This window comes from Canis lupus, chromosome 29 (assembly GCF_011100685.1).
Source record: "Canis lupus familiaris isolate Mischka breed German Shepherd chromosome 29, alternate assembly UU_Cfam_GSD_1.0, whole genome shotgun sequence".
Lineage (NCBI taxonomy): Eukaryota > Metazoa > Chordata > Mammalia > Carnivora > Canidae > Canis > Canis lupus.
Genome location: NC_049250.1, coordinates 39,978,589 through 40,266,946, shown reverse-complemented (window position 1 = coordinate 40,266,946; position 288,358 = coordinate 39,978,589). Strand labels below are relative to the sequence as shown.

Below are 288,358 nucleotides of genomic sequence, written 5' to 3'. Positions count from 1 at the left end.
GCCGTGCTCTCGCCTTGCACACACGGTGCACACATTTACAGCCCCGCACAGATATCCACTTGTAGGGGTGTAAAAACATCTGGATCCATACAGCTTCCTCCAGATGTTCTTACACACGTCGGGTTTCATTGTATCCGCCACGCAGGGAGCGAATTCAGCGTGGGAGAAACCATCAGCACCTCCAGTCTCCAAAGGCCCTCGGGAAAAGCAAACTGCTCCGTCCACCGACCAGCTCGCCCTGAGAGGTCTTGGGCCAGGACCTTGCTGACAGCACATCTACGCGTGTGAGACTTCTATTGGGGGATCCCTGGGTGGCTCAGAGGTTTAGCGCCTGCCTTTGGCCCAGGGCGCAGTCCTGGGGACCCGGGATCGAGTCCTGCATCGGGCTCCCTGCATGGAGCCTGCTTCTCCCTCTGCCTATGTCTCTGCCTCTCTCTCTCTCTATGTCTATCATGAATAAATAAATAAAATCTTAAAAAAAAAAAAAAGACTTCTATTGGGAAGTATGTCAGATGTTCCTCACAACCGTTTTTTGTTTTTTTTTTTTTAATTCAACTTTCTATTTTGAGATACCTGTCGATTCCCGTAGGAGGTAATCCGGAGAGATCTCTGGAACCCTTTACCAGCCTCCCCCAGCGGTAGCAGAGTTATGAACACGTAGTTTTGTAAGGATCAGGACCAGAATGAGGATGTTGACTTTGAAAGCATCAAGGGACAGAACATTCCCAGCGCCCCAAGGATCCCCTTCACGGCCCTGTCACAGCCACACACCCTGTCCCCTCCTCGGCCCCTGATATCCGTGATTTCCCTTATCGTGTTCCCCTTATCCGTGATTTCGTTCAAGAATGCTGTATAAACAGAACGATACAGTACGTAACTTTGGGGATTGACTTTTTTTTTCCACTTAGCATAATTCCCTGGAGTTTCATCCAGGTCTTGGCTTATATCACAGGTTGTTTCCTGGGGCACCCGGGCGGCCCAGTCGGTTAAGCATCTGGCTCTTGGTATCGGCCCAGGTCTTGATCTCAGGGTCATGAATTGGTCCCGAATTGGGCTCCACACTGGGCCTGGCGCCGACTTCAAAAAATAAGCAAAGGAAATATATAAATACAAGAAGCTCGTTTCCATGTCCTGCTGAGCGCGATCCCCTGGTAGAAATGTCACCACAGTCTGTTTAAATATTCACACATGGAAAGACATCTGGGCTCTTAGAAATAGAGCTCCTGTAAACACTCACGTGTGGCTTCGTGTGCGAACACGAGTCTTCGTTTCTCCGGAATAAATGCCTGGGAGCGCAACTGCTGAGTCATGTGACAGTCGCGCGTCTAGTTTTCCAAGATGTGGCCAAAATTTGCAGAGCGCTTGTGCCCTGTTACGTCCCTGCTCGCAAAGCCTGAGCCATCCAGTTCCCTGCATCCTCGCCAGACTTCGCTGCTGCCGCTAGTTTGGGGTGGGCCACGCTGATAGGTGTCTCGTCACACCTCACCGTGGTTCTAGTTTGCGTTTTTCCGTATCGGCGAATGATGCGGAACGTCGTTTCGTGTGTTTATTTGCCATCTGTGTTCCTCTCTGGTGAAATGTCTCTTCATGGGTTTTATCCATTTTATAACTAGATTTTTTTTTTTTGATTGAGTGCTGAGAGTTCTTTATATACTCTAGATACCGGCTCTTTGCGGAAGGTGTGGATCGCAAATATTTGCTCCTATTCTATAGCTTCTCTTTGTATTCTTTTAACGGGGCCCTTTCTCAGAGCACGTCTGTAATTTTGATGAAGTTCGATGTAACCACTTTTCCCTCCATAGGTCATTCCTTTCGGCGCCATGTCTGAGAATCCTAGATTCTGAGATTTTTCTCCTATGTTCTTTTCTTCTTTTTTTTTTAAGATTTTATTTATTTGTTTATTTATTTATTTATTCATTTTAGATTTTATTTATTTATTCATGATAGACAGAGAGAGAGAGAGAGAGAGAGAGAGAGGCAGAGACCCAGGCAGAGGGAGAAGCAGGCTCCATGCAGGGAGCCCGACGTGGGACTCGATCCCGGGTCTCCAGGATCACGCCCTGGGCCAAAGGCAGGCGCTAAACTGCTGAACCACCCAGGGATCCGTTCTATCGTTTCACGTTTAAGTCCATGAGTTAATTTTTGCAGTGAGGTCTGAGACACAGGCCAGACAAGAGCCTGCGGCTACCTGCTTGAAAGGGGGACAGAAGGACCCCTAGAGAAGGAAGAAACATAAATGAACGAATACGTCAATATATCGTCGCAGGACTATTTTACGTGCTAGTTGTTACTTGTGATGATCGCCTTATTAACAAGATAGCAAGGAAAAATCAGCAGTTACTTTTATTAATATTCTTATTTAACAAACACTTACATAGCAGGTATCACTTGCCCGGTGCTGCGCAGGACTGTTTGCAGACATTAGCTCATTTAGTTCTCACAACACCTTACTGGGTAGATAGGTCCTATCGTTGTCCCCACGTCACAGATGAGGGGGAAAAAAACTGCAGCACAGAGAAATTAAGTAACTGGCTCCATCGGGGTCACACAGCCAGCAGGGGCAAAGCCAGGATTTGAACCCAGTTTGTCTTTAGACTCTGCAGTCCCAATGACATGGTAATTACTGAGAGTTCCTCCTGAGAACTGGATTCTTAAAAAATGTACTTATCTTCATAATTAGCTCATTTGCCTTGAGCTTGACCTTGACGATCTATTTTAAAGTCACGCCTTCGCTCTCTAAATTTGTCTTGCACGCCACTGACTGAAACACTTAATCATTTAGAAAAATAACCTCTTTCATCATTTCAGAAAACAGCCTTCCAGGAGAGCTCTGTCCCTGATGCTATCAGAGCCATTATTTTTCTTACGTGGCATTTGTCAAGTAGCTGCAATTTGATAGTGAGGGACCCAAGGTTGAGGTGACACTGCCAGAAAATAAAATAATAGCAACTGGTTGGTTTCGCAACTGACGACACGGTGCTTCCACTTGCGGGGGAGTCGAAATTCTTTCCAAGGACACGTGAGCTCCCCGGGAAGGCCCTAGAAACGGAAGGTCCGGTGGTGGCCGTCTCCATCCTCGAGCAGCCCCCGACTCCACTGCGAGAACCCCCACAGCCGTTGTTGCCACCTGGGGGGGGCGGCTAGAGGAGCAACCCCAGAGGAGAGCAGCGCCCACGGGTCACCCCCTGAGCGCTCCCGAGCCGGGGCTGCACCAACCCTCTTGGAGCAAAGTTGGGTAACACATTGTCTGGAAGCTTCAGCTTTACCTTCCAACTCCGCGAGCTGCTCCTTGACCTCCATTCCTTTGCGGTCAAGACCACCTCAGCTCCAGCACTGGGGGCTCCGGGAAGGACTCCACTGGCAGCCGAGCCTGCCCCCGCCCCCCGCACCCCGTGCCCGGCCACCTGGACCCCAGGCTGCAGGTCCCGGGGAAGGGCCACCGAAGGCCCAGCTGTGGGCCTGGCACACCCTTTGTGGCCCACGTTTGCTATTTCGGGATCCCAGTTGGGGTCACACCCATTGAGACTTTATTATTTACTCCCCTGGAACAGTTTTTGAAGCTTTAGTTAGGTGTGGACTCCTCGAGGGCAGAATTTTCTGAATTTTCTTTGTAATCCCAGGACTTGGCAGCTGGCAGGGAACTCCGCAGCCGTGTGGGCCTGGAGGAAAGGCAGCCAGTCTTCCTGCCTGAGCTGGAGGCAACAATTGCACAGGTCTCCTTTTTTCCTATAAATACTGTTCCCATGGGTGAGGATATAGGGTTTATACCCTTTGCAAACCTGGTGTTTTCAACTAGCGTGGTATAGGCATTTTCCTGGGTGTTATGGCCTGAGTAATCGTGCCCCCGCCCCAAATGGATATGTTGGAAACTTAATGCCCAGGGTGACGGTATTAGAGGTGGAGCCTCTGGGAGGGCGGCAGGCCATGAGCCTGGAGCCCTCATAAGTTGGGATTAGTGTTCCTATAAAAGAAGCCCCAGAGAGGTCACTTGCCTCTTTGACCACATGAGGGTACCGAGAGAAGTCAGTGACCCCACGAGGACCCTTACCCGGCCATGCTGGCACCCCGGTCTTGGGCTTCCAGCCTCCAGAACTGGGAGAAATACATTTCCGTTGTTTATAACTGACCTAGTCTCTGGTATTTTTTTTATAGCAGCCCCAATGGACTAAGATCCTGTATTACCACAGATTCTTCCCATTTTCTCCGTGCGTGCATCTGGTGTGCATGTGATTAAAATATTTGTATGAATGTACCAAAATTTTCTAAGCCCTTTTTTCTTTCTTTTCTTTTTTTTTTTTTTTTTTTTGTTGGTGTCCAGCATTTAGATTATTTCCTCTTATTAACTCTTGTAAATAAAACCGTGGCCAGCTCTTTCATGTGCATTTTGGCTTGGTTCCTTAGGATTCCCTGAACTGGAATTGCTGGGTTAAAGGGAATAAACAGCTTTTGCTAATTTGATAGTTTGAAACACGTCATCCTGTGGTTTTAATCTGTATTTCTTTCCTCGCTAATGGTGCCAAACATTTTTCTTTATCTTTGTTTACTAACTGTATTTCCTCCTTTGTGAATTGTCTGTCTGTGTCCTTTCTCCATTTACCTGGTAGGGTCTTAATGTTCCTCTTACCTATTTGCATGAGTTTTTTTCCATTTTAAAGATTCTCACCCATGTCCTCTTTGCTGAAAACAATTTCCCTCTTTCTGTGGCCTGAGTTTTAATGCTGTGGTGTTTGTTTATTGATACAGATATTTTCTGATTTTTTATGACTTAAATCTCTTGTACTTCTATTGTTTCTAACCACGAAATTCTTGAGAGGCCTGTACCCACTACATCGCTTTTCAAAACTCCAGTCTCTCCAGAATCCACCATCACCCAGCTGTTGAGTCTAGGACTCTGTACAAGCTGCTCTCTATAAAGTCACCAATGACTTTCTACCACCCTTTCAGTCTTGTGGCCTCACTTGACCCCCCTGGAGGCATCTGGAAGGTGGAGAGCATCTCTCCTCTTGGCCTCCAAGGTGGACCTGGTGGTTGCCTCCTCAGCACCATCTGTTCTTTCTCCTTGGCTGCTCCTTCTCAGTTCCCTTCACCAGATCCTCCTAAAGCTCCCATTTCCAAAGGGCCTGAGACATGTCTACCCTTGTTCATTAAGTCTTATTCCTTGGGTGATTAATCTCATTCAGTCCTGTAGCTATAAATGCCAACCCCGTGCTGGTGACCCCCAAATTTCTATTGCCAACTCCATACTCCAACTTCCCCTGCAACATCTCCCCTTGGATATCGAATAGGCATCTCAAGCTTACTGTGGCCACAAGACCAAAGTCAAATCCTTGATTTACTCTCCTAGACCTGTCCTCTCTATCCCAGCGAACGGCCACCTCAACATACGGATGCTCACACTGAAAGCTTTGGAGTCATCTTCGACTCCACTCTCATACCCTAAATCCAGTCTATCAGCAAATCTTTTCAAATGCATCTGGAATCCAATCACTTCTTACTTCTGCCCCTTCCAAGACCCCATTATCCCTCACCTCTACTGCAGTAGAATCTTACCTGGTCTTCCTGCTTTCACTCTTGGCCCTTGTATCATCTGTTTCCTTTTAAAAGTGAGGTAAATTGTGGTCACACCACGCTTGGAACCCTCCAATACAGCCTTTACCATGTCCTGGAAGTCTGTACCTAATGTCTCCCACCCCACCTTTTTTACTGTCTTCTTTGCTTACTCTGCTCCAGCCAGGTTGGTTGTGTGATTCATTCAAGATAACCGAGCATGCTCCCAGGAGCCTCAGAGAGCTCCCACCTGTTCTTCCCTCTACCCAGCATACTCTTCCACAGATACCCTTGATGCCTCTTCTGCTTCAGATTCCACCCCAGTGTCATCTCATGAAAGAGGCCTTCCCTTATTCTGTTTTATCTTTCTTCATAGCATGCATCGTCACCTACATGTGATGCATCTATTTACGCTTACTGTCTATCTCCCCTGACGAGACTGTAGCTCTAGTGGTAGAAACCTCAAAGTGGTTCCCCATCACCCGCACCTTCTGGTATTCATGCCCTTAGAGAATCCTCTTTCCTTCAGTGGGAGCTGAACCTAGGGACTAATTTCCCAACAAATAGGGTATGGAAAAAGTGATTGGACATCGCTTCTAAGATTAGAATTACAAAAGACTGACTGCTGTCCTGCCTCTTACTTGACCTCTGGCCCAATGGAAAGGCTCACGTCGCAATGAGCTGATGCCTCTGGCCAACAGCCAGGAAGATATGAGGCTAACAACCCCATGAGTGAGCTGGGAAGTAGATCCTCCCCTACTAGACCTTTAGATGACTACAGCCTTATGAGAGACCCCAAGCCAGAGGCACCTAGAGTCCCTAAGCCACGCCCAAATTCCCGACCCATGGAAATGGTGAAATAATAAACGTTTGTTTTTTTAAGCCTCTGAGTCTTGGAGAAATGTGTTACGCAGCAATCCATGACTAAAACAAGGTCCAGTGGAGCAGGATTCCTATTTGTTTTGTTCACAGTATCCCCGACCTCTAGAAAAGCGCACGCAGTCGTTAGTCAGCAATATTTCTGAATGAATGAATGGACTTCAGTTGTGCTAGGAAGATGGGCTGTTTTGTTCCGGATGTGGTGTGCCCGTGTGAGCACTGGAAACTACGTCAGCCGTTTTATGACCGTTTGTTAAGCCGTCCTGCGTGCAGGGGCAACACAGGGCGGGCAGAGCCAAGAAAATAAAGTCAAAGAGTCAGAAACCCAATGAACACACCTGCCCTACCTGTCAATTGTTTTGGTTACTTGAGCAAAATGTAAACTAGCTGGGGTTGACTTTTCAATCATTTGAAATGAAAAGCATCCTATTACAGTTTTTATGGCATCATTCTCTCCCCTGCCCCCAAACGTTCTTCTTTACCTTTTTCTTTCCTCCGTCTACCCCCAGAGATTAGGTGTCACCTCAGTTTGCATTCTCCCTTCTTCTCTAGCAAGACAACCCTGATTTAGTGAGAGCAGTGAGGGGCTTAGCTAAAGAACTACATTTCCCAGCCTCCCTTGAAGATCAATCATGTGACTAAGTTCTGGGGAGGGTAAGCAGAGATTATGGGGTGGGTCTTCTGGAAAGACTTCCTTAAAATCAGCCTCACTGGGCTGCCCTCTCCCACCGTCCTGCTTCCTGAAATGTGATGGTGGGACCTAAGGTGACCGTCTCATGATGGTAGCAGATGTGAGGGTGAAACACACACACTAAATATAGTGGAAGAAAAAAATACGGGCCTACGTCTTTAACGAAGCGTCTGAGAACCCCGCCTCAGAACTTCTGTGATGACAGAAATACAAATCCTAATCTTGTTTTTAATCCTAAGTGACATGACCCTTAAATAGGAACTTCCTGGCGTCTGTCCTTGCCTTCTCCCTTCATGCACACACACACCTCCCCCAGCTCATCTCCTCTGCTTGGCTTCAAAGACTCAAGGAACCGTCTACATAATAAAGGCTCCCAAACTGATGCCTGCACCTCCTGCCTATTTCCCAAGCTCTAGACCCAGACTCACAAGTGACTCCTAGATATCCCAACTAGATGGCACTCCGGAAGCATTTGGGGATAGCATGGATGGTGGAGTCAGGTAGATACGGTTTCCAACCCTGACTCCATTACCTTGAGTAACGTTGGGTGAGCAACAGCATCTCTGAGCCTTAGTTATCTGAGATGTAATGAACCTACTACTCCTACTACTTTGTAGGGTTTTTATGACAACAATATATGTAAAACAGTGCTTGGCCTAGACCCAGTGCTAGATGCCTTTAATTCTTCCCCCCCTCCCTCCATCACCCATCCCACCCACACCCATGTCCACTATCCTCTGTCTTCACCAACTGCCCAATCTCCCAAGATAGAAGTCTTGGAATCTTCTTCAGCTTCTGTCAGACCCCATCATTCCCCCATAGCCAGTCAGTGACCAAATTCTGTTGGTTCTATCCTAGAACCGTGACCATGCTTTTCTGTCTCCATTATTACTCTTATTTCTATGGCCAATCATAGGCTCTTCACAATTTAACCTCCCACCCTTCTATCAGAGTTGTTTCCTTGGAAACAAAACAAAATGAAAAAGACAAAACAACAAAACAAACAAACAAAAAAAAAAACAGGATCTTGTGTCAGCATAGCTCATGGACGTTTCCTGAATTTTCTTGCCTACAGAATAAAATCCAAATTCAAGAAATGGTCATCCAAGCCTGTCTCAATCCATCCCCTTCAGCCTCTTGCTCCTCTTTCCTGGTTCTCACCATTCTCGGGCCCTTCCCCGACTCTGTCTTCACACTGTTGGGATGTATGTGTTCTGCCCTTGGTCCTTTAAACCACACTATCACCATCGGTCTATGGCCTAATAACTAGAAGTTTAAACTTTTCTCCCTCCATTTCTCCCTTTGCCTCTTCCACTTTACTAAGGGTTCTGTCCTTAGTATCAGGGGAGGTTGGGCAGGTGGACCACAGAGTTGGCCTAGAGACACTTGCCTTCCTGGCTTGTATTTCCTGAGTCCTAAGCCCTTTGAGCTGAATAGGTGAGCGTGTGCCTCGGGTGGAAGCAGGGCTGGAGAGAGGTATTTCTCCAAAACCAAGAAGAGAGGTCTGAGCCTGGGGAGAAGAAAGAGGTCCCTAGGGCCACCAGCAGCAGGCACCTGTGCCCTGCTTTCTAGATGCACCAAAGGATGCAGCAGGCACTTGGTGGGAATACCTATGATACACCAGGGAGAAGGGTTTTGTGTCATTTGGACAGTGGTACGGGGGACCGCACAGCCCTGCAGGCCGAGTAACACAGCAGGATTTTAGCACAGCTCTGAGTGCAAGGGGAAGGCCCAGCAACGGCTAAGACTGACCTTCCTACAAGCCTAGTCAGATGGGGGCTGATGGTGAGTTGAAGCTGGATGATAAGAAATCATGAAATAGGATATTTAGTGCCCTGAGTTTCTTAAGTTGCTTGAGAAGCAGGCCCTGACCCATCCTCTTAGGCTCCTGCCCTGCCCCTCCCTGCCTGCCCTCTGATACCTTGCTCTTGTCTTTCTGCCCCAGATTTCTGGCTCCCCAGACCTGCTGCCAGGAGTTTTTGCCAACCCTCACAACTTCCCTCCTGATTCTCTGGACTTTGAGTTTCCTGCAGGGCTGTCGGCTCTGCCAGCAGCTTGTTCCAACAAGCCCCCACCCAGCCAGGCCAGCCTCTAGCCCCAGAGGCTAGGGGCAAGAAGGGACACAAGCACAGGCTTTTTTTTTTTTCTCTTCTCTACCTAGCAGAGCGTTCCTTATCCTCCAGGGCTTTCCTCACATGTCACCTCCTGGGAGCCTTCCCTGACCTCCCTAGCCAGGGTTCCTTCCCTGGGCTTCATAGCATCTTGCTTAGGTCTCTGTGCTTCCCACAATGTATTATTTGTGTGTTTATACCGTGGCTTTTGCACCTTGACTATGAACACCTTGGGGGTAGGAACCACGTCTCATTCACCTGGCGCAGTGTCAGCTGCAGAACAGGGCGTCGCAAATGCTTGCTAGATGCCGGATCTCACGCAGTCCCCCAGACTCTCGTGCATCATTCTTTCCTGTTGCTCTGTATTGCGTAGAGAAGCACGTGGCTGCAAGTAATGGAGAACCTGACTACAGTGGCTTAAATAGTTCTTTTTCTCATGCAGAAAGAAGCCTGTGGGTAAGCGGCTCAGACCTGTCGGAGGTGAAGCTTCCTCCCATCTCCCTATCCTGCTGGTTTCAATGAGTTGGTCCTACGATGGCTGCTGTACCTCTGAGCGGAACATAGACGTTCTAAGCAGGAAGAGGTAGGAAGGGTGAAGAGGCAAGTATGTGTCTTGTCATCAGGAAAGCACAGGTTTTCCCAGAAAGCTTCCATTTACACCTCATTGGCCAAAACTATGTCCCGTGACCACCCTTAGCTGCAAGGGAGGCTGAGAAGGGAGGGGAAGGCCAGGGGAAAAGTGGAGAGGCCGTGGTGTGAATGAGAACATCCTTGGGCCGCACCCCAGGCCTACCCAACCACAAAGGTCGGAGGTGGGGCCCGCGCTCTGTGCTGCCACACGCCTTCTAAATGATCCTCATTCAGCCGAAGTCAGACGACCGTGGTCATAGATTATGGCCAGTTGTGTGGGAGGAAGAAGAATCCTAGACTAGAATTGAAATCGCTCTTTTTTTTTTTTTTACTATAATTTTTGCCACGGGCTGGCCAGGAGACTTGAGTTTTCTGATCTATAAAATGGGAATATTAACGGTTACCCCAACTTCATTCACTGAATTGTTATGGAGACCACTTTAAATATTGAAGATGAAAAATTAAAAAAAAACAAATTTAAAAAAAATAAAATTAAATAAATAAATAAATATTGAAGATGAAGGGCGCCTGGGTGGCTCTGTCGGTGAAGGTCTGTCTTCAGCTCAGGTCATGGTCTCAGGGTCCTGGGATCGAGCCCCTGTCCCGCTCCCTGCTCAGCAGGAAGTCTGCTTCTTCCTTTCACTCTGCTGCTCTCCCTGCTTGAGCTCTCTCTCTCTCTCTCTCTCAAAGAAGTAAATTAAAATATTTAAAAATATGTAAGTATTGCAGATGAAAACATATCGGAAAATGTAAGTCATCCGACAACGGTACTGATTTTTGGAAACGCAACAGTTCTCAGTGCACAGTTTCTGCAGCCGACGGCTTCAGCAGAGTACTGACGCCTGGGAAAAAGCAAAACTATTTGTAAAAAGCAAGAAGAGATCGAAAAATTACGACAGTAAGGGACAAAAATAGAAATGGAAACCACAGACGTTCAAAATACACTGTTATCAAAAACAAATGTTTGCAGCAGCCCGGGCTGTGCTGCGACAGGTGGTTTCCAAGAGGGGAAGGAGGACACGGGCGGTGGCCAAACAGGCGCTTTGGAGGCTCCAGGAGCCTTGGAGGGAAGGGGCTGCAAAGACACGGGGAGCAAACCGAAGGGGGGGTGCTGGGGGCTGGGGGTTCCGCAGCTCGGGTTCAAGGGCGCTGAGTGGCCGCCCCGCTGCTCACACTGCCCCCCCCCCCCGCCTCCGTATTGGTCCAGGCCTGTGGTCACGGTGGGCAGTCACCAGTGGACTTTGGCGGGTCCCTGGCTGCTCCCCAGGCGCCCCCGGTGAGCTCAGCTGAGGACACGCCCCGCGCTTCAAGGACAGCGGCCCGGGCACACTGTCCTGCCCCACCTGCGCCCTTACCTGTGTCCTGCCCCGCCTGCCCTGCCCCACCTGCGCCCTACCTCAGTCCTGCCCCATCTGCGCCCTGCCTGTGCCCTGCCCCGTCTGTGCCCTTCCTCGGTCCTGCCCCACCTGTGCCCTTCCTCAGTCCTGCCCTGTCTGCGCCCTACCTCAGTCCTGCCCCACTTGTCCTGCCCCACCTGCACCCTACCTCGGTCCCACCCCACCTGCCCTGCCCACCTGCACCCTTCCTCGGTCCTGCCCCACCCGTGCCCAACCTGGGTCCTGCCCCACCTGCCCTGCCCCACCTCTGCCCTACCTCGGTCCTGCCCCACCTGTACCCTACCTGGGTCCTGTCCCACCTGCGCCCTTCCTGGGTCCCACCCCACCTGCCCTGCCCTACCTGTGCTCTACCTGGGTCCCGCCTCACTTGCCCTGCCCCACCTATGCCCTACCTGGGTCCCGCCCCACCTGCCCTGCCCCACCTGTGCCCTACCTGGGTCCTGCCCCACTGCCCTCCCCACCTGCGCCCTACCTCGGGAAAGCTGCCTGGAAAAACAGAATAAAAGGAAGCGTTGGCAGGCGGGCCCACGACCAGGCGGTGCCGCGGTGGAGCTCTGGCTGCCCCAAAGGTGAAGCCAACGCGGATGGGGGCGCGGGGTCGCTGGGTCCCGGGCCACACGGGTCAGCACAGCGACCACACGGCTCGCAAACACAGCCACGTGCCCCTTGGCTGCTGGGACACGGCGGCCACATGCACCAGAGGGCTGCGGTGTCACCGAGCCCCTTCAGCCCGGCCCAGCTCAGGGAGCCGCGGGCGGGGGGAGCACCCGGCCCCCTCGGGCCAGCCTCTTGTGATGGGCCCTGCCCCGGGCAGCCCCGCACAGCCTCCCCTCTCCCGGCCCCGCGGGCGCCAGTGGGTGCCCAGGCCAGCGCCACCTCCGCGGGCGGGCACTTTCCTCTATCCTGCGTCTGTCCTTGCCTCCTAGGGGACAGTTCTGGGGACCGCGGCGCCCCCAGAACAGGTACGGAGATGTGGTCAGTGGGGCAGCGGGTGTTGGGTTAGGATCCCGGGGGTCAAGGGCGAGCCCTGTGGCTCCAGGTCAGTGGCCGGGGTAGGTCGCGTAGCGCCCCCCCTCCCACCCCAACTCCGGCACTGGAGCGCTCTGCTTCTGCCCCCCCCCCCCCGCGGCCACGGCCTCAGATTGTCCACCGCGTGGGTCCCACCAGCAATGCCAGCGGCTGTGACTTCGCCCACAGTAAAGATCCGAAGTAAGTCCGGAAGCTCCCCGTGAAAAGGAATCGCCTGGTGTTACGGCGGGAATTGCGGGTGGCCCCCGCCCCCCAGCACCTAGAAGGGGACCATGCTTGGGTGGCCAGAGCCTCTACAGAGCTCTGGGTTCAACCCAGGCGGCCTGCGCGGGCTCCCACTTGGCTCCGACGGCCGCCGAGCGGACCACGCGGGAAGGCCACCTGCCAGCCACGGACGCAGGCCTCGCAGAGACCCGTCCTGTCGACGTCTTCGCCTTGGACGTCCAGCCTCAGAACCGGGAGAAAATAAACGTGTGGTGTGACGCCACCAGGCCGCGGCACTCGGTTCCGGCGGCCCCAAACTACTTCACTCGGGCCCTCCGTCTCTGCTTCCTCTCCCCACAGTCTCTTCTTTGCGATCTTCCTTTGATTCATCAGAATCCCACAGCCACCATCCCACCAGAACTGTGCCCCCGAGGTCACCCCGACCCACCCGTCTGGCCGGATGCAGAGACCGTTTGGCCGTCCTGCATCACATCTGGCCCTCTCCGTCCACAGCCGGTCACACTTCTCTCTTTTTTTTTAAGATTTTATTTATTTATTCATGATAGACACAGAGAGAGAGAGAGGCAGAGACACAGGCAGAGGGAGAAGCAGGCTCCATGCAGGGAGCCCGACGTGGGACTCGATCCCAGGACCCCAGGATCTCACCCTGGGCCAAAGGCAGGCACTTAAACTGCTGAGCCACCCGGGCTGCCCACACTTCTCTTCTGAAGGTTTTTCGGCGCTTAGATCAGGTCACTGATGTAAGGTCACTTCACTCTAATTTTTTTCACTCACCTAAGTGGCCGTTACATCTCAGTCTTTTTGACTGAACTTTTTTTTTAAGATTTGTTTGTGCAAGAGAGAGTGTGGGGTGGGGAGCACAGCGCAGAGGGAGAGAAAGCGGGAATCCTCAAGCAGACTCCCCTCTGAGCGCAGAGCCCGACGCGGGGCTCCCTCCCAGGACCTGAGATCGAGACCTGAGCTGAAATCAAGAGTCGGACACTCGACTCACTGAGCCCCCCAAGCGTCCCTGTCCTTCTTCCCTCTAGATGCCGGAGCCCCGGGCCCAGGCCTCAGCCTTCCTCTCTGTTGATAGTGTCTCCCTGCCCATTCCATCCAGTTCTGTGGCTTTTTTTTTAAGCTTTTTTTTTTTATAAAGATTTTATTTATTTATTCATGAGAGACACAGAGAGAGAGGCAGAGACACAGGCAGAGGGAGAAGCAGGCTCCATGCAGGGAGCTCGATGTGGGACTCGATCCCGGGACTCCAGGATCACGCCCTGGGCCAAAGGCAGGCGCTAAACCGCTGAGCCACCCAAGCGTCCCTAGTTCTGTGGCTTTAAATATTAAAAACCTGGTAAGTCACACATTCATGTCACCAGCCCCCACCTGTCCCTTTACTCTGGGCTCAGAGTCGATTGCGCCGAACGTTTCCCCCGAGGTGTCCAAAGAGCATTTCAAACTCCACGTCTGACCCTCCGGGGTATCAGCTTCTCGTGTCCCGTCGCAGGGAGAAGAAATCCAGACTTCTCGTCCCTGCTTGCAGGCTTCCTCGTGACCCCGCTGACCTCCTCTCCTTCCACTGCACCCCCTCCTACCCTCCAGCCACGCGTGGGGCCCTGTGCACACCTCTGATGGGCCTTTGCACTCACTGTCCCTTCGGCCTCGACTACGAGTCACAGGCTAGAGCTTCACAGGGCTTACTTGCTCCTTGATGTCATTCGGGGCTTGGCTCAAAATCCACCTTCCTGAGAGGCCGTCTGCGACCCCGTCTCACACATCACGCTCCGGAAGGTTGTGGAACTCCGTCCTCTCGGGTTGCACGTACAGCCTTTTAATAAGCTCATGGTACAGCGTCAAGCGTTACAGGACATGCCCTGCATGCGCCATCTCGTTTGGTCCTCAGAAGCACCTCCTAGAGGCCGCGTGACCGTCCCGGTTGCAGATGAGGAAACGACGGCGAAGAGCGGTCAAACCCAACGTCAGGTAACTTGCGCTAAGGTCTGAGTCCAGAACTCGTGCTCTTAACCAGTAGATACACCTGCTGCCTCTCCCTTTAAATACTATTCCTAATTATGGACGCTACGGCCTCCACGCTTGGTTTCGGTTGCACTTGTGTTTGAGCAGGTAAAGTAACTCAGGTGTATCGGGGGGTGTGCTGGGGAAGAGGGCCGGTTTTCCACTCTGGCTTTAAACGTTCAGATCTTACAAAACGCATGTGAGGTAGAGACATCAAACATGGGGGGATCCCTGGGTGGCTCGGCGGTTTAGTGCCTGCCTTCGGCCCAGGGCCTGCTCCTGGAGTCCTGGGATCAAGTCCCATGTCGGGCTCCCTGCGTGGAGCCTGCTTCTCCCTCTGCCTGGGTCTCTGCCTCTCTCTCTATCATGAATAAATAAAATCTTTAAAAAAAAAAAATCAAACGTGGGTCTAGACCTCTGTGCTTCCTGCTTCTGTAGACTTACTAAAGACGATGCGAGCATTTTGTCCTTAACACTGTTGGGTTTTTTTAAGCTCAGGTTCTGAGAAACTATTAAAGCTTTTAGGTCTTTCCTTTAAAAAGAAAAAAAATCCTATTTCCACAAGGTGATTGGAAACAAAGCAATTAAAGTAAAATCCTCAGAAAAAGGGCTGTGTGCTGCTGAACACATTTATTGAACACCTCCTGTCCCAGATCCGTTTCTGATTGCGTTTGTCTCCCCGAGTTGATGCTAGTTGCCCTCTCTTACAGTTGAGGACGCCGTGGGGCTCAGGGGGTAGGGAACGGTCCCCGTACAGAGCGGGAGCTCCACAATTTCCTCTCCCTTCCTTACCAGACGACAGCACATGCTCCACGTGGCCTCCCCAGCGTGCAACACAATTGGTTACCTGAGGCTCATCCTGTGAGACCTGTTCTCAGGGCTCTGAAATTTAGTTCCATGTTACAATAAACGTGAAAAGTTACTTCCCAGGGACCTATATGCCTATCTGGGAGTGTCGCAGAAACCGCCCCCTCGCAAAAAAAAAAAAAAAAAAATCTGCAAAGGGATTTAAAGTTCTGGGGCACCTGGGTGGCTCAGTCCGTTGCGCATCCGACTCTTGATTTCAGCTCAGGTCCTGGTCTCGGGTCCTGGGGTCCAGCCCCCTGTGGGGAGCCTGCTGGAGGCGCTCTCTCCCCCTCTGCACCCCCCTCTCCCTGCTCATGCACTGGCACACACTCTCTCAAATAAATACATCTTTAAAATAGATTTAAAAGGAAAATTTAGGGGATCCCTGGGTGGCCCAGCAGTTTGTCGCAGCCTTTGGCCCAGGGCGTGATCCTGGAGTCCCGGGGTCAAGTCCAGCATCGGGCTCCCTGCCTGGAGCCTGCTTCTCCCTCTGCCTGTGTCTCTGCCTCTCTCTCTCTCTCTCTCTCTCTCATGAATAAATAAAATATTAAAAAAAAAGATAAGCTTCTTTCTAATCCCCCCAGTTCCCCCCTGTGGGGTTCGGGGAAGCCTGCCGTGTGGGCCGCGGCCCTTCCTGGCCCCGAGCCGTGCGGTCCCGCGCTCAGAGCCACGGCAGCCTCCGGTCTGCTGGTGAGGCGGCGGCGGCGGCGGCGGCCCAGGTGGGCTCCCCGGTTCCCCGGCGGCTCCCGAGGCCGCGTCCCCGTCCGTGCCCGGGCCCTGCTTGGGCTCCCTCGCTGCATGGCGGCCCCTCGGCGCGGCCTTCCCGGCGCGGAGCGGAGCTTGTGGGCCCTGCGAGTCGCGCGCCCCCGGCCCTAGAGCAGCCGCCCGCCCGGTGCACCGACGGGCGCAGTCCCAGGCCAGCCCCGACTCGAGGGCAGAAGAGCGGTCTCCACTCGTGACCGAAGAAACGCTGCCTCGTCCCGGCCGCCGGGGCTGCGCGCCCCACACCTTGCCCGGGCGCCGAGCGGCCTTGTGGGCCGGGGAAGGCAGGCCCCAGCGCGACTGCTCAGGATGCGGCCGGAGAGCCCTGGTGGCCTTGCTCCCGCGGGAGGACGCTCTCTCCCAGCAAGAGACGCTGGGGCTCCGCGGCCGCCGTGACATTGGGAGACAACGTCCGGGTGAGCCCCACGCGCCAAAAGCCAGACCTTAAAGCACGTTCAATTCCGTGACATTGTCCACCGCACGTTACAGCCTCAGTCCCCCCCGCAGAAAGCTAAAGGGCCACCGTGCTTTTGCTAGGACTTCGGGGTTTCGGACGATCCCCTGCACTTTGATTTACACCCTTTAAAACCCGTGTTGTGGGAAACGGGCCGAGCACAGGTTCTCGGGAGGGACCCAAGTGACAGTCCTTGGGACGTGGCAGGAGACACCGGGAGTGGTGGCCGTCCGTCCCGCCGGGGCCAGAGGCTCGCATCTCGGCCCGCAGGCTCCGCAGGCCGCCCTCGCCTCTGCCCCCCGAGATGCCACGCGCTCATCCACCGCCCGCCCGCAGCGCCTGCCTTGGAGAGCACGGCCCGCGCCCGCAGGTGGCCCGGAGCTCGCTGCCCGGAACGCCAGGGCCGCGCGTCTCTACCCGGTAAGGCAGGGCCTCCCCTCGGGGCCCTGGAGCTCGGTGCGGTGCGGGGGCGGGAAGCAGCAGCTGTCCCTGCACCCCCTCCGCCAGGCTTCTTCACGTCGGCGGGCGCGCGGTGCGCACACACACACACACACACACACCCCGGGTCAGCAGGAAAACAGACACACACACACACTGGTGGGAACACACACACACACACACACAGCAGGAACACACACACACAGCGGGAACACACACACACTGGTGGGAACACACAAACACACACACACAGCGGGAACACACACACAGCGGGAACACACACACAGCAGGAACACACACACACAGTGGGAACACACAGAGGGAACACACACACAGCAGGAACACACAGACACACACAGCAGGAACACACACACACTGGTGGGAACACACAGACACACACACAGCGGGAACACACACACACAGCGGGAACACACAGACACACACAGCGGGAACACACACACAGTGGGAACACACACACACAGCGGGAACACACACACAGCAGGAACACACACACAGCGGGAACACACAGCGGGAACACACACACAGCGGGAACACACACACACAGCAGGAACACACAGACACACACAGCGGGAACACACACACAGCGGGAACACACAGACACACACAGCAGGAACACACACACACTGGTGGGAACACACAGACACACACACACAGCGGGAACACACACACAGCAGGAACACACACACACAGTGGGAACACACAGAGGGAACACACACACAGCAGGAACACACACACACACACAGCAGGAACACACACACACTGGTGGGAACACACACACACAGCGGGAACACACACACACAGCGGGAACACACAGACACACACAGCGGGAACACACACACAGTGGGAACACACACACAGCAGGAACACACACACACAGCGGGAACACACACACAGCAGGAACACACACACAGCGGGAACACACAGCGGGAACACACACACACAGCGGGAACACACACACAGCAGGAACACACAGACACACACAGCAGGAACACACACACACTGGTGGGAACACACAGACACACACACAGCGGGAACACACACACACAGCGGGAACACACACACACAGTGGGAACACACACACAGCGGGAACACACACACAGCAGGAACACACACACACAGCGGGAACACACACACAGCGGGAACACACACACACAGCGGGAACACACACACACAGCGGGAACACACACACAGCGGGAACACACACAGTGGGAACACACAGCGGGAACACACACACAGCGGGAACACACACACACAGCGGGAACACACACACAGCGGGAACACACACACAGCGGGAACACACACACACAGCGGGAACACACACACAGCGGGAACACACACACAGCGGGAACACACAGACACACACAGCGGGAACACACAGACACACACAGCGGGAACACACACACACAGCGGGAACACACACACACTGGTGGGAACACACAGACACACACACACAGTGGGAACACACACACACAGCGGGAACACACACACAGCAGGAACACACAGACACACACAGCAGGAACACACACACACTGGTGGGAACACACAGACACACACACAGCGGGAACACACACACACAGCGGGAACACACACACAGCAGGAACACACACAGTGGGAACACACAGCGGGAACACACACACAGCGGGAACACACACACAGCGGGAACACACACACAGCGGGAACACACAGACACACACAGCGGGAACACACACACACAGCGGGAACACACACACAGCGGGAACACACACACAGCGGGAACACACAGACACACACAGCGGGAACACACACACAGCAGGAACACACACACAGCGGGAACACACAGCGGGAACACACACACAGCAGGAACACACACACACAGCGGGAACACACAGACACACACAGCGGGAACACACACACACAGTGGGAACACACACACAGCAGGAACACACAGACACACACACACAGCGGGAACACACACACTGGTGGGAACACACACACACACACACACACACACACACCCCGGCCAGGGACCCCTGCCCCGGGTCGGTTAGCACAGGGGTTAGCACAGGGGCCCAGGGGGATGGGCCTGGCTCGAGGGGAGGTTCCGCGGGCCGCCCCCGCCCCCACCTGGAGCCACACTTGGTTTCCCAGGACGCCAAGGACGGGACCGGCGTCTGCGGGGCCACGGGGAAGGCTTCGCCCCTACACGGGCGTGCACGGCCCCCCGGGGTCTCGGGCCTCCATCCCTCGCAACGGCCTGGATGCTCCTCCGCAGAAGAAACGGCTTCCGTCCCTCTGGGCCCACCCCACCCCCACCCCCACCCCGCCCTGCCTGGGGCACAGGGTCGCGGGGGTCGCGCGGGTCGCGGAGGTCGGGGCTGTAGCTCGCGCCTCTGCGGGTTCCCGTGGGTGCTCCCGCCGGGCCGCCCCCTCCCCTCCCCTCCCCTCCCCCCCGCTCCCCCCCTCCCCTCCCTTCCGCTCGCCCCTCGGCGCCCGGCTTTGTTGCCCGGGCTTGTTTCTAACTCGAGCGCGTCGCCGGGCCGGGCGCCAGGTCACGTGCGTTGGTGACAACCTGTGGCAGGACGGCCCCGGGGCCCCCGCGCCGCCGATTGGTGGGGCCCGGCTGGCGCGCCCCGCGGGGAGGGGCGGGGAGGGGAGGGGCGGGGAGGGGCGGGGCGGGGCGCGCGGCGATCAGCTGTTCCGAGCGCAGCACAACAACAAAAGGAGCGAGCGGGCGGCCGGCGGCCCGGGGTGCAGCACCCGCACAGCCGCCCGGCCCCGGCCCGACCCCGACCCGACCCGACCCGACCCGCCCCGCCCCGCCGGCCGGGCCCACGTAAGTGCGGGGGGCGGGGGCGGGGGCCGCGCGGCCGCGTCCTCCCCGAACCCCGCCGCTTTCCGTGCCCGCGGCGGGACCTGCGCCCCCCCCCCGCCCCCCGCCCCCTGCCCTCGGCCGTTGGCCTGGCTCCGGCCTCGGCCCCGCGCCCCGCGCCCCGCACCCCACTCCCCGGCCTCCGGGGCCGACGCGCCCGCCCCCCTCCGCGGGACCTCAGGGCGAGGGGTGTCCGCCCGCGCGCAGGCCCCGAGCCCCCCGGCCCCCGGGCTGCCGCACCTGTGCGGGGACCGGCCTCGCCCGCGGGTCGCACCCCCGGCCCTGTGACCCCTGCCGCCGACCACCGCCGAGAGCTCAGCAGCTGGTACCGTCCTGCGGTTAGAGACCCGAGGCCCGGGACAGCCAGTCCTAGCCCGCGGTTAGGGACCCGAGGCCCGGGGGCTGTAAGTCCTTCGCTGGAGGCCACACAGCCCATTGAGAGGAAAGGGGTGCAGATGGCTTTTACGTGGGCATGCCTCGTTCCCTAGTGACCTTCCCAACTGCCTCTCCCCATCCTCTCCTGTGTTAATTCCAGTTTAGGGTAGGCGAAGGAAGAGCCTGTTCCATCTGCAACTCCCAGGTATGGGGCATTGGTTGCTAAATGGGCCTTTTCTAAATGCAGAGTGCTTTTGGAAAAGGGGAGGAGAAAGCGACCCATGGGGTCCTTGAGCAGGAATAATGAGGTTCCCCCAAGATCCTGAAATCATCTGATTGGTCATTGAAATGCCTTGTTCATTGCAAATGTGAGAATCCCTGGGAAGCATTTGATTTTAAGTCACAGCCACTATCATTCTCAACTGGCAGCATGATTTTTAAGGGCCCTAAGCCGGAACCGGGACCTCCGTAGTTTATGTGACCAAGATCTCTTCTGCTTTTTTCATCCTCTCTTTTGTTCTTCTCTGTGGAAGCTTGCTCACTCAATTGTTCCCTCATATTTCTCTTGGGAATGGTCCTGCTTTAAAAATGTAAGGTTAAGAGGCTAGGAATTCCCACTCACGGCTGTCTTTTGTCCATTGTCATTCGTCCTTCGGGGCAGACAGTGCTGGGTCTCTGGGAGAAAAACCCCGTGAGACCAGTTGAACAGTCTGAGTAGAAGCGGAACAAGCAAAGACAACTTTCTTGGCTTGGTTTTTCTGCAGTTTACAATCAGTTTGAAATTACCGGAACCAGCATATTTATTTTTCTAAAATAGGGTAGACTATAAAGAGAAAAAACATTTTGAGGCTGCTTTTCAGTGAAGATGTGTTAGTTCAGCCACCTGATATTTCGAAACTATCAAGAAGCCACAACTGTACACACAGTTCGAAGTTAGATCATCAAAGTTGTAGGCTTGGCTTTTTTTTTTTTTTTGATTTAAAAATGTTGTTTTTGGAGCCGCCTACTGGCAGCCAAGACTAACTGAAAAGCACTGTTCTTTGAAGTTCATAGACCCAGAGCTGAGGCTGAAAAGGAGCCTGAGCAATCGTGTGCAGGGAAAGCAAGACACTTGGAACCGCCCAGATTTATGCTGGGATGCTGGCTACGCACCTGACCGGCTCTGTCACTTTCGAGCAAGTTACTTAATTTCTGAGCCTCAGTTTCCTATTAGTAAAACATGACAAGTAAGTACCTCAACTCACTGTCACATACAAGTCTTCAGCAGATTATAGGTCTAGTTGTTATTTAAACATTTTGCAGATACAGACATTTGGACCCAAAGATGCTAAATGGCCTACAGTCAGTCACACAGCAGGCTTGGAATGGACTTAAGTATTCCAAGTTATATTTAATACTCTGAGTTAAAATTTACTGGCTGCCTGTAATGTGTCAGGCACTATTCTGAGGGATACACAATCCTCACCTTGGCCCTCTGATCCCCATTTTAGAGATGAAAAAACTGAGGCACCAGAAGGTTACTAAAAATCTTAAGTTCCCCAAAGCTGCAAGTGGCAAAGCCAAGATTCCCAGTATAGCAGGGTAAACTCCAGAGCCACACTGCCTGTTGGTTGTTTGTCTCAAAAACGACATAAATTATACTAACAAGTTCTTATAGACTAGCCATGCCTTTTCCAAATTCTCGAACTAGAATATCCTTCCCCCCCCCCCCGCCCAAGTATTAAATTTAGCCACCTCCCTCTGCCCACCGAGCATTTCTAGCTCATGTAATAATATGAAAAACAGTAATGATAAAATGTTAAGTAACAAAGTAGGATACGGTATGGTGCATTCACTAGACTTCGTGATAAAAAGAAACCTTACACGGAGAATAAAAATCTGGAAGAAAATGCATAAAATGCTAACAGTGATTGCAGCAAGGCAGTGAAATAATTATTCTCCCCCATTTACTTTCTCAACTATTTTTATAGTATAGTTTTGTTTATTTTACAATGAAAAAGACTCTTTTTGTGAGTGAGGGAGGTATTTTGAGCCATTTTGAGCCAGAACAGGGACAAAGCTGCCTTCTAGAAATGCGGGGGCCCAGATACTTTGTTTCTTTTCTCTACTGGGGTGAGACTGCGGGTGGGTTGGCCGTTGGCCGAGGATGGTCAGTCACTGTGGAGGGCGGATGCCCCAACAACAGCCGGGGTCTTTGCCCCTTCGCTAAATTCCAGAACTGTATTTGTAAATTTGCCCTCTTAGGACACATGCTTTGCCTGGGATTTTCGCTCTAGTTTTATCATTGCCCTGGAGTTGTAATTACTGAAAAGGCCATGACAGGGGGCACCTGGCGGGCGGGCTCAGTCAGTAGAGCGTGAGCCTCTTGATCTCGGGGGTGCGTTCGGGCTCCTCGTTGTGGGGAGTAGAGTTTACTTTTAAAAAATCAAGAAAAAAATGTCTGTGACATGTAGTGAGATGTGAAGTCTGAAGTTCTGCCCTAAGCCTACAGCCCTGCATAAAGGCAGCCCCACCAAGAGCCTCCATTCCTGGGCAGGAGCGAAGGTGACAGATGACAGTGACTGGGTAGGGCCAGGCCCTGGGTAACTGGGAGGCTAGGCTATCAAGATTTTAGAGAGATTTTTCTAGGATCGTACCATCCAATAGCAATACGTAGTGTGAGTCATATGCATGTTTAGGTTTTCTAGTAGCCACATTAAAAGAGAAAAATGTGTGACATTAATTTCATTAATATACTTTATGTATCCTGATATATCCAAGATCACTACTTATTTAAACGTATAATTAATATCAAAATTACTGAGATATTTTACATTTTTTTGAGGGGGCACTCAGTCTTTGGAAATATACTCCGGTGTAAACACATCCCATCTTAATTCATATGTAAAACTGTCATTGGAAATACTTAATCAGTTGTTCAGAAGTTCATACCTGAAACTTTCCAAAAATTGGCTCAACTAGTCGACTTTCAAATTTGAATTTTAAATGGATTCAAATTAACTAAAATTGAAAATTCCGATTTGGGGTCATAGCAAGTCCTATTTCGAGCGCTCATTCACCTGCGGGGCCTTGCAGCCACCTCGCCGAGCAGTTGTAGCACGTTGGCGGCACCCCAGGAGCTCCTTGTCTTTTGTGACACGTACAGAAAGCAGGACCAGAGGAACTTCGCATAGGTAGCCCAACCCCACTTCTTCACTGTGCTGGAGGCCTGTGGGGAGAGACAGGAGGTGACCCAGCGGAGTCGCCCCGTCCTTCCAGTGGCGAGACCGAGGCTCAAAGCGTTAGACTGTGCAGCTCCAGCCACCTGTGGGAGGCAGAGAGCCAGAGCCCTCTGCTGCTGCTGCCCAGGCCAACTCCCCTTCCATCCCTCCCCAAGACTAGGCTGTGTCCTTCCCACGGGGCCTCACAGGTGGGTCCTATAAATACCAGCCATGACTCAGGACAGGTGAGAATGAGCTCCCCCCTTGCCCAGCTGGCCAGAGTTGCCCACCCAAGGTTGGTTGCCCTTGCAGGAGATAGGGGTATCGCCAGGCAGCCTTTGACTTCAGGAAACCAAAAGAAGGGACGCCTGGTGGCTCAGCGGTGGAGCGTCTGCCTTGGGCTCAGGGCATGACCCCAGGGTCCTGGGATCCCGGGGTCCTGTGATCGAGTGCTGTGAGTCCCCCATTGGGCTCCCCGCAGGGAGCCTGCTTCTCCCTCTGCCTGTGTCTCTGCCTCTCTCTGTGTGTCTCTCATGAATAAGTGAGTAAAATCTTGGAAAAAAAAAGGAACCCAAAAGAAGACCGACTTGTGCTGCCCCATGGAGCATTCCTCCAGAGACACCTTTCCTGAGGCAGAGTTGTATATACTCTAGGCATGAGCTAGCTCCCATCACGGGGGGCTGGAGCTAGCGCCAGAGGGGTGCTAGGGACCCGCAGCCGCTGGGGAACTGCAGCCGCCCAGCCACAGCGGCCCCGGCGTTGTTTCCTGCCTTGTAGCTGCCACTTAACTGGCCTGGGCCCCGAAGTTACCCTCGTGTGGCACTGCAGTTGGGGGACAAAGCCCTCATTCAGGACAAGCAGGTGTCTTCTTGTGGGGTGCTCTGCTTTACACCCAGCAGCTCCGGCTGATGCAGGACCTGAGGCCTGCCCCATGCTCTGGAGAATTGGGATTATGCTCTCAACTGGCTCAGCAGACACCGGATTGTACTTGGGGCCAATACAGGCCTTCATAATTTAAGAGAAATGGAGGCGAGTTTTTTAAAGTATCTTTTCTTTTTCCCCTTCTAGCTCGTATACTCAAAAGTTTTATTTACATCAACCCTTGGATAGCCCCTCTTTTAGGATATACACAGGACACTACAATAGGTCAAACAAACTATGCAAGCCCGCTTTTCTTCCAATTTCCATTATGTGGAATGTAAAGCTGAATTTGCATTCTGTACTAGAGCTCTGACCTTCATGATTTGGCCATGCTGCTCTCCAGAAGGGTTTCTGGAAGACTGGTTATGCAAGTAGCATTTCCTGTTTACTGTCTCTGAATAAGTGAAGGCTGATGATGACGGGTCATGACCACGAAATAAACGACAATTGTCATTTCTTTGAACACACATTTGTTGTACTACCCATTCAGAGTAGGATGCCAGTTGTAGCAGCCCCTCTTGCACATAGAGAACTCAACCAACCAAGACTCTCCTCCACTGCAGATTGTAACTACATTTGCAGCTAAAGTCGATGATTGGAGAGTGAAGGGTCGAGTCTAAAGTAATGGATTCGAGACTGATGCTCATGAGAAAGAATATCGTTTATAGTGAGATGGTTGTCACAATCCCTGGATGGTCTCATCCACTCAGGGTTTGTGTTACCCACTATGTGTTAGCAACCCCCAGACCTGGGTGCCCAGCTGAGACCATGCCCTTGCCCTCCAGAGCCCTGTGTCCAGCTGCCTACAGAAACCTCCAAGTACATGACTTGCAGATTCCCAAATTCAGCACGTCCAGAATGCCCAACCTGTACCTTCTACAGGATGCCTCTTCCACTAAGTGATCCCGCCATCCCCTTCCTCCCCACCTCTGCCCCCCTGTTGGCTTCTGGTAGAGAATCCTTTCCCTCCCCTTCACTTCTGGCTTAGAAGGTCCTATAGGATCCACTTCCTGCTTATCAACCCCAGCCTACTGTCAGGACCATGCATCAGGATCTCAAGTCATACAGAAGGTGCCATATTCTCACACATCTACAGGCTTCTAATATGTTCCTTCTCCCCCTTCCTCTATTCTTGATCTTCTCAACCCCTCAAGATCAACACGGTTTACTGCAGGAGTCCTTCCTGACCTCTCCCTGTGTAGATCTGAGGAACACCCGGTGCTTTTTCCATGACTTTCATCATACTGGGTTGTTAACACTTGCAGTGGGAGGGCCCTATTCACTGCTGCTTCCCCTGTGCTTCGCGCTCTGCCTGATGCATAATAGGACTTGGGAAATATTTGTAGAATAATAGTTGACATTAAAAAAAAAAATAGTTGACATTGACTGAGAACTTTGTGCCAAGTGCCTTTCTAAGTGGATTATCCCATTTCACAAGAGTAGGATCAGGGAGATGGTGATTGGCAAAGTCCAGAGGGACAGCAGATTGGCTTCACCTAGGTTGAAAGTGGGGCCAAGCAGTGGGCAGATTTAAAGCACATGTGCAGCTGGAGTCAACAGGACGTGATGCAAGTTTGGTTGAGAGGTTGAGTAGGAAGCAGAAGGAGTAATGGTAGCTTGTTGGCCTGAGTAACTACTGGGTGCTGCTGCTTCTTGACGAAAAGGGGAAGAAGGACACTGTATGTAAGTTTGGGGGGGGTTGGAATTAAAAGTTCTCTTTGGTATGTGTTAGATTTCATATGCCCATCAGGTAGCCGGGGAGAAATGCTTATATAAATCAGGAATTCTAGAATAAGATCAGACGAGGCTGGAGTTCCTCACTTAGAACTCACCAGGGGCGCCGGGCGGGGAGGGGGGTGCTCAGCCGGTTGAGCACCTGACTCCTGATTTCAGCTCCGGTCACGATCTCAGGGTCACGAGATCGAGCCCCACATCAGACTCCATGCTCAGTGTGGAGCTTAAAGATTCTCTCTCCTGCTCCCTCTGTCCCTCCCTGCTTCCCTGCCCTCCCTGAGGTCGAACTATTGCCAAATGGAGTAGGACGACTTCCGAAGTCCCATAGAACATAAGCGACAGAGCTGGCACTTGAACCCAGGCGTGTTGGCTACAGCACCGTCCTGCTTGCTACCGCCCGGTGAACGGTCTCCAGGTCTAGCTGCTGTCCTGCTCCGCCTTCCGCAGCGTAAACGTCTCTAGGCCAGATTATGCCGTACTTATGGATTTTTAAATGGAATGAGATATGCTAACAGTCACATAGAAGAACAAAACAGAGGAGCCAATGAGCCAAGGAAACTTCGGTGGTGGTCATCCCGTACCTTTGGTGGCTTCTGGGCAGTTGAGTATCAGGTGGCAAGACCATTAATATCTGGTATTTGCTCCTCTTTTTAGAGAAAAGCTCTATTTCAGCTTGAACTACATAATTCAGATTTATCCCTTTTAAGAGCACCAATGTTAAAAAAAAAAAAAAAAAAAACCGACTCCTTCCCTCTCCTTTCACATGTGTCTACAGGTTGCACTTGAGTACTCAGTTCTTAATGGTTCATAAATAAGAGGTACCGCCTTCCTTGTGATTGACGCCTGCCGGAAGGGAAGGACTGTAGCTGTCGGCTGAGGCGTGCGCCTGCTTCTGAGGGGTGTGTGTGTGTGTGTGGGTTCAGGCTTTCGAAACCACACGTGCATATTGTACGAATATATGCTGGTTTGAAATAACCTCCTTTCCCCATTTTAAGGATGATGACCCTTCTGGCTCTCACCTGAGTTGAATGAGCACCTCGTGCACTTTAATCTCCTGTCGTGCCATCAGGCTGACTGAAGACAGTGTTCTGAAATCTCAGCTGTAAAGACCTCCCGCCAAAGTCTCAATCTTGCCTTAACAATGTTCCAGAGACTGAATAAAATGTTTGTGGGTGAAGTCAACACTTCTTCCAACCAAGAACCAGAATTCAGTGAGAAAGAAGACGATGAATGGATTCTTGTTGACTTCATAGGTAAGGTACTCTTAGCCGCTAATCACCACCACGAAGTGGAAACTCTTGCGTCGCAGTTTTTGCATAAGTAAACCAGTAACCCTGAAGGCTTTGAAGCCTTAAAAGTAAATAAGCAGGAATTTGCCTAAAAAATTGCAGGAAACGTCCTGTGCCAGATGAGCAGTCAATGAAATTGATTGACGTCAGATGTCCCAGTTTTGCAACTTTCCTACCCTGTTCGATCACGTGCACTTTAGTATGAAATCCTGTGCTGGGCGAACAGTGACCCACGTTGCTCATCACGTTTACTCGGCAGGATGGAAACAGTCTTCAGAACCCTTCCCGCAGAGCCACCGTAGTCCCCCTGCTGCACTGTTCCACCACGCGTACGCACACACTAGGTGCTCGGAAATTACCTTGTGATCATTATGAGTGAATATAAATGGCCTTGTGTCTGACCCTAAATGAAAAGAGGAATGTGAACAGCAGCTAACAGTGTCCTCTCTTCTTTTTCTGTGCCCCGAATGTGATATCACTGGGATACTCGTCTTTCTCGTGGGACGTCAACCCACCAACGTGGACTCTGATGTAGACACTTGCCCTGGTTTCTCGGCAGCAGAAGACCAAGCAGAAGGCATCAGTGAAGAGTCCCGTACTGAGCACCCTGCCGTCTTTTCCTGTTTGCCTGCGTCTCTGGAGTGCTTGGCTGATACCAGTGATTCCCGCTTGCTCCAGTTTGAGTCCTGTCCGATGGAGGAGAGCTGGTTTATCACCCCTCCCCCGTGTTTTACTGCAGGTGGATTAACCACTCTCAAGGTGGAAACCAGTCCTATGGAAAACCTTCTCATCGAGCATCCCAGCATGTCCGTCTATGCTGTGCACAACCCCTGCCCCGGTGTCGGTGAGGCCAGCTGCGGGACTGATGAACATCATGACCCAAGTAGCCCCAGGTACGTTATAAATGCGGGTGACCCTCGAACAACATGGGTTTGAACTGCATGTGTCTACTTACATACACAGAATATTTTTCGATAAGCCTAGTGCAGCACCATAAATGTATTTTGTGTCCCTTATGATTTTCTTGATAATATTTTCTTTTCTCTGGCTTACTTTATTGTAAGAATACAATAGTTAATGCCTGTAACACACAAAATGTGTGTTATTTGATTGTCGATGTCATTGTAAATTTCCCAGTCAGCAGTTCAGTTTCTGGGGAGTCATAAGTTAAGCGTGGATTTTCAACTGCACAGGAGCTGGTGCCCCATCTCCGGGTCGTTCAGGGGTCAACTCTGTTTTACCCTGTCCACAGGCAGTCTGTGTGGCATGCATTTTATTTATTTCTACTACACCTCAAAGCTAATTTTTTAGAAGATGGCAGTCTTGTTAGAGAACTCGGGAAAGCATGTGCATAGTGGTGCACAGCGTACCAAGTAGTGGATGGTACGGAAAAACATGTTCATTTTCGATTTTCAAAAATATTCATTGGAACCTGACCCCAGTTATGTAATGGAAAGCGGTTGGGTTTATAGTACTCTGCTGGTGACTGACATTTCTGCTAAGTGTCTCAGGATATAACTCTGGCACTTTACACACTGAGTTATTTGGGGTATCAGATTCAACAAGAATTATATTATCTATCTTTGTTTCTTTTTTTTGTTTTTTGTTTTGTTTTTTTTTAGAGAGCGCGTGCGAGCAGGGAGGGGCAGAGGGAGAAGGACAGAGAATCTTAAGCAGGCTCCCCGCTTGGTGCAGAGCCCAACGCAGGGCTCGATCTCACAACCCCGAGATCATGACCTGAGCCGAAATCAAGAGTCAGACGCTCAACCGACTGAGCCACCCAGGCGCCCCAAGAGTAGTATATCTTAAAATAAAACTTTTATTTTCTTCCAGGTAGTCTTAGCTGGGTCACATCAAATGGCACTTAACCTCGAAAACTTGACAAATCTTGAAGTAGAATGGCGGTTTAACAGAAACATGTTGCCCAGAGAGTTGTTTTCTTGCCTCACAGAGGAAAGATTTCATGCCCAAGTGATATTTTCTCGTTATGTGGGGGTCCTAATTGATCTGAAAGGCTCTGTTTGAATGGCAGGTAGGCTGAGGGCCTTGAAAGGTTCAAGGCGAGTGCCCAGCCAGTAAAGATCGATACTCCAAAGCCAACCTACAGATGTTCTGTGGCCTGCATCCAGCAAGTGTATTCCAGATTGCTTCCACCTGCTAAAATAAAGCTCACGGCCATGTTAATCAGCTCAAAGCCTGGCTTAGTCACGATGCATGTTAGTGGAATGTGCCTGCGCTGTTCCAGTATTGCGGGGATGCTGGCCCCGACCTTAATTCCCTAAAGACCTGTCAGTCAGTGGTACAGGCGAAGCAGTACCTTTGGAGCAGTTCAGAGTGTACCTTTAGTTAGTCCTGTGATCCAGAGGGCCTCTTCTTAGATTGTTCAGGCGCTAACTCAACCAACTGGATCACTGGTATCGTCCAAGTCTCCTGTTTGCCAAATATAAGCAAAACCCAGGCGGCTCATTAGCTTAACTTTACCAGAGTTTGCTGCACTCACAAGTCGTAGACTTAATGTCGTAGATGACCTTGTGATCCTCTATGAGGGTAAACCTATCCTTTACCAAGTTGAAAAACAATTTGCTTATATAATTACCCAGCTTCATACATAATTAAGATCTTTGGTGGGGAAATGTTACTCTAACTGGCACTTGATTTAGCACTTTATCAAGAGGTCAGTGTTTCAGGCATTCCCACAAAAGTTTAAAACAAAATTTTTTGGATGTGGTATTGATTAAATTGCCATATAGTTGATTGAGATTAATTTCTTCAGTTCTTAGACATGCTTCCCACCTGATTTTGATCTCACCTCTGTGGAATTCCACTCAAGAATTTTAGCATAATTAATAGTCACTTTAAACTTACTGATATTTGTATATTTACTTCTCAGTGTTTAAAGTGTGGGTGTGTATATATATAGCAGCTTTGTAAATATATATTATTATAGAAGCATGTGTGCATATGCATTGCAGAAAATTAGAAAATGCAAATATGTAAAAATTTAAAAATTTTAAAAGACATATTTGCACAACCCAGAGATGAACACTGTTAACACCCTAGGGCACATCCTTCCAGGTCATTTTTTTGTCTCTCTTTTTTAACCTAAATGGGATCAAACTGTATATGTTGTTTTGCAACCTGCTTCTTCAGGCAATGAGCTGCACCTTTTTTTTTCTGAGTAAAACTTCACTTCATCTATACCCAAACCATACTCCGCTCTCTGCACCGGAGTCCAGAATATTTCACTTCATTTGTCCAAACCAGTGTCTAGTCCAAGACCACACTCTGCATCTGGTTATGTGTTTGCAGCTTTGATGCAGTCAGAATCATCATTTTTTAAATATCTCATTTTTTATATCTTATGTTTTGATGTGACATGTAGAAATGTTAGACAAATAATGTACTTTTCCACATATGTAGGATCCAAAGCACATACTTAAATTTAGATGAATTCCTTCTGAACATAGGAAAGTACTGCAAATTATCAGTTTTTTCTAATAACAAAATTTTTTTCACATCTTTATTTCTGGATTTCAAATCCTTTAAAAAAAAAAAAAAAAAAAAAGGCCCGCTAAACTGAGATAGATCAGGTGTTAACCAAAATTCGGATGGCTTTGGAGTAAATAAACTTTCTGAGCAGGAAATAAGCGATGTCTCTAAAAAGCGAGACTGCTTCCATCCTGTCCTTCGGGATACTGTCATTGGGCACGGAGGAGTGAGGTGCTTCAGAATTACAGATGGGCTTCAGGGTGTGCGCTTTATTGTATGTTGGCCTTTGTAAGTATCGTTTATGAGGTTTATGTGCTATCATAGTCTTAATACATGTGCCTTTAATGACCCATAGTAAACCAGTTTTAATACAGAAAATGAACCATGTCCTAACAGTTAAATGAAGTAGCATTTTAAATCGTAATAGTGATTTAATAGTTCACCATTTAACATTTGTAGGGCCAGGAAAAGCTGCTTATAAGACTCACGGGCCCAGAGTAAGTATATTCCCTTTGAGACTGTGTAATGCGTGTGAATCACTCTGAGCAGGAAAACTCAAAATGCCCACCTTTCAGAAGCTGCTGTCTCTGTATTAACTTCTCTCTCTTAGTTTCTTAATGTGACCCCCTCCGCCCTTAATCCTACCATTAAAAACAAAACAAAAAAATCTTAGAAAGGCACAGTGTTTTCCTCTAGTGCTCTCGGGCGGGGTGGCAACTGCCCTCGCTGTGCAAGTACCCCTGGCCGCTCCTCAGACCCTCCGCGTCCCGCGCCAAGAGGGCACACACGTCCGCACTAGGCCGCCGGTGACGCAGGACACACGGACCCTCATGCGGTGGAGCCGTAGCTTAAGGGGGGTGCCCCACAGGCCTTGGTGACACAACTGTGCAAACGCCACGCCACAGCGTGCCCTGTTGGGACAGAAATCAAAGGCATACAGTTGTCTTTTATCATAAGCACGTAGCGTTTTAGCTAGAAAAAACACTTGTCAAATGAACAGATTTTCCTGGGCATATTTCTATGAAATCGAGATTTAAAGCTCGTTTCCTGGAACATTCACCCCCAGACAGAAGGTGCAGTGAGCCTCACGCGTGCGCAATCACCGCGTCGTAAGCACGGTCCGTGGAGAGAGGCCTGTGCTAGGATCTCGGTCTTGAGACGTAATGATCGTGGCCTCAGCGTCACTGAGCCTCAGCTTTCTGAGCAGTGAAATCGGGCAATTCAGATCTTTTCCTTTTAAGGATAATGGTGAGAACCAGATCCGTTATATTTGCAAAAACAGTCGGCCCACACGGACCCTCAGCCGGCGATAGTTCCCCTCACAGAAAAGCTTACCGAGTGCATTCGCCGCATGATTGAAGTCCACTCGAAACATGAGGCACTTCTTTTAGAAAAAGAGTCTCCTGAATTAACCATATCTGCAGAGTGTATGGCACATGCCTCTGAGGAACTGGCTTCTCCTTTCTATCACTGTCAGTCAGCGTGATCACAGACTAGAAGCTTGCGTGTCAGCCAGGAGACACTAAGCTCTCAGGGAAGCGGGAATAAATTGATTGTGGCAGGTTGAATCACTAAGTGACTTTTTCAAGTTCATTCCTAACGTACTCTGTTACTTAATGCATCCCCGCGTTTTTCTGTTTCAGAGTAGAACCTCAAGATGAAATGGGGCAGCACATCCATTGCTACGTGGCAGCTCTTGCTGCTCACACGGCTTTTCTGGAACAACCCAAGAGCTTTCGCCCCTCCCAGTGGATAAAAGAACATAGTGAAAGACAGTCTTTGAACAGAAATAGCCTTCGTCGCCAAAATCTTACCAGGGATTGCCACTCTAGGCAAGTCAAGCACAGTGGCTGGGCTGTCCATCAGCCCTGCCCACGTCAGTACAATTACTAAGAATTTCAAGCTTGGTTGGGATTCTCGTGGTTTGTGCATATGTGTGTGGACGTGTGTGGACGGACAATGAAGATGCTGTCTCTTTGCAGCCAACTGACGACCAATCACATAGTTTTATCGACGTGTTTAGACACTATCTTGAAAACCAGATTTACACGCTGTGTATCACGTAATGCCTTGCTTTTAACATTCACTTTTTTTTGTAGACTTTTTCAGAATATTTTTGGAAACATATCAATACGATTACAGTGTTTGGTGTTTGGGGATTGTCTTTAAATCTATTAAGGTGTACGTGAGTTAGCATTCTAAAGACATTTCTTCCCAAGTATGAGAATAGGCATCTTTCAATTTCATTTTATTTTGTATTACTTAATCAATATTTTGAGCGAGCAAAAATTTATTCTCAGGGTCAGCCATACACTTTATTGACCAGTACTTGATAATCTTTTCTGTATATAACGAATACGTTTTTACACACTAACATGAGCATTAACAGGTGATAGTTGCCATAGATACAATGGAATTATGGCTGAACTTTCTCTTGAAAGAAAACTTGATATATTTCTGTGTGTATGGGGGTTTTTTTGTTTGTTTATTTGGTTGTTTTTGTTTTTTTGTTTTTTTCCGGATTAGCCATGCAGTTCATTTTGGAATTCAGGTACATTAAGTGTTAGTGAACAGTGCATTCGGTAATTCCGACGTGACTGTGTGACGTGGTACAGAGACATTACAGAGTGTCGTGGGGCAAGAGCGCTGTCTCACACGCAGAGGATTCAATTAGACCCGTGAAGCTCTATGTGGGAAAATGTGTGTCTACGACTAAGCCGTGAGTCCACTATTTAACGTGTGTGGAGTCTTTCCTGTCAGCTCGGCTCACTCGCCACCTCACGTCAGCTGTCGATTCAGCAGAAGTACTTGTCCAGGCACTTTAGTGACCCCCTAGTTCTGACTGTCCCAGGGGGAGACGTAGGCCTTGTGTTTCTGATGCGGTGACCACGCCGCCGCCTGAGCTGCCAAGTGGCCGCCAGGCTGAGCAGGGGTTCCTGGGGACACCTTCCTAGCATCTGAATGAGGAGCGACCGGTTGGCTTCCCTCAGTTTCCATTTTTGGTTTTGTTTTTTTTGTCTTTTGGGGGGTTTTTTTGGAAACTGGGGCTTCAGGCAAAATCTTTAACCACTTTGGCCTCTGTTTCCTCCAGCGGGGGAGGGAGCTTTGCCGCCGTGAGGGCTGCCTGGGGACCTGAGGTGGGCTGTCTGGGCCCAACCCTGTGTGGGCCGCCCCGGGCCTGGGCCAGTCTTCCCGCCGCAGCCGCCCCCAGAGCGCCGGTGCTAAGGAGGCCAGGGTTCAGGGCTCGAGTCCCACGGAGGCCAGTTAACCCGGAGAAAAGTCTCTTTCTTACCTCCAGCCAGTCACTTTATTCTTAGCAGTTGTGATGGGTCCCCCTGAGCCACCCGCACTCCCCGGTTTCTTCTCGAAGTTACCCATCCACAGTCCAAAGCACATTCTGCCGACAGAACAGTGGTATCACCTCTGTCATCAAATAGCTTCTTTTTCCACGTCCTCTGCGACCGGAATTAAATAAATTCATGGCCACACAAGGTTTTCAAGGGAAAAAAGCAGCATATAAGTTATGTGAAGTATTATATTTTTCAATGACCCTGTAACAGCTCGGTGCAGGGAATTATGGGAGACTTTCTTTCTTTCTTTTTTTTTTTTTTTTTTAAGTGAAGCGCTGTCCTCTTTTCTGCCTGGGTTGTTTGGAGTCAGAAGAGGTCAAACAGCATCCTTAGGTGGTGGTAGTTGGGCCGCTCTTCCACTGGCAGTGATGCAGTGCCAGGAATGTCTCCTCAGAACAAGAGCCTAGATCCCCCTTTCCTTGTTCCCTATCCATTTCGACTACCCCCTTTATTTATTTGTTTTCTGATTAGGGGCCAAGTTGTAAAGTTTTGTCAAACTGAGCTAGAAGTTTTTTCGTTACTATTTGTGTTTACGCGAGTTGAGAGGTAGGGTGGAGTCTTCATGAAGGTGTGTGTGTTTTACACCGTGTCTGTCGTAGGGCCATGTGTTGGTCCCTTGAAAACAGACCAGCTCAATGTTTTCTGGATGTAAGCCTCAGAATACACGGGGTCTCATTTTTCATAGATTACATGCAAGTCGTTAGTACCTCACAAGCTACAGAAGTTCAGCCATGAGAATTTGTTTGGCACCATGAACAGATTTGTATATAAAACAGCAACAGTCTTTTTTTGTTTTTTACTATTATTTTTTCAAATTTCCTGATACCTGAAATACATTTACATCTCTCGGTTATTGACTTTTTTTTGTTTACTTTATCTAGACCTAGTAGGTTTTCTTTTTTCTTTTCTTTTTTTTTTTTTTTTGGTGGTTTTTTTTGTTTCGTTTTGTTTTTGTTTTTGTTTTTTGTTTTTTTTATGGTTTATACCTGGAAAGCAAATACTTTGTCTTGGGGATGTTTTGTTTGAAGGGTTAGCATGCCATCCGTCATACCAGACTGGCTTCTGTATCAATACCCAAGGTTTCTGCCTGAAATTGGCACGTGTTGGAACTGAAAGAAGCGGTTACATAATTCATTTGAAGTTCTTGATCACTAGATTGTTGGGCTTCTGTGTGCAAGACACAAGACCAATAAGAACAGAATGATGTTGACCTGTTAAGTATTCTTTGAAACATAGCCAAAATGCAACTTATTATAAGTTAATTATCATTTCTGCTGTTGTAAATATTACTGGTTTACAATGTGCTTTAGTGCATATTTCTTAAAACTTCAAGCAGTGAGAAATAAGACCCCTCTGAACTTAGTGCTCTGTTTCTAAACTGATAACATAGAATGTTACTTGGAAAAAGTCTGGAATATGTGGTGCACACAAGCAGTGCTTCACGAATGAGTTTCTTAGCTTTTAAAACGCACCATGTTCCTCGAAGTTTGTGTTTTTGTTAATAAAACATTTTATAATGTATTTTCTATGTTTATTACTTTTTCTTTCTCAACTATGTATTGCACTGTAAGTTGAAGATGAACCATCCTTTATTTATCCTCTGTGACAATGCATTTATATGGCTGGGTGGGTGGGGAATTTTTTGCAGAAGGTGCACAGCGATTGGGTTTTTTGACTTTCTACTCCAGCAGGCTTTTTCTACATTAATTTCCTGTACATTTTTCCAGTTCCCACGCAGACTGCTCCTGTTTACGTACCTTCTCTGTTGTATCAGTACTTTGATTCCAGTGAGAAGACAGTTTGCTTAAAACTTGCGAGCGCCATTCAGCATCGCCCATTGATCTTACTTTTCAAATCTTTGTAGCGCACTGGTTTGTCATCTTTACATCTTCATTGAAGCTAAGTGTCTCTGCTATTTCTCTTTCCCCTCAAGGAAAGATACTGTCTTTCTATACTCTTAGGAAAAAAAGAGTATCTATCTTTATCCTGATTTTCTTTAAAGTAGAAACAAAACAAAGCAAAAAAAAAAAAAAAATGAAGGATTCCAACTGGAAGATAGGCATTTAAGTTTAAATAGATTAGTGGAGAAAGTTTAAGGTTTTCCAGGTATTTTTGTTTTTAGAATCAGTAAAGAGACTGCTCCTTGTACTGGAGATACTAGCATATGTTTGTAATGTTATCTTAAAATTATCTTTTATAAGGCCCATTCATACTGGTTAAATTCTTTTAAAAGTTGGGCTACTCTCTTGGATGGCTTCGCTGCCATCAGTCACGTTGATGCATTATAAATGGCATCCTTATCTACTTATTTTAATGCTTAAAATTTTATATGAAATGCTTTATTAAGAGAACCTACCTAATACAGTGGTGTCAGCCTTGCCATGTACTAATTTCACTTGAAATATGACACCGGTTACAGTGGTTTAGGGCAGAGGAGGAGGTACTAGGAAGCCTACAGATAAGGAGATCTTTTTCTATTTGCAGCAGTATCCTTTATGTGGGAGGAGAAGTTACTATTCAAGGAAGGCAGCTTCAGTGGATGTTTTATATGTATCATTTAGAATTTTTCTTATATATATTTTTTAATTGTATAATTGTTAAATGCCCCCATTTTGCTCTGTATGTGCTGAGGTTTTAGCATTTGTTTTCTAGGTGGACTTCTGAAAACCAAATCAGTACCTGGGGAGTTAGATGTGTGTGTATCCAAGCTTGATGTGTATGAGTGGTTTTGATTGCTGCTTTTTGGTTGTTTTCCTCCAGAGGTTTGGAACTTTAATCAATAATTGTGTGTGTTATTTTTCTTAAAAGGTAGCTTGGGTTTTTTTCTCAAGTATCGTTGTGAACACATTTGCTTTTCAAGGGCAGGGCATCAGTTAGACTGAAGAGTATTGTAGATTATTATACTATGTGCCTTCTTGATGTATTTCTGGACACAAATTTTTTTCAACTTGAAAACTCAAAAGAGACATTTGGTTAGATTATATACTGTACATCATCTATGCATAAATGGCAGCTTGTTTTCTTGAGCCACTGTCTATAAATTTTTTTCTGTTTTTATAGGATTTTTTATACTGATTGGTTCATAGATGGTCAGTTTTATACACAGACTAAACAATACAGCACTTTGCCAAAAATAAGTGTAGCATTGCTTAAACTTTGTGTATTAACACCAGTTCTTTGTATTTGGGTTCCTTGGTGCATTTTGCACTACTTGGAGTTGTGGTTTTTAATCTGTCAATAAACAAAATGTTCTTTAACTTCACATTCGTCAGATTCTTTTATTTTACCTTTATGGTCATCAGTCTTAAAACTAACAACAACTTAATCGAGTTACTTGCTATTTAGTTTTACTTTACCCAAAAGATGGGTTCAGTATGCACTTTAAATGCTGTTTTAAAAATTTGTATAAAATTGGGATCCCTGGGTGGCGCAGCGGTTTGGCGCCTGCCTTTGGCCCGGGGCGCGATCCTGGAGACCCCGGATCGAGTCCCACGTCGGGCTCCCGGTGCATGGAGCCTGCTTCTCCCTCTGCCTGTGTCTCTGCCTCTCTCTCTCTCTCTCTCTCTCTATGTGACTATCATAAATAAATAAAATTAAAAAAAAAAAAAATTTGTATAAAATTGGTATGTTAAAATTTCCCCCCTGAAATGAATACTCATTTACGTGAACATGAATTTGAGAATGACTCCAAGCCAGTACCTCTTCCTCCAACCTATGTGTGTTAAACATAATTCTTGGCCTTTTTTTAAAAGATATTATTTATCTGAGAGAGACCAAGCACAAGCAGGGGGGAGGAGCAGAGGGAGAAGGACAAGCAGACTCCCCACTGACACAGGGCTCAATCCCAGGACCCTGAGATCATGTTCTAAACTGAAGTCAGACACTTAACCGACTGAGCCAGCCAGGCACCGCTGGTTCTTAGCCTTTTTAAAGCTACGCTGTTTTCAATGGCTCTTTCCCAGAAGAATCTAGACACAATCTTACATAAACATCTTAGGGCCATATGGACATTCATTTATATATATAATATATAAATTTTTTATTGGAGTTCAATTTGCCAACATATAGCATAACACCCAGTGCTCATCCCGTCAAGTGCCCCTCTCAGTGCCCGTCACCCAGTCACCCCAATGCCCGCCCTCCTCCCCTTCCACCACCCTAGTTCGTTTCCCAGAGTGAGGAGTCTCTCATGTTCCATCACCCTCTCTGATTTTTCCCACTCATTTTCTCTCCTTTCCCCTACAATCTTTCACTATTTTTTATATTCCCCGTATGAGTGAAACCATATGATGATTGTCCTTCTCTGATTGACTTACTTCACTCAGCATAATACCCTCCAGTTCTATCGATGTTGAAGCAAATGGTGGGTATTTGTCATTTCTAATGGCTGAGGAATATCCCATTGTAAACAGAGACCACATTTTCCATTCATCTTTCGATGGACACCGAGGCTCCTTCCACAGTTTGGCTATTGTGGATGTTGCTGCTACAATCATTGGGGTGCAGGTGTCCTGCCGTTTCCCTGCATCTGTATCTTTGGGGTAAATCCCCAGCAGTGCAATTGGTGGGTCGTGGGGCAGGTCTATTTTTAACTCTTTAAGGAACCTACACACAGTTTTCCAGAGTGGCTGCACCAGTTCCCATTCCCACCAACAGTGCAAGAGGGTTCCCCTTTCTCCACATCCTTTCCAACGTTTGTTGTTTCCCGTCTTGTTAATTTTCCCCATTCTCACTGGTGTGAGGTGGGATCTCATTGTGGTTTTGATTTATATTTCCCTGATGGCAAGTGATGCAGAGCATTGTCTCATGTGCTTGTTGGCCAGGTCTATGTCTTCTTCCAATCCAATCATGAAATGGGCAAAAGACATGAACAGAAATTTCACCAAAGAAGACATATGGACATTCCTGATTTCCATTAATGCCATAATCTGGGAGCTCTAGTTTAATTAGGCCATTCTAGAGAACCCAAAGAATATCCACCATGTTAATGAATCCTTGGGGAAGATCTGCATTCTAGAACAAGCCGATTTCAAGACAGATTCTTGTCATCTCTGAGACTCCACACTGAGATACAATGATTGGGGACAGGCAGGTAGAGGGGTCATCCAAAAGATGGGAAGAGCATCTTGAAGTGAAAGAGCCGACCCTGGAATAGTCAGTTAATGATCACCACTGAGAAGTGTTTGCCCGGCCTGCTTACAAGGGAAAGGGGTGGCTGAGGGAATCTAGCAGCTGTATCCCATCTCAAGGGCAGTGACTGCGTGGGGTCTTGAAAGTAGGTAAGTAGAAAGCAAGGCTGTTTCATAAGGACAAGCATGTCAAAGTTTCAGTTTGACGTGGCATCAGGTTCTCTCACTCCTTTGTTTGACTGTGTCCTGACCAGAAGGTTATTCGTTGCCACGTGGTCTGTAAATGCAACATATTGAAAAACAACAACAACAACAAAAAACACCTAAATGCTTATACAGAGGAGAATGATTGAAAATATCATAGCATATCCACAAATGGAAGTCTATGCACATTAATAAAAAAAAAAAAAAGACGAGCTCTGTGAACTGATCTGGAATTATTTCTGAGACTCTTAAGTGAAAAAAAAAAAAAAAACAAAGTGCAAAGACTACAGTAAGCTACCCTTCACACAAGAAAGAGTATAGGGAAACACACATTTGTGCAAAATACTGGAGGAATAAATCCAAAACTACAGACACTGGCCAGCTACCGAGGACGGGTGAGAAAGAATTGGACCAAGGGGAGGAATTGGACAGGGTCGTGAGGATCAGGGGCCGCCTCATTTCTCTGGCATCCCTGTTTGCACAGCTCCGACTCTTAGAACCATAGAGATGCCGCCAACACCCCCAGTAAAGAATGAAAATCAACTAGGCTCTGGGGGGGAGAGAAGGGACCCCAAATGGGAAGCAAGAGCAATTGAACCTATTAGAAATGAGCACATAACCACCGTGAAAGCAAAGGGGAAGGAAGAGCTAAGTCGCGGGGAGTCCGTGTGTGCACTGGGGCCACTGAGCGAGGACACACCTGCACCAGCGCGCTCCTCTAAGGGGGTCTGTTTCTCACACACGGAGCAGCAATTCTGCAGTTAATTTATGTGCCATTAATTCATGTATAGCAGGACTGCACGGCGAATGTATGCTAGAAGATGAGAGCCAGCTTTCTCACAGTACGTGGGGCACACCCTCCAAGGGGACCCCTGTGCAACCCACCCCTTCCCCTTCGGGGGGCCTTTCCCATAGAATGTGACAAAGGTGATAGGATGTCGCTCCCAGGCGAGGTTACATCCTACGGCAGAGGTAGGGATTTTGTAGACGTAATCGCAGTCTTAATCAGTTGCTTTTAAGGTCTAAAAAGACATTCTCTTGGATGGGACTGACCAATCAGAGACAGTCTAGAGGTCACGGACTTGAAGCAATCGAGACTCTCTTTCCATTGCTGGATTTGAAAAACGCCAGCTGCTCTGAATTCTATAGTTATTTTTTAAAATAAGTTATTTTTTAAAAAAAGAATCCACATTCTAGTGGCCCAGGGAGCATGGGGACAGGTCCCTCCTCAGCCACGCCCACACCACACAACGCTGCCACATAGCTCTCTCTGCCACTTTACCTGCTTCGAGTTTCTAGAATATTCAGGCTGCCACCCTCTTTCTTCTCGGCCACCCTCTGTGCATTCAGCTTAGACCCCCTTCTGCACCACTCGGCCATCCTCGGGCCTGCAAGCTCAACCGAACCCCTTATCTTTCCAGCACGCCTGCTCCGCTAATCTCCAACTTCACGTCCGCCTCGGTCTAGGACCTAGTTTCGGTGCCCCAGCTGCCCCAGAGCCCCTGGAGGGTATCACACAACTGTGGGGAGCAGGGCCACGAGACGCCTGGGGGCAACAAGCTCAAGCGCCATTCTCTGGCGCCTTCTGTGTGCCGCGGGCCACCTCTGTGAGCTTCCCCTTCGCTCCTCTCTTCAAGCCTCCAAGCCCAGCGCTATCAAACCGTGAAGTGCAAACGAATCATGTGGGAAACCTGAGTAAGAGTGCAGATTCTGTGGGGTGCCCCGAGGCTCCGTCAGTTGCAAGTCTGACTCCCGATTTCAGCTCGGGTCACGGTCTCAGGGTCATGAGATCGAGCCCTGCATCAAGCTCCATGGAGCCTGCTTAAGATTCTCTCTCCCCCTCTCTCTGCTCTCCCACCACCCCCACCTCTGCTCACACATGCACGCGTGCACACTGTCTCTTTAAAAAAAAAAAGAAAAGAAAAAAATGCAGACTCTGATCCAGTAGGTCTAGGCTGGGGCCAGAAGTTCTGCATTTCTTTCTTTCTTTTTTCTTTTTTAAGATTTCATTTATTTACTCATGAGAAACACACAGAGAGAGGCAGAGACACAGGTGGAGGGAGAAGCAGGCTTCCTGCGGGGCTCCATCCCAGGACTCTGGGATCCCGACCTGAGCCAAAGGCAGATGCTCCACCGCTGAGCCACTCAGGTGCCCCAGATTCTGCATTTCTAATAAAGTCCCAAGTGATATCCATGCTGTGAGCTCACGGGCCACATTTTGAGTAGCAAAATGCTAGCCTAATGCTTCTTTTTAAGATTTTATTTATTCATGAGACACAGAGAGAGGCAGAGACACAGGCAGTGGGAGAAGCAAGCTCCATGCAGGGACCCCGATGTGGAACTCGATCCGGGGACCCAGGATCACACCCGACACCCAAGGCGGTGCTAAACCGCTGAGCCACCCTAACCTAACGGTTTTTTTTTTAATTTTTATTTATTTGTGATAGTCACAGAGAGAGAGAGAATGAGGCAGAGACACAGGCAGAGGGAGAAGCAGGCTCCATGCACCAGGAGCCCAACGTGGGATTCGATCCCGGGTCTCCAGGATCGCGCCCTGGGCCAAAGGCAGGCGCCAAACCTCTGCGCCACCCAGGGATCCCAACCTAACGGTTCTTAAACTCGATGAGCATTACAGACCTCGAGGTATTTATCGAAAGGATACAAAAATACTAATTTAAAGGGGCACATGCACCCCGTAGTTTATAGCCACATTATCAACAACAGCCTAATTATGGAGAAAGCCCACACATCCATCAACTGATGAGTGGATAAAGATGTGGTGTGTGTCTATATAATGAATATATTATTATATATTATGTATAGTTGAATATTACTCAGCCATCAAAACGAATGAAATCTGGCCATTTGCAATGACCTCGATGGAGTTAGAGGGTCCTATGCTAAGTAAGTCAGTCAGAGAAAGACAAACACCTTATGTGGAATTTAAGAAACAAACAGAAGAGGGGAGAGGGAAACCAAGGAACAGACTATAGGGAACAAGCTGGAAGGGAGGCGGACAGGGGATGGGCTGAGCACGTGATGGGGGTTAGAAGGGCCCTCTGATGAGCACCGGGGGTTGGCAGTCATGAATCGTTAAATCCTACACCTGAAACTAGTACCACATTGTGTGTTAACTAACTGGAATGTAAATAAAAACTTGGAGAAAAAAAAAAAAAGAATTACCTAGAGGGCTGGTTCACACACAAACCACTGGGTCCCACCTCCTTAGTGTCTAACTAGCAGGGACTAGTCGGAGGAAAGGCAGGCAGCGGCAGCGCCCTCCGGCTGAAGAGCAAACTGCCCTTAAAGGGAGAAGCCCCACCCGACCTGACCTCGGCGTGCCCAGGGCGCCCTCCACCCTGTCCCGCCTGCAGCTCCCGCGGCCGATGAGCCCGGGGTAACAGTCTGACGGCTGACGGGCGCCTGGGGGTTAATCGATGAAGACAGCCGACCACGAGCTCGTGAAGACCCCCAGGCCGGGCAGCAGCCGGTGGCTCAGGGTTGCGGCGGCCTCCCGGGTGGGGTGCCGGGGTGCCGGGGTCCTGGGGTCCCGGGGTCCTGGGGCCCAGCCCCGCGGGGGGCCTGCCTCTCCTGCTGCTGCTGTCCCAGCTTGTGCCCTCTCATCCTCTGCCAAATATATAAGTAAAGTCCTAAAAGGAACCCCAAACCCTAGCCGTAGACCCTCCGACCGTGGCGACCGTCTCAGGCCCCCCGGTCCTAGGGAGCTGTGCGCCCGACCACTGTCCCCCTGCCCGCGTCCTCATTCCTCCGAGGGACAGTGTGGCCGGACCTCGGCCCTGAAGGAAAAGAAATCGTGGCACGAAATCCGTGACCCAGGGGCGGCCCAGCAGGTGTGCCTGCGGTCCCCAGGTGAGCTGGGGGCTGGGACCCCCAAGGCCGGCACCCCAACCTCCAGTGGCGCCCGGGGCCCAGTCTCCGGCTGCAGGGTCCCCAAGGGGCACGAAGAGGAAGGACACGTCCGGGCTCGGGAAGCACGGAGCCCCGCAGGATGCCCGTGCACCTGCTGCCGACGTCTTCCTCCGGACGAGAGCGGCCCGGTGCTTCTGGGGTACCCCCCACCCCCCATGGTCCCGGAGGCCGTGGAAGCCAGCGGCCAGGCCTGGCCTAGAAGGAAGGCGCCCCCCACCCCGGGCCTGGAGCCCAGGACACACCTGCCCCTCTTCTGGGCCTGCGGACGGGGGTGACACCCCTTCCCACCTGCCGCCCGCAGGGAGCCCCCGAAGTGGGAGGCCAGGGCGGTGCCCCCGAGCCCACCCGGGCTGCGCTGAGCGGTCTGCTGCTGCTCAGCCGCCGTCGGTGCGCCCTCCTCGTGGCCTCCGGGCTTGGAGCGGGGCCCGCGGGCTTGTTCCCCTTGGCCCCCCGACAGGCCGCCGCGGGTGGCCGGGCAGCAGGACCGTAGGGAGGCCCGGGGGGGCCGCCGCACCCCTGCCACGCGGCACAGGTGGCACCGGCCCCGGCCCCTGCCGCCCTCCGGAAGGGGGTGCTCGGAGCTCTCTGCCCCCCAGACGGTCCCCACGCGGGGTGGCCCCACGCTGTCATCTGCGGCCCTTGCCTGAACCTGCTTTTCGGGCAAACTGTCCTATTCCCTCTGAATTGTGCGCATTTTCCTCATTCCCTTCCCCCCGCTGAGGGGACCTCCTGTCCCAGCCCTGTAAGATGCACGATTTTGTCCCTGGGACACCCGGCGCGCCCCGTGTGTCTTACGCCCGGTGGCCTGTCCGTGTTCTTAGTGACACTGAGAACGGGCCCTCTGGCAACTGGTGGCATCTTGGACGCAGCACGGGGCGCTCCACGCCCTTTCGGTCCCCGGGCCCTGCCGCCTCCCCCAGCCCGGCTCCCCCTGCCCTGTTCTGGGCCTCTAGGCCCCCGGCCCTGGGTGCCGGCTCCCCGGGCATCGCTTAACCTCTGACCTTACCTCGGGTGTGCATTCGGCCCTGGGGCGGTTAAGACTCGTCCTTCTTGCTTGGCTGCCTCCTCTAAACTCCAAGTGGGACCTGCCAAAGCAGTGAGGCTCCGGGAAATTCTGTATTAAAGACTCTCTAGACCCCCTGGTTCCTCCCTGAATAATTACCCTGGTGCATCGAGTGGGGCGGTATTTTCAGGTTCTATAAGCTAAAAATCATGTATTCAAAGGAATAGGAATCAGAGGGATTACTAAAAGAAGAGATTTACTTCTAGAAGACGAAGAAAAACTAACTTCAATTTATTTATTTATTTATTTCGCTGTTGAATGATTTGCCTGAGGAGACTGTGTCCCAAAGTTGCTTCCATACACCCTGGCTTGATGGTTTCATATAAAATTTAACATTTGACTGAATTAAAATTAATCTCCTATTCACACGTAAGGACGGCAAAGGGGGATGGAGAGTATCCCGTGCTCAGCGTTTCCCGAATCCCCTCCCCGGGGCGAATGTGGAGACTGAGCTGGAGAGGAGGGGGCTGGGGACCCTGTCTCAGAAGGGATGCGTGGGAAGGGGCGTGGAGAGGACAGCAAAGGAAGATGTTTGATTTGGGCCCCCTGAGGACTCCAGTCCACGGACTTCCACGTGGCCCTCTTCCCGATGGATCCCAGGGATGACATATTCGGGTCAAAGGAACATTTGACAACTGTATTCAGGGGGAGGCCGTCCTAGGGCCTCCCGGGGGGCTCAGTCGCTTCAGTGTCTGACTCGTGATCTCAGCTCAGGTCTTGATCTCAGATCTCAGATCTCAGATCTTTTTTTTTGCATGATTCTATTTTAAAGCCAGTTTTGCGAGGTGAGTTCAAGCCCTGCACTGTTCTCCATGCTGGGTGTGGAGTCTACATATAAAAAAGGGGGGGTGGATGCCTGGGTGGCTCAGTCGTGGAGCGTCTGCCTCTGGCTCAGGGCGTGACCCCGGGGTCCTGGGATCAAGTCCCGCATCGGGCTCCCTGCATGGGGCCTGCTTCTCCCTCTGTCTGTGTCCCTGCCTCTCTCTGTGGGTCTCTTGTGAGTAAACAAAAAAAGTAATAAAAAATAGTAGGTCATGGTATAAACATCCAGTGCTATTTTATCCCGCTACCTCATAGGCTACAGGCAGCTTCTACGGGGACGCCTGGGTGGCTCAGCAGTTTAGCATCCACCTTCAGCCCAGGGTGTGACCCCAGGGTCCCGGGATCGAGTCCCACGTCAGGCTCCCTGGGCAGACCCTGCATCTCCCTCTGCCTGTGTCTCTGCCTCTCTCTCTCTCTCTCTCTCTCTCTCTCTGTATCTCTCGTGAATAAATAAATAAAATCTTAAAAAAAAAGTAGCCTCTATAGAAGATGATAAACTGAGCAATGGATTAGTAGTTAAAGAGTTGACCAGGCTTTATCTGCGATGAACAAAGCCTCTAGAATAACAATAATAGGGGCAGTTGTGGTGGCTTCAAGGGGCGGCTTATTTCTTGGCCAGCCTCCCCTGTCACCTCCCCTGTCACCTCCCCTGTCACCATTGCCTCAGAAGCCCCCAGAGGCCCGGGCCAGGGTTTCCTGCTTCAAACCCAGCCTGGGCCCCAGGGGACACGGGGAGCAGTGGCTTCTCCCTGAGGAGCCTGGCTCGTGGTGCAGGCCCTTGTCAGGAAGGGAGTCCGGCCGGTGAGGTCCACGCGCTCAGAAGACCTTGAGTTGTACAGGTCAGGCAAGGGGGCGGCTTTGCGGTATCTCTACTGGGGGCGGGGGGCGGATTATGAATATCCAGAAATCCTAGGCAAGTTAGAAAACCTTGGAACTAAAGAAGAACTTAAAGATTTATCTATTTATTTATTTATCTATTTATTTATTTATTTATTTATTTATTTATTTATTTATTTATTTATTTATTTAGGAGAGAGAGAGCACAAGTGGCGAGAGGGGCAGCGGGAGAGGCGGACGCCCCACTGAGCAGGGAGCCTGATGCAGGACTCGATCCCAGGACCCCGGGATCATGACCCAAGGCTGACGCTCAACCCCTGGGCCACCCAGCGGCCCCCAAACAACAACCTAAAACACACAGAGAGGAAGTTCTGCTGGTCCTAAAGCATTTGGACCCGAGCAGCGTCAGACAGCAGGTGCCGGGGATGTCCGTGTGCGGCGAGGCCTGCGGAGCCGGGGAGCTGCTGGTAGCGTCCTGAGCAGCAGACATGACGGCAACGCCGCTGTAAGTCCCTGAAGGAGAGGAATAAACTTGGAATTAGCTCCCGTATACCTTGTTACAGAACCGGGTCGCTAACCTCACACATGCGGTTACAGTGTTTAGGGGAAGATCCCACACGGAGCCGATGACAGCGCTTGTGTTCCCACTGAAATTTTTGCCGTATTTTTTTAATAGAATTTGTACATTTTTGGACATTTCCTAAAATCCCCACAGGGTTGACATCCTAGACCGCTTCTTGGCGATTCTCTGTGGTTGCATTTTTTTTTTTTTTTTTTTTTTTTTGCATGATTCTATTTTAAAGCCAGTTTTGCGAGGTGCCAGTGCCAATGCATGTACTGGGAGTTCAACCGTCTTGTCGTCACGTACTCAGACCCCAACGCCTTGTGTGTTTTGTCCGCTTTGACAGAGCGTGCTTCCCCGTCTCTCTGTTACGTGGCGGGAAAGTCCACCGGTCTGGAGCCCGGGAGGGTGGCTCCTGGTGACACGCCACGGCAGCGCCCGCCTTGCCGCTGAAGTTCCGGGGAGCGGGGAAGGCACCCAGGGGACGTGGGGCTAATGCAGCAGGTCAGCAAGGCCCCCACCCCGGAGGGACTCGGGCTGCGTAGACGCCAGAGGCCTGCAGGCCTGGGGTTACTGCCTGGACCCACGCGCAGGTGAAGCCACGTGCCGTCAGGATCCGTCCTCCGCGTTTATTCCTCGTGGCTGTTTCTGCTTTTCAGTCGGGCCTAGTGTCGTAGTCCCCGTGAATGTGGCCTCAGTAAGCCGGGGACCCCTGGGCGGCTCAGCGGGTTAGCGCAGCCTGCAGCGCAGGCCGTGACCCCAGGGTCCCGGGATCGAGTCCCACGTCGGGCTCCCTGCATGGAGCCTGCTTCTCCCTCTGCCTGGGTCTCTGCCTCTCTCTGTGTCTCTCGTGAATAAATAAATAAAATCTTTAAAAAAAAAAAAGCCTCAGTAAGCCTGCATGGCTGATGGGGTGACAGGGTGACAGCTGAGCTACGAAGGGACCGGGCTATTCTGGGACCGGGCCAGGCCTTTCCCCTCCACGGGCCAGGCGGCCTGGAGCCGAGGTCTCTCTGGTAAGGGTGTCGTCTTGTCGGACGCCGGGACAGGGGTGCGCCTGCCCCCGGTTGTCCATGGAGGGACGACGGGGAGGACGGCCACCCGCCTGTGTATCCCGCAGCCCACGACCCAAAGGTGGGCCAGCACCCTGGTGGCAGCGCAGCCCAGGGGGGCTTCGTGTCACCTGCCTGGCACCGACCAGGAGACCGAGTGGCAGGACGGAGCCTACTGGCCTGCAAGGGCCTCGGGGTCTCCCTGGCGCTCCCCGGGCCTCCCCGGGCCTCCTGGGCCGGCCCCCCATCACTCCCGCGCTGGAGCCCCCTCGTGCTCCCTCCCCTTGCTTTTGGCCTGTGACGGCCTGACGTGTGCCCTATCCAGGTCTCGGTCCCAGCTTGGGGTCCCGAGCCCCATGGCGCACGCGCTGCCCACTTTCATCCTCCTAAGGGCCAAAGGCCGCCGTGGGAGTCTGCGGCCGCGACCCTGGGACCCCTGGGAAGACTAGCGAAGGCTTCTACCGCGCTCTTCTCCGAATCCATTTAAACTACGACGTGCACTGGGTGACGTGCTATATGCCGGCAAATTGAACACCAATTTAAAAAAAAAAGGTGACAACTGCCACTCCTCACACTTCAAGGGCCAAATTGTGTTACATGCAAGGCTTAACCTCAGAGGCAGGCAAATACCATCCAGGAACATCCCCAAAAATGGTGAGAACTGGAGATGTTTGATAAATTCCACCAATAATTGTAAAACCTGTAGTTTCAGGTAGCAGCCTTGCATAAACTCAAAAAATAAAAGTGGGATCAGACACACAAAAATAAAACATAAATAAATAAATAAATAAATAAATAAATAAATAAATAAATAAATAAACAAACAAACAAACTACGACGTGGAGCCAGTCAATGTTCTGTATAACCGGAATTGGTTGAAGGCCGGCCGAAACAGCTCTTTCTAGAAATGACATTATTTCAGTGTGATGAGGCCGGTTACCCATCCTATCAGAACCCTTGTCTGGCCATTACACACACATTGTCCCAAGACTAAAAGGGTCTCTGGGTAAAAAAAAAAAAAAAAAAAAAAAAAAAAAAAATGTGGAGGGTTGGAGAATTCCTGTCCTGGGTGCTCAGGAAGCATTTTTTTTTAAATAGAAGTTCTTACTTTTTTTTTTTTTAAGATTTTAGTTATTTATTCATGAGAGACACAGAGAGAGAGAGGCAGAGACCCAGGCAGAGGGAGAAGCAGGCTCCATGCAGGGAGCCCGACGTGGGACTCGATCCCGGGACCCCGGGGTCACGCCCTGAGCTGAAGGCAGCGCCAAACCGCTGAGCCACCCGGCTGCCCAGCATTTCTTAATACAGCAGGAAACGGACATTTCTTCCACTGCATAAAAAAATTCTCTACAAAAAAATTAGGTCCACGGTTCCTTATCTGCGATTCTCATCTGAAAAGCCCGTCAACCCAGAAGTTATTCCATAAATTTAGCGCCGAAACTTATTTTGCAGCATAAACGGGCTTGAAGGGACCAAAGACTCAGCTGTCACAACATCGCTCTCAAAATATCTGCTGAGTGCTGGAGTTTTGTTGCCTTTTTTGTTGTTGTTCTTTTTGTAACCAGGAAAACATCAAAGATACCCTCCTGGTAAACGTGAGAAGACAAAAAAAGAAGAAAAAAGAAGTCTCTCTCGTTAACAGCGGCACAGAGAGGGAGGTCATCAGAGAAGCTCCATCCTGGCGCGTTTGGGATGTATTTTACGAAAGATTACGGAGTAGAATCATTACTATCTACGACTTAACGGGACAGAAGTCGTCTAAGTTGTACAATGATGAGGAGCAAGAATTAATAAAAATAAGAAAACAACTGCAGAAGACAAAAGTTATAGATTTTTTTTAAAAAAGATTTTTACATAATCTCTACTCCCAACGTGGGGCTGGAAGTCATGACCCCGAGATCAAGAGTCGCAGGCTCCACGGGAAAAAGTTCAGCCTTCAGGTTACCATCAGTACAGTCACTAAGGCTTGGAATGATGTTGATAAATTAGTATTAAAAAAAATTAGTATTAAAAATGCTTGGCATTGGGGCACCTGGCTGGCTCAGTCAGTTGAGCATGTGACTCTAGATCTCCGGGTCATGAGTTTGAGCCTCAAATTGGGTGTAGAGAGGACTTAAAAATAAAAATCTAAAAAAAAAAAAAAAAAAAAAAAAAAAATGCTTGGCCTCGATAGGATGCATAACCACACATTAATTATGAGGAAAATCAGAACCAAATTGAAAGAAGCTCTACAAAACACATGACCATCATTCCTCAAAAGTTTCAAGCTTGTGGGGAAACAAGAGAAGACTGAGGAAAGACCACAGACAAGAGGCGGCTCAGGAGACATGATTTTTTTTTTTAATTTTTAATTTTTTAAAAAAATTTTTTAATTTTTAATTTTTAAAATTTTTTTTTAATTTTTAATTTTTTTTTTTTTTTTATTTTAGGAGACTTGGTGATTAAATGCAGTGAAGTGTCCCAGACTGGATCCTAGAACAGGAAAAAAAAAAAAAAGGCCATCAGTGGGAAAAACTGGTGAAATCTGATAAAACATGGGTATCCATTAATTGTACTAGGCCGTTGTTAATGTCTTAGTTTTGACAAACGTGCCGTGGTTACTTGACGTTAGTGGAAGATGGGTGCAGATCGCACAGGGGCTCCGTACCGTATTTGCAACTTGTCTGTAAGTGTAAGATCACTTCAAAATTAGAGATTCATTTTTAAAAATGCTCGGCATGGGCCTTGGAAACCAAATCTAGGAAGACTTTGAAGGATTTCATGTCACCAGTGAGAAGACAACTTATGCCCCAAGGTCGCCGGTCAGAAGTATAAGGCCGACACCAAAGAAATGTTCCACCTTGACAGCGACCCTTCTCCTGGGCATCTCTTGTGTGAGAAAATTGCTAAAGTGCTTTTTTTTTTTCTTTTTAAGATTCTGTGTGCACAGGATTTTTTTAAATTGTGGTAAAATACGTATAAAATGGACCACATTAGCCATCTTTAAGTGCACAGTTCAGTGGTGTTGAACACCCTGGCCCTGTGCAACCATCGCCATGAAGCATCCCCGTTACTCCTTCCGTCCTGTAAAACGGGAACTCTAAACCTAGGAGCAGCTCTCCATTCTCCCTCCCCCCAGTCCCTGGCAACGACCATTACAACTTCCGTCTTTCTGGTTTTGACTACGAGGGGTACTTTATACGAGTGGGATCCTGCACTACTTGTCTTTATTGTGACGCCCTATGTCACTTGGCATAGCGTCCCCCCAAGGTTCATCCGTGTTGTAGCATAAGGAGGACCTTCTCCCTTTTTTCAGGCTAAATAATATTCCATTGTATGGGGGGGGTCCCTGGCTGGGTCCGACGGCGGAGGTGAGGTGTGGGACTCTTGATCTCTGGGTTATGAATTCGAGTCCCATGTTGGGTGTAGATTACTTAAAAATAAAATATTTTTTAAAAATTCATTGGAGGGACACCCGGGTGGCTCAGCGGTGGAGCATCTGCCTTCGGCTCAGGGTGTGACCCTGGGGTCCCGGGTCCGAGTCCCCCATCGGGCTCCCTGCAGGGAGCCTGCTTCTCCCTCTGCCTGGGTCTCTGCCTCTCTCCGTGTGTCTCTCATGAATAAATAAATAAAATATTTTAAAAATCTCCATAGTACGTTTTACTATATTTTGCTTATCCATTCATCAGTTGATGGACACTTGGGTCACTTTTCTGTTTTAGCTACTGTGGATAAGGCTGCTGTGAAAATGGGTGCACAGTATATCTGAGACCTGCTTCTAATTCTTTTGAGTACCCAGAAGTCTGACTGTATGGAGTTGCTGATTATACAGTAATTTTATTTTCTTGGGGCGATGCCTTACTGTTCCCCACAGTAACGGTACCATTTTAACACTCCCACCAACAGTGTAGAGGGGCTCTGATTTCTCTACATCCTCCCCAACACGTGTTGTTGTCAGGGTTTTTTTCATAGTAGCCAACCTAATGAGTGTGTGAAATGGTTTTACATACAGATGATCGTGAGGATAATAGGGCTGATGAAGATGAAACCACAGACAGATGGGAAAAAGTACCTCGATGATATAGTGAAAATGTGTGATGAGTCAACAGCTAGCCTTGAACTAAGCACATTTATCAGTGGATGTGAGTTTATGGTGGTTTTGGCAATTAAAGAAGAAGTGCTTAGATGGAGACTTAGATACCTCAGGCATGGGGAGAAGTCCTTCAGGAGGCCCCTAATCACGTGCTTCCCTGAATCCAGCTCCTGGGATTGGGGGGGCCTCCAGCCTGCCGCCAGTGAGAGGTCAGGGACGCTTGGGGCTTGCGTATGCACAGGCATATGTAGCTGAATTCGAACCTGCGTGTATTTATAAAATGTTTTCTTAGAAATAAGAGTGTTGGGCAGCCTGGGTGGCTCAGCGGTTTGGCACCACCTTCAGCCCAGGGCGTGACCCCGGGGTCCCGGGATTGAGTCCTACGTCGGGCTCCCTGCATGGAGCCTGCTTCTCCCTCTGCCTGTGTCTCCGTGTCTCTCATGAATAAATAAATAAATCTAAAAAAAATATGAGTGTTAGAGTGTTTACCATCTCTTTTTATTCCACTATTTCATTCAGTGGTTTATTATTGTCTAAGTAAACTACACACTCTTTGTCCTAATGAATGCTTCGCTGCAGAATTACTCGCCTCTTTGGTCATGATTTGCCTCCTTAGCTCCTGCTGGAGCTGTTAGATAACATACCACGTTACACACGTAGTGCCTTCCAAGAGATCTGAAAAGTTTTGAGTCCCAAAATTCCCCAGGCAGGCCCCAAGGACTTTGGAGCATAGCTTGTAGACCTTATTTTAGCAATTAAACAAATAACACGTTTGTAGGAGATGAGTCCATTGCTCCAGGTTAATAGCCTTTGTGGACAATTTCTAACGCCCGCCGTGGTTGGCTACGCAGGTGTCTATCTCTCCCTCATTGGACAAAGGCCTCTGTTGTATGCGGCACTGATATGAAACCAATCCTTACTTTTTAAGCAGCAAAACTGAAAACGTCTAATCCTCTCTGGTGAGAAGACTTCTAGGCTGCATTACGGTCTAATTAGGGGCATTTATAGGATTATATAAAGCATGAGGGACGCCTGCCTGGCTCGCTCGGAAGACCCCCGTGACTCTGGATGTTGGGTTCATGAGTTCGAGCCCCACGTTGGGTGTAGAGATGACTTATGGAAATAAATAATTTTTAAAATATCATGTAAAGAATGAATTTGTTTCTCCCTAATAATTCAGCGTCGCCGTTATGAAGAGGGGTCATTCGCTGTGAAAGCAGGGCCTGGCTCCAGACCACAGCTCGCTGAGTCCTTGTGTCCTCCCCGCGCCCCGGGGCTGGGACGAGCAGGCCCTCCGGGCTGCGGTCGGGGTGCTGCCGGCCGTAGCACCCTCGCTAATGCGCTCGGGCTGGACAAGCTTATTTGGGCTCAGATAAGAATAAATGATCCAGTAAGAGCCTGAACCTCTGAACATGCATTTGGGGTACCCGAGGCCCTCAGCCTGTCCTACTTCTCCGCTGGGTCACTGGCTGGGGTCCCGGGGAAAGTAGCCCCAAGGGCTGAGCACCGTGGCCAGTCATCCCCCCTTGTGAGGAGGGAGGGAAACGGAGCCCCGGGCCCTGGGTCCTGGAGGCCAGCGTCGGGCGGAGAACATTGGGAGGACTGTCGCCGGGCCGCCGCGGACACACCTGCACGGTCCAGTGTTCCAGCCGCGAACCAGTAAGCGACAGAAACTGGATCATAGCCCATGTGTCTCGCAAACCCATTCTCTCCTTTTTTTTTTTTTCACTTTATTAAAAAAAATAAATCACGGTATCCCCGCGTGCTTGTTGTAACAAGTCAAACATCGCAGAGGGGTAAATGTCTCCTTCCTCATCCCACTTCTAACCTCACGGTTACACACTTGACCAGCTGAGATGTCGTCCTGCAGAGTCGTGCGATCACGCAGACACATGGAGAAAGAGTTCTGCATTTTCCCCAAAACTGTAAGATCATCCCATTAACGTTCATCCGTAACTTTTCCTGCCCTACTCGCGTGGTAACGTTCCGGGACAGCTTTCCCAGCCCCGGCATGTAAGCCTCGCCTGCTTTCTTAAAACATAACAACGTGGTATGTTCCGTACTGCAGACAAACCACAGGTCATTCAACACTTCCTGACAGAAATTCAAATTGTTTTCAGGCTTTTGCAATCCCAGATAATGCTCTGGTGAACGTTCTTGAACATATGAACTTACAAACTGTTAAACCTTGATTTCCACAGGATGAAGGAACAAGAATAACATGACTGAATGCAATCTCTCTCTATATTTTTTTTATTTTAATAGACAGTAGGCTGTGTTCTAAAAAAATACAGTAATTCCTATTTACAGCAGCAACATGTGAATGCTCATTTTCTCCCCCCTTGCCAGCACAAAATATTAGCAATCTCCTATCTCTCTCTCTGTCTCTCTCTTTTTTTTTTTTTTTGGCCTACTACTGGATGGTTGAAAAATGGCATTTTGTTGAATTTCTCTGATTCCTGGTAAGATTGAGGTTTGAGCTCTTGCTCGCCAGGCTCTGACTCACAGACAGAGTGATGTGCAAGGCCAGCCAATGGAATTATCTTCTCCACGGCCTGGTAAAGTCACTCCTACTGGATGAGGCAAGATTCCCTTAGAGTCCATGCAAGGCGAACCCTCGGTTAGCCAGCAGGGTCCAGACCAGGGGGCATCAGAGAAAGAAAGAAAAACAAAACTAGGTTCTGAGTGGTGAGCAGTTCTAAAACCAGTAAATAAAAGGAGAGAGAAATGAAGTTACTTTTTTACTTTTTACTAACTTTCAAACTCAGTGACCTTTATCAAAACCGGGTCTTACAGGGGATGGCATAGGGAACATGGGCTGGATGCCTCTTCCATAATCTCGCCCTTCACCTCCAAGATAAATAAGAAGGAAGGAAAAATAAACGACAGAGGGAGAGAGAAAAACGACGTTTCCTTCAGCCGGGGCTGCATTCCTGTCCGAGCTGGAGGCCTCTGGGCGTGCTGGGCCTCCAGGGGCCTCCAGGGGCTCTGCTGCAGCAAAGCAGAGGGCACCCTGGTCTCCTACAAGCTCAGTCCACCCTCTCCAGCAGAGAGCAAAACCTAAGGACAAACCAGAGGCAGGAAACAGAGGAGCCAGCTTCAGTGTAGTCCCTGCTTCAGCTGGAGGGGCGCCGTCGGGCGCCCCCAGAGAACCTCTCCGAATCTTACATTCCCATTTTGAAAAATGAAGGAGGGGTTTGGAATGTTTCATGTGCGAGGTCGTCTCCAAAGCCCAGGCTCCACAGCTCCCACTGTACCCTGTCGATCGTGTTCTATGACTCCTGCGTCACCTTCTGCTGGTATCCATGCAGACGCGGAATGGTCACCAACGTCCTGGGCTCAAGTGCCAACCTGTGAGCTACGTGACAGGGAACCCTGTCTCTCTGCGCTGTCACCAGACCATCCACACTGCGGACGGGGCTCCCGACCAACGGCGCTGGGCACGGCGGCCTCGGGGCAGGGATGCTGGGGGGCTGCGCCGCCGTCCCTGCACCTGCCCCCGAGGAGGACGCCAGAAGTGGGGGACATGGAGGGATGCGTGCTGGCTGGGCCACCAGAACAGCCCCCCCCCGCGGTCACGGGCCGGCGGGAACGGCATTGGCAGCTGCGTTCCTGGGATGGTGACAGGCCCGCTGGGCTGCAGCCGCACCGCCCAGAGGGAAGCAGACGGGGGGAGCCTCGGGGGCATGCTGGCCGCCTCGTGCAGAATGTCCTCGACTCTCCCAAAGATCACCCAGTGCCCCCAGATCGGAGGTGTGGGCAGTAGAGACGGCCGGCCTCAGGGCGACAACAGGGAGGCCCAGGGACGCCCCGGGAACTGGCCACGGGCCCCAGCGATGCCCCACATCCCAGCCCAGGGGGAGGGGACACAGCCCAGGGGCGACACCGTGAGCTGGACCAGGAGGAGGAAGGGAGGACTCACCATGGGCCTGGAACCCCGGGAGCAGGGCGGCTCCTTCCCCCTGGAAGGGCCCTGGAAGCTTCGAGCGGGAGCCAGCTGGGACCCTCCCCTCCGGAGGCCTCCACACACACCCCCGAGCCATGGAGGGGGACCCTGTGAGCCGAGCAACCAGGAAAGCTGGCCGGCCAAGGCCCTGCTTGCAAACTGCGGGCCTGGAAAAGTCCAGGTCGCACAAAGTGAGTGTTACCAAGTTGTAAGGCAGCATCGGATCAGAGGCACCAGGAGAAAAGCATCCAGACGAAGGTACCATCTGGAAAAAGCAAATCTGAAAGGGAGTAGCCGAGCTTCCCGGCTATGAAAACACATCAGAAGCTATGAAAATGCATCAGAAACTATGAAACTATGAAAATGCATCAGAAACTATGAAACTGAAAATGCATCAGAAACTATGAAACTAGGAAGCCCAGGTGGCTCAGTGGTTTAGCGCCACCTTCAGCCTGGGGCCTGATCCTGGAGACCCGGGATCGAGTCCTGCACTCGGCTCCGTGCATGGAGCCTGCTTCTCCCTCTGCCTGTGTCTCTACCTCTCTCTCTCTCTCCGTGTCTCTTGTGAATGAATGAATAGAATCTTTAAAAAAAAAAAAAAAAAAACTATGAAAACGCATCAGAAATTATGAAAACGCATCAGAAACTATGAAACTGTGAAAATGCATCAGAAACTATGAAAATGCAACAGAAACTATGAAAATGCATCAGAATCTATGAAAATGCATGAGAAACTATGAAACTTGAAAACGCATCAGAAACTATAAAACTTGAAAACACATCAGAAACTATGAAACTGAAAATGCATCAGAAACTATGAAAGCGCATCAGAAACTATGAAAACGCATCAGAAACTATGAAATTATGAAAACTCATGAGAAACTATGAAAACGCATGGGAAACTATGAAAACGCATCAGAAATTATGAAAACGCATCAGAAATTACGAAAATGCATCAGAAACTATGAAACTGAAAATGCAGCAGAAATTATGAAAATGCATCAGAAACTATGAAACTGTGAAAACACATCAGAAAGTATGAAACTGTGAAAATGAATCAGAAACTATGAAAACGCATGAGAAACTATAAAAACGCATCAGAAACTATGAAACTGAAAACGCATCAGAAACTATGAAACTTGAAAATGCATCAGAAACTATGAAACTGTGACAACGCATCAGAAATTCTGAAAACGCATCAGAAACTATGAAATTATGAAAACGCATCAGAAACTAGGAAACTTAAAATGCATCAGAAACTACAAAAACGCATCAGAAACTAGGAAACTGTGAAAACGCACCAGAAACTATGAAAACGCATGAGAAACTATGAAAATGCATCAGAAACTATGAAACTGTGAAAACACATCAGAAACTATGAAATAAAAAAAAAGAAACTATGAAATTATGAAAACGCATGTGAAACTATGAAAACGCATGAGAAACTATGAAAACGCATGAGAAACTATGAAAATGCATCAGAAACTATGAAACTGTGAAAACACATCAGAAACTATGAAAACACATCAGAAACTATGAAATTATGAAAACACATCAGAAACTAGAAAACTTAAAATGCATCAGAAACTACAAAAACACATCAGAAACTATGAAACTGTGAAAACACACCAGAAACTATGAAAATGCATGTGAAACTATGAAAACGCATCAGAAACTATGAAACTGTGAAAACACATCAGAAACTATGAAAACACATCAGAAACTATGAAATTATGAAAATGCATCAGAAACTATGAAACTTGAAAATGCATCAGAAACTATGAAACTGTGAAAACGCATCAGAAAGTATGAAACTGTGAAAATGAATCAGAAACTATGAAAACGCATGAGAAACTATAAAAATGCATCAGAAACTATGAAAATGCATTAGAAACTATGAAACTGAAAACACATCAGAAACTATGAAACTGAAAATGCATCATAAACTACAAAAACACATCAGAAACTATGAAATTATGAAAACGCATCAGAAACTACACAAACGCATCAGAAACTATGAAACTGTGAAAACACATCAGAAACTATGAAATTATGAAAACGCATCAGAAACTATGAAAACGTATCAGAAACTATGAAATTATGACAATGCATCAGAGGGCAGCCCGGGTGTCCCAGCGGTTTAGCGCCGCCTGCGGCCCAGGGCGTGATCCTGGAGTCCCAGGTTCGAGTCCCGCATCAGGCTCCCCGCATGGAGCCTGCTTCTCCCTCTGCCTGTGTCTCTGCCCCTCTCTGTGTCTCTCATGAATAAATAAATAAAATCTTAAAGAAAATACAAAACAACCATGCCTCTGGGCTCTTCCTAAGCACGCATCAGTAACTATATGTAGTATTTGCGTCACAGGCCTTCAACTTTATGTAAATGGTATCGTACTGAATGTTTCAGTCTACAATTTGCTTTTCCCCCCAAACATCACATTTTTGAAGACCATCCATGTTGCTACCTGGGCCCTCCTTCAGCTTAACCACAGCACAGTATTCCGTAACAGGACTACACGTCCTTGGACTTACCCACTCTATTGTTGACAGGACTTTGAAAAAAGGTCTAACGGGTGTGTTGGGATTTTTTTTTTTCAAGTTTTTGTTTAAATTCCAGTTGACATACAGTGTGATACTAGTTTCGGGTGTAGATTTAGTGATTCAACACTTACATATGCCACCTGGTGCTCATCGTCACAAGAGGGTGGTGGTTGTTTGTTTGCTTTAATAAAACTGAAACAGGGGATCCCTGGGTGGCTCAGTGGTTGAGCGTCTGCCTCCAGCCCAGGGTGTGATCCTGGAGTCCCGGGATCGAGTCCCGCGATCGAGTCCCGCATCGGGCTCCCTGCTGCATGGAGCCTGCTTCTCCCTCCGCCTGTGTCTCTGCCTCTCTCTGTGTGTCTCTCATGAATAAATAAATAAAATCTTTAAAAATAATAATAATAATCACAAAACTGAAACCTATACCTACTCTGTGACCCAGAAATCCCGCTCTTAGGTATGTACCTGAAAAGAATGAGTATGTTTGTCCCCAAAAAAGTGTTCACAGCAGGAATGTTCACCCACGAGAACGGCCACGGCACCGTTACTCATGATCACCAGAACCTAAAAAAAATAAACCGAGGTAGAGCTATGATGGAACAGGGAACGGTAACAAGGAACAGAGTCCCGGTCGGTGCAGCGGCACGGATGAGAGTGAGAAACACGGGAAGAAGCCGCACAAGCATGCGATTCCACACGCGTGTGTGTATTTACACGCATATAACACGGCGTATATGTACCACGAAGTTCTAGCATCAAACTAGTAAAACCACTCTACGGTGGGACAAAAATCAGGACGGTGGCTCCTTGCTGGTGGAAGGTCGGAGCGGGGATTGCCGGGGAGAGGGACCTTTCCGGGCCCATGCCATGTTTCTGACTTGGCGGGAGTTGGGTTGCCCGTGTGCGCCCCGGTAGGGATGTAGAGGGGGCATTTGCGCTTTTCATTTTAAATAAGTTTCCCCTCTAAATAAATAAATAAATAAATAAATAAATAAATAAATAAATAAATAAATTTCCCCTCAAAACCAACCAACCAACCAACCCCGAACAAATGCTGAAGTCTGCTCACGCTGGGCACGCTCAGGTGTTTGGGGGGAAATGCACCGGTATCGCGGGTCCCGTTGGAAAGGCACCCCGTAGTGAGACGGAATAACGGACGGACAGAGGGACGGACAGAAGGCGAGAACTGGGGTCGAGTGGGCCCAGGGGAAAGCGGGCGCCGGTGCGCGGGGGGCCCTTATAAATCCCTTCGACTGTCTCGGGCACTTAGAATTTTCATGATATCACGGGGCGCCCGCGTGGCTCCGTCGGCCGCGCGTCCGAGTCCTGGTTCTGGCTCAGGCCGTGATCTCAGGGCCGCAGGATCGAGCCCCGTGTCGGGCTCTGTGCTTGGGGCAGCGTCGTGCTCTCACTCTCGCTCCTTCTCTAGAATAAATAAATCTTTAAAACTCTCATACAGTGTAGGGCAAGATTCCGAGGTGGAATCTGTCCAAAACCAAGCGTTGGTCTGTGTGCCCGAAAGCCAGCCTCCTTCCTCTGCCCGGGCCGCGCTTGTCCGTCCCGCAGTCCGTGCGCCCCCCGCTGCCCTTCAGCGCGCTCTCCACCTGGCCCCTGGCCCCGGGGCTGTCGCTGGTCGCCCCTGTCCTCCTGGGCGCTCCCTCCCGAGCCCCCCGGGCCTCCTCGCACCCCCTCCTGCTGCGGCCTCCTCGGGCTCCCCCGGCCTCGCTGGGCTCGCTGCTGTCCTGGAGGAGCGGGGCGCCCTGGGGCCTCTGCTGCCCCGTCCCCCGTGCACGGTCCCCCCCCTGCCAGCGCCCGGTTCTCGCCAGCCTCACCCCACGGGGCGTCCCCCAACACCTGGCGGAGCCCCTCCGGTCGCCGTGGGCTGCTTGCACTGCCCTCCTCGCGACTCACTATCCCACACACGTCTGTTTTCTAGGCCCCTCACCTGGAACCAAGCTCCGAGGGGGCAGGGACTTTTGTCCGCTTCATACTGTGTCCCAGTGTTTGCGGGATGAATGAATGAGACAGAGGACGTGTCACCGCCCGCCCCCCGCGGCTACTAGCGCCCCCCATGACTCTTTTCCTTCTCGTATGGGCTCAGCGACCGTGTTCGCCCCTCCCCTGGCCCCCCCACCAGACGCAGCCACGCTCTCCCCAGGCCCTGCCCGGCCCCCGCAGGTGCACCCCTGCCTCTGCCTGCCAACCCCACCCGCCGCCCGCCTCTCCCTGCCCTTCCTCTGCGCCGACGGGGGACACAGGCCACCATCCCGGGGGGCCCTAATGCCCAGCCCTCAAGACCTCTCTCCTCGCGCGCACCCCCAGCACCCCCACCCCAGGGTGGCCAAAGGCAGCTCCCACCAGGCCAGACTCCCTGCCTGGACCCCCAGGTGCGGCTGGAATCCCAGGAGCCCCGCCGGCAGCCCCGGGCCGGGCCTCCAAGGCCCCCTCAGAGGCAGAGGCAGAGGCCCAGTGTGGACGGGGAGCCCCTCCACTCATTCCACGGTCGGGCTGTGCCGGGCCAGGCCCAGGCCAGGCAGGTGGCGTCAGGTAGGAAGGGGGGTTGCTCCCCAGCTCCCGCGGCCTGGCATGGGGGGCAGGGGCGTGAAGAGCCCCACCTCGCAGCAGGCCAGCTCTCGGAGTGGGCATGTGGCAGGCAGCGGGGCGCAGAGTGACGTGCAGGCACACGGGTCCCCCCACGGGCCCAGAGGCCTGGGGCACAGCCCCCCGCCCGATTCCCAGGTGCAGAGAGACGGGGCTGAGGCCCTGGCCTTCACCCCGAGGCAGCGCAGCAGGGCGGACGGGGTGTGGGCAAGTCTGCGCCTGGAAACGGGGCTCTGGCAACCCCTGGAAGGGGCCCTGTCAGGGGAGCCAGCCGGGAGATGACCGCACTGAGGACACCCTGGAGTAGTCCTGAGCTGGGGGGGGGGGAAGGAAAAAGAAGAGGATTAATTTGGAAATGACACGGTGGTAAGTGGAAGCAGCTCAGCGCAGGGGTCCTGGAGTCACCGCACGGCAGGTCCCAGGCAAAGCGCGACGTCCTCTGTAAAGTGGGGGTGACAGCAGGAACGCCTGTGTCAGTGCTGGTGGGGGCCTGCCAGGAGCTGGAGCAGTGGACACGCTGAGAGCACAGCTTAGCCCTCACCTCACTCAAGAAACACTAGTTATGGGAACCCCGGGGGGCCCCGGCGGGTTAGCGCCACCTTCAGCCCAGGGCGTGACCCCGGGGTCCCGGGATCGAGTCCCACATCGGGCTCCCTGCATGGAGCCTGCTTCTCCCTCTGCCTGTGTCTCCGCCTCTCTCTCTGTGTCTCTCATGAATGAATAAATAAAATCTTAAAAAAAACCCAAACTGGTGGTTAAAACTGGTGCCCTAGCATAAATGAAGACAAGGTGCCAAACCATACCAGTAGTCATTGTACCACCGCTCACTACTAAAAAAAACAAACAAACCCAAAACACAACAGTTTATTGAAAAATGTCCTTGATGAGGCAATAAAAAGAATAGTCTAATGGAAAATTCAGTATTAAAATGTGAAAGGATTTTTTTTTTCTGTTGGTGTGTTTTGGCTAAAATGGATAATAAGTTTAATGGTAGATGGTAAAAAATGTTGTATTCCTCTCTTCGTAGGAGATACGGTGGTTATCATGTAGCCATATTCATTGTGGCTTAACTTCAAATCTATGATAAAAAAAATATTAAAAATACACTGGCCAAAGCTCGAACGATTTGAGCAACCAGATAAAGTACTATCAAGTTATACAATTCAAAATATTAAAAAATAAAACAAAAACCCGGGTGGCTCAGCGGTTTAGCGCCGCCTTCAGTCCAGGGCGTGACCCTGGGGTCCCAGGATCGAGTCCCTTGTCGGGTTCCCCACAGGGAGCCTGTTTCTCCCTCTGCCTGTGTCTCTGCCTCTCTGTCTCTCATGAATAAATACATAAAATCTTTAAAAAACAAAAAAAGAAAACAAAACAAGTATAAATATCCATGAGTGTGTGCTGATATAACCACATCACTGGCTGAGTTAATCAGTGAGAGAGGAGACAAATCTAGCAGAATTCCAAATAAATCATGGAGATATTTTTCCGTAAAGGAGGGGGGCATAACTTCCCACTCCTTTGGTGCAGGCGGCGCACCGTGGCTTCCTTCCACCCAGCCTAGTATCTGAGGGTGGGGATGGGGGAGCGACCCCACAGACACTGTAGGTGGTCAAGGTCAACAGCAGCAGTCACAAGCCGCGGTGATGCGCGTACGATACGGGGACAACACGTCTACCTCTGCGGTGTTCTTCCTTGCAACCTACCACCTCAGTTGAACCATTAGAAAACCTAATTCCAAAAAAAAAAAAAGAAAAAGAAAACCTAATTCCACTAGAAAGGCATCCTACAGGGGCACCGGGAAGGTTCAGCGAGCAGAGCACCTTCCGCCCAGGTCAGGAGCCCGGGGCCTGGAGCCGAGCCCCAGTGGAGCCTCTGGGCCCCACGCTCCCGGCTCAGTGGGGAGCCCGCTCGTCCCTCTCCCTCTGCACCCCACACTTGTGCTCGCTCGCTCTCAAATAAATACATAAAATCTTAAAAAAATTAAAAAAGGCATCCTACAAATACTTGACCACTCCTTAAAACTGTCAAGGACATTAAGAAATCGGAAAATCTGAGAAACCGTCACAGCCAAGAGGAACCCCAAGGAGGCGTGAGTTCTAAACGCGATGGGTTCAGGGCTCAACTGGTGAAGCGTCTGCAATCGGCTCGGGTCGTGATGCCCGTGATGCCCGAGTCTGTGGAGCTCCCTGCCTCGCCCTCTCGCTCTGCCCCAGTCCCCACCCCACCCCACCCCCGTACTAGGGCTCTCTCCCCCTGTCGCTCTCAAATAAATAAATAGAATCTTTAAAAATATGTACGATACATAAATGTGGTAGGTTTGCATCTGGCTGCAATACAAAGACATTCGGGTAAAACTGATGAAATCTGAATGAAGCGTGGGCTTTAGCCAATAATAATGCACCGACATTGATTGATATGGTAATAAATGCACCGCACCAATGTGTCAATAATAGGAAAACCTGTGCGAGGTGGATGGGGAGGGTGGAGGGATATATGGAAGCTCGGCTCTACCTTCGCCATTTTTCCATAAATCTAAAACTTCTAAAAAATAAAACTGATTAGTTTGTAAGAAGTTTATCATTAATTGGGAATAATTCTACTGTCCATTACTCTAGCCTTGGAGAATCCAAGTTCTACAGTGGGATCTCCTTGCGTCATTCAATTCAGTATTTACCAAGGTCCTACTTCATATGCCTCTGAACTGCTGGGTCCGGACTATAAAAAAGATGAACAGGGGATCCCTGGGTGGCGCAGATCTCTCTCTATCAAAAATAAATAAAAATTAAAAAAAAAAAAGATGAACAAAACAAGACCCAAGGCCTAGGTGGAGATCAAAGACGTTTCAATAGGTAATTATTGTCCTGTGAGGTGAGCAGAACTGAAAAGTACAGTAAAGGGGTTTTGGGAAGGTTTCACAGAGGAGGCATAAGGAGGAAAAGGTACAGAAACAAGAAATAAGTGTGCTGAACCTGATTTTTTTTAAACCCGTGCCTCAAAGTCTTCTGTTTTTCTCCCCTCCCCTTTTTTCCCTGAAAATTCAAGCCCTATAGAGGCCACTACTTTACATAACATGGTGTTTTAACTTTGCATGAAAAATGGGGAAAATATACTTTAGAAAACGCCAAAATTTCTAAAATTATTACAAGCATGAAAGAATATCATACATTTCAAAGTCATTTTTTTTAAAGATTTATCTATTTATTCACGAGAGACAGAGAGAGAGGCAGAGACATAGGGAGAGGGAGAAGCAGGCTCCCTGCAGGGACCCTGATGTGAGACTCGATCCCGGGACCCCGGGGTCATGCCCTGGGCCGAGGGCAGATGCTCAACCACTGAGCCATGCAGCCGTCCCCAAAGTCAATTTTTAAAAGAAATTATTTATTTTAGAGAGAGTGAGCACAAGCAAGAGGGGAAGAGAAAGAGAGAGAATCTCAAGCAGGCTCCGTACTGAGCGTGGAACCCGACACAGGACTGGATCTCACAAACCGCAGAATGCAAAAATAAGTGAATTTTAAAACTGGGATAAAAATAATAATAATAATAATAATTAAAAAACTGGGATAAGTTGGGGAAAGAGGGAGCTACAGAGGAATGTATACAAATATGAAACAAAGATAACATATTGAAGGACGATGTCTGAGGGCCCCTGGCTCCTGATCTCCGGGTCGTGAGTTCAAGCCCCACGTTGGGAACAGAGATGACTTACATTCAATACTTTTTTTTTAAGACTTAAAATTCCGGGAAATGGCAATTCTGTGATTCAGCTTTCTGTTTCACCCAGGATCTTTCAAGCAAGTCGGTTTCTGCGGGTGTAAACCAGTGAGAGGAGCGGACAGGGGGGCCAAGGGCCTGGCCCTGCGCATCTGCTCCGCGACGGGCACGTGCACCGGCGTCTCTAAGTAGATCTTTAGAAGGAGCCTGGAAATGAGGGTCTGCTTCGCTTTCTGGAGAAAACCCTCGCTCGGAGGAACTTGGTAAGTTGCAGGCGATCCGGATTGGAACCCGGGTCCCTCTCCGCCCCGCTCGGCCTCGTGCCCTGAGGTCGCCTCTCCCGTGTCCTTTCCCGGGGCTGCGGCCGAAGTTCACCGCTGATTCCGCATCTCGTTTATTTTCTTTTTTTAATATTTTATTTATTTATTCATGAGACAGAGAGAGGGAGGCGGAGGCCCAGGCGGGGGCAGGAGCGGGCTGCAGCCGGGAGCCCCGCGCGGGACTCGATCCCGGGGCCGCGGGGTCCCCCCTCCCTCCCGGGCCCGCCCCGCCGCGCGCATCCACCTGTCCGCCGGGGCCGCCGTGCGCGCGGGAAGCCTCGGCCGCCGGCCCCGCCCCTGAGCGCCCCGCGGGCGAGGTGGGCCTCGAAGCCCCGGGGCTCGTCCCCCCGGCGTCGCGGGGCTGCGGGAGGACTCGGAGTCCGGAGGGGCGCGGGGGGGGGGGGGGGCGGGGGGGGAGGGGAGGGGCCCGGTCCCCGCCGCCGCCCGGTGCATCTCGGGAGCCCGCCCGCCGCCCGCCGCCCGCCCGCCCGCAGCGGCTCCCGCCGGGCCAGGGTCGTGCCCGCCCCCGGGGCGCCTTTGTTCCCGCCCGCGTCCCCGGCCCGCGGCTCCCGGCGCTGCGGCCCTCGAGGGTCCCCGCGGGGCGGCCGGGGCGGGCGGGCGCGCGGCTCCCTCGGCAGGGCGGGCTCCGCAGGGCGCGCTGGCGGCGGGGCGGGGCCGCACGTGGCGGGCGGAGGCGGAGGCGGAGGCGGCGGAGGCGGCGCGGCCCGGGCCCCGGGGTGGGGGGGCGGGGGTCCGGGGGGGTCCGGGCGGGGGGCTCCTCCGCGGCGGCCTGCGCGGGGCGGGGGCGGGGGCGGGGGCCGGGGCCGGGGCCGTGTTTACCTTCCGCGGCCGCTGCACGTTGCGCCGCCGCCCGCGCCTCCCATTGGCCGCTCCCGGGGGCGGGTCCGCCGAGCCCGCGCCTCCCCGGCCGCCCGCTTCCCGCCGCCTCCGCGCACCGGGGCCGCCGCGCGGCAGCTCCAGGCCCGGCCCGGGGGCGGGACGCGCGGGGCCGCAGCGGCAGGTGAGGCGCCGGGCAGGTGGGCGCGGGCCGAGGGCCTGGGCGGGGGGACGCCGAAGGGGGCGCGCGGGGCGGGGGGCGCGGGGGGGGCGCGGGGGGCGGGCGCAGGGGAGGCGCGGGAGGAGCGCGGGCGGGAGACGGCGAGCGCGGGCGGGCGGGGAGCGCGGGCGGGGGGGGGCGCGCGCCCGGAGGTGTCAGCCGAGGCGCATGCGCGCGGGCGGGCCCGGCCCGGCCTATATATTGGTTGGCGCCGGCGCCAGCTGAGCGCGGAGCGGCGGCGGGTCCCGCGGTGAGGAGGCGCGGGGCGTGGGGCTGCGGGGCACCGGCTCCCGGCCTCGGGGCTCCCCGCGGCGCGGCCTGGGGGCGGGGGAGGGGCGTCCCGCGCTGCCGCCCTGCGGGGGTCGCCGTGCCGGGGGCTGCCGTGCCGGGGGCTGCCCGGGGCGGGGGCCGCAGGAAGCGCGGGGTCCCGGGGGTCGTGCGTCCCGGCGTCGTCGGGGCGGCCCCCGCGCGGAGGGCATGGGGCGGGCGTCCTCCCGGGCTGGCCCCCGCGGGGTCCGTGCCCGTGTCCCTGGCTCCCCCCCGGGGTCGGGGTCCCGGGGTCCCCGCGGCGGCCGGGCCCGGGGGGGGAGGGCGGCGGGGAGGCCGGAGGGCGCGACCCAAGCCCCAGTTCCCGCCGCCGCCGCCGCCGCCGCCGCTCTCCAAATTGGCGCGGAACCGGCTCCTCCGCCGCCTGAGCGTCCGCGGCCCGCCCGGGGTGGGGGGTGGGGGGTGGGGACCCCGGGGACCCCCGCGCCGCGGCTGAGCGCAGGCTGTGCCCCGAGCCACACGGGGACCTCCAGGCCTGGCAGCGCAGGACCCGCGGGCCGGGGCCGGGCCGGGGCAGGGCCGGGGCAGGGCGAGGGGAGCGCGGCTGACAGTGCCCCTGAGCCCTGCTTTCCCCCTCCCTCCCTCCAGAGGCTTCACCCGAACGAGGAGGATGTCCAGACGCAGGTAACCTCGCTGGTCTTGTGCGCGCGTTTGAGATGAGCGCTGCGCCTGAGGCTCAGCACCCAGTGAAAGCTTCCCCCCAACTCTCCCCCGCAGTAGCCGTTTACAAGCCAAGCAGCAGCCACAGCCCAGCCAGACGGATTCCCCCCAAGAAGCCCAGATAATCCAGGCTAAGAAGAGGAAAACCGCCCAGGTGAGGGAGCCAAGGGGACAGGCGGGCAGGTGGGGGCGGGGGAGGAATCCCCGGCTGGACCTCGGTGTGACAGTGCGCTCTTCTGTTTTGCAGGATGTCAAAAAAAGAAAAGAGGAGGCCGCCAGGAAACAGCAGTATGAGATTAGGGTACTGCGGGGCTGGGCTGGGGGCATTGGGGCGAAACAAGCGGGGACGGGGAGAGCAGCACTGTGCTGTTGCGGGGCTGTGGGAAGACCCCGCTGACGCGGTGACCGGGAGGGCCCCGGGGGTCCGCAGGAAGGCGCGCATCTCCGGGGGGCTGGTGCGGCCCCAGTCCCCCTACAGCTGCAGAGTAAGTTTGCCTTGAAGCAGCTGGTTCCTCTTTGTAAATCCCTCCCTCTTGGAGTCGCCTGGTGCACCAGGGCCCGCCTAATCTGTCCAATGTACTGCTCTTTGTTCCCTCCCCGACTGACTGCCGTGGAGGGTCCTAAGAGCTGCTCCTTGGGGCCCAAGTGGGATGTGAAGCCACTGACAGCTGGCACGTCCCCCTGGCTACCTGTTCCCCGTGGGTGGGGTACAGAGAACTCTGGAGACTCTGGTCCTCTTTGAAACCAGCCTCGGTTGGGGAAAGAGTCGTTTAAATGTTTGACTTCATTCAGTGGATTCCATTTTTTAAGGCTTTGCCTTATCGCGTTCTGAAGTATGGGCGCAGGCTTACCTGGGGTGGGGAGGGAGGGAGGAGCTTCCTATAAAACAAGGTGCCCTTGCCACTGCCCTAAGCCGAGGCAGAATTTTGATTTTTACGATCCTGAAAGTGATTCGTGTTTGGCTACAGATGCATTTTCTTAATCCTCCCCTCCCCCGACACCTGATGTCTTCTTGTATTTCCAGAACTGTATTTTGTTCTCTGAAACATCCCACCCGTTGCTACTCACGAAGATCACTAGGAGCTGTTATGTCTTATGTATAAGATACGCCTGTCTACTAGATGTCAGCCATGCTAGCTATAGACCGTGTAGAGATATGCGCTTCCACTTAGGAACGATCCAAGACAAAAGCTGATTTTTTGCACCATTTTTTTCTTTTTTTTAATGACAGAATTGTTGGCCACCTGTATTATCCGGGGGGATCAGTCCATGTATTATCATTGAAACACCCCACAAAGAAATGGGAACAAGTGACTTCTCTAGATTTACAAATTACAGATTTAAAAATCTTTTTATTAATCCTTCACCTTTGCCTGATTTAAGGTAAGAAAATATTCTGTAATTTATTTATTTATTTATTTATTTTTTTATTTATGATAGTCACAGAGAGAGAGAGAGAGAGAGAGGCAGAGACACAGGCAGAGGGAGAAGCAGGCTCCATGCACCGGGAGCCCGACGTGGGATTCGATCCCGGGTCTCCAGGATCGCGCCCTGGGCCAAAGGCAGGCGCCAAACCGCTGTGCCACCCAGGGATCCCTATTCTGTAATTTAATATCAAAGGTTAAAATTGTACTAAATATTGTACATAATATGACACTTTTGAGTCCTATTTTGCCTTCATTATAAGAATAGAAAAACATCCAAAACTTGCTTTCTTTACTAATATTTATGCATGTATCGAGAATGGTGCTGTTTGCAAAGGATATGGGTATTTAAAATACTGATTTTATGAAGTTATTTTCATTGCTGAATACCATTAGCCTCAGGAGAAGAGCTGAATCCTCTTTTAATGGAATTTAAATGATTTTTCTAAAATCATTGTTCAAATGGAAGCACTTTAACATGAACTCCATTTTCACTTGACATATCAACCCTATTATTTCTTGCCAAGCTTAGGAAGATCCATACACAGTTCTTTTTTCTAGTTAATGTGACTAAGGTACAGCTTACACAAAACGTGTAGTATATTTGACTCTAATACACAAATTAACGGGCAGACATTTACACTTACCGTCCCTCCCCTTCCTTCGCTGTACTTTGTCCAGCTACCACCACGGTAGGTGACTCGACTACCGATTGATTTGGAGAGGACTGCAGCTGGTCTCTACTGGGATTATATGCTTAAATATTTAGATTTTCTGTGTCGCTCTTGAGAAAACCTTGTTATCTTAAGTGGGAGAACTTGTAATTTATAAATGGGGAAAGTACTCCTGAAATCCACAGCCTAGGTTCTTGCTGTACGATTTCAGGCTTCTGCTTTTTCATGATAAAGAAATGGTTTCTAGCAATTTTGTCCTAACTTATTAAGAGCTGCTCCTTCCATGTTCTAACTGAAAATTTTATTTCAATGCCTGAAGTTTATTCTTTGTAAAACAGCATATTCTGTGGGTCACATGGTTATTCTTTTCTTTCTCTTTCCATAGTTGGGGATGTTCAAAGGATGTTTGGCTAAACATGCTAAAAAAAGAGAGCAGATATGTTCACGACAAACATTTTGAAGTTCTGCATTCTGACTTGGAGCCACAGATGAGGTCAATACTTCTAGACTGGCTTTTAGAGGTATGTTCCATCAATATAAATTTCCTTTGTTTCTGTATAATGGAAAGATATTTAGATGTGTGTGCGCCTTCCACGTGCCCTTGGTAGGAGCCATCCTTTTGGGGGTACCTACGGTAGTCCAAAATGGAACGCGTCTGCCTTGTGAGAATGAAATCTTAACACAGCCACTACATCCCTTACAAGCCAAACCCAATTGAGAATTCCTGATGTCTGTGGGTGGTGCTGTGTGCCAGGCATTAGTTACGGCTGAGGGTAACCAAGATGAACGGGACGTATAACTGACGAGGTTTTGAACCCTGCTACGCAAAGAACCAGGATGAGGTTTCAGGGCCCTTAGAGGTCCTTTTCTGTGTCACCAAAATCAAAATAGGATTTGGAATCCTGATTTCTAGGTCCTAAGTGATAAGGAGGCTTTGAATATCCAGAAGGCTAATAAGCCCTGTAGGTTTCCTATAGTTTCCCTTTAATATATACCTTTATTCCTTTCCATAATGCACTGTGCCATTAATGTAAAGGAGTAACAGTGATCTCCAAGTTTCTAAAGATCTGTGCCAGAATGTTCTACTGCTTAGGTCCATTCCCCTTCTCTGGATAAATTCTAAGAGTCTCAAATTATTGAGAAAGGGATTACTTGTGTAAATGACCAACTGATCTTCCTCCAGCCCTTGGATACTTGCTCTGTAGTTTTCCCTGTGCTTGACAGAGATGATGCACGGAGGGAGAAACCCTACAGGCTCCTTGGTAGAATGATACATGGCAGAGTAGATCTCAGAAGCTATCAGAAAAGTTCTTAAGACTATAGAACGCTGCCCTTTTGAGTCCAGTTCTCATACCTTATTCTGAATAGAAGGGAAGCTGTTTCAATCGTGTCGGTACAAGTAGGTGGCTGCTTCTTGACTTCTGGAGTGCCTAGTGATTATGGAAGCAACCAAAGCACAATTAGGTAGATTTTTTTTTTCCTTTTTTATGTTACACTGACTTTTTATCTGGTGGTTGTCCATCAGATTTATTGTTTTCCCTTAAATAGGATTATATGCAAAACTGTAGAGTGTTAAACTTTTTCTTAGTACATCCTTTCAGTCTCAGAATGCAAAGATGGTTCAACAGTACTTTAATGTTTTAAAGGAAAAAAATCAAAGTCTCAATAGACGTGAGAGACCCTTTTTTAAAATGGTTTCCGTTCATTTCAAAATGTATAATAAATGAAGATTCCCTTTACACATTGTATATTAGAAACTCCTGTATTTCCATCCCTGTTTCCTCATTTTCAAAATGGGGATAATGGTTGCTACTTCCTGGAGTTGAGAATTTAAAGCTTTCCCTATAATAAGTATGGAAATGACAGATACTGTTTATTATTAATGACACTAGTGAAACATTAGGGAAATTCCCACTATAGTCAAAAACGAGGGATGAGATCAAGACTTTTCTATCACCAATGTTGTTCACTCAGTTCTCTTCTATAAAGACTCTTAGCCAACGCAGTACAACATGAAAAGATGAAGTTAAAAACGGAAAGGAACTGTATCACTTTGTAGTTAAATGTCTACATAGAGCAGTGAAGAGAATCATATAGAGCTGTTAGAATTAAAAATACAAACTAAGCGTGAAAACTTATTTACCAACAATAAACAATTAGGAAATTAATGGAAAAAAGTTATCACTCCTAATCAGCAAAAGTATAAATGTATCTGGGAACAAATTAAGTCCTCATGGGGAAAAAAAAAAAAAACTATAAAACTAGTAAGAACAAATGCGGATGGTAATAGATACTTTTTATCCTATCATAGTGCACGTTAATGATCTGCCTCCCCTCCCCCCCGCCCAATCCCAGCTGTGGTATCCTAAAAAGCAAAGTTGGCTTTAGAAATATTCTGAAGAAAAAATAAAAAAAGTATTCTGAAGACTGGTATTTTAGGAGAGATCTTTCTAATTTGGAGAAATGCATAGAATATTTCAACGTGTGGATTCTTCTCTAGGTATGTGAAGTATACACACTTCATAGAGAAACGTTTTACCTGGCACAAGACTTTTTTGATAGATTTATGTTGACACAGAAGGATATAAATAAAAATATGCTCCAACTCATTGGAATTACCTCATTATTCATTGCTTCCAAACTTGAGGTAAGTTCTCAAAGTTTATCTATTTACCTCAGACTCCTTTAAATCAGCACATTAATCCTAGCCATTAAAAAAAAAAAAAAAAAATTCTAGCCAATAGAGCTTTTGACAGTAACTCTGTAGGAAAGATGAGTGGGGTTTTTTTCCAAAACATTTTCTGAATATTATTGATTTTGGATGAATGGATAAACATAGTTCCCTTTGTAGTATCTGAGCATCTGGTTTAGATTCTGGAACATTACCTGGGTGAAGTGTTCTATGGCACATTCTGCTGAACAAAATACACCGGTGTGGTCTCTGTACATAATCCTGGCACTTGGATCCATAGGAGGGTCTTTGAATACTGACCAACCAGATGAAATAAATACGACACCGAGTTAGAATAATAATGATCTATATCCACACTAAGATTTCTGTATCTGGTGGTAGTGCCAGGACAGAAAAGAGGACAACTCTTTTCTTGCCTGAGGTTTTCTTTCACACAATCTTTTTTCTTAATACAGTTTGGATATCATAGTTTCTTCTGAAAGTTTGAAACCTGTGTCATTTTGAGGGTGGGAGAGGGACCGATTCACTATTTGGACTCTCACTATATGCTTCAGGTATTCTTTCCAGCCTGTTCTCACTCGTAGCAGGTCTCTCTTCTACTCTCATCATTCCGTTTGTTCTCTGGGCTCTTAAGACAGACCAGTCGGCCAAACTGCACAACATATTTCTCGACATAACCTACTTTTTATAAAGTAAAGGAAAGGTTTTCCATAGTTTCTAGACCTTAGTTAAGCCTTGGTTCAGTCTGGCCAATACACTAAGAATTTATTTATTCATGAGAGAGGCAGAGACACAGGCAGAGGGAGAAGCAGGCTCCATGCAGGGAGCCCGACAAGGGACTCGATCCCAGGTCTCCAGGATCAGGCCCTGGGCTGAAGGCAGGCGCCAAACCGCTGGGCCACCCAGGGATCCCCTACACCAAGCAATCTTAAAAGAAGTTTGGCTTTTTATTTTTTAACTGAAATGACTGGTTAAAATATTCTAGCTGTTTATTAAATGAAATTCAAGATCAAGTCTATGAAAATAAGTCTCAGTATAGTTGGCTAATTTAGATTCCTACATCCTTAAAAAAAAATTTCGTTACTAAGCTATATCATCACTTTATGAAGCTGTCCTTAAAAATGAGGCCTGTATGTGATTTGTGTGACTTTTTGCTTTCATCACAATTTCAACTGTGCTTAATTTTTTAAAAATACATTTTAAAGGAAATTTATGCTCCTAAGCTCCAAGAGTTTGCTTATGTCACTGATGGTGCCTGCAGTGAAGAGGATATCTTAAGAATGGAACTTATTATATTAAAGGTAATAAACTTATTACGTCTAGGTTGCAATTTAGTAACTTAGTAGTTACTACTGAAAGACCACAATATAAGTAGTCAGAACAGGTTTTATTCAGTTTTAGGGTCCAGTTCAAAGAAGTTAATGCATCAACATACTGACAATGGTATGAATGGAGGGGAATTTACTTAACCTGTAGACTCTTCTTTTTCTCTATCTTTGAAGTTTTCAATATTGAGAATATATTACTTTCTTGATTTTAAAGTGATTAAGAACAGCACTTTGAAAAGTATAGTTAGCATACCACGCGTGAATACGTATAAATGAATTACAATGACTACCAAGTCTTAGTTCGGACTTTCCCCTTCTTCCAAAAGATAATGAGAATTATTTCATTGCCTTTTTTTTTTTCTTTTTATTAAAAAAGGGCTATTAACATAGAAGGATGGAGAAGAGAAGCGTAAAGGTTTTTAATCAGGCCCCAAATTAGAGTTAAGGCTGAATGTTAGCTACTAGAAAGTATGTTATTAAATCTGGATACCATGAATTTATATATAAGACACAAGAAAACAATGACTTTCACTTATAGATTATCTAAGGTATATGTATTATAAATTCATATTTTTTGCTAATTATGTCTATGAACATTTATATTCATGGCTCTTAAATATCAAGTGCCCAGGCAAGATTCCATTCTCACAATAAACTTGCTCAGATTAAGGCTTGAAGCACTGCATAAAGAGGATGTAAACAGAAGATTGAATTTTCTGTAACACTGTTCTCCCCTAATTATTGTAGACTGCTTGTAAATGGTAAAGTCCCTGGGCTTCATGGGAGAGGATATCATAAATCAGGATTTGTCTTTTTTGTTTTGAACTTTTACATTGATGAGAAGCTATCAAAGACCATGGAAAGAAAAAGTCTGGAATCAGTTCTTGGAAAATCTGAATAGAATTGGCTTTGGTCATTGAATACAATTTCACAAAGGCAGCTTTGATAAATAATAAATAGATGTGGAAGACCAGGGGCTATAAGAAAGAAGAGGAATGGATACCAGGCTCAATGAGCTTTCTAAATAAAGACAACTAGAGAATAATAAAGGGGCCCATATTAATAGACTGGAAAATATAAGCACCTTTACATTCTGAGGTAGCTATGAATATTTTTAATAAAAATGGAAGAAATAAGCCAAACCGGAAAGCTTTTAAATGACTATCTAGTAAAGTAGCAATTTATTAAATTGTCTATATACCTACATTTATTAACAGGTATTTTCATTCCATTAACAGGCTTTAAAATGGGAACTCTGTCCTGTAACAGTCATCTCCTGGCTAAATCTCTTCCTCCAAGTTGATGCTCTTAAAGATGCTCCTAAAGTTCTTCTACCTCAGTATTCTCAGGAAAAGTTCATTCAAATAGCTCAGGTATTTTCACTGAATATATACTAATGTCATTTATTATAGCTGTTTAGTGCATTTATAGTCTTAAATAAGCTAAACCACAAGAAACATAATGAATTAAATTCACTGATGAGAACAGAACTGCTGATATATAAATACTGGGAACAGAATCTTGTGTTGCTTAGTAATTCTAGAAAACAAACTTATTAATGTTTGAGTTTAAATGTATTAGGAGTAGTTTTCATTCTTTGAGTCCAAAATTACAGTGAAATACCTCTTTTTGATGTAAAATGGAAAAAGGCATTTTGTCTCTTGTCTTTCGTATGAAATTAATTTGAAAACACGGGGTACCGTTAGAATGAAGAGTACCTTAGTTACTTTTTTTTATTTTTATTTTCTAAAAGGGGCCCTGAGTCTATGTGATTTTTATTTATTCATGAGAGACAGAGAGAGAGGCAGAGACCCAGGCAGAGGGAAACGCAGGCTCCCTGCAGGGAGCCTGACGTGGGACTTGATCCCGGGACTCTAGGATCACACCCTGGGCTGAAGGCGGCGCTAAACCGCTGAGTGTCCCCCCGCCCCCCCCCCCCCCCCCCCCCCCCCCGCCGCACCGGGCTGCCCCTTAGTTACTTTTTTTTTTTTTTTTTTTTTTTTAAATAAATTTTTATTTATTTATGATAGTCACACACAGAGAGAGGGAGAGAGGCAGAGACACAGGCAGAGGGAGAAGCAGGCTCCATGCACCGGGAGCCCGATGTGGGATTCGATCCCGGGTCTCCAGGATCACGCCCTGGGCCAAAGGCAGGCGCCAAACCGCTGCGCCACTCAGGGATCCCACCTTAGTTACTTTTTTAAAACTTGAGTTTAAACTCTGCTTTCCTAGGCCAGAAGAACAAACGTTCTTTCCTGCCTGCTCCTCGGAGGTATCTTAATGGCTACCATAACTGCCATATAGGCGCGAGGAAGACCAATGTTCTAATTCTCTGCAGGATATGAAAAGCTTACCATGGGATTGAAGGAACTGTGGTGTTCTGGGATGGGTTTTAAAGAATCTAGATTGAAATTTATTTTTTTCCTAGGTTGAAATTTCATTTGTATTTTAAATCTAGTCAGCACACTGTAAACTAAAACTGAATTACCAGTAAAATATTAGAACTGATTCATCTTATAAAATTTTCTAATGAAGAAGGCTTATTTTTTTTTCTGTCACAATTCCCAGTATCCCAGATTATCTGAGGCAGCCGCTACCTCCTTTTGATAGAGAACAAACATTTGATAACTATAATCACTGCGTCTACCTTGTTTGTTTCTAACTCTTTTACTCACATTACTATCTTCTGGACCCGTGTGAACAACTTGTTTTATTCCACTGGACAGGTATCACCTTAGGCCTCTGAAATGTAGCCTTTTTACACCATTCTGCCCTTTGTTCAACTTAGTACCTGGATTATACTGCCTTTTTTTTTAGCTAATCTAATCTCACTGTTCAGACTACACTGAGGCAGATATATAGAAGGGACTAGGTATCTGAAGGATCATTCTTAAAAATTTATCTTTCCTGACTTAAAATCATCCAGTAATTTCAGTAATCAGAACTAAAATTCTTAAGGACCCTTTATGATGTAACCGAGCTCACCTATGACCTAATCTGTCCCTCTCCAGCTACTGTCCTCCTCCCCCTTTAAGGAATGAAGGAAAGGAATTCCTTTGTTCTGCACGAGATGTTCCAAGGGAAACGGGTACCTTCTCATCGTCTTGGCCAGTGCTGTTCCCTAGACATGGAATACTTCCTACCCCGCCCCCCCGCAATCTTCCCGGCTGCCTTGGCTTTTAAGATTCACACAGCACAGACCTTCCCCACTCTGGATTAGGCGCCCTTCCTACCACTACCACAGCACTGCATCCTAACAGTCCTGGTCCCTATTCACTTCCCAACTCGAGCCACCACTCTGAAGTAAGTTCTCTTCGGATCCCTGCAGTTCTAGCAATCTTGGCATAGGGGTCCACATCGAAGTACTCATTACAGCTGACTGGTCTTTAGGAGCAACACGTTATACTCATCCTTTCTCCTCCTAAATATGTGTTTTTGCTTTTTCCTTTGCTAGCTTTTAGATCTGTGTATTCTGGCCGTTGACTCGCTGGAGTTCCAGTACAGAATACTGGCTGCCGCTGCCCTGTGCCATTTTACCTCTATTGAGGTGGTTAAGAAAGCCTCAGGTAAGGCACTGTGTGTTTCCTTACATGTGCACAACTAGGAAGGGCACTTGTACCAACCTCAGCTTCCTATCAAGATAGAAGAAAATTAGTTTAGAGTCCACCTGGGCGGCTCAGTTGGTTAAGCATCTCCCTTTGGCTCGGGTCATGATCCCAGGGTCCTGGGATTGAGTCCACCCGGCATCGGCTCTTAGCAGGGAGTCTGCTTCTCTCCCTCCCTCTCTGCCCCTGCCTTGCTGGAGCTAGCACTCTCTCAATCCCCCACCTTCCCCTGCCCCACGGCCCATGCTCTAAAATAAAATTACAGATTACCTTCCCTTGTGTTAGAAGGACTTTCTAATCTTCAACATATATCCATTAACAAAAAATAAGGTCAAATGGAACTTCTGTCCATTTGAAGTTAGTCAACGTAGGTATAGTTCCACTTCAAGAATTCTTTGTGTATTGAGAATTTGTTTCATTTGTAGAAGTTATTGGTTAAGAAGCCCTGATTCGGGGATCCCTGGGTGGCTCAGCGGTTTGGCACCTGCCTTTGGCCCAGGGCGCGATCCTGGAGTCCCAGGATCGAGTCCTGCGTCGGGCTCCCGGCATGGAGCCTGCTTCTCCCTCCTCCTGTGTCTCTGCCCCCCCCCCCCTCTCTCTCTTTCTCTATCATAAATAAATAAATCTTTAAAAAAAAAAAAAGAAGCAGCCCTGAGTCTTGGGGCACCTGGGTGGCTTAGTGGGTTAAATGTCCAACTCTTGATTTGCTCCCACAAACTGAGATGGAGCCCTGTTTTGGGCTCCACACTCAGAGGGGAGTCTGCTCCTCTGCCCCTCCCCTGCACGTGTGCTCTCAAATAAATCTTTAAACACAGCAACAGCTCTTTTTCTCCCTCAAAATAGTCACATTATTAAAAGGCCAAAAATCAGGGCACCTGGGTGGCTCAGTGGGTTAAGCATCAGACTCTGGATTTCAGGCCTGTGTTAGGCTCTGTGTACAGCATGGAGTCTGCTTGCCCCTCTCCCTCTGCTCCTCCCTTTGCTATCACATGTTTGTACTCTCAAATAAAATAAAAGGCCAAAATCAAGTTCCAACAATTTAAAGCAGATTAACACTCTCAAACTATGGTTAAGGGCAGTTTCTAATATAAACTTCACGTTTTCCTCTTTCCTCTCTCTAGGTTTGGAATGGGACAACATTTCTGAATGTGTAGACTGGATGGTGCCTTTTGTCAGTGTAATAAAAAGTACTAGCCCTGTGAAGCTGAAGATTTTTAAGAAGATTTCTATGGAAGATAGACACAATATCCAGACACATACAAATTATCTGTCTATGCTGGTATGTTTCTTGTGGGGCTTCTTGGTTTGATATCTAGTAAGTCACCAAAACTGATTAGTAAAGATACTAAAAATACTTCAGGGCGGTGCTAGAGGCTATTAGGGAGTGGAAAGTTCTAACGGGCACACACTAATGTCACAGCCAGACTGCGGAGTGTTTTAGGATCAATGCCGGTAGCCCGGGGTAAGAGTTTTTTAAAAATACAGTTACAGGCAGTTCAAACAACTGAATCTCCAGAACGGGACTAGTCTTTCCTACTTGCAGAGACCTAGAGAGACCACTAACGTTGAGGCCTACGTAGTCTCAAATTAATACCCAAGAGTTTGCTGGTTTGACTTTGTTTTATTCTATCAGTGCTTTATATTACCTGATAAACTCTGCATGATTTCTTCACATCTAGGATGAAGTAAACTATGTAAACACCTTCAGAAAGGGGGGACAGCTGTCACCCGTGTGCAGTGGAGGCATTATGACACCGCCGAAGAGCACTGAGAAACCACCAGGAAAACACTAAAGAAGTTAACTAAGCAAACATGTTGGGATTGACTGAGTATTGGGTAGAATTTCATAGAACTTGAACTACTAAAGTTTTCAGGAAAGTAGTGCTGTGACTGTCCTAGCCAATTTGAAAGTTTCACTGCCATTCTTTGATTTAAAAAAAAAAAAAAAAAAAAAAAACACTTAAAATTGGCATTAAGGAAGAAATTCCTAGATTAGCTGTTTAAGCAGCAGGACTTGTTTACAAAGATGACTTCATTCCCAATGTGACTGGATAGAAGCCAGCCACAATTTATGCCATAACAATTTTTCTTCTGATCCAGTGTTACTATGTTGTATCTTGATAAACTAAGAATTTTATCATTGGAGTTTTAGAGTAGGTAAGGGCTACCTTAAAAGGGACATTGAGTAATACAATACTTTGAATCTAGTTTTTAGATTCTCAAAATTCATATTCTTGACTAGTGCAATTTGGTTATTGAAAATAAAATTTAAACTTGTTTACAAAGGTTTAGTTTTATAATAAGGTGACTAATTTATCTATAGCTGCTGTAGCAAGCTATTATAAAACTTGAATTTTTACAAATGGTGAACTTTAATCTGTTTTTTTAAACTGGTACATTTGCCTTGCCATAACATTTTTTAACCAGTAAGGCTTAGATGAACATGGCATTTAAACTGTGCTCTAAAAAGGGGGAATACCAAAGAAATTTTAAACAAGATAAATGTTGCAGCTCCTCTTTTGGGCTTTGACACAGAGGTTGCTTTATAATGACTTTGTACACCACAATTCAAGAAGTACCCTTTCAACCTATTTATATGAGAAAGTCACTTTATTAACTCCAAGATATCCCCAAGGACTTTTTCTTAATTTAGTGTGACTAAGACTATTTATGTTTGCAAAACCATTAAGGTCCTTTTTAAATTCCTACATAATGAGTTAAGGACAGTGTCAAAGTGATAATGCTTAACACTTGACATAAATTTCTATTTTCGTAAGGCAGAAAAGTAGTACATGTATACTGACTCCTAGATTATTTATTAAAAACAAAAAAACCTGACGTAAGAACTTGCTGTATATAGACTAGCTACTTCTACACAAATACTTCAGTTTTTTTTAAAATGAAATTTGGCCTCAAGAGTGGGTCTAGTACAAGACAAATTATACTAGATTGCTAGTTTATTCTGTTACTGGACATGTGAATCTCTTCCTTTGAAGAAATTATAAATCTAAGCCATGGTTATGGTATGAAGTCTTCTGTATAGTTGTTTTTACTGTTTCAGTATTGTCTGAAAAGAAAACACCACTAAATGTGTACATATGTATTATATAATCTAATACTGTTTATTTTTTAGCCCATTGTTTAAAAAATAAAAGTTAAAAATTTTAACTAACTGCTTAAAAGTAAAGTTTTGCCATTGCTTGGAGAAACTTCTTTTTCCTTCTCTGCGCTGCCAGCTGTAACACTTCTTCTGGGTTGCTTGCGTTCAGTTCGGTCTGCCCGATGGCTTTGATCTTCCAAAACAAGAAAGTGACATTACTACAGGTGTGGTAAAAAATAGTCTTGCTAGTACACCTAATACAGCACTACCTCCACGCTAACAGTTGGCCTCATGGTAAGGGCTGCGGAAGACATCCAGACAGACCAGAGCCACCAGTCATGGACTAACAGTAGGTGCCCCCAACGTACCCCAGCAAGCCAGCGGTAGCCTAAGGCCGTCCCACACCGCCGCGGCACTCACCTCGCATCCCCAGGACCTGTGGCACGTACAGTTACAACCGCTGTATCAACCTGGGGTGTATACAGGGCTCTCGCACTAGCCGTGGTCTCAGGCACCCACTGGGGCCTTGGCAATTATCCGCGGGGGGCAGGGGGCGGGGGATACTGCTCTACAGTAGCACTAATTCACATAAATTCATTGGACTAAAAATACCAGTATGTAAACCCAAATGTCATTTGACACATTTTTACAGTTAAATTAAGGCTCCGACAAAACAGCCTGAAAAATCAAAATTCATGTTTCAGGAAAGGCTTCATTCTTTTAATGGGAAAAAATAGTTGCTCAGCAGCATGATAGCAACAGTGGTTCATTTCTTTCATGATTAGAAAGCGTCACCCCGGCCTATTAATAATCCACAGAATTCAGCCAAGGAGCACTTTGGGAGAACACATTCGGACCTTCGCAGATTACTTTTAAAGTAGTAATCTACACCTTTAGATTAAAAAAGCCAATTAGAACATCTTTAAACAACAAAAACTACTGTTCTGTAGCCTGAAGGGTGGCAGTAGGAGTACTGAGAAATCAGCAGCAGCAGGAAGGATTGCTGGACAATTCCATTTCAATCTGAGGGAATGTGTGTGGAAAACCGGGTCCTACGGCGTAACTAGAGCGTTACTTCCAAACAAACGATGTCACCAAGATGACAGGCTACACAAGTCCAAGGAGAAGGCAGAGGTTGGAAATGGCCAGAGACTGGAGAAATAATGGTGTGCTCTGCGTAGGAGCCAAAACCATGAGTGGATGACACCTCCTAGGGAGGATGTAGGGCAACCTGAAAGTAACAGAAGGACTAGCTTTGGGGGAGCCAGGGTTAAAGGGTCGACAGAGGGAGACACCCACACAGAAGGAAAGTCGTAACAGAAGAATAAAAATGTCAAGGAAACCAAAGGAATAAACTTTAAGAAGTGAGATGTGAACAAAAGGCTAAGGACTGAAGAGCACCCACTGGCTCTGGCCTTCGGTGACGGCAGGAGTCCAGTTACGCCGGATGGAAGAGCTTCAACACACCAGGCAGAGAAGAGGAAGAGGAAGTAGAGGCACAGCCGCAGATGAAACCGTGTGTAAGCTGGGGGAGGTTACGTACAGGAGTGGAGACGACTCATTAAGTGTCTCTGGAGAGAGAGAAAGCCTAAAACCTTGCCTTCATCAAGGAGTAACCCTTCTTGGGCAGCCCCGGTGGCTCAGCGGTTTAGGGCCGCCTGCAGCCCGGGGTGTGATCCTGGTGACCCTGGATCGAGTCCCACATCCGGCTCCCTGCGTGAAGCCTGCTTCTCCCTCTGCCTGTGTCTCTGCCTCTCTCTTTCTCCTCTCTGTGTATACTCATGAATAAATAAATAAAATATTAAAAAAAAAAAAAAGGAGTAACCCTTCTCACCAAGAGGAGTGCCCTGAGCAGTGAGCGCAGGGACAGATTTTAAAGGTGGGAAGGAGGGATTTCAAGCTGGTACTTAATGGCCACAATTCCAAAGACTACAGTTCCCATGTGCACAGGAGCTGCTCAGTCTGTCTTCTGGTCTATTCTACACACAGGCAGGGAAGCACGGAATAGGGAGAGAGAGGACAGGGGGCTAAACAGAAGGAAAGTCTAAAATAGTCCCTGACCACTGACCGCTGGCCCAGACACACAAGATGAGGGGCCAGCGAAGGGCAGAGACCATGGTTTAGTTGGTAGTGGCACCAGTTTATACAGTTGCAGGATTTTTTCCAACCGGACTCAGTGGCTCAGGAAAAAAAAGCACACGTTTTTGAAATGGGATTTTTCCAGGTGAAGTGAAGGATGAAAAAAGCAAAGATGCTGTAAATATCGGTCACAGGGTAGTTCTGACAGTAAGCCGCAGACAAGGAGGGGATCCCAAATCTGGCTGGCCATAAGAACTCCCTGGGAAACTTAAAATCTGGATTCCAGAACCTCATCTCAGACCAAGCGACAGTATCTGACGGCGTACAGATTGGCATTTGCTGCACTGAAGTGAGTAGGGAAGGAAGGGAAGCTGTGAAGGGGCGGACAGACTGGTGAAAAACCTGGTCTTCAACCTGAACACCTCACTGATCCTGAGGAACATGGGAGCCAGGAAGTGAGAGAGGGACAGGTAACTGGCCCAGAGCTCTTATGTGGAACAATTCTGACAAGGCACAGCTATGGGTGGGGTGGATAACGCAGGGTTGCGGTAAGCATGGAACCCGTAAAGCTAGGGGGGTACCGGGTAAACTGACCATGTACATCCTGATGCACGCAGAGAAATAACCAGGAGACTGGTTAGATGAGCTGGTAAGGAGAAGACGTAAGCTTTAAGGACAAAGTGTAAACCGATCACAAGGAGAAACGGTTTGGAAGCAGCACTGGGGAAGTGACAGGCTCGTACTGCCTCCCAGCCCTGCACAGGCTGGAAGTGGCGAGGGACTCGCCTCCCAAGCAAAGCTGGCTTTATGTTCTTTTTCTTTCTTTCTTTCTTTTTAATACTATCGGGCGATAGGGATCCCTGGGGGGCTCAGTGGTTGAGTGTCTGCCTTGGGCCCAGGGTGTGATCCTGGAGTTCCGGGATTGATACCTACATCGGGCTCCCCGCAGGGAGCCTGCTTCTCCCTCTGCCTGTGTCTCTGCCTGTCTCTGTGTCTCTCTCATGAATAAATAAAATCATAAATAAATAAATAAATAAATAAATAAATATCATTTTTCCTCTAAATGATGGTCATACAATTTAGTCCAAGTAGGGAACTTTAAAAGACATACCATAGTGCATAATTGTGTTAATATGGGTGAAAGAGCGAAGACAAAGTATCTATAGTGATAACGATGCAATGAATGTTAGGCAAGTAAAAAAGGGCCAAAAATTTATAATGCTTTGGCTAGTGAATCAAATTTTTATATAAATAATTCATCTCTTCAATAACTACTGAGCATCTGTTATGCACCAGGCACCATTCTAGGCAGCAATTATGACACAATCAAGTCCCTACTTTGTGGGGAAATAAGTATAAGTAAGTAAGTATATAGTATGTCAAAGGTAGGTAAGTATAATGAAGGAAAATTTCAAAAGGGAAATGAGAAGCAGAGAGAGTGTTGGGGGGAGAAAAGGGTGGGGAGAGACACTGCAGTTTTATAAGATGGCCAGGAAATGGTCGCTAAGATGACATCTCAGGAGACCTGAGAGAAGAAATGTTTCTGGAAAATTAAATTTCAAAGGCCCCACAGTGGTGAATGCTTTCAGCATATGCAAGGAACAGTAGGGCTAATGGGGTAAGAGAAGTTGGCAGGGGAGAAAGGTAGATGGTTCGAGGTCAAGTCACCTGCAGCCCTGTAAGGCCATTATGAGGATCTGACGCCGCACGAGATGGGAAATCATTTAAAGATTTGGAGCAGAGAAGGGACATGATCTAACATTTTAATACAAAATAAAGTAGGGGTAAAAGCTCTAAGATCAAAACAGGATCTGTTAAAAGTAAACACAGATAACCAAATTCTGGTAGCAACTAGGTACACAAAATCTTTTTTTGTTGGTCCAAATCTTAACAATAGTTTAATACCAGGGGAGATAGTATACACTGAAGAAAGGCATAAAGTAACTTACTGCAATTTGTCTTTTATCTGTTTCTCCTCTTTTATGATGAAGATCTAAACAAATCAGTTAAGAATAATAAATCTGATTAAATGCCATCACAGAATCTCAATTGTGCCTCAACTTTGATTTGTAAAGTACACAGTATTTTTTTTAATTTACAGAAATGAACTGTTCTAATAGCCCATGTATTGATGAAAGGATACAAGTCAAGTATTCCAAAATGGTGACATCCCATATGTAGTCATAGTAGGAGTCCATAGCATCGTGACTGAAAAACAGAATTTAGTTACTTCCTCTTTCTTAAGCAGAAAATTTCAACTTCATTTTATTTTAAAAATCATTCATACCTATTTTGTTCCTGCAATGATTTAAAGGCTGTCTTGTAGTCAATCTCTCTGAGGAACTGACATAAAATTGCCACCTACATAAATAAAGATTTGAAAAATGGTTTCATGTAACCAGTATCAACAATGATTCCTGCTTTGGATAGAGTAAATTTATTTTATTCAATATTGTTTAGTAATCTACACCCAATCTGGGGTTCAAACTCACAACCCCACGATCAAGAGCTGTGTGCTACTCCAACTGAGCCAGCCAGGTACCCCCAGCTGGGGTAATTTTTAATGATTCGTACATCATCACGATCCTGTGCTCCCTGCTCAGTGGGCAGCCCGCTTCTCCCACTCCCTCTGCCGTGTCCCCTGCTTGTGAGCACTCACTCTCTTGAGCTTTCTCTCTCTCCCTCTCTCATACTCTCTCTCAAATAAAAATCTTAAAAAAAAAAAAAAATCTGCCTAATGTTGTTAATCAATAACCTAAATCATAAATTTTTACCAGCTTTATTTGAGAAACTGGCAAAAAGCCAGCTCAGAAAACTAAAAGGAATGGAAAACTGCCAAACAAAAGTATTATGTAATGACTTTCAAGGATGTAGAGAGCATGCAATTAGAGCCGTCACAGCTAATTCACTCCTCCGCCCCCTCAAGGCTCTGGCAACCACTGATCTACATTCTGACTATAGATTGGCCTACTCTGGACATTTCATATGAATGAAATCCTACTACAAAGCCATGTCAATGCGTTTTATATTCAACATAAACACTTCTAAGATCCATCCCTGATAGAGCATGTATCAGCCCTTCATTCACTTTTATGGCAAAATAATATTCTACTGTAGGATCTACCAAATTTTATTGATCCATTCATCAACTGATGGACATCTGGGTAGTTTCTACTTTTTGGCTCTTATGAATAATGCTACTGTGAACATTCATGTACAAATCTCCCTGTGGACAGGTTTTTAATTTTCTTGGTTACAAACCTAGGAATTAAACTGCTAGGTCACATGGTAATTTTAAGCATACATTTTGAAGAAGTGCCAAACTGTTTTCCAAAGAGGTTGCCCCATTTTATATCACTACCAACAGTGAGTGTATGAGGGTTACAATTTCTCCACACCTTCACCAACAGTAGCTACTGTCTGTCTTTCAATTACAGTCATCCTAGTTAATGTGAAGGGTATCTCACTGTGGTATTTATTTGTGTTTCCCTAGTGACTGATGTACATATCCACTCTTAAATATTAAAAAAAAAAAAACAAAAAAAAAAGGATGCCGGGGTGGCTCAGTGGTTGAGTGTCTGCCTTTAGCTCAGGGCGTGATCCGGGGTCCTGTGATCAAGTCTCTGCCTGCTTCTCCCTCTGACTATGTCTCTGCCTCTCTCTGTGTCTCTCATGAATAAATGAAATATTAAAAAAATATATGTATATAAAATACACACACACACTTGAAAACACTTCCATTTAGAGGATTCAAAGACCAATGTTTTCTAATTCCTACTTTCATTTTAGTTAAAATTCACTAAAAAATTTTAAAGAATATGCCAAATTCTTAACCAAAACTATACACATGAAAATAAGCCAACATAATATAAACTAACCTGTGTGTGGCAATTCAGCAAAGAACAACATTTTATCATTCGTTTTATTACCTACAAAAACAAATTGATTATTTTCAAAAACCAGTTAACATCAACTGTAACCAATTTACCATTACCACTCTGATGTGGAATGTCAACAGTGGTGAAAACTGTGTGTATGTGGGAATGGTAGGTATGTAAGAACTCTTATTTTTTGCTTAATTTTGCTGTGAATCTAAAAGTGCTCTAAAAATTATAATTTTTCATTAAAAATAGCTGGTTACTAAAAAATTTAAGAACTTATTTCAAAAGCCATTTATTATTAAGTATTGAAAAATACCATTTAGAAGTTGATACCGGTGGCCTAAACCAGAGGAAAGAGAAATACGTACAGAAAGAAAATGAAATAAATTTGAGATTTACAAGATAAAATCAATTATGTCTTGAAGACTAATAGGATTTTGGTAAGAGCATTAGCGAATAGAGGAGACTCAGGATTTGGGCTTGGTCAACTCCAATGGCTGACTGGACAAAAGGTGTGTGGTGTTCTGGAGTTTTGTCATCGTTATTTTATGGAAAAAGGTCAGCTGGAGGGAGACTATAAGGTAAGATGCTGAAATCAGTTTTGGACAGGTTGAGTTTCAGGTGTTCTAGGAAATCAATGCAGCAATGATCTATAGGCCCTGAAAATATGGAGAGGAACTGGGTCCAGAGCATTCAATTTAGGAGTTACCATCATATACGTGGAAATAAACTCACCCCGAAAGAGGTCCAGGAAAATGAAAGCATTCAGGTAGACAAGAAAGAGAGCCCACAGAAACAACTTACCTGGTCTGTATACACGTCAGGGGGCACAGCTTTATTGAAGAAATCAGAACACACAGCTCCTGCCTGCAGGTAATAGTGAAGAGCTGCCGAATACTGATTTGTTGCTGAAGTAGAAAAATGGAAATGCAGAATTACCTATTAGACATACATATTAGAAAAAACAGACAAGGCCTCTTTTGTGAAGAGCTGGGTATTATACTTCATGAGTTGAAAAAAGCAGACTCAAAAACAAAACAAAACCAGACTCAAACCACAAGACTACAGATAACACTCAACAAGGACAACACAGAAAAATCGCATCTTTAAAAACTATTTTAAGGAAGCAATAGGATATGCTCCTTGCTTTCTAACGGATTAGCCAAAAATTTAGCTCACAGAAATTAAGTATTGGAGGTATTTGTTTCCCAAACACCCACTAGAAACACGCCTAATTTGCTGAGGTAGTTTATCTTCAGTAAATCTATTTTGAATATAGGTATTAAGATCTTGAGAATAAGTTATTTGGGGGGTTAGGGTGAAAATGAACATTAAAACTGGTATTTAGGGGGATCCCTGGGTGGCTCAGTGGTTTAGCACCACCTTCAGCCCAGGGCGTGATCCTGGAGACCCAGGATCGAGTCCCACGTCGGGCTCCTTACATGGAGCCTGCTTCTCCCTCTGCCTGTGTCTCTGCCTCTCTGTCTCTCATGAATAAATAAATAAAATATTTTTTTAAAAAAACTAGTAATTATTGGGACGCCTAGATGGCTCAGTGGTTGGGCATCAGCCTTTAGCTCAGGGCATGATCCTGCGGTCCTGAGATCAAGTCCCACGTCAGGCTCCCTGCATGGAGCCTGCTTCTCCCTCTGCAGAGACACAGAGGGAGAAGCAGACTCCTCCTGGCAGTTACGCATCTGCCTTTAGCCCAGGGCCTGATGCCAGGGTCCTGGGATCGAGTCCCACATCCGACTCCCCGCAAGGAGCCTCCTTCTCCCTCTGCCTGTGTCTCTGCGCCTCTCTCTCTGTGTCACTCATGAATAAATAAAATCTTAAAAAAAAAAAAGTGTCTAAACAGATTTTAAAATAGCATATTTAGACTAGAACATTTTAAAATAGCAATCTTACAGGGTCGCCCCTGGATGGCTCAGTCAATTAAGCGTCCAACTCCTGGTTTCAGCTCAGGTTGTAATAATTCATTTTTTAAAGTAGTGATTTTACAAACTAAACTTTAACTTCTTTCCCTAGGAATGTTTTAACTGACTTAGTAGATGAACATTCACTTTTTCAAAAGAAAAAAAGAGTTAACAAAAATTTAAAGCATCTGAACCAAAGGCTCAACATGGAAAAATGAATATATGAATGAGTATATCTAGGAAGAAGAATTAGAGGTCAAAACAAGACTTAAAGTAGTGTGGAGGGACGCCTGGGTGACTCAGTGGTCGAGCGTCTGCCTCCAGCTCAGGGCATGATCCTGGAGTTCCGGGATCGAGTCCCGTATCGGGCTCCCTGCCTGGAGCCTGCTTCTCCCTCTGCCTGTGTCTCTGCCTCTCTCTCTGTGTCCCTCATGAATAAATAAATAAATTCTTTAAAACAAAATAAAGTATTGGGGAAAAATGTGTAATGTATTTATTTTTTGCTTCTAAAAGTGCTACAAAAAAGAACAAACCACAAAGCAACCATGCATCTCACTTACCAAAATAAATGTCTGCCTGAATAATTAACCAGGAATGGTTGTTTGGATTTATACTGAGGGCATATCGAACCAGCTCTTTCACTGTGATTGCCACAGCTTCAAAGTCCACTGACTGGAGGCTTCAAAGGAAAAAAAAAAAAAAACAAATAACCCACAATGAACATTAATCTCTTTCAACTTTAAATTCCATATATTTATTAAAAACAAAAAGATTAAGCCAAAATTTAGGTGACCAAAATACAATGCTACATATTCCTGAGAGTAGACCCATTAAAACCATCACAGCTAAGTGTAGGAGAGCGGAAGGAGGGCCCGGGCCAGCTGCTCTGGGCCGGGTTAAACCTGCAGCCCTCTGATGCAGAGAGCCCTCTGCAGCCCTCTGTGAGCCTACCCGCCAGCCCCGGCCCTGCTGCCCCCCGGAGGCAGTAGGGCACAGCCGGAGAGAACACGGGCTCCGGGTCAGACCCCCGGGAGGCTCAGGTCCTAGCTCTAGCATTACAAGGTGAAGCTGGATAAAGTGCTTCCCGCTGGGAGGGGTCAGATCCGGCCATAATCTACCAGCCTCCCCAGGACAGCAGGAAAGCTGCGGTACTGTCAGCTGGATTATACATTTACAGCTAAATGACTGAAACTCCTTTGTGATATTTTATAGAAATCTATAAAATGTTGGGTTGCCCGGGGGGCTCTGCGGTTGAGTGTTTTGCCTTGGGCCCAGGGCGTGACCCCGGGGTCCCAGGATCGCATCCCGTGTCGGGCTCCCCGCATGGAGCCTGCTTCTCCCTCTGCGTGTGTCTCTGCCTCTCTCTGTGTCTCTCATGAATGAATAAACACAATCTTTTTAAAAATTAAATTTAAATTAAAAAAAGAAAAAACTTCGTAGAACCTGCTCATGAATATAGGAGTGAAGAGGAGCAGGGAGGTAGACATCTCGGCAGCCTGGCTCTAGTCTGGGGCAGAGGCAGAGGAAGTCCTCGACCATTAATAGGAATGGGGAATTTGGGGGGCCGCCTGGGTCAGCAGTTGAGCCTCTGCCTTTGGCCCAGGTCGTGACCCCAGGGTCTCAGGATCGAGCCCTGCATCAGGCTCCCTGCATGGAGCCTGCTTCTCCCTCTGCCTGTCTCCACCTGTCTCCTGCGTCTCTCACGATTAACAAATAAAATTTTTAATTTATTAAAAAAAGAGAAATTTATAAAATGTTACCAAGAATTCTACCTACATATCAAATAACTGATCTTAAAATAGCCATACTTAATTCATGCCATTCTCACACTATTCTTGGGAGTCAATAAAGACTCCTGCTCAGGAGAAGTGTTTTTTTTTTTTTTTCTGGTCATTTGGTCACATTTTATTTTCTCTAGGTCAATTTACATAAAAGTATTTATCATGAAGATAATAGTTATTAAGACTATTATGTGTCAGTTCTTATTCTAAACACCTCGTTTAGAAAATGTATTAATTTATTTAATCCTCACAAATCTGAGGTAGGTACTATTCCTATATCCACTTAATAAATGAGGAAATGGACTAAGAAAGCAACTTATCCCTAACCCCTAACCCTAACCCTAACTCACCCACCTTTGACCCTCCAAGCCTCTACATGAGATGCACAACAACTTCCAATCTCCAAGCTTGGGATGAAAGCAAAGTACTCTCAATCTACAGACTGCTTATCTACCTACTAAAATCTTTTCTTCTTCAAATATGCCACAAAGAACAATAAAATAAGGCCTAGTCCTGCCTTTTAGGCACAAAGTGGGGGAAAAAAAGGGCAGCCTGGCGGGAAGAAAAAGTAACTTCTGTGAGGAAAGAAATGGGACTCCTGAATGAGAAGCTGCTATGTGTAGGAAGAGAAATGTGTAAATAGTTTCTTCTAGAAAAAGAACATTTTCTTCTCCCTCTCCAAAATTCCATCATCTTCTTACAATTCTCAGGAAATGAAAGAGAGAACATTTCTTTTTTTTTTTTTTTTTTTTTTTTTTAATATGTCCCTGTTGTGTGTCACACACTAGGTATTCTTTTTTTTTTTATTTATTTATTTATTTATTTATTTATTTATTTATTTATGATAGTCACACACAGATAGAGAGAGAGAGACAGAGACACAGGCAGAGGGAGAAGCAGGCTCCATGCACCAGGAGCCCGACGTGGGATTCGATCCTGGGTCTCCAGGATCGCGCCCTGGGCCAAAGGCAGGCGCCAAACCGCTGCGCCACCCAGGGATCCCGAGAGAACATTTCTTAACGTATCCAAGAACTTAGTAACTAAAAAGGGTTTGGGAGCCTCTGACAATCACAGCATTAGAACAGACCCACAAAGAATTATCAAAAAATCATTTTCAGAAAGATACTTGTAAAAGATGTAAAATGCTGGAAACCTAACAGGAAATTTTTTTTGACCTCGATTTTCTAATTCTACCCATTGACAAAATATCAGGATCACTTAGGGATCTTTTTCAACCAAAGGCTGGTATACCTTAGCTCTTACAGTCACACCATATTCATTTTTAGGAAAATAATGGCTGCAAAAGAGAAACTAACTTGGCTGTAGAATCCTTATAGACTTTAGCCTTTTAGTCAAATTATTCGAGGTTATCTGTATCAGGATGGTTTCTAAATACATAAATAATAAGTTATAATACATCTTACTTGGGGATGGAGGATGGCCAAATAGAAATGTGCTCAGCTGTAATATCATTCACAATGTCCTCCTTAAAAAAAAAAAAAAAAAAAAAATTTAAAGTGTGATTTTAACAGGAAATTTCTTTCAAAGATTTTTTTTAATAAAATTATAAAATACTGACCCGAACGTTGTGAAGTTTCACAAATAGTGACAAAATAATAGTCAAAACCAATGGTTCCTACAATAAAGAAAATACAGAATCCTTAAATATTATATGTATTTAATATTCCTCCTATCAACCTCAGGAATACCAAGTATTTTCTCTCTAAAGATTCTTTGACTTTAGAAATGTACCATCTTCTTTAGTTTAAAGCATACACACTACAGGTCAAGTTTATTTTTAATCTCATGAAAGAAATCACAGTATATAATTTACACAAAAATTACCCTACTTAGGGGAGCTTGGGGGCTCGGTTGGTTGAATGTCTGATTCTTGGTTTTGGCTCAGGTCATGATCTCAGGGGTGTGAGATCAAGCCCCGAGTTGGGCTCTGCTCTCAGCATGGAGGGACCTTGAGATTCTCTCCCCCTCTCTGTCCCTCCCCAGATCACACGGGCGCGCGCGTGTGTGTGTGTGTGTGTCACACACACACACAGTTTCTCTCTAAAATAAATAAATCTTAAAAGACAAATTACCATATTTAGGTGACTGGTTTATGGTGCTCAAGTCTCTTCAGATGACTTTTTGAATTGAGTAAATCTCTTTTCCAATTAGAATTTCCAGCTATCCCTAAAAAAATTTTTTTTTCCTTACTCAACATTTAAAGGATGGAATCTAGGTTATGTCCAGTAAATAGATGTAACATTAATCCTAGCAAAAATTAAAGCTAGGCTTCACACATCCAGCCCTATTAGGAAGACTGCTTTAGGGACGCCTGGGTGGCTCAGCAGTTTAGCGCCTGCCTTCAGCTCAGCGCGTGATCCTGGAGTCCTGGGATCGAGTCCCACATCGAGCTCCCTGCATGGAGCCTGCTTCTCCCTCTGCCTGTGTCTCTGCCTCTCTCTCTCTGTCTCTCTCATGAATAAATAAATAAAATCTTAAAAGGGGGGGGGGGAGACTGCTTTAAAATTTAAAAAACACCTGTTCTATTCACTAAAACATGTAAAGGTAAATGCACAATAAACCTCTCCATTCAGACCATCTCAACTTCAGGAATGATCACTGAAGATAATAAGCACACTATACAGAGCACTTATAACCAGCATTTAAACACTCAATATTTTTCAGTCCTATTTTATGAAAATCAGTAGTAATAATTAGATCAACTTTTAGTAAGACTTACCCGTAATTTTTTGATAAAGGAAAGTAGTTCGCTCCTACAAAAAACACAAATTTTGTATACACATTTACTATCTGAAATTAGAAAGTAAATTATAGATGTAAGTTTATTCCTAACTCTCCAATTCTGCATGTATGAAAGAGCATAATGTTCTATTGTCAAACAAACCTAATAAAACAATTTCTCTGTTTTAATCACATGTGACTTCTTCAACACTATGCAGTCACAGGCATCACTGATTCTGATTTCTGGAAGATACTAAATGACTAACAATCTCTTAAAAATAACATTTATAAACAGAAGACATTTCCAAAGGTGGCCATGTCAGTCCAGAGATCAGCACCAGAGAACTAACACTGTCCATCTCTATGATATACAAGGATAAAGGCAGATGCTCTTGAAACAGTACAAACAGAACAAATAATAAACTCAAAAAATAAACTGACAGAAACATACCGATACATTATACCTAATGTAGATTCCCTCTGCTTTATTAAACTAACTCTGCCATCATTTCCTCGTTTGTGTTGACTGGACACACTACAGATCTGAACAACAACTTCCCAAAGGTCTTTAGCAGTCCGTCTACTTTCTTTAGGGCCAGGAAGTTCTTTGCATGTAGCTGCTAAAAGCTGTCCAAGCTATAACACGAAAAACAGAAAATATACAAAAAAATAATTTGTGACATCATACATCTAAGTTCTATTATTAAGGCACACTTAAAGAAGGATAACTACCCAAATATACCACAGTTATTTTACGTTGTGCCTTCTATCCAACCGCTGAGGAACGTTAGAGCTCACTGTCTACTGACGGATCAGAAATCTGAATGGGGAAGAGAATGCTCTGGTTCTACTGCATTATAAGGCTCATTTTTTCTATACAATTAATGAGGACAAAAACAAGTAGAGTCTAATTACAAAACTGAGACAAAGCAGAGAGGTACATGATTTATGAAGAGTATGTGTGTGGAGGGGTACCAAGCTGGTAAATAGTATGATCCCACTTAAAGGGGTGGGGGCTGTGTGTGTGTGTGTGATGGAACATATATACAATGTTAACTGTGGTAAAAGCCCAGAGGTGCAATTAAAATAGTGCTTAAGGGGATCCCCGGGTGGCTCAGTGGTTGAACATCTGCCTTCAGCCCAGGGTGTGACCCCGGGGTCCTGGGATCGAGTCCCACATCGAGATCCCCGCAGGGGGTAAGATCTAGAACAACCTCTCTCTAAGAAAAAGCCACTGGGGCTACTGCAGCTGTGAGGAAGCAGCAAAAAGGAAGGACAGACTACTGAAGCTGAACGATCTGATAGAGGCAGCCTTAGAGACCAAAAATGCAGGAAGAATCCATAAAGAGTGCAATGGCTGAAAGCAAAAGTCAGAGAAAAAACAGGCTCAAAAGGTAGAGGTGGGAAAAAAACAGACACAAGTCAAGTTGAGCACTTCCTACATTCCCTCTGTAATTTCCCAAAAAGAGGGCCCCTCTAGCCTTCGTCCTTATTAAATCTTACACATCATTGCTCTTGTAGAGAGTGAAGTGGCAAAGATCATTTCAAGTCCATCAGGAAACCCCAGATGCCCAACTGGACCTAGAAAATAGGATGGGGTCCCCACTGCTGACGGTAGCTTTTAAGGAGGTGGTCATACTATGACAAGATGAAAACTGATACTTTTCCCAATCTTTTTATAATAAAAAATGTCACACAGAAAATCTGAATAGTCCCCTGACACCTGCAGACCGGACTCACCGTCGCTGCTCTGCACACATTTTGGAGCCTACGTGTACTGTTTGCCGGCTCCTAAGCTGCAGACACCACACCTCGTCCCTAAGACCTTTGGGAGGTATCTCCAGGGACGGGAATACTCACCTTCATAGCCACAACTGCATGATCACACCTAAGGTAATTTAGAACGCCGGTGCCTCCTAAGGCAGTAGAAATGATGTAAAAACCCTAGCTGTGGGCGCCTGGGTGGCTCAGGGGTTAAGCTTCCGACTCTTGATTCCTCCTCAGGTCATGTCAGGGTCATGAGATTGAGCCCTGCATTGTGGACTCGGTGCTGCGGGGGGAGCCTGCTTAGGATCCACTTCCTCCCTCCCTCTCTGGCTATCCCCACCCCCGCACCACTGGCACTCTTTTTCTAACAAAAAACAAAAACAAAAAACAAAAAACACAAAAACCCTAGGGGTGCTCTGTGAATGGACATCAAGGAGTCCACAGTCTGAAGAACATTTCACCCTATTTGCCTACTGCACACAAGTTCGTTTAGATAGCCAGGGCCACCGTATGTGCAGCTACTGACTGCAGTGCAGTGCAGGGCTACTGTAGCTCCTTATCTCAATTCATTTGCCATTGTCAACAATCACATGCTTAGTTGAAGGTCACTTTCGTTAATTTACTTGAAAGTAAGAATTTTGAGAAGTCTTAGGCCCCAGGGGCACCTGGCTGGCTCAGTCAGAACATGTGACTCTTGATCTTGGGGTGGTGAGTTCAAGCCCCACACTGGGTACCAAGATTACTTAAATAAGTAAACTTAAAGAAAAAAAAAAAAGCCTTGGGCCCAAATCAATTGAATTCCATAAACATCTATGTGTGGGAACCAAACAAAGCACTGAGAATATAGAAAGTAAGTATCCAGATTATACAGGTTCAGTGCAACAAAAATGTATGTCCATGGTGCAAAAGTAGCAGGGCCAGTGGCACAGTTCAAAGGTAATAAGAGGAGAAAGTGATTTACTCATTTGCAGAGAAAGGAATAAGGCAAAGCTTCGAAGAAGCCACACCAACAGGCAGAAGCGGACAGGGCACCCTGGCTAAGCGACCAAATGGCACATGCTTACATGCAGAGGTGGAGAAAGCATCGGCGTACAGAGCCCTGGTAGTACTCAGAGTACTCTGGTACCGCCAGCACAGAACCGGTGTGACCAAGGAGCAGGAACCAGCACACTGAGGAAGAAGCACCTATACCTTAAGGCCTTGTAGGCCACACTCAAAAGACATAGGTCTTTGTCCTATGCTACTACTATTACCACCAAGCCCTCCTCCTCCTCCTATTAGCTAGTCTCTTACAACCCACGCGTCCATCAGCCTGTGCACTTTCCAATATACCACACTCATCCAAGAGGGAGACTGTATAGTTTCATATTATTTCAAAAGATCACATTTTAGTTACATGCTTAATTAAGATTATTCCCTTTCCTTTTTATGATTAACAGAATATTCAAATAAAAAAAACTTGAAAAATAAAACTGATAAAAATCACCTAATATTCCACTATCCAGAGATAATGACTGCTAATATCCTTCCAGACTTTTCCCTTCCCATGTGTATCCATGTCCCACGCCAAATTCCAATTTTGGAAACTGCTCCAAATTATAGTATTTTCAAAACAAAGTCCCTTACTCTAGACTTCTTTCTCTGACAAGGGAGCAAGGCGCCAACTAGGGAAGGTGCCACACAAACCCTAACCAGATGAGATGATGAAATGCTTCAGTGACTCTTCAGCAAGGTCACCAGATATCCCTCCTTCTTCTGGGCCAGATCAAGGAGACTGCAGGAAGCAGTGGGAGAACTCAGCCCAAAATCAGGCAACTTGCAGCACAATATCCTGTGCCCTTGTACACGGCAAGCCATCAAACACACACTCAGGTCCGCTGAAGCACAGCTCCCCAGAACTCATTGCTGAGAGAAGCAAAGAAAAAGCTACTGTACAGTCCTGAGCAACAAGCTAGGATCATAAAAGGAAATATCTGGAACAAAATGGTTCTCTCTGAGACCTTATTAAAGACCAAGACTATGGGGCATAATCAGACAAATACTCTAGATATGAGGAAATCACGATACAGAAATTTCACTAAAAAAGCAGATATAATCCAATGTCTAAAATTTCAAAGAGAAGGATGATTCAAATTATGACAATAAATTTTAGGAACAAAAGGAAGAAAAACTTTACAAAAGAAATGAGTGAATCTTCAGAGAGTTGAAATGAGCTCAGTTTTTAAAAGGACATACATGAAATTAGGAGGAAAAAACAAAGTAAAAAAGTGACAAGAGTCTTGTGCCTGGGTGGCTCAGTCAGTTAAGTGTCGGCCTTCAGCTCAGGTCATGATCATCCCAGGGTCCTGGGATCAAGCCCCGCAGGAGGCTCCCAGCTCAACAAAGAGTCCACTTCCCCCTTTTCTCTCTTCCTCCACCTCTTTGATCTGCTTTTGCTTGCTCTCTCTCAAATAAATAAAATCTTAAAAAAAAAAAAAAAACAACTAAAGAAACGGGTACAATAATCTCATCCTAATAATCCTTTTGTTTAGATTAAACACAAGTTACCTTTACGTATGGATTATTCTGAAGCAGAAATGCAGGAACTTGCAGTGTAAGGTATTCATTTTCCCTCCAGTTTAACATAAAAGCAACACACTCCTCAGCAATAACTTGACGAAGAGGAATATCTAAAAAGAGGAAAACAGTCGGAATTACCATCATAACATTAAAATGAGAACAAAGCAAATACGTACTAAGATTTCAGTTAAACAAATTAAAAAGTATCTGTAGATGAAAAAATAGAAAAATTCTAAAGTTTTACATTTCTTCCAGAAAGTTAAGGTTTCCCAACAAAAGACTGCATGGTCCTACTAATCAACAAAACCATCTGCTAAGAATATTTTACATACCCAATGCCCTCCTGAGGAAGTTCACAGTACCTGTCCTCTAGAAACTTGTAATTCAAGTGAGCAGAGAACACACAAAAAAGTGCAATGGTACATACAGTATAAACTTTTAGCACATTTAGATCACAGAAATAGCTAAAACATAGAATTGTAACAACTCTGAGTAAACGTAGTTTAAATATTTCTGATTAAAATGTAATAAATACTCCTAAGAAACAAGTCATTCACTTTAAAAAAATACTGACTATACCAAAAACAATTTTAAATAAAAATGAGACCCCCTCCAAAAAAAACAAACACCCAGAATTGTTTTGAACAAAAAAAGGAACTGTTTTGCACATAATTTCCTTTGAAATAATTATTAAATATACCTTAATATAAAATAGGTTACAAATGTTCATAGCTCAAAGTATATACCATTCAGGTTTTTTTTTTTTTTTTCCATTCAGGTGTTAATGTACTTCAGCAAAAAGAAAAAAAAATCAAAAGAATGCTAAATAACAATGTTAACTGAAAACAGAGCTATTAAATGTCTTGAGTACCTATATTTTCATCTTTCTAAAAAAGACAGCCTGGCTCTTTATTTCTCACCTTACCCAAAAAGGATTTGAAATGAAAAAAGAGTGGTAAAGGAACACAGCAAAATAAATTATACATTATTTGTATCACTGTCAAAAACAAACAAACAACCAGAAGTGAAAGTAGTATCCCCAATGCATGCCTATCACTGAGTTCAAGATCACACAGCATTTGGCTCCAAGGCTTCCTTTATTCACCCAGCACTCCTCAATAAAAGACCAACAAAGGTTCTTAAAAATAAATCCGAATCTAGGGAGAATTCTGATACAGCCTGAAAAGCAGTAATTTGAAGATTTAACTTCCTTGTATGCATCTCAATGCAATTAATCATTATCTCTAAATGTAGAGTCCTATGCTACAACAGGAACCCAGAGCAGGCCTAGAATTCAATTTTTCTGAAATCTAAGGAACATAACAGGACAAGTATCTCAATAGAACGTTACCTAAAATACAAAGGTATTAAAAGTTGAGGAATTTCAGGCACCTGGGTGGTTTGGTCAGTTGTAGCGTCCAACTCTTGATTTCAGCTGAGGTCATGATCCCAAAGTTGTGGGATGGAGTTCCATATTGGGCTCCAGGCTCAGGTGGGAGTTTGCTTAAGATTCTCTCCCTCCCTCTTCCTCTGCCACCCCCCCACTTGCATGCACACTCACATGCTCTCTAAAATGTCTTTTTTTAAAAAATTAATAAAAGTAGGAAAATTTCTCCCATAAGACATTACTGGCTTTAGAATAACTAATCTGTAGTCCTTATTTATAAACAGAAGGATGGATCTGTTGTCCATTAACATCACTTCCAATTCCTGATAGAGACAGGCCAATCCACATTAATACCCTCTTTTACAGAGGGCATGCATCTAATTTGATCAAAATTGACCCAATATCACCAGGGAACAATTTTTTTTTCCTTAAAAAAAGAGGGAGGAGGGGCACCCGGGTGGTACAGTTTATCAGGCCTCCAACTCCTGATTTCAGCTGAGGTCATGCATCTGCATCAGGGGACTGAGCCTGTGCTGGGCTCTCCTTCTCCCCACCCTACTGCCCCCTCAACCTACAGGCTCTCACGAAAGAACAAACCTTAAAAGAAAAGAGAGGAAAAGGCAGAGGACACCTTTTTGTACCGCTCCGCCTCCCGACCCATGGAGAGACCCGACTCTCACAGTGGCAGTGGAGTGCAGAGCTGTCAAACATCAGAGCCAGGTATCTGCTGAACCCAGGGACCTCAGTCTGTAACTGAGGCTTGAAGACCAGGAACTGAGTCTGTGTTTGCTCCTCCTAACAATAAAGGATATGCTTGCCTTTCTGTTTTAAACACTATTTGTAACACAAACTAAGGGACAAGCAGCTAAACATCCAACAAGAACTTACATAAATTATGTGCAGTCCTAGGAGTCTTAGACCAAAAACAGAAAGTGATATGAATTCCAAACCACTTAAAGGTCAAAAACGTACTACAAACAGACCTGTGCTTATTTAAAGGCATTTCCATCCATTTCAAAGATTAACCTGGACTGATGGGTTCGAATCACTGTTATGTCCCTTACTGCATGACTTTGGCCAAATTCCTTAACCTCTCCGCACCTGTTTCCTGACTTATGAACAGGAATAATTAAAGTAGCTACAGGAATAATTAAAGTAGCTACTTCACAGACCTGCCACCAGGACTAAATGAGTCATGCACCTAAAGCTCTTAGAATAGCTGACGCGTGCAGCTAACACTCAACAATGTTAGAATTTTTAAAAATTCCTTTTACTTTCAGAGAAATCATACAAAAAATCAAACTTCCACCTTATTTAAAACACACACACACGCACACACAGCATGTGTCAGTTGATAATACCAGTATGAGATCAATTATTTTTTAACATTTTTATTTATTTATTTCAGAGAAAGAGTGTGAGAGAGGCAAGCAGGAGCAGGGAGACTGATGAGGGGCTCAATCCCAGAACGCCAGGATCATGACCAGAGCCGAAGGCAGACACTTAATCAACTGAGCTACCCACGTGCCCCATGGATCAATTCGTAAGACATTAAAGGGCACTGACGCATTAAAACTCATACAGTGCTAAAAAGTTGTATTATTTCCTAGAAATCAGAATGTTTATCCAAAAGACTCAAAGGCCAGAAGCCATTTCTGTTTTGGCACATTACTAACACCTTCCTTTACACTTCAATTTTATAGCTTTAAATGTGTACAGTATGTTTTAATTGCTCTAAATATTAGTAAAAGATTTATAATTAGGAAACTGCTTTAATTAAGCAAGATTTACATACAACAGAGATAGTTTATACAATAAGCCCCTTTTCCTAACAACATAGTTACACTTACAATTGGTCACACAAGGTCTGTTCCTAAAGTGACAGGCGAGTTCTTGACCCCCTGGCAATCTGATTTCTGTGACGGTAATGAGGAATCAAACATTCAACCTATACTTACTAGAACATTTTAATTCTTTGTTAAAAGAGTATCTTAAAATTGCCATATAGTTTTATACTTCGCTGAACAATGTTTCCTCAATATTCATTTCCACCTGAGACCTGACTTTCCTCACTTGGAAAGAGGGTGTTCACAGATATACTTAGTTAAGATGAGATCATACAGAATTAGGACAGACCCTAAATCCAATGACCGTTGCCTTCGTAAGAGGACACACACACACACACCCCTCCCCCAAAGACACACTGGGAAGGCCACGTAACAAAGGAGGCAGAGACAGAGTGTGAAGCGCCAGGCCAAGGAATGCCCAAGACTGCTGGGAGCCACCTGAAGCTAGAAAAAGCTTCAATGAGAGCGTGGCCCTGCAGACACCCTGATTTCAGGTATCTAGTCTCCAAATATGTGAGAGAATAAACTTCTGTTTTAAATCATCTAGCTTGTGGTACTTTGTTATGGTAATCCTAGGAAATGGAATAGTTTCCCTACATTATCCTCAATGTTTAAGAGATCTCTACACCTGATTTCTGTTCTAGGAGAGCAGTAACTTTTTTAAAGATGGCAAATTAAATAAATAAATAAATAAATAAATAAATAAATAAATAAATAAGGTTGGCAAAAAGCCAAGGACATGTTAAGATTCTTCCCTACAATTACTTGAGTAGCACATTTCTGAAATTTGACTTTGTGAACGTCTTACCAGGAAGCCTCATTTCCAGATATCCCCGCACCCTACTAATAAGATCAGAAGGAGGCCTCTCTCCTGATTGCCCTGTTCCAGCTTCATGTGTATGAATATCCAAAAGCAGCATCTCATTCAGCATGACCTGACGAAGTTTCGGTGAGAACTCTGTCACCAATTCCAAACAAGCAGCAAACAGCTGTTTGGCATGGGAAAAGTCCTATAGAAAGAAATAACAGATCACTGGCTCACCTTTCCTCTAGAATCAAAAAATGTACATGAGTACAGAACAAAGAATTCATTTAAATGAATTTAATGATTTACACATTTAAATGAATTACACTGATTATCCTGGAGAATGAAGCCAGATTATCTTTTATCATCTGTGTCACTGATTTATTCCAATACATACTTAATTCTTTTGTAATTAAAATCCAATAAACAGTATAAAAACATGCTATATTATTAAACAAGCTGTACATAAATTGTAACCAAAAAAAGCTTTTATAGAACTTACATATTATATACACATCATATACATATACTTTATATATATAAGCTATATATATTATATACACATACATAATATATACATACACATAAATTATACATTTTAAACATATATATGTATATACAGAATGCATACAGATTCTGTGACAAGTACCCTACTATACCTAGGCTATACATTCTTCAACAAGGTTTCACATTCTAAAATCTTTGCACACACCCCTTACTAGTTCACGTCATTGGCTAATAAATAAATACACTACAATCCAACCCTTTTCTTACATATCTGCTACTAATTTTTTCCAAGAGAAGTCTTCATTCATTCTGTCTTCCCACATGCCTCCTTGACTCCTACCCCCAAGACAATGAAGAAATAGTTTTTACTAAATGACGATCTTCTCATTGTGCAACCTATTGACCACTTTTCAGTTATCTTACAGTGCTTGAGGGCTGCAATCACAGGGCTGCCCACTCCCTTGTTCTTGACATTCTCTCCATTCCCTTGGCTATTATGACTTGACCTCGGTCTGGTCCTCATACCCACCATGCCACTGTTTCTTGGACCCGATGTTGCATCCTCTCAGTTCTGTATATTCTCCCTGGGTGATTTCTAAGGCCTCCCAAATCTGTATTTCTAGCCCAGATCATTCCCCAAACTTCAGGCTGTTTCCAGTTATAGGCCCAAATTAACCACTATAAAAATGAATAATCCTTCAAAAATGTTTTTCTGTATATTTACTTGCTGGCATCCAAAGCAGAAAGCTAAGTATTGTTTTCCATTTTTTTTTCCCTCCCTCTTGCCTTCTCATCGCACATCAATAAGCAATCAATTCTAGATTTTACCTCCTAATGTTTCCCTCTGTTTTCTTTTATCCTTTCTAATACTTGTGCCACTTACTAGCTGCGTGACCTTGGACAATACCTTTGACTCTGATTTCCCACCTACAAAACTGAGCTAACACCTTCTACACAGTTTGTGTGTATGTGTGAAGAATAAATGAAAGAATAAATATATATGAAAACTGCAGAATAATCTCTGCGCCCAATAAACGTTAGTTATTTTAGGCGTGGAAAAAGAAAAGCTGCCAATGACAAGCCGCCTATTATAAATTTTTCAATAGCTCCACAATTATATAGAGCTGTATAGTCCAATATGGTAGCCACTAGCTATATGTGGCTACTGAGCATGTGAACTGTGACCAGTCCAAACTGGCTATTTTATTTTACACTTGAGGTGTAAAATACTACATTTTGAATGAAAACCTAGCACACACATTAGAAAAAGAAAAATCTAGTGTTAGTCTAGAAATAGTTCTCAAAACTTAGCATGCATCAAAATGGAGGGCCTATTAAAACAGACTGCTGGTCCTCATCCCCAATTTCTGATTCAGCAGGTCAAGAGTGGGACCCAATATTTAGCATTTCTAACAAGTTCCCAAATGTGGCCAATGCTGCTGGTGTGGCAACCATGCTTTGAAGGACCTCTGGTTTATAGCACTATCTACTAACGGTTCTTTGCTCCCTACCCTCTTAAAAACAGTTTTAAGTAAAAATTTCTATCAGAAATTGAATATTTAACCTCAGAAATATTTCTGGAGGGAGAGTTTAAGGAGATGCTAAAGTGTAGAAAAATACAGACTTTCTGAATAAATGAATTACACAGGATGCCTGGGTGGCTCAGCAGTTTAGCGTCTGCCTTTGGCTCAGGTCGTGATCCCAGAGTCCTGGAATCGAGCCCCAAATCGGTCTCCCTGCATGGAGCCTGCTTCTCCCTCTGCTTAGGTCTCTGCCTCTCTCTCTCTTTGTGTCTCTCATGAATAAATAAATAAAATCTTTTAAAAAAATGAATTACACTATTTTTTATTTTAAAACATATATACATTTAGGGATAAATCTAACAAAATACATGCAAGATTTGTAAGCTTAAAATTATAGAACTTGATGAGACAAAGATATAAATAAATGCAGACCTAAATAAATGAAAACATACTAAGGTCACGGATTAAAAGACATACTAAGGCCATCAATTGTCTCCAAATTGATTTACAGAGAGACTCATTACAATCTGAATCAAAATCCCAGGAAGCTTTTTTTTTTTAAGTAAACACTGAAAAGCTGATTCTAAAATTTATATTAAAAAGCAAAGAGAAGGGTACCTGGCTAGCTCAGTAGGTAGAGCATGTGACTCTGATCTCAGGATCATTTGAGCCCCACAATGGGTGGAGAGATTACTTAAAACTCTTAAGAATGAATGAATGAATGAATGAATGAATGAATGAATGAGTAAATAAATAAATAGAGGGAAGGAAGAGGGGTGCACCTGGCTGGCCCAGTCAATACAGCATCTGACGCCTGATCTTGGATTGGAACGATCAAAAGCCCCACATTCAGCACAGAGTTTATATAAATCTTTATTAAAAATAATAAATAAAATTCAAAGCAAAAGGCCTAGAATATCCAAAGTGATTTTGAAGTACAATAAAACTGGAGGCCTTGACAGCACTTGGTTTCAAAACTTACTATAAAGCTAAAGTATAGCTCTTGTCCCACCTTTCTAAAATAAGCCCCAGAGTTGGGCTCCCTGTTCAGCGGGGAGTCTGCTGCTTCCTCTCCCCGCCTCCCACTTGTGCTCTCTTTCACAAGCTCTCTCTCAAATAAAATCTTCAAAAAACAAAAAAAACAAAAAAAAAAAACAAAGTAAGCTGGAAGAGGAAAATTATGAAAAGAGAGCAGAACGTGGAGAAAGAACAGGGCATGTGACCTCGAACAGTATTTCAGGTGATTTCTGTACCGGTTGCACCTAGCTTCCTCCTCTAGCCTCATCACAGCCTCACCGCGCATACCAGTGGCACTCTACCATCAGCTTACTCCTGCCAATCCGCATGTATACCATCCTATTTCTTATCTTTGAGCTTTTCCATGATGCCATCCCTTTTACCTCGCTAACTTATTCAAGCCTTGAGGTTTATTGAGCTCAGGATTTCTGCCTGAACTAAGTTTGGAAATGTCATCTTTAACCTGCCTATAAAATTTTCTGTACTAATACTTGCACAATTATACCATCTTAAATCATTTATTTAACATTTCACTTACATCTCAACTTCCCAAATACACTACAAAGTCCTTATGTAAAATAAATTACAAAAGTGATTTTAAGAGATTTGGAACACAATTTTACTAACAGAATCCTAAAGATACAATCAATAATTTTTCATGGTCTCTATATTTTTAAAAAGGAATGGAGCAGTATCCATATATCCAAGACTCCAGTTATCAAGGTGAAGGAAAAAGAATGAACTACAACCCCTTTAAAATATCTTTTTGCAGAAAAAGAAAAACAAAACATTTTAGGCCTAGAACTATATTTTAAGATCAAGGAAATATAGGAAATTCTGATTCCTGGGTTTCATGGTAAAATTAATAACGCTTTTTTTTTTTCTAAGGTCAGACTCTGGCTGAATATAAAGCATATTCTTAACCAGTAGTTGATGTACACTTTTACTCACCTTAACAGTACTGCAGTGTAAACCTTTGGCCATGAGAATGTAAACCAAATCTCTTGTTAAATTGTCTTTAATTCCCAGGATAACCCCACTATAAACAGAAGGTACCTCCCACTAGGAAAGAGAAAAATATATAAATATACACACATAAACACACACACAGTCATATCTAGAGAAGAATCTTTCAATAATCTTCAATCACATTTAAAATGGTCATGCCAAGGTCACCTTTATAGAGAAAGAAAAATGACAGCCATAATGAAATGCTAATCAAAATGAACTGTAAGCCAATATTAATTTAAATGGACTGGAACTTCCTAAAGGACAGTCTATAGAAAAAGAAGAAGAAAAAAAAAACCCTAGGAGTATATAGATATATTTTTATGTGATCTTCACCACAATACTCTGAAGTAGGTACAATTATCCGCATTTTACAGATAAGAAAAGCGAAGTGCACAAATGTTAAGTAACTTGCCCAAGATTGATTCTATAGCTAGTACGTATAGAGGCTTGGATTTAAACTCAGGCAGTCAGATCAGAACTCTCCAACTATTATACTTCCTAATCTATAAAAATGAGTACTACTAGCATCAACACTAATGTTCAGGGAAGTTTTTCATTTCACTGCACTTCCATGTTCAAACCCCATAAAATGTACATAAATTTCTGGCTGCTTTTTTAATTACACTTTTAGCAGACAAGTATACAGTAAGTTAGAAGTACCGCCATAGTACTTTGATTTCTCCCACATCTATGTGCTATCTCCTTTGGACCTTAGTTACATTTCACTGAGATGGTGTTCTAAAAGTTATTTTCATTTGCACTTTGCATGCAGAAAAGCTTTTAAACAAATAAACTCAGAAATAGGTAAGTCCATTAGCTGGGCATTTTTAAATGAACATGCAAAGTCAAAAACTTCCTACAAGTAAGTTTTTATGAATCAATTTCAATCTGCAAGCAATCTTAAGCACATAGCAAAGCAGCTAGAGACTACATAGAAAATATTCCTTATACATATACTTACAGCTACATTTAAAATATTTGGAGATGCTATGACAATAAATAGAATATAAATTTATTTTTATTTATTTTTTTTTATAAATTTATTTTTAGAAGTTACAGACTTCATCACTTTTCTTCTCAGCTTTTTGGCTAAGATCAAGTGTAGAAGTTACAGACTTACAAGTATCCTTTTTGACATTTTGTATATTCTCCATCAGTCATGTTCAAAGTGCATTTTGTCACGTGAAAGCCCTAACATTACTGAGCAAACAGGGTCTTTATTCTAAAAAAGGTCAGAGAATAACTCTTCTATTAAATTACATCAGAGGAGGATGTGGATGGCTCAGTTGGTTACGCATCTGAATTCAGCTCAGGTCATAATCTCAAGGTCCTAAGATGGGCTCTGCGTTGGGCTCTTCCAAGCTCAGAAGGAGTCTGCTCTTCCCTCCCTCTCTGCCCATTCCCCCACTGGTACTCTCTGCCTCTCAAAATCCTTTTAAAAATAAGTAAATTGCAATCAGAAAACAAGTATAACACTCTTATCTCTTTTTTTTAAGATTTTATTTATTTGAGATAGCACATGCGCAGGCACATGAGTGTCCAAGAGGGGCAGAGGGAGAAGCAGACTCCCCACCAAGCATGGAGCCCGAATGGGGCTCGACCCCAAGATCATGACCTGAGCTGAAGGCAGATGCTGAACTGAGGCACCCAGGTGCCCCCTTCTTATCCACTCTTGAAAAAGTGTTATTTCTAACCTTGTTAGACACTGTCCAGAACTGGCGCTCTGAAGTCATGCCATGTAATTCAATTAAAATCTGTCGAATCCTCCAGGGATCCACTGATAATATCAGCTGATGCTCCAACTGACCAATGTTGACACTTGCTGAAGCTAAGAAGAGATTTCTATTTCAATAATAATTTAATTCAAAGAAACAATCCTACAAATATGAGAATAATTTGTTGAGAGAAATTGTATGTTTGTTAAGTATTATATCTCTAAGCGAAAAACAGCTCTCATTTTCAGAACTCATTCATTCAACACAATGTAAATTTTATCCTGATACAGAAAACCTAACAATTTGTATTAAGCCTGCATTTAATAAATAAATAAAAATATAAACAGATAAAAATCAGTAACTGTTCATGGAAAGAACAAGATGGGATATACAGAAAAACTTAAGTTGTGCAGTCTCCTGTCTCAAATAATTTTTATTTGAACATTGACACTTTAAAAACCATACCCTACAGTTTGAAAAGTTTAGATTTAAAAAGTCTCCTAGGGATCCCTGGGTGGCGCAGCGGTTTGGCGCCTGCCTTTGGCCCAGGGCGCGATCCTGGAGACCCAGAATCGAATCCCACATCCGGCTCCCGGTGCATGGAGCCTGCTTCTCCCTCTGCCTATGTCTCTGCCTCTCTCTCTCTCTCTGTGACTATCATAAATAAATAAATAAATAAATCATTAAAAATAAATAAATAAATAAATAAATAAATAAATAAATAAATAAAATAAAAAATAAAAAAAATTTTTAAAAAAAGTCTCCTACTTTCAAACATAATATGTTAATAAAGGCACATATAAATATATTTTTGTTTTGGCAAATACTAAAAATGTGCTTTTCAAAGGAAGAAGAAAAGAAGGTGGAGGCACCGCCTTCCCAGAAAAACAAAAAGATCATTAAAATCCCTAATTACGGGATCCCTGGGTGGCGCAGTAGTTTGGCGCCTGCCTTTGGCCCAGGGCGCGATCCTGGAGACCCGGGATCGAATCCCACATCGGGCTCCCGGTGCATGGAGCCTGCTTCTCCCTCTGCCTGTGTCTCTGCCTCTCTCTCTCTCTCTGTGACTATCATAAATAAATACAAATTTAAAAAAAAAAAATCCCTAATTACAACTCAGCTTTCAGATACAGTCTTCATTAATCCATTCTCCGCATTTTAGGTCCTAATGTCATTTTCCTAGTGAGGTTCAAGCAGCTACAATTTTGTTTTGTTAAACCAACTGAATTGTCTCACCTACATTAAGCTCTAAAGCTTATGTTTCTTATTAATGAACAGCACTATATTTACTATTTTATGTATTCATAAAATAAAAGCAAAAATGGAAGAAAATGATCAAATAAATAAGGAAAAAAATGGCAACGTTGCTCAAAACTGGTATACTGAGCCAGCAGATACTATAATAGCTCCGCTCTGATGGCAGAAATGCAGGAGAGCCTGTACTCTCTCTGAGTCTCAGGACCCTTTACCACTCCCCTCCCAGCTCTCATTTTTACCTCTAAGAACACAGCAGCAGCAGGAGAATCACCTTGGTATATTTCCCCAGCTAGAATCTTGTATGTAACTAGGCCTCAATCTCCATTAACCATAGACTCAGCAGAGTTCCAGCACTTAACTGCTTAGACAGAAATAGGACTACAGAAGACTAGTAAATTTCTAATTAATTAATGATATAAATTAAAACAAGTGCGAGGGCAACCTCAAATACACTGAGGGGCAAATATAACAGAGGGGCAAAATGTGCCAACATTTTCGCTAGCAGACTAGAGAGCTAACCTGGGATATCATAAAATGAAGTTACAGGTTTAATGCACAGATTTACTCTAGGGGATCTCTTCCTCATCTGATCAACAAGTAGCTTTCGTTCTTCATCTTTCAACAATGTAATGAAAAGCTCATGTGAAGAAATCATGAAAACATACTGCAGATCTTCCAACCCCAGACACACATTCCTAGATCAGTAAAAATATTGTAAAACAAAAAAAGTTTATAATTTAGTTTGGGGAAAACAATCATATTAACCAATCTTTATTAACAAACCATTTAATAAGCTACCCATTTCATAAACTGTATAATAATATTTGAAATAGATCTTAAAAAATTTTTGGTCCTTATTTAAAATTGTGACATCATGTCCCAATATACAGAAAGAATAACTAATATAAATCCTAAATTTTGTGTCATTACACAAATCTGAACTGTCTCTCAAATGACTACCTGGATATAAGACATGCAGGACAAATACAAAAAGTAATTAAAGTTATTTTTCTCACAGGACTAAATTGAAAGTTAAGGGGGGAAAAAAAATCACTTACTTTAGAAAAGCAGCCATGTTTCCTTTCAAAGAATCTGAAGCTTTTTCTAAATTTACTGATCTTGAACATACCTAGGAATTTGAGTAATTTGAGTAATTTTTATTTGAATATTGACCCTTTAAAAAACATACCTTACAGTTTGAAAAGTTTAGAAAACAACCAAATTCTCCTTTTTCAGTTACATATCAATCACAGATTTGGCTACGTAACTTAAGATAAGACTGTGACTAAGAACCATTATGGAGAGTGAGTAGAATATGAACATTTCAACAACTGCAGGTATTTATATGAAAAAAGAATAACCTACCTAGCATGGTATAGAGTTCTCCCAAAATGTATAGATTATATTAACCAATTATATGTGGTGATAAATTCTGCCGCAGCTCCAGCCAGAAAAGTGAAAGATTTCACCTGAGATAGCTGAATGATTAGTAATAGCTAAAGTACTGAGAACCAACAATTAAGAAGGTAACAGAGGTTTTAAAAATAAACAATGAAATAAAGAATAACAAAAACTAGTTGTGGAATATTAGTTACCTACAAATAACAATCTCACAATATTCGGACTTTATTCATCAGATTAGGATTTCCTCCAAATATTACTTACGTGAAACCAAAATAAAGCAATCACTATAAAAGTCCCTAATATAAGGAAATTGTCAAATACTCTCTAATATGTTAACAAAAAAACACAGAATGTTCACAGCAGCATTATTCATAATAGCCAAGAATTGGAAATAACCCTAAAGTCCATCAACTGATAGACACACAAAATGAGCAACAAATAATGTATCCATTCAATGGAATATTATTCAGCCACAAAAAAATAATGAAGCACTGACAGATGCTACATTATGGATGAATCTTGAAAACATTTAGTAGGGCAGCCCCGGTGGCCTAGCAGTTTAGCACCACCTTTGGCCAAGGGTGTGACCTTGGGGTCCTGGGACTGAGTCCCATGTCGGACTCCCTGCAGGGAGCCTGCTTCTCCTTCCGCCCGTGTCTCTGCCTCTCTGTGTCTCTCAAGAATAAATAAATAAAATCTTTAACAAAAATAAAAAGAAAAGAAAAAAACATTTAGTAAAGGGCGGCGGGGGGGAAGGCCCGCCCGTGTCTCTGCCTCTCTGTGTCTCTCAAGAATAAATAAATAAAATCTTTAACAAAAATAAAAAGAAAAGAAAAAAACATTTAGTAAAGGGCGGCGGGGGGGAAGGAGTGTGTGAGTGGCTCGGATGGTTGGGTGTCCAGTTCTTGGTTTTGGCTCAGCTCAAGATCTCAGGGTCCTGGGACAGGGCCACAAGTCAGGCTCCACAGTCAGTGTGGAGTCTGCCTGGGTTTTGCCCCTCCCCCTGCTCACAATCGCTCTCTAAAATGAATTTTAAAATTTAAAAAAAAAAAAAAAAAAAGGACCACGTATTATTTTCTTTTATATGAAATGCCCAGAGCAGGCAAATCCAGAGACAAAAGTAGCTTAGTAGTTTCCTGGGGTGAGGGGACTGAAGGAAAATGAAGGACTATTACTGGGTAAGAAGTTTTGTTGTAGAGTAGAAGAGGGAGGGTGAAAATGTTCTAAAACTGACTGAGGTGGTGGTTGTACAAATCTATGAACATACTAAAAACTAAAAAAAATAAAATAAAATAATCACTGAATTGTACACTTTTAACGGATGAATAGTATGTGATTATACCTCAATAAAGAGGTTATTAAAAGGAAAAAAAAAAAACCGGAGCAGCTGGGTGGCATAGTAAGTTAAGTGTCGGACTCTTGATTTCGGCTCAGGTCACAATCTCAAAATGCTGAGATCGAGCCCCACTCCAGCTCCACACTGGGTGTGGAGCCTGCTTATGATTCTCTCCTCCCACCTCTCTCCCCCTGCCTCTCAAAAGGAAAAAAAAAAGGCAAAAAAGGACAAAGGAAATAAGTTTTCAAGTACTGTGCTCAGAAACAGCATTGTAAATTATGCTCAGATGAATAGATTCCTCTATTAGCATATAGCATATATACATCTTGATGTACAAAATACTTATATTGTAATAATTTTGCTACACACTATAAATTAATAATGATCTTACAATAAGTAACACCTGAATATGCTTTCATGGTACCTTATTCACACATAGTGATGCACTGTATATGTGTCATGAAACTTAGGTAATAGGTGTTAACTTCTGATAAGCAATATAACAAATGTGTTAAGTTCAATTCTTAAAAACAGTTAAAACATGACATACTGGGCATCTCTATAAATGCTATAAACATTTTATTTCTTTTTAAAGGTTTTATTAATTTATTTGAAAGAAAGAGCCTGAGTTAGGGGGTGGGGGGTAAGGGCAAAGGTAGAGGGAGAAGCAGACTCCTTGGATGAGCAGGGAGCTCTGATGTGGGGCTCAATCCCAGGACCCTGAGATCAAGACCTAAGCCAAAGGCAGATGCTTAACTGACTGAGCCACCCAAGCATCCAATGCTGTAAACATTGTTAAAAGTTAATAAACTTAAAAACGTAGATTAAGTGGGGGCACCTGGTGGCTTAGTCCAGTTAAGCGTCCAACTCTTGACCTGAGCTGTGAGTTCAAGCCCTGCATTGGGCTCCACACTAGGCATGGAACCTACTTTTTTTTTTTAAAAAAAAAGATTTTATTCATTTATTCATGAGAGAGACACACAGAGAGAGAGAGGCAGAGACACAGGCAGAGGGGGAAGCAGGCTCCACGCAGGGAGCCCGACGTAGGACTCAATCCCAGGACCCCAGGATCACACCCCAGGCTGAAGGCAGGTGCCAAACTGCTGAGCCACCCAGAGATCCCCTGGAGCCTACTTTAAAAAAAAATAAAAATAAAAGTAAATGGATAAATTCTTAGAAAATTACCTCTTAAAAATAATCAGGAAAAACAGATTACCTCTACATCCATTGAAACTGAAGCAATACCAAAAAAATCTTCCCTCACACAAAAAAATCTCCAGGCCCAAATATTTCATTGGTAAATTCTACCACTTAAAGAAGCATTCATTTTTATGGAAACTTTTCCAGGCAAGGAAAAAAGATACCTCAATTCATTTATGAGGTAACCATGACCAAAACCAAAAGTAGGACATAAAAAAAAAAAAAAAATAGATGCCTCAACCTCATACATGTATGAAAAAAGACCTTAAAATATTAGCAAACTAAACCCTGCAATATAGATTTTAAAAAGAGAACATATACCTAAAACGAATATGCTATATGTCCATTATATCTCAACTAAAAAATAAAAAGTTATGACTGGAGTTTACTACAAACAAGCCAAGGTAGCCTGACACTTAAAATTAACATATTTCTGCAGCCACTGCAGAAGTCAAGATGGAGATTCCTCAAAAAATTAAAAACAGAACTACCATGTAATCCTGTAATGGCACTACTGAGTATTTACCCAAAGAATACAAAAACACTGATTCAAAAGAATATACGCACCCCCATATTTACTTCAGCATTTTTAACAACAGCCACATTTTGGAGGCAGCCCAAGTATCCATCGATAGATGAATGGATACAGATGTGTATAAATAAAATAAATAGCCATAAAAAAGAATGAAGTCTTGCCATTTGCAACAACATGGATAGAACAAGAGAGTATAACGGTAAGTGAAAAAACTCTGTCAGGGAAAGATAAATACCGTATGATTTCATTCATATGTAGAATTTAAGAAACAAATGAATGAAAGAAAAAAAGATCAACCAAAGAGACTCAACTACAGTAAATATCTAGATGACTATTAGAGGGAAGGGAGGAGGCGAGGAATGAAACAGGTGAAGAGGATTAAGTCAACACTATCTTGATGAGCACTGAATAACCCATGAATTGTTGAATCACTGTATTGTACACCTGAAATGAATATACCACTGTGTTAATCAGAATTTTTTGAAAATTTAAAAATTGATGTATTTCACCACATACACTAGAGGTGAAAAATTAAATTACAAAGCATCATAATAGAAATACAAAAAGCTTTTAATAAAATCTAAAAATCATTCATGATAAAAAGAAGAAACAGCGGCCCCTGGGTGGCTCAGTGGTTGAGCATCTGCCTTCAGCCCAGGGCGTGACCCTGGACTCCCTGCAGCTTGCTTCTCCCTCTGCCTGTGTCTCTGCCTTTCTCTAAGTGTCCCTCATGAATAAATAAAATCATAAAAAAAAAAACCTCAACAAAGCCATTTAAAGGGAGCATACCTCAACATAATAAAGGCCACATATGAAAAATCCATAGCTACCATCATCCTCAATGGCGAAAAGCTGAGAATCTGAGAGTCTTTCCTCTAATGTCAGGAACAAGACAAGGATGTTCATTCTTATCACTTTTATTCAACATAATAATGGAAGTCCTAGCCACAGCAATCAGACAACAAACAGAAATAAAAGGCATCCAAATTGGTAAGGAAGTAAAACTTTCACTATTTGCAGATGACATGATGCTGTATATAGAAAACTCAAAAGACTCCACTAAAAAACTGCTAGAATTGATAAACCAATTCAGTAAACTTCAGTAAAGGAGGATACAAAACTAATCCACAGAAATTTGTTGCATTTCTATACACCAATAAAGAAGCACCAGAAAGAAGAAAACAATCCCATTTATAATTGCAGCAAAAATATTAAGACACCTAGGAGAATAAACCTAACCAAAAAAAGGTGAAAGACCTGTACTCTAAAAAGTTTAACATATTGATGAAAGAAATTGAAGATGACACAAAGAAATGGAAAGAAATGCTCATGGATTATAAAAACAAGTATTGTTAAAATGTCTATACTACCCAAAGCAATTTACATATTTAATGCAATTCCTATCAAAATACCAACAGCGGGGACCCCTGGGTGGCTCAGTGGTTTAGCACCCGCATTCGACCCAGGGCGTGATCCTGGGGTCCTGGGACTGAGTCCCACATTGGGCTCCCTGCATGGAGCCTGCTTCTCCCTCTGCCTGTGTCTCTGCCTCTCTCTCTCTCTGTGTCCCTCATGAATAAATTTTTTTTTAATTGTGCTTTATGTATTTCTCTCAATGACTATTACATTAAGAGAGTTAAAGAAAGAGGTAGAAAGATCCAACGCAAACACAGATTCTGGAGCTCTCAGGAGAGGTCATTGTTACAATTTGGGAACTTTTAGTCAACAGGTGACCCAAACTTTAAATGAGAATTTAAAAATGATATGAGAAGATGGAGTCAGAAACAAATGACCATAAACAGAAAAACACTACAGAGACGTCGATGAAGGATTAAGGAAAACCTAGTAATGGAGAACTATCAAAGAGCTCTAGCAAAGGATGAGGTTGGAGAGCACAGTCCGTCGGGAGTATCAAACATAGGCAAGCCAGATGAAGAGAGAAAGGGGGCACCATATTTGGCAACCAAGAGGTCACTGGTAAGCTTATAGCAAAATTATAAATCAAATAGGGAAAAAATATCTTACCTCAAGAAGAAAGTCTATTTTCTCTTTATTAGGTCTAAGAAACAGCTGGTTAAATTGAACACTAATCGCTCTACCTTCCAATATATCACGGACTGTATTACAGGCACAGACTTTAAAACAGATTTCATCTAGAGCTTCATTTCTGTTGAATACAAAAGTAGATCTGCTAATATATTCTTTTTAATAAGAGAAAAGCATATATTACAAAACCAAATTCACAAGAATGAGTTATTTATCCTTGAGAGGTAAGATTTTAGGTTTAGGTTATTCAAGCATATGTCAAGGGTGGGGATAGAGCAGAAAAGTTTTAAATTTGTCCAGGGACAATTTAGTTACAGCTTAGAAAATAGAACCAAATTCTGCTAATTTTTCCCAAGTGCTTTTAAAATGAGATTAGATGAACATTAAAGTGGTTCCTCTGGCTACGCTTATTTCTCATATAATAATAAAACTAAAAGTATTGTCATAGACTTACAGGGAATTTGGAGGTAGATTTTTGATAAACCCAAAATGCACTCGCTGTTTTATTCAAAAGTAAGAAAGTAATTCTTCAATTTATTCACTTACCCCTGTTGAGCTTTCTGGAAGAGTTCCCTTAATACTGACTGCCGGAACTGGACAGGTAAACTGAAGGTTAAGTTATCTTCAATGAAAATCTTTACTACATCCTAGAACACAAACATAAAATTGTGTCCAAAAATAAAATAAATAAAATAAATAAAATAAAATTGTGTCCAGTTCAATAATCACAGCAAACTTTACTTTAAAAGTCTTTCCAAAAAGAAAAAAAAAGTCTTTCTATAATGGAAAATATATATTGAAGATAATCACAAGAATATCTTAACCAGGAAAGTCTTTTCTAAAACTTTAAAATAAGACTGAGGATAAAAATAGCCACCCACCCCCAACCCTGCTTTTTTAAATTGAAGATCATGAACCAAAAATGAGAGGTGAAGGAAGAATCAATCAATAAGAAGCAATTCAGGTAGGTTATTAGAAGTTGTAAAAATTCTTCTCATCCATTTAAACCTCAGTTCATACAACAACTACCAAAACAGTTAAGATAACTCAGATGGAAAAAGCATGCAAAGAAACAATTATAATAAACATAAATGGTTTAAATTATAATAGCTAGTGAATTATAGAAAATACCCACATTATTCCATATAGACTTTGTTTCAGGTCTTTAACAAGCAACATAAGAGGAAAAGGAGTGATAATATAGGGATAGGAAAGAGGATTTCCAGAAACATTTAAAGCTAATGAGCTGCTACTACAAAAGTACTGACAAAAGTGATTTCAAAACTATAGAGCAAACACTATCACCTCCATAGCAAAACATGAACAATGGCTACAGAGGCAAGACAGCCTCTTCCCACCAGTGAGAAGACACATTTGTTACAGCTGTTCAAATAACTATTTTCATTTACTTCATTTATTTATTGGGGGTTTGTGTAGAGGGAGAAGGAGAGAGAGAGAATCCCCAAGTAGGCTCCATACCCAGTGCAGAGTTGGAACATGGCTCGGATCTCACAAGCCCAAGATCATGAGCTGAGATGAAATCAAGAGCTGGACGTTTAACTGACTAAGCCATCAAATAACTACTCGATCAGCACAAAAACTACAGTTTACATAAAGAGAAAAAACAGGCTAAATATGATTTCTAAGATAGATAGATAGATAGATAGATAACTGAAGTGATAAATTTCAGAGTTGCAACTTACTCTTCCTAGCTACTCATTACAATACTTTGATTTACAGGTGTTGGCTCTTCATTATATTCACAGGAACATATGCCTATCCCTGAGTAGTATTTCTAAGGTCTCGTTTACATAGGTTTACCACTCCAGGGAGCTTCTTCAAGAGTCTATATCTTACTATATTAGGGATATATAACTAAAAGACTTTTAAATAAATAAATAAATTCATCTGTACCTAAGAAAGTTTAGTCTTCTTCCCTAGGGCAAAGCAGAATTTGAAAAGGGGGCAGAGGAAGGAGAGGAAGTACTATCCCTTTTCTTCTCCTATTTTCTGTGGGGAAGGAAAAAAAATATCAATTCTATTTAAGAGTGAGCTAAAAAGCTCAGCTAACAGCCCATTGGTAGAGACAAAACTAAAGATATGCTGTAGCTTTGTCATTTCATGACTCCTACTTTAAGTAACATGAAGCCTTTCCGATAAAGATTTTAAAAGTACAAATGATAATTCCCAAAGATTTTTCATTATAAAACTAAAAATATATACCCAAAGAAGACAATAAAAATATCGAGACTAATTTAACCCTTTCCATGTGTAAAATTGAGATAACAACCGGGCTCACTGGTAAAGCAAGCTCTGTAAGAGACCATCCAAACCACCAACACCAGCTTGCTCACTTTCTTCTTCAGTCTTAATATTTGTGGTGGCTAGTAAGGCCAGGCTACAGGGCCGTACTTTTAAGTCACTTTTAAGACACAAGACTTAAGGCTCCACAAAACTAACAATTCTCTACCCACAATTTTAAACCTTAAAAGTTCTGTTTACAGAGGTTTTTTTAATTAAGATTTTTAAAAATTTATGTATTCACAAGAGACACAGAGAGAGAGGTAGAGACATAGGCAGAGGGAGAAGCAGGCTCCCTGTGGGGAGCCTGACACAGGACTCAATCCCAGGATCCTGGAATCATGACCTGAGTCAAAGGCACTCAACCACCGAGCCACCCAGGTGACCCTGCTTAAAGAGTTTAATCTTAAAGAATTTACTTAACAAGGGCAAATTCTATATCCTCAAGAAAGGATATTACCAAAACGAGTCAATATCTGTATAACGCACCACTTCGTTTATAAACTATAACTTCCCACTTGATTCTCGTAAGAAGCCTATGCAATGAGTTAATTATTACCACCATTTTAGAGACCAATCTGACTGTGACTTGCCCCAAATCATACAACTGGTAAATGGTAATGCCAGAATTTAAACTCAGTTGTGTCTGGCTTCCAAAGCTTTTCAACTACCCTATTACATCCCCATCATACATCTTACCTGATAGTTGCCAGATCTCAAACAAATATGGACTTGACTATATGGAGTCAACTGTTGAGATGTACTATCAGAAGAAGGTACAAGAACATCACATGCTTGACAATAGCCTGCTAACCGCTTCTCATCTATGGTACAATGAAGAGATAATGAACCTATCTGTAAAGTAAGAAGTATACATCATTATCCATCGATGTAACAGAAACAACAGTCTAGTACCCACTCAATGCATTTTAACAGTACAAGAAAATGTAATGGAAAATTCAGAGCTGGAGGAATCATAAGAAAAAACGAAAAAGCAAAAAAAATTTAGGGCAAGGGTGAACAAACTACTGTTCACAAGCCAAATGTGGCCTGTGGCCAATTTCAGTATAGCCCTTACGGTAAGAACCACATGTAAGGTTGTAAAGGGAGGAAACCAAAAAACACAACAAATGAGAATATGCCACATAAACTGAATTTAGCCCACAGAGCCTAAAATAGCTACTACTTGGCCTTTTATAAAAGTTTACGGACTCCTGGTTTAGTGTTTCCAGGCCAACACAAAACGTAGATACCTAAGTAGATACGACAATTGAGATATTAACACTGAGAGTGAACACTGTGAAAAACGAGTTTAAAATATTTAAAAATACATAAGAGGAGAACAAATATGATGAGATGCCTGGGCAAAAGTAAAATGGGGATTCTCAATAGGTCTAGAATAGATGTAAAGTAAACCTCTTGAGCATTTAATCAATTTCTCTGATGAGAGACAGAAACGGGAATTTTTCTAGGGACCAAGCACATGAAAACCTAGTTATAGACTTTAAAATTCAGTTGCAGGAATCATAAAAAGAAAAATTCAGGTGATATATATATGAAAAAGTTCACCCTTACTAAGAATTCAGAAATGCAAATGTGTAAAAATTATGGTTATTTCACCGTTAGCAATTGGAGGGGGAAAAACAAAAACACCACACACACCTCTCACTACAGATCAGAGTCACCTGAGTGAAATGTACCTGGAAAGCAACTTGGTTTTAAGTTTCAAAGCCTTTATCAAATTAGTAACCACTGACATGATAATTCTATCTGTAGGAATTTAACTTGAAAGTATCTAAAAAACCAAAAAAACCATATGCTTGGAGACAGAAATATTACAGCTTTATATACATTAAAAAAAAAAAAAAAAAAAAAAAAACAGCAGCAAACATAAATACCCAAATACTAGGGAAATGAAGTAAATCACAATACCTCTATACAGCAAAAGAGAATACATTTAAATATTAAAAGATTTAAGTATAATAACAATATAGTATATATAGTTAGTCTAAGCTCATCTGTAATAAAAACAAAGAATGGAAACAGGAAGAAAATAAGCTAAAATGACAAAGGGGTAATTTCTAGGCAGTAGTATTACAGAGTTTCAAAATGTTTTCAGTATTTTTTAAAACTTAGCAAATGTACTACAATAAACACTTATTTTTATTATCATCAGAAAAAGTAAAGCCAAAAAGTATAGACTTTTTAAGGACTGAATGTTATGTGCCTTTTATCACTGTATTTACCTCTGCAATTAGTTCTTTGGTTCTAAAAAACTTTTCTCTGGCATTTTCATAGACAGCTGAATTTGTGGAGCCTTGCTGGAAGTATGCTGCACCCAAATCATAGCACACCTAAAATTGTAATAAGTATCAATTTGCTTATTAGTAACTTTTCATTTTTAAAAGCTGACAAAACTCATAATATGTTTATCTCAGCGAAACACATTTCAGTGAGCAATGAAACAATGTTCTTAGTCACAAGCAACAGAATCCAGTGGACTGATTTCAGCAGAAAACAGATTTAACAGGTTAACATTTCAGGTGGCCTACAGAATTAATGGGCCAAAGAATCAGACTTGAAGGGAGACAAGAAGCCAAGATGAGAGCCAGAACTGACCTGTGAGCACTGCAGCATCGCAACACTAGACTCCGATGCTCTCAGCAGCCACAGCCGCCAGCACTGCGGAGAGCAGCAGCTAGCTACACGCCTGCTAGGGCTGCCCTGGGATAGCTAGCAGCTGCTCTGGAAACCGGATTTTATTGTCACCACTGCTGCTACTCACCGTCGTAATGGATTCTCTATCATCTCCACTTTTCTTTTTTGCGATTCTGAGAGAGCGAAAGAGAGCCCACATGTGCGCGGGGAAAAGGGCGGGGGAGAGAATGACCTGAGCCGAAACCAAGAGTCTGACCCTTACCCAACTACAGCACCCAGGTGCCCCAATCGCCACTTCTTTTTAAAGTGGGGGAGAGCACCTGATCGACCAGAATGAAATATTGAGAAATTTGAATTAATGACTATAAAAGGACTGAAAAAGACAACTAAAAAAGTTACTAATAAAATTTCTGTATTTCTTCAAGAACATTCTTAAACTGATGCCAAGATTCATCAAATGCAGAAATCAAAGACTCAGCTTATTTATTTAATTCAACTTGAACGTTTTATGGACAGAGTAAAGCCCAGAAGGGGACAATGTCTGCTTAAAGACATATAACCAACTATTGGCAGAGCCCAGACTTGAACCTCGATCCCACAGTTCCTTATATCCTGTCCCAAGTTTATTCTACACATCCTGACAGGTTTAGGAGTTTTTTGTTGGTTTTATTTTAAGATTTGAGAGAAAGAGGGAGAGCAAATCTCAAGCCGACTCCATGCTGAGCATGACGTGGGGCTCAATCCCAAACCCTGGGATCATGACTTGAGCAGAAACCACGAGTCAGACGCTCAACCAACTGAACCACCCCAGTGCCACAATAGATTTTTCTTTTAAAAGTTTTCAAATTATTCCAAATAGGAGAAAGTTCAAATCCCTTGGCCTACTCTTCAAGGGTCTCAGAATCTGGACTAACTTCTCTCTCAGAATCTCTCTATTCTCCTCTATTTCAACCACACCAGCCTTTTCAAGTCCCCATTCATATCAGATCTTGGACATATACTTCCCTGTATTTCCCCTCCCTGTATTTCCATCTACACAAAACCAACCTTAGCTAACAGATACTTGTTCCTCCTCCAAACTCCTAACAGTCTGATATCCATTAGAACTACCCTTTATTGATAAGCATGATATATAGAACGAATCAGGATATATTCTTCTCAGCCTCTATGATACTGCTTTCCACTACTTAATCCACATTAACTGTTTGGCTGATTTTCACTCTAGAGTGCTTCCTCCCATCTGGGACAAAGTGGTGCTAAAGAAGATTTTTAAAAAGGAAATGGATATACAGATATGTATACACACATGCACACATAGATATTATAGTTTCATGTAGTTCCTCTTTCCAGACAAAGACAGATTACAGGATATCAGAAGGATATTTTCAAGTATTACTATACTAGCCATTAGAACAAGTTTTTATTTTTAATTCTTCTTTTTTCAAGATTTTATCTTTTTTTTTTTTTAATTTTTATTTATTTATTTGTGATAGTCACACAGAGAGAGAGAGAGGCAGAGACACAGGCAGGAGAAGCAGGCTCCATGCACCGGGAGCCCGACGTGGGATTCGATCCCGGGTCTCCAGGATCGCGCCCTGGGCCAAAGGCAGGCGCCAAACCGCTGCGCCACCCAGGGATCCCAAGATTTTATCTTTAAGTGGGACACGTGGGTGGCTGAGGTTGAGCGTCTGCCTTTGGCTCAGGTCGTGATCCCGGGGTCTGGGGATCAAGCAGGGAGTCTGCTTCTCCCTCTGCCTGTGTCTCTCTCCCTCTCTCTGTGTCTCTCATGAGTAAATAAATAAAACCTTAAAAAAAAAATTATCTTTAATCTCTATACCCAATGGGGTTCCAACTTAGTTACTTGAGTCGCATGCTTCTCCAACTGGACCAGCCAGACACCCCCATTAAAACAAGTTTAACTTCTAGGGTCACCTGACTGGCTCAGTACAGCATGTGACTCTTGAACCCGGGGTCATGAATTCAAGCCCTCAATTTAAAAAAATAAAGAATTCTAGGGGCACCTGGGTGGCTCAGTGGTTGAGCGTCTACCTTAGGCTCAGGTCATGATCCTGGGGTTCTGGGAGTCCCAAATCAGGCTCCCCACAGGGAGCCTACTTCTGTGTCTGCCTATGTCTCTGCCTCTCTCTCTGTGTCTCTCTCATGAATAAATAAATAAAACCTTTAAAAATAAATATATAAAACATTTAAATTCTACAATTAAGAGACAGTCAATAGGTTAAAAACAAAAAGCCTTATAATAAAGCTGCCCTGAAGGACAATAAATACTTTCAGTTTTACTGGGGAAAGAATGTAAAGATTTTCCTTTTGAGTCAGGTATATTTCTGTAATGTAAAGAATGCACTTTAAACATTAACATGCCAGGAAGTGAGTATTGCTATTAATTTGCCATTCAAGACACAGAATTAGGACTCAGCTACATAATTAAGAGAATATTTGACAGCTTACCTAGCACACTGAGATGTTTTAAGAGTTGTTCTCTTAAAAAAAAATTAAAAAATAAATAAATAAATAAATAAAGAGTTGTTCTCTTTTTCAGGTTCTATCACCCCACTCTACAGTGAGTATCAGAAGTATTACCAATATTTTTTTATATTACCAATAATTTTTAAACAGACTCCCAGCGATTACAAGATACTACAGTGCCAGAAGCCCTCCTATACGCAAGTTTCATTAACAATTTAAAGACGTTACCAACTGTCAATCCTCACTACTCCTATTCCAACCGTGACCTCCATCTCACCAGGTACCAAAAAATGACTACCTTCAACTCTACAACCAGCTAATCTGGAAAGGCACCTCCAGACACTGCCCTAGCTATTCCCACCCGTTTCAGAACGGGAAACAGTGATGCAAGAAATCATGCAAGGGGCACCCATCAAGAAATCATGGCTCAAGGGGTAGAGCATGTGACTCTTGATCTCGGGGTTGGGAGGTCAAGCCCCACTCTGGGGGTAGACTTTACATTAATTAGTAGATTAATGAAAAAAAAAAACCTGCCAAATCGTTTCAAAAAAGAAAGCAACATGCCAACTAACACAAAGAAGAGCATACAGAATTTAAGATGCACTATCCTCGTGGCCCTCTTTAGGCAAATTTTGAATACCTTACAATTTCTATTACACTAAAGATCTTGTGCTACAAAGTGAGGAAGATGCGAAATACCCATTAAAAAAGAGATACCTCAGAGAGTTTACAATCCAGCAGAGAAACCGACAACATGAATCCATAAGATATCTCACATCAACTGAAAGTGATCAAAGGAGCTAGAGCCCAGAGTTACAGAAAGCAGACAACCTTAAGATCCTTAGAGAAACTACTTTCTCTAGAAGCCTATATTTTTCAAAGCACAATATTTGTTTTGCAGGGTGGGGTTCTTGTTTTTTTGTCTAATCAAATATCTAATAATATCAATGAACTGTAAAATCAGTTACATGCTCACTGTATTTTCAGTATTTCAACTCTGTATCGTAAACACGACTGGGAAACAATTTCAGAGATGATAAAATCAAATAAAATTTCCCTTCCACTTCTTTTAGAAAAATTTCAAGTGAAGTCTTATAAAATTTACAAATTAAATAGGATTCAAAGTTTTAATAGCATCTTAAGTCAAAATGAAAGAGACAAAGGCAGAAATTCTAATTAAAAATACTAGAATGATCTCACTTAAGATTTTCCAAAAATTTGCCATATATTGATTAAATACAGATATAAATACCTGGCATTGCATCTCCTCAGTTCTGATTTTCAATCCAGCGGTAGAACTCTCAGTTTCTCCATTTACCATGCCTGGCTCCACTGCCAATAAATCTAGAGTTCTCATTGTGTGGACATAAAGATCCTTGTTTAATTTAAGTGCTGCCTCCAGTACCAAAATAGAATCAGAAGCTTGCTCTTTTAGCTACAAAAATTCAATCAAAAAATTATTAAAATACAGAAACTACAGAAAATTAACCAAAATATATTTACAGGATATTTCGTAGCTTGTCCTAAGCTATCAAAAAAATTTTTTAACACAGCAGGAGTGCAAGTAATGTGCCGAGATAGTTATCTTAAATTAAAAAAAAAAAAAAAAAAGTTCCTATTGTGAAAATTAGAAATACAAAGTGAAAAAGATACTTTAACAGAAAATTTAAAGAAAAATGCTTTAAAGATTTGCTTCCACTGACTTACTCAAGAAATGTTTGTATGCTTCAATGTATCAGCCATTTTAGTAGGCACTCATAACAAAAATAAAATAATGCAGGTTTTTTTTTCTTCCACATTCAAAATACTATGGCACATTAAGTTTATACAGACACAGAACACAGAACAGTCTTATCTTCCCTCTCCTTTCCTAGCTCCTGGACTTTACATAGTATCTCTGGCACTGTAGGTGTTAAAGAATTACAGAGATCATTTTCAAATTATGGAAACGCCCATGTTTCTTTTATATTAACTAGATTTAAAAAAAAAAGCTAATAGTTTTCTGATTGCAGAAATAATTTTAAAATATAAGTAACGTGTTTATTGTAGAATTTTGGGAAAAAGATATCACCTGAGTGATTTCTCTTACCTGCTCAAGTATCACAAAAATTTGAGAACAGAATTGGTGGCAAAGCACCACCATTAATGCTGAAAAGCTGTACAACTTACAATTATTACCAAACTATGTTCTAAAAAGTAAAAACCTGTCATTGCCTGTAGACCTTGCCAACTCTCATATACCTAAGGTTATAAGAAGTATGTGAATATGCTCTGCACGTGCCCCAGAAATGTGTAAGTATAACTGATGCTGATACTCACTACTTTCAAAATGTTTTCTGTTAGCTCTTTCTCCTGTTGCATCTGATTCATACTGAAAAAGAAATGATTGAAAAGTATCAAATGTTACTCAAAAGACTGAAAATTCTAAACTTCAAAGCATTATTCTTGAAAGTGAGGTGGAATTTAAATTAAAATGTTCCTAATGCTATTTCTTTTCATGCTTAAAAAAACAAAAACAACTCGGTGCATGGGTGGCTCAGTCAGTTAAGCATTCAACTCTTGATTTCTGCTCAGCTCATGATCTCAAGGTCCTGGGATGGAGCCCCCAGTCAAGCTCCATGCTCAGGGTGGAGTCTTCTTGAAGATTCTGTCCCTCTGCCCCTCCCCCTACTTGCACACACTCTCTAAAATAATTCTTCCAAAAAACAAGACAAAAAACCCAAAACTCAATTATGATGCTTATTTAACCATTATTTTCCTATTTGCTTTGTGTTAAAAAATAATAATAATAATCCTCAATTTAAGACTAAAACACTGACAGCAAAAACTCATCTATATCAAGTTAGAAATTATAGTCTAAGGTGCTCTAAAACGATTTCCCTATATACAGAATACTTATTCGAATAATTTAATTACATAAGAAAATTTCATTACTTCGGAGCAGGTGAGCTAACACTTACTAAAGACAAAAGGCACAATTCACAAAGTGCTGGCTCCCCTCATCTTTCTATAGCTCTCTACTCTGGATATCCAGAGCCCTACCTGATTCTCTCACCCTTCCAAATCCTCCAAAGCTACCTGCCTGCAAGCCTTCTGCCCTCTGGGTTCTACTTTACACTTCTGTACCAGGGTTATTAAAACCTTGCAAGAAATTTTTTTTTAATTCTGATGAAAAAAGTACCAAGCAAGGGTCATATCTGCCAACTTACACACTTAACTGAGGAGGTCCAGGTTTTGCCTGTTTGACAGGAAAACTACTTTGAACAATTGTTCTAATTGCCCTGAAGAAAAAAACAGAAAAAGAAAATTTAATACATTATAAATATCACTTATTTTTTCAAGTACTCCTTAGTATATTTGTATTATAAATTATCTAAGGTTTTAACTCACATAAAAACTTCATAAATCATCCACATTTTTATCAGAATGATCTTCTCAACTACGCAGTCACGAATTTTCTCCACCCTCAGACTAGTTTTTAAGATCCTCCAAGAGATCTCTAGGGTATAAGAGACCCTTAAAAACATAACCCTGAAAGCCAGAGGGCAACTCAAGAGGCTGCCCAACACATTTTAGATCTATGAAAAAATTTACCATCTGTTGTAGAGAAGTATAGCCATGGCAGTGGTTGGAGGTAAAGTAGCCAGATCCATGTCCACATGCTTTGTCCCAGGAGGAACTTTACTGATGCACAGCAATTCATTTAGTAGCATATTCAGTACTGGAACAGACAAACTTAAAAGAAAGAAGCAGAAAGTTCATATCTGCATAAGCAGCATAAAACACACAATTCAGTATTTTCACTAAAAATAATTACATTGTTAAAGGACTAAATCCACGGGACCATTTTATTAACCTGTCTCAACAACTTATATGAGGGATCCCTGGGTGGCGCAGCGGTTTGGCGCCTGCCTTTGGCCCAGGGCGCGATCCTGGAGACCCGGGATCGAATCCCACGTCGGGCTCCCGGTGCATGGAGTCTGCTTCTCCCTCTGCCTGTGTCTCTGCCTCTCTCTCCCTCTCTCTCTCTGTGTGTGTGTGACTATCATAAATAAATAAAAATTAAAAAAAAAAAAAACTTCTATGAAAATACTCAAATTCAAAATATTTTTTTAAATCTCATTATGAGGGACGCCTGGGTGGCTCAGCAGTTGAGTGCCTGCCTTCGACTCAGGGCGTGATCCCAGGGTCCTGGGATCGAGTCCCACATCGGGCTCCCTGCGAGGAGCCTGCTTCTCCCTCTGCCTGTCTCTGTGTCTCTCATGAATAAATTTTTTTTAAAAATCTCATTATGAAAACAAATTATACACAAAAGTAGTCATAAACAATGAACCCCCAAGTGCCCATTATTTAGTTTCAACAATTAGCAACTGATGGCTCATCTGGTTTCATCTCTTTTCTCACCTACTTCCATTCTTCCCATACTATTGTGAAGCAAATTTTTAACATTAAATCGTTTCTTCCTTAAGTATTTCAGAACAGATCTCCAAAAAATTAACAGGAGTGCCTGGATGGCTTAGTTGGAAGAGCATGTGACTCTTGATCATGAATTTGAGTCCTACTTTGCATGCAGAAATTACTTAAATAAAACTTAAAAAATTAATATAGTCACAGGATTAATTTCGCATCTAAAAAGTTTTCAGTTGCTTATTAAATATCCCAGTGTTCAATTTCCAACTGTACCATATACATTACCCTTTCTTTGTACACATTACTATCTCTTGATATGCTCCCCCTCAGATTAAAGAATTCTTTCCTTTAATTCCAATGCTTAACGCTAAAAAAAAGTGTTTAAACACTACTAGAGAGAACATAAACTAGTACGACCCTCTTGGAATGCCATCCGGCAATATGCATCATGGGATTTAAAAATGTTTATACCACCTGAGTCAGCAATTTAATAATCTGTACTAAAGATATAACCAAAAATTCAGATAAAATTTAAGGCTGTGATTTACTAGAGTGAAAAACTGAAACAAACTAAATATCAATGGAAGAACAGTTAATAAATTATCCACATAAAAAAAAATTATCCACATGATGGAATTATCTCCAAAAAATAAAATGGGGAAATGTTCATTGTTATGTGGGGGAAAATGAAAAAGAAGGGGTGCCTGGGCAGCAGAGTCAGTTGGGCATCCAACTCTTGGTTTTGATCAGGTCATGATCTCAGGGTTGTGGGATTTGATTCAGCAGAGAGTCAACCTGAGATTCTCTCCCTCTCCTCTGTCTCTGTGCCCCACTCATTCTCTATAAATAAATAAATAAATCATAAATACACACACACACACACACAAACACACACGGAGAGGGGCGCCTGACTGGCTCAGTCAATAGAGCATCTGACTCTTGATCTCAGGGTCATGAGTTTGAGCCCTACATTGGGTGCAGAGAATACTTTAAAAAAAAAATAGAACCCCATGTGTCAGGATCCCTATTCAGCAAGAAGTAGGCTTCTCCCTCTCCCTCTGCTCCTCCTGCGCCCCACCCATACTCTCACTCTCAACTCACTCTCGCTCTCAAATAAAATCTTTTTTAAAAAACAGAAAAAAAAAAACAACAAACATTATATAAAAATGTTAGAAGTACTTGTCTATTATTTCCTTGTTTCTGAATTTTACTTTATCTTTAAATTGTGAGAAAAAGGGGGATGAAAGCAAGTCATTTACTCAGCATAGCCTTCATAGTACTTATTAACAAATAAGCACTAAGATATTTTAATAGTTTAGGAGATAGTGATTGATTTAGGATCAGTAAAAATAACTGAATTCTGGATGGCTCAATGGTTTGAGTGTCTGCCTCTGGGTCAGGTCGTGACCCCGGGGTCCTGGGATCAAGTCCCACATTAGGCTCCCTGCATAGAGCCTGCTTCTCCCTCTGCCTGTGTCTTTGCCTCTTTCTGTGTCTCTCACGAATAAATAAATTTCTTAAGAAACTTAAAAAAAAAACTGAATTATTTAACAGCAAATCATCTATACTATGTAACAACTATCATTAATTTTCATTCATTTTCTTCAGATACGTAAAAATAGACTAAAACATTTAAAACCGTTTATGTGTGGATTTTCCCTAGTTATCACATCAAGCAATGATAAACTACCTCATTATTAAGTTCATGTTTTATTTTTATTTTTTAAAGATTTTATTTACTTATTCATGAGAGACACAGAGAGAAAGGCAGAGACAGAGGGAGAGGAAGAAGCAGGCTCCATGCAGAGAGCCCGATGTGGGACTCGATGTGGGACTCAATCCCGGGTCTCCAGGATAATGCCCTGGGCTGAAGGCGGTGCTAAACCGATGAGCCACCAGAGCTGCCCAAGTTCATGTTTTAAAAGGCGATTTAAATGCACCTAACATTCGAAAACTTTACACCTTTTGAAAGCAGTTGCAATATTTTACCAAGAATATAGAGAAAAATAACTTGCACTTTAGGGCCTGATTACCATAAAGAGCATATATAGAAATAACCCAAAATATCTAAGTAGAGCTTCAAAAACATATTTCTTTTAAATATTATGTACCTTTTCTCTAGTATGTCTAAATCCCACTTCAAATGCGCAGCAACTTTAAGAGCAAGCAGTTTTAAAATACGATTTCTCTTGTTATCAGGTGGAGGTTGCACCTGGTTTTGCTCATTAACTGAAGGTTTGGAAGCCTGTTCCAAAAACTGAACGATAAGTTGAACTGGTGCAGGATCTAGGATTTAAAAGAAAATGAATTCTTAAGTTTAAGTTCTAATTGTGAAGATGCAAAAAGTTTCACTGTATTGGTTTTTGGCCGCAGAAAGAATTCCAAGAGCTCTGTAGTTATAGGGACTAAGGAATAGGATTTCTAAGAGGTATGTTTGGGATTGCAGGGAAGACCAGGAAGGGCGGGAAGGAGAATGGTGATCAGACTGGTGCAGAAGAAAATACATCACAACAAAGAATACAATGTCACGGTTTTCCAGGTCAGCAAATTAGAAGACAGACAGTTCTAGACGCCTGGGGGGCTCAGTGGTTGAGTGTCTGCCTTCAGCTCAGGGCATCACCCCAGGGTGAGTCCCACATCTGGCTCCCTGCATGGAGCCTGCTTCTCCCTCTACCTGTGTCTCTGCCTCTCATGAATAAAAAATAATAATAAAAATTAAAACTTTTCTCCAAAAAAAAAAAAAAAGAGAGAGAGAGAGAGAAGACAGGCCATCTATGGAACTGTTTTAACAATTAGTGCGACCTGCATCAAGTTACCTCTCTGCACCTGTTTCCATCATGCAAAATAGAGGACACCGCCATCTACCTGAGGTTATGACGACTGAATTAAATGAGATAAAACATGAGCAGCATTAAGCCTGCCCCCCGGAAAGCACTCAGTAACTGTGTGAGAAATGATGAATTCAAAAAACTATGGAAGGATCCAGGGGATAAAAGCATGGCTGTGGCAGAGTGGTCTCCACCGCTTTGGGCTCAAGGAGACTGAACGAGCTACATCTTCAAGAACTTTGGGAGCAAAACCCTATGGAAGAAACTTCTTTTTCACGCCCCTCCCTCCATCCAGAAGCGCCTGGAGGCCTCCTCCTTCCTTGGGATATCAGCCTTCCCTACTCTTCCAGCCGTTCTCACGTTAACTTACAGCCCAACCTCCCCGAAAACCACAACGTTCAAAGGACCTAAGATGATAACGAGTCCGCGTGGGGACCAGCCCCCCCACAGCAATTTCCCTCCCTCGGCAAAGCGGCCTCAGGCCGGAGTCCCGCAGGGGGTGTCCCAGCCCCCCCTCCCCCAACCCCGCGCTCCTCCCGGACCTCCTCCCGGACGCTAAGACCCCCAAGAGTCAAAGGGCCAAGGGGGGTCGGGGCTTTGCGGTGTCAGCCCTCCCCGCGCCCGGCTCCGGGATGCTGAAGGCTTAGCGACGGTCGGGGGTCGGGGGATTGGGGGGTTGGGGAGTCGGAGATCGGGGGGACCGGGGATCCGGGGGTCGAGGATCGGAGGTCGGGGATCGGGAGGGTCGGGGATGGGGGGGTCTGGGATCGGGGGATCGGGAGGGTTGGGGATGGGGGATCCGGGAATCGAGAGGGTCGGGGATCGGGGGGATCGGGGAGTCGGGAATCCGGGGGTCGGGGGATCGGGAATCCGGGGGTCGGGGGACCGGGGATCGGGGATCGGGGGACCGGGGATGGGGGGGGCCGGGGATCGAGGCGTCGGGGATCAGGGATGGGGGTGTCGGGGATGGGGGGATCGGGGGAGCCGGGGATCGGGGAGGCCGGGGATCGGGGGGTCGGGGATCAGGGGATCGGGAGTCCGGGGGTCGGGGATCGGGGGGCCGGGGATCAGGGATGGGGGTGTCGGGGATGGGGGGATCGGGGGAGCCGGGGATCGGGGAGGCCGGGGATCGGGGGGTCGGGGATCAGGGGATCGGGAATCCGGGGGTCGGGGGATCGGGGATCGGGGGACCGGGGATGGGGGGGCCGGGGATCGGGGCGTCGGGGATCAGGGATGGGGGTGTCGGGGATGGGGGGATCGGGGGAGCCGGGGATCGGGGAGGCCGGGGATCGGGGGGTCGGGGATCAGGGGATCGGGAGTCCGGGGGTCGGGGATCGGGGGGCCGGGGATCAGGGATGGGGGGGTCGGGGCGTCGGGCGGCTGGGGTTCGGGGGGGGTCGGGGGATCGGGGGGCCGGCGATCAGGGGATCCGGGGGTCGGGGGGGTCGGGGAGTCGGGTCGGGGGTCGGGGTGCCGTCGGGGGGTCAGGGGGTTGGGGACTGGGCGTGGGGGCCGGGGACGGGGTTCGGAGCCCGGGGGTCGGAGTCGGAGTCTGGGGTCGGGTGTCGGGGGTCGGGTCTGGGTCCGGGTCGGAGCTCGGGAGTCGGAGCGGGTATCCGGGTCGGGATCCGGGTGTCGGGGTCGGGCCCCTCCCCCGCGGGCCGGCGCCGCGCCTACCCGGGCAGGGCTTGCGCAGGTGCTTCTCCAGCAGCGACTCCTCCAGCAGGAACTCGAACCAGCTGGTCTGCGGCGGCGTGCAGGGCCGGCTGGAGGTGGCCGCCTCCCGGTCCGCCGCCTCCGCGCTCATCCTGCCCCCGCCGCCGCTGCCCCCGCCGCCGCTGCCCGGCTCCAACCTGACCTCGCGCGCCTGCGCCTGCGCCTGCACCTGCGCCTCCGCCTCCGCCTCCGCCTCCCGCCTCGGAGCCGCCGCACCTCCCGGGCCGACGCCGCGCTCGCACCGTCCCGAGGCCCGCACAACCCAAAATGGCGGCGCGGCCCGGGCGCCTAAGGCCCGCCCCCCCGCGCCGCCGCCGCGCCTCCGGGCCAATCGTTGTCCGACTTGTCGAGAGGGGGCGGGGCCGAGCCCTAGGCCACGCCCCTCGCGGTTGCCATGGGAGACGCCCGCCGAGCCGCCGGGTCACAGGGAGATTCGGCCTCCGCGCGTGCAGAGGGCCCCGGGGTGCGCGGGGACGGCGGCGAGCACCCTAGTTTGAGCCGCGAGCCGGGCGTAGCTTGCCTTCGGTGCTCCCAGGTGCCCCGTCTCCATCTCCTAGGTTTCCTCCTAGGAAACCAGCGCCCCGACCCCCTTCCCGGAGGGATGCCGGAGGGACGGGCCACGGTGGGACCCAGCGGCTGCTACTTCTCAGGACCGGCTCTGGGGTGAGGGCCCTGGGGAGGGCGCGTGATGGGGTGAGCACCCGGTGCCACACTGAGTGTTGGCAGATTGAATTCAAATTTTAAAGATGTAACCAAAAAATAAAATAAAATAAAATGAAAAATAAATAAAAATGTAACCAAAAAAAAGAAAGAAAAAAAGGACTAGCTCTCAATACTTAGCGCAGAATTCAGCCTCTTGATAGCCCAGCTAGAGATACGGTCAATCCCATTTTATATCTAACTCCACTCTGTAATGTTCTATGTATTTTAATTAACAATTAAAATCAGAGAAAGTGTATTCATAGGTCGTGCACATGCTCCAGGTAAAGAGTGCAGTCTCGTCTAGGTCAGGCCATTTAACTTACTCTCTGAAACTCAGTTTCCGTATTTGTGCCTAATCTTAGGGTTGATGGCAGGGCAGCCCGGTGGCCCAGTGGCTTAGCACCGCTTTCAGCGCAAGGCCTGATCCTAGAGACCCTGGATGGAGTCCCATGTTGGGCGCCCTGCATGGGGCCTGCTTCTCCCTGTGTGTCTCATGAATAAGTAAATAAAATCTTTTTAAAAAGAGAGAGAGAATTCAAGAGCCCAGCAGCAGGCTCCATCCCAGACCCAGGGGGGACCATGACCTGAACAGAAGCAGACACTTAACCTCCTGGACCACCCAGGTGCCCCTATCTGGGCTTTTCAAACAAGGCCCGGCATCTAGAAATATATCCATGTTTCCTGATCTTATATTATGCTTTTTTTTTTTTTTTTGCAAATTATTTTCAAATACACAACTCTAATTTTCTCCTGTCAACAAACTCATTATACATCTTTTAACCAATGAAGAAACTGAAGTTCCAGAGTTCTCATTTGCCCAACATTTCCCAATAAAGAAAGGGCTGAGGGCAGCCCAGATGGCTCAGCGGTTTAGCGCCGCCTTCAGCCCAGGGCATGATCCTGGAAACCCAGGATCCAGTCCCACGTGGGGCTCCCTGTGTGGAGCCTGCTTTAGCCTCTGCCTGTGTCTCTGCCTCTCTCTCTCTCTCTCTCTCTGCGTCTCTCATGAATAAATAAATAAAATATTTCAAAAAAAAAATAAAAGAAATAGTACTTTAAAAAAAAAAAGAAAGGGCTGAGCCACCGCTCTGATGTTCTTTCACCTGTACCTAGGCTGAGTCCAACATGGATAAGATCAATTGCTTATTAGTCTTTTCCAGAATGAAGAAGCAGAATTCATAAGTTTTAAGAAAAATAAATGGAAGTAACTCCTCCGTAAGCAAAAGTAAATCAAATGCTTCAGTGGCAATCACTGCCTTATTCTTCTCTTCCTGCCCAATCCTCTTTCTGGGCTCTGTGCTACCTCTCCTCTTTCATTTTAGGGTTCCCTGGGATCCTACTCCTTATCCTCTTCTCACTGTAAAAACCCTCTCTGGGTCACTCTCCCACAATTCCTGCAATTCTATCCTAGGCTCTAAAGAAATAATGTATTAGACTAATAAAACCATGAGAACTAAATTAATAAAATACAGGGAGATTAAACAGTTATTTTCATGGAAGATTTGGCATGTTTTACTCACCAGTTAGGCATAAAAAGATGAGGGGAGAAAGGACAGATCCTATGTTCCTGACCCTAGTAATAAGGGTAGATGACCTGTGTCCTGATCCTTTGCCAATATAATAGCTATGGGGGGGGGGGGAGGTTGAAATTCATGTTGGAGGACACCTGGATGGCTCAGGGGTTGAGCATCTACCTTCGGCTCAGGACATGACCCCCGGGGTCCTGGGAACAAGTGCCGCATCGGGTTCCCCACAGGGAGCCTGCTTCTCCCTCTGCCTGTGTCTCTGCCTCTCTGTCTATGTGTCTCTCATGAATAAATAAATAAAATCTTAAAAAAATAAAAATAAAATAAATAAAATAAATTCATGTTGGAAACTTTTGAATAGGCACCACCTGTCAGGTGTCAGAATGGAAATGTCCAGAGGGCACTGAGTTTTAGATGATTAATATATTTAAAAAAAAAAAAACATAATATGGGACAGCCCGGGTGGCTCAGCGGTTTAGCGCCAACTTCAATCCAGGTCCTGATCCTGGAGGCCCAGGATCGAGTCCCACGTCGGGCTCCCTGCATGGAGCCTGCTTCTCCTTCTGCCTGGGTCTCTGCCTCTCTCTCTCTGTGTGTCTCATGAATAAATAAATAAAATCTTTTAAAAAAGAAAAGCCATAATACTAGCAAATGCTCACTTGTAAACTCGCTATGGACACTGTTCTAAGCACTTTATACATTGTCTTAGTCCATTCAGGCTGCTATAAACAAAATTTCATAAGCTCAATAGCTTATAAACAACAGAAATGTATTTCTCACAGTTCTGGAGGCTCACAGTCAGGGTGCCAACATGGTTAAATTCTAGTATCAGCCCTTCAGCCCTCTTCTGGGGTGCAGGCTGCCAACTTCTCATTGTATCCTCAACTGACAAAGCAGAAAGGGAGCAAGTTCTTTCCTAAGGGCATTAATCCCATCCAGGAGGTCTCCACCATTATGGACTCATCTAATCCTAATTATTTCCCAAAGGCCCTGCCTACTAATATACCATCAGATTAGGTGGTAAAGTTTCAACATTTCATCATATAAGGGAGAGGAGCACAAACATTCAGTCCATAACATGCCTATTATCTCATTCAAGCCCTGCAAGGTGGGTTTCACTATTATCTTTATTTTCAGGTGATAAAACAAGCACAGAGAAATGGTTAAAACTCTCCTAAAGTCACACAGCTATTAAGTGCCAGATACTAAGCATGAATTTAAGCAGCATGACTTCAGAGATTAAAATCTTACCCCACATACTATGTGCCTCTTTAATAAGAAAAGACCAAACCAAACCAAAGACAACATTCCAATAGAAAACTGGGCTGAGGTCAGGAAAATGTAAGCTACAAAAGAAGATATCTGAATCCAAGTCAAACACTGAATAAAATATTCAGGCTCATCAATAATCAATGAACAGAGTTTGATAAGTTAATCGACATGATTGCAAATTCCAACTAACCTTTTTTAAAAAGCACCACTTTCTTGACTTTTGGTGTAGTATCAAAGAAGAAAAATACCACAATTATCTGAAAAAAATTTAAAATACTCTTTTTTCTCTTAAGTAAGCTCCAGGCCTGGGATCCCTGGGTGTCTCAGCGGTTTAGAGCCTGCCTTTGGCCCAGGGCATGATCCTGGAGACCCGGGATCGAGTCCTGCATCGGGCTCCCTGGATGGAGCCTGCTTCTCCCTCTGCCTGTGTCTCTGCCTCTCTCTCTCTGTGTGTCTCTCATGAATAAATAAATTAAAAAAAATAAATAAGCTCCAGGCCGAACACGGGTCTTGAATTTGTGACCCTGAGATCAAGAGTCACATGCTCTACCAACTAAGCCAAAAAAGCACCCCCAAATACTCCTCTTTAAGCTACGTATCTATGTGAAGCTGGATTTTCTTCATGTATTTTTACAAAAAAATATACAGTAATAGTTCAAAGACAGAAGCAGATATGAGAACCCACTGTCTTCTACTAGCCACTCTAGAGATCTGCAAAAATGTAAAACAAAGCCATCTTCTTACCAGATTTTTTAATGAAAATAAAGTTACTTTGCATAAAAATTATATCAACATATAATAGGCTTGCAATTTGCATTAGTTTTATTTATTATTTATTTTAATTCCAATTAGTTAATATACAGTGTTTCAGGTATTTCAGGTGTACAATTTAACGGATTTTTTTAAAAGATTTTATTTCTTTATTTGACAGAGAGCGGGAGTGCAGGAGCACATAAGCAGGGGGAGCGGCAGGGGGAAAGGGAGAACAGGTTCCCCACTGAGCAGGGAGCCCAACGCAGAACTGATCCCAGGACCCCCGGATCATGACCTGAGCCGATGGCAGACACTTAACAGACTGAGCCGCCTAGGTGCCCCAATAGATTTTTATTATTTTTAAACGATTTTAGGATCCCCAGCTCCACTGGGCCACACCACCATTTTGGATTGTGTGGGTTTCCAGGACATTCTAAGCCCAGCCTTGATCCCTGGCTCCCTGAGATCTTTAAAGGAATTAAATATTTTAAAAGTATCTCAGTTTTAATTTCTAATATGGTAAATGTCAATAAATATAACTCATAAATAAAGGCTGTTTATCACTTATGAACCGGGCACTGTGCCAAGTATTATACACAGATCGTCTCAGTTAAGCCACATAACAATAATTTCACAATTATAATTTCACAATAATTAGGTACCATTAGCAGTACTATGCCCATCTTATAGATGAGAAAACTGAGTCTCAGGGGAGTTAAGTGACCTGCCCAGTATCATACACCTAGTTAGTAGAAAATAGGGATTTGAGTCCCTGTTTTATCTGATCCAGAGCCCAATCACTCCATCAAGAAGATATCTTGCTGTTGATTTTTTGTTTGCTTATTAAATAGACATAAACCTACAAAAAATGTTGCAAGAATCGTTTAAAGAACTCTTACAACCCCTTGACCCAGATGTCTCAATTGTTAATATTTTACTGCATTTCCTCCATCATCCTCTCTCCAATCCCTCTATGTCTCATCCTGCTTCTTTACACTCAGTAGAGTAACTCATCCTAGTTTGGCCAGGCCTTGCCCCGGTTTTAACAGTGAAAATCTTACATTCCAGCACCTCCCTACCCCCGTCCTGGGCAAACCCTGACATGAGGCCCGTTGCCTGTGCAACTGTACTTCCTCACTTTGCTTCCAGTTGCTTTGGTGCTGGGGGCTGACATCTCTCCTTCAGGAAGGAAGATGGAATGAGAACCTTGTAGTTAATTATTAATTAATCAAGTGGCCTGAAGGTGCCAGAGTGCTTAGCTTTAGAATAAGGGAAAAACCACAGATTAGGCGGTTCCAGGTTTAATAATATCATAAGAATAAGTGAAATTCTAACAAACATTTTTACAGTGGTGATATGTAATCACAGAACATCTTGCGAGGTTCATATACTGTATGTGCTCAATAACTATTCAAGTAGGACTCTCTGTCTTGTGCTCGCAACAGGCTGCTGTACCTGGTCTTATTTCCTCTTCCTTCCCGAGATCACGACCTGAGTGGAAACCAAGAGTCGGATACTCAACTGACCAAGCCAGGGATCCCTGGGTGGAGCAGCGGTTTGGCGCCTGCCTTTGGCCCAGGGTGTGATCCTGGAGACCTGGGATTGAATCCCATGTCGGGCTCCTGGTGCATGGAGCCTGCTTCTCCCTCTGCCTGTGTCTCTGCCTCTCTCTCTCTCATGAATAAATAAAATCTTTAAAAAAAAAACTGACTGAGCCACCCAGGTGCCCCAAGATATTATTAGGGTGTTATACACCCTAAAGATGAAGATGTTTTTCTCATCACCTGAGAACCACATCGGTAAAAATCTATTTTAATTCAGTTCATATGTTTAAGGTTTTTTGTTTTTTTTTAAACAAATGCACTACAATTCAATTACGAGTAAATGATTTAAAACCTTATTCAATAAGTATTTGTGGGGTGGGGTGCCTGGCTGCTTCAGTCCGTGGAGCATGGGACTTTTGATCTTGGGGTCATGAGTTCAAGCTCCAAGCTAGGCATAGAGCTTTCTTAAAATACGAGTAATAATAGGGATCCCTGGGTGCTCAGCGGTGGAGCGTCCGCCTTCGGCCCAGGGCGTGACCCCAGGGTCCCAGGATCGAGTCCCATGTCGTCGGTTCCCCACAGGGAGCCTGCTTCTCCCTCTGCCTGTGTCTCTGCCTCTCTGTGTCTCTCATGAATAAATAAAATCTTAAAATAATAATCATAATAATAATAATAATAGAGGGAGGGGGACTATGTTAATGGTTACACTGCCATCTTGTGGCCTTTGGGGAGGGTCCGTATCTACCAGGTGTGCTGTGACCTTTGCCTGATACTTTCCAGTGTGGAAGGAAGACAGCATGAGGCTTGTCATTGGTTGTTGCCTACCCCTTACCTGAGCTATCCGGCTACATCTACTGAATCACATCTTCCTAGGGACTCCCAGAAGCAGATCTTTCAATAAAGATAATGAGTCCTACAGCCATGAAACATGACTTCCCGGGCGCCTGGCTGGCTCAGCCTGTAGACCATGCAGCTCCTCGGATCTCAGGGTCATGAGTTCGAGCCCCATGTTGGGTGTAGAGCTGACTTAAAAAAAAATAAAAATAAATGCTTCCAAACTTAAAAAAAAATGATTTCCTTACGCTTATATTTTACTTCTCTCGGGCTTTCCCTGGACTCCTTGACCAGGTAGGCGCCCTGTTACATGCTCCTGTAGCACTGAGCCTCAGCGTCCCGGCCCTCAACTCACCTCCTTGCAATCAGTTAGGAGCCTAACTTCCCTGCGAGACTCTAGGCTCTTAGGGGTGTGGTGGCGAGGAGCAGGGTAGGGTTGCACTGCGTGCCCAGTACAGTCTCGGTGCGTGAGAGGTGCCCATAAACACTTGCTAACTAAGTGAGTTGTTGTGTTGAGCAAATAGCACCTACGTTCCACACGCACCCAGGTGGGGATTCAAGCCTTTCCGTATGTCTCCTTCATCTGACCTACACCTTTACTAAATTGCTCTTAAAACATGATTCTCTGCTGCTGTAGGTTTTACAAGCACCAGTGAACCCAGAGCTCTGCTGAGGCAGCGTTCACGCCGGGCACTTGTCTTTGTTTCACTCCTACGTGGTTTCTAGCCGAGCGGGGGGTGCACGGAGACCCCAGCTCCCTCGGGAGGGCGCGGGTGGGTGCTGGAGCTGCGTCCCAGGGGCTTCCCGCCTTCACCCGGCCACCTGCACGCCGCCCCCTCTACCACCCTGCCGCCGGCGACGGACCACCCTGCTCGGGGCCTGGGCCGCAGCTGCCTCCCTTCCAGCATCTCCAGGCGCCACGAGGGGGGCACAGCCCTCCCGCCGGGCTGGTGGCCAGGACAAGAAGCCGCGGGAGCTTTCAGGTCGGTCTCTCGTTGGCTTACTTCCAGCTACTGTCCTCCTCCTTACCTGGGGCTTTAAGACCTTAAAATCCATCTGCATGCAGATGAGGCAACACTTCAAGCCCCACTTTTAGAACTGGACCTAGAACCGTACTGACGTTCTCAGCAGCCAGGACAACACTGTCCCCTTAACACACCAGCGGGGCCCCAAAGTCCATACTGAACTGGTTCCTCGTGTGGTTGAAGAATCCGGAGTCACCGAGGCCGACGCTCCGCCCTTGATGAGCCCCCGGCTTCATTGAGCGCTGTGCGGGAGCGGAACGCGCTAGGCTTCACCCAGAAGCAAATAGTGTGATTGCTCTGAATCGCCTGCTTTCGGGCCACACACACGTGCACACACACAGTCAGAGAACAGAGGTGTTTAAAGTGTGCTGTGCAGACCGGGGTCGTGCCCCTACCTGCTTGTTGCTGGCCTGCATGGAGCCAAGCCCTGCCCTCGACAGTGTGTGCTGAGCAGGGCTTACAGCAGTTGGCCCTTGTCCGGATGTCCAAGAGCATGGTCAGTGGCTGCATCTTCTAGAAGAGTCTCGGTGCCGGGGAGCGTGGCTGGGGAGTTCAGCGCGTAGTGTGAGAAGCCAACCGGTTCTGAACAGCAGACCCACACCTCGGTCTGGGCTGCAAACTAAAGCACACACATAGGGCAGGGGGATGGGGTCGCTGGGTGACGGGCACTGAGGAAGGCAAATGATGGGATGAGCACTGGGGGTGATGCTGTGTGTTGGCAAATTGAATTCAAATTTAAAAAGTGTAAAAAAGGGATCCTGGGGGGCTCAGTGGTTTAGTGCTGCCTTCAGCCCAGGGTGTGATCCTGGAGTCCTGGGATCTAGTCCCACGTCGGGCTCCCTGCATGGAGACTGCTTCTCCCTCTGCCTGTGTCTCTGCCTCTCTGTCTCTCTGTGTCTCTCACGAATAAACAAATAAAATCTTAAAATAATAATAAAATTTTATTATTTTTAAAAATAATAAAATAATAATAAAATAAAAAGTCTAAAAATTAAATTAAAAAATTAAAATAGAGACACAGACTGGTCCTTCAGCGCAGATGGCTCAAGAACCACTATTCCAGAACCTACATAAAAGGTACTCTCAGACACACTGAACAAGCTTGAAGTTCACTGTACACGAAAAACGACAAAATCCACGAAGAAAGGACCTCTGTGAAAGGAAAGCAATTTAGTTTGTTGTTGCAGCAAAACCAGGACTGACACAATTCCCTCAGATACTTCTCTATGTGTTTTCTTTTTTCTTTTTTTCTCTACGTGTTTTTTCTTTTTCCTTTTCTTTTCTTTTTTAAAGTAATCTCTGCTTGTTCATATACTTTTTTTTTTTTTAAGATGTTACCTATTTATTCCTGAGAGACCCAGAGAGAGGCAGAGACACAGCAGAGGGAGAAGCAGGCCCTGCGGGGACCCATGCAGGCCTCGAGCCCTGACCCGGGGTCATATACTGCCAGAGCCACGTCGGCCGGGCCTGGAGGGGGAAGCAGGAGCTCGGGGAACCCACACCCACACTGGGCGCCCCACGGGCCCTCCGCGAGAGGACCGGGTGAGCAGGCTGGGGGGACCCCCACGGAGCTGCACACCCCGCAGGCAGCCTGTTGGAGGGGAGGAGCCAGCAGACGGCGCTGGGGACCTGGAGAGCCGGTGGCGGTGACCGCAAGGCAGCGGCAGGCCGTGGGGAGCCCCGCTCCCGGCCCTAAGCACTAGCTCGGCTGGTGACCTCCCCTTCTGGGACCCTGCTCTGTAATACCTTGACTGTTCAGGGGGACTGCTCCCAAGGGCTCCCGGGGGGCCAGGGACAGTCAGCCCCCCAAGGCAGGCCGCCCACTGGCCGCTCAGCCACAGTGTGGCCTTCAAGGGACACGCCGAGAGGCTCGGAGCCTGATGCTAGCCGGTGGGGGGCACTGAGCCTGAAGATCCCCGGCCAGGGGTTGGAGGCCGTCGTCTGCGGGCAGAAGCAGCGGGTCTATAGAGAAGAGGAAGGGCAGACAAGCCAAGAGAAGCAGAGGTAAGAAACCAAGTTCAGCTCCAATGAGACACAGTAGCTAAGTGCTTGAAGATTTTTTTTTTTTTTAATTTATTTACTCATGAGAGACCCAGAGAGAGGCAGAGACACGGGCAGAGGGAGAAGCAGGCTCCATGCAGGGAGCCCGATGCGGGACTTGATCCCACGACTCTGGGATCACAACCTGAGCCAAAGGCAGATGCTCAACCGCTAAGCCCCCAGACATCCCTTGAAGAATGTTTTAAAAAATGTTTATTTAAGTAATCTCTACACCCAACCTGGGGCTCAAACTCACAACCCCAAGATCAAGAGTCACCCGCTCTTTCAACTGAGCCAGGCAGGTGCCCCTTGAAGATCTCTTTAGTATCCATTTCAGGCCTATTGCTGGGCATGGAATCAGAGATCCTAAGCAGTGTTGTTCCTCTCCCGAGTTTCCTGTCCTCAGAAGCCTGCGGATTTCTGTCCACGACCATGACGGTTTCTGTTCTTTGTGATCCCCAACACTTTGGCATACCTCACTGTTGCCCACTCCCAGTATGGGAACCTGCATCACAAGGAGGCCTTGTCCCTGTGATATCTCAGTCACCCATTTCCACGTGGCAGTCATTGCACCATGTGGCATGTCCTGCTGCCCCTCTGAGCGACATGGCTCAGCCCACGGGACGGATGGCCTTGCCTCTGAGGACCGTGAAACGTTCCTTGCTTTCAACAGTCTACTTTCCCACTGAACACCAGGCTCATCTTATTGCCACCACATAATTATAGTTCCTAAATGATCATATATTGAACTTAATCAGATGGTATTAAGCAACGAAATTTCCTTAGAAATTCCAAGGACGACAGAGTGGCGTGCCTAACTCTTGACCAAGGGAAAAACTCCCAGTACAATTTACAGTTCCACCATAGGAAGGGAACGATGTACTTCCTTGCTGGTCACTGGACTTATCCGTGGCCAGGGATGATTTGCGGCTAATAATCTGCCTCTTAAAAGAAGTAGAGGGTGGTGCACCTGCCCAGCTCAGTCGGCTGGGCGTCTGACTCTTGATTTTTGGCTGGATTGGTGATCTTAGGTCATGGTCTCTCGGGGTCATGGGATCAAGCCCCGCATTGGGCTTCTCACTGGGTGTGGAACCTGCTTAGGATTCTCAATCTCTCCCTCTCCCCGTCCCCTGCTTGTGTGCATGTGCTCACTTAGGCTTGCTCTCTCTCTCTCTCAAAAAAAAAAAAAAGAAAAAAAAAGTAGTAAAAGTAGTAGTAGTAGTAGTAGTAGTAAGGGGTTTTAAACTGTGTTTCCCAGGCTATGAAGTATGGTCCCCAGGATTGCCCAGGGAGTGCTTCAATCTCACTGACAGACCAGCCCTGTTCACCTTCGCCCCTAAATAAACAAATCAAAGAGCCTGGCCCTCTAGACCAAGCATTCTCAAAAGGGGTGATATCAGATCTAAAGGGGTGCCAAGTTCTCTTTTTATGTAAACAAGCACAATGTACATTTAGTACCCAAACAGACATACGGTCTATGAGTGAGACCATTCCCAAAAAAGATCTCTGAAAAAAGGCTTCCTGGGGGGCCATATGAAAAATAGGAAGTTGAGAAACATTTGTTTAGACTTAAATGAAATCCTGAGTTTTGCACAGGAAATGATACAGAGAAGAGACCATCAAACAAGACAGAAGCCAGAAATCCAGTTCTGGATTCATCTCTGGCACAGCTGTGAAAACTTGAGCAAATCAATGTCTCCGAACCTCTCGTGTCATTCCCAAAATGAGGATAACAATGACCTTCATGGAGTTGTCATCAGGCTCAAATAAAATAATGGCTATGATTGTGTTCTACCCTCATTCTTCTTAAAAAATATTTTATTCATTTGAGGGGCAGCCCCAGTAGCTCAGCGGTTTAACGCCGCCTTCAGCCCAGGGTGGGATCCTGGAGACCCCAGATCGAGTCCCCACGTCGGGCTCCCTGCATGGAGCCTGCTTCTCCCTCTGCCTGTGTCTCTGCCTCTCTCTCTCTCTCATGAATATATATATTTCATTTGAGAGAAAAAGAGAGAGAGCAAGTGTGCACAAGGGGAGGGGGAGAGGGCAAGGGATGAGCAGATTCCGCACTGAGCGGGGAGAGCCTGATGTGGGACTCGATCCCAGGACCCCGGGATCATGACCTGAGCCAAAGGCAATCCTCACCCACTGAGGCACCCAGGCGTTCCCGCCCCCCCTCTTTTTTAAAATAGAGACTGTATTTATTTATTATTTATTTGAGAGAGAGAGAGATAGAGAGCAGGGGGAGGACAGAGGGAGATGGACAAGCAGACTCCTCCGTGAGCCCACCTCGGGGCTCGATCCCACAACCTGGAGATCATGACCTGAGCCATAATCAAGAGTTGGACACTCAACCGACGTGCCACCCAGGTGCCCCTGCCCTCAGTCGTAGGCCCTTCTCCTGAACGCTCTGACGTGCCATTGCCATCAGGATCCATAGTATGGACGGTAGCTACTAAGGACCAGCATCTTCTGAGAGAACTATTTTATAGCTGAAGGAAAGAAGAATGTTTGAGTACCACCACGAGTTTTGTAGCGAGGGTGGGTTCATCAGTTTTGGCTATTAAATGGACTAATTTACAATTATATAGCCTGTGTTTCTTGGGGCTTTGGGGATTTGGGGAAAAGTCATTGTGACTAAAATTGTGCAATTTTATAAAAGCTCGATCATCTTGTTTAATTACCAGTGCACACAACTCACAAAGTTCATTCATTTGTCCACCTTGTCCTAAATGGATTTAATGTGGCCTCATTCTCCAACGTACGTCACATATGGCCTGCTCGCAGGTATCATTTAAGGGGCTACTGAGTGCACTAATCCCTCTCAGGTACTTGCCGATACAATTCCACACCATCCGAGGATTTCCTGTGCTTGCAGAGGGGCACTCACTGCTACCTGCACTTTGTCACTCCTATAGTTACATCTGTATATCTAACAGACACGTTCGAAAATTAGGTTTATTTTATTTTATTTTGTTTTCTTAAAGATTTTATTTATTTATTCATGAGAGACACAAAGAGAGAGAGAGGCAGAGACAGGCAGAGGGAGAAGCAGGCTCCATGCACGGAGCCCCATGCGGGACTCGATCCCAGGACCCCGGGGTCACGCCCTGGGCTGAAGGTGGCGCTAAACCGCTGAGCCACCCGGACTGCCCTGTAAATTTATTTATACCTCAATAATATCTCATGGTCTGTAGGGTTATCTAGAGATTTCCTCTCCTGAGTGATGGACTCAATTTGGCCCAGTTAGCGCCCCTCCTGGGGACTTTAGATGAGCCATCATCTTGGAACAATGTCTTCTTTTTGCGACAGTCAGTGCTGATCATCAGGGCTTCCTTCTCTTGATGTGGTTTCTGCTATTTTCTGGAATTCATCTACATCGTTTAGTATATGATGTACGACACTTTTAGAGATGTTAAAATGTGGGACAATAGGTACTTTAGAACCTTTGAATTATGATCTTGAGTTCCTCTAGTTCCTCATACTCATCCTTCCTAACAGAGAGAGTAGAGAGCTACACATGACAGTCATAAACTTAATAGAAGTGAACTACCCGTATATTACCAGTTCCTCATTTAAACAACAAAGTAGATCCTGCTACCATCATATCCTAGTACAGCCAACCTTGTGTATCACAACCACTAAGCTGTATACTCTGTATTAACTTTTCCATTTGAGGATCATGAGGAACTTTGACCTATAATAGACTCAATGTATTTCAACTTACTATATTCACTATTTTCTTAATGATGTTCAAATGGTCATAATTGGGGCACCTGGGTGGCTCAGTGGTTGAGTGTCTGACTTCGGCTCAGGGTGTGACCCTGGGGTCCTGGGAGCAAGTTCTGCATCAGGCTCCCTGCATGGAGCTTATTTCTCCCTCTGTCTGTGTCTCTGCCTCTCTCTGTGTCTCTCATGAATACATGGATGGAATCTTTAAAAAAAAAAACCAAAGGCAAAAACAAATGGTCATAATTTGAGCTGAAGTATAGTTCTATTAGGTAATACAGATCTAGCTCCTTCTTGCTTTTTTCCCCCTGCCTCAAGATGTGGAATTAACTACTACAAGTCCTTACTCCCTTGTTGCAGAAAACATTTTAAAAACCAAATCTGGAGGAGGGGTGCCTAGCTGGCTCAGTTGGTGGAATGTGCGACTCTTGATCTTGGGGCTATAAAAGTTCGAGCCCCACATTGGGAGGAAAGATTATATAAAAATAAAACCTAAAAAAAAAAACAAACTCAAAAAACAAATCTGCATGAAATGAGTCTACCTAAGGGTTGAATCAAATGGCTGTGCTGCAACTTTTGGTAGTAACTGAGCTGCATAATCAGTTCACATTGATTTTTCAATTTTTTAATTGGGCTATTGATTCTACTTTTTTTTAGACCATGAAGTTTAATCAATCATGGTATGTTTCCATTATACTGATAGTATTTAATCACAAAAGATCAGTGTCAGTTCCTCAGAACCTCCTCCCTACACTCCAAAAGACTTAATGGGCATTTTCAAGTATTTATATCTGCAGCAATATTGTACACTTTTTTCTTTGAAAATTTTTATGATGTTTCCGTTGCTTTTTAAATTACAAAGTCAATACATGTTTATGGAATTATACTTTAAAAATACAAAAAAAGAACAAATTACAAATTGCCAATAACTTTGCCACTTTCCCATTATCAACATTTTGCTGTACAAGTGGTCTTTGCTTTGTACAGTAGTGCAGAACGACAGAAATGACCCTGCGAGCTGCAGTGATGCAAAAATGATCCCAGTAACCAATGGAAACATTTACTATAATTCCATGATCTTTAAATTTTAAGACTTTTTTTGTTTAAGGGGCACCTGGGTTGCTCAGTGGTTAAATGTCAGCCTTCAGCTCAGGTCGTGACCCTGGGGTCCCTGGATAGAGTCCCACGTCGGGCTCCTTGCATGGAGCCTGCTTCTCCCTCTGCCTGGGTCTCTGCCTCTCTGTCTCTCATGAATAAATAAATAAATAAATAAATAAATAAATAAATAAATAAAATCTTTTTTTTAAAAAACCCAACTTTTAAAAAAAAGATTTATTTATTTGAGAGAGAGAGAGAGCGTCCAAGCACAAGTAGGGGAGGGGCAAAGGGACGGAATCTTTAAGCAGACTCTCTGCTGAGCATAGATCCCGACATGGAGCTCCGTCTCCCAACCTGTGAGATCATCACCTGAGCCAAAACCAAGAATCGGAAGCTTAACTGAGCCACCCGGGCTCCCCTAAATTTTAAAACTTGGAAAAATTTTGTCAGAACATTAAAAAAACTCTCTAATTGGTGGTGATACATGAACAGGGAAGTAAAAGGATGGAAAAAGTAATATTTATTTAGTACATTATAATTTAAACATTAAAAACTCTGAGAATTGGGGATCCGTGGGTGGCTCAGCGGTTTGGTGCCTGCCTTCAGCCCAGGGCCTGATCCTGGAGTCCCGGGATCGAGTCCCACGTCGGGCCCCTGCACGGAGCCTGCTTCTCCCTCTGCCTGTGTCTCTGCCTCTCTCTCTCTCTCTGTCTCTCATGAATAAATACAATCTTAAAATAAAAATAAAATAAATAAAAACTCTGAGAATTAAAGTATTTTATTTCTCCCTAAAAAACTTACCAAAGGTTGTTTCAACGGGGCTTGCCTTCTTCTCATCATTTAACTCATGCTGTGGAGCGAGCCTATGTTCTGTTTTGGCCCAATTGTCACACCTCTTTCTAAGTGCAGATAAGCTTTCATAATTTTATCTTTTGTGTTTCCAATGTTTCGAAATATCTTTGAGAACTCCTTTAATGCTAAGATTTTTTTGTTAGTGTGACTTCCTCTGGGACATCTTCATCTTTTCTCTTTTTGTATCGATACATTCACAAAGCTCCTTCGGCAGCCTAGCTAGCATCTCTGAACAGTGGCACGGTGGATGTATCTACGGTCAGGCAGGTGTTCTAGGATTTTATTTATATTTGGTTCCAATTTCATTCAAACATTATCACTTTTTGTTTCTTTGGTGTACTTTCTTTGGCCAGGGCCCTCCTTCAATGCCCATTTTTGTAAAATGTCACTTGGGTTTACCACCCACTGGGAGACAAAGAGGCGACGTCGGCACATGCTTTGCTGTGTGTGAAGTGGAAAACAGGTGCGGAGTTACCAATCACAGATTTGGAAAGAAGTGATCATGACATGTATCTGTTATGGACATGAAGAGCGGACAGTGAGACTCGTACTTATGTCATTGCAGTCACTATACCACGGTAACTAAAATTCGAGCCGTGTTGCTGGAGGGCTGGTGTTTACTGTGGTAGCTGGCTACAGGCATGTCAAAGCAAGGGAAGCCTACATATCCTTCCCGTCTTTTTTCTATTCCATTGTATGCAAAATTTTTAAAAATTGGATCATCCTTCTGGCATATATAATAAGCTGGCCCAACATCACTCATCCCAACGACCTACAATTGGCTTCTTTTCTGTAGGCAAGCTAAAGTCTGCATTCTCCAATTCCCATCTAGAACTCTGCATGTGACCTAAGGTCCAAGCAGAGGCAGTGAGGTTTGTTCTAGAACAGTTCCACTGTGTGATTCTTCTTTTTCCTAGCTGTCTTCTCAGTCTCCCCGAAAGCCCCTTAGGGCTATAAAGCTAAAGAGTTAAGACAGGGGGGATATTGGTGAAAGAATAGACAAATCAGTGGGACAGAATAGAGACCCACATATACACAGTCAACTAATCTCTAAGGAGCAAAGACAATTCAATAGAGCAAAAATAGTCTTTTCAACAAATGGTGCTGGAACATCCACATGCAACAAACAAACCAAAGAACCAAATCTAGACACACACCTTCCATACTTCACAAAAATTAACTTGAAATGGATCACAGGCCTAAGTGTAAAGCAAAATCATAAAACATAGGAGATTATACAACATAGGAGAAAATAACATAAGAAAATATCTAGGGCAACCCTGGTGGCTCAGTGGTTTAGTGCCACTTGCAGCCCAGGGCGTGAGTCCCACGTCTGGCTCCCTGCATGGGGCCTGCTTCTCCCTCTGCCTGTGTTTCTGCCCCTCTCTCTCTCTCTCTCTCTCTCTGTGTGTGTCTCTATGAATAAATACATAAAATCTTAAAAAAAAGAGCTCATTATAAAAAAAAAAAGAAAATATCTAGATGACCTTGGATATGGTGATGACTTTTTAGATTAAATACCAAAGGCACAACCCATGAAAGTAATAGCTGATAAGCTGAACTCCACTGAAATTAAAACCTTTTGTTCTGTGAAAGGCAATGTCAAGAAAATGAGAAGCCACAGACTGCGAAAAAAATATTTGCAAAAGATATATTTGATGAAGGACTGCTACTCACAATTATAAAAAGAATTCTGCCCTGGGTGCCTGGGTGGGTCCGGGGTTTAGCGCCTCCCTTCCGCCCAGGGCGTGACCCCGGGGTCCTGGGATCGAGTCCTGCATCGGGCTCCCCGCAGGGAGCCTGCTTCTCCCCCTGCCTGTGTCTCTGCCTCTCTCTGTCTCTCTCTCTCTGTGTCTCTCATGAATAAATAAATAAAATTTTTAAAAGAAAAACCCCAACTATGATTTATATGCTAAGGGCTCTAATGGATAGACAGCCTGCAAGAACAGGTGAGCAGTGTAAGCAGAGACATAGAAACCCTAAGGAAAAAAAGGAGAGAAATACTAGAGTCAGAAACCCTGTAACCAATGTGGAGCCTGTCTCTGATGGGTTCACTGGTGTTGCTAGTTACTTCATCCAATATACTTAGATTTCGTTTAACACGCCCACCCTTAGGGTTAACTTTTGCAGAATTAATTTCTAATGTAATATTCAAAGATTTTATTTTTTTTTAAGAGCTTATTTAGGAGCACCTGGGGGGCTCAGTTGGTTAAGCATCTGCCTTCAACTCCGATCATGACCCCGGGGTCCTGGGATGCAGCCACACATCAGGCCCCCCCACCTCAGGGAGGAGTCTGCTTCTCCCTCTCCTTCGGCCCCTCCCTCTGCGTGCTCTCTCTCTCTCTCTCTCTCTCTCTCTCTCTCGCTCTGTCAAACAAATAAAATCATTTAAAATTTTTCTAAAAATAAAGATTTTTATTTGAGACAGAGAGAGAGAGAGAGAGAGAGGACGAGCGGCAGGAGGTAAACATTAGCCTGACGTCACTGTATTTTGTCACTGTGATCACAAAAACCACCAACAGGATCATAATGGCATATCTGCAGCGGTTCCCCGAGCAAGTCCTCACTGCCTTGACATTTCGTTTATCAGACTGACAAGGAGCCAGCCCCTCATTTCAACGGCCCTGGTCATAGTTTCCAGGTAAGTAATGACTGTTCATGAATTCGACTTCTTACCAATACTACTACCAAAAAGAAAGCCAATTGGGAACTACTGAGAGGATGGCTAAAGGGCCGCCTGGGGGCTCAGCGGTGGAGCACCTGCCTTGGGCCCAGGCCGTGACCCCGGGGTCCCGGGATCGAGTCCCGCGTCGGGCTCCCTGCATGGAGCCTGCTTCTCCCTCTGCCTGGGTCTCTGCCTCTCTCTGGGTCTCTCATGAATAAATAAATAACATCTATTAAAAAACAATGTGCTCGGTCGTCAGGAGGTGGCCTTGACCTCTGGAGGCGGCCTTGACCTCTCAGGCCCAGGGCACAGGGCACACCCGGACCTGGACCTGCACCTGCGGTGTGAGGGGCGCCGGAGCGGGCCTGCTGACCATCATCTTCCCAAAGAACAACCCTTGACAGTCCCTGGGAACTGACCGAAGGGCACGGGCGACCCGAAACCTCTTTATTCCGGGAGCTCCGCCAAGCTGGGTGAGGCCCGGCGCGGCCTGGGGTGGGGGCGGCTCCTGGGGCGCAGGCGGCGGAGGGCCCGGGGTCTCGGAGGCGGCGCCCCACTCCGCGGCCCCAGGGGAGGCCGAGGTGAGGGTTCCCTTCCTCACCTGTCAGCGGGCTCTAAAAGGGAAAAAAGGAGTGTGATTCCAGCCCACGGCGGACAGCGGCCCAGGAAACACTCTTCACAGGGCACAAAGTGCTCTGGGGGGGCCTGGCGGGCTCAGGGCAGCTTGTGACCTGTTCTCGGGGTTGTGGGTTCGAGCCCCATGCTAGAAATTACTTAAAATCTTTAAAAAAAAAAAGTGTTCTGGGAAATGAAGAGTTTTCACAGGGCGAGGTACCTTTTCGCATCTTGTAAAAGCTCATGGGTCGTAGGTTAGCTGACAGGCAGGACTCCGGTTCTATCGTACAGGAACGCAGGGCCTGGGGACACGGAGGCACAGCCCTCTCGGGGCAACGCGCTTTTCCTTCCCGCTACTCATTCTGGACGCAGATGCGCCACGCATACGTGCTGGGCCACAAGTCAGGCTTTCGGTTCCAACAAAGTTTATGTACAATCACGTTGACTTAAAAAGACCTCAAAAGTGGTTTCCCTTGTACACTGGGATTTTAAAGAGACATGGGACTTGATGTCACATCAAGTGACAACCAGCCCCCACGTTAGGAGTAGAGACTCTGGGCACCTGGGCGGCTCATTCCATTTCGGGCCTGCCTCCGGCTCACGTCAGGATCCCAGGACCTGCTCTGCGACAAGCCTCCCTCTCCCATGGCCTCCCTTTCTGTCTTTTATGAATGAATAAATAATATCTTTAAAAATTAAAGTTTTTTTTAAAGAGTAGAGACTCTATCTTAGGCACAGCACACTGGTCATTGTCACCCCAGCCGACTCGGAGGGTGCAGGTTCCGGATGGGGAGAGCCGTGTCAAGACCACAGAGGCTATCATCTCCACCCAGAAGCCTGCTCCTAAAGTAGGAATGCCGCGTAGACACACAACTGCCCCCAGTGCCAGCTCCAGCGCTGTGGCTCAGTGATTTTTGCCCAGAGAAAACCAGGACGTACAACAGAGAGCTCCACAGCTACCTCCAAAAGAACCGTCTTTGTTTGAAACAGAGTGCAGGGAAGTTCAAGCTTAAGGGTATTCCAAACAACAAAGATTTTGGTGGAAAGCAATTAAGAAGAAGCAAGGAAAGAGACAAAGAGCCCTCTTGGCATTAGGACAAACCAGTCATTTGCTCCCCCTTCCCCCAACTACCAGCAAACTACCCCTTCAAAGGAGACAGGATTTGGGATCCCTGGGTGGCGCAGCGGTTTAGCGCCTGCCTTTGGCCCAGGGCGCGATCCTGGAGACCCGGGATCGAATCCCACGTCGGGCTCCCGGTGCATGGAGCCTGCTTCTCCCTCTGCCTGTGTCTCTGCCTCTCTCTCTCTCTCTCTCTGTGACTATCATAAATAAATAAAAATTTAAAAACAAAACAAAACAAAAAAAAAAACAAAGGAGACAGGATTTAATTGGATCAGGTTGTGGAGCAATTTATGCCTCAGGAGATCGTTGAAAACAATACAACGGGGCAGCCCTGGTGGCTCAGTGGTTTAGCGCCGCCTTCAGCCCAGGGCGCGATCCTGGAGACTCGGGATCGAGTCCCACGTCGGGCTCCCTGCATGGAGCCTGCTTCTCTCTCTACCTGTGTCTCTGCCTCTCTCTCCTCTGTGTGTCTCTCATGAATAACTAAAACCTTAAAAAAAAAAAAACAATATAACAAGCTGGAGAGATGACTAGTAGAGTTTCACAGCTGCGTAAGACCAAGGAAAGGGACGGTCAGAGCCCTGCTAAAAGCACAGTCACCCCGGGGTGACCATGTAACCTGCTCAGGGTGGTGGTGTCTGAGGACCAACATCAGAGGCTCCATAGTGTGGAGGAAACAGACCTCACTAAACTAGTTCAGCCGAAGCTCAGCAAATAAGCCAACTATAATAACAAGCTCCAGGGGGTACCCACAGTTACTATAAATAGAGAACATCAATAGAGAGAATAACGGTACAGGCACACACACACACACACACACACACATGGAATTCAGAGAGTCTCAGAAGTAGATTTGAACCGACGAAATTAGCAAACTGGAAGACAGATTGATAGAGGTTATGCAATTCAAAGGACAAAGAGGAAAAAAATGAAAAGTCAACAGAGCCTCAGGGAAATGTGGGTCACCATTAAACACCCCACCATAAGTACAACAGGAATATGAGAAGTTGCAAATTTGATTTAAAGAAAATTCTTAATGTATGTAATCGAGAAGCTCAACAAACTACAAGTAGGATACATGTAAGATCTACTTCATACACATAGTAAAAATGCTCCATCGGGACACGTGGGTAGCTCAGTCGGTTGAGCATCCAACTCGAGTAGAATTTCTGGGTTCTATGATAACCGTGGTAACTGAGGAACTGCCAGACTGGTTCTCAAAACGGCTGTACCACTTTAACAATCCCTGCAGCAATGTATGAGCTTTCCAACTTCTCCCTCTCCTTGCCAACACTTGCTCATTACCTTGCTCCTTGATCACAGCCATCCTAGTGGATGTAAGCAGTTTATAATTCTACTCCTAGATATATACTCAAGAAAAAGGAAAACCTATACCACCCCAAAATTTGTACACAAGTGTTCATAGTAAGGATTGTTTGTAATAGCCAGAAAGTGGAAACCCAAACATCCACCAATTGATGAACAGATAAGCAAAATGTGGTACATCCATACAGTGGAATGTTATTTGGCAATAAAGGGATACTTACAACAACATGAATGAATTTTGAAAACCTTATGCTAAATAAAGAAGCCAGTCACAAAAGACCATATATCATGATTCCATCTATATGGAATGTCCAGTCCATCTACGCGGAATGTCCAGAATAGGCAAATACAGAGACAGAGAGTATATTATTAGTAAGAGTTGCCTAAGGATAGAGTGGTTTAGGGTGACAGCCAAAAGGTATGGGGTTTCTTTCTGGGGTGCTAAAAATGTTCTAAAGTTAATTGTGGTGATAACTGCACAACTCAATATACTAAAAACTGTTGAACTGACTTTAAATGAGTGAATTAAATAGTATATAAGTTATGTCTCATTAAAGCTATAACAAAAAGATACACATAAATGAAAGACAACTTAAAATTCTAAAAAGTTTTATTATAGAAACAAAACAAGGAGTGTAATTAAGCATGAAATAAATAATTTCATTCTTGATAAAAGTACATTTAATGTTACAAAATCTGAAGTAAACTACTTTATAACCCAACTCTTTTAAAGGATTTATATTTATTGAAATTGACTTTTATTCTTTTGGAAAGATGTAACTTTAGTACAGGAGGAACACATTTAATCTGTTATACATTGTTAGCGATATGATTCAGAAGTCAACATACATAATAGCAACTGTATTCATCTTTGCTAAATAGCTGTACAAAGCTACCAACTTAAAATATTAAAAAGTTGTTTATGAGATATCTCAAACTAGAAGTTTGGAATGCATTTTTCTATCTGATACCATTATTCCACTAAATATAGTGGTCAGATGTTCACTGTATCTCTCATAGAACTGCACTTAGGATTTCATAAGCCAAGAGTAAAATGTTACAAATTCTAAGGGACATAAGCAAATGATTGAAAGAGGACTTTTTGCTAAATTCGTCAAATCTGGTGTTTAAATAACCCTTTTTTATTACAGAAAACAAGTAGGTATAATGTATAGAAAACTTAATGGATGGAAAATAGTTGAATAAAATATATTCTTTGCGATTTTCAAATCTGATTTTAAAATATTAAACTCTAAACATTCAAGAGGTTAATAATGAGCTATTATTTTAAGAAGAAATTGTTCAATTTCACTTGCAACTTTTTAAAGTTGTGATTTTAATACATGTCGAGATCTAAAACTATTAACAAATAGCAACAATAGAGACTATATATTTTTAAAAGTGGACAAATGAGAGCATATATTGGGATGTAAATTATGAAGTAGTTACTTGCTTTACAAAAGGTTCTTAAATATACAGAATAATTTGTAACACGTGATTTTTAAATATTCATGCACTTAAAATAAATTTACCAGAAAGATTGACTTACATACAACTTTTAGAAATCCCATCAATTTTATAAAGAGAGGCACTACTTTTATCTACACACTAAAGGCAATAAAATGTTTTAACAGTTCAAAAATAGAAAGGGCCAAAAAACAAGTGGTTTTCCAAAAACAAAACAATTGAGTAAGATGGCTGTTCACTGTGCCCTTCAAGAAATTAATAACCTACTGTTTTAAAGCATATTTTCCAGCCCCAACATGTAACACACTTTGACCTCCATTTCTGCTCTTCCTTGAATCAACCTGGAGTACATGTAAGAGCGCCACAACAGTGAGGCTACTGGTGGTTTGGGTTAATGTCCTGAAGAAACATGCCATCTATGTACTCAAAAAGCAATGAAGAAAAAAAGTTAGTCCTGAAGTACAATGCATACTCCCGAGGCTGTGATACCGGGATAGTCTAACAAAAAGCACCAAGTTACAGATCTCAAAGTTGGAAAAAAATACAAACCAGCACAGAGTCAATACCATACACCTTATCAATTTTTATTTATTAGACTGTTTGGCATTTGGGAAGCTAAATAAATTAATTTAGCAGGCTAGAAATCCCCTTGGGACCCTTACCAAAGATTTGCTTATTAATGAAATAAAGTTAATACTGAAAATATCATAGTGAGGAGTCTTTCTCTGTGCTTAATGATGAGGAAAAAGATATCAAAATCTTCTTACAGAAAAGAAAAAAGTCAATAGTAATTTTTGAACAATAAGAAGTAAACAAAAGTTAAGGCACTTATTTCAATGCTTTTGCAACATCAAGGGCAAAGTATGTTTTGTATTTCTTTGAGAAACTGCTTCCATCCTAAAACCATACACTTTGTTTCCTTTCATAGATTTTTATTGTCAAATCAACAACTGTAAGTTACTCAAATGGAATTACTTGCAAAACTTTAAATCATTTATTACCCTACAAATAAGCAAAGAAATTAATTAAATGCTCCTCACTCAAAGTTTTCTACTGCTACTGTTTTAACTACAGTTAAAATAGAAGCAAGTAAGCTAATTTCTTATATCCAGTATTGTTACTTCTATAATAAACCTTACATTTTCCTTTTCAACTGATGCTGACTAAAAAATTTATCATTTAAAAAAGTAAGTTTCTCCAAATCTATTTTAAAAAGTTGACAGAAGGAAAAGAAACTTATTAGTATGTATATGTCAAAAGCCAAAAACAAAAAACACACAAAGTAACTCAGCATAATTGATAATATAAATCAATAAAAATTCAATTAAATATTTCATGCTATTTATGTTATTCTATTTCCCTTTCAAAATATGCAAGCTGACTTTGAAATAGCATTGTTTTACATGCTCTGATCATAAGGACCACCAGGTAACTATTCACTGTGTACTCAGGTAGCCACAGTAATATTTTCATAAGGCTTGAAGCTAAATACTAGTGACTCACTATTAAAATGTATAGATAACCTGATATGCCCTACCTTCAACTATGTTAATAGAACTGTTACAAATTACATAAAGCATGAAATGAGAACAAATAAAACTAGTGCAGCATTAGATATATGACACTGCCATCAAACAATTGTGAGGCTCCAAAAAAGCAAAGCATCCTAGAGCTTAAGAATGCTTGTGCTTTTTTACTTAAAAACAAAACAACAAAGATATATATATAACAAAAAAATAAAGATAATGAAAAGATGCTCCCTTCTAATGCAGTTAATTCAGAGTACTGAAAATGCAATTTTACAGCACTCTAACAAGTGAAAATTTTAAAAATCTGTTCACTAAACATATGTATAAGGTAAAACTAAACATGCATCCCATCTTATTAAAATGATACATCTATCCTGAATCTCTTTATACAGCCCAACTAATCATTTAATAATTTCTTTTAATAAATGATTAAAAATATGAAAACATTTAACCTAAAGGAATGTTGCGTTTAGGTTATGAAACTGTTGTGAATTTTATTAAAATTGTCATTTTGTTCTTAATGTTGAAGACTGTACCATTGTTTCCTAAATAATAGCATTTGTGTTTTATAATAAACAGATCTGTATGCAGAAATATGTTTAATAGCATCAGCCCATTTCTCCCCAGAAATTGTTCATTTTAGTTTGTCATTTTAGTCACTAATGTCAGAATATTCTTATTCTTGTGAAGATTTAATTTTTCACTTAATACTTCAGTAGAACATGTGAATAGGCTGTATATCCCATTCCATATCTTTCAAAAACCTGAACAACATTCTTTTAAATGTCTGTTTTAAAAATATTTAGGTAACAAGAGTTACTGTTTTATCATGATTAAATTGATATTAAATTTATGAGCATAAGTGAAAAAAGCTAACCACTTAATAGTTGTAAAATAATAAAATGCAAGATCATGTACTACATTTTACTAAGAAAGTGCATGGTTATATAAGCAGCAGATGATGAGCAGTATCATGGAAAATCTGGATATATCTTTATGTGTATATCCATCAAATCACATTCCTTTACACAATTTATAAATTTTAATTTAAATGTCACATAGTTTCAGCTAACATTTAAATTGGTTTTTATTTTAACATTTCAATTCTATTATAAACCATGAAATACCTTCAGAACTGCCTTGAGGGTAAGAAGAGGTCCTTCCTTCTAGTCTATAATTATATGACATTAAATGACATATTTATTAAATGTTATGTTTGAGAAATATACTCTGACATTGAACATATCAAATTCAAGACCTATGTTATGACAGAATGAAGATTTATAAGGACAATTTTATAATAGTTGAGAATATAAAGTCTTTAAAGACCATGTAACGATAAGGAAAACATCTGACCAGAATATTACAGAGTGGTAGATGTGACATTTTACCAAAGGACAGTAATGCCTGATGTTCTATACCCCACAGAACTCTGGATCCAGTTAATAGCAAAGAGGGAAAAAGCAGCAGCATTTCAAACGTCCATACTCTGATTTCTAAAAGACACCATGTAGGTAAGAAGAAAATCACATTTTACTTCAAGTGATATAAGTCTTTGAAATGAAGGCTCTGCTATCTTTCAAGACTGAAAGGATATCACAGTGTTGATTTTATATACAAAGTAGGATCTGTTCCAGTACACTCTAGTGAAATAATTCACATATGGAGAATAGTTAATTTTGACCTCATGACAAAATCGCCCATATTTTGAGTAGGTTAACTTGTCACCTTCTTCACAAACCACCTATCGAAAGATATGAAACACAATATTAAAAAAGCTATTAAGTTTATAAGAGAAATACAATGTACAAATGACTTATTGATATAAAAAATATATTATTGCTATACATGGACTAAGATGATCTTACATTGTTGAACAACCCTAGAACCCCCTTTATTAAGAGAGTTATCATTTCCATTAAACTCTTCAGCTTCCCACTGAAATTGAGAAATCAGTAAAAAGTGTTTCCAATTTTCAAAAAGATATAGAAATCCTCAAATATAGAAGACTGTCTCTCTAGTTCATTATCATTCCTCTAACTTATCATGGAGCCTACTAAGACTGAGAAATGGACACATTCTTAATATATATTCAAACTCTTCTAATGTAGAAATGACTCACAATTATCTAGTAATCAAGTTTTTGTGACTTATCCAGTGAAAATCTTTATATTCTCACCTTGATGTTCACTAAGACAGCTTAACTAGTTTGAAGGGTTTTCTATACTAAAATGTTAAACATTCTCCTAATGCTGAGTAAAAATGTCAGAGAACCATCTTTTAGAATAAAAAAATGAAGTAGCTTTAAGTCCGTGCCCAGTATTATATGAAAGAAGTAATTTGATCTTTAAAACGGAACAGAAAGATAGCCAAGATCAGAATTAAAAGGCTCCAGACAGCAGGCAGCAACACAGCAGTAATTACTGAATACCTGATGTTTAATAAAATTCCATGGTGTCACCCATTAGGCCAAAGATCACAGATATCAAGTACCAAAAAGAGGAAATTCAAAATACATGAAGCAGAAAACAGAATACACTTATTTTCCAGAATTAAGGGGTCATGAGGAAAGACAAAGGTGGAAATCATAAAAACTAATTTCTCACCTCCAAACTGGTCTGGGACAATAAGAGAATAATAATAATAAGCTTATTATTTAGGAAGAGACAGAAAAAAAATCTTGGTTGCTACCTGAATAGAATATGCATATCAACTCAAAATGGCCAACTGAAATTCTAAGGTCATCCAACCACAACTTCCCAGGAGTAAAGGCACCCATTCCAGACAACACTAATTACCAGATATATAAACTCCTCTTTTTAATTGCCAGATATATAATATATGCATTACAGGCTGAGAAGTAAAAAGGTTTGGTCAAATAGCCAAAGTCAATGAAAAGTTAAAATATAGCTAAATCCTAAAAACCAAAGGAGCTCTGAATACACTAATTTTTGTGGATAATAGGGACTGTGATGATTTAGTAAGCAATTTTTCTAGCTATAAATCAAATTATCAGAAAATTCTCAACATAATGTAACAATGCGACCAGCTGCTCTTTAGATTATAATAAGCTAAAATAAAATCATTGTTCAAATTATGCCATCTTTTGTATATAAATGTGGAATACAAAGTATAGGCAATGAATAAGGAATCCAGGTATTGGTAAAATTTTTTTCTGCAAAAATGCCCAAATTTTCTTTTGTACATTGAAAAAAATACTTCAAACTACTTTTAATGCTCCCCCCACCGCGCTGCTATATCACTTTTAATTATATTCTTAGTTAAGTCCCAAAAATAAGTTTGAAGAGTAAAAGTTAAAATGTCTTTTTCTCAAAGAGATTTAACCTCTCAAGTGGTTACTTACGTGGCCATTTGCAATGTCTAATAAATCTTTCACTCTACAGCCTCTCATGGTTCCCACCTCATTGCAGATAGCATCCTCTACAATTAGGTAATTAGCCTTGTAGGATGTCAGTATTTTATAAATATCCTCAGCAGATCGCTTTGAATAGATCTGATAGATCTGAAAGAATAGAATTAAAACAGTAATTCAAAAACATTTAAAATGTGTTATTTGAAACATCTACTAAGACTTAGTATTAAGCACTATCTACAGAAAATAAAGCTATTTACTAAGACTTGATTCCTGCCCTCAAGAAGCTTACATTCACACAATTCACTCACTATCCACTGTATGTCTTCTTTGGAGAAATGTCCATTCAATCCTTTGGCCATTTTCCCCCCAGCTTTACTGAGATATGATCGACACATAATATTTTGCAAGTTTAAGGTATACAACATATTGATTTGACACACTTAAATACTGCACAGTTATTACCACCATAACATTAGCTGGCACCTCCATCATGTCAAATAATTACCATTTCTTTTTTCTGATGAGAACATTTAAGATTTACTCTCTTAGAAACTTTCAAGTATGTAAATACAGTATTTTTTTTTAAATAGAGTACTATTAACCATAATCACCATACTGTATATTAGATCCCCCGAACTTACTCATCTCATAACTGGAAGTTGGTACACTTTGACCAACATGTCCCCATGCCCTTACCTTCCAGCCCCTGGTAACCACCATACTACTGTTTCTATGAATTTGGCTTTTTTAGATTCCATATTTAAGGGTTATCATACAGTTATTTGTCTTTATCTGACTTCTTTCACTTAGCATAATGCCTTCAAGATTCATCCACATTGCTGCAAACGGGCTTTGCCCATTTCTTAAGGCTTGTCGTTTCATTATTGAGTTAGAATGGTTCCTACTATCTTTCTTAGCATGTACAGAGAATTTTTTTTTAAAGATTTTATTTATTTATTCATGAGAGACACACACACAGTGAGAGAGAGAGAGAGAGAGAGAGAGAGAGGCAGAGACACAGGCAGAGGGAGAAGCAGGCTCCACGCAGGGAGTCTGACGTGGGACTCGATCCCAGGACTCCAGGATCACACCTTGGGCCAAAGGCAGGCGCCAAACTGCTGAGCTACCCAGGGATTTCCCCCCCCCACCCCATGTACAGAGTATTTTATACTCATTTATACATGAGATAAAATCAGCAAGATTAAATATAATTTGACCACTGTCACAAAATACTCAATGAGCAAAAATGCTTAAAACTTGTCTTGATTCTGTGGTATTTTTCATTACAATTTTGCTGATCTTATCAAATAGTAAGTTCTGGATCTTATTAGATAATAAAGTTTTTCAGGTTTTCTGAAATGCTAACGTTGGACTAACTCTTGCTACCCTTTATTTATTTATTTATTTTTTCTTGCTACCCTTTAGAAAAAAATAAAATCAGAAATGCTAAACCAAAAGCACCATATACTATATGTCCTAAAAATACTGATTTGAAATCTAGATAGGACAAGATCCTAAACTATTTGATACTCAGCAGCCACCTACTACATGTTATGACTGTCGTCTATCCAGCGCCATCAGGTCCAATGGACGTCCACCAATATGATAGAGATACTCACCTGAATATTCTGGTATACAGAATGCTAATAAACCAAGAGGAAATTTCTTAGTCACTTTACTTTTTTTTTTTTTTTAAGATTTTATTTATTTATTTATTCATGAGAGATGAGAGACACAAGTAAGAGGCAGAGACATAGGCAGAGGGAGAACCAGACTCCCTATAGGGAACATGATGCGGGACTTGGTCCCACAACCCCAGGATCATGACCTGAGCCAAAGGTAGACACTGAACCACAGAGCCACCCAGGTGCCCCTCATTTTACTTTTAAATACATTCCAATGGAAATAGTTCTTTCCAGTCTATTTCTATTTATTGTTTTTCACATATATTCTTAAATTTTGAGAAACTGTAACATATTCATGGGGCATTTAAAAAAGCCCACTTCTTTGCAATGTCAATAACAGAACTGATAGATAGGGTTTCTCAATCTCAGCACTATTGACATCTTGAGCTACATAATTCTTTGTTAGGACAGAAGAAGACTGTTATGTGTACTGTTGGATATTCAGCAGTATTCCTGGTCCCTACCCACTAGATATCTGTAGAATTCCTCCTATAGTTAGAACAGTCAAAATGTCTCTACTCATTGCCAAATGCCCCCAGGGGCCTAACAGTTCCAGATTTGAGAATCACTGGCCTAGGAGATTATACAAGATTAGTTAAATGTTATGAATTATAGATAGTACCTAATTCAAATTATATGGTCTCATTTATGGAGTTTGATTTGAATTTTAGTTTAACAATAAATTTATTCAGTACTTGCTACGTACTAGACACTATAGAGAAAGACAAAGTTTTGGAAAAGAAAATGGTTCCTATTCTCATAGTCAAGTTACATAAAACATTAAACTCTAAAATGTTTAAATTTTATTAAAACCTAATTAGAAGTTTGACCTAATTATAAGTGATTTTGAAATTCTATATTAGGAAAAGACTAATCATAAGACAACAAAGAAATCCACAAAAAATAAAGTTCAGAAATATGCTCTATACATTCTAAGAGACTCTACCCTTTCAAAGTACAGCAAATACTAGTCAAAGGCAGCTGTTGTCTTTCACACAAATCACTCCCAGGTAGATCTCTTCATCTCTGACCTCTCCTTGCTTCAATCGTTCTTTCTGCTCTGACCATAATTAACTCTCAAAAACAGATCTAAGCATTCCATTCCCAGGCTTATTAAAGGTCTTTGATAACTCCCAAATGCCTCAAGGGTAAGTCTGAATTCTTCAGCATGACAGTCCAGGTCATTCAGAATTTGGCCTCATTTTATTTTTTAGTTTCATGGCTATGGCTATACAAATTTCATAGCTCATGTTACTTTTTCAGCTTGGAATCATATGCATTCTTTTTCCAAACAAGTTTCTAAGAGTTCTTCAAAGCCCAGATCAATGGAATGCCATTAATGAAGACTTGGGTTTTTGAAGGCAGAACTGATTATTCCTGCTTTTGAGCTCCTCTTCATACTTTCAATGATTCTGTGTGTGTGCATGTATAATTTAATAGTAAATAAGAACACAATAATAACTAATATTTAAGGTTTACTATGTTTCAGGCATACTGCATTCTCTCATTTAATTTTCACAACTAGGACTTAAGAACTATTATTATTTCCAGATTCAGAAACTTCTCAAAATTAAAGACACTGAAGAAGATACAAATGAAAGATATTCTAGTTTCATCGATTAGAAGAATTAATACTGTTAAAATGACCATATTCCCTACCTAAAGCAATCTACAGATTCAATGCAATCCCCACCAAAATTCCAATTGCATTTTTCACAGAAATAGAACTAACAATCCTAATTTTGTATGGAACCAAAAAAGGCCCTGAAGAGTCAGAGAAAGCTTGAGAAAGAACAAAGCTGGAGGAATCATGCTCCCTAACTGCAAACTATATTACAAAGCTGCAATAATCCAAACCAGGATAAACAGATACGTAGATCAATGGAACAAAACAGAGAGTCCAAAAATAAACCCACGCACACATGGTCAATTAATTTACAACAGAGGAGTAAAAAAAAATACAATGGGAAAGGACAATCTTTTCAATAAATGAAGCTAGGAAAACTGCAAAGCAACATGCAAAAGAATGAAATTGAACTGCTATTGTACACAATACACAAAAATTAACCCAAATGGGTTAGAAATTTGAATGTAGGACCTGAAACCATAAAATATCTAGAAGCAAACATAATTGGTAAGTTATTTTTTTTATTTTTGTAAGTTCTTTTTTTTTAAACAAAATTTATTTATTTGCAAAATAAAGGAAGAGAATAGGGGGCGGGGCCGAGAGAGGAGGAGAGAGAGAGAATCCTCAAACATGTTCCCTGCTGAGCATAGTGCACGATCTGGGGCTAAATTCCAGGACCCTGAGCTGAGATCATGACCCCAGCTGAAACCAAGAGCCAGACGTTCAACCAACTGAGCCACCCAGGCACCCCAGGTGGTGAGTCTCTGACATTGGTCTTGGCAATTATTTTTTTGGATTTGACAGCAAACATGAAGGCAACAAAAGCAAAAATAAACAAGTGGGACTACATCAAACTAAAAAGCTTCTGCATTGCAAAGAAAACCATCAACAAAATGAAAGGCAACCTAATGAATAGGAGAAAATATTCACAAATCACATAACTGATCAGAGGTTAATATCCAAAATATATAGAAAACTCATACAGCTCAATTTAAAAAAATCTGATTAAAAAATGGGCAGGAAAAAAAAATGGGCAGAAGATCTAAATAGACATTCTTCCAAAGAAGAAAAATGGATGGCAAACAGGTACATGAAAAGGTGCTTGACATCATTTATCATCAGAGAGATGCAAATTAAAACCACGATGAGATATTATCTCACAACTGTTAGAATGGCTAGGATCAAGAAGGCAAAAAATAAGTACTGCTGAGGCTGTGGAGAAAAGGGAACACTTGCACTGTGGATGGGAAGGTAAAGTGGTACAGCCACTAAGGAAAACAGTATGAAGTTGCCTCAAACAAATTAAAAATAGGAGCACCTGGGTAGCTTAGTTGGTTCAGCATCTGCCTTCAGCTCAGGTCATGATCCCGCAGTCCTGGGATCAAGCCCTGTATGGGGCTCCCCATTCAGTGAGGAGCCTGCTTATCCTTCTGCTCTACCCCTTGCTCATGCTTTCTCCCTCTCTCTCAAATAAACAAATAAAATCGTTAAAAAAAATTAAAAATAGAACTGCCGCATCATCTAACAATTCCACTTCTGGGTATTTATCCAAAGGAAATGAAAATACTGATTCAAAAAGATATATACAACCATGTTTGCAGCAGCATTATTTATAACAGCCAAGATATGGAAACAACCTAAATGTTCATCAATGAATGAACAGATAAAGAAAACATAGTATATATGTGTATGTGTACTTATAAATAGAAAACTATTTAAAAAATAAAATCAAAAAAGAATATACAAAAAAGAATAAAATCTTGCCATTTGCAACAATATGGATGGACCTTGAGGATATTATGCTAAGTGAAATAAGTCAAACAAAGACAAATACTGTATGATCTCACTTTCATGTGGAATCTAAGAACAAAACAACCAACCTCACAGATACAGAAAAAAGAATGGTGGTTGCCAGAGGTAAGGGATGGGAGGTCAGTAAAAATGGGTAGAGGGAGTCAAAAGGCACAAACATAAAGTTATAAAGTAAGTGTAGAGCATAGAGTATTGCTATGTTACAGTATTTTGAGTGTGCAATACAGCAGTAACACTGTATTGCACATTCAAAAATTGCTAAGGGAGTATATCTTAAAAGTTCTCAGCACAAGAAAAAACATTTATAGCTATCATGGTGACAGACATGAACTAGACTTATTGTGGTAATCATTTTGCAATATATATAAATACCAAATCATTACATTGTACACATGAAACTAATATAATGTTACATGTCAATTATACTTCCATTTTTTAAAAAAGCCATTGTGGAAATGCAAAAAAAAAGAAAAAGAAAAGAGGGTTCATGGCTGGCTCAGTCAGCAGAGCAAGTAACTCTTGATCTCGGGGTTGTAAGTTTGAGCCCCACATTGGGTGCAGAGATTAGAAGTGCTGAATCACTATATTGTACAACTGAAACTAATATTATACTGTATGTTAACTGAAAGTTAAACAAAAAAGGGGGCACCTGAATAGCTCAGTTGGTTAAGCATCTGCCTTCGGCTCAGGTTATAATCCTAAGGTCCTGGGATCTAGCCCCAAGTTGGGCTCTCTGCTCAGCAGGGAGCCTGCTTCTCCCTCTCCCTGCTGCTCCCCCTGCTTGTGTAATCTCTCTCTGTCAAATAAATGAATAAAATCTTTCAAAAATATATTTAAGGGGCAGCCCAGGTGGCTCAGCGGTTTAGCGCCGCCTTCAGCCCAGGGCCTGGTCCTGGAGACCCATGATCGAGTCCCACATCAGGCTCCCTGCATGGAGCCTGCTTCTCCCTCTGCCTGTGTCTGCCTCTCTCTCTCTCTCTCTCTCTCTGTCTCTCCGTCTGTCTTTCATGAATAAATAAATAAAATCTTAAAAACACATATATATTTTTTTAAATGTTTTTAAATCTTAAAAAGAGGCAAATTGAACTCCAATAAAAAAATAAATAAAACTTTAAAAAATATCTTAAAAAGAGAAAAGAAACTTGTTCAAGGTCACAGAGCTAGGACACGGCAGAAGGAGCATTTGAGTCTAGGTGTTCTAATTCCAGAATCTGCATTCTTTGTGTCTAAATTCTATATTGCTATACTACCTCATCTTAGAGCATACTTAAAAACCTTATGAAATTCTTTCAAACTGAAAAAGAGAGTATTTGGAATTCAGGTTCAGTTAGTCACTGCTTTCAGATGAAGTTAACTTTTATATCCAGACCAAACATTCAAAATAATATATTCTCTGAATAGTAATTAGATTATCATTCTAATGTTACACTAAGTTATTAGTAACAGCCCATACTGAAAAATAAACCAAAATGAGATACAATTTTAGCTTGGAAATACAAAGTGTATCAAGATATTAACTGACAGGGACGCCTGAGTGGCTAAGCCATTGAGTGCCTGCCTTCAGCCCAGGGTGTGATCCTGGAGACCCAGGATCGAGTCCCACATCGGGCTCCCTGTATGGAGCCTGCTTCTCCCTCTGCCTGTGTCTCTGCCTCTCTCTCTCTCTCTGTGTGTGTCTCTCATGAATAAATAAAAAAAAAAACTTAAAAAAAAAAGATATTAACTGACAGCCTTTCTTCAATAATGTAATTGAGAACAAAGATATTTTCCAAATAGGACATAGCAGTTCCTTTGAAACTTCGTGGAAAATTAAATGTTTCTCCTAGAAACATATCATTTTACTATTCATGAAATAAGGAACTTAGTATTTTAATTTTGGCTCTCCTCCTGCTTAAACATATTACACAGCTTTTTAAAAACTAAAGCTAATTGACTCTAAAATTGTTTGGATTTTCCTAGCTAACCAGGAACATATGCATCATTACAGAGCGATACTAAAATAGGGAGCAATGTTAAAAAGATCCAAATGTGTAATCTAAAATGTCTTACATTTTCATTTCTCTTGAGAAGATCATCATCATTGTAAAGAGGCAAGCTGGTCACCATCCATCCAGTGCATAATTTAATTGCACCCATTAACTGTGGACTTCCTGCAAACACAGCTGCAACCGGAGCTTGCCTTCTGCAAAGAAGCACACAGATTTACACACTGAAAAGGTACTACTATTTAGATCACTGATTTATACCAACTCTGAAATAGCAGGCAACTCAACAATGATTGTATACTTGAGTTTTGATGTCAGGTTTTATTTCATTTATGAATTCGTTAAAAAAGAATCTGAATACTTATTATGTGCCAGGAGTATTTTGAATGCTGAAAATATAGACATTTTTTTTAAAGTGGAGTGGAGACAAGGTCTCTGCTTTTGAGAGAGATTGGAAAAAGGACAAGAAACATATAGACCAGATGGTAAACATACTATTAAAAAATAATGCAGGGTATATATAGTGACAAGAATTTACTACCTTATATATAGAGTGGTCAATTCAATGGTGATAGTGTGAATTGTCAAATTTATCCCCCACTACAACCCCACTCCTTCCCAATCCATTCGTCTCCTGCTTCTTCCCTACCTTTACCATGTACCTGTCTACAGATAACACATATAGGACTTGACTTCTCTTTGTTGTGTTTTTTTTTTTTTAAAGATTTATGTATTCATGAGAGACAAAGAGAGAGAGAGAGAGAGAGGCAGAGACACAGGCAGAGGGAGAAGCAGGCTCCATGCAGGGAGCCCGACGTGGGACTCAATCCTGGGACCCCAGGATCACGCCCCAAGCCGAGGCCAACACTCAACTGCTGAGCCACCCAGGGGTCCCTAGAACTTCTCTTTGAACCATGATCCAAAGTCCCAAACAGATGCCACTTACAAAACTAGGAAATCTAAAAGCAGATCCCAAAGGATTGCTCCAATGTCTTTACTTGTTCAATCACTTTCAATATTCAATATTCATCTACTATATGCTAGGGACAATGCCAAGCTCTGGAAATAAAAGAAGACACACAGCCACTGACTTCAGGGTGCACCCAGTAATGGGGAAACAAACATGAAACAGGATAATTATACCACAATAATATATATGTCCTATTGCCTGGTGTACAATGTCCAATGTTCAGGCCTCTGTGCTGGTTTTGAAAATACTGTGATAAATCACACACCCAGACTTAACTTCCTCTTTTGTTAATTGATAACACAAAGCTATATAGTCAGTCTTCCACAATGGTAAATACAATTCACAAAAAAATATTAAAGGGCAGCAGTTAAGGGAGATCAAAAGACAACAATTCTTAGAAATATGAAGAGTGTATTTACAGTAACAAGACCTTGTAATAAGACCAATTCTCACTTCTATAAACTTATTCCTCATTCTAGAAACATTTTTACTTTCCCCTCCATATTTTCCTGGCTATTTTTGATAGTGTTTCATTTCTTTTTCATGTTTTAGTTTCTTCTTCTATGTCTTAAATAATTTTCAATGTAGTTATTTCATAGTGTCTTTCCATGGGGTAGACTAGCTGCAAAATGGCTGCAAAGATTCTCCTCCCATACCTGTGCTCGGGGAGCAAATGCTGGTCTTGCTCAGTGACCTGCTTTGGCCAATAGAACAACAAAGTGAGCAGAGACTTTAAAAATGCTTGACAACGACATTTGTGCTCTCTTGATGCTCTCGTGAACTCTATAACCACTACCCTGTGAATGAGCCCAGGCTACATGGATGGATGATGAGAGGCCCAGGGCCAAGTCAATTCCATCCTTTCAGCTGATACCTTTAGACAGGTGAGAGAGGCCATGCCAGACTACCCAGGCCCAGATCAGATGCCCCAGACCAGAAGAATCCTCCCCCATTCAGCTGACTGTCAAAATGGTACAAATAAAAAATATTTATCATTTGTTGCCACTAAGTTTTGTGGCAGTCTATTATGCAGCAAAAACTGACATAAACAAATTTTATTATTAGAAATTGCTAGAGGTCTGGGGCATCTGGCTGGTAGAGTCGGAAGAGCATGCACCTCTTGATCTCAGGGTCACATTGGGCATAGAGATTACTTAAGTAAATAAATAGATAAATAAATTTAAAAGTAGCTAGAGGTCTAATTCTGCTGTTTATTACAAACAACAGTTGATTCTTGCTGTGTTAGACTATTTCTTCATGTGTTTTGTAATTTTAGAGCTCATTTTCATGAAGTTTTATTTGTGGAAACCTGTATAGCCTGGGTTGAAAACATATCAGGCCCTCCAAACCAACCCAGGGCCACTTTTTATGATAATTTCTTGCCTGGGGGTTTTCTGGATTAAACAAGCCTAATTTCAAACTGCAAACACATGTGAATTCAGATCCACTGATACAAATTCAGAGAGACTTTTTTTGACCAAGAGCTGAGGCCAAGAAAGACATACTTTCTTATCATCTTCTTCTAGCACTCTATGGGTAACTTGTTAGTCTATCATTGACACTGTAGCCTTCTGAGGGTCCCCTGGTTATATGCCTGTGTTGGGAAAGGGAAAAAGGTATCTTAACTATAGTCCCCACCATCCACTGGCCCAAGACCACATCTTCTGTACTGTGTGGGCATTAAAACAGGCATTGGTATTAAAATTAAAAATTTAAATTTTGGTATACTTGGTTACCAAGACTAGCAATCCACCGCTCATCCATTTCCAACCCATGGCAAAAGAAGCATCCTCTTGATTATCTAAAGGAATATTGTTCCTTTATATTCCACATTTCTAGGTATTTGATGCCAAGAGTCTCAAATTTATCAATGCTATATTTTCTTCTTTTTTAAGTTTTTTATTTATTTCAGTAATCTCTACAACCATGTGGGGCTGAACTCACAACCAAGTAATCAAGAGTCACATGCTATTCTGACTGAGTCAGCCAGGTGCCCCTCAATGCTATATTTTCAGTGGAGAGTTCAATTAGAAAATTAGAATTGTAAGTCAATCGAAAACTAAATAGCCCTAAAAGCATGGGAATAAAATTCTGAATTTTATGAGAAGAATTTGGAAAAGGATTAATTTATTATTTCCTCTGAAATCAGATAGCATGCAATAATCAATTATTAGTCTTAAAAGCAGTTCAATTCTTACTTTATCCAGGTCATAAGTTCCACTGTATCTGGGTCATAAAATTCTTGTAGTTCCATTAATTCTGTCATTAATCTTGGAAAAAACTAAAATGCAAAACAAAATTTCCAAGAAGTATGCATAAGTATCCAGAAAGCTTAAAACTGCTACATAGTATTTCAAAAGACTAAGAGACTAACATAAGACAATATCGTAACATTGTGCTCATAGGAAAATTTCATGGATCTTTCTACTTTCTTTCAGTGCTGCTCATCTTTCTCAGTCCAAATAACCCATATAATCTATTTTAGGGGTGCCTAGGTGGCTCAATCAGTTAAGCATTTGCCTTCATTTCAGGTTATGATCTCAGGGTCCTGGGATCAAGGCCCACATTGCACTCCCTGGTTAGTGGGGAGTCTGTGGCTCCCTCTCTCTCTCCTCTGCTCCTAAGCCCACTTGTGCACACGCTCTCTAATAAATAAATAAATCCTTAAAAATAAATAATTAAATTTATTTAAATGGTTAATTTATTGCCTAAACTCAATAAATAATTTTATCATTACCAAATAACTAATCATCAGTTGTATCTTTCAACACACAATTAATTAATTTCAGGTCAAATAATTCACAGGTTTATTAGCAATTGGTTTTACATTATAATAAACTAAAGGATTTATATTATTTTATAAATATTTAAATTTTGGAGTTGTCAAAATACTTTTTCAACAATTCTAGTGTAGTTAACATACTGTTATATTCATTTCAGGTGTACAATATAGTGATTCAACAATTTCATATATTACTCAGTGCTCATCAAGTTAAGTGTGCTCTTAATCCCCATCACCTACTTCAACCATTTCCCCAACCCCCTCTCCTCCTGTAACCATTTGTTTGTTCTCTAAAGAGTCTGGTTTTTGGTTTCTCTTTTCTCCTGTGTTTTATTTCTTAAATTCTACATATGAATGAAATCATATGGTACTTGTCTTTCATTGATGGACTTACTTCACTCAGCATACTCTCTAGATCCATCCATGTTGCTGAAAATGGCATGATTCTTTTTTATGGATGGTTATTATTTTTTAAATTTTACTTATTCATGAGAGACACAGAGAGGCAGAGAAAGGAGAAGCAAGCTCCAGGCAAGGAGCCCGATGCAGGACTCGATCCTGGGACTCCAGGATCATGCCCTGAGCCAAAGACAGCTGCTCAACCACTTAGCCACCCAGGCGTCCCTTTATGGCTGATTATTATTCCATTGTGTGTGTGTGTGTGTGTGTGTGTGTGTGTGTGTGTGTGTACACCACTTTTTCTTTATCCATTCATCTATCGATGGACACCTGGGCTGTTTCCATAATTTGGCTGTTGTAAATAATGCTGCAATAAACATAGGAGTGCAGGTATCCCTTTGAATTAGTGTTTTTGTATTCTTTGGGTAAATACCTAGTAGTGCAATTGCTGGATCTAAAGTTAGTTTTTTTTTTTTAAGATTTTATTTATTTTTTTGATAGAGCATAAGCAGGGGGAGCAGCAGGCAGTGGGAGAAAGGAGACGCAGCCTCCCTGCCGAGCAAGGAGCCTGACGTGCCCCTCATAAGGTAGTTCTATTTTCAATTTTTTGAGGAACCTCCATACTGTCTTCCAGAGTGGCTGCACCAGTTTGCATTCTTACCAACAGTGCACAAGGGTTTCTATTTCTCCACATCCTTGCCAGTACTTGTTTCTTGTGTTTTTTAGTTTAGCTCTCTGACAGGTGTGAGGTGTTATCTCATTATGGTTTCGATTTCCATTTCCCTGATGATGAGTGCTGCTGAGCATCTTTCCTGTGTTTCTTGGCCATCTATGTCTTCTTTGGAGAATTATGTCTTTTGCCATTTTTTTTAAAGATTTACTTTTTTAGAGAGCAAGTGAGAGAGGATGGTGGGTGAGGAGGGGCACCACTTCCTTGAAGGAGAGAGAGAATATGGAGCAGACTCCCCACTGAGTTCGGAGCCTGACACAGATTCAATCCTAGGACCCCACGATCATGATCTGAGCTGCAATCAAGAGTCAGACACTTAACCAACTGAGCCACCCAGGTGCCCCAGTTCTTTATATATTTTGGATACTAACCTCTTATCAGATATATCATTTGCAAAATCTTCTCTCATTCAGTAGGGTGTCTTTTTGTTTTGTTGGCTATACCTTTTGCTGTTCAGGTTTTTATTTTGATATAATCCCAATAGTTTATTTTTGCTTTTGTTTCCCTTGTCTCAGGAGACACATCTGGAAAAATGTTGCTATGATCCATGTCAGAAAAATTACTGCCTGTGTTCTCTTCTAGGACTTCTATGGTTTCAGGTCTCACATTTAAGTCCTTAATACATTTTGTGTTTATTTTTGTGTAGTGTCAGAAAGCGCTCCACATTCATTTTTTTTAGCTGTCCAGTTTTCCCAACATCGTTTGTTGAAGAAACTTTTTCCCATTGCATATTCTTATCTCCTTTGTTGAAGATTAATTGTCTATATAATTTAGAATTGTAGATTTATTTCTGGGCTTTCTATTCTGTTCAATTGAGCTATGTGCCTATTTTTGTGCCAGTACCATATCATTTTGATTACTACACCTTTGTAAATATAACCTGAAGTCTGGAAATGCAGTAATTCCAGTTTTGTTTTTCAACACTTGCTTTGGCTACTTGAGGTCTTTTCTGGTTCCATACAAATTTTAGGATTTTTTTGTTCTAATTCTATTGGCATTTTCAAAAAATACTGTTGGTATTTTGATAGAGATTGCATTAAATGTGTAGATTGCTTTGGGTAGTAACATTTTAATGATATTTGTTCTTCTAATCCATGAGCATGGACTGTCTTTCCATTTCTTTGTGTCATCTTCAATTTTTTTTTTCCATTGTTGTTTTATAGTTTCCAGAGTACAGATTTTTCACCTCTTTGGTTAGGTTCATTCCTAGGTATCTTATTATTTTTGGTGTAATTGTACATGGGATTGTTTTCTTAATTTTTCTTTCTGCTGCTTCATTCATTACTGGTGTATAGAAATGCCATGGATTTCTATACAGTGATTTTGTATCCTGCAATCTTACTCAATTCATTTATCAGTTCTAGTAGTTTTTTTAAGATTTTACTTCTTTGAGAGAGAGAGCATGAGCAAGGAGAGGCAAGAGGGGAGTGGAAGGGGGAAGCAGACTCCTTGCTGAGCAGGGAGCCTGATGCCGGGCTCAATTCCAGGACCTTGGAATCATGACTTGAGCTGAAGACAGATGCTTAACCAACTGAGCCACACAGGCACCCCAGTTCTAGTAGTTTTTTTGGTGGAGTCTTTGTGGAGTTTTCTATATATAGTATCATGTCATCTGCACACAGTGACAATTTTACTTCTTCCTTGCCAATCTGGATGCTTTTTATTCCTTTCTCTTGTCTGACTGCTATGGCTAAGACTTCTAACTTTCAGGGCTATGTCGAATAAAAGTGGAGAGAGTGGGAATCCTTGTCTCGTTCCTGACCTTAGAGGACAATCTCAGTTTTTCACCATTGAGTATGATGTTAGCTGTCAGTTTTTCATGCCAAAATACTTTTTAATATTATCACCTATTTATTCAGTAATTTCCTTTGACAATTATAAATTGAATTAGTAATAGCATTAGACTACATGCATCACATGACATTCTAAAAATGTTTTAGCTCTATTACTAGAATTAATAGAATCTATGTTCCTGATAAAAAATTAAGCATACTAAGAATATCATACTTTATGTTGTTAGAATAGTGTCTCAATATAAATATGTTACACATGTACAAATTTATCACTAAGTTGTAGGTAAAGTACATCTTAACAATATAAAAATCTGATTTTCTTACCTCTTTCCATAAGCTGAGACCTATTATAGTGGGAACAGCCATGCTCAGAATAAGAGCCTAAAACATTGAAACAAAATGATTATGGATACATACATCTAAGAAGGTACTAGAAGTATTAGACATTAACTCCATGACCAATCACAGATTCTTACAGTCATAAAAATTTCAGTCAGGGAAACTGAAGTTAGTGTGGAACCTAATTCACAGAGTGAGATGAGTGAAGACTAAGGCATTTAAGATACATTAAGCTGGAGATAAAGCGAAACATACTACTATATGTATTATAATAGTTATATGCTACTATATAAACATTCACTATATAAATTAAAGACAAAACATAAAAAAGGTAACAGTAATATTTCATGTAACAAATCAATATTTGACAATTCTGCCAGGAATTTAAGTTATAAAGAGCTTACAAAGGACACTAAACTGGGCCACTTACAAAACTAACAACAAGAAGACAGGAAAAATAGCCAATACGTAACAATGCACAAGTATGCTAAAGTAACATACAAATACCTCTGGAAAAACTGGCAAAACACAACAGGACTATTACTAAAGATATTTACTCATCACCTCTCTGCCAGAACCTGTTCTTCTTCCTCCTGTCCCATGTCTACTGGTGACCACACAACCCACAGTCACACAAACAAGAGACCTAGGAAGTATCTATAATTTCTCCCTCTTCCTTACTCGCCATACTTAATTTAATGAAGCCACCAAGTCTTATTAACCTTATTATTTTTTTCACCCCAATATAGCATAGTATTAAGTAAATGGGCTCTGGAGTCAGAAAAACCTGGGTGTGAATCATGGTTTCCACATTTATAAGCTATGTGATCTCAGGCAAGTTACTTAACCAGTTTAAGTCTCAGTTTCTTTGTGTACAACCTACAGATGATAGAACTTAGCCATTAGGGTCTTTGTAAGCATCAACACATGAAATGTTTTTATTTTATTTATTTTATTTTATTTTATTTTATTTTATTTTATTTTATCTTATCTTATCTTATTTTATATTTTAAAGATTTTATTTATTTATTCATGACAGACAGAGAGAGAGAGAGAGGCAGAGACACAGGAGGAGGGAGAAGCAGGCTCCATGCCGGGAGCCCAACGTGGGACTCGATCCCAGGACTCCAGGATCGCGCCCTGGGCCAAAGGCAGGCACCAAACCGCTGAGCCACCCAGGGATCCCCCATGAAATGTTTTATAAACAGTACCTGACATGTGGTGAACACTCAACATATTGAAGCTTTTATCACTTCCATCTACCATGGCCAGTACCTGGGCAACAGCTTCCTTCTTGGCCTAAGTTGGTCACCGTTAAGTCTATTCTTCAAAGAATGGTAAGCATGAACTAAGAGACAATGTAAGTCTGACTCTCTCACGCCCCTGCCTAAACATTTCAATGCATTTCTGCTGCCTCCAGGATAAAACTAAGCACCCCAGCATAATGCTCAAAGGCTTCCATGACCTACCCTCTTGGACTTCAGTATCATTTCTTGACCACCCCATCTCACATTTTATGTGCCAGAGAAATTAAATATATCATGCCTTTTCTTTGCCTTTGCTTTCATTTCCTTTGATGACAACATGCTCTTTGCCTGTTTTTATTCCTTCTACCATGAAAACCCTTTCTTTACCTTTCATTTGAGTAAGTTATCATCTTTCTTTTTTTAAAAAAAAAGATTTTATTTATTTATTCATGAGAGAGACAGAGAGAGAGGCAGAGACTCAGGCAGAGGGAGGAGCAGGGTCCACACAGGGAGCCTGACGTGGGACTAGAGCCTGGGACTCTGGGGTAGCCGCTCCACCACTGAGCCACCCAGGCGTCCCCAGTCATCATCTTTCAAATCTCAGATTGAAAAGTCTTTGAGTCCCTAACAAAATTGAATTAAGTAGCCCCTCTCTGTGTTCCAACAGCACCCTATCGATACTTCTTATTGTTCATTTTTATGAATGGGAGACTGTAATCGACCTTATGAAATTAATTTGCATTATAAGCACATTGTACATGGCAGGCACAGTGAAAATGTTCTATTTGCATTGAAAACATAAAATAGTTCTAAATCAAACCAAGAATATTATTAAATTATTAATTATAAAAAAATTTTTAAAGATTTTATTTATTTATTCATGAGAGATGCAGGCAGAGAGAGGCAGAGACACAGGCAGAGGGAGAAGCAGGCTCCACACAGGGAGCCCGATGTGGGACTCCATCCCCACACCTGGGGATCATGACCAGAGCCAAGGGCAGATGCCCAACCGCTGAGCCACCCAGGTGTCCCTATCCATCTGCATTTAAATACATTACCTTTTTTAAAGTTAGTTAATTTCTTTATGATGTACATAGAGAAAGAGAGAGACAGAGACCCAGGCAGAGGGAGAAGCAGGCTCCAGGCAAGGAGCCCGATGTGGGACTAGAACCCGGGACTCCAGGATCACACCCTGGGCTGAAGGCAGATGCTCATCTGCTGAGCCCCCCAGGCATCCCAATGTATTACTTTTATATCAGAGATTATATAAAAAAGAGTTTTTCACAGGATCTCTCTTTCACCCGCAAGTCAAAATATGATTTATTCATGCTATTTTAATTGTATTCAATGTGGTTTCCATTTATATAATTGAAAGAGAAACAAGAACTTAACCCAAAATAACAATAACTCACCAACAATACTGGGTGTACCGTTCGTAATCGAAGCCACTTGAAAAGTGTCATCCAAAGTTCAGGAGAACACACACCAAATGCTGCTAACATGCATACATAAGGAGTCCAGAGGTATTTCAAGCTAGAAAAGACAAAAGGAGTCACATATGAGATATCCTACGAACATTATTACTATCTCATTTCTCTTTAGATTCTATTTTTTTAGGTAATGGCTACACTTAACATGGGGCTTGAACTTAACAACCCCCAAGAGCCTCATATTCCACTGATTGAGCCAGGTGCCCCGATTTCTCTTTTCTGAGTTCTTTACTACTCATGAAAATATCACTGTTAAGAGTAAATAAAAATCTTAGCTCTAATTTTCAGCATCAAATTGTTATTCATTTCTTAAATAATCAAGATGACACGTGGGTTACTAAAATGAGGATGAAATAAGGGCACTGATATAGATGAGGTTGTAGTAAAATTGTACTCTTGGGGGACGCCTGGGTGGCTCAGCAGTCGAGTGTCTGCCTTCGGCCCAGGGCATGACCCCGGGGTCCTGGGATCGAGTCCTGCATCGGGCTCCCCACAGGGAGCCTGCTTCTCCCTCTGCCTGTGTCTCTGCCTCTCTCTCTGTGTCTCTCATGAATAAATAGAAGCTTTAAAAATCAATCAATAAATAAAATTGTACTCTTGGAGAGATTAAAACTGGTATGTTTTTACAGAAAGTGATTTTGCAGAACCTTTAAAAAACCTTGAAAACCCAAGACAGTCCCATTTCTCGTAAGCTAGCCTATAGATATATAGCATAAGTGTATAAAGATATAAATACAAAAGTTTTTTTTTAAAGATTTTATTTATTTATTCATGAGAGACAGAGAGAGAGAGAGAGAGAGAGAGAGGCAGAGACACAGGCAGAGGGAGAAGCAGGTTCCATGCAGGGAGCCTGATGTGGGACCCATCCCGGGTCTCCAGGATCACACCCCAGGCCAAAGGAGGCACTAAACCACTGAGACACCAGGGCTGCCCTAAATACAAAAGTTTTAACTACAATATGTTGTTTTAGTAGCAAAAAAATTAGAAACCTGGCTGTCCTTCAGTAGGTATTAATAATTATATATGACAACAAAGCAAAATGCCAAATTTCAGGTACCGTTTACTGTTATCCTATTTTTTGGTTATTTAAAAAAAAAATGTAGGAGTACCTTGCTGGTTTGGTCAGTGGAGTGTGGGGCTCTTGATCTCAGGGTTTTAAGATGGAGCCCCATGTTGGGTGCAGAGATTACTAAAAAATCAAACTTTATGGGTGCTTGGGCAGCGCAGTTGGTTAAGCATCTGGTTAAGTGTCCAATTCTTGGTTTCAGCTCAGGTCATGGTCTCAGGGTCTTGAGATTGAGTCCTGTGCTCAGTGTGGAGCCTGCTTGAGATTCTCTCTGCCCTTTCCGCTTGTGCATTCCCTCTCTCAAATAAATATTTTTAAAAATTGTTTAAATTAAAAGAATAAATCTCTATAAAAAATAAATACTGACTTGGACTTTAAGAGAAGTAGTCGATGTATACAGAATACATGTTGCTAAGACAAAGGAACTGCATTAGTTTTCTCTGGTCAACTAGTATCTCCTCCTAACTTCCTCATTCCTACTATTCTTCAAGTCAGCCAGAATCAAATGAGAGTCTGGTTTGTAATTCCAGGAGAAACCATTCAGGTTGAATTATACATACATAACATTCCCTGAAACACCAACTTCCTGTTCTAGAGGTCAGACCATTATGTCCAATCCACTGATTTCTCTATATTCATCTCTTCCTTACCATTTCATTGTAATAGTTGCTAATGAACATTTCTACATTTTAAGTTTATTTATTTTTAGTAATCTCTCAATGTGAGGCTTGAACTTATGACCCTGAGATCAAGAGTCAAATGTTCTTCTGATTGATCCAACCAGGCACCCTAACATCTCTACCTTTAGACTCTCCTCCAACCAAATGCTAGATTAATCATCTGAAAATGTAATTAATTACATTTTCTGTTAAAAAATCATTAGTGGGGGGGATCCCTGGGTGGCTCAGCGGTTTGGCGCCTGCCTTTGGCCCAGGGCGCAATCCTGGAGTCCCCGGATCGAGTCCCGCATCGGGCTCCCGGCATGAAGCCTGCTTCTCCCTCTGCCTGTGTCTCTGCCTCTCTGTGTGTGTGTGTCTATCATAAATAAATAAATCTTTAGAAAAAAAAAATCATTAGTGGTTCCCCAGAATCTACTGAAATAAATGAAAACTCATCCAAATGGTTTTTAGGACCCTCAAGAAACATGGTCTTGGGATGCCTGAGTGGCTCAACAATTGAGCACCTGCCTTTGGCTCAGGGCGTGATCCCAGATTCTGGGGTTCAAGTCCCACATCGGGCTCTTTGCAGGTTTACAAAAAAAGTATGGTCTTGATTCACTTTTTCAGTTTTTCTCCTAACTTTCCTAAATATGATTAGTGTTCTAACAGGGTTTGTAGAACAATCTCAGTGTGTCTGTCCCATAATGACATAAGTTTCTCCCTCCTGACACAAGCATACCTGTCTAGTGCTACCTTAGACTCTGATTCCCTTTATAGCGAGACTCTTTGAAGTCCACACTTAACTCTCTGCCTTCTACTTCCTGATCATGTACTCCTTTAAAAACTCTTGTAGCTTCTGAGTTGCAACTCTTCCTAGAGTCCCTCCACCACAGTCCCTACTACTACTTATTCAGTTTCCAATTCCCAAATATTTTCGTTTTGGCTCCTCCTTCATTGCTACTCACTTCTAGATTCTATTACAATTCTCAACTGGCTTATTTTCCTTTAATCTTGCTTTTCTCAGTCATTGCTGTCAGACAGACAGATCTTACCAAAAAGCAAATACGGTATCAAATTTCTAAACACTTCATCTGGTCCCTGCTTATTTTTCCAGACATATTTCCTTTTTTTCCTTTTTTTAAGATTATATTTATTTGAGGGAGCGAGGGAGCCTAGTATGGGTGGGGGGAGGAGCAGAGCGAGAAGGAGCAGCAGACTCCCTGCTGAGCAGGGAGCCTGACATGAGGCTTGATCCCAGGACCCCAAGATCATGACCAGTGCTGAAGGCAGATGCTTAATCAACTGAGCCACCTGGGGGCCCCCAGACATATTTCTCATACTAACTTCACATTCATCTTGTACTATTAGTTCCCAAAGAATATTTATTCTGTCTAGATTATTACACACACACACACACACACACACACACACACACAGGCACATAAGAAAACAGACAGCCTGGTCAACCTCTATTTATCTCTGAAGGCTGTCACCCCAGTTAGGAAATCTTCCTTAAACTGACTTCCTCTACCCACCCTCTACAACTGAGGACCTCTCCTCTGAGTGACCAAAGCTTCCTTTGTGTATGCCTTTTTCATAGTACTTTACTTTGCTCTAACTCTTGGTTTACTTACCTAGGATAGGAACTCTTTGAAAAGAAAGAGTAGATTTTATATTTCTTTAATCCCTACTATCTACTTAGTAGAGTGCCTGGAATTTCTGAGCGACTATGTATTTTATTTGCATGAACAGGTGATCACAGTATTATAGGCCTACTGAGCAAATCAAAGATGCAAGGATGAATGGTTACAATAATGCTGGCAACAACAAAAAGTTCTTCTGCAGAAAGAAATAAAACTGAGAATACAAAGGGGAAAAAAGGCAAACCATGCATCAAAATTCTAGTATTACCAAGCAATGAAATGAGAATCAAAACATGCACTTAAAATATTCATGGTTTAAAAAAAATAATAATCATGGTTTAATACATTTCTTCATTCGCTTATTAGGCATTATGAAATGCTAACTATTAGAGTGAACCACCATTCTTGCTTCATGTTTCAATAAAGAGCTTCCCGGGGAGCCTGGGTGGCTCAGCGGTTGGGCATCTGCCTTTGGCTCAGGTCTTGATCCTGGGGTCCTGGAATGGAGTCTTGCATCAGACTCCCTACAGGGAGCCTGCTTCTCCCTCTGTCTGTGTCTCTGCCTCTCTCTGTGTGTCTCTCATGAATATATAAAATCTTTAAAAATAAAAAAATTAAATAAAAAAAATAAGAGAGTCCTAGTAATCATGGCTTGGGCAGTCTGATAAAGTCTATGAATGCACGGATGCCTTAAAAGAAAATGTTTTAAATGTATAAAATACATAGGCGTACAAAGGAAATCAATTATATTGACATACTGATATCAAATATTAAAAATAAATTCCTATACAGCAGTATTTGTACTTAATACATTAAATGGAGATCTAATAACTGGAACTTTGAAGTTGTGAAGTGTAAAAACAGGACTTCAAAATAAAAAGTTATTAAGAAAATAGCTATGCTATCTGTTGGGGAAAACACCACACGTACTGCTACAAACGAATGTGATTCAGTATCTATATTCATAATTAATGGAAATTTAACTTGAGGGATGCCTGGCTCAGTGGTTGAGCATCTGCCTTCGGCTCACAGCATGATCCTGGGATCTTGGGATCGAGTCCTGCATCGGGCTCCCCGCATGGAGCCTGCTTCTCCCTCTGCCTGTGTCTCTGCCTCTCTCTGTGTGTCTCTCATGAATAAATAAAATCTTTAAAAAAAAAAAGAAATTTAACTTGAGAAATCTTATACTAGGATCAATACTCTTCATCTCTCCCTACTTCCCCTCCTATTCCTTAACCTCAGAACCTTAATGGTTCCTCCTCATGGGAGTGATTTATCTGATTTGTGGGCAAGAGAAAAGACTGAGTGTATCCATCCCAAACATTTCTAGGCCTCCACATTTTGTATCTTCCTTTTGCAAGAAGGGTATAGATAGGTGCATAAACTTCCCAAGGCTCTGCTCTTTCGAAAGGGATGGCCTGAAGTTTGAGGACCAAGCTCAATTTGGGGTGGAAAACAGTAGAGACCTTTTGTCACACATGAGGTGTTCTCCAATGCAACATTTATCAGGATCAGAATCATTCAGATGACCAAATAGATTTCTCAGCTCCCAAAACTCTTGGAATTTCCTAACTGATGAAATTGGAAAGGTGGCTCTGGTTGTGTTAATGGTAACTTTTGGAAGGTACCCAAGGATGGGGCTGGTTGCCAGTGGAGCCAACCATGTGATTAGGGGGTTGTAACTCTCAGTCCTGCCTCAAACCTGTGGGGAGGGAAGAGGATTTGGAGTTTGAATTCAATCACCAACGGTCAATGATTTAATCAACCATGCCTATGTAATGAGGCCTCCATAAAAACGCAAAACGAGGGTTTGGAGAGCTTCCAGGTTGGTGGCCACACAGATACTTGAGAAGAGTGGTATGCCTAGAGAGGTAAGGGGAGCTCCATACCCCTTCCTACAAACTCTGGCCTATGCATATCTTCCATCTGTTCCACACTGTTCCTGAGTTCTATCCTTTTCTAATAAACTTGGTGCTCTAGTAAATAAAACGTTTCTCTAGGTTCTATGAGCCGCTCTAGCAAATTAATTGAACCCAAGGAGAGGGTCCTGGGAACTTCTGATTTATAGCCAATTGGTTAGAAGCACAGGTAACCTAGGTTTGCAACTGGCACCTGAGTGGGAGTAGGGTGGAATCTTACAGGGCTGAACCCTTGAACTGTGGAATCTGATGCTATCTCCAGGTGGATAGTGCCAGAATTAAGTCAAATTGTAGGACACTCAGCTGGTGCCTGAACAACGGCTTATTATTGGTGTGGGGAAAGCTCCTCCTCAAATTGAAATCAGGTTTTCAAAATCATTTATACTCCTATGTCTTATTTTACATGAGTCTAAACTTCAAGGAAAAGGGTATCATTGAACTCTTAGCCTCACAGCATTATTTATTCTGTTTCACTCAACAAAGTTGTAATTTTACTTTTGTGTGATTAATGTTTGTTACCTCTATTAGGCCATAAGTCACATAAGGTTAGAGATTGTGTATCCACTTTTGTTCACCACTGTACCTCCAGCACTTAGTACAATGCCTGGCCCTTAGAAGACATTCAATAATTTTTGAGCAAATGAGTGAACAAGTAAATGTCAGTTCATTATACTATAACAATCTCTGTAAACCCCAGTTAGGTTAAGAAAGTTTGTAGATTTCGAGTTTTTATAGTTTCATAAATATATTCTTGAAAGTATCCACTTATTACTACTAAAAAGGATAATTCTTTGTAAAAACAGATCCAATAAAGTCCACTTACCCTTCTATAACCATTGCAAGAGAGCCCAATAAAATAGTGTGAATCACATGATAAATTATTTCTGGCCTTCCTCCAATTCGTCCATCTTCAAGAGTAATGGTTTCTTTCAAGGACTTGCCACTACACAAAGGAAATATGTATTTTACTATTTTGAAAATATGTATTTGAAAAATCAAAGATCTTAAGTTTCTTCATAAAAAAAATATAGGTGGGTCCTTGAAATTTTAAAGTATTTTGTTAGTCAAATACCTAACTTACAGATCTATTTTTTTCAGGGTTTTTAGAACCTGAAGACAATGAACTCAGTGAAGACTAAACAGGAAAGTTCAGGAAATACGACAAAAAAGATTTTAGGGGACGCCTGAGTGGCTCAGTTATTAAGCAGCCGATTAGGTTTCAGCTCAGGTCATGATCTCAGGGCCTTAAGATCGAGCCCCAAGTGGGGCTCCATGCTCAGCAAGGAGTTTGCTTTAGGATTCTCTCTCCCTCTGCCCCTCCCCCTACTCACTCTCACCCGGGTTCTCTCTCTCTCTCTCTCAAACAAATCTTAAAAAAAAAAAAAAAAAAAAAGATTTTTAGGTTTCTTTTCCAAAATCAATTATCACTCAACTAGTGATTACTTCATCAATATAGTTAAATCATAATTTAAATAGCTAAGTTCTCAAGATTATACTATACACAACCTATTTTTTTAAGCATGACAAAAATTTTCTGGAAGTCTTTATAATTTAAAATCACTTATACTACTAGCTTCATTTAAGCTAAATAGAAAAAAAATATCCTTACAGTAGGTAAAAATGATTAAATTGGTAGGCAATTTACTACGTTAAATTTGGACATTATATATTTAGACGTAAAAACAAATTTGAATTTTACCAATTTTAACAAAACTGAATATTTTACATGTTGATAATAAGAGAATGGATCTAGAAACTCTAAATCAAATATACAAATATTGGAAAGATATTAAAAATAGTTACTTTCATAATGTATAAATTAGCAATGTGATTGATTCTCATAGGTACTTACTTAATTCTCCTAAAAATAACTTGCATCATAGAAAGAAAACAAATAATTAACACTAAAATATAAAAAGGTAATAAAGAAGACTGTGTCAATCGCAAAAAAAAATCTTGAGATGGTGCCTGCAGGGATTCTTGACATAGGAGCCAATTCATTGTAAAATTCCTACAGAAAACAAAAAACAGGAAATTTAAATCATAGATGATATAACCTACTATGTAAGAGTATTTTTCATATCAATGAAAACTAAGCCAAAACAATACATTTCTAAATCTATTCACTTGTAACAGCAAGGCCCTACCTTTTATAAAGATAATATAAATTGCCCTAATAAATGTAAAACATCTGCTTTTTTATTATCCAATAATGTGACCATCTCTAGAACCCAATATGGTTTCAAGGAAATATTACTTTCTATTTTTATCTGGAAGACAAAAAAAATTCAGTCATCCAACCTCCATATCTGCAGTGTCCACTATGGTAGCTACTAGCTACCATGTGGCTATTAGCTCTTAAAATATAACCAAAGCAAATGGAGATATACTTTTTTTTTTTTAAAGATTTTTATTTATTTATTCATGAGAGACACACACAGAGAGAGAGGCAGAGACACAGGCAGAGGGAAAAGCAAGCTCAGTGCAGGAAGCCTGATATGGGACTCAATCCTGGGACCCCAGGATCATGTCCTGGGCTGAAGGCGGTGCTAAACCGCTGGGCCACCAGGGCTGCCCAAGATATACTTTAATTATTTTTTTTTTCTTTATTTATTTATGATAGCCACACAGAGAGAGAGAGAGAGAGAGGCAGAGACACAGGCAGAGAGAGAAGCAGGCTCCATGCACCGGGAGCCCGATGTGGGACTCGATCTTGGGTCTCCAGGATCGCGCCCCGGGCCAAAGGCAGGCGCCAAACCACTGCGCCACCCAGGGATCCCCCAAGATATACTTTAAATACAAAATACACTCTTGATTTCAAACATAAAAAAGAATGAAAAGGACTACAGAACACAAAATAGCTCACTAATAATTTTTATACTGTTTACATTTTTTTTAAATTATTTATGATAGAGAGAGAGAGAGAGGCAGAGACATAGGCAGAGAGAGAAGCAGGCTCCATGCACCGGGAGCCCGACGTGGGATTCGATCCCGGGTCTCCAGGATCGCGCCCTGGGCCAAAGGCAGGCGCCAAACCGCTGTGCCACCCAGGGATCCCTATACTGTTTACATTTTAAAATAAGATTTTAATAATCAGGGATGCATGGGTAGCTCAGTGGTTCAGTGTCTGCCTTCAGCTCAGGTTGTGATCATGGAGTCCTGGGATTGAGTCCTGCATGAGGCTCCCCACAGGGAGCCTGCTTCTTCATCTGCCTGTCTCTCTGCCTCTTTCTCCATGTCTCTCATGAATAAACAAATAAAATATTTTTAAAAATTTTAATAGATTAAATAAAATGTATTATTATTAAAATTAAATTCCCTTGTTTCTTTTTCTTTTTTTTTTTTTTAAGAATGTGGCTTTTTAAAATGTGGCTACTAGAAAATTGCATATGGGACTCATATTATTACTGGATAGTACTGTTTTATATGGATAAAAGTAATTCAACTAGGACACATTTTAAAAAGAATAGTCTAATTATTAAGACAGAAATCATAAAATTTGAAACAAACATTTTGAGCTCTAAGAATATGGATACACTTTTTTTGACCCAAAGCTAAATATGATCAACAAGACTCCTACTTAAATGCAGTTTTATCTGCATTCTCACACCTGATCCATCTGTAACCTCCATCTTATCCTCAATCCCTAGCCCTGGAAATGAATGTAAGAGATGGAGTGATCTTCAGAAGAGCTCTTGGGTGGACTAAGAATGCCTGCTTTCCAAATCACTGGGTGAAAGTTTTACAATGTGCCAAGCAGTAATACAGCTGTATCAAAGAGGCTGCCATCAAAATGTTTTGTATGTATGATCATATGATGAATCACATCTTTCTTATCTACCTATTAAAGTTACTAATGCTATAAAATCCATTTCAAATCTAGGGTGCCTGGATGGTGCCCAGTGTTTGCCTTTGGCTCAGGTTGTGATCCCGGGGTCCTGGGCCGAGTCTGCCTCTCTCTCTCATGAATGAATAAATAAAATCTTTAAAAAAAAATCCATTTCATTTTTTTTTTATTTTAAAAGGTTTTTATTTATTCACGAGAGAGAGAGAGAGAGATACATAGGCAGAAGCAGGCTCCCCGCAAGGAACCTGATGTGGGACTCGATCCCAGACCCTGGGATCATGCCCTGAGTCCAAGGCAGACGCTCAATTGCTGAGCCACCCAGGCATTCCAAAAGATCCGTTTCAAATCTCAATTTAATGAATATTCTTCTCCATATCTCAGTCTCAAATCTTTCTTTCCCTATATCCCCATGGCACTTTATTTTTCTCTTCTAGTGCTTAATACAAGTTGCTAGTTTAAGATTATAGTCATTTTTTTTCTCTCTCACAATACCTGGCCCAGTATTCTGAACATCCAATAAAAACTAATTAACATTTCTTTAGTGGTTCTTGAGAGTCTGTCTCAACAGAAATGTTCCCTGAAATTCTGATGAACTACAAATCCTAATACCTAGTTGGCACATTTGAGCATAAGGTATTTATAATTTATACCACTCATGTCATTATCTATATAAAAACTATATAATGAGATGTCAATATTCTCAAGGACAGACATCATGTCTTAGTCTTAAAACATCTAGTGTATTACTCTGTCAGGTAAATCTAGTACCTGATGTGTTGAGCAAAGGGGCCCTACATAACATAAACTAAGAAATGTTAGACAAAAGCAGCCCTTTATTCTACGTGCATTCTAGAGTCTTCTGGGGTTAAAGATAAAGTCGGGGAAAGGCCAGTCAATTATGGAGATCAATAACCAATTTTTCCTTGCCTGTATATACAGGCCTATATATATATACCTGAAAAAGACATGGTCCCTGCCCTTATGGAGCATGTGACTTCTTTTTTTTTTTTTTTTTTTTTTTGAGCATGTGACTTCTTAAGGGATCCTTTAACCTTAGTAGATATCCATATATGACTTACACTTTAGAAAATTTCTCCAGTGTTTAACACTTGTAATTGTGATACATCACAACAACTTAAATACATATTTTCTGTTATATAAGTGGACATTATTAGTACATAAGTCATTTATTTCACTTTAGATTTAAAAAATGCATTTAACTAACAAAAGGCACACCATCACTCTTGAATTTAAAGTCAGCTTCTGATCTAATCCACTATTATGATCCCACGTTCAGAGTCTTTGCTATGAAATAAGTATGTGACTGCCTACCTTTTTTCATTTTTTAAAGATTTTTATTTATTTATTCATGAGGGAGAGAGAGAGAGAGAGGCAGAGACAAAGGCAGAGGGAGAAGCAGGCTCCATGCAGGGAGCCCAATGTGGGACTCGATCCTGGGTCTCCAGGATCAGGCCCTGGGCTAAAGGCGTCGCTTAAACTGCTGAGCCACCTGGGCTGCCCTGCCTACCCCTTTTTAATGCAAGCATTTTGCTGATGTAGTAGTTAAAATTACATTTTTTTTTAAATTACAATTTTTTAAATTCATTTTAAATCTTTAATTTATTCTGACTTTAGATTATATCACTGTTCCACATCAAAGGAGAAAATGGCCACCAAACACTGTGATGTTATTAAGGCTGAAGTACATCTAATTTATAAAACATCTAAATGAGATTTTTTTAATGAGAAAAAATATTGTTCTATTTCTTTTAGATATTACACTATTCCAAATTATTTATTTTCTAAGTGTTAATTAGGTGTCTACTACTCCTTGGATTATTTCTGCTCTTTATGTCCTATGTGATACAGAGTTAGGTAAAATTTTATATAATCTAAAACTTACTTAGTCATATTTAGTCCAAATTTTACTTCAAGGAATTTCAGCATGTGCCCATTTTCTTTGTGTGGGACGAACATCTGTAAGAAAAAACACTAGTTACAACAAAGAACTATTAGCTGTGCTCACAGCAATATGTTTCTGTCTAGAAATAGAAAACACAGCAAGACTATAAAATAAAAAATATAAATTAAAAATGAATTAGATAATACATGGTGTAACTATGAAACACGGAGACTTACTGACCTAAGTCAGTAATATTACTTTATAGTTAATCATAAATCCTAACAGGGTAGTAAGATTTCCACTTATCTTACGACTTAAATAACTTACCTACTCTTTTCAAAACTTTTACTCATCTCAATTTATTATATTACTTAATGTTAGTTAAATGGGTAACAATGACATTTTCAATTAAGTGGAAAATAAAATGTATCTTTTTTTTTTTTTAATTTTTATTTATTTATGATAGTCACAGAGAGAGAGAGAGAGAGAGGCAGAGACACAGGCAGAGGGAGAAGCAGGCTCCATGCACCGGGAGCCTGACGTGGGATTCGATCCCGGGTCTCCAGGATCGCGCCCTGGGCCAAAGGCAGGCGCTAAACCACTGCGCCACCCAGGGATCCCTAAAATGTATCTTTTAAGTATATCTAGAAAAGAATTAGAATCCTAATTTCTCCTGTGAATATGATAGTGATCAACTCAAAATTTTACTGTACAAACTCTATTATCTCAGTCTCATTAAAATTTAGCCCAATATATTTCTTTTTTAAGATTTTCTATTTATTAATTTGAGATAGAGAGAGAGTGAGAGAGAGAGAGAGAGAGAGAGCATGAGCAGGGGAAGAACCAAAGGCAAAGGGAGAAGCAGGCTCCCCGGTGAGGAGGAGCCTGACGTGAGGCTCAATCTCACAACTTAGAGATCATGAACTGAGCTGAAGGTAGATACTTAACCATCTGAGCCGCCCAGTGCCCCTAGCCCAGTTATTTCATTATTCAACTTGCTTTACTACATGAATCTCACACGCCGAGTTATTTACCTTCATTATAATATTCAGTGTCACTGTCAGAATACACACCAAGTAAAAGTTAATCACTTTCATTATTTTAGCTATAAAAGTTCCTTTCTTCACATTCAGCTGTGGAGAAAAAAAATCATGAACAACGAAGTGAGGTATGATAAATTAACAATTAAAAAATTTATCTCAAGAATGATAAAAAGGTAATTCTCATTACCTGAAGGCACTTAGCAAGCATTAAGGCTACTACTAAACTTAATAAAGGAGACACCAATAAAGCTGAATTCTCAAACTGCAGTAAATATCCCAGAAACAGAGAAAATATATAGATTTTATAAACTTCATGAACCTGTTGGGACAAAAGATGAATGAGAATAAAATTAATTTTATTGTACATTTTTTCATTAGTTTTGTTTAGAATAGATTTGACTCCAATTATAAAATAAATGCTCTATTATAATTTAGGACAGTATCCTACAAATGTTCAATCTGTATCTTTAATATTATGGCGTATAATGAATGTATTACTTAGAAATAATTCTCATAAACGAAGTGAAAAGCTTTAAACCCACGGACATCTAAGGCCAGACTAAAACAAACTGCTTTCTTCCCAGGCTCTGACTTCATTTCACTTTGCTTACAAGATAAGGGCATTATATTTGATAAATGATTCTTTATGTTAAATTCTCTCTACTCAATGAACCTAAATGTTTGTATTCATCAGGATTCTGGAGCATCTAAATACACAGGATTAAGAAGAGAAAGAGCAAGAAGATTCCCAAATTTTTGGCTTGGGCAATATATCAAATACTTAATAAATGTTTATAAGCAAAAGAAAGATAAAAGAGGGGCAAAAAAGAAAAAGATAAAGAAAGGAACCAATGCTGGATGGGAATCTTTAACTACTGCTAGCAGGTATATAAACTGCTGTAACCATTCTGGACAAAGTCTTGGTACTTAGGGTAAATATGCACATAACCTTTGACTTGTAATTCCACTATGAGGTATATACTCTAGAGAAATCTTGCAGTTATGTGCCAGTAAAGATGTTTACAGCAGCACTTGTCATATGGACAATAAAATGGAAAAAATGAAATGTCCATTAACAAAATGTATAAATAAATAAAAATGAATAAAATATAGCTCTGTACATCATCATGGATGAATCTCAAAAGCATATCAGAGGGACTTCTGGGTATTCCAATGTTCCATTTCTTGGCCTGGATGGTCAAATACTCATATTTTATCCTATAGAATATATATATATATAATAATATACTCTTCTGTGCATGTTGAGTATTTCACTTTTCTTTTTTAAAGAAATAGAAAGGGGGACGCCTGGGTTGGCTCAGCAGTTTAGTGCCTGCCTTCAGCCCAGAGCATGATCCCGGGGTCCTGGGATCGAGTCCCACATCGGTCTCCCTGCATGGAGCCTGCTTCTCCCTCTGCCTGTGTCTCTGCCTCTTTCTGTGTGTCTCTCATGAATAAACAAATAAAATATTAAAAAAAAAATAGGGAAGGAGCAATGGCTAGAAACGGAGAAGCACAGATGACTCTGGCTAAGCAGATCTTTATTTATTTATTTTTTTAAGTAGATCTTTTTTTTTAAAGATTTATTTATTTATTTATTCATGATAGACACAGAAAGAGAGAGAGAGAGAGAGAGAGAGAGGCAGAGACACAGGCAGAGGGAGAAGCAGGCTCCATGCAGGGAGCCTGACGTGGGACTTGATCCCCGGGACTCCAGGATTGCGCCCTGTGCCGAAGGCAGGCGCCAAACCGCTGAGCCACCCAGAGATCCCCTATGTTTTAAGTAGATCTTTAAAAGGAATTTCAAAGTGCTTCTAAAAGGGCTGGGAAAAAAAATAAATAAATAAAAGGGCTGGGTGAATGAGTTTAGCAATCTTTTGAGTAGAAATAGAAGTCAAAGCCTATTAAAACATTTCAAAATAAAGCTTAAAAGCTAAATGATCTTAAGATACAACACTGAAAGGGCATTTCTTCTCTGAATTTAAAAATAACAATTTCAAAATTCAAAATACCTTGTCGCTCTGCTCCAGTGAAAAACTATCTAGCAAGAACAGAGATATTGCTTGAAGAAATAAGAGATAGTGGCTGTACTCCCACATCATCATAAACGTGTAAGTTGAAGCACTCATCAACAAGTAGCAAAACCTCTAGGGAAAACAATAGAAAGAAACTAAGTATCAGTAGCTTTATTAATATAAGAATCTAGGAGGTTGTTACCTCAAAGTTACAGCTCTGTTACTGGTTCTTCTTTAAGCTATATAATTCTAGAAACTTTGTTTTTAAGTCAAATAATTATGAAATCCTTACATAAACAGTAAGATCTTAAATAAAGCACACAGACAGAAATCAACCACTTGTCCTTCAAAGTTTGACATCATATTGAGAATTTCAGGATGACAAAGGGAAAAAATTTAGTACAGTTTCCTTTCATCTCAGGTGAAGTAATAAATATAAGAAAATGGTAGCTTTTGCTAGACTTGGCTGACTGGCTTTTGTTATTGTGAAAGTAACTCCATTCACCCTAGAAAATATTTTCATTTCTGTGTTGCTCCATATTTCTCTAAGAATTTCCATCTAAATAGTCTGTTTATGTCTCAGCCTATTACGGAGTCGATGGAAAAAAGTCCATTGCTTTTTTTATTGCTTCTCAGCAAAAGTGTGCCCTTATCTTTCCCCAGTGCGTATACTGTCAACCATATAAAACTCTCTTTTCCTTGCTAGGGTACTAAACACAAGGATTTTTGCCCTTGCCTGAAAAATACCTGGCTAAAATCATTTCTGTCCTTCCAAATGTCAGCTCTCAAGTGATCCCTTAGTAAGAGGCCAAATCTGACAAATCCACTGCTCTTAAGCATATTTCGAACAACCTCTACTTCCTCCAGGGAGTACATTTTTGTTCCCAATTTCTCCACCAGCCATGATTTCAAATGACTTTACTCTGATAACAGCAAAGGAGAAGTGCAATAAGGGTCTAGTCAAGAAACCTAAGATAACAAGTGTGCTCTCTAAAACTTAATTTTTCAGACTACGCTGACTATACTGAATGATAAATTTCAAAGTCAGAAACACCTCACTCAGGCCATCAGCAGATACAGGGATTTTCCAGCACCCTGAATAAGAGAATGTAAGAGAAGAATACCAGCTGCAAGGCTCAGAAGAGCTCAGCACTGATAGAACATAGAAGCTTCTGCTCTTCTGATCACCACAGCTATAAGAAAAAGTGTTCCGGCAACTTCTAACGTGGAACAACCAGAACTGTAATAATAAGGCCTGAAACCATCATCCCCAGAGAAACCAGTTCCAGAAATCAATGAAGGCTCAGATCTAGATCCAGCCTATTTAATCTACTGGACACGTGGATATTACTTCAAGGATACTAGGAAAAAGCTATAATATAATGAAGCAAATTGCTAATTCCAAGGGTTTATTCTCAAACTACTCTAAAGAACATGCAGTGAAATGAGATAGAAATATATATTAAACATAATCTGGGCAATTAGCTATGTTTCTCCTTTCTCTGAACATTTTCAAAATTCTGTGCACTCTTATCTACCCCCTTACCTTGCACATTTCATGTTCAACTATGCCTTTACTGTGAACTATTTTATACATATTACTTGACACATTAAATGCATTTCAGTAATCAACCACAGATGTCTCTAGATGGCTTCAGATATTTGCACAAAAGATCTGAGCTTCGATAATCCTGATGTGACTGGTACTATAAGATCTAAATATGTAATTAAAATATACATATTGCTGTAATACTACTCAGCAATGAAATGAGCAAACTATTGATACAAGGCAACGACTTAGATGGATGTCAAGGGTATTAGGCTAAATGACAAGTCCGTCATAAAGGATAACATACTATATAATTCCACTTGTATAACCTTTCAAAATTACAAAATCACAGTGATAGAGAACAGAGCAGTGGTTGCCAGAAAACAGAAAATATGCAGTGCTACCATGAAAGTTAACACTGCTGTCATTTGTAGTCACTCTGTAGCTTCACTAGTATTTCCTTAACTTGCAATGACTAAAAGCTAGTACAGGAAAGAAATGGTAAAATGAGAGATTATCAAAATAATATGTTTTTTTAAAATAATAATATGTTCTTAAATATTTACCAAGTGCCTGCACTGAAATATCACAACATCTCCTTTCTCCTAAAAATAATTTACCATCTATCAGACTAGACTAACAGTGTTATATAACAGACTACCTAAATACATCTTTTATTATGTAGTAATTAGGCTTCACTGAATATAACTGTTAATATGATTAAGTTTAAAACTTTACACCACATTTGCAATATATCAATATTAACTGTGACAATTAAATTTGTATCTTACCTCTCCATAAGTATTTAAGTTGCTTTTTAAATAGCCTGTAAGTGCAGCAATTTGGCATGCGAAATACGGTAGTGCCCAGTTTTCTCTTAAAGGAATGGAGTATTCAATTCTTGTTGTATCTACCCTAAAGTAAACCACAAATGAACAGCAAAATAGCAAGACTTTACATTTGTGTAACACTATACTTTTCAAAGCACTTACACATACATCTCATTGTTTTCTCTACCAATCCTGTGAGGTAGGCATAGATGGAACCACTACTGTCTATACAGCACCTTGGAGCCAATTAAGCATCTCATCCAGCTCCCCTTACCTCCCTTCCAGGAAGGCTTAGTGCTGCTACATACTCCTTGGTGAATAGACGGGCCTCTGTGAAAACTTGAAAAAGGTACGCCTACTCTGAGCAGAAGACACCTCATATTAAAGGACACAGCTTGTTGCAGAGGACATGGGATTCAGGTCCCATTCTCACTTCCCTTAAAGAGATGGCTACCCTTCTCTAGAGGACAATCTGCATTAGATAGTTAGCAGGGCTGACAGACCCAGGGTTCTTATCCTCCCTTAAAAAATATGAAGCTCAGAGAGGTGATGTGACTTAAACAAGGTCATAGAGCAACTGGGATTAAATGCCTATGTTCTAATATCTAGTTTAATAATCTTTTCAATCAGCAGATTAGGGATGCCTGGGTGGCTCAGTGGTTTAGCACCTGCCTTCAGCTCAGGGGTGTGATCCCAGGGTCCTGGGATCAAGTCCTGCATCGGGCTCCCTACATGGAGCCTGCTTCTCCCTCTTCCTGTGTCTCTGCCTCTCTCTCTGTGTCTTTCATGAATAAATAAATAAAATCTTTGGGGATCCCTGGGTGGCGCAGTGGTTTGGCGCCTGCCTTTGGCCCAGGGCGCGATCCTGGAGACCCGGGATCGAATCCCACGTCGGGCTCCCGGTGCATGGAGCCTGCTTCTCCCTCTGCCTGTGTCTCTGCCTCTTCCTCTCTCTGTGTGACTATCATAAATAAATAAAAAAAATTAAAAAAATAAAATAAAATAAAACAAAATCTTTAAAAATATATCCGCAGGTTACCTGGAATTACCATTACTGTAGTCCTTCATGTGATATATCCAGAAACCTTAAAAAATTTCCACAATCACAAATACAGAATGTCTTTCCAGGTTCTTCCTAAATTTCTCAATTTGCACAGACAGAAACTTGTCTCCTACACATATTCTCAAGAAGAGTATCTTTCCAACAATCGTTAAATTTGAAACTCATACATACACTCCATGACTTTTTTCCATGCAGAAACAAAGATGCTGCTGCTTTAAAAATTTTATGAAAATTGGGCACCTGGGTGGCTCAAGTAGTTGACTGTCTGCCTTTGGCTCAGGTTATGATCCTAGAGTCCTGGGATTGAGTCCCACATTGGGCTCCCTGTGGGGAGCCTGCTTCTCCCTCTGCCTGTGTCTCTGCCTCTCTCACTGTGTCCCTCATGAATAAGTGAATAGAATCTTTTAAAAAAAATTATGAAAATTGCTGTATAACTCTTCTAAATAATGGTGATTAATATATTTACATGTAACTTAGTTCAATCTAATTATGGTATAGGATACTACTTAGCAATGAAACGGAATGAACTATTGATATGCCCAACATACAAGAACCTCAAATAATTATGCTGAGTGAAAAAGAAAAACAAAACAAAAAGTATGTGCTGTATGATTCCATTATATAAAATATCAGCAAATGCAAACTAATTTATAATGACAGAAAGTAGATCACTGATTTTCTGGGTACAGTGCAATAGTTGGTAGAGGTATGGGGTAAGAAGAGGAAAGAAGGAAGCATTACCAGGAGGGCGCAAAGAAACTTTTAGGGGTGATAGATATGTTTATTACATTGATTTTGTTGATGGTTTCATGAGTTTTATCTAAACGCCTGAATTGATCAAATTGTGCATTTTAAATATGTAAATTGTATGTCAGTCATACCTCAATTAAAACCTAAAAAGTATTACAAGAAAACTTATCTTCCAAGAATGTATATATGTTTGAATACATATATATGAAAAAGGATTGTACATGAATATCAAATAAAAGCTGTAAAGAACTTTGCAGTGTGTAGGTCTACAACCTAGTAAATATTAGATCTTGTTCTTATATATATATAATACCATAATGAAGTACTTTTCACCTAACGATATATTATGAGCATTTTTTCATAACATATGTATCAATACACTTCAAGAATATTTAATGGTCATGACACATCATTATATAGATTTATCATAATTAACCAATTTCTATTGTTATATACTTATATTGTTTGATATTATCTTTTACAAAGATTTTTTTAAACATGAACCAATGTTGACAGCTATTTCTGCCCATAGGTCAAGTACCCTGCTTTAATAAAAAATGCCTTTTGCACCAAAAACAACAAACTTGAACCAATGTTTCTGTATAGTAATCATTTGTTTCACTATTTACTTTTAATACTAATCCATTTGGAATTTTAGTATCTGTGCAATAAGATTTCTTTTCCAGATGATTGTTCCAATACCATTAATTGAACATCATATATTCTAAAGACCAGCTATTTTCATGTAATATTATCCCTGAAAAATTATAAAAGTTAACTCTCTAAAGACAAATGAGAAAGTCATGGGTCATAAGGCAGGAAATGGGGGAGGAAGGAGAAGATATCTGTACTCCATTCAGGACTCTACCAGCTACTCCATCAGCCCAGAATCGGAAGCTGGACCCAGCACTCACCTTTCTGAAGGTTCACTCACTATCCTTGCCCAAGTCACAGATTAGGGCAATGAATCTTTAAAACTGCACTGCAGGGCAGCCTGGTGGCTCAGCGGTTTTAGCTCCTGCCTTGGGCCCAGGGCGCGATCCTGAAGACCCAGGATCGAGTCCCACGTCAGGCTCCCTGCATGGAGCCTGCTTCTCCCTCTGCCTGTGTCTCTGCCTCTCTCTCTCTGTCTCTCTGTCTCTGTGTGTGTCTCTCATGAATAAATAAAATCTTTAAAAAAACAAAAAAATGCACTGAAGAAGGAAGTCATTGCAACACAAACTGAGTAAGATCTCTGCCAGTTATTCTCTTCACCTGGACAGGCCACCCCATTGTTACCTTCTTGAACACCTGAGCTACTCTTGCTTGCCTTCACCATGCTTGGTGGTTGTGAAGAACAGAAGGCTAACAGTAGGAAGTGACAAAATCAAATGAGACCTATTTTTTCTTCCCAGTGGCAGAGTCTATCAGCAACACAAACCAGCAGTTCATTTTTTTTTAAAGATTTTATTTACTTTTTCATTCATGAGAGACAGAGAGAGAAGCAGGCTCCATGCAGGGAGCCTGACGTGGGACTCGATCTCGGATCTCCAGGATCACACCCCAGGCTGAAGGCGGTGCTAAACCACTGAGCCACCTGGGCTGCCCCGAGCAGTTCAAAATAACTATTTAAATCACCTAGGGTTCATAGGCTCATAGATATATTCACAAAGATTAGCAAGCTCTGAGTTTGATTTTGAGTTTTCCTTTTTTTTTTTCAAAGTAATCTCTACACCCAATGTGGGGCCTGAACTCATGATCTCAAGGATCAAGAGCCACAGCCTCTACCAACCGAGCCAGCAAGGAACCCCCAGAGTTTTCATTTTAGACACATCATAGTATAAGCATAACTGGGATCATCTAGGTGACCATCTTGTAATCCACTATTGCCAAAGATTTCAGTGCTCACTTCCAATCTAGTTGGTGGGAAGCCCAGGTGGCTCAGCGGTTGAGTACCTGCCTTTGGCCCAGGGCATGATCCCAGAGTCCCGGGATTGAGTCCCGCATTGGGCTCCTTGCGTGGAGCCTGCTTCTCCCTCTGCCTGTGTCTCTGCCTCTCTATCATGAATAAATAAAATCTTAAAAAAAAAATCTAGTTGGTGGACACCTGGGTGGCTCAGTTAGTTAAGCATCTGCCTTTGGCTCAGTTCATGGTCCTGGGGTCAGACTCCATGTTTGCAGGAAGTCTGCTTCTCCGTCTCCCTCTACCCCTCTCCCTGCATGTGCTCTCTCTTTCTCTCTCTTAAATAAATAAATTTAAAAAAAAAGAAACAATCTAATTGGCAACATAGGACTACTTCAATCGGCTTGAGTTAATCGGAAAAAATAGAGATAATTATAAGACCAAATGATGTACTGCCAAATAAAAACAAAATGATATCCTGATCACTGTAATAAAAAAAAAAGATTTCACAGTGGACTGAAGAAAGCAACATGATGAAAAGTGAATCATCTCACAGTAGCCACCTGTGTGGGTTTGCCACACTCAGAAGAACCTGCTGAGGGACACCTGCTGGCACGGTACCTTATTTACGCTAATAATAGAAATCTGGTTTTAGCAAAATATCATTTTTCACATTAAATTCATCTTTTCAGTAACTATTTTGTTGGTTCTTTTTTTTTCTAAAGATTTTATTTATTCATGAGAGACACAGAGAGAGAGAGAGGCAGAGACATAGGCAGAGGGAAAAGCAGGCTCCATGCAGGGATCCTGACATGGGATTCTATCCTAGGACCCCAGGATCACATCCCAGGCTGACGGCAGGCACTAAACTGCTGAGCCACCCAGGTGTCCCTTGATTATTTCATTAGTAAATTGGTTTGTTTTATAGTAGCCTAAGTGCTTTTAAGCATTCAGAGCATAACTTAGTTTTATTTTATACGTAAACACAGCAGTATAATTCAAAATATTTAAGTCAACACATAGAACCCATGAGAATTAAGTTTTAAATATAAAGAGCTGAAGTTTAAGTAACACTGAGCTGGATAACATAAAACAGTTGGCATATCAATGTATAACGTGTGAAAGTTGAAAAACACACAGTATCAGTACAACTTCTAATGGCAGCGTATTGCCTTCCACTGATGTAGTACAATTTACCTAACTGTTGTCTTATATTTAAATGGTTTTCTAATTTTTTTGTATTATTGTCTTTCTTTTCTGGATTACTGCCTTGCAATAAACTGGAATTCCTGGGAAAAACTATCACCTAAAATGGAAAAAGCTTATACCTTCATGAGTATTCCAGGTTCATAACAGAACCAGGACGGTGTGTCACCATTAAATTTTCTGTTAGCTGTACCTTTAGGACATGTGCATTTTACCTCTTTATTATTATCAATGTACAATTACTTTTTGGGGGCCAAAGACTAACTTTTTTTTTTTTTTAAGATTTTATCTATTTATTCATGAAAGACACATGGGGGTTTGGGGTGGGCAGAGACACAGGCAGAGGGAGAGGCAGGCTCCATGCAGGAAGCCTGACGTGGGACTCGATCCTGGATCTCCAGAATCATGCCCTGGGCCGAAGGCAGCACTAAACCGCTGAGCCACCCAGGGATCCTAGACTTTTTTTTTTTTTTTAAATAATGAGATAATTTATTTATTTTTAAAATGAGTAACTAAAATGCAATTCTATTAAATATTGATCTTATTTAAAAATTAGAAATAGCTAACAGGAAAACAAAATATTTCTCTACAATTATGATTCAGTTTTATAGTCATTCTTAAATGTAACTTCTATTTTTTAAAAGGTTTTATTTATTGGGCAGCTCCGGTGGCTCAGCGGTTTAGCGCCACCTTCAGCTTGGGGTGTGATCCTGGAGACCCGGGATGAGTCCCACATTGTGCTCCCTGCATGGAGCCTGCTTCTCCCTATGCCTGTATCTCTGCCTCTCTCTCTCTCCCTGTGTCTCTCGTGAATAAATAAAATCTTTAAAAAAATCTTTAAAAAATCTCTCTTCATGAGAGACACACACAGAGAGGCAGAGACAGAGGCAGCGAGAGAAGCAGGCTCCCTGTGGGGAGCCCGATGGGGGAACTCTATCCCAGGACCCCAGGATCACACCATGAGCCCAAGGCAGATGCTCAACCACTGAACTTCCCAGGAAACCCTTAACCTCCCCTACCACTATTATGATTCACTCCTCTTCCACTTTTAAAAAAATTACCCCCATACTTGGAACAAGGTAATCAACTTTTTTCTTTTTTTGCCATATAAAATACATATAATTCTTTTTATTTATTTTTTTAAATCATTTTTATTTATTTTATTATTTTATGATAGTCACAGAGAGAGAGAGAGAGAGAGAGAGGCAGAGACATAGGCAGAGGGAGAAGCAGGCTCCATGCACCGGGAGCCCGACGTGGGATTCGATCCCGGGTCTCCAGGATCGCGCCCTGGGCCAAAGGCAGGCGCCAAACCACTGCGCCACCCAGGGATCCCTATAATTCTTTTTATAACCGAAGTCCCAAGCAAGCATGTGAGTCCTGATCTCAGGGTCCTGAGTTCGAGCCCCATGTGGAGGGCATGAAGCCCACTTAAAAAAACAAAGTTCAATGCCTATAGTAGCCAGTCTCCAAGATGGTCTGGAAGGTATTGACACTATGTAGTTACTTCCTACAACATACCAGAGTTAGTCTGCAGGATCAAGAGAATATAGCAGAATAACGTCATACCGTTTCTCGTAGTAGGTTATAAAAGAGATCTGGCTTCAGGCACTGGGGTGGCTTGGTCGTTTGGGCGTCTGCCTTAGACTCAGGCTGGGATCCCGGAATTCTGGGATCAAGCCTCACATCTGGCTCCCTAGTCAGTGAGGAGTCTGCTTTTTCCTCTCCCTCTGCCCTCTCCCTGCTCCTCCTCTCTCTTAAATAAAATCTTAAAGATAGATAGATAGATAGATAGATAGATAGATAGATAGATCGATCGATCGATCGATCTGGCCTCCACTATAGCACACTCACTCCACACTCCCTTGGATCACTCACTGTAGAGAAAGCCAGCAGCCAAGTTGTATGCAGCTCTATGGCTAGGCTCATGTGATGACAAACAGTGATGAGGCTTCTTGTAAAAGTCACATGAATGAGATTGCAGTAGGTGGTTGAGGCGAGTCAAGTCTTCAGATGATTACAGCCCTAAGCAACGCTTGACTGCACCCTCAATAACAGGCGCTGAACCAGAATGACCCAGTTAGGCCACTGCGGATTCCTGACCATCAGAGCTATGACATAATGTTTATTGTTTTAAACTGTTAAATTTTAGGGTGACTTGGTATGCAGCAATAATACATCACATAATTAAGAAAGTAATCCTTTCATTATTGTAAACAGTGCTAGTTTTGTACTAAATATATTTCATTCTAAAAAAGCAAAACTTTCTAGTCTATGAATTCTGAAATACTTTGAGTGGGCTACTAAATCTGTAGTAGCCAGTAGGATTCACTCAATGAATCCTAATAGAGTTTTAGAAAAGTACACGGGAACTTAAACAAGAAATCATCTTATCCCCCTGGCATCCATATCAATTCTCTAAGGAACTAATTAGTGGCTAATTCCAAATCTCTTGCAGGGAATGTATAAGGTGAGCCCACTCATCTTGTTGAGCCAGAAAATAAGAAAACTTTCAAAGATTAATGAAGATGTGTTAAAAGAACTCAACAGTCAGCCTGAAAGGACTTGTATTAATCAAAGTTGTGACAATTTGAACAACAAAAATGATAGTAATGGACCTATCCCTAATGAATCAATGAAAAGCCCAAAGTAGAGAAATATGCTTTAAAAAGAGAGCTTAAGGGACGCCTGGGTGGCTCAGTGGTTGGGCATCTGCCTTTGGCTCAGGGTGTGATCCTGGGGACCTGGGATCGAGTACCACATCGGGCTCCCTGCATGGAGCGTGTTTCTCCCTCTGCCTGTGTCTCTGCCTCTCTCTCTGTGTCTCTCATGAGTAAATAAATAAAAAAATCTTTAAAAAAAAAAAAAAAAGAGAGAGCTTAAAACCAGGGGTGCCTGGGTGGCTCAGTCCGTTAAGCCTCTGTCTTAGCTTGGGTCATGATCCCAGGATCATAGAATCAAGCCCCAGTCGTGTCAGACTCCCTGCTCAGCCAGTAATTTGCTTCTCCCTTTCCATCTGTTCCTCCTGCCCCCACTCATGCTCTCTCTCTCCCCCTCTCAAATAGATAAATCTTTAAAACTTTTTAAATAATAATAATAATTTTTTAAAAGATTTTATTTATTCATGAGAGACACAGAGTGAGGCAGAGACACAGGCAGAGGGAGAAGCAGGCTCCCCGTGGGGAGCCTGATGTGGGACTGGATTCAGGATCACGACTTGAGCTGAAGGCAGATGCTCAACCACTGAGCCACCCAGGTGCCTTCCCAAAATAAATTTTTTAAAAGAATAAGAATAGATATGCTTTATCCATAAAGCTGAACAGCTGTACTTGAGAACTTCTAAGATTTTTTTTTTTTAGAGAGAGTGAGTGTGCAATAGAGTATCCGACCAGAGTGGGGAGAGGGGAGGAGAGAGAATCATAGGCAGGCTCCACACCAAGAATGGAGGCCAAAGCAGGATTCAATCTTTTGACCCTGAGATCATGACTTGAGCTGAAATCAAGAGTCAGAGACTTAACCGACTCAGCCACCCAGGAGCCCCTAAAAAAGATTTTTTAAAAATCCTTTTATCAAATGATTGGCACCATGTGACTAAGTGTAGACAAATCCCAGGAAGAGACACAGACCTTAATGCTGAGTCTCAGTAACTTGAAAGTATCATATTTTTTATTTGGCAATTGCCAAAGGTCAATGTTTTTTTTTTTTTCTTTTAAAGATTTTATTTATTTATTCATGAGAGAGACAGAGAGACAGAGGCAGAGACACAGGCAGAGGGAGAAGCAGGCTCCATGCAGGGAACCCGACGTGGGACTTGATCCCAGGACTCCAGGATCACGCCCTGGGCCGAAGGCAGGCGCCAAACCACTGAGCCACCCAGGGATCCCCAAAGGTCAATGTTATAACAGAAGAAATGTTTCGTTTAAAAAAATTTGGTAATGGTAAGTTTTAGGGGAGAAAAGTGTTAAGGAATGAAAGAATATTCATCCTTCAAAAATAAACTTTTGACAATGACCAATGCCAAGAAAATATTTCTCTCTCATACCAGCCTTCCATTTCAAAGAAGCCCTCATTGCCTACTCTCTTTTTTACTCACAATTAAAGAACGGAGGCTGCTCTGGTTACCAAAAGTGATGAGCTTATTAATTCCAAGTACTCTGTGATAGATCATTACAGAATCCTTATCTGTGGTGATAGTAATGTATCTGATGCCTCTTCCTTCTTTTCATGAAATTGTGTCATCAGTTTTAAATAAAAGAGTAGGGGATCCCTGGGTGGCTCAGCGGTTTGGCACCTGCCTTTGGCCCCGAGCGCGATCCTGGTCCCGGGACCAAATCCCACGTTGGGCTCCCGGCATGGAGCCTGCTTCTCCCTCCTCCTGTGTCTCAGCCCCCCCACCATCATAAGTAAATAAATAAATAAATCTTTAAAAAATTTTAAATTAAATAAAAGAGTAAAGAAAAGGCATATCCATGTATGCCAATGTTACTATGTCTGACAAAAAAGAGATATGAGGTAGATGGGCTCTCCTTCAGTTGTCGCATGACAAAGGACCACAAATGTATAGGCTTAAAACAACATACATTTATTAGCTTACAAACCTACCCCAGTATGTCTGAATACTCTGCTCAGGGCCTCCCTAAGCTAAAAGCAAAACATCAGCCAGGCCTGCCGTTCTCATCCCGGGCTTGCGGTCCTCTCATACAGGCTTACTGGCAAAATTCATTTCCTCCTCACTTCACACCAGCAACAGAGCAGCAATCCATCTCCTGCTTCAAATATCTCTGACCTCCCCTTCTGCACCAGGCGGAGAAAGAGCTCTACCTTTAATGACTCATCTGGTTGATTAGATCAGGTCCACCAGGTAATCTTCCTACCTGAAGGTCAATTGTGCCATTTAACTAAACAATCACAGGAATGATTCCTCATCATATTCACAGGTGGGGATTAGGGTGTGGAATACTTGGGAGGTGGCATTTTTATTTTATTTTTTTTTTGGAGGGGTGGCATTTTTAGAACCAAATACCACAGCCATAAGAAAACTGTAAAACTGGGCAGGCCTGGTGGCTCAGTGGCTTAGCACCGCCTTCAGCTCAGCGCATGATCCTGGAGACCCGGGATCGAGTCCCACATCGGGCTCCTTGCATGGAGCCTGCTTCTCCCTCTCCCTGTGTTTCTGTCTCTCATGAATAAATAAATAAATAAAATCTTTAAAAAAAAAAAAACTGTAAAACTTCACTTAAACATTTCTTACCTGTTAATAATGAACCACGCAACAGTAAGCATCCCTGCTAGCCATGTTCCACTCATAAGCCAACTTGTAACAAATAAAGCAGTAACATATATTCCTTGCAATCCAAAAACAATGCCAATATAGAAATATACTGGCTCAATAATCTCCTAATTAGAAAAAAAGAGAGGAGATAATAGGACAACATTGAATAATTTTAGTTATTTGTAAATATGTAAAAAATAAATATTAAAGTCAAAAGAAACATACATTGCTACCAGTTGCTTGATATAAAACACTGGCGATAAGTTCTGGATATAGAGACATTTGCTGCACTGCATTTATTGTCTTCAGAGATACAGTTTTGTTATTGTGTGTCAATTCATAAACACCTAGAGACAGAAAAATTTTTCTCTAGATTATTCTGCTTTTACAATATTAAATATATCATTCAGAGCTCATTAAATATTTTAAATTATTACTAAGAAAAATCTCAAAACATAACACACTGTGCATTTTTCCAATGTTTTTATTAAGTATAAGAAAGAATAATGCTTATATTCTAAGACAAATCTCCACATTCAAGGGCTCCCATATAGGACAATGTATTTTAGAAAAACGTTGTTATTAAAAATACAAACATGGGAGGTACCTAGCTGGCTCAGTCGGTAGAACATATGACTCTTGATCTCAGGGTCCTGAGTTTGAGCCCCAAGTTGGGGGTAGAGTTTAATTAAGAAAAAAATACAAATGTGGTTATCATACCTCTTTCAAATGAGGGTGCTTTTAACATATCTTTATAATAAGAGTAATAAATGGCACTGTCACCTTGAAATGTGATTTCTCGTTCAAGTTCCTACAAGAAAATGAAATGATTATTTAAATACCAGTATCCTAAATTTCAAATGCAATCTTTCTCTCTCCTCTTCTAAATTAATGCTATTTATTTATCCTTTATTCAAAGAAATGTTTGAATTTTCCTTTGGTCATTAGTGGCCACATTACAGAGGTTAAATTTTCAATAATCTGGCAGTCATTTTAATGAAACACCTAAGGTTTGGGGCATCTGGGTGGCTCAGTCAGTTAGCATCCACCTCAATTTTGGCTTGGGTCATGATCTCAGGGTCATGAGACTGAGCCCTGCATAGGGCTCTGTGCTCAGCAGAGTCAGCTTGAAATCCTATTGTTCTCTCTCTCTCTCTCTCTCTCTCCCCCTCTGCCCCTCCTCCTGCTTACATGTTTCTTTCTCAAATAAATAAATCTTAAAATGAAAAAAACCATAAGGGTTTAAAATGGATTCTAGGGACACCTGGGTGGCTCAGTGGTTGAGTGAATGCGTTCAACTCAGGGCATGACCCTGGGATCCTGGGATCGAGTCCCGCATCAGGCTCCCTGGATGGAGCCTGCTTCTCCCCGTGCCTGTGTCTCTGCCTCCCTATGTCTCTCATAAAAAAAATAATAAAATAAAATAAAAATAAAAATAAAAATAAAAATAAAATAAATAAAATAAAATAAAAATAAAGTAAAATGGATTGCAGCTCATAAGTCATTTCCCTATTATGTATAAGGAAAATCTAGAAGGAAAACCAGAAAAAATGCCCTTAGGACAGCAAGAATAGTAAGATAAGTAATAAAAAATAATGGTTGAGGTATTAAAGTCTATAATAAAAAGAGAAGTTTAAGGAGAAATTAGTATTTCCTATTGCTTTTTCTATTTCCCTATATATCCAGAACTGTAAACCCTTAACTCTTTTCAAGAGTAGCAAATATGTAATCAGTGTTTTTCAAAAGAACTTCCAGAAATATAAGTAAATCTTAAGTTCCTAAAACTGGGCTATACGGGTGTCTGCATTGCTTAGTCAGGTAATCGACTCTTGATTTCAGCTCAAATCATGATCTCAGGGTGGTGAGACTGAGCCCTGCACTGGGCTCCATGCTGAGTGAGGAGTCAGCTTGAGATTCTCTCCCTCAGCCCCTCCGCCACAAGTGTATACGTGTGCGCGCACACACACATAGTCTCTATCAAAATAAATAAATAAATAAATCTTTAAAAATATTATCATAAAATATTGGGCTATACAGAACTGAAAAGTTTTGTGCATTGTATGACAAACCATGCTTTCATAAATCTATAGTCTTTGAAAACAAAACTCCTTTATTTTCATGCATATTTATCAATTAATATAAAACAAAAGATATCAGAGCATTTATTCCTAAGTTTGATAAACAGAATTTCCTAAGATATAAATAGGTGTTACCTAAAGAGTTCTATGGTTAAATAAGTTGTGCAAAGGCAGCATTAAAGAAAATGAATGGGGACGCCTGGGTAGCTCAGTGGTTAGGCGCCTGCCTTCGGCTCAGGGCGTGACCCTGGAGTCCTGGGATCAAGTCCCACAACAGGCTTCCTGCAGGGAGCCTGCTTCTCCCTCTGCCTGTGTCTCTGCCTGTCTCCCTCTCTGTGTGTCTCTCACGAATAAATAAATAAAATCTTAAAAAAAAAAAAAGAAAAAAAAAAATTAATGGGTTTCTTTATTGCAAGACTTTTCGGAGTTTCAGTATACCTTATATATTGTCAATCTCCAAGAGGAAATCTTTCCCAGATCTACTTGATTGTTGAATTTTTTTTCCTCCTTCAGAGCTTATTAATCTAAATAAATTTCCTTAACAAAAAAATCTGATAAATTTCCTTTAAATGATTCTTTATGAATGGAAACAGATTTCTTTCTAAGATTTCAAATATGTAAATTGTTAATCAATGCTTCTCAAATTTAATGTCCTTATGAAAGTCCTAGAGATCTTATTAAAAGATCTCTGATTAGATTCTGCTTCTAAAGTGGGGCCTGAGAATCTGCAATTCTGAGAAAGTTCCCAGGTAAAGTCAATGTTCCTGACTCATACACAGTGTTTTAAAAATGACTTCGAGGGAACCCTGGGTGGCGCAGCGGTTTGGCGCCTGCCTTTGGCCCAGGGCGCGATCCTGGAGACCCGGGATCGAATCCCACGTCGGGCTCCTGGTGCATGGAGCCTGCTTCTCCCTCTGCCTGTGTCTCTGCCTCTCTCTCTCTCTCTCTCTCTCTCTCTCTGTGTGACTATCATAAATAAATAAAAATTTAAAAAAAATAAAAAAATAAAAAAATAAAAAAATAAAAATGACTTCGATGTTTTCAAACTCTTGGTTGTTCTCGATTCTGCCTACACAACAGATTTGCTTAGACATCTTTTGAAATGCTGATCCTAGATTACCCCTCCACCCCCATCCCATGTAAAAATCTGAGAGGGAGGTTGTTTTTTAAAAGCTCATCAGATAATCCTACTGTACATCCTGTATTGAAAACTCCTAATAGTTAATATGTATAACATTTTCAAGGAAATAGGATATGCTATAGTTATAGCTTTTGTCAGATCAATAAAGGTAATTAATCAGCTAAATGTTTTGGTGTTTTGGGAGGATTAGGTCAATCGATAGCTTAAAAACATCCAGTCAGCTTGACTATTGCTCAAAAATAAGAACAACAGGAACACATGGGTGGCTCATTGATTGAGCATCTGCCTTTGGCTCAGGGCGTGATCCCAAGTCCCGGGATTGAGTCCCATCTCGGGTTCCCTGCAGGGAGCCTGCTTCTCCCTCTGCCTGTCTCTGCCTTTCTCTCTGTGTCTCTCATGAATAAAATAAATAAGATCTTAAAACAAACAAACAAACAAACAGTTTGGACTAAAAAGGAAAAAGCTCTTAGAGTCAACCTGTAACACTGTGGATTTTGTCAATGCATGAAAGATATGTATCTGATTGTAAAAGAGAACAAATTTACTCAAAGGTTAAATTATGAATTACATAAGTAGCCAGAGTGACTAAGGGTCTGTGGAATACACATGATTTAAAACCAGACATTAAACATACTAATATGAAGAGACATCTTAATAAATACTGTCATGCATGTTAATAATTTCCAAGCCCCCAAAACATTCTAATCCCATGATCTAAAAATTACTATTTTACTACCAAAACTTCTACAGATTGTTTTGGAAATGTAAACAACAGAAACAACCAAAACTACTGAAAGTGTGACTAAACTCCGTAACATTTCACTGTCATCAAAAGCCCCACGTAAAGGAGTTGCATGAAGGAAAGCATCCTCATAGCTTCTATTACATAGCCCGGAAATACACTGTACTAAATTTTTTAAGGTTGATGCTATGACTGTGTTCTCAAAATAGTTCCTACAACATTTTTTCTAATTCCTGTAAATAAGAAAGCACTTGTCATACTTATCACAAATATGTATTTTGGCTCCCTGAAAAACACATTACTTAGATTAAAATTAAATACTAAAACAACTTCCATATGCTCAAAATTCTTTCTTCTTACCTGCCTGTTGGAAAACCAGAATTTCCGTTCATGGTATGCTGATAAATAGAGAGCATACATCATACCACTAGTAACTGCTGCAAGACAGCCAATGAAAATCTTTGCAAAGCGCTGAAATAATACATCTGAAAAAGCATATTAAAAGTAATCAGATGTAGATGATATTTATATTTATGCACTTCTATTTTTAAAAAGTAATCAAAAGGTAGTATGTACCCTTGATATGATGTGAGGAAAATGGCATTCTAACTCTGCATTCTTCCTCCCCAAAACCTATAACCCCAGTCTAATGAGAAAAACAGCAAACATATTCCAATAGAAGAGCATCCTAAATACACCTAACCAGGATTCCTCAGAACTGTCAAGGTCACTGAAAACAAGGAAAGCCCCAAAAGGAGTCTGAGGAGACATGCCAACTAAATGTAATGTGGGATCCTGGAATAGAAAAAGAACATTAGTGGGATCCTGGAATAGAAAAAGAACATTAGGTAGCAGCTAGGCAAATCCAAATAAAGTCTGGGTCTTATTTAAAAATAGTGTATTAATATTGGTTCATGATCTATAACAAAAATACCATCCTAATACAAAATGTTAGTAATAGGGAAAACTGTGTGTGTGGGCGGAAGGAGGCTGTAAGAAGGGAACGCTGCACTATCTGGATGGCACATTCTACAAAGCCATGCTCATATATAGTTCAGTAGGATAATAGAAAAGGAAGGACCTCCAGAGGGTGGAACCAGGAACCACAGAGTACAATGAGCTGGGAAGCTACTCCCAAGGAAACAACTGGGGCTTAATCAAGAAACATCCCTACCCCAGAGTAAGAAGCCCTCATATCCATCTGGTAGGATTTTAAAACTGTTATGGACCAATGGCTGATATGCCTCTCACTCTTCCTCTTTCTGAATGGAAGCATTTATTTTGCTTATCCTGTCCCTGTCCAACAATGTATACTGGGAGAGGGGGCCTGTGCAGAAAAGTTAACACAGCAGCCCTGCAACTGCTTTGTGGAGAAAAGCCTGCTTGCAAGGTAAGCTCTTTGTTGGAATCTGGGAACTTGGATTTCAGGAGGGTTCCCACCATTCTCTCATCAGTTAGTTTACTGTGCCTGACCTGTATGTACAAACCATGTGGTTCATGTTTGCTGCTTTCCTTCTGGGAATCTAGTTTTGGTATGTGGTAGGTAGAGGGGACATGACCAGCCGCCAATAAAAACTGCAGGGGCACCTGGGTGGCTGTCAGCTCAGGTCATGATCCCAGGATCCTGAGACTGAGCCCCGCGTCACACACCTTGCTCAGCGTGGAGTCTCCCTCTCCCTCTACCCCTCCTCCTGGCTTGTGTGTGCTTGCTCATGCTCTTCTCTCTCTCTTAATAAATAAATAAAATCTTAAGGGAAAAAAAAATAAACCAATTGTGTGCAGTCATTACTGAGTTTCCCTGGTACACAAAACTTTACAAATGTTACAATTTGATGCTGAAAGAGTTAAGCGCATCCTGTGCGACTCCATTAGGAAAAGAATCAGGAAAGCGGGACTCCTGGGTGGCTCAGCGGTTGGCGCCTGCCCTTGGCCCAGGGCATGATCCTAGAGTCCCGGGATTGAGTCCCACATCAGGCTCCCTGCTTCTCCATTCGCCTGTGTCTTTACCTCTCTCTCTCTCATGATTAAATAAAATATTAAAAAAAAAAAAAGAATCAGGAAAGCTTATGCCTATTTCCTTACAGACTTTAGCCCACTGGCCTTTTCCCTTTGCTGATTTTGTTTTGTATTGTTCACTGTAATAAATCATAGCTGTAAATATTCTGAGACCTGCAAGTCCTTCCAGTTAATCATCAAATATGGGAGTGGTCTTGGGGACCCCTAACATAAAGCACATAACTTAACTTTTTAATTCACTGGTCTCTGGACTAGAATGAATCACAGCTGGCCCTGACAGAGATAAGAAGACCTTGGGCCTCAAGACTGCTGCCAGGACTGGGTAAGACTGAGTATCTTCCTTGGGGTCAGAGAGGTAGTGAGTATATTTTGTTTGAGGAAGAAAAGTAAATATTTATGACCAAAAGGAAAGAATGTGGTAGACTATTATATTATTATTCCCACTTATTTTGTCCTTTCCTATAAAAGGATTAATCATCTCTGCCCACTACCATGTGGCTTGCAATGCTTCCCTGTAGTCAGAGTGTACTTCTCCATCTCACTCTGGATTGATTATAGGACTTTGGGTCAACAGAATGTGAGTACAAGTGACAGAGTGCCAGTTCAGCAGAAAATTTCAGAGACAGTGCTGCCTCTTCTCCTGCTCTTTTCATCGGGCCCAAGAAAACATCCCAAGTAAGGGGCGTTCCTTCATGACACATGAAGCTACACCAGCCAACCTGAAGCCACAACATGGAACATTAGTCAGAAATAAGTGTTTTTTGTAAAACTGTGAGATTTAGAGTTGTACTACAACAAAACCAATGAAAGTTGACTGATAACACAATATAATTAATCTCAAAGTAGTTATACACATTTAAAATATTAATATAAAACAAGGGTGCCTGGGTGGCTCAGATGGCTACATGTCTGCTTTCAGCTCAGGTCCTGATCTCCGGGTCCTGGGAACATGCCCATGTCAGTGGAGAGTCTGCTTCTCCCTCTCCCTCTGCCTCTCCCCCTGCTGGTACTCTGTCTCTCTCTCTCAAATGAATTTTTAAATTAAAAAAAATATATTAATATAGAATACCTAGGATACAAAAAGCCATTCTTGTAATAGCACAAAAACTCCAAATTAACTTACGTTTCGGGGCTTTTTCAGGAATTGGAGTGTCACTGATCTTCTCTTCTTTGGCAGATTCCTTATTTTCTGAAGACTTCAGCTTTTTTCTTTGGCGCAGTTCTACTGTTGGTCCTTAAAATATTTAAGATGTTATTGCAACATGTGTATCAAGTTGTTCTTCTAATCTATAACCCAAAAGAATCCACTTTTGTTATACTAAGGCAGAAGTCAGCTGGAGACCTTTTAGTACAAAAGATAACTTTTCACAATTGAATAAATCATTCATTTAGACAGAAAAACTGTTTTTCCTACAAAAAGATTTAGACTGTGTCTTCTAGCTGTGCTTTCAGAGTTCTACTGATAAATCAATAAGCTCTTCTCCTGAGATAATGTTATTTTCAAAATATTCCAAAATAAGTAAACTCCTTTCCAGAATAACTGGGGAGCAAGGTGTTATTTAATATATTAGTGTATTATTCTAGTTTCCTGAGAGTATCACACTCATCATTCAAGGGTTAACAATTTTTTTATCATTCAAAATATAATACAATACATTGATCATAAGACTATACTTCATTTTTAAAATAATCTTGCAGTTCTGCAGAATTTCACAGTGCTGTGATATTACCATTGCACAGTTTAGGTATTAGAAATGGCATATCCCTGTATGTGGGAGGCCGTCAGAAAATTTCCCAGTATTAGGCTACCCTTTTATGTCTGATAAAAAATGGAACCCAGGAGTGCCTGTGTGCTCAGTCAGTTAAGCATCTTCCTTTGGCTGGGGTCATGATCCCGGGATCCTGGGACAGAGTCCCGCATCAGGCTCCCAGTAGAGAGTCTGCTTCTCCCTGTCTGTCCCTCACTCCTGCTCGTGCACACTCTCTCTCAAATAAATACATAAAATCTTAAAAAAATAAAAAGTAAAGCAGAAAGTATCTCCAAACCAGCAAACTAAATTCTAAATGAAACAAAAATTTACTATATTCAACCTAACTACTTTTCTTCCTAGAGATATCTTTTTCTTTTTTTAAGTAGGCTTCCGCACCTAGCATGGAGCCCAACACTGGGCTCCATCCCATGACCCTGAGATCACAACACAAAACAAAACCAAGAACTGGACGCTCAACTGACTGTGCCACCTAAAGGCCCCAGATTTTCAGTATTTTTGCACACAAATCTGGGTCAATTGATACAGATTACTGTATTTCTTTTTCATGATGCCTTTTTAATTTTCCTCTGCTGTGAGATAAAGCAAAATTTAAAAGCACCCAACAAAAATGAGGATTTAGGGGCACATGCACCTCAATGATTATAGCAGCAATGTCCACAATAACCAAAATATGGAAAGAGGCCAGATGTCCATTGACAGATGAATGGATAAAGAAGACGTGGCGTATATATACAGTAGAATATTATTCAACTATAATGAAAGATGATGAAATCATCTCAGAAAGGATGAAATCTTGCCATTTGCAATGACGTGGATGGCACATGCTGGCCATGGCCATGGAGTCTAGTTTTAAATAAATAAATAATAAACAAATAGTTTTATTTTTTTTAAGTAAATAGTTTTAAATAAATAAATAGATAATAGTAATAAATAAATAAGTAAATTTATTTTTTTTACCTGTCACCGAGAAACAAAACTGACTAGATCCAGATTTCACCTAATTTTCTTTATACTGATCTCATAACTTCATAATTGAAATGCAAAACCAGGAATCTCTCGGTGGAAAAGCAGCAAAGGCCAAAGCAATGAATGATTTAGATTAACTCTGATAGGGAAAGCTCTAGGATAGAATTTAAGTTTCTTCTCCCTCTTACATCTTTAGCATTGTTAAGAAAAAGTCAAACTAAATGAAAATGATAACACAGACACAAAAATAACCCACTATTTCAGGCTCTGGTCTAGTGCTCTCCACATGAGATAGTTAGCAGAGCTACAAATAGGCCTGCAAATGTCCATCCAGACTACATAACAGCAATTTCTAAATGAAGTGTTAATACTGCTGTACTCAAAGCTGCCACTTCTTTCTTTGCGCTCTAACATTTCTTTCAGGAAATACCAATGTGAACAACCTGACCCTCTACCGCATCAAGGAAGACATTTTTTTGCCAGAGGAGATTCTTAAAAAATCATTCACCCAGAGTTAATAGTGGGACAATGAAATACATCCAAGTGAATGTGAAGATAAGCAAAAAAGATATAGGGAATATCTAGATACAAGTAAAGCAGACCACAGAGTTTCATTTTTAAAAAGATTTTTTTATTTATCTGAGGGGAAGAGAGAGAATATGGATGATGGGGAGGGGCAAAGGGAGAGAGAGAAGTGGGCTCCCGTTCAGCCGGGAGCATGGTGCAGGGCTTGATCCCAGGACCCAGAGATCATGACCTGAGCTGAAGGCACTCAACTGACCTAGCCACCCAGGAGGTCCCCATTTACTCTAATTTTAATACAATACGTATTTTGAAAACAATTTGTAGAGTGCCAAATAAGTGTAAAGCACTCAGAATGCCTAACACATAGACATGTTTGCCATAAATATTACAAGAATTATTATGATAAATAAAATACAAATACTCATTATTGTTGACTGCTGTATCCCCAGCACCTAACACAGTAGGCACTCAAATGTTTATGGAACTAAAAAATTGTTGAATGGGGGGACCTGGGTGGCTCAGTGGTTGAGCATCTGCCTTTAGCCCAGGGCAGGACCCTGGGGTCCCGAGATCAAGTCCCACATCTGGCTCCCCCCAGGGAGCCTGCTTCTCCCTCTGCCTGTGTCTCTGCCTCACTGTGTGTGTCATGAATAAATAAATAAAATCTTTTTTTAAAAATTGCTGAATGGAACTCTATTTTAACAGAACCTCACTCCATTAATTGCTCCATATAAAATGTATTTGGGGATCCCTGGGTGGCGCAGCTGTTTGGCGCCTGCCTTTGGCCCAGGGCGCGATCCTGGAGACCCGGGATCGAATCCCACATCGGGCTCCCGGTGCATGGAGCCTGCTTCTTCCTCTGCCTGTGTCTCTGCCTCACTCTCTCTCTCTCTCGGTGACTATCATAAATAAATAAAAATTTAAAAAAAAATGTATTTGCTTTTTGATTATCAGCGATTTTTACAATCAAAAATCATTTTTCACTGTATGTCCCATAAATAAATTTTACAAAATGGCATGGTTTTTTTCATTGGTTCCATGTCACATTGATTTGAGTGTAACTATAATCTCCTAAAATAATTTCTCATTTCGCATGATGTATATTATTAAAGACTTAGTATTACAGTAATAATTTTTTTTCATGCTTTAGCTTAAGCATGAAAGTGCTCATGGAAACATACAAGGTAGCTTATCAACCTACTCCACAGATTTGCAACTATTCAGAAAAAAAAGTCAAGAAATGTTTTATTTTATTTATTTTTTTTTATTTTTATTTTTTTTATTTATGATAGTCACAGAGAGAGAGAGAGAGGCAGAGACGCAGGCAGAGGGAGAAGCAGGCTCCATGCACCGGGAGCCCAACGTGGGATTCGATCCTGGGTCTCCAGGATCACGCCCTGGGCCAAAGGCAGAAGCCAAACCGCTGCGCCACCCAGGGATCCCTCAAGAAATGTTTTAAACTAGGGGCAGCCCCAGTGGCTCAGTGGCTTAGCGCTGCCTTCGGCCCAGGGCGTGACCCTGGAGACCCAGGATCCAGTCCCGCGTCCGGCTCCCTGCGTGGAGCCTGCTTCTCCCTCTGCCTGTGTCTCTGCCTCTCTCTGTGTCTCTCATGAATAAATAAACAAAATCTTTTAAAAAAAGAAAGAAATGTTTTAAACTACAGGAACCAGGGCCGCCTGGGGGGCTCAGCGGTGGAGCATCTGCTTTCAGCCCAGGGCGTGACCCCGGGGTCCTGGGATCGAGTCCTGCGTGGGGGTCCCTGCCTGGAGCCTCCTTCTCCCTCTGCCTGGGTCTCTGCCTGTCTCAAGTATAAATAAAATCTTTAAAAAAATGAATAAACAAACACACACCTACCGGAACCAGTGATAACAAATGGAATCACATTCGTCCTTACAAAATACAAATAGCCTTGATTTCGAGGTTGTTTTTAGGTAGAGAGTCCCTAAATTTAGAGCAGCGTTAGTACTCTGATAACTCAAGAAAGAGGCGGTGGATACGAAGCCAGTGTGAGCAGGGGGACAGGGCGGCGAGCCAGAGAACAGAGAACAATTTCTTAAAAATCGTCTCCCGCTGGATTCTTGCCATTCGGTCCTCGCACTCCCGGTTCAGGTTAGCTTCATCCTCAGGGAGGTCGCATGCACAAGTGCACTCGAGAAGGTACACGGCAGGCTTCCCCCCAGGATACTAATTTCTTTTTAAAGGACTTTATCTATTTGTTCCCGAGAGACCCAGAGAGAGGCAGACCCAGGCGGAGGAGGGGCAGGCCCTGCGGGGAGCCCGACGCGGGACTCGAGCCGGGACCGGGGTCACCCTGGGCCGAGGCGGCCGCCCCACCGCCCAGCCCCGGGCCCGGGCCCCAAAGGGCCGCGCAGCCGCCACGTGCACCGCCCCCGAGGCTGGCGCGGGCGGGACGGTACCTCGCCCCGGAGGCTCCGCAACACCGGCCCCGGGCAGGTGCGACCCTCCGGCTCCCCGTTTCTCTCTCATACGCAGCATTTCCCTTTGAAGAACAGTAACGACGGAGGAGACCCACTTCGTTAGCGGCGGCCCTGGGGGTCCCGGCCAGCTTCGGCAGCCCCCGCGGCGCCCAGCCCCTCCCACCCCCTCCACCCCGCGGCCCCCGCCCCGCCCCGCCCCCCGGGAACCCGCCTCCCTGCTGCCCGCCCGGGCCCCGACCCCGACCCCGACCGCGACCCCCACAGCCCTGGGGGCGGACGGCGGCCCACCCGCTCCTGCACGCACCTGCGCCGGCCGCCCGCAGGAGGGGCCTGGGTCCCGCGCCAGCACGGCCCGCAGCCGCTGCTCTCTCCCCGGCTAGCCACCCCCCCCCCGCACCCCTCCCTTCCCATCCCCTCCATCCCCCTCCCCTGCACCCCGCCCCCTCGCCCCCCCTCCCCATCCCCTCCAACACCCCCCCCGCACCCCTCCCCCTCTCCATCCCCCTCCCCTGCACCCCACCCCCTCGCCGCCTCCCTCCCCATCCCCACCATCCCCCTCCCCTCGCACCCGTCTTCCTCTCCATCCTCCTCCCCGTCGCACTCCCTCCGCCCGTCCCTCTCCATCCCCCTCCATCCCCCTCCCCGCCCCCCAGCTTTGGCTCTTCCGACCCGCTTCCCAACTCTAAGCTCCACCTCTGCTTCCCGCGCCCGCGGACAGAACTTGGGGCACCGGCCGGGCTCCCGCACGTCGCCTCCCCGCCCCCCGCCCGCCCGCAGCCCGCGCCCCGGCCCCCCGCCCCTCCTCCCCGAGACTTCGGGCGGCGGTTGGCGCGGGGACCCCGGGGCCGTCACCTTCTTCCTCCGCCATCGTCTCCGCGGAGGCCCCCGGCTGCCCCTCCGGGTCCCGCGCCGCCGACCCCCTCCGCGGCCCCAGGACCGCTCCGGCCGCCGCGCCCCCACTTCCTGACCCGCCCCCCGGGTGTCGCCGCCAACCGCGTCCCGCCGCGGGCCCGGGAACCAGGAAGCCGGGAGCGGAGGACGCCCGGAGCGTATTGCGGGCGCACCCAGGCCTGCGCGCGCAGGAAGACGGCCCGACGCGCGCTGGCACCGCCCACGGCCGACGCGCCCCGCCCCGCCCCGCCCTCCTGCCCCCCCGCCTTGCGTCCTGCCCTCTCCGCCTCCCGCCTTGAGCCCCGCCCTTCTGGCCTCCTGACCCCCGCCCCCCCACCCCGCCCCTCGGCCCCCCGCCCGGGGCCCTGCCCCTGGCCTCCCGACGCCCCGCCCCCGCCCATCGCCCCGCCCCCTGGCCTCCCGACGCCCCGCCCCCGCCCATCGCCCCGCCCCCTGGCCTCTCGACGCCCCGCCCCCGCCCGGGGCCCCGCCCCCCGGCCTCTCGACGCCCCGCCCCTGGCCTCCCGGCGCCCCGCCCCCGCCCGGGGCCCCGCCCCCCGGCCTCTCGACGCCCCGCCCCCGCCCGGGGCCCCGCCCCCCGGCCTCTCGACGCCCCGCCCTCCCGGCCTCCCGCCTTGCGCCCCACCCCCTGACCTCCCTGCGCCCCCGCCTCCCCGCCTGCCCCTCGCCTGCCCCCCGCCCCGCGCCCCCCGGGAAGGGGAAGATGGGATCCCCGCGGCCCCCGCGGCTCGTGTGGCTCCCGCCAGGCGGAGAACCCGTCGGATTCCTGCCCCAGGTCCGACCCCTCCGCGCGCCCTTGCACCGCAGGCTGAGCTCAGCCGGGCGCCCGGGTTCCGAGCCACTTGGTCCTCACAGGAGAGAAGCTTCTAGGTGGAATCGAGGGCTTTTAACGCCCCACACAGCTTAAATACACTTGCATTTCGTGATAGTCTTTAAAGAAGCAGGGCCGCCCGGGGGCTCAGCGGTGGAGCAGCTGCCCTCGGCCCAGGCCGTGACCCCGGGGTCCTGGGTTCGAGTCCCGCGTCGGGCTCCCCGCAGGGCGCCTGCTTCTTCTCCCTCTGCCTGGGTCTCTGCCTCTCTCTGTGTGTCTCATGAATAAATAGATAAAATCTTTAAAAAAGAAAAAAAAAAAGAACCATTAATACTAGGGTCGATGCGGGGGAACAGGATGCATTTAGATACTCACAGCGGGGGAGCATAGTTTTGACTTGTTATGCCCTGGCTTGTATTGCATCTGAGCATTCTGCAACAAACACCAGGAACTTTTCCCCAACAATATCCAGAAGTAGACTTAGGAAGTGACAAAATGTTCGTTTTAGAGCATGGAAAAAAAAGAAAAAAGCACTAGGACTCACTGCAGTCCTGGGGTAATTATGGACGTCCCATTCTGAGCAGGCGGCAGGATTCCCCTCACAGCGCCCTTGTCAAGTTAGGATAGTTTGAGAGAAGCTATGGCTTTTCAGAGTCGGGCAAAAAACAGTTTCAGGGACTTTTTTTATGCATTGGGTTGCCTCTAAATAGGCCTTGCCCGACAGCACTGGACCAGGAGTTAGAAACGCGGTGGAGAATGCCTTATTATGTCAGCAAGACAGATTTTTCAAAGGAGCAATGGAATGTACATCCCATGAAGGAAAAGAATGCTTACTACATTCAAAAGTAGTTTTATTAGAATGTTTGGTGGCATAAAAGACATCCTTAAAAATATTTAAAATCAAGGATGTGAAAACACATTTGACACATATACAATGTAGAAATATTCTAAAATATATAAAGAACTACAAATTAAGACGTGAAAGACAACAGGCAACTCAGTGCATACGAACCTGGTTGAAGTGTAAGAACGTGAATCCACAGAAGTGCAAGTTAAAACAACTTAACGCACATCACACTTCTACCCAGCAGGTTTGCAAAACATTGAGAGTCTGAAAAGAAAAATCAATGAGGATGTGTGCATTGCATGTCAGTGCTGTGCAAAAAACCGTTCCAGGAAGGCTTTCTGTGCCTTTGGTTGCCTGTACATATGTTTTGCCCGGAAACAACACTGGACCAGGATTTAGAATCACGGCAGAGGCTGCCCATAGACCCGAAAAGACAGGGATCAAAGCAGAGAGAACAGAATGTGTGGACTTGAAACCACAGAGTGGGGGAGGGCATGGTCATGGGCAAGAGATACCGGAGTGTCCGCCTTATCAGATGACCCTTCCTGCGACAGCTGCACCTCCCTGGAGAACAGCACGTGGCCACCGAGGCCCGCTGTTTTCCAAGAGTCTTGGGGTGATGGCCATTCTTCCTACAGTTCCCTCATGATCCCCTCCAGGTGACGGGCTTACCTGCAAATGTGCCTGCTCTAAACAGCAGCGGGCACAGAGGGAAAACAGCCTCTTAAACGGAAACGGAATCATGAAAGAAGAAAGATCACTATTTAGTCTTGAGTTAGGAATCAGTGGAATCCTGGGCAGCCCGGGGCGGGGGGGGGGGCGGGGGGGGCAGCGGTTTAGCACTGCCTTCGGCCCAGGGCCTGGTCCTGAAGTCCTGGGATCGAGTCCCCATTTGGACTCCCTGCATGGAGCCTGCTTCTCCCTCTGCTTGTGTCTCTGCCTCTCTCTGTCTGTGTCTCTCATGAATGAATAAATGCAATCTTTAAAAAAAAAAAAAAAAAAGGAATCAGTGGAATCCTGACTGCCTTCCCCATTGTTCTTCCCTGAACTGTGAGACTTCCACATAAGGAAACTGACAATGGAACGTTCTATTTCCCCCCAATCTCTCATTTTGCTGAGAGAAATAGGCTTTTTTTCCCAAAAAATATATATGTAATCTGAAAAGATAGAACCCTAAGTGCTCAAGATGTTGCCTTGCAGCAGACATCATACCTGAGTTTTCAGCAGCTCAATCCATGATTCTCTAATACCAGCTGCTCCCAGATGGCGGTGGGCACAGGCAGGGGACGCATGGCCCAAAGATCACTTCTGATGATAACTTGATTATCATCTTACCTTTGCAATCATGCACTGCTAGTTTCCAGTCCAGAGTCTGAAGGGTCATTTCATTGCCTTTTGCCTCACCTTGACCAATCTTAAAGGCCTATCACTGTCTCAAGTGGTCTTTTATTTGCAATATGCTCTCCAAGAACAGTATGATTTTCTGCCAACTTTGGAAGTTTCAGGATCCCTTCTGTATGCAATGGATATTTTTAGGGAGTGATATAAAATGCTCTTTGTTTTAAGAAGTTAAATCATGGAAATGGAGCTTAGGAGGTTATTGCAGTACACTGGGTAAGGAACAAAGACTCGGAATAAGGTTATGGAAATAAAAATGTTCAAAGAGAATGGACTCCGAGAATGCCGGTGATAAAATCTACAGCACCTGATGACAAATTGGACGTGATACGTGATGAGTTGAAGATGATTCCTGAGGTTTCTATTTTGAAATTAATCATGTAGTTTTTATATGCCAAGTATAGTGTGCTGCCAAGATGTGAGAAGAACATAAAATAGAAACCCCTGGGGACTTACCTGCTTGAAACCAACAAAATGCAGGCAAAGTCTATTTCAAAAACATTCTTTTATCAAATGCTTCAACTTGGGGCACCTGGGTGGCTCAGATGGTTAAGCGTCTGCCTTTGACTCAGGTCTTGATCCCAGAGTCCCAGGATGGAGCCCCACATCTGCATCCGGCTCCCTGCTCATCAGGGAGTCAGCTTCTCCTTCTCCCTCTCCCCCTCCCCTGTGCTCCTGCTTCCTCTCTCTCTCTCACTCTCTCCTTCTCTCTCTCGGATAAATAAAATCTTTAAAATTAATTAAAAAAATACAGGGATCCCTGGGTGGCTCAGCAGTTTAGCACCTGCCTTTGGCCCAGGGCGTGATCCTGGAGTCCCGGGATGAGTCCCACATCCGGCTCCCTGCATGGAGCCTGCTTCTCCCTCCTCCTGTGTCTCTGCCTCTCTCTCTTTCTATGTCTATCATAAATAAATAAATAAATCTTTTAAAAAAATAAAAAAATTAATTCAAAAAATAAAAAGAAAAACCAAATGCTTCATCTTATTAGTAGTAACAGAACAGAATTAGTAAATCTTTGCATCAGTTCAGTTTTTCTTCTATTAAAGATATGGAATTTTGTTTTATCGTTATTATGTAATAAAGCCTTAATGATCTATTGGTTAGCAGCATATTTACATTATTCTCAAACACCATCTCCTTTGTGAAGTCTGAACCAAATGTGATCAATTCAGATTTGAAAACATGTAACACCCTTACCACTATTATATTCAGGCTTGTGTTGTGGTCATGTTTGATCCCCATACTTTCAACTCTCTGAAAACAATTGTAGACAAATATTTTGGAGATTGACTTAAAAGTTGATGATGATGTAGGTGTGACTTAGACCAACATAAATTGTATATTCGGCACTATCGATGAGAACAAACCCCTTGGTTTGAAGCTATTCTGTTCACTAGTTCTGATTGTGATTTTAGGTTAATGAGGGTTTTTCTTCCCCTTACCTTGTCTTTAGAAAGGGGATGAAGGGTGATACTGTCAGTTGCTCCTGCGGTTGTTTCTCAAACGCCTCACGCCTCACTTCGTCCTCCTTGTTTGAAGCTGTGGCTTCCCAGCCTCCTGAATACCTTCTCCCTATGGTCACTCCTCATAAGGACGTGCTGTCCTTTTCCACTGACAGGCATATAAGCAGAGTCGAACTATGAAATGTATAATCCTCCCAATTATATATAATAATGTGTGTTCTCTTTAGGGGCGCCTGGGTGGCTCAGTGGGTTAAGCACCTGCCTTTGGCTCAGGTCACGATCTGGGGTCCTGGGATCGAGCCCTGTGTCCGTTGGGCTCCCTGCTCAGTGGGGAGTCTGCTTCTCCCTCTCCTGTCCCTCTGCCCTTCCCCTGCTTGTGCTCCTTCTCTTTCTCCAATAAAATCTTTTTTATTTCTTTTTAAAAGGTTTTATTTATTCATGAGAGACACAGAGAGAGGCAGAGACACAGGCAGAGGGAGAAGCAGGCTCCCTGCAGGGGATCCCCAGGACCCCAGGATCATGCCCTGAGCTGAAGGCTGATGCTCAGCCCCTGAGTGACCCAGGAACCCCAAATAAAATCTTTTTTAAAAATGTGTGTTCTATTTATATGTTTTAACTGAACATATTAGGTATCTTAGGACATTTTCTGGCGTTCAGGTTTTTCTAGAGTTAAAACTCCTCTAGGAAGAGATTTTTGACCAAACTGGTCATATGAAACAATACTCATTAATAAAAGTGAAACAAAAAAATAAAAAATAAATTAATAAAAGTGAAACATTTTTGGTACTTAGTGGTCTCTTATTGAGAATTTCTCAGCAAAGCTTCTATTTTAGTAGACATAGTTTGCTGACTTTGTACCAAGATTCTTTCCTCCCTTCTTTCAGATAGTAAGCCCTCAAAATAGTTGTGAAATTGAATTGATTTGAATTATCTTAGAGTTGCCAGATAAAATACGGGATGTTTTAGTATAACTATGTCCCATGTAATATTGGGCCATATTTAATACTAAAAAATATGCTATTTGTCTGAAATTCCCATTTAATTGAGTATTTAGTTTTTTCTTCATTTTGGCCTGGTGTTTTGTTTTTGCTTCAGGGCTTCTTTTTTTTTTTTTTTTTTAAGATTTTATTTATTTATTCATGAGAGACACAGAGAGAGGCAGGGACCCAGGCAGAGGGAGAAGCAGGCTCCCTGCGGGAAGCCCAATGTGGGACTCGATCTCAGGACCCCGGGGTCACAACCTGAGCTGAAGGCAGATGCTCCACCCCTGAGTCACCCAGGTGTCCCACCTTCAGGCTTTCTGGGAACATGTCATTAACAGATTAAATTCTTTCTTATGCTAGAGGGAAGGCACTGAGATAGCAGGTGCTCCTGGAACACCTCAATTGCACTAACTCGGAAGAAGAATCTGTCATTTCTAGAGCCCAACATATCAAGCTGTTTCTGCTGTTTCAGCAGGCTGTGAAGCGCTCAGGCCGGACCTGGCTTGGCCTTGAGCACTCCTGGAGCTAACACTGCACTACTGCTCCGCCGGGGCAGATGACTTACCAGGCATATCTAGACCTGCCCTTGTTGAGAACTAATCACACTTCCAAATTATAGGTATCTTAAAACCAAAAGAGCATAATGATTTGGGGAGGGAAATTGTTTTCCACCAAAATCATGACTCAGCAACATAACAGTTTATGTGTAATAGGCGAATTGGGATAACATTTATTTTTTTAAATACCATAAAAAGTCCATCAATTATGACATGATTTAAATATAATGTTTTCTTTAAGATTTTATTTAGTGGAGGGACGACTGGGTGGCTCAGTGGTTGAGCATCTGCCTTTGGCCCAGGAATAAATAATTTCCTGTCTCTCAGGAATAAATAAATAACATCTTTAAAATATATATATTTTATTTAGTTGAGAGAGCACAAGTAGGTGGAAGGGGAGAGGGAGAAAGACTCCCCGCTGAGCTGGGAGCCGACATGGGCTCCACCCCAGGACACTGGGGTCGTGACTTGAGCCTAAGGCAGACACTGAACCACCCAGGGGTTTAGAGAGAAATTTTTAAAATCCTTTTGGAATCTTAGATAAACCCTGGGGCTGAGAATAGGACCCCGAGGAGCCAGTAGCACTGCATGTCCAGCAGGCGGCAGAAGCAGCCAAAATCATCACATTTAGGTGCATTTTATACCAAACTGTGTCTCTTTTTGGATGTGGACTTCAATATAAAAAGCATCTCATAAATAACTGGATTGATATATTTTAACATTTTTAATGATGCTAAAGAAAAACAGTTTTTGCTATTTAGTAACATTTAAATTTATAAACATTCTTTTTTTTTGAATTTGAGTAAATTTATAAACATTCTTAAAGCTGTATAGAGTTACCTTTTTTATTATTATTATTTTTTAGAATCCCATTTGTTTTCACCTTCAGGAATGAACATAAACTTGTTCATTCAGGGCCGCCTGAGGGGCTCAGTGGTTGAGCATCTGCCTTGGGCCCAGGGCGTGACCCCAGGGTCCCAGGATCAAGTCCCATGTCGGGCTCCCTGCGTGGAGCCTGCTTCTCCCTCTGCCTGGGTCTCTGCCTCTCTCTTTGTCTCTCGTGAATAAATAAATAAAATCTTTAAATTAAAAAAAAATTTTAAAAAGGAAGGGAAGAGCGAATCACAAGGAAGGCTACAAGAACAAGCTGAGAATTTCACATTGATTTTTTCCTTTTTCCCACTGTTGTCCCGGAGGAGGTGCGCTGTTCCTGGATACCTGCAAGAGCAGGACGGTGCCCAGAGTGGACACAGCAAACTCCTATTCCATCTCCCTGCTCCAAAAACCCATTTAATATATTGTCCTTGGAGAGAAGACGTATCAGATATTAAACTGATAGAACACATATGACACTTGATCTTAGCCAAAAGGCTGAGAAGCGATACACATTTTAAGTTTTTTTTATTTGACTTATCTCTGCACCCAATGCGGGGCTCAAACTCACGACCCTGAGATCAAGAGTTGCACACTCCACCGACTGAGCCAGCCAGGAGCCCTACATTAATTTTTTAAATGTGCTTTTTGCTGTTGAATTCTACTACCATCCGGGTTTGGGTTATAAAACACTGGCTCAGGGCAGCCTGGGTGGCTCAGCGGTTTGGCGCCACCTTCGGCCCCGGGCATGATCCTGGAGACCCGGGATCGAGTCCCACATCAGGTTCCCTGCATGGAGCCTGCTTCTCCCTCTGCCTCTCTCAATCTCCCTCTCTCTGTGTCTCTCATGAATAAATAAATAAAATCTTTAAAAAATCTAAAAAAAATAAAACACTGGCTCAGATTCAGGTGTGTAACCAGAAGTTTTGTTACCCATTTACCTGCATTCACTCCTCGAACAGCAACAACATGCAGCTACTGAATAATTCAGGTGGTGACTTAGTGGCAGGCTGGCGATTAAGTAGAAAGGGCAAAGGAGCACCGTGAAGCCCTGCCCCGCGACACTGCGTGTGCTGTGCTAGGAGGAGGAGCAAGTGGGAGTGGTAACCACATCAACCGTCTCCAAACCTTACTCTTCCAACGTAATGACTCCCAGCTTGGTTTTTGGCTCTAAATATCCCTCCACGGTCCACCAGATGGAATCGTGCTGAACTACATTGAAAGAAGGACAAAAGTTAGGTCTAAGCTCGGGGCAAGTCAAGCAGTTTGCTTCTGAACCTTTCCTTCCCACTAGGCCCACGCTTTGGGATCTTGGCTCTCACGGTGTCTCTCCACACCAAGGAAGCAGGACTAAGGTAGAAAACCAGTTCTCTCCCCAAGGCACCCACTTAGTGCTCTTGCTCTCGAGGTTCATCCTGATTGCCTTCCGGTCTTGAGAGTTTAGATCATCTCCTGTCTAGTCTTGGTCCCCCTGGATCAGCACAGAGACTATAGCAAGAACAGATCAGATTCAGCCTTGAACCGAAGACACCCAAAAACAGATTATTTCCAGCGGATCAGTTTTTTTTTTTTTTTTTTTTTTTCGGTTCAGTGATTTTTAAGATTTTATCTATTTGAGAGAGAGCATGAGCCAGGGCAGAGGGAGCAGGGGGGCAAGCAGACTGCCCTGCTGAGCGCACAGCCTGACCCGGGGCTCCAAGGACCCCAGGACCCCAAGGACCCAAGATCAAACCTGAACCTAAGCAAGACACTTAACCAACTGTGCCACCCAGGGGCCGCACCAGTTCAGTTCGGTTCTTCTACTACTAGGGTAGCCCAATTTTTAACTTGGAGATTGTTTATTCTTTAATCTCTACACCCAACATGAGGCTCGAACTCACGACCCTGAGATCGAGAGTCCCACGTGCTTCCAACTGAGCACTGGCCTGCAGCCGCCAGGTGCCCCATTTTAAACTTGACCCAAAGGATTTGCTCCAAAATAACACAACGGGGGAAATGGAAAGGGACGTGAGGCAAGATGGGTGGAACCAGCGGACCAGGTTCAAGGCATTTGTTGCCATCGGAGATTACAACGGACACGTGGGTCTGGGCGTCAAGTGCTCCAAGGAGGTAGCCACTGCCATCCGTGGGGCCATCATCCTGGCCAAGCTTTCCATCGTCCCCGTGCCACGAGGCTACTGGGGGAACAAGATCGGCAAGCCCCACACTGTCCCATGCAAGGTGACTGGTCGCTGTGGTTCTGTGCTGGTGCTTCTTATCCCTGCCCCCAGGGGCACTGGCATTGTCTCAGCCCCTGTGCCCAAGAAGCTACGATGATGGCTGGTATTGACGACGGCTACACTTCGGCCAGGGGCTGCACTGCCACCTGGGGAACTTTGCCAAGGCTACTTTTGATGCGATCTCCAAGGCCTACAGCTATCTCACCCCTGATCTCTGGAAAGAGACTGTGTTCACCAAGTCTCCCTATCAGGAATTCACCGACCACCTTGTAAAGACCCACACCAGAGTCTCCGCGCAGAGGACCCAGGCTCCAGCTGTGGCTACCACATAGTTTTCTTGTAAGAAAAATAAAAGTGAATTACAGCTTGTAAAAAAAAAATGTGTACATGTGTGCTATGTAAGGGAGGTGAATGGAACAATGAGCTTAGCACAGACAACTCTTTGGTTCAGGGATGGGAATAGGGGCGCCTGGGTGGCTCAGGGGTTGGCGTCTGCCTCTGGCCCAGGTCGTGATCCCGCAGGGAGCCTGCTTCTCCCTCTGCCTGCGTCTCCCATGAATAAATAAAATCTTAAAAAAAAAAGAGCGGGGGGGGGGGGGGGGGGACCGGACGATGTTAAATGCCTGCAGAGACGAGGAAGGTGGTGAGAGCTGCACCCTTGTGGAGGGCGGCAGAGACGCAGTGAGGTCAGGTGCCAGGGGCATGGGCGAGGCAGGGCTGAGCACCCTTCCCCAGTGGCCGCCACTTCGCATCCCGCAATGGGCCAGAAAGGGGCCAGAAAGGAGCCGGACAGACGGAAATGCAGGCTTACTTCCCGCCGGGGGGTCATGGGGATCATGGTCTCGAGTGGGAGCGATGCACTCAGGCCTGCAACAAGCTGGTGCGGGCCCGGTGATGCCAACACACCGGCTCCCAAGCAGCAGAGCTCGGGCAAGACCCAACCGGGGCCCTGAAGACGGATTTGAGAAGATTGCAGGACTCGGAGCCGGCAGGGAGCCCCGGGAGCCCCGGGTGGGACCCGGAGGCAAGGCGCTAGGTCTTGCTAGCTCTACGGGGCTTATGTGGGTTTTCACGTGGTCAAACGGAGCACCAGTGATACCCTGCAAGGGCAAAACAGTTTCTGTAACAGCTAAACATTTCAAGATCAAAGTTTCAATGATTTATGCTTTAAAGGTGCTTGTTAGAACTGTATCTGGGGGGTGCCCGGGGGGCTCGGTGGTTGAGCGTCTGCCTTTGGCTCAGGCCATGATCCCGGGGTCCTGGGATCGAGTCCCGCGTCGGGCTCCTCTGCCTCTCTCACGAATAAAAATCTTAAGAAAAAGAACTGTATGTGGAGTGCATTTATCCTTGATAGCTTTTACAAATCCTTATGGCAAATGGGAAAAAAACAAAACAAAAGCTTACCACCTTGGAAAAAGACGGCTTACCCCTACCCTTCCTCCATGACCCTAACTCTTCCAGTAATAAGCACGAACACACATTTTGAGATTAAACAGGCAGGTTTTTATTATCAAATGTAACAATTCTACGAAAACTCAATGGTATTGTGGTTAGGTATTACTTCCTATCTTAAAGTCTTTCAGAGGTTTGGGCAGACAGCATCTTAAAGCATCCGGTATAAACAACTCTTTTTCTGATCTTAAGTGCCGGTTGTCACCAATCTTCACACAAAATGGTTTTCTATTGTTTTTTTTTTTTTTTTTCCTACTGCAGTTAAAGGGCCATTGCTGGTCAGGTGAAGAGGGAACGTTTGGCTCTCCATTCAAGATGTTAATCAAAGTAATGCAAAGTAAATAAAAATAGCAGCCACATAAATCTGCAGGGTATTGCATCCAAACGCTAAGGACAACAGGAGGAACTTAAGAAACGCATGTACACTTAATCAGATCCTATTTTCCTCTTTGGAGTTACGCGAGGCAGCAGTACTAGCTAGCTAGTGTCTAATATTGCACTTTTGTAGCTAAACACATAGTGCTAAACACTGACAGCATCAATAGCTGCTCTAACCGCTTCAGTGTTTACCTCTCAGTCCAGCATGCTGACTATAATCCTATGCTTTTAAAAGTTTTAATTATTTGACAGTTAAGGCATTAGAGAGAAAGGTTTAAGGCTCTATCTTAATATATACAAGCATTCACTTCAGTTAGTATATTGCTTTCTAGAATACACTGTTCAAATAGTCTCATTTTACGATATTAAAAACTATGGGATTTCTCTTATTAAAGTCCAAACCATCAGTAATGGGAAAAGTACAATATAAAATAACACATACGAAGCCACAATGTTCCGTTACGGTTTAAACTAGAAATGACTAACTACACATAGCTGCTTCATTTTTGGTTTCGCATTTTGGCCCCTAGTTCGTTCTTATTTACAAACTGGTACGTGCTGAAGAAAAAGATGCGACTTTTAAGCTATGAATGTTTGGTGGTGGGTGCGCAAGATCTTCTGATTTATCCCAAGGTGTGTTAAAAGTCAAGTTTCATTGGCTTAACTGCAAGACATCATGAGGGCCAAGGCAGTGGGAAAATATTCGTTTTATTTCTTTTCTTAAGTTTGTGACTTAAAGATCCCAAGACCTTATTCTTGAATGACTTAGGAAGAGGGCACGCTTGTGCAGAAGACCAGGAGATGGAGAACGAACAATGGAAACACACGAAGGAAGCTTCCACGACAGAGTTCCTCATGGAGATGGTAGACGCTAATATTTTTTTTTTTGTCCAAGACTTAAAACTTAGGAAACACTCATGATGCCACGTTAGCTGGAAGTAATGGCGTCACCCGATTTCAAATTCACATTTTAAATGCCTATTTGCAACCAGCAAGGAGCCAGGCATGCTGCTTGCTACAAGGATTTGGCTTCACTGGCTCAAATTTTTTACTCTACCCAAAGACAGGGCAAAAGCCCACTGTCCAATCATGTTTGCTGAAAATACTGCAGCCTGAGTGTAGACAAACTTCCCCTGACGTTGCTAGAAGTTGTCGTATCTGACGGTTTCGGGATCACCACACATCTTTCAAACACTGGGGAAAAAACAAACAAACAAACAAACAAAAAAAAAACAAATGGAAATATTAGTCTCTGAATTTTTCAATTATTGGCAGCTATAAAAAAATGATTTTGAATTACAAAAGGTCTAAAAAGCCTTAAGGTGGCCCAAATTTTTATTTTACACGGACATAGCTGGCATTTCCACAATTCCCCATCCTTTGTATTTCCGCGTGTGATAACGTGGATGTTTTCACCTTCACTCAGCTCCTCTGTGCAGAGACCATTTTACGCCTATTCACACACAGACATTCCTCAGTCTGGGTCCCCACGTTACCACAGCATTCTTTCGACAGCAGAGGCTCGATACCATTATTAAAACCATTAAGACCATTTTTAAAAACTAAATTCTAGTAGAAGAAATTTCAAATAATGTGAAACAAAAATATTTGAGTAAGAAGCCCCGGGGCATGGCGTTATAGGAAACAGAAACTCTGTATGTCAGTGACTAGCTAATTAACAACCTTCCTGTGGATTAATTCATTTATCCGCACAACTACCCTATTGGATTACCATGTTATCCCCATTATACAGATGGGGAAATAGAGGCCCAGAGCGATTAAACCACTAATCAGCAGGTCCAGAATGTGAACGCAGATTGGCTCTATTATGCTATTTCACTTACACACCACACAAAAACTTCTTTAAAGTGAAAACTTTAACTGGGTATACCGTGCATACTTTCACACATAGATGGGAAACAGGACTGCAGATAGAAACGAGAACAGCTCTTCAGAGTTCAGACCTGTTCGATATTGGCCAGTTTGATATTGTAGCCAAGGTTGAATTTCCTTTAATAAGAGATTCAAAAATTGATACAAACTTAGAATCAGGTATTTAAAAAAACAAATATTTGTTAGAATTCATCCTTAAAATGTGGTTTACAGGGACGCCTGAGTGGCTCAGTGGTTGAGTGTCTACCTTTGGCTCAGGGCATGACCCCAGGGTCCTGGGATCGAGTTCCACATTAGGCTCCCCATGAGGAGCCTGTTTATCCCTCTGCCTGTGTGTGTCTGTCTCTCTGTCTCTCATAAATAAATTTTTTTAAATGTGGTTTACAAAGTGATCATATTTTAGTGCTCAGTGTAAAATACGATACATCGAAAGCTTCTCCTTGGATACCAAATACAAAATTCTTTTTTCTTTTTTTAATATTATCCAATTTCTAGCTTTCATGGTTTTTTTTTTTTTTTTCTTTTTTAAGATTTATTTATTCATTCATTCAGAGAGAGCGAAGAGAGAGGCAGAGACACAGGGAGAGGGAGAAGCAGGCTCCATGCAGGGAGCCGGATGTGGGACTCGAGCCCGAGTCTCCAGGATCACACCCCGGGCTGAAGGTGGCGCTAAACCGCTGCGCCACCGGGGCTGCCCACAAATAATATTTCTATCAATGGCCTAGCAATACAACTGTCTAAGATCTACTGTATCCTACTTTTGGCAAGAACACTTGGATTTTCCTTAAATGACATCTGTCCCATCACCCATCCTCGAGCCCATAACACGGCAACTTTACAACGGAGCCCAACAATGACACACACGACCAATCAGAGCCCTGTATGTCTCTGGCAATGGTGTTTTCTGAAACGGACTTAAGGCCAGGCCAGTGAAGCTCAGTTCCTGGCTTGCTTCTGGACTTAAATTGGACTCCCAGGAATCCAAGTGTTGCTGGGAGTACGTCATGGATAGAGGTTGGCCAAGAGTAAGCCCTTGGATTCAGGCAAGTCCGTCAACCCTGGGTCTGTCATCAGTTAATAAATTAAAACTTCCTCATTCCCAGCTCATATTATTGTTATTCTAGTAAGAAACCAACTTATTTGCTGAAAATTATACCTTCATATTCTGTGAAAATGTAGAAAAGTCTGAAAGAAATTAAAGTCTAACCTTCTCAAGCCTGCTTTTTAATCCCAGTAGTATCTAATGCAATTTTAGTATTTAGCACTGAAACTGTAGACTCTAAGCTGCTAGCAAAAGACAAACCCTGAAAAACCTCCAACTGTCCCCCCCAACAACAAAAACCTCCAAAACAAACAAAAAACTAAAGTTTCCTATTCTCCTTTAGGTGCAGAAAAGTGGACAGTAAAACAGGAAACTATTATGCAAAGACAATTTTGAGCTACAACTGCAAATGTTCCCAAATCTGTCATTCCTTTCCAGTGAAATCTGTTTTAAAAAATGTTTTATTTTGCATACTGTCATCGAAAGTACCATGTACAAAAAAAATCTTTTTTTAATAAAGATTTTATTTATTTATGAGACAGACACACACACAGAGGCAGAGACACAGGCAGAGGGAAAAGCAGGCTCCCTGTGGGGACCCCTATGCGGGACTCAATCCCAGGACCCCAAGATCACCCCCTGGGCCAAAGGCAGGCGCTCAACCACTGAGCCATCCAGGTGTCCCCAAAGAAATCTTTTAAGATATTTGGGTTTTGGGGTACCTGGGTGGCTCGGTCAGCTACATGTTAAACTCTTGATTTCAGGTCAGGTCATAATCTCAGCATGAGAGTCTGCTTCTCCATTTGCCCCTCCCCCCATGCTCTCTAAAAATAAATAAATCTTAAAAAAAAAAAATCCAGATTTCACCAATTGGTGTTAAGCCCTGTGGCATGAAGCTGACCCCTCAAAAAGCCTACAGTTCTGATTAGTTGTAATATTTTATTTCCTTATAGTAATTCTGAAATCTCTTTTCTGAAAAATTTAAGTCTTTTGTGAGATTTCTTTGTTAGGACAAAGGAACAGTTTCTTCTTCCTCATATGTAAGATAAAATAAAACCCATAACTCCGATTCCTTAAAGAAAATTTGTTTGATAGCCTTTTTGTTACTTAAATCCACAATAAGCATTTACTTAGCTATTGTTGCCCAATATTATAAATACTAGTTGGAAGATAAAGAGAAAAATCCTGTCTACTTTTGAAAGCTTCTTTATCCAAAAGATACATTGGATATTTTGGCCAGAAACTAAAATGAGTCACTATACTGATCCAAAAAAAAATAATTAAAAATTACAAAAGACAGATCATTTTCATCCACAAAGCCATCTAAACGATACACTGAAGAGGCCAGGCATAGAAGATACCCTCCAAACGAGAGCGACATAGTTTTTGTTTGTTGGGTCTTGTTTTGTCTTTCCACAAAACCCAACTGTTGTGGAAATAACCAGGCTTAACAGATTGTAAGAGCCTCCAAAAATACCTAGTACAGACAAAAGTTTTCACAAAAAAGCAAAGGAAACTGTCAGCACTTCATCTTGGACTTCCCAGCCTCCGGGACTGTGAGAACTTGAAGGTGTGGTTCCATCCAATCCATGGAATTTGTGACGGCAGCCCAAATGGACCAAGATATTCACTCAGCAAATTATGAAGATTAATATTACCGCCAGTAATGTCACGTGGGCATAATAACCCAAATACCACGTGAGGGGATATTTGGGATACCATCACCTCTATGGTATTATCCTTTCATAATTGTTCTTTTATTATAGTACATGAATTATATATTTGTTACGTAAATATTATTCTATTATTTTCTATTATTCTTACCCCATTACCCTGGTATAGCCACAAGAAAAATATCAAATCCAAACTGAAGGAGCACCCACAAAATACCTCGAGAGCAGAATACCTCAAAATTGTCAAGGTCATGACAAACAACTAACCAAGAAACTAACCCAGACTAGAGGACGCCACGGAGACAGGTAGCTGCAACAGGGAACAGAAAAAGGACATTAATGGAAAAATTGGTAGAAATCTGAATAATGTCCGGAACTTCATAGTCACAAGCACTGCTCCTGTAATGATGATGGTGATCACAGCAACAAAATAGTTATCTGTCTACCTATAGGACTTTACAGTGTGCCAGACTTGTTTACACATTAATCCACCGGATGCTTACCCCCTAGCAAGGTTGGGTCACATGCGAAGAAGTGATGCTCACGTGCATCTTACAGAGCAGGGAAGCAGCGCCTCTAAACGCTCATCTCCCACGTACGCAAAATATGGTCATACACAAGCATCTGCTGACAAATTTAAATTTGTGAGCTGGCCCTGGCCCCCCGATGCACTGGGAGTGTCAGCTTGGAGACCAGGGTGATGGGGGGGAGGGGTCAGGGGCACCCACAAGTGTGGCCTCCGTAGGAGCCGCTTCCCCCAGCCAGCCCCCAACTCTCCTTCCCCAGGAGCATCTCCAGGAGCCAGTGAGCTGTCCTCGGGGGCCTTTTAGGACAAAAAAGACACAGCCCAGAAGTTCTTGGGGTCGGCAGCAAAGATCGGACAAAGCTACGCGGGAAGGTGGAGCAGCGGAACTTCACCTGAGCTGCTCGTGGGCTTCACCACTGCTCCCGGACACTGTGACAGCAACGACGCGGTTTTTCTTTTTTCTTTTTTCTTTCTTTTTTTTTTTTTTTTTAATTTTTATTTATTTATGTTAGTCACAGAGAGAGAGAGAGAGAGAGAGAGAGAGAGAGAGGCAGAGACACAGGCAGAGGGAGAAGCAGGCTCCATGCACCGGGAGCCCGACGTGGGATTCGATCCCGGGTCTCCAGGATCGCGCCCTGGGCCAAAGGCAGGCGTTAAACCACTGCGCCACCCAGGGATCCCTCTCTCTTTCTTCCTTTCTTTTTTTTCTTTCTTTCTAGATTTTATTTATTCATGACAGAGAGAGAGAGAGAGAGAGGCGCAGAGACACAGGCAGAGGGAGAAGCAGACTCCACCCAGGGAGCCTGATATGGGATTCGATCCCGGGACTCCAGGATCATGCCCCAGGCCAAAGGCAGGTGCTAAACCTCTGAGCCACCCAGGGATCCCTGTTCTTTCAAGACATTTTTATTGTTACCAGGTTCCTGTGACTGCTGTAACAAATGACGGCAATTTCGGGGTGCCCCGGTGGCTCAGGGGGCGGTTGAGCCTCTGACTCGGGATCGTGGCTCAGGTAACAATCCCAGGGGTGGGAGACTGAGCCCCGCACAGGCTCCCTGCTCAGCACGGAGTCTGCCTTAGATCCTCTCCCTCCCCGCCTCAACTTGCAACCACAAGTGCGCTTTCTCACTCTCTCTAAAATAAGTAAATCTTTTTTTTTTTAAATAAAGACTTTATTTACTTATTCATGAGAGACACAGAGACACAGGCAGAGGGAGAAGCAGGCTCCCTGTGGGAAGCCTGATGCAGGACTCGATCCCAGGAAGCTGGGGTCATGCCCTGGGCCAAAGGCAGATGCTCAGCCACTGAGCCCCCCAGGCGTCCCATTAAATAAGTCTTTTAAAAAATCATTGCAGTTGGGTGGCTTGAAACAATCCTGGCAGCCAGAAGTCAGAAATCAAGGCGTCAGCCAGGCTGCACACCCTCCAGAGGCTCTTGGAGAAAATTCATCACCTCTTTCAGCTTCTGAGGGCTTCAGGTGCCCCTTGACTTTCGTCTGCATTATTCCAATCTCTGCCTCCAGAGCTGCACTGTCTCCTCTTCTCCATCTGCCTGTTCTCCTTCTGCCTCTATGCACTAAGGGCCCACCCAGAGAATCCAGGATAAACCCCTCCTCCCAAGATCCTTAATTTACATTTTGGGCCAGGTAACAGTCACAGGTTCCAGGGATTGAGACATCTATTTGGGAGATACTTGGGTGGCTTAGCGGTTGAGCATCTGCCTTCGGCTCAGGTCGTGATCCTGGGGTCCCGGGATCGATTCCCGCGTCGGGCTCCCTACATGGAGTCTGCTTCTCCCTCTGCCTATGTCTCTGCTTCTCACTCTGTCTTTCATGAATAAATATCTTAAACACACACACACACACACACACACACATACATTTGGGACCACCATTCAGTCCACTACAAGTACTGACTCTGCATGTTCTTATTTGCTCAATTAAAAAAAAAAAAAAAAAGAGTACCAAGTCTGAAACGAGAAGTGATGGATCTTTTGGTCCACTTGGTCATAAGCTACATGACTCTGAATGTTATCCAGCCTCCTGGGTTTCACGTCCTCATCCATCAGATGGAGCATAGGGTACCTGCCCTGATGCCTCACGGTGCTGTGATGAGGCCCAAGGAGCACTGGACGCATAAAACTGCTTAGAGAGCACAGGGCACTCTATTGGTATAACAGATGACTGGTGATGACACATCTGATTATTAATATATAGTCACACTATAAGGTTAAGGGGAGAGAAACTAGGTCCAAACTGCATGAGGGCATACAAAAAAAAAGAAGCTGAAAGAAATATTTGTTGTGGTTATATCTGAAGGGCGGAATTTTTAGAGACTTCTTTGTACCTGTCTATATGTTCCAAATTTTTAAAAATGAGCACGCAATACTTCTGTGATCCTTACCTCCCAGGGTTACTGAGATCATTAAATGAGGTAACTTATTACTTATGCCAAGTGTTTCACATAGTAATTCATGTGAATTTTTTAAAATTCTCAACATAAAAGCAGATTAATCTAAAATTAGAATAATAAAATGCAAAAATCTGGATTTTAACAGGGCATCTGATTTGCTATTCTATCATAACCCCAAGCATAAGATAGAATCAAAGGTGAGTAATGGTTATAGTCAATTTAGGATATTTTTTTTTTAATTATAAGATTTTATTTATTTGACAGAGAGCGAGAGCACAAGCAGGGGGAATAGCAGAGAGAAAAGTGAAAAGCAGGCTCCCTTCTGGGAGGTGGGATGGGGCCTGATCGCAGGACCCCCAAATCATGACCTGAGCTGAAGGCAGATTCTTAACCAACGGAGCCACCCAGGCACCCCAGATATTTCTAATGTAATAGCAAAAAGTTTCACTTCTAGCCATTTCTTATTCAATATATTCATTTTGCTACGTAGATAGTATGCTTATCAAATCCATTAAACAGCATTAAGAGTTAAATAAAGAACATTTCATGGTAGGGACGCCTGGGTGGCTCAGCAGTTGGGCAACTGCCGTTGGCTCAGGGTGTGATCCTGGGTCTGGGGATGGAGTCCCACATCGGGCTCCCTGCATGGAGCCTGCTTCTCCTTCTGCCTGGGTCTCTGCCTCTCTCTCTAATAAATCAAATCTTAAAAACAGAACAAAAAACCAAAAAAAATATTTTAAATGACAAAGTGTATACCGAAAAGAGTATCAAAAAGACTGGAATAGGGATGCCTGGGTGGCTCAGTCAGTTAAGCAGCTGCCTTCAGCTCAGATCATAATCTCAGGGTCCTGGGATCGAGCCCCACATCTGGCTCCCTGCTCAGAGGGGAGTCTGCTTCTTCCTCTGCACTCCCCGCCTCTTGTTTTCTCTCGCCTCTTGTTTTCTCTCGAATAAATAAAATCTTAAAACAAAAGGCCGAAATAATGTGCTCCCATCATTGTGAGCTAAACTAGAAAATAGCCCACCTTCCACTGCAAGGTATGTGGGCCTGATGTTCTCTGGTACCCAAGAGATCTTGAAACCTCACAGAAAATCACAGAGAATCATCACCTCCATTCCAGAACTGGGGTTTCTAAAACTTCTAAAGGAGAGTCTAAGATCCCAATTGTCATTTCTCAAGAACAACATTATACTATTGGGAACCACATTTTCCAATTTAGAATCCATATGGTTAAAATCCATAGGATCCTCAGCCATGAAAATGATAACATTAAAAATGGTATGCCAGGAAACCAATTTCAGCAAGCCCAATCATAAAAAATAAAGAAATTAATAAGCCATACCAATTCCTGACCATGTCCCTCTATTACCTTCTCTCAAGCAGTCTCACACAGAAAGCCATATCCTTTAAGAAAAGGTTATCAATGAAAAAACTATTTTCTTTTCCTTTTCTTTTTTTAAAAATTTATTTAAAATTTAAAAATTTATTTAAATTTATTTAAAAATTTATTTAAAATTTAAAAATTTATTTAAATTTATTTAAAAATTTATTTAAATTTAAAAGAGAGAAAGGTGGAGACACAGGCAGAGGGAGAAGCAGGCTCCATGCAGGAAGCCCGACGTGACGGGATCCCTGGGTGGCGCAGCGGTTTGGCGCCTGCCTTTGGCCCAGGGCGCGATCCTGGAGACCCGGGATCGAGTCCCACGTCGGGCTCCCGGTGCATGGAGCCTGCTTCTCTCTCTGCCTATGTGTCTGCCTCTCTCTCTCTCTCTCTCTATGACTATCATAAATAAATAAAAATTAAAAAAAAAAAAAAAAAAAAGGAAGCCCGACGTGGGACTCGATCCCGGGTCTCCAGAATCACACCCCGGGCTGCAGGAGGCGCTAAACCGCTGCGCCACTGGGGCTGCCCGAAAACACTATTTTCAAAAACAATCAGGGATCCCTTTCTTCTAGATTTAGACAATGAACCTTAAAAATATTATGCTAAGGGAAATAAGCTAATCATGAAAAGACAAATATTATGTTATTTCATTTACGAGGTACTAAGAATAGTCAAATGCATAGAAACAGGAAGTAGAAAGGTAGTTGCCAAGGGCTGAGGGAAGAGGGAAATGAGATTCAGGTTGAGAAGATGGAGCTAGCTGGTGGTAATGGTTACATGATAATGTGAATGTACTCAATGCCACTGAACTATACACTGAAAAATGGTTAATTATATGCTATGCATACTTACTTAAAAAAAAGAAAAGAGGGAAAAAGTACACCCAACTCAATAGAATTACCGTAGGACTCAGTGACTCCACCCCTAGATGCATACCCAAGATAATTAAAAACAGGTACTCAAATATGTGTACATAAGTATTCATATCAGCACTTGCTATTATAATAGCAAGAAAGTAGACACAAACTCAAACGTCTATCAGTAGAGAAATGAACAAAATGCGGTATTATCCATACAATGGAATATTATTCAGCCACAAAAAGGAATGAAATACTATTACATGCCATAACAAGGATCAACCTCAAAAATGTGTCAAGTGAAAAGCAGCCAGACACAAAAGAGTCAATATCATAGGATTCCATTTATATGAAATATACAGTACAGGCAAATCCATGCAGACAGGAAGCACACTGGTTGCCAGTGTCCACGGGGAAGGAAAATAGGGAGATACTACATTATGGGCATGGGGTCTCCTTTTGGGGAGATGAAGATGCTTTGGAACTATATAGAGATGGTGGTTGCACATGTTGTGAATACACTAAATGCCAGGAATTGTAGACTTAAAAATTATGGATTTTATGTTACGTGATTTTTATCACAGTTAAAAAAAAAAAAAAAAAAAAAAAAAAGGCATACCCAGTCTGCATTCCACATGAAAAACAGCAAATAAATTTCCAAATGGAAAAGTTTTCCCTTAGCTCAAAATAGCGTATAATTAATATTCATAAATGTTGCTTTGATACTGTCTCCTTGGATGACACGCTAAATTCCAGTCTCCCATTTCTTCCAGGATTTCTGACACTCCTACATCATACCTGATAAAAAGGGAAACTTCTCACCCAATTTATTAAAAAAAAAAATTCAGATTCGTGATTTCTATTTGGCCCTTTTTGATTTAGCTTTCACATCATAGTGCCTTACCTTCTTTTCTGAGGATGGTCTAACTGCTGGGGCCCTTAAATACAAACCCATTCTTTGGGTAGAGTCCTGGCCTGGTCATTTGTGTGTACAAGTCCATCATCGGCTGCATACTAAAATGCAAGTTAGAACAAACAGGATCAAAAGATGGACAAACTGCCACTATGGATGATAATTAGTATTTCAACCGAATAGATCTACCAACAGTATCATACTCTACTTAGACTATAGGAAACAGGTTAAAACTCTGGTATGAGCCACATACGTAACCACTCATCCCAAGTCGCCATGTCCAACTTAACATGTCTAAATACCATAAAACTTCCTTTTAAGAAAGGAGTTAGATTGAACACGGATAAGAAAAGAATAGTGTAACACAGTAAACACCAAAACTTTCAGATCTTGCTAACAGTACAGTTTCCAGGATACCACGGGGTGACTAGATAGAAAATAGCTGAGTACCAACGATTTGCAAGGTATTGCTCAATAAGGCTAGCATCTGCAAACAACTCTGTGAACTTTAAATATTAGATGCTACTTGTAGTATCAGCCTAATTCTCTCAGAAGGACAGTAAGCAAAAATATCAGCAGTGAAAGGCCCAAAGGGTTACTGATTAAAGTCAGTATTTTGAAAAGAAACAAAAACTACCACTACTGAAAATGCAAAACCATTAACAGTCAAGGGTAAAGCAAAGAGCAAATAGAGTTAAAGGAATTATGTAAGGATTTGGAGAGTCTAGGCTAAGAGGCCTATTAACTAAAATATAGATACAAAATTTATTTTCATGACCAAAATGACATTCTCCTGACCAAATATCTTCACAGTAGCTTGTCTTCTTATATTCAGTGCTCATTCTATAAATCTCATTTATCAAAATGGGCCCAACCTGGGCACTTTAACTTTACAAAATTACAGAATTTGTCTTATATATATATATTTTTTAAAAATAATAATTTCCATACTCAATGTGGGGCTCAAATTCACGACTCTGAGATCAAGAGTCACATGCTCTTCCAACTGAGCCAACCAGGTGGTTGGCTCACATTTCAAATTAGATTTGAAAGCAGAACCCACTTCCTTCATTTTGTTTTGGCCGTCAGAATTCTTCCCTTTTGGTAAGTCCTTGCACGTTCTGGCTTTACATCCCCTCCCCACGTATGAAGTATAGAAAAAATAAATTGAAATACAAGGAATTTTGCTAAGAGTAGAAGAAACATACATCCAAAAATTGTATTTAAATATAAGGCTTAAAAAATAAATAAATAAATATAAGGTTTATAGAAAATGACATATACCATTATTACCTCAAGATATTTTTTAAAGGCAAAATCAAACTATCAAGAGATTTCATTCATGCAACCAATTATTACCACATATTTGCTTAATTGTTTGAATATATTACATAACCATATGATCATAAATAACCAGAAATCAAACGGAAACTTATTAAACAAACAAACAAAAAAAATCAAGAAAAATGCTTGTAAATAAAGACAAACACAGAATACACTTAAGAGAACAGTTTTGTTTAAGTCCTCCTTCACTGATTCGGTCTTATGGTAAAGCTACACCTGAACAATCTGAAATCCTATAGCTAGTGGCTATTTCCAAAATAGCGGAGTACTTAAAAAAAAAAAATAATAAGACAACACAGACTCCCAAAGACAGAAAATAAGAGCCTTTACCTAAGAATGATACAAAAGATTTTGGATGCATGCACTGTAAGTGCCTTAAAGCTCAAATTACTGAAGACACTGAATAATTTGATATACTTAATTGGGTGAGGTTCCTATGTAATCTTTTTTTCCTTTTTGAAAGTAGGCTTTATGGCCAACATGGCGCTTGAACTCACAACCCTGAGATCAAGAGTTGCATGGTCTACTGACTGAGCTAGCCAAGCACCACAGGCTCCTACGTAATCCTAATTTGTTGATCCAGTTCATAAACTCTAAGCAATTGAGCAATGAAGGCCAAGTGCCTTGGGATGAAATAATTTTGCACAATCTTCTTAGTTCTTATTATACCAGATAACTCTAACCTTCAATGATTCCCAAGAAGCTACGAGAAGATAAACTGCTACAAACTTAAGTTATCTGATCTCAACTCTGAAGCATGTCAATCTTTTAGCAATAAATCTAGAAATTGCTTTGTTTCTAGTAAAATAAATACCCACAAAAGCCAGTCACCAAATTCCTCATGACAGCAATTTTGTTTAATGTCATGATTAATTTATGCATACAACCACTTAATTCTATTCAGTGTGGAGGTAAAAGTTGGCTAGTCAAAACAAAAAAGAAAATTATTTCAGCGGACTCCTAAAACCTAAAACTGCCTGTAACTTTCTAGAATTGGAAAACATTGGGAGAAAATATAAACTCCAATGTTAATCTTGGTCACATTAAGCAGTCTCTTCAATAGCCTTCAGTAATATGCTCTATTCCTTTCATAATCTCATGAATCTCATATGAAGGTTAGAAAGTCACTTTGTTTAGTCCTGCAAGAGCTCCCGACAGGCAGGATAATAGTTTAGGGAAGAAGTAAAGTATCTCCAATAGTCCCCCTTATCAGCAATTTCAGTTACCTCCAAAGGAAGCAGAGGATCCTAACACTACATCACCATGCTACATCACCCACCTCATTTCCTCTTGCCACACAGGCATTTTATCTTCCCATTCCATCTTATCATAACAAGGGTGAGGACACTACAGTAAGATAGTTTAAGGGAATGACCACATTCACATCTCTCTCATTACAGTACTTCATTATTATTAATCTCTCACTGGACCTCACATAAACAACATAGGCATGCAAGAGTAAGAAGCATATGTAGGGTTTGATACTATCTGCAATTTCAGGCATCCACTGAGGTGGGGCGGGGGGTCTTAGAAGATTTCTCCCAGATAATGGGAGAAAGACCCACTGATTTCTGAAAAAATCTTACTTCTAGTAAGAATGTGTTAAGCCACACAGTACAAAAAAAAAAAACCTTTGTCCAACCTTCCTTAGATTTTCTTCATTTGCCAGAAAATACTTTCTATGTTAAAAGCCCGTAAGACCATCATAGTAACTTGGTGGCTTTGCAGCATCTCCACTGAGATCATTTTAGCTGAACTCAACAGTCCTCCATGATTCACGGATGCCAAGTTTGTAGACCCATTCGAATAGCAAAACAGCCTCTGTAGGCACAACCCGTACAACGCTGTACTGTAAACGCTCAAGGCCTATTTTAGGATTTGACGATTATGTCTGTAAACACTTCTCAGCTCTAGAGACTCAAGCAAAGTTCAGCTCCAAGAAAAAAGATAATTTTTGCTATGAATGCAATATAAAAAGTTTCAGGATACTGATTTTTAGACATCGTAGGAAAGGAATTCGGGTTCTAGATAATTCCATGATTTGAGGAAGGAATGGCAAGTGCTCAAATGAGATGGCATTGAGGAAATTCTTACTTTAAAGAGCTCTTATCAAGAAACATCTCATTTTTTTTTTTTTTTTTTTTAGCTTGAGTCAGAAAACAACTGATGGACATGGGCAGCGGTAGAAAAATCTGGTAGGAGTAAATTCGTTTCACAAGAATTAGGTCATATCATTTCATAAAAGGCTAATTATCCTACAGCTCATTTTAGTAAGTTAGCATCTAAAAATTCAGAGTCTCCTTTGGTTTTTTCCAGGTTAGGCAGAGAGGCTTCTAACCACTCTTTAAATACTCCAACTTCATGTTTAAGTACCTTTTGGTGTTGTTTAATTAAGAATTTGACCTTGAGGAAAACTCCTTCTCAACCAATCCTATTCTAGATGGAACGATCCACACTACTGTGTGCTCTAAAGAGCTTTCCCAAAGTAGCCCAATTTTCAGAGAAGAGCACCAACGGATCACGTTGAGACAATCCGAAGAGCACGGAGAGGCCCTCATCTTGTCAAAGGGGTGAGTCTGAAGTCCGCACTCAGACAACCAGCTAGTCCCCCTGACTTTGACTCTGGTTCTTTTTGCCTCTGTATGCAAATCTGTTAGCCCAGATACATACAAGGTTCGGAGAATGTGCTTCTTTCCTGGCTGCATTCTTTTTAGGCAAACCAACTTAAGTAATAAGGGCACTGTGTATTTTTCTTCTTCAAGCTACTGACCTGGTAACCTTGGAAGAAGTTAAGAATTTCCTTAACTCCAGTATTGTAGGCCAGGCCCTGCATTCTGACCACCGTGCCAGGCTGTGGAGGGACGCCGCTAAGACTAGCAGCTGTAGGGAAGTAGCCAAGACTAGTGGGCGAACCTGGGGAGCTAAAGGGAGAGAAAGCACAGTGAACCAACAGGAATAGACAATGTCCAATATTTACTCTAAAAACATCAGTTACTTAAGGAAACAGACTTTCTCAAGGTGCTCTTTCTTAGAATTTTTAGATCTCTCTCCCAGGACAGGTAAGAACACCGTAGCTCATCTGTCCCACATTTCCACAAAAGCCAAAAGTTGAAAAGTAGAACAGTTAATACAGAGTTAAGTGCAAAGCGTGCCCAGAGATCCGGTTCTGAGATTCCTAAAGGGCCAGGAAGGAGAGAATTAAGCCTCCACAGTCACTCAACCACAAAGCACCACTTCCAAAGCCCAGCTCATTGATGATTAACTGGCTTGTTACCAGAAGAGTAAGGCATGGAAAGGCATGAATCCAAAGGACTTCTAAGAACCATAGCCACAGTGACCAAAAGAATCCAAAGTTTTTGCTCCAAAGAATAGATGGCTCTACCCATATATACAAGCAATTGTACAGCACAAAACACAAAGTACTATAGCACTCGTGAGTTAGTTCTTCCAACCTGACTGGAAAAAAAAAGGTAGTAAAGTGGGTAAATTGGAAGGGACGCATAACAAATTAAATCAATCACCATTAACACGAGGGGAAAATTGATGCTTGCGTCTGCTAATGGATCTGCAGCAATTATCTCCAAGGAGAACAAGCCAAGTGAATACATAATTATTCCTTATGTGGCAACTCTAGTGATTACCATATTATGAAATGAGTTTCATCCTATCCCCCCACCAATCTGTTTTCCATCACAATTAGTGGCCAGATACCCATAATTGAAAATATATAGGGAAATTTTTTTTAAAGACCTTATTAGCTTAAAGAGCAATAAAGACCCACAGCTTCAGATTATTAAATCTCATAAATCTAAGTAGGTAATTATCCAATTTTAAAGACCAGTAAACACATAATGGAAGGGACTAAAAATCTTTGAGATTATCTATCCCACATAATCCAAACTGAGGGGTTAATAGGAAAGTTGCAAGATGTGCATATAGTTCCAGACTCCATTTCTTTACTAGCATAGGAACTTTAAGCAAGTCACTTAATTTCTCTGAAATTCGATTTCATCATTTGCAAAATGGGGATAACAGCACCTTCCTAGTTTCATAGAATTGTTCTTCAGATTTATTGATATATCAAAATTATTCCATAAATCATTAAAATGAAGAAGTAATTTGTTACCTATTGTTATTATTTCCATAACCATCATTCCATTTCATCACTTTTAAAAAAATATCAGAGCCTGAAAATATTCTGTGACATCAAGCTGCCCTTAACCTTTTAAATCTATAAAGCAGTGAGCCTCAACCTGTTTGCATAACAGAATTACTTGGGAGATGTTTACAACTCTGTATAAGGAGAGCCTATTTAGAGACTATGTGCAAACTAGGAGAGCACAGACAGGGAATGCTGAACTTTACACCTGAGTAGAAATTCAGCCATCACTCAGACACACCTCTTCATTTTTACAGAGGCAGAAACAGAAACTAAGAGTTAAGTAATTTCCCAAAGGTCACACAACCAGTTAGCTCTTCACCAAACCAGAAGAGTCACCCAGATTCTTCAACCACCATTCACTCAAAGACCATATTCTGCTCATGTCAAATGCATGATAGACACTAATTTTCAAAGACTACCAAGCCTTCTCTGTTTATTCAATAGAGTTATTAGGTTTTTCACACGGACTAGGAGACTCAGATTGTTACAACTTACTTCTGTGACTCCGTCCTGGCACATTCTAGTCCTCTGGCTAAAGATCTCCTATAAATTAAGTCTAGTTGCCTAGTACTTTCAAAATACAAACAGGACAAAATAGAAAAATAAAAGTTACCCAACTGGAAATGTAAGGTTTTTAAGTGACAATTATGTTCAGCATCTCTAAGGTAGCACCCATTCTCATGAACCCTAACCTTGGAATCACATCCTTGTTTATTGCACTAGGATTCATGCTAGACACGAGGTATCTTAAGAAAATTAAATAATTGTGTATCAAACTGACAGGACATGAGAATAAGCATTTTCTAACAACCTAAATGCGAAAGTCCTTCAGATTATTGAAATAAGAATCAACAAAAATAATTTATAAAATAAAAATGACAAGATATAAGGGCACTTGGGTAGTAGCTCAGTCGGTGAAGTGTCTGACTTCCACTCAGGTCATGATCTCCGGGTTCTGGGACCCAGCCCTGCATCAAGTTCCCAGCTCAGTGGGGAATCTGCTTTGCATCTTCATCTGCCCCTGCTCATGCCCTCTCTTTTACTCACTCTTTCTCTCAAATAAAATCTTTTAAATAAATGGGGGATAAGACATAGAGTAAGCTCCTATGTAGAAAATCAAGAAAAAAAAAATCAAGAATTAAAAAAAAAAGCTAAACCCAAAAAACCAATTCAGTAAGGTTATAAGATACAAAAATTGATAAACTAGATCAATTTCATTTTTACACACTACAGTGAAAACACAAATATGACATTAAGAAAGCAATTCCAAAAAAAGAAAGCAAGCAATTCCAGGGGATCCCTGGGTGGCTCAGTGGTTTGGTGCCTGCCTTCAACCCAGGGTGTGATCCTGGAGTCCTGGGATCCAGTCCCGCATCAGGCTCTCTACATGGGGCCTGCTTCTCCCTCTGCCTGTGTCTCTGCCTCTCATGAATAAATAAAATCTTCAAAAAAAAAAAAAAAAAGAAAGAAAGAAAGCAAGCAAGCAATTCTATTCACAATAGCATTAAAAAAAAAAAGGAAAAAATAACTCAGGAATGGCTAGACTTACACACTGAAAACTAAAAGACATTGCTTAAAATAAGAATCTAAATACAAGGAAAGACAACCCGTGTTCATAAACAGGAGGCTTAATGTTGTTAAAATGACATTGTCTGAAATCACCTACAGATTCAATTTAATAGCTATCAAAATTCCAAGTGGTTTTTTACACGAAGCAAAAAAACTGAACCTAAGACATACATGGAAATGCAAAGGACTCAGGAGAGCTACCCTCTTTTGAAAAAGAACAACGCCGGAATTACATTTGCTAAATTCAAAAGTTACTGTAAAGCTACAGTAATCAAGACGGAGTGGTCTTTCCATAAAGGTAGGCAATGGTCAATGAGAGGGAATTGAGTAGCCAGAAATAAACCCTTACATTTGTCATGTGTGGTTCATTTGAGTTTTGCCAAGGTTTTTAAGACAATCTGATGAGGAAAGAATACGAAAGCAAACCTTGGAGATGTCGTGAGTTTGGTTCCAGACCACTGCAAAACAAGTGAATCCAATGAAGCTTTTGGTTTCCCAGGGAACATACATATTTTTAAACTGTATTGTTATTTATGAAGTGTGCAATAGCATTAGGTCTAAAAAAACAGTGTATGTACCTTAAAAATACTTTACTGCTAAAAACTGCTAAGTAGCACCTGAATTTTCCACTAGATATAATTACTGATCACAGACGATCATAACAAAATAATAAACCATGAAGTAATTCAAAACCTGTTGAAATGTGACAGAGAAAGTAAGCAAATGCTGTGAAAACAATGGTGCTGACAGACTGGATACAGGGTGCCAAAAACTTTCAATTTGTTAAAAACAAAAAAACAAACAAACAAACAAAACCCGGAGTATCTGCAAAGTGCAATAAAACAAAGCACAATAAAACAAGGTATGCCTGTTGTCTTTCCAGTAAATGGTGCTAGAATAATGTAATATCCACGCACAAAAGAATGAATTTAGACTATTACCTCAAATTATATAAAAAATTAATCCAAGCTGAATAAGATACCTAAATATAGAAGCTAAAGTTACAAAACTCTTACAAGAATATGTAGTGAATCTCCACAACCTCTGGTTATATATTACAACAAAACTGTGAGAAAAAAGACATCAATAAACTGGTTGTCATCAAAATTTAAAACTTTTGTGCTTTTAAGAACGCCTTCAAGAAAATGAAGATAACCCACAGACTGGGAAAAGGTATTTGTAAATCACATCTCATAAGGTTTCTCATCTAGAATATGTAAAGAAATCTTACAACTGGAACATAATAAAACTAATCCAGTTTTAAGATTTTATTTATTTGACACAAAGAGAGACAGAGCTCAAACAAGGGGAGAGCGGCGAGGGAAAAGCAGGCTCCCCCGTAAGCAGGGAGCCCAATGCGGGGCTCGATCCCAGGACCCCAGGATCACACCCCGAGCTGAAGGCAGACGCTCAATCATCTGAGCCACCCAGGTGTCCCTCAAGGAAAATCTTTTTTAAAAATCTGCAAAATGCATTAGTCTCTTAAAGTAACGAACATGCTGAATGAACCTCAAGTCAAACGGACATATTTCATAAAAAGGAGGGAATTTGAAAAAGAGACAAAAATTCTAGTCTGATTAATATACTTTTTTAGTCTCACAGATACGCTTTTAAACCTTCCCCATCATGAGGGAATATGGTCAAAATATACCTGAAAACTTACACAGCTTTTTTTTTTAATATTTTATTTATTTGATGAGAGACACACAGAGAGAGAAGCAGAGACACAGGCAGAGAGAGAGGGAGGCAGGATCTGTGCAGGAAGCCTGATGTGGGACTCGATCCCGGGATTCCAGGATCATGCCCTGGGTTGAAGGCAGGTGCTAAACCGCTGAGCCACCCAGGGATCCCAGCTTTTTTTTTTTTTTTTTTGATAGCCTCAAATACCTTTTAGTCGTGGCAGGTTAGAAATTAGTGGAATTCTGATGAAACCGTGAATTATTCTTAGAGTTTTCTGGATTTTGTTTTTTAAATTATTCGAGATTTTGCAGAATAACAGAACACTCTCACGTTTAAACACTTTGGGTGGGTAATTTCACTACAATTAGGGAAACATCAATTAAAATAATGAAATATATAGGAGTTACGTGAAAGTATTTAAGTTAGGGGTCCCTGCACCTGCCTTCAGCTCAGGGCATGACCCCAGAGTCCCGGGGATCGAGTCCCACATTGGGCTCCCTGCATGGAGCCTGCTTCTCCCTCCGCCTGTGTCTCTGCCTCTCTCTCTCTCTCTCTGTCTCTCATGAATAGATAAAATCTTAAAAAAAAAAAACAAACAAAAAAAAACACTTAAATTTAATACACACAACCTTCAATTAAAAATTTCATTTCTGAAAAAAAAAATTTCATTTCTGGGGCCATTGGGTGGCTCAATTGGTTAAGTATTCGACTCTTGATTTAGGCTCAAGGTCATGATCAGGGTTGTGAGGCTGAGTGCCACACTAGGCTCCTCACTCAGTGGTGAGTTTGCTTCTTTCTCTCTCTCCCTCCTTTCCCTCCCCTTAATTTCTGTAAAATTTTCATTTTACAGAAATGAAAGTATTTAAAGATCAATATGAGCTTTTTTTAATAGGGAATTTTTTTTTTTAATTAGAGGTCTAAAAATAAAGGAATTGTTAAATTCTGATGTATTTTCACCCTCGTGACATCATGTGGAAGTTATAAGAATGAGGTAAATATATAAACATTCCTTAGGGAAGATGTCAAGGACATAGTGGCAAGTTAAAAAAAAAAAAAGAAAGAAAGAAAAAAAAAGACGCGTAAGCAGTACATGCTAAGTATCGTATGGCTCATTTAGAAGTACACACGTGTGTCCATATATCACCAAATCAGTAATGAAACCAAACCAGGACTGCTTCTAGACTTAGAGCTGTATAAAATGGGAGTCTACTTTCACTCACTATACTTCTATACTCTTACAATTAACCAAGAAGATCTTACAAACTTTAAAACTACTAGGAAAAAAAAAAAAATCAACCTATAGGCACGGACCCAAAATTACAGGAGCTATTACACCAGAAACATCAGTTCCTCTTGCCTTTGGGGCTGCCATTCAAGACTCAAGTTCCCATCTTGCCACGAACACCAGCTATTTCTAAGGGACTCCTTCTTCTCATAGGGTCCAGATTTCAAGGCAATGATGGAATTGGATACCCTACAAATGTATCCTAGAGTGGAAAAGCAGCCACAGGCACCCAAAGGAACAATGCATTGGACTCCTGACATTCTGAGGGTGCAAGAAAGGTAGACAAAGATCTTTCTCATAACCAGAGTCCACTAACTAGCAAGTGATTGTCACAGGATCCACAGAAGGTGGCAGGTTGGGCCTGGCCTAGGCGCCTCACACAGCACACAACCAGGAGGAATCATTCATGCTTCTGAGCCTTTTCAAACCTTCAAGGCGGCCAACTGACAATCATTATGGCCTTCTCGTCATTCTTCCCCAACGGAATAAAGAATATGTGTAATAGCCTTTATGAATCTTTTAAAAATACCCAACAGGGCAACCCTGGTGGCTCATGGTTTAGCGCCACCTTTGGCCCAGGGCGTGATCCTGGAGACCCGAGATCGAGTCCCACGTCGGGCTCCCTGCATGGAGCCTGCTTCTCCCTCTGCCTCTCTCTCTCTCTCTCTCTCTCTCTCTCTCTGTGTGTCTCTCATGAATAAATAAAATCTTTTAAAAAATAAAAAATAAAAAAATAAATAAAAATACCCAACAAAGTAACAAACAGAGGCTACAAGCTTCACTGCTGAGAGTCTACAGTTTCTGTTCCCTTCCAGAAAACTAGATGGAAAGCGAAGAAAACTACAATGTGACATAGCAACTAGGGGATCAGATAGGTTCCCTCCAGATGGCTTATCAAAAAATCTTGCTTATATATTTATGGCTGTACTCAAAACATGTCAAAATAGCTGGGGAAGGAAAAATAAGGGGTGGCCAAATTTTTAAAATTCTGAGCAATATCACTCGAGCAGGTGTAAAATTTTATTTAAATAAAAAACTATCTTAATAAATTTTTAATCTTAATAAAATGAAATAAAAGTTTACTTTCATAATGAATCAGTTACTGGCTCAACAGATTTTTTTGAAAAGAAAATTTGAGAACGAGAGATCGTTATACATCCAAGTTAGAATCACAAGCAAGCAGACCCGGAAGGGACTTCTAAAAAACTTGGCAAATCGCATCATTTTATAAGAACCAGAAAGGTTAAGTGACTTGCCCCAGTTAGAATAAGAGCTGAGAGCCTGCTCCTCTCACTGCCTGGGTCTCTGCCTTTCTCTCATTGTCTCTCATGAATAAATTAAAAATCTTAAAAAAAAAAAGAATAAGAGCTGAGACTAATCTCCGGCCTCTCAACTTCCAGACCAATGGCTTTCTCTCCATCATACCTGCTGCCTTCCAGAAATTGAGCACAACTAAGAAGAATGAATCAGATTAAAAATCTGTTGATTCTAAGAAAGTACAGAAGAATCACATCTCGGACTGGCCCGTACTAATCTAGGGGGGGAACTAATAGGAGTCCTATAAAATTTACAACAGTTTTTATTACGGGTTGACATCTGAATTGATGCTACTTAAAACAGAACTGCTCTGAAGGATTTTCTGGGTTTATAATCCATTCACAGGAGACACAGTGCCACGTGTTGCAGTGCTGACAGTGCCACTTACTTAGGGCCCTAAGATGGGAGGAGGGAAAGAGGAACGTCGCAGGTGACCTGAAAGATCCTGCTCAATATACGGTTAAAAAATGAACTTCTTGGGTCTCGAAACAGCCTTGTCGGTCAGAGCTGGGACAGAGCTGCTGCTGCCATCCTCACCTTCAGCGGCGGACAATATTCTTTTGTGAGCTCGGGCGCTGCGCTCAAAGGGGCCCTTTGTTCCGGTCCCTCCGCGCACTGCCCTGGGCCTTACCTGGGGTAGTAGGCGGTGTAGTTCATGAAGAGCTGGGTGCCCGCCGGGTAGTAGGCCGTGGAGGGCTGCAGCGCCCGAGGGTTCAGAAGCACGGAGGGCTGGTAAATGGCAGCTTCCGTGGGAATGACTGCTGCAGGGGCTGGAAATGTGTAGGAGGGAGGAGACAGGCCTGGATAAGCAAAGAGACAGACTTTGAGACATGTTTGTCACAACGGACACACGTGCTAGCATTAAAGCCAGAAGCTCGGGAGGCCCGGGCGGCTCAGGGGTTGGGCGGCTGCCTTTGGCTGCGGGCGTGATCCTGGGGTCCTGGGATCGAGTCCCGCATCCGGCTCCCCCAGGGAGCCTGCTTCTCCCTCCACCTCTCTCTGGGTCTTTCATGAAAAACAAATAAATCTTAAAAAAAAAAAAAAAAAAATCCAGAAGCTCACTGGTCCATACGGACGTACATTTTATTTCTCACATGAACATTTTAACAGGTTCTTTGTCAGCCCAAGCAACTTTTAAAATTTGTATATATTTAATCTTTTTTTGAAATTGTTAGAACCATGTGAATTCTCAAATTTCTAAAAGTATGGAATTAAAATTTTTCTTAAAGATTTTACGTATTTATTCATGAGCGACACAGAGAGAAGAAGAAGCACAGGCAGAGGGAGAAGCAGGCTCCCTGCAGGGAGCATGATGTGGGACTTGATCCCAGTACCCTGGGGTCACACCCTGAGACACCCAGGAACCCTGAAAAAGTTTTTTAATGTTGGTCATTTTCTGGTGAGTCTTCAACTCAGTCACTGAATCCTGATCTTCCACACAAAATGTGACTAAAACATCCACGCAACTTCCTTTTGATTGTATAGTTAACACCTAAAGATAATCTCAAAACCTATATAGACCTAGAAATTGGGAAACACGATTATCAAGTGGATTTTAAAGTCTTTTCAACCATTTCATGACATGTGATTTTTTTTCCCTACTCCTAAGTGCCAGTTACCACAATCTAACCCTTTGAGGAAAGAAACATAGGACTGACACGTAGTGTAACTTCAAACTAAAAGCTGGGCTGCTGTTGTTGCTTTTTTGAGAGCTATGCTTCTCTTTCGTCCTGTTATCTGTTCTGTAGTACAGTGTAAGATGAAAAAGTTAGGATAAAAATGATTTCATGAATTCCATGCATTATGCCAAAGCATAGATGGTGCCAGAGTGAACGGACCTAAAAGTAGATTAACTCTGCATTATTATTTCCATCTAAATGAATCCCAGAAGATGGGCTTTGAAGCTAATCTACATCTTTGGACTGGTTTTAAAAAAAAAAAAAAGTACCCAACCTGAAAAATAACTAAAAAAATACACACCCAAATCTTCCTGATTTGGAAGGAAATCAAAGCCGAGGGTCGGCTGATAAAAAGTGGACTCAGGTTAAATAGAAAACAGAAAGGATGAAATTCTATTATCTTCCAGTTATTCAATATCTTCCAGGCCACATAACTCTTTTAAGTGATACTAGTCATGGCTTAGTCTTAGTAGCTTTAACATGTGAAATGAACACAACTATCCAGGCCATCTGCATTCAACAGGAGAGATAACTGAATGGTTGCTTGAATTTGGAATTCTTGTCTTTAATTTTTAAACCTATAACCATCTAATACATTTTGCAAATAGCAGAGGCTCAAGGAATAACTTTTCACAGAAAAATCTCTATTGTCTTTTTCATTTTTTAAGATTTTATTTATTTATTCATGAGAGAGAGAGAGAGAGAGAGAGGCAGAGGGAGAAGCAGGCTCCATGCACGGAGCCCGACGCGGGACTCGATCCCGGGTCTCCAGGATCACACCCTGGACTGAAGGCAGGCGCTCAACCGCTGAGCTACCTGGGCTGCCCGTCTTTTTCATTTCTTATGAGTTTCTACATGTGTATGGAGAGGATCAAGAGAGTCTGCTGTACGGGGTACATAAACCAAAGACCAACATATTGATCTCATATTCAACCTTTAGGTATCTCCTTCATAATTCACTAAAAACTGTGCTGCATGCTCGATACTTAACGTAAAAAAGATTTAAAATGATAATTCCTGACCTTAAAAACTCCACAAAAGGGCAAACAAATGGGGGGCACCTAAGTCATATAGAAAATTATAAGCCTATGCCCCTATCTCGCTTTCAAAACTATGCAATTTGTTAGGACAATATAAAGAAAGGTTGAAATTTTTGATAATAGATTAGGCTGCCCAGATTTGGATATTCCTCAAGTGGAAGGACAGCTATGACACTCCTAAAAGAGAATCAGATGTGTATATTCATCGATTAGAAAAGTGGAATTTACCTTCTAATGTCAACTTTTTGAAAAAGTTAAAATGTCAATAAACAAATTAAAGTTAAAAAAACCTTAAGAGCATTTCTTTCCCAGATTTTTCTTTTTTCTTTCCCAGATTTAGTAAGAAATTCCTTCGTGCAGATTAACCAATCACTATTTTAAATTCTTTAGTTGTTTTGAGTAGATTAAAAAAGCATATGCAATTTCTCTAAGTTTTTTGGTTGCTGTAAAAATAGGAAATCACCTTAAGGGAGATGGCAGGGAAAAAAAGTCCAGTAGAACAGGCATGATATTAGCATGTATCAGTCGGAATTCCAACTTTTTTTTTTTTTAATGAGTAAACTCTTTCACTAAAATAGCAAGTAGTCAATTTTGGTTAACATTTTTGGAGATTATTAAAATACATCAAAATCTACTTTTATGTGGAAAAAGGCATGTTAAATTTTTTCATGTTACTTTAGGGCTTTAGGAAAGGGAAAGAGGAATAGAATGAAAGTCTTAGGAAGAAAGTCTGTAATGACCAGTTTTCAACCAGGGAGAGAGAGAAGTAAAAGGATACCATAGCAGAATAATTTGGGTTACACAGCATGAAGAAATTCCCTTATCTCACAATGTTTGATAAGATTATCACTAAAGGAAATCATAAAAGTTACTGACATTATCAGTGCTTTATGGACAGAATACATAGGACTGAGATTACTTTAAGACACCGCTTAAACCCAATCATAAGTTTTTAGAACTTGACGCTCATCAGTTATCAACTCTGAGATATTCACCAACAGCAAGCAGCAGATGAATGGAGTATTAGCATTTAGGAAGTCCGAGGGGGAAAAAAAAGGATTAAGCCCCACCAAATGTTCTACGAAAAATAATTTATCAAATAGTTTTATTGGTATAGATCCCTCTGTATAGAAAGTAATGTCCTAACACACTCCATTTTATTGGGATCAAGTACATAATCCAGTTGGCTTTCTCCATTATCTTTGGACTACATTCCAAGTGCTACATTCTTTAAACATACCCAGCATGGCTCCTAACAAGGTATGTCTTATTCAAAAGTGAAAACTGTGTCAAAAAGATTCAAATCTTAACGTCAGATCCCCAAATATTCCTTAGTCACTAACCTCATAACATAGTCACCAGACTAAAGGGCTTATTCCTCTCAAACAGGATTTCAGATGGCTTGCACCCAGATGCCAATGAGCAAGAGCATGCCTTGAAATTAAGCACTGATCCTGCGATCCAATGGAAACTTTGGCTAATTTATTTACGCATTTGTATTTGTATTTTTATTCCAGATATCCTGGAGACCAAGAGAAGTGTTCCCCAGATTGTCCTTTCCAAAGAAATACTTAATGCTCAAAAAATGGAACATGTAAAACGGGCATCAAATCACCCTTCAAAAAACAAAATATAAAGTTTCAAAAAAAAAAAAAAAAAAAAAAGACAAGAACGAGGATCCAGCCATACTTATTTTACCTTTAAATGCGTATTAAAATATCTACATAGCCAGGTTGCCTCCCAGAGTCAGTGCTTATCTTGAGCACACTAAGCTTCAGAAATCAAGTGCTTATCACTGGAAAAGCAAGAATATAATTTGAAAGAAGGTTTCCATAGCATCTCTAATTATGGGTGTCCACAACCAAGGTCTTAAATGATTACCAGATACTACCGATTTCAGATGGGAAAGCCTTATGTAACCACTTCACCTGCCTTAGAAAGAACCAGGGGCACAGAAAGTTATGAAAGCAGCTTAAGCACCTACCAGCATATAGCGTAGAATAGCGCCAAGACCCAAGAAAAACTTACATGGTAACTTACATGGCGGTGGGGATAAGCCATTTCGATTTAAAGTGCCCCCCATTAACACAAAGTTCATCTCCTCAGCTGAACACTGAAAGACTTCAACATATCTGTCCTTCATGGTTTTTTTATGACACTTCTGTGCAGCCATAAATGCTCTGTCCGCAGACTTCATCTGGATAAAGGCATCTCCTGATGGGCGGCCCTGAGCGTGTGGGGGAAGAATAAAAACAAAAGGAGACTGTCTCCTTCAACAAGGAAATGGTTGCTTATAAAACATGCAAAGTGACAATCACCCATAGTACAGACATTTTAGCCACAAAATCTGGGTGACAAGTGTTGTCTACTGAAATCTAACTTGCATTTTTATCACCTGATCAGCAGAATGGCCCACAAAACCTTGGACAAAGTTTTGAGAGCTCACAGTCGAAAATGATCCTTTCTCGCTTCTGCTAATTAGTATCAGATGTACAGGGCTTTTTGAAAGGGTCTCCTTATAACTGAGGCTTCGAAGTCTAGGCTCGTATATTGGGTTTTGCACCTTTCTGGAAAACCCTGTTAAATCTTATGTGACAGAGAAAAGCTAGGAACAGAACCAGTAGAAGAGCTTTAGGTATGCTCCTACGTGAAGCCAAATAAGCCAGTGTTCTGTTTTGGCTCTCAGATGTCCGTCGTTGCCCTGCAACATCTCCCATCTCCATAGGATGTGGGGATAAGGAAATGGGAACTAAAGGCACATTGAGGGTGGAGGAAAGCTGTATCATCGCCTTGCTTAGGAGTCCTTCTCTCAGCTCCACCTTAAACCTTGGACAGGTGTTTATAGGTATTTCCTCGATTACTAATAGCTTGCTAAAAAGCCTATTTAAAACCAAGCTGGTCAATTTCTGTTTCACAGAACCAGAACACCTTGGTTTTTCTTTAACATGGAAATTTTATGGGGGAGAAAAAGACAGGATCAGCTTTTAAGATTTTCTTTTTTCTAAGGATTTCTTTAAAAGTCTCTAAGGGACTATTTAGTGCAAATTATAACCATGCAAGTTACCATAAGAGTTACCATACCAGGGAAATTAGGGATACCAGGGAGACCCAGTCCAAGATGGAAACCTAACATCTTCAAGGCAGCTAAAAGCTCATCATTAAAGAAGCATTTCTCCCAAATGCAATCACAATACGTCACGTGGGTCAATAAGAGGCAAATATGTCCACTGTGGTTAATCAAAGAACAATAATAACCCCTAGGTTATTAGAAATGGTGCTCAAAGAGAAACCAAACAATTTCCTGGCGATGCTGAATTGTAGGGAAGTTTTATTCAAAAGGACTCCCACCAGTGAAGCATGCTGAGAGGGTATATAGATTAAAAGTTGCATAGCTTAATATTGACATAAGAGTTAGAATGAGCATGTGCCGGTGTGGGAAACCAAGCCAGGGGCTCAGAAGGTTTTCTGATTCCTCATACTCAGACTAGCAATTTAAAAAGCGTTGGTATTTCCAATACAAACCTATATTCAACCCATAGTGTTCAGAAAATATTTTTAAAAAGTAATGCAACCTTGCTTTTAAGATTTCCAAAATTTTAATTAGAATCACCCGGTTTACAGGTTTTTAAAAAATTCTGTCCTGCTTATGATAGCACACAATGCTGATCAACTAACTATTCAGCAACTAATGGGATTAATTTTATTTAACCAAAAATCAAGGGACACCAAGGCAGGAACTACTTTTAATACGCTTCGAATAGATGCTCACATACTATAAGAATCTGGTTATTCTTCGATGGAGGCTTTTCAACAATTCATTAATACATTTGAGCGCCTGTTATGATCACATACCATTCCAACACATCTTTACTAAGTTCGCACTCTACTCAATGTCATTTGATGTCATATATAGAAAATAATGTTTTTTAATAAACAATTTCTAAACAGTCTATAGATAAAATACTCTGGAACAGAGACATGCTCATTGGTTTATACATAGCCTAACAATCGCTTTCATGCTACAACAGCAAACAAAGCTTAGTAGTTGCAACAGTAAAATGTTATATTAGACAGAGAATATTATTTGCATCCTTCCTGAGACTACTAATAGTTTGATGGATATAAATGATGGAATCAGAGCTGAATTTAAATCACCATACCAAAGACAGCATTCTTTCTGGACTTTATCTTAAAGACCTCCTGCATCTACACTTAAAGCTCTCCTTAAAGACTCACTAGACAGCTGATGAACGCTTGTACTTTTTTTTTCTTTTTTTTTTGAACTGAAAGAGAGCCTGATCCTAAGAATAAGCAAATGGGCTTTAAGTTACTTCTTACCTGGTGATTCAATACCATGTGCACCCCATGCGTTCGAATATCCGTAGAAAACTCCCCCAGGAAGTCTAGGATGTCTTCAATGGTGGCCGCATAGGGAAGACCGCGAAGGCGTATACAGTCTCTAACATTCGTAGGGGGCACAAATTGCTGAGGTAGTACTGGAATAATGGGGGGGGTTGGAAGTGGAATAAGAGGGGCCGAAGAGAATCGGTTCAGCACCTGTACTCAAAGCAAAAGACAGGGGATTTAGAGCCTTGCTCCTCCAATGTGGTCTGCAAACCACAGCAGCACTGTGGGGCTCGCGAGAAACGCATCATCTCAGCTCTACTCCAGACCTAGTGAACGTGAACCTGCATTTTAACGGGATCCCCAGGTAATTTGTAGGCATATTAAAGTTTGAGAAGCACTTATGCAGAAAAAGCTTCATACTTTTCAGCTGGGGAAGCAGGATACCCAGGCTTTCGTCAAATGCATGCTGAGGCACATGCCATATGCAATACAACGTGCTTAGATTAAGTGCTTGTCTACTGGACAAGGACATCACTGTCTTGGGACAAATATCCTAAAAAGTACGCTGCTTTTATAAAAACCTGAACATACTGTTAAATGTGGACTCCTGTAGCCATCTCTTAGATTTCGTTTCACTAAGCATAGCCTTCCCCTTAATATTGTTATCACATCCCGCCTCCAAACCCAAGCAAGGGTTTATACATATAAACAAGTATTTATGTATATGAATATATACATCGTATAAAACAAATTCAAGACAATGGCTGGTAATGTAAAATGAAAAAAATTCAAAAATAACCAGTTTTGATGTGAATTTGAGACAGTGCAAGACAAAACATCTTGACTATCTTCTAAAGTCATGGAATTTGGCTATCTTGAAAATGAATGAGAGGTTTGCTACATTTAGGAGAAAGGATTATTCCCCAAGCAACACTCTGTTATAGGGTTCTGGTCTCCTTCTGCCTTAGTTTGGAACATGCCTACTAGTTTATAATAGTAGGAGATACTTGTGCAAACAGCGTGTGTGACATCACTAGGTTTCTCGAATTTACTACTATAGCCTTAATCCTCCCGTAAAGTGAAAATGTAGACTCAAAACCCTCCCCCCAAATTGCCCTAATTCCCCACTCCAACCCTGTCCAGTTGCTATCAAAGTTAAGAGGTTACAGAAATCAAAAGACAAATACACCACAGCCAAAGAAACTTCAGAGACAGCAAGAATTTTTAAAAACTATACAAATAATCAAGACCCAGCACAAATGTTATAGGATAAGCACGAATAGAAAATACATGTGGTTGTAGACAAACTCAGCACACGAAATGGTCAAGCACCTTCTGATACCTGCCAAATAGGAGGTGAGCAAGTAGTTCTTGAACGAAATGATTATTAGTAATGAAATGATGACAGTGCAGAGCATATGAGGACTTCAGCATTCCTTACATAAATCAGTAGGATGGGGGCTGGAGACAAAGCTCATCTATCACCCAAACTGCATTATGGTAAAGTCATATTCTGGTAGCGTACTCTACACCCAAACCAATACAATATACAGTGGCCAAGACCCTGGAGGAGTCTATTCTAGGCCAAGATTTCCATAAAACTATTCTTCCAATTAAAGATTTTTTTAGAAAAGATTTTATTTATTCATGAGAGACCCAGAGAGAGAGAGAGAGAAGCAGAGACAAAGGCAGAGGGAGAAGCAAGTTCTATGCAAAGAGCCCGACGTGGGACTCGATCCTGGGATTCCAGGATCACGCTCTAGGCCGAAGGCAGGTGCCAAACTGCTGAGCCACCCAGGGATCCCCCAATTAAAGATTAAAAAATCTCATTTTCCAAAGAAATAAAAATAAAAAATAAAAAAAATTAAAAAAAATAAATCTCATTTTCCCCTCCACTAATTTGGACTGATGTGTCTAGTGTTACAAGCCTCGAGCATATGTAGCATATTTTAGAAATTCTGAATTTATGATACTTATTTTCAACAAGGTACAGAATCGTTTAAATTTTTAAGTATGTTCACAGTTTAGGGTTCAAGAACACGAGTACATGAGGATGGATGCAGAACTAGCTTAAAATGTCACCTGCGTTTGTTACAGGTATAAAGATCATGTCGGTATCCTAGCAGGTGGGAAGTTCTTTTCAACTCTGGGCAATTATTTCAAGTCACAATACACGATGGGCTTTGCAGAAAGAAGCTAGACAAAGTCATTCTATGAACTCAAAGAAATAATAGTAGAGTCAGTATTCTAACTGCTTGTAAAAATAAAAGCTGAAATGTATCACTAAAGTTGCTCTGTTCTATTAGGGGACCCAAGTGGAATAAGTTGGAAGAGCCACACACGAAACAGTCTGCGTAATCTCAGATACACAAGAAAAACGAAGACCCTTAAAGCCCCTTCAGCTGGGAAGTCAAGAAGAATAGCCAAAAAGCTTGAAGCTCCACAGGTAGCTTCCTTCCTGGATCATTTTGGGCAACTGACTGTCCCATCTGTGCCTCAAAAACATTTCTAAATTCTGAAAGTGTAAAACACCCTTTTGTCCTATTATTACCTATCATTAGCAGTATGGAACTGATCAAGCCTTTGGGAAATAAATTTGGTAAAATATTAAAGACCCTGAGATGCCTGGGTGGCTCAGTGGTTGAGCATCTGCATTTGGCCCAGGTCGTGATCCCGGGATCGAGTCACACATCGGGGCCCCTGCAGGGAGCCTGCTTGTCACTCTGCCTAGGTCTCTGCCTCTCTCTGTCTCTTATGAAAAAATAAAATCTTAAAACACACACACGCACACACAAAAAAACCTTAAGAGCTCATCCAGGGACGCCTGGGTGGCTCAGCAGTTAAGTGTCTGCCTGCTGGCTCAGGGTGTGATCCCAGAGTCCCGGGATCGAGTCCCACATCAGGCTCCCTGCATGGAGCCTGCTTCTCCCTCTGCCTGTGTCTCTGCCTCTCTGTCTCTCATAATAAATAAACATCTTAAAAAAAAAAGAGAGAGAGCTCATCCCATCCAGTTCTAAGGAATCAGAAATTGAGAGTTTTATGAACATGTGTATCTAGAAATTCCTTATAGATGGGGGAAAAAGAAGCCAACCTAAATGTACAACAGAATTTCTAAATAAATTATGTACATAACATTAAAAATGAATTTTTTTTAGCCATGGGTAAACTTGCAAGATATGTAGTTTTTAAAAAGAATATAGAGTGTATTACAGCAATATTCTAATTATATAAAAACACATGCATTTTTTTCTGTGTGTATAGAAAATTACAGTGGTTATCTTTTAATTACAGAATGAAATTCTTTTTAAAAAATGCACCTGTACTTTCTGTATTTTTCAAGTTTTAACACAATAAATAATGTTGGATTGTTCTTGGAAATAAATAGAATAATCACACAAAGCCACCAAAATGCTCTTAAAAACCAACCTGCTGGACTTCAGCTGCTGTGCTCCTGAAGAGTTCAATGTATCTTTTACCCAACAAGTCCTTATGCTTCCTCAATGCATTCTGTGCATATTCTTCACAGGCAAAGAGGACAAAGGCATCCCCTGTTGGCCTACCGTCTGGATAGGTAACAAAGAGGATGCCTTCCTTCCCCCCGGTGATGGGGCAATGCTGTCCGAAGAAGGCCACCACTTCATCTGCCGTGGCCGTGAACGGGAGCCCCCGCATGCGGACAATGACTTGATTTTCCTTGGAGAGAAACTGGGCTACCTCATTAGATGTACCTAGGAAACACAAATACCAGGAAGCACGGGGAGAAATGGTTAAGACATCAACTTTACCAAACTTAAAATGGCAAGATTCTTGGCAGTGTCTTGAGCAGTTTACAATTAAAGCTCCCACTCCCACTGAATTCATGACAACATCCCAGGAAACCAAATTCTCTCCTCAACAATTTGAAACTATTCCCCTACCATTTTCATAAAGCACTTCTTAACTTAGGAAGGTGGCCAGACAATTAAATCATGGAAAACCACTGTATTCTTCTCGTGGAGAGGAAATCATCATGCTAGGTAAGAGCACAGGTCAAGGAGCCCGGGCCCAATCTTGACTTTGCCATGTACTAGGCTAGGACTTTAGTTTAACCTCTATGTTTTAGTGTCCTCATCTGTAAAATGGGGGTAAAATCATCTACCTCATAGATTATGATAATTAAATAAGTTACTACACATAAAGCACTTTGGTGATTTTGTTATTATTTTCCTGATTTCTTTTTATTAAGAAAAGTTCAAACCTACTCAAGTAAAAGGGAGTATGATGAACATGCACAGCAGCCAGTTTCAAGATTTATCAACATCCTGCCTCTCATAAAGCATCTTGTACAGTACTGCCAGGTAGCAAATATTCAGAGGCACATCCTTCAAGCTTGTGTACACATAACATTTTTTTTTTTTTTTTAAAGTAGGCTCCACCACTAACATGGGGCTTGAACTCATCACCCCTAGATCAAGAGTTGCATGCTCTACCTACTGAGCCATCCAGATGTCCCATTAACATTTTCCTTTAAGAGGAAAGTCTCTGGGCCCCTGGATGGTTCAGTCAGCTAAGCGTCGTGATCTTGGGGTCCTGGGATCAAGCCCCACATCTGTCTCCTTGCTTGGTGAGTCTGTTTCTCTCTCTCAGCCTGCCTCCCTGTCCCCATTTGTTTCCATGTGCGTGCTCTCTCCCCCAAATGGATAAAATCTTTAAAAAATAAAAAGAGCAGACTCTCATACTACCCACATACCATGAACTCTCAGGTATTAATGTAGGAGTTAACTTTGCTGTCTATCATGGAACCTCATGCAACTCCCAATATATCTCAATTCCCAACCAGTATCAAACATCACTTTGGGGTTTTGGAAACACTATCAAACCTGAAGCCCTGAATTTGGAAGTCTTTGTAGATCTAAAGAATTGTCAGAACAGAAATAAACCAGCAAATTGTGCAAATGAGAGATTTTTGCTACGAATTCACAGTTCCAAGGATTTTAACCAGGGCTATATATCCCTGAGATACACACATTCTCCATATTTAAGTGAAAGTCACTCTAGTATATATTTGGCAATAGTATATTTTCAAAAGCCTCTTAAAAGGTCTACCTACATTCTTGGATTTAGCTATCCTAAGGTTAGAGAATTATCCTAATGAGTGACATATACAGAGATACAAAAATATTCACTGCAACATCTTTATGGGGAAAAATTGGAAACGAGCTATAAATGTCCACCAGGGTATTTTTAAAAAGTATGGTACATAATACTGTATATTAACACTTAAGAAAATTTAGTTATGTGGGAAAATATTCATAATATACTAAAAGGAGAAAGTTATAAAGCTATATAAACAGAGAACTAGAAACTTACAAGATAGTTTTATGTATAGAAAAAAAATCTGTCAAACCATATCAACATTTTTTATGCATCCGTTACAGATTTTAAAGTAACAAATCACTTAATGAGATAAAGATAGTATCTGTTCCACTTCTTTTCTGATGTCGTTATTGCAAACACTACGTACTCACAAATATATCAGAGCCAGAAAACTACTGTGTTCTGGCCATTGAGGAGTTCTGGAAGCGGGAGGAAAAAAATCCTACAAGCACATATCCAACAATTCCAGGTACTCTAGTATGGCTGTTTAAAAGTAGTTTTCAGGGCCGCCTGGGGGGACTCAGTGGTTGAGCGTTTGCCTTCGGCTCAGGGCATAACCTCGGGTCCCGGGATCAAGTCCCACATCGGGCTCCCTGCAGGGAGCCTGCTTCTCCCTCTGTCTGTGTCTCTGCCTCTCTGTGTCTCTCATGAATAAATAAATAAAATCTTTAAAAATAAATAAATAAAAGTAGCTTTCAGACTATTTAATTTCTTTCAAAAACTACTCTCTCCCTTTAAGATTTTAAGCAATCTCTACACCCAGTGTGGGGCTCAGGCTCAAACTCAAACTCTAGAGATCAAGAGGGTCAAACAGATGCTCCACTGACTGAGCCAGCCAGGCACACCTGAAGGGTACTATTCTTTTTTTGAAGTAATCTCTATACCCAACCTGGGGATCGAACCCTCAACCCAGAGGAAGAGTTGCACACTCAACCGACTGACTGAGCCAGCTAGGCATCCCTGAATGGTACTATTTTTTTTTATTTTTTTTATTTATGATAGTCACAGAGAGAGAGAGAGAGGCAGAGACATAGGCAGAGGGAGAAGCAGGCTCCATGCACTGGGAGCCCGATGTAGGAATCGCTCCCGGGTCTCCAGGATCGCGCCCCGGGCCAAAGGCAGGTGCCAAACCGCTGCGCCACCCAGGGATCCCGGTACTATTTTTAATGGCCAGTTAACTATGGTTGGCTGACTGAAGCCTTAGGGCAAGTGTATACACTGTACTCACTGGTACTATGTGCCATTTCTTCCAACTTAAAAAAAAAAAAAAAGTCAATTCCTAGGTTTCTTTAGGGGATAAAAACTATTCACGACCCTATTTATCTACTCTGGTATATAAATAAATTTCAGATTCTTCTCATATCCACATTATATAAAAAGCACTCACCACCAGCAATTTTAAGAAAATCTTCACCTGTTGCTTTGTAAACCTAAGAAAAGAAAGGGAAATTAAATACAGTTTCTGAGCCTTCCAACATGAATACTCAACATGTCAAGGATCTCAAGTTGTAAGGACATACCTCAATGTACCGGGTCCCCATGTGATGTTTGTGCCTCTGCAATGCTAGGTCCCTGTGTTCCTCGCTTACAAACCTCACCAGAGCTTCTCCGTTCCTTCGACCCTGGGCATTCAGACAAAGTGCTGCACCTCCCCTTTGAAAAGGACAGAGAGTGGGGGTGGGGGGGTGGGAAGTACAGTGAGGAAAAAATGATAGGACACCCGTTATCCCTTTGGGATTACTAAGTAACGTAGAGATTAAAGAAAACCAACTTGGCAATATTGAGTCCTTTGAAGAATCTTGCAATATCTTGATCTGAAGACTGCCATGGTAGACCTCGCGCCCGGACTATGGTGTTGTCATCAATAAGTTCCATCTTGCTGCTGTGGGTAAAGCAGAACTTCAGGTTGCCTAATCAGCGCTAGAGCCTCTGACCTATTCCCTGCTACCATTTTCCTAGTTATGCAGAAGGTATTATTTGGTATTCAGACAGACTTGTAAGACTGCCTGATTTATTTGATAACCTCAAAATTATGTGGGCACAGTTCAAAGTATTCTTTGGAAAGAAAGAAAGCCAACTGCTGGGACACCTAGGGGGCTCAGTGGTTAAGCATCTGCCTTCGGCTCAGGTCGTGACCCCAGGGTCCTCGGACTGAATCCCACATGGGGCTCCCCGCATGAGCCTGCTTCTCCTTCTGCCTATGTGTCTGTGTCTCTCATGAATAAATAGATAAAATCTTTAAAAAAAAAAAAAGGAAAGAAGGAAAGCCAACTGCCTATGCAGGTCTAACACAACTAGCCCACTTAACAAATCACTGGCTGAGTTGCCGCTTGCTTGCCATAAACTCAAAAGGACCCAGGCTCAACGGATAGGAAGCAGAGTTCTCCCAAAACCCCGATAGCCAGGAGGTTCCTAGAACCAAGGATAGGTTTAAATCGATTCTCAGATCTAGCCAGCATACCAGGTGGGGGTTTCAATCCAGTTTGACAGCAAAACCTAAGATCTGCATAAAGTTGGCAATTAACCCGCATGAGGGACCCGCGCATGCAGTCAGAGCTCTGCCACTGAACCATCTCCCCTATCAAGCAGGGCGGTTAGGGAAGCGCACGGAGTTCCAGTTCCCACACCCGTGAGCAGTTTGCAAATTACCTTGTCTACATTTTGACACCTTTTGGTGCTCTGTTCCTCCCATATTCCTATCTCCAGTAATCCCACGACACTTTCCAAATCAGTCACTTTCTCCCCAACTAAATAGACCCCAGTGTCTCTCTATGGGCAGTGACGTCAGAAGTTTTTGTTCACTTCGGGCACCAGGCAATCTCAGGAATTCACTGCAGTGATTCACAAGCAAACAGGTCTACCTATGATCACGAAGAGATACCACCGTTTCATGCTTCTTGCCAGTTATTTCCTTTGCTTTAAAGTACAGGCTGATAGAACATACTTTAAATTATCTCAGTAAAAATCTCGTGAACTTTTAAAGCCTATGGTTTTCCCTCTGTAGGTTTTCCTGTGAGAGGATGAATAGTTCAGAGGCTGAAATACGAAGCACCGACACGATACCTAAGGGTCATGGCGACTAAGGATGCAGATATTTTTAAGTTTAATCCTATCATCCAAGCTCACTTTAAGATACAACCTTCTTTTATAAAAATAACCTGATATTTAAAAAACGGATAGCCGAAAGGTTTAGTGAAGTTACTGAAATACAAAGGGAGCTAAATATCATGATGAACATGAACATGAACAAAACAAAAAGCTCAAATGGATTACCGCTCTAGTACTTACCAAGTGCCACTTTCAAATTTGTAATTTACTCTCTCCGGATCTGAAAACCTGTGATCTGAAAATGAGAACACAGAAGTCCTCGTTTTAGCTACTGGGGAGACAGAGCCGTGGGAGGACTTTCCAGGGTATACAACGAGGAAAACACGGCAGGAGGGGATTCTGGGTTTGCAGCTGTTACAACAGCAATACTTACTATAAGGCTCTGAAATCATTGCTAAAATTATATTCCCCATATCTTCAACTTGAGAGGCTCCATACCGGGAGACCAAACTATTCTTCTCAAAATTTAAACCTGGGATATCAAGTTAAGGAAACATCTCGAGGAAGTAAAGTGAAGTGTTTCCAACCCAAGGGTTAACGCACACAGAGCCAAGAAGCCAAGTAAAATGCCTCGAAGACAGAGCATTACTTGAAATCACAGAAGAGCCGCTTCATGTCAGTCTGAACCTCACCCACACTTCCTAGAGTCTCCAACAACTGTCCTGGGTAAATATAGAGTAAAATGGCCAAAACAATCCTGTCCGGAGGCACCTCCAGTAGTAAAATTTGTTAATTGAGGGGCACCTGGGTCCTGGCTCAGGGGTTGAGCATCTGCCTTTGGCTCAGGTCGCCATCCCAGGGTCCTGGGATCGAGTCCCTGCATGGAGCCTGCTTCTCCCTCTGCTTCTCTGTGTCTCTCATGAATAAATAAAATCTTTTTTTTTTTCTTTTTTTTTTTTTGAATAAATAAAATCTTTAAGAATAAATAAAATTTCTATAATTGAGTAGTAGCAAATGCATGAATACTAAGCACTTTCACGTAGTGTCGAACCATGAAGTATACACCAGAGCAGTAAATTCCCATGCCCCTGTTATCTTTATAGCATATGCAAAGCAATGAACATGTGGACTTAAAGACATGGTTATATGGTCAAGACCACGAGGTATCAAATGGCTTTTTTAGGCTGTTCGAAAAAAAAACACTTCAGATTACTGAGGACACCATTTCTGGAATGCCACTCTTACTGAGAACTTCCCTACTGGAAGACTTTTAGAGCCGTATAGGATAGTCCTCTTAGATGGCAGCGAATGCTTGAATTCGTAGAAACAATTTAAACACTCAGAGCTAACAATGGCCAACGTGGGATTCGATCAAGTGAATACATGTTTTGGGGAAGCCAGAAAGCAGGCTTTTAAGAAGCTGAAGGGGGAGACCAGAAGCGATTTCCAGCAAGCTTTATTAACTTCCAACCTCTCTAAAATAAGCACGTATTTTTATGAAGAAGCTAACGGTTATTTAAATGTTTAATTTTCTTATTTTTAAGTTTTGATACTATAGTCACACTCTGCATTGTGTGTAAATTTGCAGAAATTTCGTAATGTAGTACAATCCATACAACAGGTAACACTCTGGGGCGTTGTCTTTTCTCGAAGTTTTTTTTTTTTTTTTTCTCCTTTTTTTTTCTCAAGTTTAAAAGGAAGAGTTACCTGGGGAGGTGGTTATTAGAATGTTTGCCTTTAGTTTTTTTTTTCTTTATTTTAGTTTCTAACTGATGTTTTATAAGGGTAAAAAATGAAGACAGACATCAAAGTACTACTTCCCCGCAATCAAAGAGGACACAAGGTTAAGACAGTTCAGAGAGCTCCCTTCCACCAAGCATTATAGCCAACATCTGAAGAGTTAACTCAATGAGCAATATCCCTTTCCATTTCATCCCTACACACCCTTCACCCCGCCTCTTGCTTCACTAAGGAGACATTGTTTTCCCACTGCACTGGGCAAATTCACTTTGGGTTGTCCCTCATCCAGCTACACTTCTCTGCAGTTCAACACGCCACAGGTAGAAATACTGCCATAAGTTCCTTGGCAAATTACTGAACCCCACTAAACTTCAGCTTATCTGAGAGGCCAAAGCTGTGATAATCTTTACCTCCCTGGGCATTTTTGTGAAGATTACATGAGATAAAACAAGCCCAGGGCACAAAGCAGGCATTATAAAAAGTGATGTCCTCCCCCTCTTCCTAGAACCCTTGGGTGGCCAACTTTCATAACCCATGACAATCATACTCTGAGGGGTAATTCACCAGATGTCTTATTTGTATACTCACAGGATAACAATCAAGCTGACTTGGTAGATAATTTCTGCATTTCCCTACCCCCCGAAATCCCACCCTTTACATCATCTAGTGATGAAATAAATTCGCTGCCCGCTAAGGGATTCGAAAAACCACCCCAAGAGATGCTCAAGCAACAGAGCAAGGAGCATGGGTTGGGTCATTAAAATGATTACGGGGTGGGGTTGGGGGCACTGCTGGCCCATTTGGTAGAGCATTGTGACTCCTGAGCTCAGGGTTGTACGTTCAAGTCCCACAGTGGGCATAGAGATTACTTAAAAATAAAAATCTTAAAAATTAAAAAAAAAAAGGATGAAATGATTATCCACAGAAGGTACACAATAGAGTATTAATCCAGTGCTGTTTTCAAGGAATATGATGACAGGACAGAGAAACAAGAGCCAAATGATAAAGATATTTTGGGGAGACAACTGCCCTAAATGTTCTGGGGAGGCAGGTGTGGGGGTGGGAGCGCTTTAAGAGTCTTTATGGGGGGATCCCTGGGTGGCGCAGCAGTTTAGCGCCTGCCTTTGGCCCAGAGCGCGATCCTGGAGACCGGGATCGAATCCCACATCGGGCTCCCGGTGCATGGAGCCTGCTTCTCCCTCTGCCTGTGTCTCTGCCTCTCTCTCTGTGTGTGTGTGTGACTCTCATAAATAAATAAAAATTAAAAAAAAAAAAAAAAGAGTTTTTATGGGGGAAAAAAAAAAAAAGAGTCTTTATGGAGGGGATCCCTGGGTGGCTCAGCGGTTTAGCGCCTGCCTTTGGCCCAGGGCGCGATCCTGGAGTCCCGGGATCGAGTCCCACGTCGGGCTCCCGGCATGGAGCCTGCTTCTTCCTCTGCCTGTGTCTCTGCCTCTATCGTGAATAAATGAATAAAATCTTAAAAAAAAAAAAAAAAAGAGTCTGTATGGAACTAGGAAGGATTAGCTGTGAGTAACCATAGTTTATCACACAAACACTGCCACCAAACAGTCCTTGGGAACGCTGTGATTCTAATAATGCCTTTAGCCTTGTCAGGGGCTACAAAACGGAGTCAAGAGAAAAATATCCAAAAAACGGAGACCAATCCCATTGAATAAATCACTATTTGTTTCAACCTTGGCACTACTGCCACATAGACCAGATAATTCTTTGTTGGGGTATGTGTGTGGGGGGGTGGGGATGGGTCTTGTGTATTATAGGATTTTTACTAGCATGCTGGTCTCTATCCACCCCAGTTCTGACTAAAAGGATCTCCAGGCATAGCCAAATGTCTCCGAATGGGCAAAAATCACCCCAGGTTGAAAATCATTAGTAGAGGCAAACAGTTCCCAGTTGTTCCAGCTTCACCCCTTACTATATACTGATCAGAGAAAGCTCTTATATAGGAGACCATTACTGAACAGATTTTCAAGAAAATTTGCCAAAGAAACACCACCTACAAACCCAGTAAAGTGCTTTCTCAAAGCCCCTGTCAGTACGCGTGCGTGCACACACACACACACACACACACACACACACAGACACCCTCTCTACCTTTGGAAATGAAAGAAAAAACACAAAAGTCAACCCGTGGTCCTCAGCCTGTTTTTTTGTGAAGCCCAGAAAAAGAGTGGATTTTACATGGCTAAAGGATAGAAAAAAAGAAGACTATGAGCAGAGACCACATGCAGTCTACAAAAATCGAAACTCTTGACCACCTAGACCTTTACTGAAAGTTTGCTGACCTCAGACCAAAGGAATTGCTTGCAGCTGGCCCAAACCAGAGAATGCCACAGGAATGTTTACGGCATCACAACATTTTGTCCCCAAACAGAATATTGGAGGGAAATTAAGCTTTGAGGGAATAGGGGTAGGAGAGGATATCTCACTCCAACCACTGGTTCCTCTTCTCTATAACTAAGAGGCATCTCGCCTTCCTCACCTTTGCTCAGGTGATCCCTCCACGAAGCCCCCGAATCTTCCTAATCCCCTAAAACCAGTGGGGTCCTTAGGTAACTGCCACCCAGCACCGATACTTTCTCTAACTGTGCTGGGCCGCAACCATCCATTTAAGAGCTGACTAGATATTACTATTCCTATAAAATCCTACTGTCTCCTCAACAGGGCTACAGGTCTCCTAAGCGCAGGTCCCATCTTCCTCGGATCTCTATCGACAACCACAGCATCTAGCAGGTCTGAGTTTATGGACCTAAACGGATGGCATTAAACACCATTTCATGCCAAACACTGGCTGTTTCCCCTGATTTTCCCAATAGCCCTACCAGGTAAACGCTGGTAAAACCAAAAGGATGAAGACACTAGGATTTAGAGAAGCTCCGGGACTCGCCCAGTCTCCTGGCTGGTGGGGGAGAGAGCTGGGGTCACAGTTCAGCTCTGACAGGACGACGGGCACGGAGGTCCCCGCACTAAGATAAGCAGCGGTGCTTCTCAAGGTGTGTATAAAAGTCAAGGGAAAAAGAATGAGGGCAGCCTGGGTGGCTCAGGGGTTTAGCACCACCTTCGGCCCGGGATGTGATCCTGGGGTCCTGGGATCGAATCCCATGTCGGGCTCCCTGCTTGGAGCCTGCATCTCCCTCTGCCTGGGTCTCTGCCTCTCTCTGTGTGTCTCTCATGAATAATAATTTTTAAATAAATAAATAAATAAACAAATAAATAATAAATAAATAAGAAAAAGAACGAAAGTAAAAATATAAAGCATCCTGTCTGCGTAGACATAGATTAGTAGACGAAGAATTATTTACTGAACTCCACTTTTGAAGGAGGGATATGTTCTAGACACTTGGCTAACTTGGTTCCACATGACACGTCCCAACATGTTTCCCTTCAAGACATCACACACCGGGGATCAGCAGCCCTAAGCTCCTGACAACTTTTAAAAGTCACCCAACCTCCTGCATGCCCAAACCCAAACCCAAACTTACACACATTTACACACACACACACACCCTCTCTTCAGAAGGCTTGTTCGATTCCTAATCCTTACCAGAATTTAACATGAATAACAGAGCAAAAAAAAAAAAAAAAAAGTTTTAGTACCAGCTCTTTGCCCTATCAATTTATAATTATATATTGAATTACTTGCTGCACGTCTGATCTTGAGAGAAGGAAAGATGAGTCTTCTGCCCTCCCGATTTATGGCTCATCATGCAACTTACTCATTCTGCCCCGGAGGCACCACAACAGCACGAACAGGCTTAGCCAGCTTTACAAATGAGAGATGCCAGGAGGAAATGCGGAAGGCTAAAGCCAGACGTGGTGGGAACACCACAAACATCTCAGGCTACAATGGAGCAAAGTGCGACACAGACACGGAGCTTCACGCAGAAATCCAGGCTCTGCCTTTATTTGAATGCAAGGGACGTTTTTCCCTAGCGCCGCCTTCAAGTGACATGGATTTCAGGATTCAGATCAAACTTACACTGGCTGAAGCTGGAATTCAGAAAGCAAGATTTTACAGAGTCCATCAATATAAGCTCAACCATCTCAAGAAAACAAAAGCAAAAACCACCTCTTAAAGGCTTGCCACGATGAGTCAATCCACTCAAGAGTCACCTTTTCTGACTGCCTACAGATGGACACATGTGGTTATAAATTTTCATTTGTAAGTAATCTCTGTTTTGAAACTAAATTTTTAGTTCATACTCAGAATCACATGTATAAAAATAACAAGCACCTTGGGGGATGATCAAGTTTAAGCTACACTGTCGTGACTGCATCCCAATTAAAAATTCTAACCCCAAAAAAAAAAAAAAAAAAAAAAAAAAAAAAAATTCTAACCCCAAGCCTTTTTTACCTTGCCACAGACCCTTCGGAAGACCAGTCGGTTTCCTCCCCTTACTCATATTTAAAACACAATGGCTTAACTGCCAGACGTCGAGCGCTAAAATGCCTATGCTAATGAACAAAGGACTAGCCAACAGGATTCGGGAAGATGGAATTAGTACCCCAAAGAAGAACCGAATTTCCTACAAGTGTGTAAAGGGAAGAAGGGAAAGAAGTGATAAATCACACTTAAATGAGTCACATAATTTTAAAAAATAGGTTCTGGGGCACCTGGGGGGCTCAGTGGTTGAGCATCTGCCTTCAGCTCAGGGCGTGATCCCGGGACCGGGAGGGAGTCCCACACCGGGCTCCCTGCAGGGAGCCTGCTTCTCCCTCTGCCTCCTTCTGTATCTCTCATGAATAAATAAAATCTTTAAAAAAAATAAAAAATAAATAAATAGATTAAAACTAGGTCCTATAAATAACCTTCTAGGTTTTAAAGTGAGCTCTCAAAGAAGCAAATCAAGAATATAACTAGGAGTCATGGCAACAAAAGTTTTTTCATACCAGTAATAAAATTCTGGGGAAAAAAAAAAAAATCCAAAACCATAGTTTCGACTCTATTCCTCAGAAGCTTACTCTTTCCAAGAGTAAAAACAGTAAGACCCGTCATAACAAATACTACTTCAGGAGGTATTAGTGTAACAAAACACAGAACTGACAACTCGACTGTACCCTCAAAGAAAGAAAAAAGAGAAGTAGGGGCTAATGCAACAAAAGAGTGACCATTTTTTACTTTAAAAAAAAAAAAAACACTTTTGTGGGATAAATTAGGAGAGAAAGAGAGAGACTAAGAAAGCAAGTGTTCTAATGCCTTCTAAATCAAACCAAAGAATTATCCTGAAATTCCCAAACTCCTATTTTAAAAGAATACTGTTTTATAATAAAAACAAACCACACAAAATTAACAAAACTGTGAGTGCTGGCCAAGAATATACAGTCTCTCCAGTCACTCACGATAGACCACAAGCCAGAGTATCTGTGGATTTGGCTGCTATCACGCCGACGCGATGCCAAAGATAATTCCTCCCCCTGCAGCTAACAAGGTCAACTACTAACCGAGCTTAACTGTACACTTGGCGATATTTAAAATCCCTTTCATACGCAAAAAGGTCCCAAGGAGGCTTCAGCACTTCCCTCCCCCCGTCAGGCGGGCAGGGGGTTTATGCAATTGTAAAGACCCGGTTCCGTGGGTCAGAACAGGCAGAGGGAGCCACCCCGGCTCTGCGCGGAGGGAAGCAAAGTCAACCTGCAAGATCAGCCGCAGCCACCCGGGCTGAGGTTTTAAAGGTCTGTATCCCACCTCACTCAAAGTTCAATGTTTTTAAGCGTAAGAGGGTTTAAATAAGGTCTTAATCAGGAAGGACATCCTTTGAAGTCCTCAGAAGCTGCTTTTCTTCATCCGAGACCCCCTAGCACCCCAGTGAGGCTCCAGGGATCACAGTCCATGTGGGAAAGTGGCTGCGTGGCCGCGCAGGTCCTGCCCATGGTGAGACAGGGAAAGGGAGGCTGCGGGGTTCGCTAAGGTCACCCCCAACGAGTCGGACTCCAGCGCCCGTGTTCTTCACCACTCTGCTATTAAGGTTTCTAGCTTCATCTTTAACGCATGGGAAAAATAGGCCAGTGTCACGGCGTCCGCACGTGGGTGCACTCGCCTCCTTCACCCCCATCAGAAGTGGCCCAACAGCTCCCCCACACACACACCTACTGACCATCAGACGGGCAGATAAGAGTAGTTTAGGGATTTTTTTTTCTTTTTATCCTGACAGTGGAAAACTGCACTAGTCAAACGGCCTTTGCTAATGATACACAACACACACACATGCAACTGGATAGAAATTTTACAAAATCGATTCCCCTTTCTTGTCGAACACTCCTTGGGTCAGTATGTGCTCAGGAAACACAACATGAACTTACAAGGGACGTCCTCTGTGTTAAGACCCAGCCCCACCCTCAAATGAACTTTATAGATTCTAGAATATTATCCCCTGGTCAAGGGGATTTTTACATCAGAATGATTCTGGCTCAAATGTTGGCGATTCCACTTAAAACCTCTAAGTCTCTGTTTCCCCAGCTGTAAAAAGGAGAGGACGTTCCTCTGCCGGTTGTGAGGAGGCTGCTGGTGGCATACAGGGTGGGCACCTAACTCCCTCGTTTTCTTTTACCTGCTCTCCTTACATGGCCAAGACTTTATTAAAAAGTTCTTATTAAGCTTGACAAAGTAAACACCATGGAAAAGGTCTTGATTAGTGAGAATAAGTTAGTTTGTGAATCACAAAGCCAAGAAAACATGGGAAAAAAAAAAGAAAGAAAACATGGGTTAAGAAGGCTGGAGGAAGTAATTCCATCTACCATGCAGGGGAATAGGGTTGCTCTTCTTTTAAAATGGATAAAAGGGATCCCTGGGTGGCGCAGCGGTTTGGCGCCTGCCTTTGGCCCAGGGCGTGATCCTGGAGACCCGGGATCGAATCCCACATCAGGCTCCCGGTGCATGGAGCCTGCTTCTCCCTCTGCCTGTGTCTCTGCCTCTCTCTCTCTCTCTGTGACTATCATAAATAAAAAAAAAAAAAAAAAAAAAAAAAAATTTAATAAAAAAAAAAATAAATAAAATGGATAAAAGAAGTCATTCATACAAACAGTCCCATATTTGAAATGTCTTTTTCACAGAAGAAAACCAGCATAAATTCCCTGCAAAAAAATCAAAGAGAACTCCTCCCTCCCTCCCCCACACCCCCAAAAACCAGGGGCACCTGAGTGGCTTAGATGGTTAAGCATCTGCCTTGGGCTCACTCAGGCCATGACCCAGGGTCCTGGGATGGAGCCCCGCGTCGGGCTCCCCGCTTTTCAGGAGTCTGCTTCTCCCTCTGTGTATACTCACTGTCAAATAAATAAAATCTAAAAAAAAAAAAAAAAAATCAGAGATCCTAATTCCTATTTTCACACCCTTAGCGTCTCACCTGATTAAATAAAAAGCTACAAAACGCTACCCACAGTTCACCTGCTAACAGAGGTCTTCTCTCCTGCGACCACATACTTTAAAAGGCAGGTAACAAAATGGCAACTTGAAGAACTCCTAAGTGGTCTCAGAACCAACACGAGGACAAAAGAGGGAAATAAGTGCTAAAACTAAGGACCAGAACCGCATTCAAGAAATTCCTAAACCCTTTATTTCATCAAAGGAGTCCTACTTTTTCATTTACATAGCTGCTGGTGGTTTACAAAGCTTTCCTTTTGGGAGTTTTGGTTCTGGGAGTTTGGGGAGTACTGGAGCTAAAAGTGAGGCTTGGAAAAGGCAAGTAACTTTCCTTCCCAAGAGCCTCTCCCTCTCCCGGTTTACCTGGTTGAACAGGTAATCCCTCAGGAGCAAATGACTCCCCATCTACTTGGCAAAACCACTGAGGATGTGTAATGTCCACCTCAACGTTTCCAAATTCAGTGTCGTTTCCACATCAGAAAGGGAAATATTGAGTGATTTGAAAGAACACGACTCTTCAGACACTGTAGAAATGCTCAGCATAGAGAAGGGCAAGTACATAGTCAAATTGGGTAGGACTGTTTTTGACCTGGGGACTTTGGTGGCCCGGTCAAGGAAATAATGTTTCCTCTCAACATGAGTCATAAAATAATTGATCACAGCTGCAATGTGGGGGGGGGGGGGGAAACACTGACAGGAAAGCTTAAGAATCCTTACCTATTAAATGGGAAATAAATATGCAGATAAAACACTAATAAAAAGTTAAGATTAAAATTCTATTTTCTGGGTGGTAATAACACTGTAAAATCCAAGACTCTTCCAATGTAAGCCCAAAGAAAGTAGGATATAATTAAGAAATTTAAGAAATAGAAAATGCCCTATTTTTTTCCAGTGAATGCATTACTAAGTGGCGATGAGCTCCTTCTCCATAGTTCAAGTGCCTGAAATGGAGACCAAGTTAGCTTTATTCACAATTAATTTGTTTACTATAGGCAAGTATTTCTGATTTTCATCTTCATGGCACTTGAAAAAAGAACTACCGGGGATCCCTGGGTGGCTCAGTGGTTGAGCACCTGCCTTGGGCCCAGGGCGTGATCCTGGAGACCCAGGATCGAGTCCCACATTGGGCTCCCTGCATGGAGCCTGCTTCTCCCTCTGCCTGTGTCTCAGCCTCTCTCTCTCTCTCTGTCTCTCATGAATAAGTAAAGATCTTAAAGAAAAAAAAAGAAAAAAAAACAACCTACCAACAAATAATTGTAGAGCTAGAATTAAAATGAATGACAAAAACAAATCAGCAAAGCATCACATCTAGTCATTTAAATGTCAGTTCAATTTTTTCATTTAAAAAGTACTATATGCTGGTGTGTAGATAATAAAGCGAAGTAAAAAAGTCCAGTTTACCACACTGAAAATGTTTACTAATAACCCCAAATTTTATTCATGTGAAGGTTTTAAAAAGAAACTGAGAAAAAACAAACAAAAACAAACAACAAAACCAGATGAACTTTTATTAAGTTTTCCCTAAACCGTCAACACATTGAGAAAACTGAAAAAAACCCAAATGTAAGAACCTCTTGCTTGTAGCTATGGAAATTTTTACCAGCATGTGACCTATAATCACTAAGGGAAGATGGTCTTTGCCAAAAAGAGGCTACCAAATAGTCAAGAATAAACAGTTCTTGATATACTGCTTTTTCTACTCAAGTCGTCTTTTTCTAAATTAGATAACTTAATTAGATTTTCCTTCCAACTATTTTTTTTCTAGGTTTTTTTGAATCTGTTTCATCTACCTTAGACTTCCCTGTAAGTCTGTAAATCTGTGAGCAAATAATATTTGTTGTTTAAGGCACAGTCTAATAGAATCTTTATGGTAGCCCTAGCCGACTACTATAGCATTTGAACCAACAATTAGTAAGAATTTTTTTGCTGTCTCAACCTTTTAATTCTTACACGAACCCCCTCAAAATGAGCTTAATACACACCCCCTCCCCCCAGCACTAATGATGCTAAAGCAAATTTCCAGCTAACTACTTCCAGAAAGAAGGCAGACACAATGGATTTGACCGGCTTACAAAGGGTTGGGAAAAAAACGTACAAACAGTATTTTCCAATCAGAAAAAGAAATTTTGAAATAAAACAAGAATCAGGCTTCAGCTCCTGAAAAGAATGAGTAAGTTTAAGAATAAACATCTATAACCCACAAGTTCCTGAAAGTAACTTAAATCCGACTTCAAGTTCGTTCTCATAGTGGCTTTGGGTGAGTTGCCCAACTCTTCTATTACTCAATTTCACATCTGATGTTGGCACATGACTGCTTATTAGTTAGCACTTTAAAGACTTACTGGATGAAAGATGATGTGTCAGTCATGACTACGAGATTAGTGATTATAAAATTTACTTTTACAATACACAGTGCATCAAATATACTATCCTGGTAATGAAAGAATTTGGGGGTAAAGCATCAACCTCATTTTACCATCTCAAAAGATGACTCATTATAGTCACCACAATCTCATGTGTATTTAAGAAACCCAAGGAAGGTTAAAAGGGGTACCCATGAAAATATTTGTAAACAGCAAATACCCACTACTTAAAAAAAATTCTTATCCATTCAAAAGATGTCAAAGTAAGCCCTAAAACCAGGAGAGTCAAGAACAAGTGGCCTTAGAGTCAGTATCAGAGAAGGTGGTCTCCACATTCTCCATCAACAACAACAAAAATCAAACATTCCCATAATACAAACTTCAATTCTGTTTAAATGCGTTCAACTCACAAAAATCCAACTCTAAATCCATCTAACTAAATCAGTACTCAAATTCAGTAAATTACTACTTTGAAAAATGCCTGTAATTGTACTATTAGTTCTTCCTAATACAACAGATAAATTTTGGACAGGGTATTTCATTCATACATTCACAAAGTAAAAAAAAAAAAAAAAATTTTAGAGGTGGGGCAGCTGGGTGGCTCAATCAGTTAAGCAACCGACTCTTGACCTTGGCTCAGGTCATGATATCAGGGTCGTGAGAAGGAGCCCTAAGTCTGGCTGTGTACTCAGTGAGGAGTCTCTCTCCTAGAGATTCTCTCTCTCCCTCTTTCTCTGCCCACCGCCCTCCTACACTCTCTCTGTAAAATAAGTAATTTTTTTTTAAATTTTAGGGGCCCCCAGATGGCTCATTTGGTTGAGCCTCCGACTCCTGGTTTAGGTTCAGGTCATGATCTCACGGGTCATGGGATCAAGCCCTGCCTAGGTCCCCAGCTCAGTGGGGGAGTCTGTTTTAAGATCCTCTCCCTCTGCCCCTCTCTCCACTTGCACACTCCCGTGCACACACACTCTCTCAAATCAATCTTTTAAAAAACATTTTAAATCTCTTATATGGTCATTTTATCTGGAACTACCTTTTCAAATGATTCTTGGGTAATCACTTAAAGGATACACTCTGTCATTGCTGCAACATCCAGTTTATCAATGTCAGGTGAGCCAGGGCAACACTTCTTGAATTCTTTTCGGAGATCAAAAAAGGAATAGAAGCATTCAGGCAATAATACATTCTGAGGAAGGACAAGGTAGACACTGTTAACTAGATGAATTTAGTTCAATGGCACTTTAATAATTAGAAACCTAAAAATTAAATGTAAGTATATTTTACCACAATTAAGTTTTTAAAAAATCAAATATGAGTGACATTATTTTCTAGCACGTATCCTATCCTATATACAAGTATCACAGAAAAAAATGATCTTTCTTTAAGGTAATAGGTTACATTTGTGTTCCATTACGCGTTCCATTCAAAATTCTTTTCAAGCTATAATACATTTGGGCTGTCATATTTCCTGACTGACAGAGCTATACACTTTTCAGCCATACCCACCTGTGTATTTTCAGGCAGCAATATGAGAACTGAAAGTTCTCATAAAGACACTTATGTTTACAGTGTCTACCTAGACACTGGAATCAATCACAAAACATAGTATTTTTAAATATTGGTTTTGTGTAATACAGATTTTCTGTACTGAAATCAGAGTAAGATAGCAAATTCCTGATTAACCAAAAAGGATGATTTTTGTGCCAAGTTAACTGTTCCACATTTTTCCCCAACCAAGATTGTGGCTATACATGAGAACTCAAATTAGACTTAAAAGATACCACAAATCTCAAGTGCAAAGGAGAAATAGTGACCCGCCGTTCTTAGCTACTAGCACCACTCTTGTGGTTATTAAGCATGTTCAACTGTTTGGGCAAATATTATACTATTATGTTTTTGCTTCTCCTAGTGGGAGGAGGGACCCCACACTGAATAACTTTGAAAGATCAATTTCTTTAAAACTGAATTCAGATTTTTCTTAAAATCTCAGAATCGTTTCTATTCACTCACTGGGAATTTCTACCCATCTATACATTAGAAAGTCAAGGAAATAAAGACTGTTTAATGTTTGCAACCTGTAACATTTACGCAATAATGTCTCTTTCTTCCAGATTTCCGAAGTGGATTCTATCAGATGTAGACCTGCTTCTGCTATATTTAAAATAGATATCAGGGCACTCAGCTGGTAAAGCATATCACTTTTGATATTGGGGCTGTGAGTTCCAGCCCCACACTGGGTGTAGGGATTACTTTAAAAATCTTTAAAAAATAAAATAAAGGGGTCCCTGGATGGCGCAGCGGTTCAGAGCCTGCCTTTGGCCCAGGGCGCGATCCTGGAGACCGGGGATCGAATCCCACGTCGGGCTCCCGGTGCATGGAGCCTGCTTCTCCCTCTGCCTTTGTCTCTGCCTCTCTCCCTGTGTGTGACTATCATAAATAAATAAAAATTTTAACAAATAAAATAAATAAAATAAAATAAAATAAAATAAAAAAATAAATATTGTACCATGGTCAGTTACCAAGAAAATGGTGAATCTTCAAAATTACCTACAAAAATCCTCATTTAAGAGCTGTTGATAACTCACATGTTCAACAATAAAAGATTTAGTTTAAATTGCTGTAACCACTTAAAATTCATTTAATTCTTATGAAAGATACTGATGTTAAAAAAGGAAGATATTGATGTTTTATTAAATTATAAAGTAGGCTAAAAAGTGTGTGTAGTATAAATGCTCCTTGTAAAAATAGAAAGGAGCTTTCTGCTTTTCTACAGAAACCTGGAAAAATATTTTCAAATATGTTCATATTAGAGAAAAATACAGTTTTCTGAATGGCAAGATTATTTTACCATTTTCCTTATTTTTTCTTAATAAATAGAATTACTTTATGATACTAGTTTCTTGTTTTCGGATACTACATTGTTTTAGGTTTCTTTATCACAATTCTAATAGAAGTAACTCAGGAAAATATGGGAGGTTTTCCCATATATAAAGCAGTCCCTCGAAAATAATAAAAACAGCTGTTTTCCTCCAGCCCAACAGGGAAAGGATTAAGTTTTATCCCTCTCTATAGGAGTTTGGGGGGAGTGAAAAAAAAATCCTTATCTATTTCTGGATCAAGGGCATAGCAACTGGTCTAGCATGAGTGAAACACACTTCCCCCTTTTAATGGAACAATTACTGACACTGCTGTAAAAGGAGTGGTTTTCTCAACTCTTAAGATACAGAAACTTGAATTTCTCCTTCAGACTTTTGAAATTGTCATTATGTATTTAACATGTATCTTTACATTTCTTCCCTAGTGAGGTCAAAAAGGGAAATCTGCACTGACTAGCCACTATACTTGTGACATCAAATGTCAGTCTAGAGCTTTCTTTGAAGACTTGCCTCATCCAGTTTCCTTAAAAATATTTCACTTTTCAAGTGCAGTATTTGCCTACCACAATAAAAAGTTACAGCTCAAGCTAATTACGTTGATAAGATCAACTATATTAGCAATGATTGGCTACACTGGGCCTGCCCTCTGTGCTCTCCATTTCCTCACAGCCCCTCGGTATCCTTCCCAGGGAGAGAAATCACAAAGCTGCAGTCAAAGTCTTATTTTTCTCACTCCATATTCTTTTCCACATCAGGGAGACCAGCCAAGGTAAAAGATGAGGCTGACCCTACTGTTTCAATACAATATTTAATCAGTTTTGAACATTTGCTAAGTCAAAGTGCAGCAGGCTATAATTAATGTTTCACTAGTTATATGGCTAAGTCTCTACCCAGTACAAAGCTCTTTAATGAATTAGTTACAATTAAAAAGATTTCATTGAACTTTTTGCTTTGCCCCTTCCTTTCTAGGATAAGGCATTTTCCACACAGAGGAGATTACAATGTCTTAAAAATGGAAAAGTCAATGTTCTCTCCTACTTGCTAGTAAATGAAATGTCAAAGATTCAGCTAATATGCTCTGGAAAAGGGAGACTAGGTCAAAACGCAACATCAAGAGAAGCTTTAATTAAGTCACCACAGAGCATCTATAAAATTACCTCTATTGAAGGGTCATGAATATTTTTGTGGTAAAATACCCATAACACCGGATTTTGACATCTAAGTGTACAGTTCGGTGGCATTAAGTACAGTCACATTGTTATCAAACCATCACCACCATTCTTTTGTCATCTTCTCAAGCTGAAATCCTGCCGTGAAACAGTAACTCCCAACATGCATCTTTTTAAAATGGAGAAACTTGGATAAACCATAAAAAAAAAAAAAAAAAATAAGGTAAAACAAACAAAAAAAAGCCTCCGGTCACTCCCAAAAGTCCAATCATTCCCTGAGAAGCCAGCACACACTGACCTTCTTGGAAGCCTCAGGATGCAGGATTTGCCGGACATGAAGCTGCCCATCAGTACAGAGGCAGAAGGAGGTTCCGACCCCAATATTCAGCTCGTTGCTTACGGACTGGTTAAACTGAAAACGAGACACAGCGACGCAACTGATGCAGGATTTCCAAAGTGGCCCCACGTGTTGATAACCGGGGAACACCGCGCTCCGCTAGGGGGGCGGCGGGGCTGGGGCAGCTCCCTTCCCACAAACCATCTGAGGGTCCTTTAGCTGGGGAAGCTCTCCAATCAACCCACATTTCCCGGACAGGAGAATTCAGTATCTGCATCGGCCCGCCCGTCCCCTCTTCCGTTTGTGCAATAAATCCACATTCAAGACTTTTAAGTCGGGTCCTCGTTTCATCAGCAGGTTGCCTTCAGATTACATCATTCCCCGCTGTTACTTTATGTTTGGATGTTCCGAGATTAAGAAGGATGCCAGCGTCTGATAAACAAACGTGATTAATGGGGAAAGCCTGGCAACCCCAAAAGGAGAACTTTCCCCTAATAATTTGCAACTTGTGTGCTGGGGGGGGGGGGGGCGGAGAGATCGGACACGCACCTGTGCACAGGTGAGCAGCGCCCCGCCCCGCCCCCGGATCCAGTAACCCGTCAGAACCGCAAAGCAGCCCTAAAGCTGCACTAAGGGGATCCCGCCCGTTGCACGGTGACCCGAACGAGCAGCCCTACAGGTGCCGGCCCCAAACCCAAACCCCAACCCCAACCCCGCGGGGAACAGGCGCCGCCGGAGTCAGGGCCTGGGGCGCCAGCATTCAAAGTGCGCTCGTCATTCATTTGGTAAAAACCCGACGGACTCGGGGGCCCCCCAGGAATGACCCGAAAAGCAGCGACTTTGGGCCGCGGTCCCGGGGGCTGGGGGGCTGGGAGGGGCGGCGACCCCCTCGCAGAAGGGCCCCCCCGGGCCTGCAGGCCGGGTTTGCGCCCCCGCGGCCCGGCGTCCCGCCACCTGCCCGGGGATGCGCCACCTGCCCGGGGCTGTCACCTGGCGGAGGGCTTGGTCCAGCTGCGGCGCGGAGGACAGACTGTCCGCGTCGATCTTGGTCTCGGCTCTGCAGTCCTCCGTCAGCTCCAACTGATCCGGTCTGACTAGTACTTCGTGCAGCTGCCCCACCTGCAGACGGGAAAGCGGCCGGGTCAGTCCCGCTCCCCAGCCCGGGCGCCCCCGCGCCCCCCGGACCCCCCAGCGGAGCTCACCTGTCGCGGGCGGCTCGGGCGGCGAGGCCCGCGCGCCCCGGCCCTGCCCCCACCCGGATCCGGCCGAGCCCCGGGGGTCCCCCGGCTCCGCGCGCCGCCTCCCCACCCGAGCCGGATTTGGGATCAGCCAACCGGGGCCCCAGCCGTCGGCCAACCCGTCCGCCTGCAGCCCGGACCCCGTAGGCCTCGGGCCCGGCCTCGTAGGCGGCCGAGCAGACCCTTGTTTACCGACTCCCCCAACTTGTAGGGCAAACTCCTGGCCCCGTTCCTCTCGTTTGGGCCAGAACCCTGGAGAGAAATACCTTCTTGTTGGCCAGATCCACGACTTTCCATAAGAGCAGGATCAGCTCCTTCTCATCCGAGCCCAGCTTGGCCCCGGTGGCCCCCGCGGTGATCCCAAAAAGCACCACCAGGTAATCCGGAGACGCCGTCATGACGGTAGGCGGGGAGGGGGAGCGGGGGGTTGGGAGCGGCGAGGTGGGGGGAGGCCGGGGAGGCCGGCGCTGAACCCGCTCCTCGGAGGAAAAGAAAGAGCGCCCACCCCCTCCGCGCGGCCGCGGGTGCAGAAGCGGTCACCGGCCGCCCGGCGCACACCTGGCCCGCGCTCCGCGCCCCGGGCAGGGAGGGGTGGCACGGAGGGCGCGGGAGGCTGCCCTTTCTGAATCCGGTCGCCGTGCGTCTATGCAAAAAGCCAGGAGCAGGGCTGCACCCCGGGCGGAGCGCGCAATGGCTGAAAGCTTTTCTGTTTTGGGATGTGGCTCTACCTGCCCGCCCCTTCCCCCTCCCCCACGTGGTGCAGGTAAGAGACACCTGGCGGCGCCGGCCCATTGGCTCCTTCAAACCACGACGTGGCAGCGGTGGGGGAGGAGGCCGCCCGGGGAGCCGGAGAGGGGGCGGGAGACAATGGCTGGATGAATGGGGAGGGGAGGGGAGGGAGGGCGAGGGGCGGGGAGCGGGCGGCTGCCACCTAGAGGGCAGCCGGGGCCGGGCGGGGAGGCTGGGGGCGCCGAGGGGGACGGGGCCGCGGGCGGCCGGGGTTCTCTTCCAGGGTCGGGGGAGAAAGGAGGCCAGGGGTGAAGGCGCGGGGGGCGCGGGGGCCGGGGCCGGGGCCGGGGGCCAGCGCTCCTCGGCGTGCGCACCGCGGACGGAAGCCGGGGACCCCCCACCCACCCCCCCACCCAGCGCGGGGGCCCGGGCCACGCTGCCCCCCCTCGAGGTTCGCGCAGAGCCGCAGGGGTCCCCGCGAGGGCCCTCGGGCACCGCGCGCCCCGCTTCCTCGTCCCTCCACGACGCCCTCCATGCCCGAGCCGCCCGCGGACTAGAACCTTCTCCGCCCGGCCCGGCCCGGCCGCCCCCGCCCCCGCCCCCGCGGCCGCCCGCGCGCTCGTCGGGGCCGGGGAGACCACGTGGCGGGCCGCGCGGGGAGCCCCGGGGCCGACGTCGCCCGAGCTCTGCACGCTCTGGGAGCCCGAGGTCCGGGAACAGCGGGGCGCGCCGGGCGCAGGGCGAAGCCGGGGCCGGACCCGGAACCCGTCGGGGGCGGGGCGGGGCGGGGGTGGAGTCCGGGGAGCCCCGCGGGCGGGGCAGGGCGGCGCAGGGGGCGGCGCAGGGGGCGGGGGGCCGGGGGCGGGGGGCTCGCCCCGGAGCCTCGGGATGCGGGGGGCGGAGGGGGTCGGCGGCGGCGGCCTCGCCCCGGGTCCCCGAGCCCCGAGCCGCGCTCCCGCCCGCCGGCGCCGCGGGGGCAGGGACTGGGCGCGGAGGCGGCGGGGAGGGACCTGGCGGAACCACCCAGCCTGCACTGCAGCGGGCGCGGCCGCCGGAGGAGCCGGTTCCCCGGGCCCCCCCCCCCCCCGCCGGGGTGCGCGGGGCTGGGCGCGCAGGAGGCGGAGACGGAGGGAGGCACCTGCCCCGCCGGGGCGCGCGGGCCGGGGGCTGGGCGCGTGGGGGGAGGCGGAGGCACCTGGCCCCCCCGCGGTGCGTGGGCCGGGAGAGGGAGGCACCTGCCCCCCAGGCGGGGCGCGGGGCCCCTGGGCCGGGCGCGCGTGCGGGGAGAGGGAGGCACCTGCACCCGGTGCAGTGCGCGGGGCCGCGGGGCTGGGCGCGGGGGCGGGGGCGGGGGCGGGGGAGGCACCTGCCCGCCGCGCCCCGGGGCGTCGGGCGCTCGGTTGGATCCCGGGGCTCTGCGGGGCGCGCCCGTCGGGGCTCCCGCGTCTGGGGCGGCCCCCTCCCGACCCGGCTCCCCTTCCTGCTTCAGGAAGCGGGTCACCGGGTTCTGAGGTGCTGGATCTAAATTCTAATCTGTGCAACGAGGAGACGAGGACGGGGATTTCGCGCGGTCCTGGGCCCGCCCCTGCAGCCCCGGGGCCGGGACGCCGCCGGACAGACGCTGGGCACTCCACGAAGATTTGTGCAAAGGTCTCAGTGGGCGACGCCACCCATTTTTTGCGGCTCTTGCTTCCTAGCGCGGCACAGGGTTCGTCTCTGCGAGCGGGAGCCCACAGGGAACCCAAGTCTCCGGTGGTTAAGAAGAGGAGGTGCTAAGTCTTCCACAGACAAACCTACTTTTGTGAAATACGGCAAATGCACGAGTGCCAAGGGAAGGAAATCTGTGCAACACAGTGCAGTTCTGAATACAAAACTTTTTTTTTTGTCTCACTATCTAGAATGAGTCTAATATAGTGGGAGTGGTCAATAGGAGGTGCCTAGAAGGGTCCTTGAAGTGGGGGTCATTCTACCTGTGGTCTTCACTCAAGACCACACCTAAAACTCCTCAAACAAATGAGAATCTGTGTGTGTGTGTGTGTGTGTGTGTGTGAGAGAGAGAGAGAGAGAGAGAGAGAGTGTGTTAGCAGAGACCTAATTGCTCGACCGGCCACACAATAACTTGCCTGTATTCATGAAAGGTTATAAAGGACAAAGACTCAAGAACTTCTTTTTATTTACTTATTAGAGGGGAGACAGCATGAGAGAGATCATGGGGGGGATAGAAAGAGAAGCAGACCCCTCCCAGAGCGGGGAGCCCCATGCAGGACTCCATCCAGGACCCCAGGATCACACCTGAGCCGAAGGCACACTCTTACCTGCCTCAGCCACCCAGGTGCCCTGAAGAACTATGTGAAAGGAATTTATGAGACATGACAACTATGTGCCACGGGGATCCTGGACTGGGCAAAAAAAATTTTTTTTCTTTTTGCTTTAATGGACATTATTGAGATAACAGGAAAAATTTGAGTAAGGTCTGTACAATAAAATGAAATTGTATCTGTTAATTTCCTGATACTTATATTACTATGGTTTGGCAGGAGAATATTTTCTGTGTTAGGAAATCCCCATTCTTTAGGGAGAAGGAATAATGTATATAATTTTACTCTCAAATGATTCCATATATGGTATATATGTATATCTAGATGAGACAGAAAATGATAAAGCCAATCTGGCAAAATGTTAACATTGGTGAATCTGAATGAAGGAATTTTTTTATACTATTCCTTGAAACTTTTAAAGCCTTTTAAAAAAAATCTTAGAGAACTTTTTGCTGCCACCACCATTTGATGTTTAACAAGGCTCTTTCTGATAACTTCCTATGCTAAGCTAATCCCTTCTTCCTGTAGAATGAATCCATTTTCTTTGTCTTTTCCTTAGGGAAAAAAGGAAATAAAGGTCATCGATTTTTTTGTATAACAATCCCAAGTCATTTAAGGGTGTTTTTAAATAACTTTCTTAGACTAAATCACTGCAAGCCCTTGAATCTTTCATTGTGAATCTTTTCTACTTTTAATTCTTTTCCTTTTTTTAAAGGTTTTATTTATTCGTGAGAGGCAGAGACACAGGCAGAGGGAGGGACCCCAGGATCCCTGGGGCGGGCTCCCTGGGGGACCCCAGGATCATGCCCTGAGCCGAAGCCAGCCGCTTAACCAGTGAAACACCCAGGCATCCCTTTAATTATTTTCTTTACACTCCTTGGACCCTTTTCCTTTTATCACTTTTAATAAAATTTTTTAAGTTTATTCATTAGAGAGAGAGAGAGCAGGAATAGGGGGAGAGGCAGAGGGAGGAGGAGAAGCAGGCTCCCCACTGAGCAGGGAACCCAATATAGAGCTCATCCCAGGACCCTGGGATCCTGACCTGAGCCAAGAGCTTAACAGACAGCCACTCAGGCCCCCCTCTTTTATCACTTTTAGAGCGCAGCTCTTGAACTGGGCAAAATTCAGATGAGTCTAGCCACTGACACAGTAGTTTCTCTATGTTTCTTTTTTTAAGATTTTATTTATTTATTAATGAAAGAGAGAGCACACATAGGAGGAGAAGCAGATTTCTCGCCAAGTGCGGGTTCACGGTGTGATCCTGGAGTCCCGGGGTCGAGTCCCCCATCCGGCTCCCTGCAGGGAGCCTGCCTGTGTCTCTGCCTCTCTCGGTGTCTCTCATGAATAAATGAATAAAATCTTAAAAAAAAAAAAAAAAGTTAGTCAAAGTATGGATCTTTGAGCTCACTGAATAGACACCATGAGCAAAGCTCACCCTCCTGAGTTGAAAAAATTTATGGACAAGAAGTTGTCATTGAAATTAAACGGTGGCAGTCATGTCTAAGGAATAGTGTGGGGGTTCGATCCCTTTATAGAACTTGTGATGGGGGATCCCTGGGTGGCGCAGCGGTTTGGCGCCTGCCTTTGAGCCAGGGCGTGATCCTGGAGTCCCAGGATCCAGTCCCCCATCGGGCTCCCTGCATGGAGCCTGCTTCTCCCTCTGCCTGTCTGTCTGTCTGTCTCTCTCTCTCATGAATAAATAAATAAAATCTTTAAAAAAAAAAAAAAACTTGTGATGGATGAAGGTATGGAGATGGCAACTCATGGGCAACGACAATATTGGAGTGGTGCTAACTCAAGGAAGTAGTGTTGTGTTAGAAGCCTTGGAAGAAATATAAACAACGGTGTGTTCCCTGGAAGAAATCAACTGCTTCCACGTGTCACCCATCTGTAGCACCTGTTTTACTACAATATAAAAACCAGGTCGTATGCATTTTCATATTGAACTTTTTTGTTAAATCAACTCTTGTAATTGTAAAAAAAAAAAAAAAATGAAACAAATGTTCTTGATTAGAGTTGTATTGTTTGGTGGTGAACATACTAAAACCACTGACTTGTACACTTGAAAAGGTGAAGCGTATACTTGAGAGGGGTGAATGTGAATCATATCTCAGTTTTTTAAAGACCAAATCAACATAAAAGCCCGTGTCCTAAGGCTACCACTAGCCATTGATATTTTTTAGTTATTCGTTTTAGATGCAGTTGTAAAAGAGTTCACATTTCATACTCCTGGACAAATCCAACCTCTCTGAAGGTAAGGGGGAGTGATGGTCAAGATAACTAAATACATTATAATTTTCTGTGAATTATTCTGTGCATCACATATTTAAACAAATTACTAGTCTGAACCTTTATTATAGCAATTATTATAGATGGTCTGTATGGGAAAAGTATAGGTTTATAAATCGGCCCTGCCATTTGCCACCTCATGGCCTTGACTGTGTCCCTTAGCTTCACAAGGATTCAGTTTTTCACCTGTAAAAATGGGAATGATGACAATGTATACTTCAGAGGCTTTAAGGGGAGAAGAAATAGATAAAGAAGTGTTTTCCTTAAAACAAACCTAAGAACCAGGAAGTTTAATACTCAAGAGCGATCTCCTGGTGGGGAGGAGGTCTCTTCAGCCCACCACAAGGGCCCTAGCCATCTGACCTTAGTTAGCTTACCATAAAGACACCACTGAGGCAGGCTGAGACATTTATGGAGGACGTTACTGACTCGCATGTCAGGGAAGCACACAGAAAAATCAAGCCACTGACTTGATCCCTTCCAGAAATTATCAACAAATTGATTTTCCTAAGACTCCTTTGTGTTTTTTAATTTAATATATATTGGAGCGCCTGTGTGGCTCAGTCAGTTGGGTCACCGACTCGTGATTTCAGCTCAGGTCAGATCTCATGAGTCGGGATTGGGCTCCATGCTCAGTAGGGAGTCTGCTTGAGATCCTCTCCCTCTGCCTCTCCCCCACTCACACTTGTGCACATGCTCTCTCTCTCCACCTCAAATAAATCTTTAAAAAATAAAATTAAGGGCAGCCTGGGTGGCTCAGCAGTTTAGCGCCGCCTTTAGCCCATGGTGTGATCCTGGGGACCAGGGATCAAGTCCCATGTCAGGCTTCCTGCATGGAGCCTGCTTTTCCCTCTGCCTGTGTCTCTGCCCACCCCCCCACCCCCCCCATCTCTCATGAATAAATAAATAAAATCAAATAAAAATAAAATTAATATATATTTAAAGTAATACAACTATGTCATAAGTCTAATCATTCTACATCATTTATGATAAAGAAACGACAGTTCTCTGTCTTTCCCCTGAATTCTGACTCCTGCTTCCCAAAGGCACCTTACCCACTTTCAGCTATTTTCTACTCTTGTAACCTCATTTGCAACTAACATGCATTTACTAATAACATTGCCTACCTCAATCTTTTTTCTTTTGTGAAAGTGCATCTCACAGGGACGTTTATTCATGCCACACAGGAGACACTTCTACAAGTGACCGGCGATGCTCCATGTTCCCATCCAACAGATCTTGCTGTGATGTACAGCCAGACTGACTTCCATCTGGTGTGCACACCACGCAGAGCTGGTTAGAGATGACCCTGCACAGGTACAGGACTCGAAGCTTTCAAAGCTTTACTTTTTTTTTTTTTTTTTTTTATCAGCACTCCTGATTTTATAAACCATGAAGCCCATTCCTACCCAAATCTGGTAAACTTGGGTATAGTGGGGCTTCATGGGGATTCAAACTTTTTTTTTTTAATTTTTTATTTTTATTTTATGTTTTATGATAGTCACAGAGAGAGAGAGGCAGAGACACAGGCAGAGGGAGAAGCAGGCTCCACGCACTGGGAGCCCGATGTGGGATTCGATCCCCGGTCTCCAGGATCGCGCCCTGGGCCAAAGGCAGGCGCCAAACCGCTGCGCCACCCAGGGATCCCGGATTCAAACATTTTTAATAAAGCTTTGAAACATCTCAGTGCAGAACCACCAGCTAAGGCTGCCCCGACCTGCGCAGCCAATGACTCAGAAAGGCCCAAGCCTATTTCGATGTTGTTGCTTCTCTTTTCAAATGGAACTGGAAGTACGGACTAAGTTATATATTCTTCAGCTGAAATCTCAAATTCATCTACGATGCTTGGCAGAGTCAAGCCCACGGTGATTACCACTAGAGCCTCTATACTTAAAATGCTGCCCTGTATTATCTAGTTCAAGTAGGCAACAGCTTCCTTTTCTTAAGATTCAAACTCTCAATTAGTGGTTGCTTTATGGCTGCTTTTATTCCTATTTATTAAACTGTTCTCTTTACATGCACTTTGTTTTTTAAGTTTATTTTTTGCAGTAACCTCTTCATCCAATGTGGGACTCAAACCTGCGACCCCAAGATCAGGAGTCACGTGCTCTTCCGACTGAGCCAACCAATCACCCCTGTGTGAACATTAACAACCAGTAGAACTTGCCTCTGCTTAGAACGTGGGAAAGAGGTTTGGTGAGGGTAGCCATCAGTTATGCTGACCTTAGAGGAAGAATAACGTTTCCAAAACAGGAGAACTGTTCCCAGTAGTAGGCCATTCCTTTCTTGTTCAGAGCTGTATCCCTGCTTTAGAGTCTATTTAAACCAGCATCCATTTCTGCAAACAATATTTTGAATCAGATCACCATTCTGAAAGGCAACACAAAAAAAATTAGCACTTCCTATAAAGGAGTGGTCCGTCGGGTTGGTGGGAAAGAAAACAGAAAAGAGATCTTTCTCTTTATAAACATGCATAACAACAATACAATCGCTTTTATTTATTAAGTCGACACTACATGGGTTATCTCATGATTTTCACAACAACGCAATGAGGTAAAAGTACTGTTTTTTTTTTTTTTTTTTTTAACCCCTGCTTTACAAGTGATGAAACCAAAGGTTAAGAATAACCTGGTGAAAACAGCGTTGGGAGGCATGGGAGGTCTAGAGCTGGGCTTTATACCTAGGGAGTGTGACTCCAGAGACTGCATTTAGGCAGCACGCTGTACTTCACATGAACCACGGTTATACTCTACTGATTAATAAACTAAAATAGTACAGACGGTCGCAGAGTAAAACCCATCATCTACGGGTGAAAGTTGCAACACATACACGTGACCAAGAGCAAGTCACAAAAGCAAAGCCAGAGTAAGCGGATTTAATGATTTCAGTAATGTCACACCTTACATTTGATCAAACAACCTGCATTTCATACCTCAGCCTACAAGAGAACCACGGATTATAAAGTGCACTTGAGACCGATTATGGCTATCACCTTCTACAGCAGTTATAAATAACATGGTAGTCAAAGTAAGCATTGAATGTCATCAAAGCTTATTATTTTCATATTTGGTAGCGACTCTTGTCAATTTTACTCCAACTCCTTCTTTTCACAAGCGGCCAAGGGAAGAAGTGACTTGCCCAACCACGGTGCCCTGGCTAATTAGCAGCAGGGCTGCAGTCAGGGCTCAGGGCTCCTGGCTCCTGGCTCCTGGCTCCTGGCCCAGTGCTCTTTCCCGGTTGTGTCCATGACTACCCAGAAAGTGTGCGCCCTCTGAGAGTACGACAGGCTTTCAGGATGGGACTCAGAGATGTCTGTGTAGTTGGTTCTGGTGCAAATGACCTCTCTTGTCAAGGTTTTGGTAGGGAAAAGACATCTTTGTCGAGAGCTCTTCCTCACTGCAACGTACAGGATAGAATTCAGAAGACTTGAGTGTCCACCGCTGAGGCTGGCGCACTTCTTGCTGTCC

General features: G+C 43.3%; 5 protein-coding genes, 3 long non-coding RNA genes, 1 other non-coding gene and 1 pseudogene across 30 annotated transcripts; 5 read left to right on the top strand and 5 right to left on the bottom strand.

Moving 5' to 3' along the window:
* Positions 1-19,786: 19,786 nt before the first annotated feature.
* Positions 19,787-37,496, top strand: TP53INP1 (tumor protein p53 inducible nuclear protein 1). Of its 6 annotated transcripts, none has more exons than XM_038579799.1 (6): positions 20,146-20,456; positions 21,298-21,477; positions 26,882-27,005; positions 27,102-27,359; positions 27,931-28,288; positions 32,528-32,777. In XM_038579799.1, exons 4-6 carry the CDS (start codon positions 27,248-27,250, stop codon positions 32,775-32,777), a joined length of 720 nt encoding a protein of 239 aa, XP_038435727.1. In that variant the 5' UTR covers positions 20,146-20,456; positions 21,298-21,477; positions 26,882-27,005; positions 27,102-27,247. The 6 variants fall into 6 exon arrangements, with proteins under 6 accessions (XP_038435730.1, XP_038435727.1, XP_038435729.1 ...); XM_038579804.1 differs by lacking the exon at positions 26,882-27,005 and adding an exon at positions 31,344-31,381 and having other exon boundaries at positions 20,151-20,456; positions 32,528-32,662; XM_038579801.1 differs by lacking the exon at positions 21,298-21,477.
* A 28,493-nt stretch (positions 37,497-65,989) lies between these two features.
* Positions 65,990-79,956, top strand: CCNE2 (cyclin E2). 4 transcript variants are annotated; one of them, XM_038579796.1, is made up of 12 exons: positions 65,990-66,042; positions 66,994-67,029; positions 67,123-67,219; positions 67,313-67,366; positions 68,297-68,448; positions 69,549-69,684; positions 71,664-71,810; positions 73,061-73,156; positions 74,422-74,556; positions 76,638-76,749; positions 77,910-78,067; positions 78,468-79,956. In XM_038579796.1, the coding sequence occupies exons 2-12, from the start codon at positions 67,016-67,018 to the stop codon at positions 78,579-78,581; spliced, it is 1,215 nt and encodes a 404-aa protein (XP_038435724.1). In that variant the 5' UTR covers positions 65,990-66,042; positions 66,994-67,015; the 3' UTR covers positions 78,582-79,956. The 4 variants fall into 4 exon arrangements, with proteins under 4 accessions (XP_038435724.1, XP_038435722.1, XP_038435725.1 ...); XM_038579794.1 differs by lacking the exon at positions 65,990-66,042 and adding an exon at positions 66,239-66,328; XM_038579797.1 differs by lacking the exon at positions 65,990-66,042 and having other exon boundaries at positions 67,001-67,029; positions 67,126-67,219.
* LOC119866747 lies at positions 68,126-76,972 on the bottom strand. 3 transcript variants are annotated; one of them, XR_005381253.1, is made up of 4 exons: positions 75,859-76,972; positions 72,050-72,150; positions 70,518-70,593; positions 68,126-69,792 (listed from the first exon to the last, which is right to left on the bottom strand). It is a non-coding gene; the product is annotated as an uncharacterized LOC119866747 (long non-coding RNA). The 3 variants fall into 3 exon arrangements; XR_005381252.1 differs by having other exon boundaries at positions 68,613-68,666; positions 75,859-76,971; XR_005381251.1 differs by having other exon boundaries at positions 68,128-70,593; positions 75,859-76,968.
* On the bottom strand, positions 79,882-130,829 carry INTS8 (integrator complex subunit 8). 3 transcript variants are annotated; one of them, XM_038579791.1, is made up of 27 exons: positions 130,562-130,829; positions 128,168-128,342; positions 125,241-125,381; positions 124,856-124,927; positions 123,966-124,017; positions 122,899-123,081; positions 118,751-118,858; positions 117,204-117,359; positions 114,750-114,850; positions 114,183-114,324; positions 108,741-108,811; positions 108,202-108,377; positions 106,405-106,538; positions 104,651-104,761; positions 100,656-100,857; positions 96,602-96,723; positions 92,739-92,923; positions 92,286-92,319; positions 91,125-91,181; positions 90,970-91,031; positions 88,325-88,443; positions 86,653-86,756; positions 85,846-85,896; positions 84,255-84,328; positions 84,111-84,175; positions 83,917-83,960; positions 79,882-80,081 (listed from the first exon to the last, which is right to left on the bottom strand). In XM_038579791.1, exons 1-27 carry the CDS (start codon positions 130,689-130,691, stop codon positions 79,965-79,967), a joined length of 2,988 nt encoding a protein of 995 aa, XP_038435719.1. In that variant the 5' UTR covers positions 130,692-130,829; the 3' UTR covers positions 79,882-79,964. The 3 variants fall into 3 exon arrangements, with proteins under 3 accessions (XP_038435719.1, XP_038435721.1, XP_038435720.1); XM_038579793.1 differs by lacking the exon at positions 128,168-128,342 and having other exon boundaries at positions 130,562-130,678; XM_038579792.1 differs by lacking the exons at positions 114,183-114,324; positions 114,750-114,850.
* A 21,187-nt stretch (positions 130,830-152,016) lies between these two features.
* Positions 152,017-190,701, top strand: LOC119866746. Of its 3 annotated transcripts, none has more exons than XR_005381249.1 (4): positions 152,017-152,119; positions 156,126-156,211; positions 165,268-165,414; positions 190,037-190,701. It is a non-coding gene; the product is annotated as an uncharacterized LOC119866746 (long non-coding RNA). The 3 variants fall into 3 exon arrangements; XR_005381248.1 differs by lacking the exon at positions 190,037-190,701 and adding an exon at positions 183,870-184,167; XR_005381250.1 differs by lacking the exon at positions 190,037-190,701 and adding an exon at positions 173,235-173,281.
* On the bottom strand, positions 152,425-214,231 carry DPY19L4 (dpy-19 like 4). Of its 4 annotated transcripts, none has more exons than XM_038579788.1 (19): positions 214,110-214,231; positions 208,680-208,790; positions 205,901-206,025; positions 202,300-202,390; positions 201,805-201,926; positions 201,559-201,704; positions 191,368-191,491; positions 189,025-189,159; positions 187,200-187,331; positions 187,004-187,102; positions 185,970-186,043; positions 182,072-182,230; positions 181,043-181,162; positions 174,855-174,975; positions 172,181-172,237; positions 168,351-168,433; positions 165,247-165,379; positions 158,062-158,220; positions 152,425-156,441 (listed from the first exon to the last, which is right to left on the bottom strand). In XM_038579788.1, exons 1-19 carry the CDS (start codon positions 214,123-214,125, stop codon positions 156,277-156,279), a joined length of 2,172 nt encoding a protein of 723 aa, XP_038435716.1. In that variant the 5' UTR covers positions 214,126-214,231; the 3' UTR covers positions 152,425-156,276. The 4 variants fall into 4 exon arrangements, with proteins under 4 accessions (XP_038435716.1, XP_038435715.1, XP_038435717.1 ...); XM_038579787.1 differs by lacking the exon at positions 214,110-214,231 and adding an exon at positions 213,237-213,361; XM_038579789.1 differs by lacking the exon at positions 214,110-214,231 and adding an exon at positions 209,960-209,978.
* Positions 214,232-221,422: 7,191 nt separating this feature from the next.
* On the bottom strand, positions 221,423-221,611 carry LOC119866778. The gene has a single exon (XR_005381296.1). It is a non-coding gene; the product is annotated as a U2 spliceosomal RNA (small nuclear RNA).
* A 1,485-nt stretch (positions 221,612-223,096) lies between these two features.
* On the top strand, positions 223,097-223,652 carry LOC611666 (annotated as a pseudogene).
* Positions 223,653-224,800: 1,148 nt separating this feature from the next.
* On the bottom strand, positions 224,801-280,298 carry ESRP1 (epithelial splicing regulatory protein 1). 5 transcript variants are annotated; one of them, XM_038579782.1, is made up of 16 exons: positions 279,822-280,293; positions 279,308-279,436; positions 278,279-278,392; positions 275,007-275,121; positions 262,891-262,989; positions 262,698-262,752; positions 261,181-261,291; positions 260,930-261,062; positions 260,797-260,839; positions 257,700-258,001; positions 254,265-254,483; positions 251,955-252,153; positions 247,839-248,007; positions 239,965-240,115; positions 235,842-235,951; positions 224,801-226,344 (listed from the first exon to the last, which is right to left on the bottom strand). In XM_038579782.1, exons 1-15 carry the CDS (start codon positions 279,951-279,953, stop codon positions 235,877-235,879), a joined length of 2,046 nt encoding a protein of 681 aa, XP_038435710.1. In that variant the 5' UTR covers positions 279,954-280,293; the 3' UTR covers positions 224,801-226,344; positions 235,842-235,876. The 5 variants fall into 5 exon arrangements, with proteins under 5 accessions (XP_038435710.1, XP_038435713.1, XP_038435712.1 ...); XM_038579783.1 differs by having other exon boundaries at positions 226,204-226,344; positions 251,967-252,153; positions 279,822-280,047; XM_038579785.1 differs by lacking the exon at positions 239,965-240,115 and having other exon boundaries at positions 279,822-280,298.
* LOC119866745 lies at positions 279,587-286,882 on the top strand. The gene is made up of 4 exons (XR_005381247.1): positions 279,587-279,932; positions 281,774-284,856; positions 286,079-286,208; positions 286,393-286,882. It is a non-coding gene; the product is annotated as an uncharacterized LOC119866745 (long non-coding RNA).
* Positions 286,883-288,358: the final 1,476 nt, after the last annotated feature.

Excerpts from the sequence above, each read along its gene's own strand:
- CCNE2 (XM_038579796.1), top strand. Across the intron at positions 67,367-68,296 it reads AACAGCAGTATGAGATTAGG|AATTGTTGGCCACCTGTATT; the intron begins GTACTGCGGGGC and ends TTTTAATGACAG. Across the intron at positions 73,157-74,421 it reads TGGAACTTATTATATTAAAG|GCTTTAAAATGGGAACTCTG; the intron begins GTAATAAACTTA and ends TTCCATTAACAG.
- DPY19L4 (XM_038579787.1), bottom strand. The coding sequence starts at position 213,315 with ATGCTGCGTATGAGAGAGAAACGGGGAGCCGGAGGGTCGCACCTGCCC. Across the intron at positions 191,492-201,558 it reads GCGTGGTTCATTATTAACAG|GGTAGATACAACAAGAATTG; the intron begins GTAAGAAATGTT and ends GGTTTACTTTAG. Across the intron at positions 189,160-191,367 it reads ACTTAAATACTTATGGAGAG|AGGTTTTGCTACTTGTTGAT; the intron begins GTAAGATACAAA and ends TGTTTTCCCTAG.
- TP53INP1 (XM_038579803.1), top strand. The coding sequence starts at position 27,248 with ATGTTCCAGAGACTGAATAAAATGTTTGTGGGTGAAGTCAACACTTCT. Across the intron at positions 27,360-27,930 it reads GATTCTTGTTGACTTCATAG|ACACTTGCCCTGGTTTCTCG; the intron begins GTAAGGTACTCT and ends ACTCTGATGTAG. Across the intron at positions 28,289-32,527 it reads CATGACCCAAGTAGCCCCAG|AGTAGAACCTCAAGATGAAA; the intron begins GTACGTTATAAA and ends TTTCTGTTTCAG.
- INTS8 (XM_038579791.1), bottom strand. The coding sequence starts at position 130,691 with ATGAGCGCGGAGGCGGCGGACCGGGAGGCGGCCACCTCCAGCCGGCCC. Across the intron at positions 108,378-108,740 it reads AACATGGCTGCTTTTCTAAA|GAATGTGTGTCTGGGGTTGG; the intron begins GTAAGTGATTTT and ends TTACTGATCTAG. Across the intron at positions 88,444-90,969 it reads TGGCCATCCTCCATCCCCAA|CCTCCAGTCAGTGGACTTTG; the intron begins GTAAGATGTATT and ends TTTCCTTTGAAG.
- ESRP1 (XM_038579782.1), bottom strand. The coding sequence starts at position 279,953 with ATGACGGCGTCTCCGGATTACCTGGTGGTGCTTTTTGGGATCACCGCG. Across the intron at positions 279,437-279,821 it reads TGGATCTGGCCAACAAGAAG|GTGGGGCAGCTGCACGAAGT; the intron begins GTATTTCTCTCC and ends TCCCGTCTGCAG. Across the intron at positions 235,952-239,964 it reads ACTTCTTCCAAGGTTACCAG|TATGCAGCCGATGATGGACT; the intron begins GTCAGTAGCTTG and ends CTTGCATTTTAG.